Raw genomic sequence first — 237,738 nt, forward strand, 5'->3', positions numbered from 1 at the left:
ACTGCCCTGAAACTACAGTGCACTGAGTGCTTGCAAGAATCAATTAACATACTACACAATTTAACCGTTAATACTGTTATTAACAACTACTCTTTCTTAGAGATTATTAATGATTTCTTATGACTCATAAATAGACACTTACTTATTTGGCAAACATTCAGCATTAATTGACTCTCATTAACGTGAAATAGGCAACCAAAAAGAGTTATTCCAGCCCAGAATAGAAATTTCAAACCGTGGACACCGTGGCTGTAGCGTTGCTGTCAAAGAAACAAGAATTTCAACTTTTCATGTTTCCTCTATCTTTGATGAATACCATGACCATTTAATGATAAATAAAGTAAATATATTACACATTTCTCCTTAGATTAGAGGTGAAATTATGCTTAATGTTGGCCAAACGAACATGTGCCTGTTTGTGAGTCATAAGAAATCATTAATAATCAACATTAACGACATTAACAATCAGACAACTGACAGTTATTAACAGCTGATCAACTTACAGTATAGGATGGGATTGTTGCCTGTTATTGTCAAACTATAATGTTGCACTTGTCTTGCGCTCCTGCAGTGTTCCTGCAGCCTGCCTGAGCTTCCTCAGGTCTGGTGAGGAAGGGGTGGAGGGAAACAACTTGCTTCAACCATAGACAGTGTACTAAATATGATTTCAAATTATTTAATGTACTGTCTACAGCTCCAACTCTACTCGGACTGCAGTACACATTTTAAGATGCACAATTGTTACATATTTCTCCGGTAATTTCATCACTGTTTCATATCTTTTCCAGTAACCAAGTACCCAACAGCTCCTTTAACCTCGTACAAAGCACACGGTGTGAAGATAATATATGGTTATAACTTGTGCAGTGTTCATCACGGCATCACTTGTGAGCTGTGACTCACTGTGCAATATGATTCATTCTACCAAGGCTGTAGCCACTTTTGAGTACAATAAAGTCTGACCCTGGTATTTTTCCTGGGAAAATGAAGGTAAATTACTAAAATAGAGCTCAAAGTCACTGCTCTGCTACCAACCACACTGTGTGATCTGTAACTACGCACTAATCTGCCGAGTGTACTGCCTGCCATGGTAAGAGCCCTTCTGTGTTGTAGTGAAGTAGGAGGAGCTATTTTGGGTTATTTTGTTCCAGAAGTTAAGTTCCTGTTCAGTTTCTGCATTGACAGTGTTTGGCGACTGGCAGTCGAAGCAGTGCTGGGATGGACATTACTGTAAACTCCTCTGGTTGAATCATCAGTACAAACAATGAGCAACTGTGCTGAAAGAAAAGGAAAAAAAGGTTCACTGGTGAAAAAGCAAAGGGATGAAAGTGAATGCATAAAAACAAAAACTTGAGATAGAAGTCAACTAAACTTCCAATGGGAACACAGTGGTAAGAAATGAATCATAAAGCTCATAAGTGGGAGACTGTCCTCTGAAGAAAACTGACAGCACCAGTTGTTTGAACTTTTGATGTGTAACTGACAATGACCTTTTATTGCTGTGTGAATTATGACTCTTTTTTTTGCCAGGAGCAAAGTCAAAAGTAGCAACAAAATGTGTGAGTTTGAGGAGGCCCACTTGTACAAACAGATTTGTTGTTAAATGGTTTGCAACGATTCACCAATTTTCCAATATTTTGAATTTTTTAAAAAAATTTCTCTTTAGTACAAACACAAAGTACAAGTGGTCCCAACCTGTCGTATGACTCGTACCATTAGTCTGCTGTTATCCAAACCAAAGTTCACCAATGGATTGTATATTTTATTGCTAGGAAGCAATATAATTTAAGATAATAATATATATAATATAATATAATTTTCCACAACATAGTTTGGATGTACAGGGCTTTCCGCAAAGATAAGTGTTTTAGTTAGTGTTAGTTAGCCAGACATGCTAACGTTTTCAGCTTATGTTAGAGCACATGAAGACAGAATTTAGTCCATTTACCACACATGTGCTCTTGTGTTTAACGTTTTTGAGAGACTACAGAAAAAGACATCACCGTTCAGACTCATGAAACGCAGAGTATTCCTCTCCTCAGAGCCTCCTGCACACTGCTTCAACATGTAGAGAAATGGAAAGCTTGACAGGTCTAGTTATGGTTGCTAAGCTATGATTGGACAATGGCTGTTTGCAGGTGGAGGTCAATTTAGTCTCTTAATTAATCATAGGTTTTTTGGGGGCGCAACATGAGTAAAACCCAACAGAGTGTTATCTCCCATTCCCCTTGAGAGCCAGGTGCGCCTGCATCTAGTGCACTGCTACTTAAATGTTGGATCTGGCAAATTGGAGAAGCAAACAGAGATGCTGAAATGATCCACTTCAGGCGCTGCAGTTAATCCATGGGTCAGAGGGGCTGTAGGTGGGTGAAACAGGCCAGAGCATCTCCCCTCGTCCTAACTGCATGCGCATGCATTATGCACGATCCAACACACACAGGGATGACTGCTGTGACATTACAGGACACATGTAAACGTTACTATAGTACTTTAATTACTGACAGCAGCTCCTCTATTATTGAACTAAACTGTTAAGGAAAACACTCATTTCAATATAACACACACAATCAACAGACTGTCTCGATAAGATAAGAATATGAAAATGTTCTTGCATGAGACCCACTGTTGGCTTCCTGTTTCTGGCCAATGTTGATGGTTAAACATGACCACAGTTACTACCCAACTTAAAAGGTGCCCCGGAGAGTTTTTTTTGTTTTGTTTGTTTTTATTTTTTTTTTAACCTCTAGCAGAGCATCTTGTCTCACCATTACACACCGGTAACAGCAATCTGATCATCATCGATACTGATCCTGGAGAGTGTGTTGCTTCCAGCTCCATGAAAACCCACTGGAGTGCTTTATAGGTGTACTTCAGTTCAAGAGGGGAGATTAGGCTCAAACAAAATGGTAGCTGCAAATGCAGCTCTTTGCAATCTTCCAACACCATCTTGCCCTTTAGGACAGTCCTGATGTCTGCTGGTTTATACATCCTGGTTTTTGATAATAAGTACTCTTGCTGTGGTCTCCTCAATGGATCCCTGGATGACAGCTTCATGATCTGCAACCTGTACATATGCATGGTAATTTTACAAAATGTCTGTATTCAACAAAAAGTCAAATATAGTCGAGAATGTGCACTTGAAAAACGAGGGACAGGGTCTCAAGTAAGATCTTCCCAAAACATAATATGAAACACACTTACATGCTGTACGCAGGATGAAAGAGATGCTGGTGTGTGTAATCATTCTGTCAATACTGGTTTTGAAGTGAGACCTTCATAACGCAACAACAGTGCAAGACTCTGGAGGCAAAAATTCACAGACCTCGCTCTAAAGTTAAGATGAAGATAATATAAGACTTCAACAGTCTGTGGTAGAAAATTGTGTGGTATCTTGAAAAGTTACAGTCTTGATTTCTATCTCCTTGCTGTATTGTGGTGAATGGATTTAACCTGGTGATTACATGTAGGTTTGCTGTTGGGATAAAATGACAACAAACCTATGGACGACTGTCAGGATGAAGATACCTAAAAATTCCACTTTTCAGACTACTGAAGCCTCAAAAATACAAAGTATTTTATACAGAGTATATTAAGTGGGGCTTTTCCACAGAGCAGGACTTTGGGTTTTGTTTTCCATCTCTTCACAGCCAGCATGGACAGGAAAAATTATTACATACCAACAACTCTTTAAACCTGCATAAGGTGTTCTACTAACATAGACTTAAAAAAAATCTTTTAAAATCATTTAATCTCTGGTGACTTGCATTCAATTAAAGTTTCCGACTTGCCTTGTACATAAAGATTAGGCTAGTCACACCAGAATCTCAAGTCATATAAAAGATGAATGGTTTTAAAACAGATGTTTCTATTGTACACACTTAATTACTGCTGCCAGAACTGACTTATTTTGAGATCATAGTTTTGTTTTGTTTTTTAAATCCAAGAACTCCAACATATTGACTTTTGATACTGGTGATGTTTTTAGCAATTAACAAGATTTGAAACATATCCTTAACCTTAATAAAAATTGATTCACAAGTAGTGCTGAGTCCTGTGCCTCCTGTTCTACATCAGCATCACCATCTTGGCCAAGACAGGGCAGCAGAAAATGTTACTTGGCTTGAATCCTTATTTCAAAATAAATGCCCTATCCAGTGTTTGGTCTGTCCTGTATTCTGGGGTGCTGTAGAAACATGGTGGACTCTCTGGAAGAGGACCTGTGCCCTCTGTATCTAGAAAAAGTAGAAGTCAATCAATGCCCTTGGCTAGGAGAACAGCCAATATCTATTAAAAAAATCAAATATCAACATAGGAAAAAGCTCTAAAAAAGCTTTACTATGCTGTCACCTGAAATGAAACACTCAGTTGTCCTCACACATCTCCTGTTGATTGTGAATGACTTGTGAAGCTGTTTGTCTGTGCTTGTAAAGACTTGTCACATGGAAGAACAATGATAACTCATCATATCCCTCTACAGAGAAAAATAAGACCGCTCCAACTCCAACTGCACATCTTTTGCTGACATTTCATTAAAAATGAATGTTAAATGATGAGGTTTTAAAAGCTATTTCAGGGCCAACACTTATGTTAGTGTAACTAGTGAATGGTACCTAACATTTGCATTAGCAAGAACTACTGGCAAAAACTACATAACAGCTCACTGGGCAAATTGGGGCAAACTGGGGCAAAAAAAACAAAAAAACAAAAACAAAACACTGTTTATTATTATTTACTATTATTCATGCTGTACGAACATTAACTAAAAATTAATTATTGCATTAATAAAAGAAAAAATATATATTCTGAAGTTTGCCATAGTATTGTCACCCCTGGTTTACAGTATACACTATATGTATTTATAAACTGAACAATGAACCCTCACCCCTTTTTTTAGGGTATATGAACACCCTCAAATAAAAGTAATATAAACACATTTCTGTACAACATGGGCTTAAATTCCAGGAATGCCATGTGTTTGAAACTCCATGCACGAGTGTGTCTGATTCCCAACTGTGCAGCAAGCCCATTACTGAGGGTAAATATCCTATTAACATTTGAGTCACGCAGACAGGATTAGCAGATTTTTTTTTTCTTGGACTAAGAAATCCTAAATGAAAACCAATGCAATACAAATAGTCTTTCATTTCATCAATTTTTCGATGGTGACAGACATACCGTTGCCACAGCTACCTCAGCTTGCCCATCAGCTCCCAGTCAGCAAGACCCAACAAAAATTGATCAGGAATCAATAAGGAAATCACTAAAGAATCAGACTAATAAGCAGAATCAATAATGGCATTAGTATCAATAAAATCTTATGAATTTCCATCCCTTGTCTTCAGTCCCAACTAGTGCTGCTTGACGTCAGGTGACATCACTGGAGGCGATTTATCAGACTGAGCACAGCTGCCTCCAGAACCATGAATTGCTTTAAACAGCTGTTTTAAATTGCTGAAGTTCCCCTTTAAAGACTCCTCCACCCACTTTTTTCTTCAAAACTTAACTATGAGTGCGCTTTATATTTAAAAAAATGGAACAGAAATGAAACTCAACCCTGTGAATTGTTTACTTCCCCTCTGCTGACCGGACTGGATTTATTTTATTTACTCACTTAAACTTTCAAGACGGCCTCCAAGCCTTTATAAATAACCGAAATATTGATGGATGTTTTTTGAAATCTTCAAATAGTGTTATTAATCTTGATCAACATCCCACTTGCTCCATAAATGTGTTATTTTCAAGGGTTACACAAAAAATCAATTTTGAACAGCACTTATGGCCGAGACAAGATTTAATTTGGTAGCAGAGAAAATCAGATAAGATGTGGGATATCTGTAACATGTGGGGCACCCAATGCAGTAAATGTAACTCAATAACTGTCAAAAAATTGTTTTAACAAGTGTAGACCCAAAACTGTGGTGGTCTACTGCCAGGGTCACACGTCCAAATGAATTTCTGTTATCTCTGCTCCAACAGGAGAAATGATTTGTGCCAAAGGGTGTGAAGGTGAGGTGTGAAATACAGACAAGGCAAATGGAGGGACAGTGAGGTGAAAGAGATCAATAACTGATTGCCTGAGAGCAGAAGAGCAGGAAAAGGTGAAGCAAGCGAGGACAAGAAATGAAGCCTATTCCGTACGATTCAAAGCAACAGTGCAGCGTAGCTGTTAGTCATTTCCTCTACACAAATTTCAGTTGCGGGCTGAAAATAGACTTTGCCATCAGATGCAAATAACAGAATATCCTGATGACTATACGGCTCAACCACACTCATTCCTTACATGCTTTTTTCTTCTTCTCAATTTTCCATTATCTGTGGTGGAGGGCAAATTAATTTATTTTGGTAGAGATATTCTGCATGAGTGAATACACTAAAAAGGGAGGAATAAACAGAAAGAATTGGATGATTTTTTTTTTTCATTTAAAAACAAACTACAAAACATACATATAGAGTATGTGGAATAATAATTACAGTGACAGAATAACAATGGAGAAAGTAAAAGTAAAAGTACCAACACAACCATGTTAAAAGAACATAGTTTGGATTATTTTTAGGTGATTATACACCAATGAAAACCTGTATAGAAATAATATTCTCCCAAAAGATCCCCTTAAATTTTACACACTGGACCTCTGAATTACTCCATTACAAGTAAATCTTCCATTTAAAATCCTATAGGAACTGAGCTGTCAATAATACATTAGCATGGATGCTAATATGCTTTGCTTAACCCAGCCTCAGTATTAGCAGCCTTTATTTTTGATGTTATCTTTTGTGGTAGTGGTGGTGGAAACACAATGGCTTTTCTCCACAGGGACCTCCAAAATAAACAAAATATAAAATTTCATATAGTAGCTTCAAGTATCAAAAGTCAATTTTTATATATATACCATTATTAGTTATTTCTACCTACTTTTTAATACAGTTAAGTACTTTGTTTCTCTATCTAAAATTGTACTTGAATGCACTTAAATGTAGGTACTTTCCAACACAGCAGAATGACTATTGGAAAGTTGGTCAAATTCATTTAAGAGCAAAACTGAAAAAGAGCCAGAGCTGCTGTTTTTAGATAGCAAACAACTGTCTCCTGTTTATTTATCACAGAAGACTCAATGTCGCTTTGACATCAGTCTCAACTGCGTCTAGTTCATGAAGTCAATAAAAGGCGACAATGATTTCAGCAGCTTCCTGATAAATGGCTTGAGATATCCAACTCATTCATGTGAGTGTCTGATTCCTGGGATGAAACATCTCATTTAAGGTGCCGCAACTGATTCTGGAGAAAGATAGTTGATTGTTGAGGTCATGGAATTACAAAAATCGGTAATGAGACTAAACAATGCTGTTTCAGCTTGAATTTCTTGTTTCTGTGCCTGGGTAGTCAGGTGTACTAGATGAGTATTTTTCTCACCTAAAACTAATATGGGCAGCAAAGTTATAGCTATAGACTAGTTTGGCGATAAATGGTAACATGGACATGTTGCTTCAGATGCCCACAAGCAATGCATCCTGGTACATGTAGGCACTGCCAGAATGGCTGTGAGAGCAGGGGAACTCATCTTTTATGGTGAACACAGCACACACAGGAATTTATTTCTTAATTCGACAACATGTATCATCAATACAGCTGGAGGCATAAAAAGTGGTGAATTTTCCCTTTAAGCTGTGTTTCAAACTTTCAGAAGACATAAATGAAAATGTCTCACAACTGTTGGACTTGGACTTGCACATGGACTTAAATAAGAAAGAGGAGGATGTCATGCTTCATGGTTGGATACAAGGCAGGGAGGAGTCCTCTGCTAAGCCTTTCACAATACTGGACCTTTTACAAGCAGCTGTATCCAACAGAGAGTGATAGATGGCATGACAACCGCATAAGACTGCATTTGACATTTACATCGGAGACATGAAAATATCAACTGGGATGTGAAGACATTACTCATCTGGCTGGACTGCCTAATATTGATGGAATAATGTTTCTCAGATCTTTGACACATAATTGAACAACTTTTGTAAAGTAAATCTGTTAAAGAGACGTCATACTATCCAAGAAATGAGCAGAGAAAAACATTATGCAGCACAGAAGCAAATTCTGATATTTTTCTACAGAACACAGTGCCACTCTACAGTAAAGCAGGCAGCTGAGGCCTTTTTCCAAGAACACCATTATTTGCAATCATATATTCATTAGTGGCATTTGTATACTTACAATAGCACAATCATATAATTTGTGCTAGGCTACTTCTTTCAGATTGCTGTGGCCTGAACCTGATCAATGGCGCTATTAAAATCAAAGTGAAATGAAAAATGTCTTTTCAACCCTTTAAAATCACATCCCCAGTCATATTGTATACCTAGTTAACAATCTATATAGTGTAAAATTGATTTCTTTGTATTTTTATATCAAAATCTTATTTTTTTTCTTTCTATAAAACAAAATGACACATGTTTTTGTAAACTACAACCAACCAATTTTAACAAATAATATCATGACATTTAATCAATTCTCAACTTTTAGTTGTGCAGAGCTGAAGCCAAGATTCATTAATTAGCTTGTTGGCAACTGCATGGCATGTCGGTGTGTCTTCCAAGATGTCCACAACCTCACACCTTGTTCTGTTCTGGCTAGAGCATACAATGGGCTGGGGGCAGGGCATCACTGATCAACATTACTGTACAAAAGCACAACTTCATAACTTGAACAGAAACCTTACTTAATGATTCTATTCACTGATTTGGGGGAAACCTGATAATATTTTATGGAGAAAATGTTTTCTGTTTTTACCTCTGATATCCTCTGGCTGCTCAGCTTCAACTCTGGGTCAGACTTTCTCCTAACTTGGCTGCAATTAACGGGCAACACAGCCGGGCTCAGCAGCCTCCCAGTGAACGTGGCTGGATGTGTCTGTAGATTGAAGTGAATCAGAAAAGAGTCTTAGAGATGGTGGAACTTACTGTGTGAAAAAATCTGTTGCTACCATAAAACACCTTCTTTTAGCATGGAGTCTGGTTCAACAGTACCGAAACAGCAACAAAGGGACTTAACAATATAAAAAGTTACAAATGCATTTCCTGAAGATTCAGTGAGGTTGTCGTATGTCAGGTTCATCTAGTCTGATGGAAGCTGACTGAATGGATCCCTTTTTCCTTAATTTTTTCGAGGTGACAGTGCTGCTCTTGACAACTGGTGAAGACAAAGCTTAACTGTTTACCTGACTGGCCAAAGGATTTGTGCTCCTAGCAGCGATATAGTTTTCCCTTTTTTTATACGTTTAAATTTGCAAAGACTTCAGAATTTATATTGACTGCCAGGCAAATTAGTGATTTTTTTCATCCAAAAAGCGGTAAGAGCGTGCCACAGGAGCAAAGTACCCGGATGGATTGCTCTCATCCCTTGGCTACTGTGATAAATCCCTCCCCGTCTGCCTGTTTTTACAAGAAACTCGTCCATTTCATGTGGATCTGACATAGATTATGTCACCCAATGTAACATTTCTGTGTGAGTAAGATGACGTTAAAAGGATTTCAATGATTGCTGTGTGTCAAAGAGAGATGATTCACTAGTCAGAGCTGGCCGCTGCACAAAAAGGTGATAGTCTATCAGGTCAAAAAACAAAACAAAAAAAACAATAAGAAGGTCAAATCCTGCCCACAAGAGATTACTGTGACCAGTCTCTGTTTGTCAAGGTGCTCACACCCCATTTGGGACTGCTCTCTCTTTCCCATGCCTCTGTCATGTTTTCACTCATAGCACACTTCCTCTGCTCCCTTGAGGACCACCACAACAGATACCAGCATACTGATGTTAAATGCTCAGAACAGGGTGGGAGCTCCATCCCGCCATACTGCGTTTCAGTTACTGAGCAATGGCTTTGCTCTGGGGGTTTGTGAGTAAGACACATGGGGTCTTTATCTCCTCCATCACTGTGTGGTGTCAGGGGATGACAAAGCTGTCGGGTCCTAACCCCAAAGGCTTTCCTTTTGAAGAGGTGTAACTGTATGTGTGGGTGAACATGTGTGTTCAGTGGGATTTAAAAAACAAACAAACCTCCAGCTGTGTGTCCACATCAATATCTATGCCTGCAGACACGTATGTTACACGTCTACTGTATTCAGGTCACCCGGCCGTATCTGCAGGTGTGATTCAGCCGTACTGTGAGAACATTATTTACACTTTAATAGACTAATGACCCATTGTGCTGGGTGAGCAGTGTTACTGAGGTGATGAGGTCAATGGAGAAGGGAGATAATGAGGATGACAGTGATGTGTTGCCTCTATTAGAGTCTGTGTCATCCTGCTTGCCCTTCGATTTGATCATGCAGTTCTACAGGCCGATAAGCAAGACTCTCATCCTTCACTGTCACTGCGACAAGAGGGCTTGACACCCAAATTCTCTCCAAAACAAAGGCCTCATCACGTAACACAACAATCAGTGACTTAACTCAAACTAAATACATAGCTGGACTGGAAATAATTTGTTTTTGCTTAATGGAATTGTGCAAACTTTTTTCAATAATGTACCCCTTTTGAAATATTTTCCAGCCAGGTACTCCCTGACCAGCACTTTTTTGTCAGGGAAAAAAAAAGCCTATTTGAAGAGGTAGAATACAGTGCTGCGCCATCAGTGTCAGCTTGTCCTGTTAAAACGTATTCTTCTTGATACTGACGGTAATTTGTTGGCTCTGTTTTCACTTTCTTTTTCACTTCTTTCTCTGTGTTTCCAGCTGTATTACTGCTGGGATACATATACAACCTATTTTCTTGATTTTCATTTGTCATTCAATACCGAAACAGGTATCGCAGTGAACATGATGATTGTCTTTGTTGCTTTCTTCTTCTGTTAGGCTTTACAGCAGTTAAACGTTGGAATGAAAATAGGAATACTGAATGTGGTTTAACTGAACTTGGAGTCACATTTTAATTGATCTTACTATGGTATTGTTATTTTAGGAATTATTTATCACTTATGTTTTTTAAATTAACATTTGAAGAAAAATCTCACATAACCCCTGGAGTACTCCACAGGTCACAGAGGTAACAGTTCCAGCAGGGGACCCCAGACTTCCCTTTCCCCAGCCACATTAACCAGCTCTGACTGGGGGATCCTGAGGCGTTCCCAGGCCGGGGTGGTGATAAGTAATCGCAGATACAAGCAGCCGAAATGGGTTTCCTCAGGAGGGTGGCTGGAATCTCCCTTGGGGACAGGGTGAAACGCTCAGTCGTCCATGAGGGACTCCCCAGGGAGATGTTCCAGGCATGCCCAGCTAGTAGGAGGCCACAAGGTAGACCGAGGACTAGGTGGATGTTGTTTAGTAATTCAAATAAAATTTCATTTATATTCAAAACTATGAATTTTATTTTGCTACTTTTTTTTAATTTAGGTCTTGTACGTTAGCCTGTTTGTTAAATGAAAAAGTAGAAAACATATTTTTTATTTTTATACATGTATTATAAAAATATTTTTATAAGGTATTAAAAAGAGTATAATTTTGATTATGAAACTAAAGTATCACATTAGTATTGAAAATTCTAAATAAAAATATTTAGTGTAATTTGTCATAAAATGACAATGATGTGCCACCAAAGATTAAGGAAACATGCTAAGTTGAAATACTAGTTTCTCTTACAACAACACTACAGTTATGGAGCTCCCTTTTGAATGTTTTATTCTGGACAGGAATAGCTGCTTTTGTTTGCCTGTTTTATGTTAATTTGAAACTAAATTAAGCACTATGTTAATGGAGTCTGGCAGGCAGTAAGGTATGCAGTCACTGAACTCAAACTCCAAAACATGTCTTTTTGGCAGTGGGGTCTTGTTTTCAGAATAAGAGGTGTAGGTTTACATCACTTAAGAAATCTGCTTGTGAATCATTATTTGAGCCAATAAAATCCACCAGCATCAGGTAGAAATGAGAAGCTGCTTTTGTTTACGTCTCTAAGGATTCAAAGATCTTGTGTTTCAACAATTGTTCCCAATTTCCATGTTACATCTGTCACCGTTTGATCCTTGCCAAATATTTTTGTTTATTTATTAAAAGAAAAAAAAACTGCCAATACAACATTATTATTACAAATACTCTAAATTATTGACATCAATTTGTTAAAATTCAGTATAAGTTGGAATTGAATATGTTAACAGGAGGTCAGTCGGCACACACTCACAATGGGCTCTGCTGGATAAAGACTTTCATAGGAATGAATGGGGCGGCATCTTTGAATGCAGTATCCGGTACTTCTTACTACATTCATGGTCCTACCCCATTAGTGATCTAGCTTTCTCATCCAGAAAACAAATAGGAACACGAGAGTGGCAGTCCATTGTAGCAGTTACATTCATGTTTGGATCCACACAGCCCAAAAAAGAAAAAAAAAAAAAAAAAACTCTGCGAAAGTGCATTCATCTGAGACCAGATACAATTCACACATGTTCAAAAGGTTGAAGGAACTGCCATCCCCTTCCCAGAAAATACAGAAAACACTGTATACACAGAGACAAAGATGAAAAATACTTATTTCCTCTGGGTGAAAACACATTTTGCTGCAGAAGTGTGGCCCGAGACACACGTTGTGTTCAGTTTTGTCAGGTCCTGCTTTTTATAGATGACCTTCTCCATCTAAACAAAACATCACCATTTCCAGGTAGCACAATTTTGTGCAACCAAAGTGTGAATATTTACAAGCCATACCAGGATTGTGATGGAGTGATTACGTCCCAGTGTCCCTTTTCCAATTACCATGCCTGCTTTCAGCTGACAAGGGTCTGTATATTTTTTTCTGGAAATATCAACCTCTTCACTGAAATCTAATAAAGCTACAACAACAACTCTTTTATTACATTTTATACTATTTGAGGCACAGTTGAAGTAGATTATTTCTCTAGTCTATTAAATATTATTTTAACTGAATGCATTCATTAGATGAGGACCATGTTAATACATGGAATAAGATGCAATGAATTTAAGCTTGATCTAATTACACCAAGACAGCAGGGATATTACCACTATTCACAGTGGTAAGTGTAACAAAGTAATTGTCTATGTATGCCATTTGGTATTTTTTATATTTTGAAGAATTAAGATGAAGCATTTTATAAATTATGCCTTTGTAATTTTCATGTAACAACATGGGTGTCTGAGACCTCTACAACATCAATATGATCAATACTAAAACCTGTTGTATGCAGTCTGAGACATGTCTATTGCCCTATGAGTCAGTACATAAGTGCATGACAGGCAGCAGTCAGCACGTGAGTGCTAAATCCAACATGGCCGCCTTCACGTAGTAACTTCCATGTGTTTGTCAGGGAACTCTAATGCTAATTGCTAATTTTGAAAAATTCATGGTAATAATAAGTTATATTATTACCAATATTTCGATATGAATATATACTGTACTGAAACAACCAATAATTATCTAACATTTGTACCTTATTTTATAGGAAATCATGTTGAAAATGAATCAAATATGATACTGCAAGTATTTATCTGTGAATCCCACAATCAGTATTCTACTAAATTTAATAATGCTTTCTGCGTCCTACCATAATTACAAATATGCTGTAAAATAAACTAATTAAAAGATTGAAATGTCATCTTAAAGGAGAAATATGTAATATATTGTATATATATTTTCTGCAATTTATTGTAAAATGACTACGATATGTCATCAGAGATTAAGGAAACATGCTAAGTTGAAATACTCACTTCTCTGCTAACAAAGCTATAGCTACGGTGTCCTTTGAAATTTCTATCTTGTGAATAACTGTTTAAGTTTGGCCATTTCACATTAACAGTGTTCAAAATAATGCCAAATGTTTGCCAAATGAGTAAGTGTCTGTTGAGCTGAGCTTTAAGAAATCATCAAGAAATCTTTATAATGAGTTGGTTTGTAACAGTTAACTGAGCAAAATAAAGATTCCAAGTTAAAAAAAAAAAAAAAGAAGAAGCAGAACCAACCCAATAAAATGTGGCAAGTTTTCCAAAAGCAATGACCAATATGTATCTTTGTTTCCTAAAATAAAAATTATTCTCATCACTGAATTTTCATATATGCCAACTTATCAAATATGAAATAAAAATATTAAAAATCAATCTCTATATTTGTAAATATATAGAAATAATTTGAATTATGTCAAAAGGTTGAATAAACACTTTTATTAAAAATAAATAGAATTTTGGAAATTATTTAATGTGACCGGCTTTACAGGGTTAAATCGACAGGGTATGCATTAGAAAATATGTCGTGTTACACTTTGTTTGGTTCCATTTGAGGCTACTGCGGATCTTGTCTGAATGAAGGCACCTGAGGGGTTAACACTCAGTCATAACTATTCACTCATAAGACCACTAAGAGCTTTCAGGAGATGAGCCATTGATTCCCTGGTGGCTCAATGCACAACTGCACAGCTACAATACAGGAGGAGGAGAGTCACGCTGCAAAGATAATCCACTTTCATGGGCCAGAAAAAGCATATGGATCACAACATACAATTCAAAAAGAAGATTTGGGTAGAATTAGATGGCTGTTTGTGTTAAAACCCAGGAGGCACGGTGCATGAACATGACTTAAAACTTTGCTGAGATGCATTTGGGCAAAAAAAAAAAAAAAAAAAGCCAAGCTGAAACATGCTTTCTTCTCCTCCATAAACACCAGCTCCCTGCCTGCCCATTTCCATGTCTTTCAGCCATTTTCAATCTATTCACATCCATCCCCTCCACATATTTCCATGTACACCTGTTCCCTTTAAAGTCCCTGAGTGATAAGCAGCCTTCCTCCAGAGAGCCTCGATGTTATAATGTCGTAGAGGAGAAGATGTCAACCAGCAGACATCTTTATATGTCGTCGTTCTTTATCACAACTCCCTGAACTGTCATTTTTTTCTCCATCAAACAGAGGACCCAACTGCACAGACAGTTGCAACACAGACACATGCGTACACGTCCACATACAAATGCATACAAGACTCTGCAGGAGCACACTCTGGGTGAAAAAACAGTAGGATTAGATTCAAGTGTGCAACAAAATACACACACGACAGTGAACATGCAGTTTACACTGTGCCATGATGTGTTAATTATCCCTCGCTTGAAAATCTCAGTAGGATAGTTGGTTTTGTGAGAGTACTTTGGCTTTTTTCAAAAGCAAAATAAGAAACCTTTATATGGATGTCTCTCATTCAAGGAAGATGAAATGAAAATGAATAGTGCAGGAATGACAGGCAAGGTCTTTGGCTGTTTTTCTATTAGAAACCATCCTTGTTTCATCACGTGCTGCTTTCCATCTGTCGCATTTCAAAAGAGTCAGTCTGACTGAGATATTTGATCTTTTAACCTCAACTGAAATCAGACAAAAATAAATAATTAAGAACGAGCTGAATGTGAATCTTTTCCTGCACAAGATGAACAGAAATCAATAACTGTTATTTCGTGCCTAATTATCTTTTCAACCATAAATGATGTGTTATTTGTATATAAGCCTCTTTCCATTAAACACCAAGGCATTACATCAACAGTGCGGAGCCCAGAGGGCGAGACTTCTGGATCTGCCACATCCACTTTGGGTGGAAGTAATTAGATAAGACACTTAATGACAACATGTTGAATTGATGAGATAGGAACCACATGGGCACTGTGTGCAGTCTGTCCTCTAATCCCACCTATCTGTTACCATTTTCACAAGATGCCACCATCACAAGAAACACAACGAGGGGCTATTAAATGTGTGTCAGCCTCCCACTCTCTTGTCTGGCCACAACTGCAGCAGAAGATCTAATAAAAGCAAAGCTACAAAGCCTCAACTTTAAAGGGGAACTATTATGGTTTTCCTTGTTTTCAGTCATCTATAAAATGTTACAATATTGGATGATCATATTGAACATGGTCATAATGTTGATTAATGAGCAAAACAGAAAATAATAATCCCTTTCAGAAAGACGCTAAGGTTTCAGACTGCACTAAATGCAACATTTTCAACATTTTTTATCTACTTTCAACAACTTGTTGAAACTAGTTGTTGTGCATTTCTTTATGTGTTCAGCCACTCCAGACACAGTACAGTGTGGACAGAATGGCCGCCCACTCAGTCTGTCTTCATGCGACAGCTCTGTTCAGGATTATGTTCACATTCAGTTTATCTTACAGAAAGGGCTTTTTCAGTTATGAAGGAGTTAGATGTTTTCTAGTTTTCACTTTGATGCCCTTCCACTAGTCAGCTCTCAGTGATTTACAGAGTTTACATGCTGCTAATGTGGCTAACTGCTGCAGCTAGTTAGCTGTAGTCTCCCCTGGTGGTCTGAGCTCCTAGCCCAGGCAGAGTCAGAGTTAACTAGCAGTTAGTGACTAAAGTTGCTAACCACTAATGACAAGTAAACCTTTGTCCATCACAAAAAAACAAATCACCCAAAGTTGAGACAAAGCAGTCAGAGGATGTCAGAGAGAAAACCAGAAAATATTTCATCCATAAAATATGATCCAGTTTCACCAAAATAGGGGATAAAGTTAAAAGTTGTGTGATGGAAATATACATAATAGGCCCCCTTTAATCTACAAATGCACAAATTAGCCCAACAAACTACAAAACCACACTAACCACTAATAACTGTTAACCTCAGAATGATGCTGAATAGCTGCAAAGACAAAATCACATCTGGAGATCAGATTGCTTATTTTATCATACAGTCATTTGCCTGTTTTGTGAGGGCAGTAAATCACCTCTAATTGGGTCTCATAGGCAGCACCCGTGTTTAGAGGCTGCAACTCCAGCCCATCCAAACCCCCACTGTGTCATGCTATTGAATAAAAATGAAACAAAAAACGTCTATACATCGAAGCGCTGCATATATGATATGGCTCTTATACAATGGAAGCTGTATCAATCAATTTTCAGATATTAAATATGATCTTAATTAAGCTTGCTGAATTGATGAAACACTTGAAAATCTATTTGGATATGTGTTCTGCACCGCATGAAAGGATGTGGCACATGAAGGTAAACAGATCAAGATAATGGTTTCTATATGAGGTGTTATGAAACTGACACCATTTGCATTTCTATTTCTGTCCGCTCTCAAGCACGTCTGCATGACTATCATGGATTAGCAGCTTTAGTAGGATGTTACCTCATGCAGGAGGGGCAGGTTACCCTAACATTGTTATTATACCCATGGTGGAAGAGTCACATGATACCGTCGACAGGGAAAAGATCAGACCCATGTAACCCTGACAAACAGGCTCTCTTGATAATACCTCTTTCTGAATTTGATTATACTTTTCTTTTTTTGGAAGAATGGAGAGCTGCAGTTTATACAGGCAGGATTACTCACGTAATCTTATTCATCTTGTAAGATACTGACAAAAAGGTCAAAGTGATCTTATTTCTCTTAGGCCAGGCTCCAATACAATGAGTGTATAATTATTAAACATTTTAATTAGTTTACATTAGGTTGGACACAGAAACTTAAATCATAGCTTTTCCAGAGCTCCCAACTGAGCACCAGAATAAAACTGGTCACAGCATCACCTGAGGGTGTAAAAGTTTCGAGCAGGAGTAAATGGACGGCTGAAAGATCAAGGAGGCCACCCACATTTGATGCAAAATACTTGAACAGAGATATGGGTTATGATCTCCCCACCACATACAGCAACCTGCATGAAAATTGTGCAAACTCCATCTACTGAGGAGGACAGCGAGATGTGGTTCAAAGTCCCTGAAAAAAGGCACCTAATAAATTTTAGGAATGCACAACATGATTTTTTTTTCCAGACATAACTGATAACTGACAGTTACCTGCTTCTCATGACAGGTTAGGCTCTGGCCTAACCCATTATCACCAACATAAATACCACGCAAAAAACAGTTCTGACTCTTCAAATAATCATTTATTTTTTCTAGTAAAGTACATAAAAAATACTGGCTTTTAGTGAATTTTTTTCAGAGTTTAAATTAATTTTAAGAACTTCTTAAGACCATTCTGAATGCAATTTAAGACCTACAAACAAAATGCAAAGGATATAAAGGAAAATAAGAGTCTGATGATTACAACATTCAACTAAACATGACTACAGAGAACTGTGTGCAAGAGTAAAATAGAAATGGTTATTTGCTCTATGCGGATTTAATTTTGTAGTTGTTACTATGTGATCAAAACAAAATTTTCACCGAAACACATTAAAATGCAACACTTAAATTAGTGCAACTTTAAATTAACGTTGAATTCATTAGCCAGACAATTTTTAAGACCCATCAAAATTGTATTTTAGACAGTTAAAGGCCTAAAATTTAGATAGTTGGATTTTAGACTTTTTAAGGACCTGCCATGTTATCCCAGTTAAAATGCTGTCAAATCAGTTATCAGTATGGCCAATATTTATCTGCTATGATTTCGTTTTTGCAATAATACATATTTCCCATTATCTGTGATAATTTATCAGCACTGATATTTATCGTGTATCCTTAATTAACACTCAAGATGTTACCATGGCATATGTATGTTGCACCGCCCGGCCGGGGACTAAATTGGACTAAATTGAACGCTCCCACAATGGAGTTTAGGAGGTGCACTAAGCTAGGCTACCTGTGGAAAGGAGGAGGCCTATTGTTTTGGGTTTTTTCCAAAACAAACGCTGCCTTTGTATTTCAGTGTGGTCTGAGACACAGAGGAACGGCAAATTTTGAAGCACCAAGTTTCCAGACTCAAGAAAATGGACTACTTTTTTCCAGCGTCGTCATCACCGAGGGAGAAAGAGGGAGAAGGAGGGCAGCTACTAGCAAGAAGAATCCACCGAGCGGTGAGTTAACCGTTAGCCATTAACCGTTACGTGGTGAGTTTGTGGACACAGCTTGTGGAGCATCTGCCGTAACAAGTCGTTTTATAACACTTACCATTGTTTTGAACACATTTCCATATTCCTCAATGAATCGTCCACCAAACTGGAACAAAAATACTCCGTGGACGGCACAGCCAGTATGTTTTCCAACCATTTCCAAGTTTGACATAGCTAGAACTTGTGTTGGGCCAAACGAAGATGACAGGCTGGGAAGTGACGTATCTACCCGCTTATCGCAAAGTACCATCACCAAAATTGACAGTTTATCAGGTTCGGTTATCTACAAATACGTTTATCTACACTATGGCTGCAACAAACTATTATTTTCAAAGTCAAATAATCAGACGACTTTTTTTATTAATTGATTAAGAGTTGTTTGTCTATAAAATGTTGAAAAATAGTGAAAAATGTTGATTATTGTTTCCCAAAGCATTGTCCACAACCAGAAAATATTCAGTGTACTGTCATATAGGATTAAAGAAACCAGAATCACATTTAAGACCCTGGAATCAGAGAATTGTTCTTAAAAAAAAAACAACTTAAAACCGATTAATTGATTATCAAAATAGTCAGTGATTAATTTAATAATTAATAATCAATTTATCATGGCAACTCTAATCAACATTCTTCTCACTTATTTTTCACTATTTTGTATTTTTTAAATTAGACACTAAACTGCTAGTTGATTCTTCAAAACAGTGTAAGTGTTGCAAAACAACCTGCAGTGTTTCAATGTTTGTCTTGAATTAATCTGTGAGAAAAACAGATTAATCATCAGTGTGAAAACTGTGAGAGCCACATTCTCAGACTACACTGGAGTTTATTTTGTTTATGTCTGCTTTGGTGGTGATGCTCTGTCTTGTTGTTGACCGTTTAAAAATTTGTTATTTGCTGTATTTATGTGGCATGAGAGCTTTTTTGTTTGTCATGTTGTTCAGTGTTTTCTTAATGGCATTGTGCTGTTGTATAAAGCTGTTGTAGGACATATGGTTGGGCCATATGACAACCATTTGATCCTTTTTCTACCCAGATCTGCAAAAAAATGGCTGTATGGCATTGCAATGTGTGATTGGCTGGGTACCACAGCAGCTACAACCCATACAGGGTGTTGTGTGGTGAAGCTGAGTGTTGTGTATTTGACAGAGTTGGTCATTAAGTGTGCTGAGATGCCACCAAAATATTGGAAAGCTTGGCTATAAAATGTGGAAGGATTGTTTCAGGAATACTTCCATTGACAAGATGGGTATCAAATTCAGTAGGAAAGAATGTGTAAAAATTAAGTACTTGGTTTAATTTAAACCATACTTTGTAAATAATACTTGATCCATATCACTAGTAAGTAGTCCATTGTACATAGACACATAGTAAATTGGAATGGGATTGCCTGGCATGATGATATTAATAATAATAATAGTTATAATAATAAATGTATATTTTTATTGCATTTTTCTTATCATTGTTTCAAAGTACTTTATAAAAGTAAAAAAAGGACCCAGTCATATGATTTGCATGCAGACCCAGCATGACATAGTTGTTTCACTGAGGTAAATAGTTGCATTGCATTTTGTACAAAGTTCAGTTCTTCTTTTGTAACATATCATACTAATACTAAACATTTTGCAACCACTGGAGCAACAAATTTGTTGTGAGCAGCTACAGATCAACCAATGTGATTTCTGCAGTCTATTCCTCTCTGTCTTGTCCACATCAGCATCTCTCGGCATTAGAGGACTGAAAAAACAATTTTTAATGTAGCTGAATAAATGTTTTATTTTGTGCTAGTTGACATCAAAGGACTGCACTACCTCTGACACCCAGGCGGCTGCCATCACAGGGAAAGGCCTAAGTGGAGGTGACATGACTGTAACTGAAATGGATCCTGTCAGATATCGATCACAGGCCCCTGAATTAAATCAAATTAAAATCATATCATGGTGTACTTTGTTAAACTGACACCCCAGATGGTTTGTTACACAGGACCATCTTGGAAGTCGCCCTTAGAAACTGTAAAAGGACAGGCGTGTTCAAAAAACACTTGGCAGTGACTGGATGAACCATCTGTCTATCACATCTACCGCAGGCTAACTTGAACCAATAAGATCAAACTCTTGCCAAAGCCGTCTGGGAGAAGAGCGGAAACATCTTTTCCATCAAGAAAAACCTTCAGTGCTTTTCTTTGCACTTCCCTCAATGAAGAAATATTCTCCATGTCTCATATAACTGATGCTATCGCAGTGTCTGCGCTAACCTCTTCAGGAGCCGCCATTTTTTGTTTGAGACGAGTTGCTTCCATGGACGCTTCTCACTGTCATCACACCTAAAACCATGCCTGTAGCTGCCGCTGCAGCCAATCTCACAAATCCAGCTCCCTTGCAAGGTTAGGACTTTGTAATATCTGCAAATATTGTATTGTTGTCCAAAGAATAGATATTATGCAAAATCAGAATGAAACCAGTGATTTACGGCAATAGTATGTGTACCTCTGGGGTTAGGGCCTGTTGATGGGGGGTATCAAGACCAACTAGCAGCTTTTGGTCCTTTTTCTTACTGTTTTTGAAATACACACAGAATCAAATTATGTAATAGGCAGTGTGTTGATTAGATGAAGGAACAATGCTGCTTTGTATTTTATGTTCTCATGTCTCATGATTTATCACAGTGTTTTTGCTGTGTTCCTCTGCCAAACATTTTTGAGCCACATGATCAAGCCAGTTGAAGTCAGTCGTTGTTTCATATTTGGTGGAACAACACAAACAGTAAGACTTTTACACATTGTTGAACATGGTGCACAAACCTGCCGTTGGTTGTTGAAAGCCAGGATAAGAATCATGGCTGTGTTACGGAAAACAGCTCATATGGCGGGTGTCTGGAATATTAAACTGGGCAGACTGGTGCTCCTCAGTAAGACCCTGAGCTCAGCAGACATGAGCACACTGTTTGGCCATGATCTGTAAGACACTGTCATTTCATCAGACAGTGAGGAGCTCTGTCTCCTGGATGAGCACAGAGCTTTGGGGATGCCAGCAGCAGCTTCCTCTACAAGCAACAACCTGATCTGAAAATACAGAGATTAAACTGTACAGCAGCAGAATCACAAGATTCAGGAGAGCAAGGCTGAAGGACAGCCGTACCTAACCACTCTGTGTACGCGAGTACCAACGCTTACGCAACTAACTACTGGGTGATCATGTTAGCATTTGGGTTATTCAATTCTGTTCCAAGCCTCGCAGGGATTACTGATGGGCCTATCATATTTTTGGAAACATAATTTAAGAGGAATTATCTAATATGGGCTGTGTCATTAAATAAGCAAGTAGGAAGAGACAGAAGTGGCACAATTTATAAGTGAGGTAATGAGAAAGATGGGAGAGTGCATGTGTACAGTGAATTATTTTATGTACTGTATCTAGAATAGCCGGCTTAAACCTTTTAACAGCGGTTGTACATGATCATGACGAACATCAGAAGATGCTTTGCAGCTTTCATTTATTACTAGGGAGTCTCTCCGTTCACACACATGCACAAACACAGAAGGACACACACAAATGAACAATAAACCACATGTTAACATGTTAGACGTTCTGTAAAGCACAATTGCCCTTCAAAGTCAGGCAGAGAGAGGTTAAAAATGAAAACTACATCCACCCTTGTTAGAAATAATCAGCATCTCCGAAGGCAGAGACATTGAATCAAGCTCATGTATGTGTGTGCATGTGTGCTATTCGCTTTCGTTGTCTGGTGAAAATGGTTGTAAATGTTAATCTGTTTTGTGGCTAATGCAGGATTAACACCTCCCTTTCTGTGCATAGATTTATGCCCAAACGGCATAGTGATTGGTTAACTAAATATTCTTGTTCTGTCATGATGTTTGATTTTTATATTTGGCTGTGTCTGTTGTCAACATGCAGTAGGAATTAATAATTCAAGAACACTTGCGTCAAAGGAGACTGGACCATTTATAGCTACAAATGGCTTTATATTTGTATCTGATGGGAAAACAGGATGCTCCTCTCAGCATTCAAGCAGCAGAAAATGCAGAGTGTAACAGAACAGAACTCAGCAGACGTGCACCACTGAGATGAGATAAGGCATACATAATGCACAAGCCAAGAAATGCCAGTGAATGTATGATTAGTAAGAAACCAAAACACGAGGCAGGAGGTTGGGCTGGAGGAGGTGTAACCAACAGCAGCTGTGTATAGCAGGTAGATGCAAACTGTATAACCAGACTTAGCAGCCATAAAGAGCAGCAGTAAGGCCTGACCGCAGGGATCTGTACCACACGGACATGTTTCTTAAGTCTGCCGAATATGATGCGCAGGCCAGGACATCTCTGCAGCACTAAATAATTCATATTTAATTTATAAAGGAATTTTGACATACAGTACACATCTAACAAATATTAGTCCTCCTCCAATTTGAAATTTGCAGTAGACTATGTTGCAATTTTGATAAAATAAATAAAATAATGTAGGTCCCAGATATAAAAAATTAAAGTGTGTGCCTGACCCTTGAGCTGACATGATTTTAAAGAAATATTTTCAGTTTTGATTATTCTGTCTCTTTATTTATTTATTTATATTAATAGAGTATTGGTTTGGACTATAAAATGTATACTTTTACAGATTGTGATTGTCGGCTCCCTTGATGGTAATTAAAGTAGTAGATTTGAACATTTATCTGTAAGTGGCTGGTAGATGTTAACATTTTAAAAAGTTAGTTTCCCACCATGACCAAAACCAAGACCGATATTGGTCTGCAGAACATGTGCGATTGTCAGGACACTGTAACAGCAGAATGAACAGGTGAGGGACAGGGACGTGTAGAGTGTGGTAGTGCGAAGGGAGATTGTCCACTAGGCATAAATAATCGATCACAGATGGTGTTGTTCTCTCGGATGAATAAAAAAATAAAAATGTATCAGTAATTTACCTGGTGGCCCGTCCATGTTAAGTTTATGTGTGTTTATGTGTTCAGTGTGAACACGTTTTTTTTTTTTTTGTATTAGTTTGGTCTTATTGCATTGATGCCCTTCCTCACCTACATCAGCTGGTCACGTGAACAAAGTCACATGATTCACTCACAGTCAGTTTTCCAGTCGGCCAGTTGCTATGCCAATTATCAGACCCCCCCCCCATTTAATTCAATATACAGACCTGAGGCCTTCTGGTCCTGCCGGTTCTGCAGGGAACTCTGGCTAACTAGCAGACTTCAATCAACTCTCAGGCGGTAGCTGAAGCACCTCAAATACAGCTGTCAGACATTTAATTCTAACCTTGAGAGATATGTTGGAGTGTTTCATAACAGTGAGATAGCAAAACACAAAATCCTCTTGACGCAGAAAGAGGGCTTGATCATTTCTAGTGTTACCTCTGGTATTTGAAACAGTGAAACACTTTTAATTTAATGCATATATAGAGGGAAATACTTCTTTAAAAGGTTTTATTTGTAAGTCAAGTTGAGGTAATGGCATGTCTTCTCTACAAGAGTCAAATAGGGTTGCAAAGCAGATGGGGTGCCTTTGTAGCCTATTCACACCCCTCAGGAGCCCAATCCATCATCCGCTTATCTGTCTCTGAACGTGCACCAGTCCTTCCCTCTCATTAAGAAAATGAGAGCCTTAATTGGAAATTGTGTTAATTCTCTGACACATCTGAAACTCTATCTTCTCTTCACTTCCTCTAGATTGCAGACACTTGACAAATTTGGGGCAGCAGCTGCACTGATGCATATCCTGGTTCAGTGTTTTCATCTTTCCACTATTCACGCCACATTATGAGCCCAGTGATTAATACCCGCAAAATGTGTGTGCTGGTTCACCAAAACTAATATGTGGTGGAAAAGTGGCATGAGTCGTGGTGAGTTGCTCCAACAGTCATGCATGAATAAGAATTTTGTTTTGAACCAAAGATAATCTTGTACATGACAAGTCCGATGGCATAAATGGATTACTGCTCTGTTCATGAAGGACACAAATACATATAATTAATATTAATGCTTCCACACAGATACGCACGGGCCAGCTTCAAACACTCTCTGTGTTTAAATATTATTCATGCCCCTCACTTGACAAAGCCCACGTTTCTTTTGACCTGTGATGTCTAGAAATGGAACACAAAAAAGCGTCATCATGCTTTGAGCTGTGTTCCTCTTGTCGAGGCCACAGAATGAATTAACAATCTGACAAGGCAGCTTCAAAAGGGCAAGAAAAAAGGGTGAGTCCACCCTTGTGATACCAGGAAGGCACCTGTTTAGCTAAAATATACCTAATATGTAATAAATATGAAGATTGTCAGGCTGCATACTAAAGTAATGTGGTTTTCACAATAAGCACACAAGACAGCACATTCTGTGGCTATTGTCAGTTGTCTCAACTCTGATCTTGTCCAAACAGTATGTCAGGATGAAACATAGAAGGAATTAAATAATAACACGTCCAACTGTTGTTGTGCATCTTGCGTTTGGAAGCAGTTGGATGCCAGTCGCTGATGGCAGTGGTAGATGCATCTGTTGTGATATTAGACTCTAATTATAGCAAAAAGATGATATGGTTTGGAAGATGCTTAGTTAAAGAGCAGTACTGCTGTCAGGATTGGGGATGTTTTGTTAGTATTGAATGTTCCCTTTAGAAGAACCTGCAGTCAGTTCTGCTAGATCACTGCTATTTGCTGGATGTGTTTTCTGCAGTGTTTTGATCATGCAATGGACAAAGCGAAAGGACTGAAGTAAAAACGTTCATTTTAGATTTTTATCAAGGTTGTCTGTAGAGCTAGATCAATATATTGGCTGATATTAGCATAGCTTGCAGGGCTTAACATACTTGCCCCTGTGCAACTTGTTTTATCAGCTGTTATTAAATAACAGCAGAGACTTAAGTTATTTGTTTTTCAAAGTCCAAAGTCCAGTCTAAAACCCTAAGATATTGAGTTTAAGAAAAGGAGGAAATCTCCATATATGAAAAGCTGAAATAGTTTAATACTGTTTTACTGCATGCCTTGTCGGGCGAGTGAGTTGCCAAATTTACTTGCCTGACATGGCATTTTACTTGCCTTGGGCAAGAAGGCAATCCTTATTGTTGAGCCCTGCAGCTTGGAGTGGCTTGTCACTAAAATGGGAATATCTGGTTCATGTTGAAAGGACAGGTCACCCCAAAAAAATCAATCAAAAGTACATATTTTGCCTCTGGCCTGTAGCGCTGTTTATCCATCTAGATTTTTTTGGTATGAGTTGCAGAGTTTTGGAGATATCGGCCGTAGAGATGTCTGCCTTCCCTCCAATATAATGGGACTAATTTGCACTTGGCTTGTGGTGCTCAAAGGATGAAAAAAATTACATTTGAGAAATTCAAAACCAGTATCTCTTTCAAAAAATTATGTGTCAGATACTCAAGATATTTTCACGTGGGAACTACTTTCTTTAGTGTGTTGTTAAGAACCCAGCCAAGTTTGAATGATTAAAATAAATCACCAAGTATATAAAGTTGTCTCACAGTCATGAAACAATAAGACTTTAAAGAGTTTTCTACCTTTGTAACAATTTTATTTAAAAATAAAATTATCCTAAAAATACATAAAAAAAAAACAAATTCCCAGATGCTTATTCCTGGCCACTGAGCTTGCAATACACTGTCAGAGACCCTGTTGCAGATATTATTTATATGTAAGGTAATTTACAAACCATTACATTGTCTGTCCACCAGGAAACACTGAAAGGTTTTCAACTGCAAAATCAGTAAACATTCCCAGTGCATTTACAAAGTTAATTTGAGGGATTTAGAGCATCATCTAACCATTATTTGAATCTGAGATCAATCTGATGATTATTTTCCTGCTTTAAATGGCTGAAAAAAAAAAGATGAAGCCATTGAGTTTAGAGCCCGGGGTGACGTCTTCAAATGTCTTGTCTGACCAACAGTTTGAAAATATTCAGTTTGTACAATGGCTAAAGAAAAGCAACAAATCCTCTCATTGGAGAAGCTGAAACCACAGAATGGCTGGAATTTTTGCTTGATAATGACTGAAACATTGAATGGATTATTAAAATAGCTGCTGTAAGATTCTCTGTCAGGTCTTTGATTAATCTACTAATTGTTTCACCTCTAAATATTATGTGACTATGTTAAAAAATATTGGCTGTATTAACCATGTAAGATTCTTACAACTACAGTATGAAATTTAATGAAATTTGTTTCTGCCTCAAAGGTGGGACAAATCGTCTGGCAGTGGAAGATCAAATGTTGGATTTGTCACAACTTTGGATATATATTTAAATATTGATTATTTGGATGCCATGTTTGGATGAAGTTTGTAAGGTTTGGAATTGGGATGATCTATGGTGACAGTCAGCTCCAATTAGTAGCTCTGGACCAGTCCTAGCTCATCTTGGCAGATTTTGGCACATTATTAATGACAATCAGGAATACTGGCTTCATGTCAGCTGTGACTACCTGGTTGCATGTGTGCGCCACATTAGAAAGACTGAGGTTGGGAATCAACAAATTTGGCCCTTATCAATGCAACAAAAGCGAAGCAGAAAAACATTTATCCTGACAAGCCTAACATTCCAACAAAATCCAGCATGCTGGGATGAAGCCTGACCCAGGCGTTTACCTTACGAGCTGCCACGCTCTAGTTTACAACCCCCCAAAATCTGTGTGGCTGCTTAGCATATGAGTGATGAGATATGATAAAAAGGAGTTTAGAGAGAGCTGATGAATATGTGTGGCTTTGAAGCGGTTGTTGTGTGATCGTGTGCAGATGAGAGCGTGGGAGGTGTCGTGTGTGGATGTGTGTGTGTGTGTGTGTCTGGAAGTGTTTGCTGATGAGGGTGACATTTGTGTGCACAGTGAGAGGTTTAACCAGCAGCATCTGGGGCTTCTTCTTTCTCTGAACCCTAAAACATCACGACCGGAGGAGTAAGAACCCAGCTTAGCCTGGCGATTTAGTCCCTCAGTAGTCAGTGTGTGTGTGTGTGTGTGTGTTTGTGTCAAAGTGAGGACATCGCTCTCCACACACTCCACAGGATTTCAGCACTCTGCACATACACGGTGGATTCATCACCTTAGCAACCAGTCGATTGAAAGATGATGAATCATGCCAAAGACTGCTAATTTCTTTGCAGTTGTCAAACATGAACAATGGGCGGTAAGATGGAGTCACAGAAACGTCACCACAAACTGAATGTTGTGTGTGTGTGTGTGTGTGTGTGTGTGTGTGTGTGTGTGTCTCTGTGTGTGTGTGTGTGTGTGTGTCTGTGCGTGTGCATGAACTTGAAAGACTACCATAAAGAGACAGAAAGGATGAGAGGCAAAATCAAGGCTATTTGGAGGATAGTGATAGAGAGAAAGTCGAGAGACTTACTGCTTTCTGATTGACCAGAGGGAAATACTGTAAGAATCAGCTTGTTGAAGAGGCTTTATTTTTTATTTCTCACAATACCAGTATGGTTAAAACAACTGAGAGGTAGTTAAGTACTTGTTCTCTCTTTGAAGAGATCTATTATGCAGATTTCAGCTGCTGTACATTTCATTGCACACCAAAGATCAATAGCCAAACACAAATGCAAATTATACACGTCGAAGTCTGACTAATACTCCATGGCCACATCATTTCAGATGAGAATAGACCGTGTTGATGCAGTATGATTTGGTTTCCTGCAGATTTTCCAGTGAATGAAGCTGTAACAACACCTCTGACCTCATCATCTCTGCACTTTGGGGTGACTGAATGGGCCTGGATGCTATTCCTGACAAATAGCAGCCTTCAGTCTGATAACAGAGGTCCCTCTGACATACATTACTGCCCGCTGAGAGTGCTGACACACCCCACACAATAATAGCAGCAATGGTGTAAAAGACATTGATTTAGTTAAAGAAACATGCATCAGCCGCGTTGCACCAGGATTGGAGAGAGAGAAGCTCTGCTGTTGCAAACAAATGTGGATAATGTGTTAAAAAGAGGCAGCTTGTCGGTGTTAAATACTGCCGTCCTGAAGTGCTGCTATTAATTCTGCAACAAGATGCAAATATTTCTTCAGTCGAATGCTGTAGAATCAATAATAATGTAGAATGTGAAGGATTACATGTCAAGCAGCACACTGAAGCTTAACAGCTCCCACTGCTGGTAAACACCCTGAAAGCATGTGCAGCACCAGAGATTTCCAGTCAGCTGCCTTTTCATATGAGGCTTTGATTGATTTACTGTTTTAAGCTTTGAAGTGCAGGGAGAGGAGAGTCTGGGCTTGGCAAGATATAATAATAATTGTCTTTTTCGTGTGTGATTATACCCAATGATCATCCGCAGAGCCCGAGATTATTACTGAAAAGCAAATTAATGCTGAACAGTCTGCAATGACTGATTTTAAAAAGTTATTATTCATCATTTATCCATTCTCTTCTGTATCTGTTGTATAAGAATTGTGGGAGCTTTACTCCTTTTTATCAATCACACAAGGCTACTGGCCGCAATTGAAAGTACCCCTCACACACACACCTGCTAAAGATAAATCACATTAGTTCCTCTCAACACAACTTTCTCATTATTTATTGCAATTCCACAAACCATCTTGCAAACAAATTGTTGTGAGCAACATTATAAACCGTGTTGTAAGTGACAGACCATTGTTCATGTCATTATTTTGAATTTCGTGTACTGTCACACCTATTTGTCCTGTTTTTTTGTTTTTTTTTGCAAATTTATCTCACACTCATTGAAAATGTAATAAAGAAAATATTTTATCAGGGAAAAAAAGCCACAGTTGCATGTTGCATCTTATTGAATGTGAGAATTTGATTTGTAAATAGAATATTTTGATTTTTTAGACTGGTATATGGACAAAAAAATATATCTGAAGATGTTGCCTTGAACTTTGGGAAACTGTGATGACCATTTTTCACTCTTTAATGATATTTTAGGCTGTAAGTTTACACTTCATTAATTCAAAACGGATTAAGACTGCAACTAATTAATTTTCCAATCATTTCTTAAATCATTTTGTCTCATCTTAATATAGTAAAAAAAAAGGCCCTTCATAATTTGGTGATCATTTTTTGGTCTAACCAACAGTTTAAAATAGGGTTGCAAATTTGTACATTTTCCTTAACCAATAGTTGAACACATTAACAATCAATTATAGACTATTCATTAATAAGATATAAAATACATGTCTTTTTCTGTTTTAGTAAAATAATTCTAGCGTCATATTAGTTATGTGAAACATCAAATTATGAAACACAAACAATTTAAACAAACAGAATAATAAAACATTGAAGCAACGGAGAACAATGACTGCCATAGACCAACAAGGCAGACCAAACCAAACCTGGCAAAACCTTTTATTGCTGGAGAAATGGTTAACAAAATGGACATCGTCAGTAAATACATGTTGAATTGGTTGAATTCTTAACAGCGATTAACTGATAAATGATTAATCATTAACATCCCTGGTCCAAAACACAAAGATGTCCAGTTCATTAACACAAGTAAAAGAATCAAATCTTGACATCTGAGAAGCTGAAACCAGGTAAAAGTTTTGCTTATCAGAGAGTACATGAGTCTGTGCACTGATCTAATAACTAATCTCTATCTGATCTCTAACTTCCGAGCAGCATCCCATCCCCAAAAAATGATTTAAAAAAAATATGTCACCATTTTCTTGCCTTTTATGGACCAGACAATTAAATTATTAATCAAGAAGGTAATCTACAGATTAATTGATAATGAAAATAATTTTGTTCAGTCCTAATCCAAACAACGCCAAGATTATTTTAAGCGCTGATTTTCATTGTTTGGGCAGTGAAACTACAAAATTCATCTTGACATCGTTGACACCAGCTGATATTATTTTTGCTGTTACGGGCCTGGTGATGTATAACCGTCAGTAGTGTGAAATGTATGTGGGAGCTTGTGGTGTGGAATGTGCCATGTCCCGGTCACAGTGTTCCCTCCTCTCTACCGGTCACTCAGCAAGAGAGTTCCTGTGGGCAGAGTGAGAGAGCATCACACTCTGCCCACACATTTGTCGTCTAAAAACCACAGTCATCTTCATATGCAAAAAAAAGAAAAGCCGAAGTCAGGCAGTGAAACCGTGGCTGTTTGAACATAGTCAAAGTTTTATTTGTTAGACACATGTAATATAAAAGATCCCTATCAAGCGAGACGAGGAGCCGATGCCAGTCACCAATCACAGGGTCTACTTGAAGCCTTCTGTTTATCATGTAGCATTATTTATTATTTATTATTTATTTAACTATAGTATATGAATATAAAACATAGAGAATTAGAAATATAAAACATTTGAAAATGTTCACACAGGTAATTGGGGGCCTGTTGTATAAGAACAGGAGCCTGATATTATCAGCCAGATCTAAGACTGGTCTGTCTCACAACTATATTATCAGTCTATATTGGTATCAGGATATATTTTGTTCAATATGTGCCTATATGAAAGCAGAACGTAATGCAGATTGGCTTTATAGTGTGTGTGTGTGTGTGTGTGTGTGTGTGTGTGTGTGTGTGTGTGTGTGTGTGTGTGTGTGTGTGTGTGTGTGTGTGAGAGTGTGTGTGTGTGTGTGTGTGTGTGTGTGTGTGTGTGTGTTCAGTATTATTGATAATAATTAAAAGGGGCCATTGCAAAAAAATACATTCTGTATTAGAATTATTGGCTTATATATCGATATTGGAATATTGGAATTTTGTTCATTCTTTAATACTGATATTGGCCCTGGCACCAGCCCCCAACAACAACGTGGTTGAGTTTGCTAATTCTTTTTTTTTCCCTCAAAAAGAATTTTTAAATCTGCCTTGGGCACCAACCTCATATCTCTGTATTTTGTATTCATTTTTTTCTTCATAAATAACTTTTAAAATCCATACCTTCGACCAAGCAGCAGACAGTTAGTCAACTTCAAAACAGTTCTTTGTTTTATTCCCTCAAAAGTAACAGTTTTGGACGCTATGTCGAAATGACTTTGATATTGTTATGATTCTAGCATCTAATTATTAAAAATGCTGTAGTGCAAGAACAAGAAAATAATTACAGATATTGGCCTTCGTATGTTCACAAAGGAAAATAAGAAAAATTATAAAATTATACCAAATACCATTTTAAACAACCCTCAAAGCCATTTGGGTATAGTATCTAAGTTTACAAGGTGTACTTAAATGCACCATGAAGTCCCTGTCCGTGTGTGTGTGTGTGTGTGTGTGTGTGTGTGTGTGTGTGTGTGTGTGTGTGTGTGTGTGAGGACAGAAGCAGCATGCCCTTAAATGAAACCAAAAAGCAGTGGAGATTCTCAGCCTAGTTTTTTATTAGATGAGTATTTTAGTGTAAGTAACACTCTCCCTCCAGTGTGGCAGTAAGCCTTCTGAGATTTACTTGCCAGACGGAAAATCTACCTGCATTTGGTGCTTAGTGGATGTTAATTTCCTGCCTTTAAAGAGACCAGCACTCAAACTGTTTAGAAGGAATATCATCCGATAATGACAGGTGGCGGGTTGACTGAAGCACCTCAAGTACTGTGTTTAAATAGCTGCGATTGTCAACCACAGAACTGATGATAGAGACACTTGAAAGCCGGCTCTCCTGAGCCAGGTTTTAGAGTTTACGGCTAAGTCTTGGTGCATTATTAATTTGAGAGGTCCTTGTCTGAGGCTTCTATAAACTCAATACTCAATACTTTTTTGACACTGTCCATTTTCACTTTAGCATCTTAAAATAGTAGGGGTCGACCGATAAGTTTTATAACAGCTGATACAGATATCGACTACAGACAGACAGAGCAGACAGAGGCATCTGCATCAGAGCCAAAGTAGCATATTTTTCAAGTAATTTATTTTATCTGCAATCAAATTAAAAAAATAACTATTCCAATAATTGGTTGACCCCTATTAGAAAGGGAGTTCAGTGGAAATAAGTCAGTTCCACAAACAATACAACAATAATGACATTAGGGCAGATCATGAAGCCAGTTCATTCTCTTTACTTGGAAATAATGTCCAGGGTTTACCAGAACAAGACAAAAATCCCATTTGGCTCCTGTTTAATGAAGGAAACAAAGACAATAAGGTATCAGATTAAATATGATTTAAAATTAATAATTTATTTCCACTGGATGAGGTATTTAGATCCTTAATACAGTAATGTAAAAATACTCAATTTCAACTAAAAGGTATGCTTTCAGTGTCTTACTAAAGTAAAAGTATATATATAATATCAGCCATATGTACTTAAAGTATGAAAAAGTAAAAATACTCTTTTTGGCTGCTTTGACTGACATGTTATACATAACATTACTAAACTGTCAATACTGATGCATCAATCCGCATTTTAATCAGCATTTTACTGCTGTAACTGATTGAACTGGAGTTTATTTATATAGTTAAGTAGTTTAGTTCAATTACTCCCAACCTCGTGGTCAGGCCCCTCCAAAGGATCACAAGATAAATCTGTGGGATGTGTTAATGGAAAGGAAGGAAAGAAGAAGAAAAGAAAAGAAGAAACAAACATCAAACAAACACAAGAAAAGGAAGAAAACACAAACATCTACTACACAAATTTGTATTATTTGTATTAATTATTCAAATAAAACCATCTGAGAGGTTTAGAGGAAAAATAAAAACAAAAATTGGTGGAACTGCCAACAACTCAGACACCTGAAACATGACAAGAGGCCCCAACGAGCCAGTTGCAATTTAGAAGCATATCATATATTTTTTTAATGTAAAATACTTATATGAAAAGTGAGTGGAAACTACAGCTGACAGATAAATATAGATGAGTAAAAAGTACAATATTTAATCCCTGAAGTGTAGAGGAGTAAAAGCATAAAGTAGCAAAAACTAGAAATACTCAAATATAGCATACGCATTTTGAAAAATATACGGAATAACAGCATGTAAAGCTACAAAGAACTTGCTTGATTTTGGAGGCCCCTGTGGACAGAAGTGGTAGTATTTCCACTTGTATAACCACAACATATGTCAAAAATAAATGACTCTGAATAAAAATCTCCTAATGCTTCTTTTTAACTGTCCAGCTTACTACTCACTATACTTTTGCCTGGGAAAATGTAATCACAGGGTAATTTCATCTGATTTAAGGAGAATCTTTTTTGGTGGCAGTCATTATGAACAACTATATACCATAGAAATAGCCAGTCTTCTTGCTGGTGGCCTCATTTGTTTATGTAGGTCATATGGCATCAGTATTAAATTGAGACTGTTTTATTATCAGTTTAAAACTCCTTTTTGTGGCTGTAAGTAAATGTCACGTCCCCCAGTGGTTATTTCTGCACTGATAGGAGTAATAAAGGTGAACTTTTAACTTTCAATTCAATGGAAATTAAAACTGTTGCCTGCAATGTTGAAAACAGAAAACTGAACACCCAGTGATTGTAGTTAGTTAAAGATACTATGAATCAGTGGAATATCATGCTTCTGGTTGATGAACTAGAGGCCATAAACTATACCTTTGGGTTTGTGTTGAAGTGCAGTTATTTTAGCTTCCTCAGGAGGGCAGCAGAACACCTACAGATCTGCCACAGCAGTGTAGCGAGACCAAACAGCTCAGCAACAGGTCTGTGCTGATCTCCGTCTGGATCTGTAAATCCTATAGAGCGTGTGGATGAATATCTGTTGGAGAGTTTGCAGCTCTCAAGTCTCTGCTACTGGCTCCAGTCAGTTGCGTGTTATTATATTTTCTTTTAATCCTTTTTACAGTTTGATGGCTTTAGTTCAACTTAAACATGGTCCAAGAAGTTTTTAAACTGGATATGAAATAGTCTCAATTTATTACTGATGTTTCTATGTGCTACACAAGCAAACAGGACGAGTAGTAAAAAGATCGGCTGTTTCTATATACAGTAGCTATCACAGCAGTTAATGCCTGCCGCCAAGTCAGATTCTTCTTAAAATCAGATCATATAGAAACTGGAAAAGCCTGTATTTACATTTTCACAGGCAAAGTTACAGTGAGTAGTATGTTAGCCAGTTAAAGAAGCAGAAGATTTTTCTTTTGATCATTTTATTTGATGGAAACACTTCTACTTTTGTCCACAGGAATGTCCAAAATTCATTGTAGTCACATTAACTTATAAGGTACTTTATTATGACACTGGTATGTTTATGCACAATGTGATTTATTTATACACTTCCTAGAAAACTTATATTGCCTATGGACCAACACTAACCTAACTTTTGTTAAAGACTGTTTTAGATTTTGATTAATCTGCCAATTATTTTCTCAATTAATCAATCAATCAATCAATCATTTCAGAGCTGCAACAATTAATTGATTAAGCAATTATTCTTTGACTGTTAACTTCACTGCCAACTATTTTGATAATTGTTTTTTTGTTTTGTCACATTATTTAATTTAAAAAAGTCCTAATTGTCTGATTTCAGCTTCTCGATGTGAGTTTCTTTATTCTTCTATAACAGTAAACTGAATATCTTTGGGTTATGGACAAAATAAGGCATCAAATTTGTCTGTTATCCCTTCAGAAACAATATGTAAAGGTTTCTTTTCAGTACAGTGGCCACCCATGACATCTGAAAATAAGATTTTTCTCTGGCGAGTTTGTATTTAAATTGTTGTCATCACATTGGTTACCTGTCTTTCGCTCTTTACTTGTACACAAGGCCAGTTTTCAGATCATGCACTTTAAATGGGCAGTCATTACAATCATTTTTCTCTTCTGCTGCTTCTCTTTCACAGTAGCTGAAATAAGAGTCATATGGATGCCCTTTACCCTTAATGGGCTCACATGCTCAGTCTTATGTTTCTGAAAATTGGTAATTATAGTAGTCACATGTAGTCAATGTCATTTACTCTCCACCAGAGAGCACAGTTTACTCAGAAAGCAAAAATTCTTTTTCTTGAAACAAGGTCATCACACAACTATTTCTCAGCACAACAAATCTTGTCTCACACCAAACCAGAACAGAAATACACTGCCTGACCAGAAAAAAGACACAACCTGGATTTAACTAAACAACAGGTAAGAGCCTTCCACTGGATAATTACTGTAGTGATTAGAAATGAGAAGCTACTCAATGCATCAGTTTGGGTTAAATAACTTTTTGCCAGCTGAAATTTATTAAACAACCATGTCACAAGACATATCCTGTGGTTGTGGAAAAGATGTTACTCTGTTTCAGAAGGGTCGAATTATTGTTCTGCATCAAGCAAAGAAAACTACTTAGGAGATTCTTCTTCTTTTGTTTCTATTGTATTTCTGCTTTGTTGCCTTATTGTAATCTCGGCATCATTGAAAATGAGGGCCACCCCTCAATGTATTCCCGAGAAATAAATAAAGGTTGAATGAATGAATGATTGAGGAAACTACTAAAAATGCAGTCTGTCCAGCAACAGTGATAACGATCATTCAAGATTTTTTGCCGACCACATTTCTTCCTCGAAGATGATTCACCACGGTCTTAAACGTTTGATGAAATCAGGCAAATTGAATAGTTTGGTACACTGCCTGGCCAAAAACACTCACTCAAAAACACTGATATTTCATTGGACCACGTTTAGCTGGCATTGTTCATAAAATCCTGGTCATTCAGTATATTCACCAAGTGAGCTGACCTCATTTTTTGGCACATAACGTTGCTGAACCTCAACCTGACCAGATCCCCAGATCATAACACTGCCTGATGTGTGGTTTGAGTTCTCTTCACACTGTGTTTGTGGAAATGCTCTTACTTTCACTATTAAATATAGCTGTGAGTTCTACTGTTGATTTTTTTTTTTTTTTTACAATCTGATTTCATCAAATTTGATTTACTTTATAATCCAAGAGTCCTTTCTTTTGTGCATTTTATTGTTTTCTTTTTATTAGATTTTATAAATAAAACATATACATATATAAACAAACAAAACCAGCCAACATAACCAACACATACGGAAAATAAATAAATAAACCAATTTGAAAAGAAGTTATTTTCTAAAAAAGTATAGAAAAAAATATCCATACAAAACAAAATAAAACAAAACAACAACAAAAAACACCCAAAAAGAACAAATGCTGCAGTATATTACAACTAAGAATGAATAAGCAAATAAACATATTGATATTGATTGATATTGACATCAACAGATGGAGCACTCAGTTACTGCCTTCCAGGGATAAACAAGACAGAGTTTCTGGAGGAAAAGGCGTAAGGGTTCCCAAAGTTGCCAGAACCTGTCCAATTTGTTATTGAGATCATAAATCAGTTTCTCCAGAGGAAGCATGGCTGATATCTATGATAACCACATGTCAACCCTGGGGACCTGTGGGGCAGACCATTGCAGCAAGATGCACTTTTTAGCCAAGTAAAAAAGAACCGTTACAGAGATTTGAAACTTTCGTGCAGGTTTATCATTGGATGAGAACATGTGACATGGATCCACGGACCTGCAACCTATGAACAGGATATTCAGGTGTAGGCTAGAAGATGGATGGATGGATTGATTTTTATCAAAAAAGCAGCTCAGTTTGAGTATTTGTATGCAGGTGAAGTGAGCAAGTTCACATCAGGTGCATTATCAGCAAAGGTCTTTTATATTATCTGTTCTTCTTTTTTCCTAGGGCTTTTAAAAGATATTGTCCCTCACACTGACTGGTGCTCTTGGAAAAGGAAAAATGATTATTTAAGAGGAGATCAGAGCTGAAAGAATATGTCAATTAATTAGTTGATCAACATAAAATTGTTTTTCTGACAAATATTTGATAATTGCTTAATTGAAGTCTTTTTTAAGCAACAATGCCAAACATTTAATGTTCTTGGTACTTTTTCTTGCTTTAAACTACATTATAATTAGTTTAGTCTTTGAGGTTTTGGACTTTTACCTGGAGAAAATGCTATTTCAATATGTCACCTTTGGGCTTCAAGAAATTATGAGCATTTTTTAACTGTTCTACTGTTTTAAAGGCTAAATGATTAAGACAATAATCAACAGCAAGAAAAATTTGTAACATTCAGCTGTTAAGGTTCTCCTACACTGTCCTGTTCACTGAGTGCCCAGAGCATTTATGCATATTTGTTAAGTAATAATTACTGATGTTTATATTAAATTGAAACAACAGACACTATAATGGGCTCTCAAAGAGGCTGAGTTGTTTACATACAAATGTTGTAACTAATTCATGGTTTGTCAAAGTTCATACAGGTTCATTAGTCTGACATGCTGCCCATTCATAAATAAAAATGTAATTAAAGAAAACAAGAGGAAAGCAAACTAACGTATCACATCTGAAGACAGCAACATCTTACTGAGCAAGAATGACCCTGTGCAACATTAAATCCATTACAGGCCGGTGAGAGTAACACATCCGTAAGCCCCAAATCTCTTTAATGCAATACCCATTAGGAAAGTGCTGAGCTCTTTACCAACAGCTAAGATGGTCCACCACTCAGCAACACCACTGCCTTTGCTCTACATTCAATGTAGTACAGAGAATCAACTACTTACCACACGTGAATACAAGAGACCAGGTTGAATTTTAAATTTTTTAAGGCCTGTTATCATCTGCCACTATCTTGGCCAAGACATTCCTGTCTAAGAGATTTTAAATCTCTTCCAATTATTTTCTTGGTTAAACCAGGCATGTATTTGCAGTACTAACAAATGATTTTAATTTATGCTTGTTCTCTATGTGCCCTACCATGCATTTCAAGACCTTTTAGAAATAATCGTGGAAGGATTAGGTTGGATTAGGTTGAGTCTATGAGTCATTCATTACTATAAGAATTATACTGCAAAGAAACAGCCTCAGAGGAAGCCACAAGGGCAATTTGAGAGCGCAGACCTCTGGGAGGCCAACTGTCCACTCTGCTATAAAAATGCAAATCTGTGTTTATAAAGTGCAAACGTCACAGTAAATAGGCTATTATTCCTTGTTCTTGTGAAGCATAAAGTTTGAACATTTTTCTCTGATGGAGTTTGCAGACAATTTACATTTGGATGTCATTAATAGTATAATTAGAGGCATTATATGTGTGTGTCTACATGTCCACAGTCATACCGCCGTTTGAGAAAATTGTGATGTTACAGTACAGTTATACCAGTCATCCCATGAAACCACTTAGAACCTAAGTGCTCCGTTTGTTTTCTGTATGAAGTTTGAGCAGCTAACATTATGCAGGTTATCCCAGAGGATTACTGGTCCTGAATATGGATTGTGATAGGGAGTTATTGTTTTACTACAGTTGGCTAAGTTTTATCACTATCGCACTTTACTGCCATCTACTGAATTTTAAGATGTATGGCATTTATTCTGCCAAGACTCAGTGCCATATCTCGCAATGTTAATGAAAGTGAAAAATAATTTGGCTATCTGATCTGAAACCAAGTTTCACGAAAACTGGTACAGTAGGAATAGTTTTTTGTAATCCTGCTGACAGATAGACAAAGTAACTGCACTGAACATAACCTTCTCGGCAGATCTAACGATTAGTGGAGCAACAGAAAATTAATTGGCAACTTTGATAACTGAGTAATTGTTTCAGTCATTTTTCAACTTGCCAAACATTTTATTGTAGTTGGGAGATTTGCTACTTTTCTATGACATATTTCCATTTGACAGTGAATTGAAAACCTTCTGTTGTTCATACAAAACAAGCAAATTGAAGACATTACTCTGCAGTATTGTTTTTAAAAAATATATACTACAACCCCAGTTCCAATTGTTGGGACACTGTGTAAAAGGTAAATAAAAACAGAATGCAAAGATTTGCAAATGATTTTTGACTTATATTATTTGCTATATTTGTAAATAGACACTCATTCTGAATTCAGTGCCTGCAGCATGCACCAAAAAAGTTTGGACAGTGGCAGCAAAGGACTTGGGCAAGTTGTACAATGATCACAGCCTTTTTGGAACATTTCACAGGTAGACATTAATTGGCAAATTAAAGGCTTGTTCAACAAGAATGGGGCAAAGTTCACTTCTCTCTCCACACTTTACTCAGTGCACAATTGCAAGAAAAATTTAGGGATTTCACCATCTACAGTCCACAATATCCTTCAAAGGAAATCTCTGCATGTTGGGGGCAAGGCTGAAAAAGCCTTGAATGCCTGTGATCTCAGGTGGCACTGCATTAAAACCCTTATGTTTATATACAAAGGATGTTACTGCATGGACTAAGGAAAACTTTGAAAAATAGTTGGAGGTCGTATCCTCTGAGCTAAAGAGGTAAAGGACCATCCAGATTATTATCAGTGCGAAGTGAAGGAGCCAGCATCTATGATGTTGTTGGACTGTGTTAGTGCCCATGGCATGGGTAACTATCGCATGTGTGAATGATGCTAAAAGGTAGGCCTACACAGGTTTTGAAGAAACATATGCTGCAGGGGTGTAGCAATTCATTCATGCATCTGATGCATCGGACTTTAATGTGTAAGATATGAGTGCATCAGTTCAGATGGCCTGTATCGGTAAAAAGAAACAAATCGATGCAGCACTAGCGTATCAATACATCTCATTAGGATGTGCATATGTTTCATTTTTGGCATCAGGGAGCTGCCACTGTTAACTTTCCTACGTCTTCTCTCTCGCTGTCTCTGCCTGCACCGCTCTCGCTGGGTGCCTGCTGCCGCGATCACAAAAACAAGCGCTCCCCCCACCCTCTCCCATGTCTCCTCTTCATTTACTTAAAACAGACGGCACTGAAAACAGCAACAGAAGTGACATTGTATCACGTTGCACCACCAAACTTTCATAACGTGCAAGTGTAGAATAAGTTTGGGTTTTATAAGAAAGATTAGAAACACTGCTGCACATCATTTATGCAAAACATGTCGGACAGCGGAGTACAGAGCCACGAGTCTGACCCACATAGACGTCATGTCACTGTGAGAACAGGTAACACTTCACTGTTCCTCCACACTAATCAAAACCACAGCACTCTTCATATGAAACAGAGCAGCAGATCATCTTACTGCAGAAATACTGATATTTTAAACAGTTTTAAAGTGTGTTCACAGATTCTCATTTAGGCTACAGGATCTCATTTACACATGAGACTCATAATAAGATGTTAACACCACTGTAATGTCTCCTCTGTCTCTCCTGTTACTACATTTAGTAAAACTATCAGGATTTTTTTTTTTTGCAACTAACAGCACTCAACAAATGTAGCATTAATCGAATCAAAATGTAAAGACTGACACATTGCATTGTCGTGTATTGCATCGTATCGTATTGCATCGTGACAAAGCTGAATCGTATCGAACCAAATCGTTGGCCATTTAAAGATTTATAAGACATATTGTATTGTTGAACATGTATCGAGATACGTATTGAATCAGTCTCAGTCAGTGAGATACACATCCCTAATATGCTGCCATCCAGATGACATATTCCCAGATGTTTACTGAGCGTTGTTAAAAAAAATGGTGATGTTTCATGGTGGTAAACCTGCCCCTGTCCCAACTTTTTTGAATGTGTTGCAGGGAACAAATCCACAATGAGTGAATATTGACAGATCAGTTTGGACATTAAATAATCTTGTCTTTGTACTGTATTTAATTAAATATAGGTCGAAATGGATTTGCAAGTCATTGTATCCTGTTTTTATTTATGATTTACACAGTGTCCCAACATTTTTTGAGACACTGAGCCATTGAGACATTGAGCCTTTAATAAAGTTTGAATTGAATTCATAATGAAAATAATCATTGTAATTGCAGCCCAACCCAAGGGTAATTTGTCTTCAGGAAGACTAGGGCATATTATTTGTTTGTTATAAGGGTAAACTATAGTCTAGTATATGATTTTTGCTTCTTGTACTTCTTGTGTTACTGCCTTCACTAAAATGATCTAAAATACCCACTTATTTTCAGATATTTACAAGATTTTGTGAGACTTAGACTAAAACCAGATGACTTTGGGATGGATGTTTTTAGAAGAAAAGATGTCCTTGATCTTATACTTTTAACTTAATGTTTACTCTTCATTCATAGATTATATTAGTTTGATGCTTAAATTCACATCCATATATGAGACATTTAGTACCTGCAATCCCCTTCACCTACACGTTTTTGCTTAAGGAGTTGGGAGCACCTGGAAGAAATCTAGGAAATATAAAAATACCAGACATTCAAACTGTTCACAGAAACATTTACTTCCAACAGCATCTTTTAAATTCACTTCATACAAAAAGATGAATTATTTATGTCGTAATCATATGTGATAGGCATGAGCAGGTGTAACCTTAATATCTTGATGAGTGGTCAGTTATGTTTGCAGTGGTGGCTGGATTAGATATTAACTGTGGCCTAAATCACTTTGTGCTGACGGATTTGGAAAGTGATAATCCAAGGTGTGCCTTTAAAAGCCAGACCTGGCTCCATTAGTAGCAAGGTCCCTCTCCATCACTCTCCTGAGCAGCCAGAAGAAACCACCGGGGCTGATCGCAACCGCAAGCCGCAACCATGAACGGCACAGAGGGACCATTTTTCTATGTCCCTATGGTTAACACTACCGGCATTGTCCGGAGTCCTTATGAATATCCTCAGTACTACCTTGTCAACCCAGCAGCCTATGCTGCCCTGGGCGCCTACATGTTCCTGCTCATCCTTCTGGGCTTCCCCATCAACTTTCTCACTCTGTACGTCACCATCGAACACAAGAAGCTGCGGACCCCCCTAAACTACATCCTGCTGAATCTCGCTGTGGCTAACCTCTTCATGGTCTTTGGAGGATTCACCACAACGATGTACACCTCTATGCATGGCTACTTCGTCCTAGGACGCCTCGGCTGCAATCTGGAAGGATACTTTGCTACCCTCGGCGGTGAGATTTCGCTCTGGTCTCTGGTTGTTCTGGCTGTTGAAAGGTGGATGGTCGTCTGCAAGCCCATCAGCAACTTCCGCTTTGGAGAGAATCACGCTATTATGGGTTTGGTCTTCACCTGGTTTATGGCCAATGCTTGCGCCGCTCCCCCTCTTGTCGGCTGGTCTCGTTACATCCCTGAGGGCATGCAGTGCTCATGCGGAGTCGACTACTACACACGTGCTGAAGGCTTCAACAATGAGTCCTTTGTCATCTACATGTTCATCTGCCACTTCTCAATTCCACTGACTGTCGTGTTCTTCTGTTATGGCCGTCTGCTCTGTGCTGTCAAGGAGGCTGCTGCTGCCCAGCAGGAGTCTGAGACCACCCAGAGGGCTGAGAGGGAGGTCACCCGCATGGTCGTTATCATGGTCATCGCCTTCCTGGTATGTTGGCTGCCCTATGCCGGTGTGGCCTGGTGGATCTTCACACATCAGGGCTCTGAGTTCGGACCTGTCTTCATGACCCTCCCGGCCTTCTTTGCCAAGAGCTCCTCCATCTACAACCCAATGATCTACATCTGCATGAACAAGCAGTTCCGCCACTGCATGATCACCACCTTGTGCTGCGGGAAGAACCCCTTCGAGGAAGAGGAGGGAGCATCTACTGCCTCCAAGACCGAGGCCTCCTCTGTGTCCTCCAGCTCTGTGTCTCCTGCATAAAAGGGCCATCAGCACAGGCTCCATGATCTACCATCCAAGAAGAAGACTTCTGCTCCCCTCGGGAAACGACTGAAGGCTAACGTCTACAGAAATAACTTCCTTTTTGTATTTTTACAAACGAGTTGGTTCAACCTAAAGACAGTTGCAGGAAAGGTCAGCCCATTACAGAGTTTTTCCTGTATGTACAGAATATCCAACTTAACTATCTATGAGATTTTTTTTCCTCAGAGGAAAGGGAAAAAATATTAATCTTTGACAGTTGGATCCTATATGATACTGGCTTATTTTTGAATGTAGAGGCATGTAATCAAGGCAACGTAAAATAAATCGCACTTTGCAAATGACATCCTGTTTATGTTTTACTTGCAAATTGGGTGACAAAGTTCATATGAATGTAGTATATTTAATCAAATGAATAAATGTGAATGACCTATTCAGAATGCATTTATGTCTTGAGTCAATTTCTACTTTAGAGCTCTTATTCTACGGACTACTGCTCTTAAGCTTCAGAACTTGATGGTACAGACTTAGAGCTACCCAGAAACCTGAAATAGTATTTGAATTTCCTTTGTAGAGGTATCTGCGTTGCAAAAATAATCTTCTTTCAATCACAGGTCACCTTGGACTTAGAGCTTGGCTCACCTAAGGGATTATGACATTATTAATCAGGGATGAATATACACATGACACAACACCAACTTTATCTGATGACGAATATTAATCACATTAATTAAAGGTTAACACAGACAAAGACTTATTGGATAACACAAATCGGTATTACCAAGAGACACCTTGATGCAAAGGTTATGGAAAGGAAATAATTGCTCCTCATTTGTGTTCCTTACTTCTATTATATCAGACATAAACCTTTCATTAAGTATTTGCTTATAATTGCTAAATAGAGGGACTTAAAGTGTTACCAGTTATGACTGATGACAAATATGCTACACTAGTAAATATTAAGTATTTACTAAAAAAAAAAATATTCTTAAAGCTTTGTTCAGGGAATGAAATTGGCAAGGACAGATGTTGGCTGTGGCAGGTAAAATTTCCCTCTGCCACTTCACCTGCCATCATAGCAGATAGGTTTTTCTTATATTACTAAGCATTATTTAAAGAAAAACAAAAAAACAATTCTTGAGAATAGATTAAGGTTATATGATATATACTCCATATTACTATATATATATAAGATACTAGTTACTCAGTATTTACAGTTCTAAACCATTTGTAACAAATAAATATTGAGTGGACAGTAGAAAGATTTAATGGCCTGCCACAGTTGCAAGCAAGGAAAATGTCATTTCAGACCCTGTACGTACTAGGACGTCATAGTGTTTTATAAACTATTCCTAAAAAATCTTATATAACTAATACATGCTAAATAGGGTGAATTAGAGAAAACTGTTACAAAGAAACAGTTATCAGGATAATCATTGGGAGAAAAAAACATTTAGAACAAAGATTTTCTGTTATGATACACTAATTCAGTAATACCCTACAGCAGAGGTTCGCTATTTTTTCTCAGATAGAAAGATATGCACATATCAAGAGTGTTTCACTTTTAATGCGTGCGTAAAATAAAATGCAGTTTCTGATTATTTTAAATAATATACAGTAAGACATAAATAATAGAAAATATAAAATAGGGAGACCCTGGTAGCTCATATGGTAGAGCGTGCACACAATTTACTGAGGCTGTCAGTCCTCTTCAGCGGCTGTGGTCAGTTCAAACCTGTGGCCCCTTGTTTCATGTCATACCCTCTCTCTACCCCGAATCCAGTGTATCTTCAGATCTCCCTATGTAATTAAGGTGAAAAAGCTTGAAAAAAAAATTGTAGAAAAATGAAGATATAAAATAGGCCTAATAAAAATATGAAACAAACAATATAATAATCATATAATAATAATAATCATCAACTTAGCCTAGGACTTGAATATGATAGAGAGACAGTGTCCACTGGAACCTGACCGATATGGGATTTTTGAAACTGATACCAATTTTAGAGAGAGAAATTTCCTGATTACTGTTATGGTGGATTATATAGTGAATTTTTATCTGCAATAAAAATAGACCTATTCTGTGACGATTGTATTATGCTTTTGCACCAATATGACTATGCAAGTCAACAGAAGGCTGTTTTCATAAAGAAATAACTTTATTAAAGAATATTTTGATATTTGATTTAAGATATTAAATTATTTATCATACATTGTCAACCAACTGTAGAAATGAACACGGAGAAAATAAAGAATAAATAAAAATAAAATAAATGGCTAAATAAATATCGGTAACTGTCAATTTTAGATTTAAAAATTACAATATTAATATATAAATGAAGAAAGTTTCATCACGTATGTAAGTTTATCATGTCATCTGTATCATGATAATTTAAATATATGAATCTGAAAACTTTTCAGAGCCCCCCCCTGACAAAGTGCCATGGACCTATGTGACAACCTCTGCTTTATAGTAACTACTGCAGTCTAAACAGTGGACAGATATTACAGATAATAATTTGGTAGTTTAAGGAGTTTAGACTCACTTTAGATCTGAGCTGTGATCTAGCTTCATTATTCTACTATGTTCTAGGCTTTTTTTCACTCTGTGAAAGACATAATGATGAGTTGTACCTTAACAGTAAATGATAGAAACTCAATTGATGACATGAGCTCCTCCTCCTCCTCAGTTCTTCGTTGTGCAGTACACCACGCCAGAGAAAAACAAACACCTCAAGATCTCTCCTATAATGACCTTCATGCGTAACTATAGCAACCATCATACCGGTGGATCTTTTGTGGAATACAGATATAGTCACTGAGCAGTCTAAAGTCAAGCTTCAGCAGAGAGCTCAAGAAAAAATAAATCAATCACTCGCTGCTTTGATTTAGCACAAAAAAAGAAGAGCTTTTATCACTGTCGTTACACAATAATGCTCTAAAAATTTGATAAGGGTATTTGAAGAATATTGGCTAGATTTTGTTCACACAGACAAGACACCATTTAAATAAATAAATTCTAATTGGGGAAGCACAAGAAATATCGAGGCAGATAAATTATATTAATATCTAATTTGACAGATTATGTCAAAGCATTTAAAATGAATTCTTAGGCAAAATGCTTTACGAAAACCAAAGTATATTTGTGAAATTAATTCATGTGCTGAAGTTGTGAAGAGAGAAAACTGTTCTTTTTATTTAATAGGTATACCAGTTAATGTTGGTTAGGTCAGAGCTGTGGTTACAAATTTTAGTAATTTTCCGTAACTGTTAGTTGAAAGTGCTAACGATCGATTAATCATTAACTAATAAGGTACAAAACGCATGTTAATTTTCTTTTTTTTCCCAATTTTTTTAATCACATCAGCTAAAAAAAATCCCCAAAATCCATATCCTCTATGCCCAGTTCCAATCTTAAAGTTCAGATAATCCAGTAAGAATCAGCCCCTTTAAGCAGTTACCAGGTTCTATAAAGTGTCCATATCCTGTCAGTTTTTACTATAGAATGATTATACTGTCCCATTTGAGATAACAAAGTCTATCAGTGGAATGATTAATGTTATTGCAGCACTACCTATAACTTTCATTAAAAGAACATGGATTGTTCTTTTGTTGGGGTGTATAAATTGAGACTGTATTGCTTGTAGGGGTGTGCCAGATCACATTGTTCATGATAACATTGTTGTAATTTAAAAAAAAAAAAAGAAAAAAATCATACCGTGATAATGGCAGTATTACAAGTTGTTGACAAAATGACATCATACTGTTACAGCAACAATAAACATGACTGGACGCAAAAGTAACTTTGCTTCAGGCTCTGCAGTGGAGGAATTAGTTCCAAAAGGGGGAGCAACTTAATTATTGTGGTTTGGTTACAAAAGACCAAATGTACATTAACACCACACTAATATGTGAGAATTGCAAGAAGGCTGTAACAGCAAAAGGAGGCAATCAATGAGGAGCACTAAAAATCCTGAGAGCAGAGCTCAACAGCTCTTCTGCGTTCTAAACCAAAAATATTTTTCAGCATTTTGTCATATTGTCAAGAATAGCATTAGTGCACATTACCCTGAATTATCGTGATATTATTTTATTGCCTACTCCGAGTACAAATAGGATGAAATGCCTTTGTAAGTAGGCAAGGAGTGGAATACAGTTGACAGCCCATACTACTGACTTCTTTTGTTTGTTTTTTTTAACGCTGTTCTATTTCCTTGTTACTTTTGTGGATTTTAGAAGTGTGTGAACTAGTGTACAATCACCTCTGTATTGTAGTAAAACTGTCCATGTTCAATAAAACAAAGGCTCTGAAGCTGCGCATTATAACATAGTGTGACCATGATTGACACACCAGAGAGATTTGATCAAAAAGACCGTAGAAACTCAAAGGCCTCTCCAGAGACATTACTGAACAACGGCTGTGCAAAAATATGAAATCCTTTTGAATTTGTATGGAAAACTTTATTTGATAATAAAAATAGCATTCACAGACTTCTTTTGATAGCTACATATACATTGTAATCCATCTCAAGGAAAGAAGCTGGATAAGTCCACATCTACTTGTACTTAGACTAATGTTATGTATAGCTTCATGGGTCAAATAAAGCTATGAACAATGTAGTATTTATATATGCATAGTTTTATAAAAAAGATTGGCCCATATACATGTACTGCTTTTATCAACACAGAGACAGCATTATGTCCGGAGCACATTGCAAGAACTAATGCTTGAAGAACACAGACTGCATACAAGTGCTTTATAATACAAAGGCAGGCTAACCATCGAGAGAGATTCAAACCATCAAACAGTTTCTGATTGACCAAATACAGTCTTTCATTTTAAAATGTCTTTACATTCCTGATCCAGAGTAAATCAACATATTTCCCATAAATCATCAGGTCCATTTCAGAGATATAAACACAATATCACATTCCTCACTGCTGAGGTTCTTCATAAATTTCTCTTTTGTACAAGAAAAAGGCAACATTTTATTCCTTGACAGGTTCCTAATAGTTACATTGGAAAAAATCTTTACAGGTGATGGCCAACAGGTTAACTTCTTAAATGTGTTTGTTTTTTTTTTCTTCTTTTTTTGTTAATACAGTACCATGGCGACAACAGTGATCAAACAATGCATTTGTTGTGGTTTATCCAATATATTTTTAGTTCTCTAATGAAACATAAAACAGAGAATACACACAAAACACATTATAAAGCAGCAGTCAGACTCCAGTGGCGTGACAGCATGGCTCAGCATGGCAGATTGGTCGTCTCCTGTACCGGGACTCTCCATTTATTACCAACACAACAAACCACATCAGCTCTTTGTGTCAGGACCCAGGAGGTGGTTGGTGCGCAAATGTAGGTTTCATCAACTTGAGGACAGGGCTAACAATTACTGTGGGTTTACAGTGTATGTTCCTTATCGATAATTCTCGCTCAGACCTGTCGGATAGATAGAAGTGGTTAAACTACACTTAGATTTACACATGCATCTTGCACAGGGATAATTTACACGTTTGTTTTTAAACTTCTTTTTTGGGGCATATCTGATAAATCATATTTTATGGCAGCTTCAAGCTGGTATCCTGGCATAATGCAGACTCCCCAACACTGTGAAAACACAAAGTTGACAAAACTCAAAATTTCAGGGCAACTAAATGCAACAGATTTTTGAGACCAACTCAGAGTAAGTTTTGAGAAAGTTTTACCACCTGCTGATCTTTTGTCGAGAACTTTTCTTCTGCAGATAAGCCTGAGTTTGAGAATCCCCAAAAATTGTATTTCAAAAATTACTGAGTAAATTAATTAAAGTGAAAGCAAATAATTATTAAGATTTTTAATATTTTCAGTTAAAACCATTTCATTTTCAGGCACCCAAATAATGACAAATACGGTTCACAGTTCACTATGACCAATTTTTGAAATACAACTTTTTTGAGTTCCAAAACTCAAAGATTAAAGTTGATTTAAAGAAGAAAAGTAAAATCTGTTGAGTAATGTGCCTGAAATTTTGTCTCAACTTTTTTTGTGTGTGTGTAAAGTACAAAATTGAAATTGTAATGAGCAACAAACTTAGATTTAGACTTTCTCCCACATCAGAGGATCTAGCAGAAAAGTTTTGCCTGTAGCTGAAAGTGAGTCAGGTTCCTTCCCTGCTACATCAGCACACACTGAGGAACAAAGGGCCAAAGTATTCAAGTTATTTTTATAATCTTAATCCAAGTGAGAAACCAGTAACACCATCCCCAGTTTTCACATCAGTCGTCTGATTTCTTTCACTAATTTTGGGAGTGTGTGTGTGTATTTAGGCAAAGGACGGTGAGCTGCCACACATTTCAATCAGGATGCAACACAACTAAGGGTACAGCATGCTTCTCCCAGGTACAGTGTGCACTTCTACCTTGGTCCTTAAAGGTTTTAATGAAGCTTGCTCAAGAATATGTGCCAAATTAAAAATAAATAGTGATCAAATGCAAAAAAGTCATATATTATTTATATAATTATCACTCTACTTTTACCATCAGATCTTAAATTTAGATTTTTTTGCCTTTAAGTCCAACGTGACTTTCACAGTTCTTGTGAACCATCAGTGTCTTGTGCTATAGTTTGTTCAATAAAGCAATTCAGGAATGGAAAAGACATCTAAAAACAAGTTGAAAACAAGCTTAGTAGTTAGAAGTTACCACAACTGGAAGAATGTCTCATACCTCTGAGGGAACAAATATTTAGATTCAGCAATGCCTACAAAAAAGCAATATCACTGATTTTATATGCAGGCACATACAATACCTTTACTATAGTACAACAACTTCTGTTATGTTCAAAATAACTATAACAATGACGAAACAACCAGTATGAACTGATAGAAGGATTGTACTCCTGCTGTTTTAAGAATCTCTGGATGGGATCACAAGTAGTTTTAAGTCAATCAAATCAATCAATCAATCAGTCAACCAAATAAAGCACAAGAGTTAGTATCCTCAGAACTCCAATTCCAGTGTATGGTACATAGTTTGCACAGATAGAGGAGAGAGTGGCGAGGGGGATCTCTGCTCTGCTCTAGATGCTGAGGTCTTTGGGGCTTTCTTTGTACAGCCTCCTCTTGGGCTCAGGGAGCTGGTTCGGGCTGTGGCCTGCTGCGTTATTGTTATGGCCTGTGTTGTTGTAGGCAGCGTTGTTGTGTGCAGCGTTGTTCTTCATCATGCTGTAGTAGTCCTTCAGTCTGGGTGCTGCTGCATAGTTCAGCTCATCCCGACTGTAGTTGCTGTCAGGGGAAGAGTCCCGCTCCACTCGGTATCGTCTCTCCGGTGTCCCATTCATCCAATATCTCTCCTCCCTCCTCTCTGAGGAAGAGTCTCTCAGGAGGTTGCCGTTCTTTGTGGCTCTATCGTATGTGCGGCCCCTGGAAAGAGACAAGGAATCCCCATTGTTGTTGGCACGCTCAGGGGTTGAGGCCTCCCTGACTCGCTCAGCCATCTGTGAGTCCTTGAGGAGCTTCCGCTCATAGAACTTGCGTTCAGGGGTGACTGCGAGGAACCCTCCATCGTCGTACTCCCTCTCAGGTGTACGGTCACGATGGGCTCGCTCTGCCCTGCGGTCCATCGACTTGGCCCGTCGACGGTCAGGAGACGAGGCGCGCTTTTGGGTTGGCGAGCGATCGAGGGAGCCACGGCGCTGTGGACGGAACCTCCCGTCCAAAGTAGAACTGCTGCTCGAGAGCTCTCGCCCCCTCAGTTTCTCGGCGGCCGCAGCCTTCTTCCCCGAGCTGTCTTTCCTCAGAGTCTTTAGGAGTTTAGAGATGCCGCTCTCCGACTCGGACTTCTTGACTTTGCGGCCTCGGCTCTTCTTGTTGCCACTGCTACTGCTGTTACCGTTTTCTGGAGACTGCTGTCTGGGGGTACTTTGACTGTGATTGTTATTCCAGGTGTGATGATGGTGGGGGTTAAATTGCCGGCCTTGGTAGTCCATCTGATCTGACCCAGCCCTGTCCCTGTTCCTGTCCCTGTCTCGGCCACGCGCAGCCTCCTCCTGGCGTGATGGTTTGTGAAGGTCTGGTGGATAACTGGACTCCAATGAGGTGTGATATCTGCTGTTAGGTGGCAGCATTCTCACTTCCGGAGTGTTTTGTGCCCCGGGTGTGGGAGGGTGCCCGTCACTGCTGCCGTCTGCAGGAGAGGAGAAGATAAGAGAAGCTTGTTGACTAGAAATATCTTAAAAAGAGGAATGAGGTTTACACCAATAACATGTGACAATTAGTGTGTTCAGCAGACATGACTTTCCTTGTTGGTTCATGTGAGCACTTGCATTGATGTGACAGAAAGTCAATGCAGAGATTTATGGAAATCATGCATACATGTGCTCTTTCATATACTATAAACAATATATCCCCAGAAACAATCAGGCTGATTGATGTGCAACATTGTGTTTTACATCTATACACATAAAATGCATTGAAGCAATAAATCACTTCAACACGTTTTCTCTATAGGGCTGCGGGTTGAGACACAAGGTGATGTCAGCAACAACAGCAGGTGCAACACATCGGCAAGTGTGGGTCAAGGGTTATCAAAGACACAGCAAGCACCTGGGAAATCAGTCAAAACAAAATGGTGAACAACTCAATGTGTATCGTTGGGAAGAACAAACCAAAAGCAAAAAACAAGTGTGTTTGGCTGCAGGTCTGCCAAAATAGAGACGGGTTGCTATGGCAGCAGCATGTGATGAGCCGTGGCATTAAATTAGTCCCAGTAAAAATATTTGGCATGGGGCTAGCGAAGGAGGAAGGTTTGTATGTGTATAAATTCACAGAAGTTAAATTAAGTAAAGTTTAATTCAGGCATGACAAAACATAGAGCATGCACACTATGTAAACACACCCGTGCGCAAACACACACACGAAGTGGGATTCAGGTAGGGATGAGCTGGAAGGAAGGGTGGATAAAATCGAAAGGAAAAAAGATGACAAGGAGCGTGGATTGGGACAGACTTTTGGCTACAAACCGTGGTCTGATTTTGGCCCATTAGGTAGAAACAGGGCTCTCCCATCTTGTCATTCCTCATTGTACCAACAGCGAGATGAGGAGCCATCATCGCTGGAGAGAGGAGGAAGAGCCCAGCAACAAGAGACGATCAGAGAGAAAGAAGGAGGAATAGAGAGGAGAAAACAAATAAAACAGACACGAGAGGCTGTTTTACAGTGCATCTTAATAAGAGAGAAAAAGGGGTTCGTTGTGAATGACAAGAAAATATTACACTTCATACAGTCTGAAAAACCATCAGAGAGGGAAGAAAATGTAAGAATTAAACCTCAGATAAACCAGAAAATAATGCTGAGAAATACAACAATATGTCTCAAACTGTGAAAGGAATAATCCATCAGCCGAACATACAGCTCTTGGGGGGGATATTACTGAAGCTGTAAAACATTGATACTCTATAGTATCTGTGCTACAGGTCCTATAGAGTATCAATCAGCATGCTAATGTGTCAACCATTCCTTGTTAATCAATACTAATTAACAGCTCAACAGGTGGCTATAAATTAATAGATCAGAAAGAATGATTCTCTGATACATGTTTATGATCCACAGTAATAACATTAACGAAAACATCCCAGTGTAGCACGAAGCAGATAAGAAGCTTTATTTCTACTCTGTGGTCTACAGTCTACAGTTGGAACAATAATAAGATTTTAGTACTGGCATTAGCAGTGTGTTTTTTGCTGGAAGAGTAGAAACAAACCTACCATATTCAGGTACAGATCCATCTCCTCGTTTGAGGACTAGCCGCGCCCTCCGGCCACCATTCTTGATCAGTTCAATGGCACGCGAATGCTTCATGTTCTTTGTGCTCTCACCATTAATCTCCAGGATCTCATCTCCCACCTAAAACAAGAAAGGAGTCATTGTCACAGCTAGCTAAAACATTGGTTGTGTGCAAAAAGGAACGTTAGCCTGCCAAGATTTACAGAAGAGAGAAACCAGGGAAAAATAAATTCTGTACCAATTTGATGCCAGCATTCTGAAAAAACGTGACTGTACTCATTTTTCTACAGTACCATAGGCAGTGGGGGATGCATGATGATGGGAGCAGAATATACGCCTACAAGTCTAGCCTGCCATTAAAGAGAAACTTTTCATGTGGATGTCCAGCCAGTGTTGACGGAAAATGTGGTTCTGTTATTACCACTGTAACTTAGTGAAGTAGTGTGGGATCATGGGAGTTGTTGTTTTCATTCCAGCAATCACATTCACATGCTTGAGTTATTCATGTTATCTTTATTCACATTGCTGACTCACCACACCGTTACCTTGAATAAAATTACGGATTCCTTTCAAAATATATAGCATGTACATAATGTGCAGAAGCATTTTTAGACATTTAATATGGAAATTTTGCATATTATAATTTTAAACAAATATTTACAGACTATTTGTCTTTCACCATGTCAGTTAATTTTAACTACTGCTTGCACTCTGAGTTCAGAAACCGCTTTTGCACTCCATTACTTTCCAGACAGTGATTCGTGTCAGGCTTAGTAAATATTCCCCTCAGTCTTTTGTCCGAGATGCTTTTCACGTGGCAAAGAAAAGTACAATGGCTGAATTTTTACTGTGGCATCAAATTGGGTAGTAATAATCATGGGATTTCACTGGTATTGTGACACTCCTACTGTCATCACAAGTTCAACTTTTAATGGTTTCATACCCTCATCTTGCCATTTCTGACAGCAGCCCCGTCCTCCGCTAGTCTCAACACATACAGGTCCATGTTGTACTCCCGTCCTCCTCTCAGGCTGAAGCCGAAACCTTTACTGTCCCGCTCGAGGTCCACAGAGTAGAACTCAGCATCCTATCAGACAGAAAAGGCGAGATAAAGAGAGAGTCACCAGAGAGAAGGACTGACTAATCCATGGCGCACAAGGGAGTCAAAAGGTGAGTCCAAACTTCAGGACTAATCAAGCCATGTCCCACAAAAACTCACAAAATGTCAATGGCAGTACAATACCCTAGAATCCATGAATAATTAATGCCACACCAGCCTGTGAGCAGGGTACAGATCACTAAGCAAGGGCACCGCAAGGGCTGGACTAACACCAAAACTCACCATACTCATCAAAAGTTCCCTCCCAGCAGAAGTATGGTCTTTCCCAAAATCATCTTCTCTGGCACTCACACATCCAAATCTTCATTCATAATGAAACTACTCACTCATTCATTTAAAGGTCAGAATTTTACTGTATAACAAAAGAGGGTAAATTCAAGTGAGGAGCATGGAAAACCTTGCTAAAATCATCTAGTTGACTGCACATTAATGACAAAGGTAAAGTAAAGTAGGTGGGAGTGTTTTGTGCCTGAGATATCTATGTTTATATGAAATAGAAAAAGTGAAAAATATGACTTTAAAATGTCAACAAAAAGTAAGACATTAAAGGCACTGTTTGTGCAACATAATCTTTAACTTTAATACGCAGTTTGACAGAATTTTTACGGCTCAATATCTTGTCATTATGTTGAAACAAAGGCATGGAAATCTGCCTTGATCAAACGGCTTGATAAGCTACTGCTTACTTTTTCGGGATAGCATAAATTGATTCTTCATGCTGTACTGATGAAACGTAACAATGGACATTTGAGTATATTGGTCAAAGACTTACTGTGCTAAAAGAGCAGGAAGACTGCAGCAACAAAGCTGAGTTTTAGATGTGCGAGAGTATTTGCCGTTTGATTTATGGCCTTTTTCTCCTCTAGTAGACAATGGTTATCTCAATTGTAATGGGACTGAAATCCATTATAACCAACGAGAGACACCAATAATTTTGGCGCTAGTTTGGCAAAATGTGAACTTAGGTAAAAAGTTTAAGTAAGTTTAATGCAACTTAAGCCTTCCTTAACTGTAACACTTGCCCCCTGCATTTTGTGTGGTGATTCCTACATTTTTTTGTTGCTGTTTTATTTTTTAGTCTGCCTTTTGTGTTTCTTCTATAGGGATCATATCATCTGTTTCAGTAGTAAACCCATAATTCAGTAGCCCCGACATATCTGTAGCTAGATGGTGGTGAGTAAGCCTACTGTTTGCTGTGTTTGCTGAACTAAAAGACACACATGGGCCATAGTTAATGTCAAACCTTGATGATGCTGGTGACCTGGTAGTGGGTTGGTAGAGCATGTGCCCCATGTACCATGTACCCTTTGCTGCATGTCTCCCCACTCTCTCTCATATTTCCTGTCATATCTTCAGCTGTACTACCAATAAAGTCACAATGTACACATTGCCACACTCCTGTGTCAGATGTATGCATGCGTGATGTACATCGGCTGTATATTGGATGTTTACTGCCAATATTCTTCATCAGAACGGCTCTTTAGCTGTCAGAAATCCCCTCCCCTAACTCCTCTCCGAAGAATTTGGGAGAGCAGTGTCCAGCAATTTATGTAACTTTTCAAAATCAACAATCCGATATTCACACCCACTTCACACCGTGATTGGCTACAGTTGAAGTTCTCTCTCTTTTTACATTCTTTGCACCATTATTTCTGTCACTATTTATGTGAACAACTGAATGCGACACCATGAATGTGTTCCAGGAGATGTTATTTGGCAACCCAGATAAAAAAAGACTTTATATAGACTTCTTACCACTAGCTTTCCTCTGGTGTGTGATCTTAAATGACAGATACTTGGGAAGTGATGTGTATAAACTGAGACCGTCATTAACTGTGAAGTGGAAAGATCTATTCTTACCTGTGTTGTCTGAGTTTGTGTGGGTGGAGGAGGAGGAGCGCCTTTCGACTTTGAGTTATTCCTTTAAAAAAAAGAGAGATCAGAATTAATAAATGTGATGTGTTAGAATAATATATTCTAGGAAGAGACATGCATATATGCATTTCTGTTCTTTTTTTTTTTTTTAAATGGATGCATTATCATCACCTACCGGGACTCTGTGGACTGTTGAGGTGTGTGTGTGGTGGTGATGGTGGCGATCTTCTCAGCATTAGTCAGCAGAGAAGCATTGGAAGATTCTGGAAAGAGACACAGAAATAAAATTAAAAAAGAACTAAACTAAAATAAAGTGACTGCTTTTGTTAAATTCATTTGTCCACAGCTGTGCTTTTTAAAAGACACTCTAGAGAACAAAATGTTACTGTCCACAAGAGTCCACTGAACCGCCCAGAGGCTACTCTATTCAACCTGATACTAACTGCCTCTGATGTTGTCATTTGCCATTTGCTCACGGACAACACTGGCCCCAACTGCACAGAAGAAAAACAGCAGCAATGAAAAAAAAAACAAAAAACTCCCGACTTGCATCATTTCGTTTAATCTTTTCCAGGAGAGGAAAAAAACAAAGACAACTGTCTTTTCTTGCCTTTTTTCACTTCCATCTTCTAACCAGCCGAGAACACTGCTGCACACATTAGTTTCCACCGACTCTGGTAGTACAGCTCTGTATGTGTTTAGCAAGAACATCACCCTGACTCATTCGTCTCAGGCTCTTTACTCACTCTCCACTCATTATTTGAAGAAATAGTTTCCTCACAGCCACTTCTTTCCCTTTCTCTACAGTTTTCTGTAGCCAGACACATCTTTTATGATATTGAACTGAACCAGTACATGCCATTACTCTCATATTACAAGGCCAGGACATATTTTCTACTTGGAAACCTTGCATCATGTACGTACAAGTAGAGATGTTCCAGTCCATTTTTTTTAAATTCAATTCTGATTTTGATCTATATTTGGATATCTGCCGAAATCAATACCAGTGCTCTTTTTTCTTAATGTTTATGATTATTTAGAAGTAGTAGTCGTAGTACTATAGTATGATTGTATTACAAACTGAACTTCAGTGTGGAAAGCTTGTGTAGTATATGAAATATAACTTGTGTAATGACACTCTTCAACTTTTTTGGCCGTTGTAGGATTCTGGCTTGTGACATTTGCATATGCAGCTGATTAATTTCCCATGATGCTATTTTATGTTAGTGTTTGTAATGGGTTTGTCATGCCTTTGTAATGCGATTGAAATATGTTTGTTGAGAACATGGTGGTTTATAGTGGTTTGTGTTGGTAATAGTAATTTTTGTGCTTGTTTATTGTTTTACCATGAGTGAAGTGGCTAGTACATTTTTGAACAGTGTTATTCAGCTCTCTATCCTATCTGGATAGGATAGTGCTTTCTAGAACTGCAATGATTAACTGATTATGAATCAATTATTAAATTAATCTTTAAATATTTTGATAATCTGTTCTTCAGTTTAAGTATTTTTTTTGGAGAAAGAATAAAAATAATTTGATTTCAGCTTCTTAAATGTGCATATTTTCTGGTTTATTCATCCCTCTCTCAGAGGAAACTAAATAAGGCTGTGGACTAAACAAGAAATTTGAAGATTTCGCTTTGAGTTTTGATCAGCCTTTGATCAAAATTTGATCACCCATTGTCTGACAATTTATGGACCAAAATTAATCCATTAAACAAGAAAATAATCATCAGATTAATCAATAATAGAAAGTTGTAGCCCTAGTGCTTTCAGATTGATGTTGCATGTCTGATACCCAATGAATACTGGACTCTGGTACCAGTATTACAGTGGATCAGTCCCATCTGTATGTACAAGCACAAATCTCTGGGTTTGTGACCATGTGTGTGTGTTTGTGGGAGCATTTCCCTACTTCTCTCACCTCCAATCTTAATTGGGCTTCACTTTCTGTCTGTATGGATGATATTACAGTAGAGCTCTGTTCAGGGTTTTCATTGGCTGACCAGTGGCTCAGCCAGTAACAAGCACCCTCATTACAGCACTTGACATATAGTATTTTACCCAAAATGTGGAGCTTTGGGTCGCAAACTGCTTGTGCTGCGATATTATGCAGTTCTATTTCCTTTCCTAAACTAAGCTGAAGAGATTAACACCAATGGGAAGCACTTGATTAAATGTGAGCTGTGTTTTTAATCCTTTCAAACTGGCAAAATATTGCAAATGGTGAGATATCCAGTGAAGAAAATAAACAAAAAGCAGAAAGAGACAGAGGAATTGTAGAGAAGCTACAGTAGTTTCAGGGTGCAACTTCACATTACTCCTACTCAGTGACTCACTCTCTGAGATGCCAGGGTTCACACCCTGATGAAAAGTGCTCTTGCCTGTGTACAGCGGCCGTGCCCTTTTCCTTCCCACCACATCCATGAATAAGTCACATCATGCTGCATTATAAAACAGCCCTGCAAGGCTGGAAGCCAAAAGCCGCACTTACCATCACCCGGTATGATCCTGAGTGAGACCGTGTTCCCGGCTTCCTTGATCAGGTTGACGATGTCAGAGTGCGACTTGTTGGTGATGGAGCAGCAGTTGACAGCGAGTATTCGGTCTCCTACTTTCAGCTTCCCGCAGCGGTCGGCCGGGCTGCCCTCGATGATGCGTCCTATTTTGTGAGGCATGGCCACACAAGCATTTCCAGCTTTTGTGTTAACATTCAGGTTTGTTTGCAAGTATAATGTGTGTGTTGAAATAGTGAGTGGTGATGGTTTGATTGATTGTGTTGATTGGTTATATTGATTTAAATATATTGAAAAAAGAAGACAGAAAGAAAACAGGGAGAAAGAGATGAAAAGAAAGGTTAATTATCCAAATCACCACATCCCCGTTCACCCACAGAAAACCATTAAGTTGCCCATAAATCCCAAGTTAACGACACAATCATTAGAATATACATTAGGGCTGCATGATTATGGCTAAAACGATAATCACGATTATTTTGATCAGTGTTGAGATGATGATTATTTATTTACCAATAGCACAAACACAGTGTGTCTTGTAGCAATCACCTCAATATATCAAATGCTACTGAACACATCAGAAGGATGGGATGCTTGTCTACAGTTACAATAAAGTAGCCTCATTAAAACCCAAAATATTCAGAAAGAGACCACTGTAGTTATGGTTATGTAACCCTAGTTTCGCTCACTGTTTCTGCAAGTAACAAAACCTTCTGTCCCTCTCTGTGCCACTTTGTATCACTCCACTGTGTCCATCCCACCGAATCCACAAGTTTGAATGGCAGATTGATCATGACTGATCATTGATTTGGTTTGATTCTTTGATTTGATATGCAGCTTAGTTTTCTATGAGCAGGGCACTTATTTTAAACATCAGTAACTTAGACGATCATGTTCATTTAATTGTGGTAAGTAGGGTTGGGCGATGTCTGTTGGCATATGGCAATGTCCACAACAATATCCCTGTGTCAGGGAGGCTGTCCCACAGGAGAAAAGTCGATTCTCCCTACTTGCTCAGTCAAGTACAAAACAGCACAGTTGAAAGAAACACACTAGCAATGGCCTGCATTAAAGAAACACCGCTGGCACCAATACAACAAACGTCTTGGGTTAGCCTAATTTGGCTGAGTTAAGCTTATTTTTGGTTTTATTTTCCACTTGTCAAAAACATAACTTCACCAACAATTCCTGCCTTACAGCAATTCGGGGACACACTACCGTAAAATACAGAGGCCTTTTAAATCACAATGTTACATTGGTTGTTGGTAGAGGGCTCAGTGGTTTGATGACTGCCATCTCTGACCTAGTGACAGCCCTGCTGTGAATCGTGATCATGATTACCATTCAATTTATTTTGCTGCCCTTGTACACATGCAGAATACTACAGGAGACGCCTCTGAGAGTGGGGGTGAAACCGTATCATGTCAAAAACAAAATTCATGGGCTCAGTGGGAAAATGCAAAACTGTCCCCAGTGTCTGACTTATTAATCAATGGACTGTAAATCATATGCCATTGGTCAGAGCCCACAGTTGTTATCGCTTGACAGTCCATCAATAAACCGGTCACAGGATCATGACTACGCCTCCCTGCCAGGGATCAATGAGCACACAGTTGCTGCTGCAGTGTAAGACGTTCAGGTAATTGAGCTGTGGGATCTCGACCAGCTCAGAAAATGATAAGGATTCCTTTATAGGAGCGCTCTGAGGTGAGATGTGCAGCTTAAAGTCTATATATGGCACCAGTCATGTGGTCAATGCAAGAACTGCAAGAAATAGAAGCTGCACCTGAGTGACAGTGTTCAATACTGCACATCGTGTTTACACAGAAGCTTTGAACAGGCCCTCGGGATCTCCAGTTCTCCTCACCCTCCTCCCTCCATCTCACTCCCTTTATCTCTGCTCCTCCCAGTTCTCCCCCTGCCATCCACTATTTTTGCAACATCCATATTTATTACATCATCTCACTTTGCAGCTACCCTCCCTCTGTCCTGATGGAAAGATGCGCTTGTATCCTGTCACTCTGTCTAAATAATGAGATGTGGGACATTGCAGGGTGTGGCAAGTACGCAGGATTTAATACCCAATCTTCTAAGCACAACACCAACCCCAGGTCATAGTGGGAGAGGATGAGAAGGGGGATGGAGCCCTGCTGGACTGGAGCAAAATGGTTCACGTATCCGTGATGGATGAGAGATTGAATCAACTGAAACTGCTTTGTTCTTCCCAGGAAGGAGCCTCAGAGCCATGTTTGAACATTCCTCTGTCACGTTTCAGCTCATGTCCCACATGGTTGGAATCCATTAGGAGAGTGAGTGCGCAGCATGCTACAGCACGATCCCCGATCAGCACATGAAAGCACAAAGTCCATTCATCTCGTCGTCCCAAGAGGAATAGTGACAGAGTGGAGCAGGGGAGTGCAGCGAGGCAGCAGCAGAAACAGGAACCTCAGAAGACTAGTAGACGTTTAGACAAGGTTGTTGACTGGCACTGTCGCTTGTGTCACTATAAATAACACACTAATTCTTGCATTGCATTTTGCAGAGCAACACCATTAGCCCACGGGATCAATGAAATGTACCCTGGGTAGTCAGTGTGGCTCACGTCTCATCCATTCTTGTGTTTTGCCTGTGACACACCACAGTACATCATCATAATGGCTAGCTATACAGGGGACCTTGGCATGACATTGGTGTTAGAAATTCATCACTCTGAGGTTAATACCAAGTTTGTTCGAGGAGGACATCTACAATTCCTCATTAATGCCTGAGCAACTTTAATACATGCAATTCTGCTGTTTTGCTGTGATCCGTAAATGGTATGGACAGCTATGGAGTGTGCTGAGTGGGCTTCAATTACATGCTGAATGAATTGGTGAGGGCAGCTGTGAGGCATGAATCTGTGATGATGGGTGTTTGTGATGAAGCTGCAGCCAGCCCGATCCTGAGGGAGTGAGCTCCGGACATGAAGAAATTTCTTTATCCCCAAGCTTTTGATATTGTGACCTCGGTCTGGGGCATCGAGCCCACTCCTGTCAAACACCACTTGCCTGCTATTCATAAAGTGGAGGAAACTCAGTGAGGAGTAACTGTAAAAATGTTGTAATTCTGCCTGGAAATGGCATCAGTCATTTTACTCAGTGGGTCACTTATACAGCACTTTTTGTGGATGTGTCTTTTGGGACTGTGTCCAGGATATCTGCAGGTCTTAAAAGTGCTTGAAAGCATTGAATTTAGTTTCATCAGAAACATTTTTTAAAAAACCCTTAAGAAGGCATTAGAAAGATTTTCATTTACAAAACTAAAGCCAAACCCTGAAAAAAAATTCTGATATACGTGTGATGTTTTTGTATCTGATGGTGGTCTGTCAGGAGTCGTAAACATGTATAAACTTTTAGTCATCAAAGTTTTAGTCAGCAGCATCAGGCCTATACCAAGCACTGTCAATACTACTAGCTACAGTAGGCAGGAGTCTCATAATGGGTAAATGTTGATCTAGGCAAAATCCTTCCATTTATTTAATTATGTCATTGGGTATTATTGGTATTTGCTGATTTGAAGTACCTAAAAACAGTACAATTGCAAAAACAAGTATTAAAGTTCCACATGGGCAGGATCCTCCTCTGTTGTTACAGTAAAGTAGCCTCAGTAAACCCCCAAACATTCAAGTGACCAGAAAAGAGACCACCATCTTTATGGTTATCTAGTTAACAATAGCTTATGTCAATGTTTCCTGCTTATCAGTGGTAATTAGTGTAACACAACTTTGCTATGAAGAATGCAGGAGGACACTCAAAGAACTGAAATTGAGCATTTTTAAGACCCAAAATTGATCATCAGAATCTGAAATGTTAAAATCCAAATGATACCCAACCCTACACAAGCAAAATCTGGTCAAAACCTTCAGCTCCTCTCTGCATCCCCTGTGAAATCCTTCCCACCAAACCCACAAGTTCAAGTGGCATTGGAAGGATGCGGTTGCCCTGTGAAAACAGCCAATAGGATTTTCTAAAGCCTGAGGACAGAACCAAGGGGAGCTGCAGAAGTCTACTGAAGTTTTCTCTCAGACCACTTGAATCACAATTGAAAGGTTATTATGGAAGTTTTGCACCAATTATGCCAAAAATATACTGCCTCCAGGTTTAAGCTTCATTTTATGTGGTATTAAAAAAAGGTCCTCAGTTTAATTTGGTAAACCTTGCAGACACCCTATCGAACCCTTATAGTTATAAATTGTTTCAGCAAAGTATTATCATCAGTGCCATGTGGTAACCTTTGAAGAACATTGCTTTGACACCAAAATGTTGTTCCAAAAAGTTCTTTGTGCTGCCGCTTAGAGTTGGAGAGTAAATTAATCACAGAGAAAAATGATCTTCAGAAAAACTTCTTTCACCTAACAGATTACAAATCCCAAAACAATCAAACTGTTGAGCCAGATTAAAGTCTAAATTGAACCACATTGAAGTCAAACAGAGTTAGTAAACAAAATTAATTCCCATGTCAAGCAGAATAGAAGTCCCTGTCAATCTCAACTCGCTCTGCCTCACTTACCAAAGGTGGTGCCGGCGTCTGGCCTGGAAACAGATGACACGATGACAAAACCAAAGCCCTCGTTCTCGCCACGCTGGATCTCCACATCGTACGGCTGCAGGGAGGCAGGCACCACCGCGCTCCCGCTGCCACCTCCACCGCCGCTGCCAATGCCGCTGGTAGATCCACTGCCAGAGCTGACAGTGTTGAGAGAGTTCTGGCTTCCCTGGGGGGTACGCTTGCCCTCTGTCAGGCTGGGTGCCTGGGTGCTGCTGTGGTGGGAGGAGGCCGGCGACGGGGGAACGTCACCTTCCCCTTTTGACACTGGGGATGACGAGGAAGAGAACATATCGGTTAGATGAGTATTACTCATACATTTCTTTAATGGTTCTGCTTCATCAAATCACCAGATCAGGGAAGTGTTGATTTGCATCTTCTGTAAGTAACACACTGGCTATCGAGAAAATACTCCATACATCCCCACATAAAATAATCTGAACTATCCCTTTAACTTTTGATTCAAGTTTTCGTGTGAGGAACCTTGGCGAGATATGCATTATGGTTACATAACATGCATGCGATGGTGCACAAGGCATGTATGAATAAACATGCACGAGTTTAATGTTAAACTCTCCTCACCTCCGTATCCAGGGGTCTTGCGTCTGACAGTGAGGTTCACATGGCCCTGTTTGGCAGCCTGCTGCATCAGCTGCACCACCAGCTGGTGAGACTTGCCCACCACCGCCGTGCCGTCCACGCAGATGAGCTCATCACCCGACCGCAGGCGCCCATCCTCATCTGCTGCCCCATACTTTACTATATGACCTATGTAGATCTGGAAGAGGCAAGCATACACAATTCATGATGTAACGGATTAATGCCTTTTGTTAAATGATGCTGTAATTCATCTGTCTATCAACAGACTGACATGGATACAGTCGCTTTATAATTATGATACAGTACTGTGGCTAATTAAGAGTCATTAAGCTGCAGTAAATTAACCACCAGCCAAGAGAGAGCACAATGGCTCATTGTGACTTATCTCCTTCTGATTTGAATTAATCTGCTAAACACAGTGGCGTTTCAGACGCTACTGTTGCATTACTTCAAGGTGTTTGTGGCTGGTGTTCAGAGAAGGCCAGTGCAGCCTGTTGGGGCCATGGAGAAGCTTGTGTGCTGTAGGCATTGTGTGTGGGAGGGTACACACGCAGCGCTGACAGAAACAAGTGCACAACTACCAGCCAGCATTTTTGGCACAAACAACAAGTATGAACTCCTGAGGGATAGACCTGAAGCCTGCTGCCATTTTATTTCCCTCTATTCCACAATATCTGCTTTCCTCTCTCCCTCTTGCTCCCTCCTTTTAAGACAAATATATGGCGCACAACCAGAAGGATTGTGGGTAAGGCCTTTGCTTCTCTTAACAAGCTGTCTATATGATCCTCGAGAGAGCAACAGCTCCAGTTAGAGACAGAGTGATGTGTTAGGACTTTCTGCTTCTCTGGTTTCAAGGCAAACTAAAGAGTAAAGCAGGAGGAAAAGGAAAGACAGGGAAAACTAACACAACAGAGATCGTCCTATAGAACTGGGAAACATGCCAAGAAAAAGTATTCGGCAATGTAAAAATGGTATTTAGGTATAATATATATAATTATGATAATTAGCCTCGTTGACTTATCAAGGTCAGAAAAAAATATTAATGCCCTGTCCACATATCAAACAATATTACTGCGTTTATTCATGCATTTTGTTTACATCACCAACATTTTAGCCAACGTGATGCCAAAATAAACAGGGTTTAAGCAAGGTTTCCCTAACATTATAAGACTTGGGCACACTGCCCAAGCATTCTTTTCTACAGTGCCTAAACCAAATAAACAGAACAAACTGTGTTGAGACTTTGGGCGCAGATCCCGGGGGCACAGAGGGGATGTGTCCACCACAATTTCTAAAAAATATTCAATTAAGCCCCCCAATAAATTATTTTAAAATAAATTATGTAACTGAAAATATTAATTTTATAGAAGCTGACTCCAGTTTAGTAATAATTCACACAGAAACACAACACTTTTGTTTATGTCCACCCCATCTATCCTGCTCAGTGGTATGAACCATATATGTTACTTCCGTCTGGTGAAAACAAGTGCTGTAGTGCCGGGCCAGTCAATATGTGTACTGTAGGTCTGTGGCAAATGCTTCATCACAGGTCAGTTATAATGTTTCTGAGTAAATGATGTGTGCTGATTGTGCCAGAAGATCGAAATAAATCAGAAAACAGTCTGTCATCAGTGATGGTGCAAATAAAGTTTTTACCATGGAAAAAATATGACCCTACCATAAAACACCTGCTTTTAGAATAGAGGTTGGTTCAATAGGTTGGCCACTTGATAAACCTCTGGGAGCAGAGGGTATTTCGACATTAATAATTCACATAAATTGTGCTGACCTACCTTCTAATAATGAACCCTATAAACAGCATAAAGTAACATGGGAAGTGTAGTATTCTTGCATTATTATACTGTATTATCCTTATATAAGTGACATAAAGTGATCTTAAAATGACAATAATATTGTTTATCGCACTTATTTCTTGAACGGGATGTCATCCAACAAAATGTAGTTATCGTGACAGGCCTAGCAATAATATAAATGATGTGAGTGAATATGTATGTACACCTCTAATTCACTAACTGTTGTGATAAACTATTGATGGGATTCAAAGGTAGAGGAGGGATACTTACAGGCTCCCCAGGCTCATTTCCTCCCAGGATACGGAAGCCAAAACCTGTATCCTTTCGCCAAAGGAAAATGTCCTGCTCCTGGCAATCTGGCACTGAAACACACAAGCGAAATAATGAGACGACTCCATGGAGACCAACCATCAAATCCACCAAAGACCTGCAGGCTCCGCTCAGTGTTGACTGATTAGCATCTATGTAGACTAATGACTGAATGCTTGCTGCCCTAATCAACAAAGTATGTCTCCTATTTGGTCTAATTATGGCCAATCCACGTCCAGTTGTGTAATCGCTGATCAATAAGGTGTTTGTTTTGCATATTAGCGTCAGAATAAGATAAGGCAGGACCAACAGCTGCTTCTTCCCCTTGTCTCTGCCCTGCCTCATTGAGCAGGTTGGCTCCTTCCTCTCAGATGTGGACCACAAACTAGGCTGCAGAGTCTCCCGCTGAGAGACCTGCAGTCTGAAAAGTTACTCAATGGCGATCCCTATTATTAGCCCCCATTTATAACTGAACCTTTCTCACATACGTGGATTTGTAGCCTCACTTTCTCCTGCTTTCCGTCACACACATACACAACTCCCTGCACATTTGCATCCTGCCGTGGACAGAGCAGACTGTGGAGGAGGACACAGGCAATTTGGTGTCAGTCTGTTCAGCCCACAGGGCCAGTCCACACAGGCGGCACAGGCCATTTCTTCTTACACTGCCTGCTGTCTACACGGCTGCCACGCAAGGCCAATAGTGAACCCATTAGCTTCAGTGCTCCGGTTCCCCCAATAACTTGCTTGGTGTGAATTAAACTGTTGTGGCTAGACTTGTAATTAACCCTCTGACGACCCGTGTCTGGTGATCAAAGCAATATAAACTAACAGGAAGAGGTATGGCTGTCTACCACACAGACCATGTATTGAATAGTGGATGTAGCTTCCTAGAGGTGTAATGATTCACTCATGCATCCGATGCATCAGACTTTAATGTGTAAGATACCAGTGCATCGGTTCAAACGGCCTGTATCAGTAAAAACATGATTTGGAAACAAACTGACGCAGCACTAGCATATCGATGCATCTCATTAGGACGCACATGTTTTATTTTTGGCATCAAGGAACTGCCGCTGTAACGTTCCTCCGTTTTCTCTCTCGTCTTGCCTCTGCCTGCACCGCTCTCGCTGGATGCTTGCTGGTGCAATCACACAAAACAAGCGCTCCCTCCTCCCTCTCCTGTGTCTCCTCTTTATTTCCTCACAACAGATCACACTGAAAACAGTGACAGAAGTGACATTGTACCGCGTCGCACAACCAAACTTTTATAACATACAAGTGTGGAATAAGTTTGGGTTTTATAAGAAAGATGAGAAACACTGCTGCAAATCATTTATGCAAAACGTGTCTGATAGCAGAGTTCAGAACCACGAGTCTGACCCACAGAGACGTCATGTCACTGGGAGAGCAGGTAACTAATAGCACTCTACAAATGTAGCATTAGTTGAATAAAAATGTAAAGACCGACACATTGCATTGTCTTCTACTGCATCATATCTTATCATATCGTGACTTAAGGCAAACCCTATCCCACTTCTCACTTGATTATGAGCTCAGTTAACAGTTTCCTCATGAGTTTATGGTCTCAATTGCTACTTTCAAGTGTTCTTTAATACAGCATGATGTTCATTTTGTAAATTATGGTCCAATATCATGTGATTGACAAGTCATTCTCAGTAAGTCTGGCCAGTGCAACACACAGGGCTCACAAAACTCAGAGCAAATTGTCAAACTAGACAGTGCTGACCAAGTACGAATCAAGATTCTGTTATTGCTTATTTCTTGCCTCAGATGTTTTTATTAAAATGTTTTAGTGTACTGTTTAGCTGTTATGTAAGAAAGACTGTGGCCAGGCAGGCTGCTATTGTGCCTCTAGTTTCTAATGGAGGCTCTTGGAACTCAGATCAAACTGTAAAATTAGGTAGTGTTGATCAAATATAAATCAAGATTCTGTTACAGCATTGCCTATTTCTTCCGTACAGTGTTTACTGAAACATATTTTAGTGAGATGATAAGTTGTATCATAAGAAACTTTGTGGCCAGGAAGGCCGCCATTATTTCCTGCTGTACCGACGAGCCAAAACCAAACACTGCCCAAGTCACAGGACGTCACCCAGCAGCTCCATGCTCTCTGTGGTACTGCACATACTCTAGTTGCAAAAAACCAAGATGGAAACCCCAAGAATCTGAAGCTTGAGGCTTCAAAATGGTAGTCCACAAACCAGTGGGTGATGTCATGGTTGGTTCACACTTGGTGCCACATCAAGTGATGGGTAACATGAAGAATTGAGTGCATAAGCAAAATTCCAAAAAGCTCCCCTTTCAGTCACACTGTGTTGCCACTGAAATCTACGGGTGCACTCTATGGCAGCATGGAATCACCTGCACACAAATTCAAGAGTGTGCACTTGTATGCAGCAGCATGCACAGGAATGCATATGAAAATACAGACAGAGAATCTGGGCCTCTTTGTCATTCTTTGTCTCCTTCTCTCTTCCTTGTTTCATTGTGTCTCCCCTCCTCCCCCGCCGACTCAAAAAGGGGCTACAACTCCTTCAGGGGTTATCAAACAGATATACCAATCAGCCACAGCTTAAAGCAGCCCTCTCTGGGCCCGGTTAATATTTAATCAGCAGCAGTCCTAGATTCCACAGGCAGCCGTGATTATTAACCAACATCGAAACACACGGCGTGTCCACGTCTCTGACTGGTTGGCAACAAGCACAATTTGCTACAAGCTAACACAGCAGATTTGCCATAGACGTCACCCATCTACAATCACAAAGCAATCTTTCACACCAGAGATGTATTTCACAGCACATACCGACCTATTCTTCCTTTAAATAGTACCGCTGGTGCAAGTACAGGAGGTCTGAAAGATGTGATTCAGCCAGAACAATCGAGTGAAGCCTTTATTTTGGAGGATCCTTCCCCCTTTTCTCACAGGCTCTTCTATTACAGAAACAGAAAACAAGTGGTTTGACACCCTTACAGTGTTTCCCCATGAATAATGAAAGAATAGGCCATGACTGCAAATGATATTTAGGAGTCTCACAGAGAGAGGCTGCCTACTTTCTAGTGTTCCACTTTTGGATTTTGGATTCTCTGTTTTTCCAGTGACTAAACAGGGCGCAAGACAAGCTGTTTGGCTGCTGATAATGTAAATGTGGTCAGTTTTGTAAACATGATTTAAAAGGTGAAGAGAGCTTCGTCCAATCACTGAATGACGTGCAGGAAAGTACACACACATGCATATTCACACACACTAAATTTGGGTGATTGGATGAATATATTGGCGATTGGCTGACTCTGATGATTTTTTTTTGGGTGATTTTTGTTGCTTTGTTTTTCTAATTTAATGGTCTGAATGAGTGAGACTTGCTGCTCTGGGACAGACTCTAATTTAGCAGTACAGTAAACACCAGAGCTATTCAGCTTCAATAACAGGTGGGTGAAATTGGAATATGATTGGGGTTTAGTGGGCCATACAGAATACTTTGTCAATTGATGGCTACAAATAACTCTTACAGTGTAATCTTAATGTGTATTCCCCTGAGCCCTCAGGAAATCTGGCAGTAAACTAGCCATAGTTTCATTTGTAGTATATGTTATATTCTTCCATCACAACAAAACATTTATTCCTTGTTGCAGCTGGCAAAGTAAATACATACTACAGTTCATTCACTCTGGAATTGGTGATGTTCACAATCAACTTTTTGTCTCTTTAGCCTCAAAAGAGACATTCTGAAGCTTTATGTTAGCTTAGCTAACATGAGTTTCTCTGTGGCCCACCAGTCCAGAGTGCATTGTGAGTCTTGACTGAGTGAATGGCAGGTGGTTGGTTGCAGGTGTAATCCTATAACAACCAGTCACAGCTCATAAGTGCTTTAAAAAGATGCAACCAATACCATATTGGTTCAGACCATACAGTTTATGGTTCATATATCTCAGAAATATGTACTTTAGTTGTATTTATTGTATCACACACGAAAGCCTGATTTGCAGGCAGTCTCTTGCGGGCTATAGAAAAATTCAAAAGTGCATACTGACAAAGATGATTTTGATAAGGTTTACTTTGTTTCTGTCAATCAAGTTTGAGTGAAGTGTGTTTTTACCACGTTAACAAGGCAGTTAAGCTTGTCATACTTCTGTACACGAGAAAAACTTGAATTCAGAAGGTGCACGGTTATATTTTCTTGTATAATAAGGAAAACGGGTGTAACAGTATTTACGTTATTGACATTTTGAGAATTTATTTTTTCTATTTATTGGATGTAGCCAACCCACACACATTTCACAGCTAAAAATGGGGGGAGGCGCACACCTGTATGAATATATCGACGATTGCCTGTTGTTGGGCCAACAGTGGCGAGGTTGGAAAATCTGAACAAATCACCCAACGCCAACACACACACACACACCCACACACACATTCTATTCTTTTTTTTTTTTTTTTGCACTCGCCTGTTCCATTAAAACATGGAAGGCAAGAGCAGTGTGTGTATGACTGACACACACACACACACACACACACACACACACCAGCTAACACTTGTGTGTTTTCAAGGGCACTTCCGTCTTAGAGGCACCTTTTGTCACTGGATCAGTTGTGACTCAGTAAGCACACAATTGTTTTGTTAACACACAAATGCAGTAACAGACACAAATGCACGCAGACAGAGATGTGCCCTGTGGTGAAAAACACTGCATTCAACTGTGATTCTTCTGCAACTTCTCCACAACTGATCCAAATACAATTGGTAAAGCACAACAAGTAAAGCAATTACAGATGTTTCCAAGGCATCTTTTTACTTTATCACAGGGCTCTAACTACTCAGTCAGTGAACAAATTTATAAGATAAATCCATCCAGCAGTTATCAGTTGAGTCCCTTCCTTCATGTTTTATCACAGGTTCATACAGTAGTCATTTTATAGCGCTCAACATGAATTTAAAAAATTCTTCATAGAAAAACAGAAGAAATAACAAATTAAACGAATCAAACGGAATGAAAATTAAAAAGTCCACATGGTAAAGATAATGAAAACACTCAAGGTTAGGAATTAGTTGACATTTTGGGAAATGCATGTATTTTCTTTTGTACCAAGCATAAGATGATCATCAATTTCACGTCCATTTTTATGTCTCTCTGTGAAACATGAAGCTACAGCCTGCAGCTGGTTAACCTGGTTTTGCATAAAGACTGGAAACAGGGGAAACTGCTAGCCTGGCTCTGTCAGAAGACAACAAAACACGCCCACCAGCATCTCTAAAGCAAGTAATAGTCTGCACATAACCCCTGTGAAACAGCAGATTGTGGTTTTTACACTCCGGTTAGTGCTGCCGGCCTGGTCGGAGCTTCATATTTACAGTACCAACAAGAGGTCGATCTTCTCATCTAAATCTCTGCCAAAACAATCCTTCAAAACATTACATAAATGTCTGCATACGAAAATGTGTGATAAAAGCCTAAGACCTAGGCAGGTCATTCCACAAGTGAGAGCTGCTTTTTTTTAGCTTTCATCTTGATTTTAAGCCAGATCTCCTGCCAGATCTCAGGCCATTTTCACTCTCATAGAAGGTTAAAAGGTCTGTAATATCGCTAGAGGATGAACCTTTAAACTCAAAAGTCAGCAAAACATTCACATAAAAGTAAAGGAATTCTACTCACATCGACTTTCGTACATGCTCCTGGACTGTGCCCAGATCTTAAAGGGGTCTGGCTTCTTCTGGAGGGTGAGGGTGCCATCTGCAGGGTCCTGAGGGGGCAGGCCTGGCAGAGGCTGGGTGGGGGCAGCAGGAGTGGGAGCCACAGCCTCACTGGGCATGACAGAGGGTGGGTGGCTGGGAGAATCGGTGTGGGTGCTGCGATGGCTGCACACACTGTGCTGGGAGCTGCTCTGGCTGTCTTTCCTCTCTAGCTGATGCTGGGTGGACAGAAAACACAGAAAGAGGTGTATGTGTGTGAGGGACGGGGGTGGATATAAGCATGAGATGGAGGTAGAGGACAGAGAGAGGAGAAAAAAGTGAGAGTGATAAGTGAGTCAGTGATAAGGGCGAGATATAGGGAAGGAGAGATGAGTGAGAAAGGTGTTGATGGAGGACAAAGAGAGAGAAAACGCGTCCAAGGTCATCTTTTTTAAACATTGCAGTAGAACATCTCTCACTAAAAACGTCGGCTGGAGTGTGAGGAGAAGTGACTTGGTTTCCATGGTTGCCAGACAAAGACAGATTGAAATGCGAGGGAATTTTAATGAACAAAGATATTGCTTTTTATGAATCCTATGATTCTTTGTTTATTGCACAGCATCCTATGCTTGGAAACCAATGCACAGAATCAAGGCTGATCCCAATTAAAACAGGAAGGTGTAAAATCAGTCTTGACAGCAAATTGTAAAATCAACAGCAGAGAAGAATCCTGGCAGGTGGGAGAGACGTATTTTGAGTTGTTTGTTGCTATTCAATTAACAGAAAGTATAAGGGCTGTACAGAATAGTTTGAAGCTTCAGTCATAATACTGACATTCAAATTCTGATTACAGGTCTGTTCATACTCATTAAATCCAGTATTTGTGTACAGTTGCAGAAGTTCAGTAGGGAGGTAACAATATATTGAATATGGTGATATTACAATAAAAAAATGTCTTGATATCATACCGGAAAATATCTACCAGGACTACTGACTGCTGCAAAGACAATTCATGCAAATTTTTTTGCACATGCTCAGGTCACGGCTGACTTCTACTTTTATTAAAGAATGAAAGCAGAAGTACTTTGAGTTAATAAGAAAAAATAATTTTACACAAACAAAAATGTTTTTTTAATAATCATGATCATTTTAATATCATGATAAATATTGTATCGTGGACTTTTTAGTGTACCTTGAGTTTTTGGTATTGTTACATTCCTAAAGATTAGGCTACACTATTTTATTAGTATTATACCAATTGTAGAATTAGATTCCAGTGGTGGCTGGATGAACTAATGTTTTATGTAGTGATTATGCTCTGGTTAAGATCTGCATAAGTTTAAGGCCAAAACCACCTGGCTACAACTGGGGAAACATCATGTTTTGGATTAAAATGATGACTCTCACAGGAACTTTTGCGGGTCTCGGGTTCACATCTACACACCACCTAGAATTGTGGTTTGGTCTCCTGCTTGCTGCACACAAGGGGAGGCAACCTCCGTTTATAAACTGGGCAGTCTAGCAATAATCTAACCACCGCCACCATAAATTATGTTCATGCTGACAAAACTGATGATTTACATTCATTACAGAAAGTTAATTTAATCACCTTATTCAAACTGAGGATTTTGTTTGAGGATTTTCTTGTTTTTCTTACGGTGATGATAAAATAATAAAATATGGTGACAGACATTCAAAGATTAATAGAAGCTTCTTATGTGAAATAAAAAATGGTTTAAAAATTTAAATATTCAGTGTTTAAGAGAATTCAGCACTTTGACTGTGGATGTCTACTCAGTGTTGGTGTTGTTATATTGGTCTTGAATGCTGAATTCTCCTGCTCGCAGAGCTGTGCCAGCAGTGCCTACATGTACCAGCAGGCACTGCATGCAAGCTTCTGACACCCATGGCTATGTTATCTTGTATTGCCACCTTAGCCTATAGCTATTACTTTACAGCTAAACATAGCATTAGGTGAGAAAAATTCTCATTTAGCACACTTCATGGCTACCCAGAGGCAGAAACTAGAAATCCAAGCTGCGACATGCAGTAGTTTATCCTTAACACCAACTACATCACTGTGACATCACTGGATGCAGGACAAAAAAGCTGATTTTGCAGCTGGAGAACTCAGCTTTCTCTGTCAGTATAGCACAATGAGGAATTTATTGCTTCAATTGACAACATTTACCATTTACACTGACTGAACATCCACATGAAAAGTGGCAAATTTTCCTTTTAATCTTGCATATTAGGCCACTGAACCTGGCTTAACTTTGGCTGCAACGCAACATCATCTGGCAAAATGCTGCAGTGACCAAATAAATTTGTGCAAGGACACATTCCTGGTAGATTACTTTGTAATGTGATTACAATCTTTCTACAAAAGGTAAAATAACTGCTGTCGCGATAACTCTGTCGCTCAAACTGGACTTCTTGAATCATTCTTACTTGTTTCACCACTGCATGAAGCAACACACCCCCACCAACGAAGCGCTTGTGTTGTGTTTTTCACCTGAATATCACTTAGACAAATATAGACCTACAGAGTACCATAGCTTTTTACCCATGTTATTGTGTCGCTAGCCGCCCAATGGTTTGTATTCTAATTCTGCTACCAGAAAATGTACGTTACTGCATTATTATGTGCAGAAGCACATGATAAAACACTTTACAGCTCTATGTAAAATGAGCATCGCTGAGAAAATGCAATTACTGACAGTGAAAAGGCGCCAAAATGACAACTGAATCATTTTTCATCTGATATGAATAATAAACCAGCGCATGAAATGGTAGCGAAGTCGTGGCACGGCGTCCCAGTCTCTCACTCATCACACTGTACAAGATGAAGGGTCAAATCTTCCAGTAATGCTCCTTAATGAGGACAACAGCCATGCAAAATTGACTTCTCATTTGATCACTGGAGACTTGTTTAATGGGCTGAGACAGCACAGTCTCTCTTGCATATGTGAGTTTACTGTGAGCATTTATTTTGACTCAGAACTGGAGGCAAAATGGTCGTTCTGGGCTGACACGAAGTTGCATGCAGCGTGACATTTCACTGACATAACACAGAGGGGGGAAAACTGGCTTTTCCTCACTGGAAAACTAATCCAAAGTGACAGTCAGGCAGTGCCACTATTGGTCCCGCTCGACCCCCTTACAGTGCCCACCCCTCCCTCCAATCCGCCATGCCATGTGACCTGAATAGGTAACACCCACAGCCCTGACTATCAAAATAATCCTTATTCTAAAATCCAGAGAGCTGAGGGGAGGGCTTGTAATCAAGATCAAATGTCGGGAATTGAACCCATCGCTGACCTTGGGTGAGCCTGTCCAGAGGAAGTGTCCTTCTACTGTAACTCTCCAGGCTCTCCAGGGGTGAATTAGGGTGACAGTAATTTAAAGCTGCAGCGGCATCTCTTCTGAGCCCGTATTGATTTTTTATCAGGTTGAGATAAGTCGTAAAAATGAGGAGGCATTTGCTCTTTAAATTCCTAAATAACTGCCCTGTCCCATAAGAGACCCTCCTCCCTCCCTCAAAGAGCTGCCTCTTTCTACCCTTCTCCCCTCAACCCCCAACCCCCACCCCCCCGTCCCCTCTTATCCATCACAACTACGAGTCACATTGCAATCTGTTGCAATCTCTCCTCCAGCTTCCCCAGTCTCCCTCTGCTCTGCTTCCAGCTCACTCTGTCGTCATTGCCCCCTCAGCGCATCCTCTGTTTCTGTGGGCTATCATAGTGATTCACTGTTGTGGGACGAACTATCTCCACTCTGGTCTTCCCCTCCTTCACCCACATCCCTTTTTTTTTTCCTGCTATCTTTGCTTCATCTCCCATCTTCCCTCAGCTGTGGCGGTCTGCCCTCCCCAACAGCTGGTCACTGTTACACTGTTCTGCCTAGGCTATGCTTAATCAGTCACAGGATGGCAGCATGGCAGGAGTGGTGAGTGTATAAAACAAAGAGAAATGACAACACAGAGGCACGAGAAGAAGTCAAAGTGGCAGACTGAGAGAGAAGTGGAGGAATGATGACAGCAGGATAAAACATGAGGTTCTATGAAGCTCTGGATGCAGAACAGTAGAGCAAGAGTTAGATATCACATCTCTGTGTCTTTTGTTCTTTAAATAGCGCTGCTTTCATTCAGTAAAGCTGACATGCACACACACAAAAGAGCTGAAGATCATAGTACTCACCACCAGCTTTGGACTCCTCTTGGCTGGCACCACTCCTGCAAAACATCGGCAGAGAGACAGAGAGAGCATTAATGACCTGCTGTGCTCTTCCTTCGTCCCCTCTGATCAAAAAAAAACTCCCCAGGACGAACGAATGGACCCTGGTTCCTGCTGCAGAGCAGAGCGCAACTGGCCCCGGCTCTCTCTTCCTCCTCCTCCTCCTCCTCCTCCTTCTCCTCCTCCTCCTCTTCCTCCTCCTCTCTGTTGCTTTCGCTCTCTGAGCAACACACTGCGCTAGGCTGCTTGCTAATCCAAGTGATCTCCTCCCCCCCCGCGCTGTATCCAGCTCCACTCAGCGCTCTCACCCGTGCTATTAGAAGAGGAGCAACTGATCTATCTGCATTAGACAGGCTGACTTTATGCTGCAGCAGCCCTGGACTGCCGGTCCGAGCTACAGGTCCCCCACAAGCAACCCCCTACACACACACACACACCCCCTCTTTAGTCTGCTTGCCAGCTGTCTCCAATGCGAGCTCTCAGCTCTCAGCTCCCAGAATCTCAACTATTACCCACTGAGAAGGAGCTCAGCAGCTTGAGCGTCATATCAAAGAAAAGCCTGAGCTTCTGCCTTACTATGCACATCTTCTGAGCAACTACAGAGCGGTTTCCTCTCCTCTCCTCTCCACTCCCTCCGCTTCGCTCAAGGCTTACATTGAGAAGCTGATCTTCTCTCTCTGCCCTTTTTTATCTTGTTCCCTCCCTCTCCTCCTCCTCCTCCTCCTCTCCTTCTTCTTCTTCCTCCGTGCACCATGACTTATTCTCCCTCTATCTGTCTCCATCTCTCTCATATACCAGTTAACACACTGTAGAGAGTCACCAAGAAGATCAATCTCATTTGTGCTAATGAAATATTAATACTCTGAGCCAGTCGTCAGGGGAGAGGATTCACAGCATACCAGTGTAGGGAATAATCTACATTCCCACTTTAACTGCTTTATTCTCACATCCATCACGAGCCATCATTCCTCATGTAGGTTCTTCCACTTCCAACAGATTAAAACAAACCTATTCAGACCAGTGATGTTCATGATTAATCATAAATCTAGGGCTGCAACTAACGATTATTATCATTGTCAATTAATCTGTCTGTATTTTTCTAAATTAACTGATTAGTTGTTTGGTCTATAGAATGTCAAAATAAATGGTGAAAAGTGTTGATCACCATTTCCCAAAGCCTAAGATGATGCCCTCAAATGTCTTGTTTTGCCTTCAAACAAAAAAAAAAAATCTGTTTGCTGTTATAAAGGAGCAAAGAAACCAGGAAATATTCAGAATTAATAAGCTGGAATCAAAGAACTTTGACCTTTTTTTGATTAACAAAATAGTTGGCAATTAATTATTGATTAATCATTGAAGCTCTGCATTAAGTGATAAGTTGTTTGGTCTAAAACAGTTTTCGAACAACGGTGAAAAATGTGTTTCCCAAAGACCAAACTGACTTCTTCAAATGTCTCGTTTTGCCCACAACCCAAAGATATTCAGCTTACTGTCATTGAGGAGCAAAGAAACCAGAAAATATTCAGAATTAAGAAGAAGAAGAAGAAGAAGAATCAGAACAACTGGAATCAAAAGAATAATTAATTCAATTATTGATTAATCGTTATAGCTCCACATTAATTGTTTAGTCACTGTTAAAGGTGTAACCGAGTAAAAATGTCTTAATCAATAATTAATCAAGAAATGGCTGTAATTTGACATGGTTTTGTCTGGTAGAGGTATTTGTTAAATAAAAGGTTTGTATTATTATTAATTAGTAATGATTAATTGATTGTTAGAATTTTCAACTATCAGTTAAGGAAAATGAAAAAAATTTACAACCCTAATTCAGACTGTTGATTTGATTGTTTACTCCACGCGCAGATGAGAGTATGCACGGCTTTCTAAGAAAACTTCCCCGCCCTGAAGCCCCTTTTCCTGCCACTAAACTATACAGCACAGTATATGGAGACAAAAATAGACAAATGACATGAGGCAGGATTGGGACAGAGTTGCTGTTGCCAAGGCAATCAAGTAGTTCTGTGTACAATGGCAGGAGTCTACTTTGCTAAATATGAGCAGCAGCACATTTATATTAGAGCTAGACCTTCGATCCATCACAGCATCATTCTACTTCATTTCTGCTACCAGTGACAGCGTATTCTTTCTTACAACATCTGGTAACCAAGCGTGCACAGAGAAAAACCAAACTGGAAGTATTAATGGAACGTTCCATCGACATTACGACATGAAACAACATGCAAGCATCCATCTTAGCCTCTTTTCTGCTGCATTGGCAAAAAATCATTAAATGTTAAAACTCTCTGTTGCTGCAAAGCCCCTCTCTCTACACGATTCATAATTTATCCTTCCTATTTTCCCTCCCTCTCTCTATCTCTTCCTCCCTCAGATTATGGGGCAGCAGTTACTGGAGCAAGTGGAACATCCCAGCTGCTGATGAATGTTTGTGTGCGTGTGTGTTTGACCCAGGAAGGACACACATCAGAAGGTCAGATGTCAATAGTAAGTGTTTCCCATTACAACAGCAGGTTGTATGACCCAGCAACCCTAAATTACACAGTGACGGAGGTCAATAAAAACCTTTCACTTTGAAAGAACCTCTGAAAATCTTCAAACCGGCAGCAAGGTTGACACAATTAGCGTCAAGCATGTAGAAATGAGTTTAACTGTGACCATATGGTCAATAAATTTGGGCATGGAGCTGAAGGAGAATAAAGATTCAAGGGACTGATGTAGATTGACCCCCGACTCTCCATTCATCCACTGTGTCAGCGAGAACAGCTGATTGAAATGCTGCACGGTGCGAACGCGTCTTCATGCATGATGCATTCTTTAAATCTGCTTAACACTTCCTCTGGCATTATGATGCTGATGTATACACGTAATTCAGAGTCGATCGAATCGGGCTGAATGTAACATTTATGAGCAGCTGAAGCTCACTGGAAAAGAAATATAGGAATCGCATGTTCCTGCACACACGCAAGCATCCATGAATTCATGCATGCCATACAGATGTAATATCAGCACAGGCAGGTAGGTATGCAAGAAGGTGAGTGTTTATTAATGCACAGCACACAAACATCGAAGATTCACACACAGACACACACACACACACACACACACACACACACACACACACACACACATAGCATTTACATTATGCACTGGGGCCATAATCCTCATATTTTTTACTCTGCTGAAGCTGCTGAATGACAGTAAAGCTCAGCTCAATACCCCACAACAGAACGCCGCTGCGTTTAAAAGACTCTGGATTGATCACTGAGGATGCAACATTGGCTTAAAAGGCCTGATATTATTATCAGCAAGGCACCCTTCCACCATAATGACTAAGAATGTGTCTATTATCATTTAAATGAGAGGGGAAGTAAACAAATGGGAAGTGAAAGCGAGTGCCGACAGTTGTTTGGTGACCTAAACTGGCTCGAAGCGTCAGTGTGGAGGAGGCTGCTTCCTTTACTTCTTTTACAGTAGACAGTGAAGTATGCCTAGAATAACAGGCAGAACTACAAAGAAATGTGCTAATGAGGAAATTAGTGAACAGCACTAAAAGCAGGGAGCGTAGATACATAATATGAGCATTAGTGTTTCTGCTCAATAGCTTGTATAATTTGTGTGCACTGTGATAAAGAAGTGGGTCAGGCATTTGTATATCTTGATTAGACTTGAAAAAATGTCCTTGCAATCCCTTGGTGCTACAAAATAACTTGTCACATAGGCTTGGTTGCACCAACATGATTAATTTTTTAACATGGCTTAACTTTAAATTATGCTGACCCAAACTTAAAAACTATCTTAAAATTAAGAAAGATTCAATTTGATTCTGGCAGCAAAACTTTCACATTTTTATAATGAAGTTCCTCAAACAAAGTTGTGGGATAGAATGAGCCCAAATGAGTTTAGTGATGTGTCTCCTCTTTCTCTCCAGTTGATCTGTTAAAACAGTCTGCCAGCTGCGGCCAGGCAGTCATCTCCTTTTTCCTTACCATGCTATTGTTTGTTTTTAATCTTCTATTATTTGGCCATATTGCTTCATGAAGTCAACCAACAAGTTTTTTCTTAGAGGTGGAGAAATACGAGCTTCTGTGCCGAGCCATCATGGGTAGGCGAGCTAGCAAACAATGTCATGCTTTGTTAACTTTAAAGGTAGCGGTAAAACAATCTAACATTGTTGTTTTTGTTTTTATTTTTAACTTTTTAGCTGGATAGCAAACAATTTAATGTTTTAAGTTTTTTTTTAGCTAGATAGCAAGCAATCACATTTTATTAACTTTTACACCAGCTAGAAAACAATATGCATTTTTCTTTTTAGGTACCTAGCAAATACTGCAATGTTGTCGTTGTTTTTTTTTTTTTTTTTTTTTTTTACTTTTTAGATATATAGTAAACAATGTAATGTTTTGCTAACTTTTTAGCTAGCTAACAAATGCAATGTTTTGTTGAACTCAAATGCATTTCTTTTAATTTGTGTAAGCCAACATCTCCATGCTGATTAAACTTGACTTCATTTTGGTTTACATATAAACACAGATTAGTTTTTAATTGTGCAATGGAGCTCTGCTTAATTTTGAAATGCGGTTTTTACTCATTTTAACCTAGTTTTGCTAAAATCTGATTAGAACTAATCTATTAATCTGTTGGTGTAACCCAGTCATAGAGACTCAAGAATTTTGAGAAACTGCACATGCAAACACCGTTTTTTACGACAGAGTTCAGTAAAATGCAGAACGTGTGTTGGAATAGGTGTGTGGTTCCAAATGTGTGTGTGTGTGTGTGTGTGTGTGTGTGTGTGTGTGTGTGTGTGTGTGTGTGTGTGTGTGTGTGTGTGTGTGTGTGTGTGTGGATGTTTTCATCCTGGAGCAACAGCTCTGACGAAGCTCGAGCTGCTTTTCAAACTGAATCTGCAGTGTGATGAGTGGCCCAGTATTTCAATAAGCTGTTGAAACTGTGGCCTTGGTCTATACAGAGCCCACACAGAGCGAGCAAATGGTCCTTCCTCCAGGTTTTCTATATACATTGTTAAGAGGGTGTACAACATGAGTAATGCTTGCCTTTGTTGAGCCAAACCTGTAAACATTTGTCCTTGTTCTACTTGTAAGATTGTCCTATTATCCGACAGTCCTCTCTCTTCATCTGCTCTAAATTATACTGTCTTACTCCTCTTCCTCATTGTCGTCTGTTACCATCACATTTCATTCCCCTACCTTCATTTCCTCTACATTTTATATCCCTCCTCTCTGTCTTTTCATTTTCTCTCTTCTTTCTCTCTGACTCTCAGGGGACAGGAGCGCTGTGCACGATTGTCATGGCAACAAAGATGGGAAGACAAGATGGGGGAGTCATAGCTGGCCTGGCCTCCTTTACAGGGGAAGATCGTGTGTGTGAAAACACCAGATGTTGTGTTTAAAATTTTATTGGATTAATAAAATTTCCAAGACTTGAGAAACTTAAGGTGATAATAGACATTTCAAACAGGTAGATATTTGCACATGAAACTGCTTGGAGTACAAGGGGTGCTGCAAAATCACTAAATGATTCAAAACAAAAAAAAAAAAAGGATCCTGCACATCACATCACACCTCGATTTCACACATTTGAGCAGTGTTATTAGATGTAGCCATTAACCTTAAATTATAATAAACATTACTTCCAATTTTTGAAAGTGCCCATCTGGCTTGTTTTTCTTCAGTATACTGATGTACTGTGCGATATCTACTCACATGATACTTTAAAACCGCTATATGTAATATTTCGACACTAACCACACCAACTCCAATACATTGATCGCTTTTGTGCTTTCACACCTCATTGTTGTATTACATGTATCTTACTTAGACCTGCTACGATTAGTTGATTAATTGATTGTCAATTGTCAAATTAATTGCCAGTTATTTTGATGACTGCGTTATCGTTTTGAGTCATTTTATAAGAAGACGTGTTCAAATTCTCTGATTTCAGCTTCTGAAATGTTAATATTTTCTGTCGTTTGAGTCCTTTATGACAGTAAACTGGACATCTTTGGGTTGTGAACAAACAATAAAGTTCTTGAATCTTGAATCTACACAGTCCTTTAGCAGCTACTTCCTTCATTACCACAACAACCTATTCCACCTCTTGTCGTTTTTCATTGCACAAATTCCATGTTGCTGTTCTCCCCTCCTCTAAGTGTTTGACAACCACCAAATTGAAACAATAGAGAACATTTGTGGGGCAATCCTAAAACCAAATGTAGTGTTGTTCATTTCTGAATCACCGATCAGGAAGCATTAAGGTAATGCCACTACAGCCTTCTGCAAACGCTCTGTGACAAAACACATCTGAATTTTTACTTGGGCTTCTGAAATTACAGTGTACCGATCTGAGATAAGCTACAAGCAAACTATTCTGACACTGTTCAGTTCAGAGTGATGCTGCCTGCTGGGATAAACTGTTCTTGTGTTACAAAAGGAAGGAAGGTTTTCTCTCTTTGTCATGCACATCTGATAATACAGTCCCATCTGAATCACTATAAGGATTTATTTATAAATTTAACATTGCATAAGAACTTCTGTAACACAAATCATATATGGCAGTAGAAATATGGCTTGGTGACATGGTAAAGATCAAATACCACGATATTTTAACCTAATACCTTGATAGTTATATTAAAACCATATTGTTGGGAGCTGTAATAAATCATAAAGTGATCATGATATGTCATCAAAGATTAAAGTCGAAATATTCGCTCCTCTGACGACAATGCTGCAGCCACAGCGTCCTTTGAAATTTGTATTCCAGTACATAGCTTGTGTTTTTGTTTCAGTTCATATTAATGCTGAATAAGTTAGTGTTGGTTTATGAGTTGTAAGAAATCATTAATAATCTTTTAGAACTTGCTTCAACCGTGGACTGTGTATTAAATAGGATTTCAGCCTATTTAATACACAGTCCATGACTCCAACTATATTATTTGGATGTGCAATTGTTACATATTGCTCCCTTAACAGAATTAGAACATGATAAATAATCATCACTAACGTGGATATATTGACAAAGTGGGTAAAAGTAATAACAGAACAGCAAGAACAGTCTGATAAGTTCAGAAAATTACATTACTGAACTGTAACGCAGCCTTTAAAACGATGAAAACACAACATTTCTGCTATACTATGATATAACGATATCCAAAATCGAAAATCATATTTACTCTCATATCATTATATTGATATAATATCGATACATTGCCTGGCCTGATTAGAATATAACTATTGCTGTGGGATACATGCTGAAATAACCATCACGTTTGAGAGAAAGAAAAATGATTGTGTGATGTTTTGTTTGTTTGACCTTGCGCTTTGTGCCCTCTTTTAAAAACTGACTGCTGACTCTGAGTCAGACAGTGCAGATTGATGAGTCACAGATGAACAGATTAAGGCCTCTTCTCCTCCAGCTGAAGTCCACCTTGTTCCTCCTCCTCCTCCTCTTCCTCCTCCTCTTCCTATACTTCTCTAAACCAATCCCCTCATGCACGCTCCCCTCGCTGAACTTACAGCGCTGTTCAGCAAATCTCACACTCTCTCCTCTAATCCTCCACCTCCACTTTCTCAAAACATGATCCCTCGTCCTCCCATTTCTCATCCTTGCCTCTCTCTTCTTATCTGCTTTACCTCACTCCTCTTAGCTCCCATAATTGTTGTTTGTGAATGATTATGCGCTAGCTGCTAGCGATCACTTGAAAGGTCACCGCATCATTCTCAGAAAGAAAGCCGAGCACACATCTCAGCCCCAAGAAATGTTATTGTGGAGTACAGCTGCACCTAATGATTATTTTCAGTGCTGATTATTCTGTGATGTAGGTTTTGGATTCATCAGGCAAGTTGTTGAGTCAAGAAAATGTCAGAAAATGCTGAAAAATGCCCATCACAATTTCCCAAAACACAAAGTGACATCTTCAGATTGGGTGTTTTATGTTAAGACATTCAACAAACGATGTTAAAAACGGAAAAGAAGCATATTCGAGAAGCGTTGTTGACTCGTTGTTGTTGATTAATTTACTGTCAGTCACGTAAAGACGCATTTATACTGAAAGATCGCATGAGTTCATTGCATGTCACAATGTGTGAAGTGGATCCAATAAATTATCAGACCTGATCTGTGTCAGACTGTACAGTATCTTCTATTTTGAAAATGTAGCTTTGCCAGGTTTTCTCCTTTGCCAGAGTGCCACAAACTTGTTTTGGTTTGTGTGTGCGCGTTTTGTTTTTTATCACCTTAATCTTTGTGCTAAAAATGGCACTCATAAAATATTGTGCTGGCCTGTGTATTCTATGTCATTTTGTGTTGTATTTTGACTTTTTGGTTTGTGAAGATGGATCATTTCATCACATTAACATAAGTTATTAAGTCCTTAATTTGAGTTTGAGTTTTGCCACAGGCTGTCTTTGGTCGTCAAAGCTCCAGATAGATTGTCAGTGGACTAAAAGTGAGATCTTGGACTGACGACTAAAGATTCTGCCATCTTTCTCTCATGATTGTCAACTTTAATCACAGCCCAGAATCACATGGTGTGAAGGGCACTGATCGACTTAACATTTCAACAAAATTTTCGAGCACGAAATATCAGACTCATTTCCCACTTTGAATCTGTATCATTTATACCAGAAAATGAAAATAAGATTTGTATGTTGGCTGTGCTGGGTTAAGCTGCCATTATAACCACTTGGTCACAGCAATGTGTTCAGTGCAGAAACGTGGACGTTAACCTGCAAGGAGAGCAGGCTGCTGGCGCTAGCACTGTTAACATTAGCCACACTCTGCAAGGCAATATGACACTGTTTACCTGCAGACTCTGTTATCCTGCTCTGTCTGAAAATATACCTCTTAATAAATTGTTGTCATGTTTTATAGGTTATTGTGCAGTGTTCATAATGTACAAAGTGCTACACATTTCAGTGGCATTTTAAATACAGTTTGGTTTTTGAAGAATACAATTTACAGGTTGAAATGGCTCTTAAAAGACTCTAAAGGCTACGTATCAAACTTCAATATTGTGAATCAGTAGGCAACTGTCACCAAAGGCATGCATGCAGCGCTCATACTCTTCTTTCTTTGATCAAACATTTTCTGATTTAAACCATAACTTTGCCAATTTAGTATTTTATTGCAGCTAAACTGTTGTAAACCTGCTTGTATTAGGCAACACTTAACATTTAAGATATTTGACTTCTTTTGTAAAACAAAGCTCACGTTTCGTATTTCAAGTAATACTCAGCCTTACTTATAACTATTAAGATAGCAGCTTATTAATCTAAATACTGTGTGCAGTTTCTGTCCCTCATCACCTGGCTGGTTCACCATAGCTCATAAAACTGACTGGCCAGTGTCAAAGTTAACAGAGATGATCAACGCTACTGTCAGCCGCCCTGCCTGCCCCGATGAGCCTCCTTCCCACTTATCCTCTCCTTTATTTCCTCTCCGTCTTGCTCTGTCTGTCTTTGTAGCTCCCCCTCCATGCTCTGGTAGCGGGAATACTGCCCTGCATCCGGATCATTCTCTCTGTCTTTCAAGACACACTTGCACAGGCCGATAATGATGCTGACATTTAGCACAATACAGCAGCGTTATTCCAGCAGCAGTGCACAAGGTCAACTCATTAGAGGGCATAATTGATGTGGGGTGCATATCCCAACCTGCCACTAATAGAGATCAGGGTCGGCCGGCATGGACTGCAATTTAACAACAATAAGGACTGGACGCAAATGAGGGACCTCGAGTGTCATTCAGTGTCAGCATAGATACTTTACACTCTGGCAAACAATTTGTTTTGTTTTGACATTTCAGTGAGAGGAACATTTATCTTGGGGTCATTTCAGGCCAAAAGTGTGGCGTGTAGGAACATGAACAGGCTGAGAATCCACAGAAAGTAGCATCCACCATTAAAAATCCATATTATTACAATGTGATTATATAAGAAAACATACATATAACTGGGGTTGAGTAAAGAAACATGGTGCCAATTTGTCACCAGATCCTGTCTGACCAAATCACAGCACAGATTATGATGCCTCATTATGGTTAGTTGACAACTGAAATGATTGTCCTCTGGTTTGAACTTTACTGATGCATAACCAACCTGTTAGTTAACATTACAGCAGCGCTCATTATGCACGGCTCTGGAAGCAGGTAACATTAGCCTTGCGTTAGCTAGTTCTACCTTAAACATGGTAAAAATGGTCTCAAGTGTGGTTGTATTTCACTCAAAAGGATTCTAACAATCGACGAGACGTGCAACAAATGTTTAAAAACAATTGTGTGTGAACGATGGAAGAATCATTTTATATTTATTTATATATTTTAGTCAACTTTAAACTGTTAACAGTTAATATACTGTTCAATTTTAGGTCCAAATCTGCCTTAGCAATGACAAAAACTGTTCTTCGGTGTTGCCAACAGTTATTTTGTGGGTCTTTTTTGTAAAAAAAAAAGAAGTATCGCTTCAGGCACCATTTAGGTAATGGGATCATTTTTAAAGTATAATTTTAGCACAGACATTGAAAAAAACAAAACAAATGATACCCAGCTCTAAGTATGTGTAAGCCAACTGAATTCTCAATTTTCTAATTAAAAACAAGGTAACATGCAGTCATTTTTAGACTCTAATCTCCTCTCACTTATTCTTTCCAGTATTTTCAAAATATAATCAAACCCCTCACAATACCCACTTATCACAGGGAACATAAGGCAATTGCAAACATGAAGACCAACAAAGTCTCTGAGGTACAATTCAGCCGCATCCGTATTCATGGCATATACAAGTCCCTGACCTAATGTGCTCCTCCTCCCCTCCCCTCTCATTCATCCATCTCGCCTCCCACTCCTTCCCACACTCATCTGCTCATCGACTGCTATGCTAACTCAGCCCATCGTCTCTTTGCCTCTCCTCGTTTCATCCCATCCCGTCCGAGCATTTTCAACCTGCCGCCCACTCTCTTCCTCACTTTTCTCTCCTGCTTTCTCATTATGTCACTCTTTCCACGCCAACTAGTCAAGCTGTTGTCTGTTGAGCAGACAACGCCGCATTCTTTTCTTTTCGCTTCATCAAGCATCCTTTCATGTCAAAACTTGAGCTCCTGCATCTGTTTATCCGCCCCTGCTGACAAATAGGTGACATCAAGATGTAAGACATACCTCTCTGCACCAGCATGGTGACCTCACTGCCTCGGGGACATTTGCTCAGCAGGTCCACCACCTGATTGTGGCTCATATTCTGGACGTTTCTCTTGTTGACCTCCATCAGAATATCCCCCTCCTTGAGGCCACGGCAGCGTGGGTAGTCCACTATCTGCTTGACCCTCTGCCCGCCTCCCGTCAGGCTGTCGGCAATAGTGAAGCCAAATCCTTTGTCGCCCTTCTCCATGTGGATGGTGATCAGCTCGGGCTGGGTGGCTATGGATGACGCCAGGGTGACCACGTCGCTGGAGTAGCCGTGCGAGCCGTTAGACGCCACCTCGGCCGAGGGGCTGTGCGGCCGCGGCTCCCTCATGCCGTTAACGGGTCCAGCCTGGTTGGAAGGCGAGTCGAACGTCTCCTGTCCGTTGACAATGATAGGCTCCTTGTCCAAGATCGCCACTGAGGTCACCAAGCTGGTGTTGGGGTCATCGGGGTCAAAGGGCAGCGGGTAGCCACGGCATAAGGCCAGGTCCACCATGGAACCGATGGGGATGGATTGGAAGATCTTCACCACCTGAGCGTGGGTGTAGCCCAACACGATGGTGTCATTCACACTGACGATCACGTCACCTGCACCAAGGAAAAGTATACTGTTCATGATGCTTTCATTTACACAGTTAACAGTTATCTAGTGGGCTTTGAATTTAATATATCAAGTCAAATGGTTATTTTTAAACACTGCTGGTGTTATTCTCTATTATTCTTCTGTTTAAATTCCATTATTCAATTTAATGAATATTACAGTGCCTGTAGGCCTCTCAGTTTTTGCTGGGATATGGTCCAACCCCCTGCAATCCTGAACTGTGTGGCCCAGTTCCAATGTACCCCCTAACCCCTAAGCACTGATCCCTCAGACATTAAAAGAGTTATCCACAGATTTAGCATTTAGCTTCAAGGGTGTCCGACTGGGGTTAAAAGCGGATTGAGCATGCAGGGCTCACAAAGACACTAGAATGAATAGCCGTGAATGTGGGGAGGGGCCCATGTGGAATGTCTGTTTATGGGGTACAGAATTTTGTGCTCTGCCCCCGTTTAGTGTTGCAATGGACAGAAATAAAACAAAAAAGAATTAAAATTGTTCCAGCAGAATCAGAGATACTGTCTGTTTTAAAACTGTTTTTATTCTGCACATTCTCCTTTCTTGTCCAAGCCTGACATCTACATTACCCACAATGCAACTCCACTCACTTTGGATAGATGCAACATTCCAGGTCGGAGGTCAGAATTTCCCAGTTTAAGTATCCAATAGCCAGGTGCACAATGCCAAACATAAGCAAAAACATGGCTAAATGTAACAAACTGATGTTTCTTTGGCAAGTGTACACACAATTGAACTCTCTGCAGTGTAGCCTCCTTCCATATAAACAAAATGGGGCAAAAATTACGCCTGAGTAAGAGACGCTATTATAGTTGTACATTTTATTTTTGTTTTTAGACTGAACTAGCTACCTTATAACATTAGCAACATATTCCATACTACGTGGTCTACTGAGTGGATGCAGTGGGTCACAATATCGATCACAATTGGAACTACTGACCTCTGACTGGCAATGGATTGCAGAATTTGCCCTGAGTTAACAGACAGGAACTTTGAGTACCCTTCTACTGTACATTTTCTAGGAGGAGATCGGAAATTCTTGAGTTCCGAGTTGTCAGCAGCATGACATTTAGGTGTTATGGTTGTAGAGCTCTGGTAAGCTCACTTCTTCCCAACTCCACACCCCAAGACTTTTTTCATTAGTATTCAGTGCTACCTGATGTGACCTAAAATGACATCACTAGAGGCAATTTATCAGACTTCACATGGCTCCCTCTGGAGCCTCAAAAGACTTTAGACAACTTTTTTTCACATATGCAGCAGTACTTCCCTAGACCTGTGAACGGACTTTGATGTGTAAAATTGGTGGAGTTCCCCTTTAATCGCCATCCCCTGTGACATCACTGTTACTGTGTGAGGAGTTGGACGGCACTTTGTGAAATCATATTACCTGGATAGAGACATTTCTATGCACAGTCAGGTGCGAGGCAGATATTTCAGACTGTGTGTAGTTTAATGAACTGGAGTGTTGGTTGTTTGCGTTTGGTGATGGCTTAAACAGTATAGTTGGACCAAATCAAAATATTTGTTTGTCACTATCAAGTTATCGTAAGACAAAAACAGTGTTGGTTATCGATGTGTGTTTAAGAGGAAAATGTCATCTTGAGATTCCTGCATGTTTTGTTAGAGGTAGAATCAGTAGGATTTGTCCGAGCTCTTCGTAAATGCATCAGGAAGATTTTGAGGTTTTGACTTTTGAGGGTCCCAAGCACAGCAAAATAATCAGAAAATAAGGAAATACAGGCAAAGGATTGAGTCTCTGCAGATAGACACCACCACACACTTCTAGTGGGTCGTAAATGATGATTTAGAGCTAATCTTATATCTTTATATGAGTCTATACATTATTTTTTAGGAAAATGTGACATAATATGCCTTTAATTTTTCTTTTTTTTACAATGCACAATTCCTCTGTCATTGTCATTTTAACATCACATTAGTTTGCACAATGGGTTTTCCCTTAAGCAAGGTCTGTCAAGTTGCAGAGTTATGGAAAGTGTGCAAAAAGGGCTTTAAAAATCAATCAGAGAACCCCTTCAGCACTTTATAAATTCACGGTGGGATGGCTCCGAGCCCTCATGAACTTTTCTGGAGTGTCAAACTCTGAAAGTGCACAAGAGGGGGCACTGGAACTGGACCCATATGTAGCACAGAAAATGGATGGATGTAGCGGAGAACTCTACTAATGTGTGTTGTTGAATGAAAACAGTGCCCCCTGTGGACGGTGGTCATGTACTGCACCTGTCTCCATCTTGCCATCCACGGCTGCAGGCCCATCCAGCACCAGACTTTTGATCTGTAGAAACTCGTCCGGCTCGTCACCTCCGACCACAGTGAAGCCGAAGCCGCGGCGGCTCTTCTTCAGCTTTGTGTTGATGAAGGTTCCTTTCAGCTCTGCCGGGTTTCTCGTGAAGAAAGGCTTCCCTCCTGAAGAGCAGCGGAGAAAAAAAACTTACTACCCATGTGTCCATCCACATATTTGTCATTCAACATTCTTGAGTAAGGTTTTGTAGATAAAGTGGTAATGATTTCTCTGAGATCAGGATCATACGTTGTAGACTGCTTTCTTATATGTGGAGAAATCTGCAAGCTGAGAGGGGAGGGTTAGGACTTAACAACATCTGATTCCTCAAATGTAGAAGTGTTTGCTGATACAAGGACAGCTTTGACAGTTTGAAATGTCTTGTCACTTTCACATGCAGCAGTTTCCAGAACTGTTGGTGAGCAATTCAGCAGAAATTAAATGTGTTTTCTGCCCGGAAAATGGAGAACAAATTGTCAAAGCACAGTTGGAATTTTCAATGCAGATGTAAATGTTTTTCAAATTGCTTCTTTTGTTTTCTGGTTTTCATCTGAGCTACATGTTTTGGCTTCTGTCAAGAACTCGATATAAAAATCAAACAGTAGTAATGAGTACAGCGTCAACATTAAACATAAAGATTTACGTTTGACTCCTGCAGGGCCGGGAGGTAGAGTTGGTGGGACCTGCGGGTCCCTGTAGGTCTCCAGGTGGTTTGGAGCGTAGTTTGCTAACGGAGCCGCTGCTGAGGAGTGCTCCTCTATCCATTCTGCACAGACACAATCACGCACATTAATCCACCCACACTCAACATAAAGGTGTATTTACATACTGCACACATATACATATACATATAACAGCAAGACACAGACACAGAGCTTTAAGCACATACTGTAGATACTTGCCATCTAATTCATTTCAAAGGCTGAGTTGTAATTAGCTCCTCACTTTGTATGATACTTTTGTAAGTGTTGTAATGTCAAAAAAAATAAATTTCATCTCAGCAATGATAATGTAGCAAAACAGTTTAAATGTTATGACATCGCAGTCCAAATAAAGCAGGGGTTTTAATGATGACGCTATGGGACCCCCTCTAAACAAACTGAGACACTTGTGCCTGTATGCCCAGAGGTTTTCAACAAAAACATCTGTGTATGAAGGGACAGATGAGAATGTTCCAGCAATTTAACAAGCAAACAGAAGATAATGCAACAAGAAAAACGTTCATATTTATGGATGTCAACACTCTTATTATTATGCTTTATCTTGCTTCTATTTGGGGGACAATCATGCTCTAATGGTGCCCTCACATGATCAGATGTAAAACCACTGTGCCATTGTTATCCTGTGGGGTGAGAGGTCACACCCAACAAGGCTCAAAATCGACACATTCATCAGTCGTATTATTTCAACTTTGACCTCGGCTGCCACTGACCCTTCAAAGCCATGGAGGAAAAGTGTGTCAGAGTTGCGGTACCTCGCGGCCAGCCAAGAGCAAACTTATTACCATGTGAAGACAGCTTAAATGTTCAGATGTCAGTTTGACAGATTTTGCAGTATAATGTTGCCATGGATTCAGAGTTAGGTGCGGGCTGCAGCTTGACATTATTAAAAGTATGCCGAGTTAGCTACTTGCAGTTCCTATTGGCTAACTATGCATGGATGTACAGAGAACTATCACTGAATTACTTTGATACTAAAGAAACTTTTAAAATGTGATAAGAGTTACAAGGAGCATTTCTCAGTGATTTCTAAGCAGATTTGTGGACAATTATTTTAGATGGAGACTGGGGATAATGGCATCCTTGGGAAATAGAAGTCATACTAAATCTAAAATTATGTGTTTCATGTTTGTGTGTGACACAAGTTGCAGCAATTTTGCGCTAAGAGTTTTAAAGTAACTTAATTGCCTCAATTAGCAGTGTGTCACAGCTGCAGCTCCAACTCCTGACCGTGTTGATGAATGGACAAACTCAACAGGCCAAACTACAATAACTAACCTCCTATTGTTTTCAGAAGTACCTGTCTCTTTCACCTCACACCGTATTCTTAAAATCACATCTCTCCCCCCATGTCCTGCCTTCAAGTATCCTGCGACAGTTTGAAAACCTCTGGGCAAAAGTAAAATCTCTTCCTCGCGGTTTCATGGTAAAGCAAATTAAATGATCAAATACAAAATGATATACAGCATTTATGATTTAAAATCACATAAATTAAAACCTAAACACCAAAGACGACACCAGGGCTTGGGCCAGCTCTATTTTAATAAAATTTAGTCCTAATGAATATCAGAATTAGCATTTAGTGAATAATATTTTGTCATGTCTTGGAAAGTTAAAGTCAGCAGAAAGAATAGAGTGAGAGTCTGGCCCAAACCCAGGAGAGCACTGGACGCACTAGAAGGACATGACACTCACAGACATGAAGAAAGAAAGAAATGGTGCCGTGCCAGGGCAGGAAACGAACCTCGAATATACCGCTCACCTTCTGGAGGCTGCGGCTGTTGCTGCTGCTCCAGGATTTTCCGACGCCGCGCCTCCAACACTGGGTTCTCATACTGGGTCTTCCTGTTTATATGACTGAGGCAGGCAGACAGACAGGGAGGGAGGGAGAGGACACAAAACGATACCAGTAAAGACTAATTAGAAAAAAGAAGAAATGACAGTGAGATATTATATCAAAGCTCCATCAAATGTTCTCTAATCAAAGTGAAGGTTCACTGAGGGGGAGAAAGGATTTATAAGGGGGTAATTTTTTTGTGAGGTGATCGACTTACTCTACATAGTACACCCCGTAAACTGGGTCTTCTATCCTCTCCCATCCTGGAGGCAGCTCTGCAATACAGACGACACACAACATTAAACACTGAATAACAGAATAATAACGCTTTGACATTGGTCATTAACAGAGCTGAGTGACATAGTGAGGTTGACCTGACTCCCAAACATTCAACGTAGCGACATAGTCATCTTACTACAGTTACAGTCGGAGTTGGAGTTGGAGTAACACCCCACAAAGTAACCTGTCAGAGTACTCAGATTACTCTGCTCTTGTAATGATTAACATAACACATTGGTGTTGTAATTAAAGTACTCAGTTTTGTTTTCAAATCAGCAGCCCATTACTATTACATTTCTACCGCCGCCCGTGCTGACACCAGAGGAAACTCTGAGGGGGACTTTTTCGCATCTGAGACAGAGGACAGACAGCCTATGATCTTGGCTGACACTGCAATATAAGGTTGAATCTGGAGACGGGTGTATTGAACAGATTCCCTATGAACAAATCTTTCTTTGAGTCAATACAGCAACCGTCTAGTGGGCCTTTGGAAGGCTTTTTAACCTTGGAAGTCTCATCAGAGGAATTGAATATCTGACCCACGTTTTGAAAAACTTCTCCTGTGCTATAAAAGAGTAAACTACAGAGAGCATTGGCCTGTGCATTTTCTAGGTTTTATGCAGGCATGTGTTTCAGTTTTTACTTTATTTACTTTCATGTATTTCAAATAATTCTACTTTTTTTCATTCCAGTTGAATTGCAAAAATATTACGTTGCGTGAACTTGTTAGGCTGTATGCACAGGGCCCCATACCTTTTATGTTTACTTGTAATCACCTGTAACGGGGGATCTGTCATTACCGTTATTAGCTTGCAGAGTGACAGATCATGGGCTGTAGGCTTTGCAATGGCGGTACAGTCAATATATTCAAAGGTAGACCTACAGTATGGGGTTGGGCTGATGGACAATGGCTGACAGTCATCGCCCGCTGAACCCTCTACCATCATAACATTGTGATTCTAAAAGCCTTCTATATTTGAGGTGAGGTGGTGTGTCCCCTCAGAGTTGCCATGAGGCAGGTGTTTTGTTCTGTTTTTGACATGTGGGTGCGAAAATAAAAAGAAGCTGCTGCTGCTGGACATTTCGCTGGAGAGTTTTCTTGGCTGAGTGAGAGAGTTGGAGGTTGCCGTCAGAGAGATAGTGGGAGGTGGCAGTGACTCAAGCGGTGAGCAAGTCGGCTTTTCTGTTTTCAGACCGCGAATCGATGCACCCTCCCCCAAGAAAAACCCATGTCACCCTCTATTAGCAGTGTTTCACTCCACACTAATACCAATTTGCTTGACATCGCCCGACCCTAAGCTACATTCCCTCTGGACAATATAGCCAACATATGCAAGGAATCACAAAGAGGTTTCACTTTTGGCAAAAGTACTCTAAGAAGTCACTTTCAATAATGATGTAATGTAACAAGTTACTTTTAAAAGCAGTGCTACACAACTCTGGCTACAGTAGAAATAGTCTGCAAAATTATAGTAGATCAAATCTTATGTCTCTGATTATAGAGAATCCCTCACCAAACATAACTAAGGAGGTAAATTTTTCGTTCCTGTTTGCCAGCAGGATTATGGACTCCTGGCCCGATTTCCATGAAGTGTAGCAAAGGCCAAGCAATAACCCTTTAAACTTTGGTGTGGATACGAATCACAGGGCAGGTACACAAATTATATTTTTACATTTGTACATTTGGCCTCGGCTTCTAGTTTTCACTGTTTTCCTTGTTGTTTTGAGTAAGATATTCGATCTGTTTTACTATGTTCATAAGCATGGTTGACCGGGTCTTTCTGTTTTTATGGCACTGCATTTTGCTGTTTTGAATTTTCCCATAATCACCAAAATAGGATCAAAAGCAAAGAAAAATTTCATTACTTAATTTACTTCTGTACAACCCGATAATTTCTGACAATTAAAGCTGCCAGGGACTCGCAACACAATTTAATGGTTCTTTAAAATGTTTTACAACTGTAATGAAAGTACAAAGTTTCAAGCCCAAATTGGCCTCTGGTCAGGTACAGAGGATTCTAGCTGTGCCAGAAGCACTTTTTAAGAATATTTACCAATATTTTCCAATCAAACGGAAAACAAAATTTCCTCGTATGCGTGCACGTGCTTGGCCAATAAAGTTTGACTGATTTAATCTAGCTAACACATGACTTGTACCTACGTGTAAATCTTATCATAAACTAAATTATGACCTGCGTGCCGCCTACAGTCTCTTTTATTGTACTCATTTTGTCTAAACGTTCTCAGAAAAACTGGGTTAAAGCAAAGATGTTACACAACTTAAAACTAATCTCTACACATAAATTGACTGTATTTAATTTAAAAACAAAAGGGCAAACATCTAACTGTCTGCATGTAATTCTCCTAATAAATATTACCACATTCTGCTCAAAATTGCCTCGCTCTGCGAACACGCCTGTACACATCGGACACACAGCTAAGCACTCTGGGAACAGGCGGACAAATGAGGCCGATCAAACTGACACATTCCCATTAAGATGCTGGCATCTCCGTCCACCTCCTCACTGTATTTGATTTCAGACAAAGACATTACGCCCTTGTGTTCCTGTGGGCTTCTCTCTAGTCCAGTAAACACTTTTATAAGAGACTGGATTTCACAATCAATAATCACAGACTGTCTGCATCTGAGCAGCCAGCAATAATAAAGGCTCACAGCCAGACATCCAAGGCCTTGCTTGAGACTGAGCGCTCGTTCCATTACAGGGTTGTTTGTGCTACCTGCGAGTGGGGTGAGAATCGGGAGCTGAGCCATATATCAGCCTGAGTCCTCAGCTAAACCTCCAGCAGAACATGGTCTAAATGTGTTTTTGTGCATCCGAGACAAAGAGCTCCTGTTATTCAAGCTATGAACTGTGAGGAGGTATGAATACTGTTGTTTACATCAAAGGAAAATTGAATGATCTACCTTCATTCTTTATTAGAATTAAAGGCCAAACTATGATCAACAACGTATAACTAAACCACAGACAGTACAGTATATCTCAATATGCTAGAGATCGATACCATGAGGCTCCATTATAAGCTGAAACTCTAGAGGAGCAGCAGAGCAAGAAATGTAATAAAAACCACCTGTCAAAAACATTTAAGTCACCTTTGACATGGAGACAGACGTAACTTATAACGGTCAGGTTTACATCTGATGCATTTATTCGCCATCTCTAAACATCCCTGCAGGAATGTGGAGTGAATCCATTCTGCCTTGCAGTTACTCTATGGAGTTTTTGGTAAACAAATACAGATTTGTTTACATTTACAGTTCTCAGCAAAACACATTGTGTGTATCCTCGGGGTCTAACAAACATATTGAATCCATGCTGACGTTTGTTTTTATGAAAGCTGCATTGTTTACATTAGCTTGGAGTCTTCTTTTTCTCTTTTTCAGTAATATTGCGATTACTGCACATTACCACCACTGACTGTCAACATGCAGGGCGGCTCTCTGCAGCTGCCACAATCATCTATCATGTCACAGCTCTGTTACTGAAAGCTGGTAGAGCGCAAAGTACAAACATTATAACTAGAGGTGCGCAGAGACGTTATTATCTGTATCTGTTTAACCAACAAAATTATCTGTCTGGACTGGAAGTGAGCATGGCTTATACCAGAAGTCACTTTAAAACTGACAAAAGTTGTATTTACTAACCTGATATTCATTGGCAATGCAGTTGTTCTGCCTTCAAAGCTTTTAATTCATTTGATATCTGCATACAATCAGCTATGAAATATATCTCCACATCCTCATACTGTACTGCTTATCTCTTTTTTATTTTTAATTTGAATTGTTTAGGCACCGTCTGAACCCCACCACCAGCAACCCTAAATGAACTGTGAGACATTGACCAGTCAGTTAGAACTAGAAAAATGAAGCTTTATAAATCAAAACAGTCTTTTGAGCATGTCTCTGAGCTTTTTGTACGAGGTCTAAGCTTCATTTTGATGTAGGATATGTTGCAGGGGTTTGAGAGAAATCAAAGCCAGCTGAGACACAGGGATTTCGTCTCACTAGCTCGGCCTGTTCCTCCTTGATGCGAGACTTTCTTTGAGTGACAGCTCTCACACGGCTGCCTGCAGTGCGCTAACTCTACGAACTAAACTAAAGAATATAGCGATCACTTTTTAATAATGTGTAGTAAATGAAACGACTAGTTAGTTAAAATAGTTGAAGAAGTTCTTTGTTGCAAACAGAATGGGCCATCCACAATGATATGATGCACCGACAGTTCAGTCATGAAGCTGACTTTTTTTCCCAAGCAATATTTCCACTTTCTCTTGCATTACTTGTGCTTTCCCAAATAACATATTTGGATTCAGGTGCCCTTAGTATTGTATTGTTTTAAACAATGTGGTACAGTCAGTTTTCAAAGATGGGTAGGTCATAACTGTGTGAAATAATCTTGTAAATAATCAGCACAACTTTTGTTTTAAAATTAAAAAAAAAAAACTTACCTAGATCAGCTTCCAGTTCCTCTGTATGTATCCCTTCTTCTCCAAGATTGAAGCAGGATGAAACAAAGAAAACAAAATGAAGAATAGAAAAAGGGATGGATAACAGAGGAGAGGCGGGTCGAGGGTGGAGGAATCAAGAGCAAATAAAGAATGAAGTGACAGTCCAGAGAAAGGCAAACAGGGAAACACCTTAGTTCCAAAACTGACATTAACAGGATAAAACAACATCCCACAGGAGTGTGAGCAACGTGCCAAAGTGCAGCGTGCCACTTTAAATTTCACCACTTGATGGTGCAATTTAGCAAACTGTGCTTTAACTCTGAACTAGTTAACTGGAATTTCTCAAACATTTCTTTGTGTTTTGGAATTTATCTGTCATCTGTGACAATAGTTGTTAAAGAACACAAAATCAGCTATTTACACTGAGGCAAATGTAGGCTGCATTCCAAAATAAACTGATCAGCTGATCAAGAACAAATCAAAGCTATGATCAATTGTGTCTTATAAATACACTACTGAATAATTAAGGAAATTAACAATGTCAACACTCAGTACACAAGAGGAGCACAATGTATGAGACCTCCAGCACCACCTACTGATTCCTAAACCACTGCACAAACGTGTGAATGTAAACTTTTACGATATAAATGATGCGTAGCAGCTTACCATCATCATCACACTCTTCCAGAGGCCTGGAGGCTTTGTCTCGACATCGAGGATCCAGCCATGATGTGGTCTTTGTGTTATGGCTGAGAGGAAACAAACAAGACAACAGAACAGCTCAATACAGGCCGTCAAACCGACATATAAAAGCACAGCAGGGGTGCATGAATGCATCGACAAGATTTAGAAAGTAAACCGCGTCAGCAAGTTTACAGAGGACAGCAGGCATCTGCTGCGAAGAGAAATGAGAACAACAAAGCGAAACAGGCGGGATAACAACAATAAACAACCTGACTTTTTCCCTCTATTGTTAAACAACAACAACTGTAATTCAGTGATAGCAGAAAAGAACATACAAGCTCTGAAAATACACTGCCATGTCCTGGTGGTGTGCCTTTGCCGTGCTGTGGAGAGGACAGAGAGGTGGAGGTAGTCAGGTGATCAGGATGTGATCTCCTTTAGAGATCGGGACATGCTGGGATTAACAGGAAAGCAGTGGCACCCAGGGGGCTGGGCAGGTTGTCTGGGGAGAGGCCTAAAAACCAAATCATGGGGGAAGACAAGCCACTGGACGAACAAAAGCTATAATAGTGCAGGTAAAACAGACAAAACATAAACTACTACACACTGAAGAAGGTTCAGAAAACGCATTATGTCAAGGCAACTATCTTCACCAATTTTTTGAAGATAGATTAAATATTTATTTATCCATCTAGATTGCTTTGGTGTGAGTTGCAGTTGAGTTTGGAGATACTGGCCATAGAGATGTTTGCCTTCTCTCCAATATAATTGGACTAAATGGAACTCAACAGCAATGTTTCTCATTTTACTCAAAATGATCCACAGATCTTGTTATGAGTAGTTTCATGCAAGAAGTAGTTTTTGTTCTAGCAGAAAGTAGTTCTGTTAGATTCTACTGCAGAAAAAAGTAGTTCCAGAAATATGTATTTTTTATTTTTTGGGGTGATCTGTCCCTTTAAGAAACCCCCCATATAGTATATAGTATTCTTATTTTACATAATTCTTTTTAACCTTTTAAGTTAGTCTCTTTAAACTGTTTATGTATTTTTGTTCCACCGCAGTGTATCACAAAGTCAAATGCCTGTGTACTTTGGACAATTGGCAACTAAAGTGATGAATTTACTCAACAATTTTTGGAATACAAAGTTTTTGGTTTCTAAAACTCAAAATTCAAGTATTTAAGAGGAAAAGTAAATAATCTAAACATAAGAACAAAAGAAAGAGCTTAATTCAAAACTTCCAAACATGATTCAAAACTCAAAATTTTAATGAAGACAGCTGCCATGAAATTCTGAGTTTTCCAAACTTATTATTATTTTTTTTTTTACAGTGCATGAGCTACAGTGAGAAATGCTTATTCAAGTGCATGTGCAGCAGATCAAACCGTAAAATGGTGCAGGTTGTCGATACATACTCTATGAAGTAAAGCTCTCCGTTCTCAGTGTACGCCATCTCCCAGTTCTCGGGCAGCGGTCCCAGCGGGTCTTCCGGAGAGACCTGTGGTTCCGCGAGGGTCTGCTGCCCACTGTCTGAGGTGGAGGTGGCCGCATTGTTCAGACCACAGGATGGAGCATTGTCACGTGCGGGGTACGGCCGGAGGATGCCGCCGCGGCTCTCGTCCTGGTCGTTAGGGTTACCTGTGCACAACAAAGGAGAGGGGAAGAGACTACGCACTAAGGATCCTGGGTAACACAACGGGCACAACACGGAACAACAAAAAACACCAAAAAAAAGAACAAAAACACAGTTTATGTCACGTGCATGCAAGAAAAGAGCAAATGCAGTAAGAAGACAAGTCACTCTGAATATTCTTCAGCACACATCATGCAACTTAAACTCCCAGCACTTCCCCTTCCCCCAATCTGCTCCCGCCCATTTCTAGTGTACTGAAAGGACCCCAGGAATATGCTAATTCTTTCATCAGCAGTCGTTCCCAAACTCTTTCTGACCCCCACCCTGTTTTACCTCTCCACCCATAAGCCTCTTTCTTCTTAAAGCTAGCGAGCCCAACCCCCCATCCCCACTTGCTCCCCAGTTCTGGCCCAGTGTTCTCCACCACTTCCGTGGGCTTTTCAGGGTTGATCAAATGCTAATTCAACACAGCCTGGCAGGGGGACACAGAGAGGGCATAGATTCAGAGCATCAAGAGAGGGAAAAAACACACACACACACCATCTCTTGCACTTAAAAAACAGGATCAAGCTTAAACGAGAGGAAAAGGTGACGATTTAGAAGAAAAATCTCATATTTACTCCAGTCTTTTTTTTTAAACAAAAATATAAACACAAGACTTTTGTTGCGCTCCCATTTTTCAAGAGTTGAAGTAAAAAATCTATGTACAAAAATGCTTGTTTCTCTCACATTTTGTTCATGAATTTGTCAAAAAATCTCTTATTGAGCACATCTTCATTGCCAAGTTGCACAGGTGTGCTTTGGACTGGTCACAATAAAAAGCCTCTCTAAAATGTGCAGTTTTATAATAACAAAAGACTTTTATTAGGCACTGAACTATGGGGAAAAAATGGTATATGTAGCTCTATGTGAAATAGCCAAAGTCATGGCCTGCCCTATTTCTGATTGGATAGTACTTGTTATCTTTGATGACTGGGTTGATTAGATTTAAGCATGTGGAGTGATTGGTCAGGGTAAGGATATCAAAGTAAGACAATCAGACAAGGGCGAGTCATGACTTTGCTCTCCTGAAAAATAATTATCTGTAGCCCAATGTGAAATATCCACAGTTCAGTGTCTAATAAATGTCTTTTTTCAAGATAAAGCTGCACATCTTTCAGTCTCTCCAGGAATTTGCAATGTTGCAATTGCGACAGTTGACACAAATTCAACTAATACCGATTAATTTTGCACAACTTTGTAATTCACTGAAACTTCTCCACAAATTTGAGGTTTTATCCATCATAGCAGTAACCAGCACAAATGTCATTGATGAACTGATTTTCTGTAATTTTTTAAAATTTAGTCACAGGTTCACTGTTACTGATGTTTTCAATTCTCTGTGTGCATTTATGTTTTATAATTTTGTGCTTGTTGTTTTGACTGAATTTGAGCTCCAAAAAGACTTTGCTTCTTTGTGGAATACCCCCCATGTGAAAAAAAAAAAGTTTGCAACATGCATTTAAGGTTTTTAGAAAAGCTGCCATGAAATCAGGCATTTAAGGCTGCAACAATCTAAAAAAAAGCCTGTCAACAAAACAAAATTTAAGACAACAAAAAATTCTGTGTGCATAGAAGACGTCTAAGAGATTTTTCACTTCAACTTGCAAAAAATGGGAGCAAAAACAGATGTATTCAGTTTATATTTTTGAGATTTTTTTTACGGAATTGATCAACATGCAGATGGCAGTTCTGCTGGGAAATATCTGGTGTGAAAATACTATTAGCACCTGAGGCAGAAATAACACTTGTTCACATGTTAGAGGGAATTTAATGAGCACACCAAGTAAAGTAAAAAAATAAGATAAAGGTAAGAGAGGATGTGAGGCCTTTAGCAAGGAAAGAAAATGATGAATCTTGTGACTGTGGCCTGTAATCGACTTCCTCCCCTCCTTACAGGCAGGTGGCAGTGTTTGGAGGCTCACAGGAGAGGAATAAACATCACAAAGACATGATGTAACCACCAGACACCCAGCACTGTACAACATGGGAGAGGATCATAAACATACACACTAATCTTGGGCACACACATGCATACATACACACTCTTAAACAAGCATCCACTCAAGAGCAAACACAGCACAGATGGAGAAAACTACACATGCACAGACAGAAACTTCAACACACAGAGAGAGAGAGAGAGAGAGAGAGAGAGAGAGAGAGAGAGAGAGGGGCTGGAGAGGTGGAGCAACGCCCTCACCTGTAAAACTGTTGTTCATTTCCGTGGCCTGGTCGTCATCGTCGTCGTCAGCAGGCACTACTCGGACGTTTTGCATGTCATTGTAGGACTTGGTGCGCTTTGGGGTTGACTGCTGAGAGCCTGCATCACTGAGAATCACTGTCCCAATGATGGGCTGCCTTGGCGGCTTGGGGGTCCCATAATAGTTACCTAGGCAACAAGAAGGACATTAGCATGCTTGAGAGAGAGACACCGAAGGAGAGAGAAGGAGAAACCGAGACTCAGAGAGAGGAAGCTGAGGATAAAAACAGGCAGTGGATCTATGAAACCTGCTAATCTGACGCTGAGAGGAAAGCTGGTTCACAATGTGACCACAAATCGTGGAAATAAGCAGCTGGTGGGAAAGCAAAACGCTTCTAGTTTGTGTTTGAGGCTGCAGAGATGTTTTATCTGGACACACTGAGCAAACACAATGGACCAGCTCACAACACTGAGCTTTGACTTAACAGATTTTACTGACTGACACTGTTTTTATCGGTGATGCAAACAAAGACTTTATCAAGTTTATGCATGGTATGAATCATGAATCCACATTTTTCATAAATATGAGATAAAGAGGCACCCTGGTGAGCTAGGGGTCAAATGCAAACCATGTAAAGGCAACATAAAGGAATAGTTTAACATTTTGGGAAACACTATTATTCACTTTCTTGCAGAGTGTTAGATGAGAAGAAATATACCCACATTTATAACTGTCAGTTCAATATGAAGCTGGAGCCACAATCAGTTAGCATAGCTTAGCATACATACTAGTAACAGCTAACCCAGCTCTGTTTACAGGTAACAAAATCTACCTACCAGCCTCTCTAAAATTAATTAATACATTGCATCTCATTTGTTTAATCCTCACAAAAAGTGTAAAAACAACAGTTTGCTGTTATGCAAGGGGGTTATGTGATTGTTTCTTGCATAGGCACAGTTACAGCTTTTCCCTTGTCACTTTTAGCCGCACTCAAACAAACCATGCCACGTTGATTTGCATTTCCATTACCAGATAAAATGCGCCGAGCTATGCAGGGTCGTGCCAAAGATGGACCCTCTCCAGATTTGGGATAAACCACCCAACCAGCCCCAAAGTAGGTTGTGGTGACATCTCACCGACCACGACCGAACTGCTACAACCCCCCTTCTCTCCCTCAAACAAGCATGTGTTACATGACTCAACTAATGTCTGTGCAGGGGAGCAGAAAGAGAGACGTATCAAAGTAGCTTCCTGATTTTGCTGCTTCACAATAAGAGCTTTTAAATAACAAAATAATGGGGTACTTTTATTGTAAACAATTTATAGAAAATCAAATATGTTTATCCACCATTTTACAGCTGCATAACTCAAGACAAGTGCATCATCAGTTGAAAGATACACCTTAAAGTGGGTGGCCCTGGTCATATTGGAGATGCAGATCCCTGCCATGTCAAACCAAGTCAAGCCAATCCAGCACATGTGTACGGAAACAGCAACTTCCTTGATTCTCTGCTGCTTGACAAAAATATGCTAATTCACTTTCTTACTGAGCGTTAGGATCAAAAATCGACATTCTTTGATGTCTGTTCAATAAGTTAATAAGTTAAGGCTGATCAGTTTATGTTTAGGATCATGGCCAGAAGCAGTGGGAGATGACTAACACGTCTCTGTCTGAAAAGAAACAACATATGATTTGTTAATTAATGAGCTTGAAAGGTGCTGGTAGCCAGATTTTGTTACCTTAAGTGGTCACCCCCTGTATCCTGTCTTTTTAGTCTATGCTAAGCTAGCCACCTTCTGGCTGTAGTTTCATATTCACAATACAGAAATTAAAGCATTATTGACTTCTCCTCTCCCACTCAGCAAAAAAAAGCAAATAGCAATATTTTCCAACCTACTAAAAAAAACAACATTTGACCAAAAGTACTACTCACAAAAATTGTGAGGAAAATTACAAGGTGGTACACATAATCAGATATGTTTCTATATAGTCATATATCCATAAAATACAGAGCTGGTTCTGAATCAATAATCCTGTCTTCCTCTGGCTGTCTGGATGGCCACAGACTCCTGTGGACAGGTATTTGACATTGTCTGCGTGAAAGGGAGGAACGTGCCAACACACAGCAGAACCAGTGCCAAGCAGATTAATGTCGTAACATTCTCTCCCGGACGCATGCACGCACACACCACACACACACACACACACGCATGCACAGTGACACACACACACACACGCACGCACAGTGACACACACACACACACAAATTAGACTTAGCTCTTCATAACACACAAGCTCACACAAAAACACACAATGCCCAAACACACATCCATCCGCCCACACACACATGTTTGCACACACAGGTCTGTGTCAGTATGAGACTTAGCGCTGCACAACACTGTCCTAATCAGAGTGAGAGGGGCAGATGTGGAGTGACCTGCTGTCTCCTGGATGCATCTCCTCCCATCATGCACAGCACAGTTTAATCGGAATCAACTGAGTGCACAGTCTTACAGCCTGACAGCATGTAGGAAAAAATAAATGTTGATCACTGCTACGCTCATCGTATCTGTGGAGAATCAGGACACCTGCGCTGTCATGAGTGTCAGTTGTAATCAGTGTTGGGAGTAACACCATCAAAGTAACTTGTTAGAGTACTTTTTTTGTTTGAACAAGTAAAGTAACACTTTATTTTTGCAGTTAAAGTACTCACTTATTGCATTATGTTTTCAAGCAAGCAATCTGTTACCATTAAACGTTAAACTGTTTCCACATTTAACTGTTTCCTCCAAGAACCACTGTTGCCTGCACCTGCGACCAGAGGAGACTCTGAGGGTGACTTTTTTAGCATTTGAGGCAGCGGACAAACACAGCCTTCAGGTCTCGGCAGACACTGAAATCACGGAGTATCTCAAAACGGGTCTTGAAATGGATGTATTGAACAAATTCCCCATGATCTTCAAGTAAATACTGTTGAGAAGCTTTTTAGCATTCTAAGTCTCATCAGAGGAACTGACTGTCAGACATTTTTGAAAGGTTTGAAAAACGTCCCCTGTGTTATAAAAGAGAAAACTACAGAGAAGACTGGTTGGGTGAGTCCACATCATATTAAAAACCTGTGCACTGTTATGGTTTGTTTGTAGGCTTGACTTTTGAGAAGCTGACTGGTTCATTAGTTGCATGTTGAAACATGATGTGGTGTAAACTAAATGAGCCGGAGTTGTATTGTTTTCACGGAGGCAGATGTGTACTCTGCCTCTGCCCAGTTCACTGTCAGATTGTCAGGACAATATAACCAACATGCACATAGAATCGCAAAGTGGTTTTCATTTTTGGTAACTCAGAAGTACAGTTGTACCCTAACATGCTACTTTTCTCAGTAGGTAACACTGTAATGTAACACGTTACTTTTTAATGGCAGCAATCTTGTAATGTAACAAGGTACTTTTAAAATTAAAGGCTCATTTATGCCCCCCTTATGTACAAAAATAGATGCATCTGCATCCCACATACTTCTACATTTCCTTTATGCTGGCATGGATGTTATGCAACATATCAACTAGGATGCACCATTCAGAGTGAAAAGTTACTATGAAAGAAGAAGAGGTAAAAGTTTCTGACAACAACAAAAATGGTGACGCTGGAGGAGGTTAATGTACCTCTTGAGAAAGAGCCAAAAGCATTGCAGACGGCAATGGTTTGTGCAGCCATCGTGACATATTAACAGAGAATTCTTCTCACTAAGTAATTGATGACGAATGTCATGTCCAATGCTATCAGATTTTTTAAATTTCTTAACTGTGACCTGTGGTTGGGTCTCACTTGAAAGTATTGGCTACACTGCCCCCATGACTACCGTACTGCTCCATGTTAACTGTATCCATAAGCTTTCAGGTAATGTACAGAAATACTGATGAAATAAACAGAGTATGGACAGGCGGCTCTGTTCATATGCATATCTAACATTTCACATAAACACCACCCAACTTTGGTTATAATCATTATCACCATTATCATCCTCACCTTCATATGTTCCTATTTCCAGTAGTGTGCCACTCTCCTCAAGTTCCAGGAAGTCCTCCACAGACAGGAAATTGTAATCCACCCCTGGGACCTCTCCGTCTCGAGGGGGGCGGGTTGTACCTATGAGGACAGAACATGACACAGAGTTTAGGTGGCTGCCAATAACCTGTTAAAATTCAAGTCGTGCGCTTACAGTTGAAGGTGAAATCATATTTTTCCATCCTGGCACAACAACGTGTTCGATATGCTTCTTCCACAGCCACCACACTGAACAGTGAAAGCCTATCATTAGCGTTAAAATGCAGTCAACATCCAAACATTGATTCAGCTTTTTGAGATGATGACCGGCCACGGCGAAGTGTTTCTAAAGCAGTAAATGAGAGAGTTCTAAAATCAAGAGGGTGTGATTGTAATTCAGTGCGGTGATTGGAGGCGAAGTGACTGGTGAGTGGCTGTGAATATTATGTCAGGAAATTAAATCGACGCTCACATCTCGAGCTGTGTCTCTGCCTCATGGGAAACCGTTGCCTGCTGCTAAGTCAGAAGATAAAGTAAAGGTCACCTCAAGCAATCATCCTGATACTGTTATCAATCCATCAATTTCTCCATGGTGAGGCTGGAATTGTAAAATGCTCCCACATAATGGTATTATAGTCGTTTTACTTAAGCTGTTATTGATTGTTCAAGCTGCACCGTCCACATTTTGACTGCAATGCTGAACTGCATTCTTAGGTGTTGTTAGGTTTAACTGTAGTACAATAAAAGCTTTTCAGTTTGAAATAATATAAACCAGGACTGATGCCTTTGTGTCACGGCACCAAAAAAAACATGAGACATTGAAACTCAGTGTGTTTGACATGATTCTGCAAAAACTACACATTAGATTGCTGATAAGACTCTCTAGAAACCTTTTTATTTTAAATTCTGTTAAAAGGTAAACCAATATTAATTTTTTTCCTTGCTGGCCTTATCTGCCCTGAGCCTGATCCCCTCCTGGAGTTAATCATTAGTGGTCTGCTGTGTTTTCACTTTGTAGTGGGAACTCTTTGTAGAAGGACGCTGACACCAGACAGACAATGGAGACAGAGGCTATTGTGTCTTTGACTTCACAAAAAAGAAGATGAGACGACAGGCCAGATGGTTGATGCAAGTTGTAACCCATCTGTGTGTAGCAGTGTACATATGCATGTATATATAGATATGTATACATATATATACACACAAGTACAATGTACTCTCACACACCCCTCAAGCAACACTGTAATACATGAGGCAGAGAAGCACTGTGCACAAACACAATGCCTCTTACTTGTTCTTAGGAATGATAAACATTCATGAAGGAACTTCCTATTGGAAAAACAGCATCTAGGCTAGCTGCTCTGTGAGGCTCTACTCATGCACAGCTGTTCTTTGAGCTAAATGTGAACACATTTTATCCTGCATTTGTAGGACTGCAACTAACAATTATTTTTACAATTAATCCTTTAGTCTATAAAAAGTCAAAAAATGCTCATTACAATTTACCAGAGTCCAAAATGATGCCTTCAATTTGCTTCTTATGTCCAACCAACAGTTCAAAACCCAATGATTCTTCATTACTATCATACATTTAAAAAAAAAAGAAAAAAAAAAGCAGCAAATCCTCACATTTAAGAAGCTGGAACCAGCAAATGGTTGACATTTTTCCTTGAAAAGTGATTGAAACGATTAATCCATTATCAATAGAAATAGTGACAAATTCCTTCTTCAGAGACACGTATTGATTGACTAATTGTTACAGCTCCACTGCATAACACAGCTCAGTTCTACTTGCTTGTTTTGGTTCCATTATGGATAATACTTGGTACCTATTTTGGCATCACTTCGGTCAGGGTTCAAAGCAAGCAGATACTAAATGGTAATGTGAAAACACTGGACCACTCAGGGTTGCACGACACAGTATATCCTGCACAAACTGGGTATTTCATATAACCTTCAATAACGACCACAATTTTTTATTCACTCAAAAATAGCACCCACAGCACCCTGCAAAACCACACCATGGTCAGTTGTAGAAATGTAGACGTAGACGTAGATTCTGTTATAACAGCAGCACAGTGCAGAGGAAAAAGGTGAGTAGTGCCATTATCAACTTGGCAGTAAATGTACAGTGTAGGCTACGGTTTGTCAGTGAATAAAAGCTGCAGCTTCTCAAGATAAAAGCACCTTTATGTGCCCGTTGTTTCCCAACTGCTGGAATAACGTTGCCATGATGATCAGCTCTGCCCACACTGAGGAAGTACTCCGCTGTGGAAAACTAAGTAGAAGTACCAAAAGTCGAGCCCATGGAAATATGATGTGGACGTGGAAATATGGCTTCAGTGTAGCGTGTTAGCATGCTAACATTTATTCATTTGCTCTGAATACAAATTTTAGCTTAAGATAACGGGGATGTCATTAATTTTGCAGGTACTGAGATAAATTAAAACTATGACCTGAGGATGGCAGCTGGTGAAAGGTCGAAGGATCACCAAAGTAATTACAGTCTCTCGTGGGTGGACATAAATATGTAGCAAATTTCTGGGCAATCCATCAAATAGTTGGATATTTCAGTCAATACCACAAATGTCAACCTGCTGCTGGTGCTGGAGGGAAAGCCGATCACAAAATTCATTAGGATTCATTCTCTGACGAACATGAATATCTGTACAAAATTTTGTGCCAATCCATCAAATAGATATTTCAGAAGCTGTGAACACAAATGAAAACTTCCGGCTTTCCAGTGGCACTGCAGGAAAAGTCGGGGGATCACCAAAGTAACTATGATTCAACATTTGGGAACCATGAGTATCTATAAAAAATTAGATCTCAATCTTTCGAATCTGAAGCAACACGGTGGAACCAACAACCAACATGCCACTAGCATGGGTAAAAACAGATAAAAGAAGTTACTTTATCACTTTTGGAAAGCAGATAAATGCAAAATGCAGTTTATCACTGTACAACCATTTTAACATTATCACTGTGTTCTATTCTGGATGAGTGAGAAAGCTCATGTTTGGCACAAGACTCTTGCTTGTTCAAGTGTTTACCTGAGCCTCTCCAATATGCAAGCTCACACTCCATCCCTCAGGGTACATCCAGCCCACAAACACCTGATAATAAGCGAGTCTTTACCATGCGCTGCTCAGTCCTACACCTCCACTGCACTGCAAAGGCAAGTGCTCTTTATCGCTCCTTCTTCCTGCCATTTTGAATACGATACCCAAGACAAATTGATAAGGGGGAGGCAATTTAATTGACAGGACGTAGTGTTCAGAATGTGAGCAACAAAACAAATCCCTCACATCAAGAAAACAACATGATATATCATCTAACTGACCGCTTACAGCAGCTGCACGCAAGCAAAGTGCTGCTTTGTATTCACCTCAGTGGATCAGGATGAGATGAAAGTGAAGTTGTCTGGGAGTTTGAGTCATAGGACTGGGTGGTCCCATGGTGGGAGATGTTTCTGAGGCTCAGTGTGCTCTAATGACGCTGTCTGCTGAGCAGGGAATGGAGCTGTTATTCCAGGCTATTCCCCACAGTGGACGGCTCTGATAGGATGACTAATTCTGGTGTGCCCATATTACAGAATATTGAAAGCTGAACCCTGCCTCATTACAACAAATCTTTCATCTTGCTGTTGTGTGTTACGTCATTATCCATTTGGCAGAAAACAAGTTTATTTATCAGAGAACTGCTCTGCATCCACTTGACATTTAAACTTCCTCATGAAACTTAAAAACCTGAACTTCTGGGTTATGTAACTTGATGTTCTGTTTGTACACTCTGCAATCTTGCATAATTTAAATGAAATATTTTCGGTACAGGAGGCCACATTGTGATGTACTTTATGATGTCACAGCCATGTTTGCCCGTTCATTATAAATCAACGCCAAGATGCTGAGGTACAGTATGAACTGATCACATATTTCCTGGAATATTACTGACAGTGAACTCAGTGGGGATTCCAACTGTAGACAATTGTCACTCTTGTCATGATACAGCAGTACAGAAATACTGTTTCTCAGATCAAAAAGTATAATACACTAGGGGTAAAAAAAAAACCCAAAACATTTATTATTGAAGTAAATTATGTATCATTTCTGAGGATCTTCACTAATCTTGTAAAACCACATGCTGGTAGGCAGAAACACAGAAATCAACCCCTGAGTGTTTTAGACCTAATCCCCAACAAGAGCAGCATCTCATCCCTCTGAAGATGGAAAAACAAAACAAAACAAATTTCAACCACTGGTCTTAAAATGGATCATATCAGCCATTTAAAGCTGGACTAGTTCATCAAAAGTGAAGCCAATGAAAACCAACAGTGCATAAAACATCAACAAGCAGAATTAAACAGGCTAAAATCAAGTGAGCACAAATATGTTTTCTTTAAAGCGACAACAACAACTGTGATGCCCTGATAGTGAGATCTGCATGGGAACAGTGTGACCTTACAAAAACCATCACAGATATGCAAATGATGGTCACATTTATATATAGTAGTATTAGTAACACCAGCAGTGGCAGCACTATTATTTATGAAGATAAACAGTAAGTCACATTACAGAGTTGATATGATGGACGGATGGTTGATGTATGGATCATGGTTTATATTTATATCACAAGATCTTTATACATATATTGAGATATCAAACAATTCCTGGAAAATGAATCGGGACAGTGTTTAGAGCAGCCGTGATGAATCGATCAAAAAAAAAAAATGAATCTGCAACTATTTAGATGATCAATCATTTATCGGAGTCATTTTTCAGGTAAACCTGTGGTTCCAAATATAATGGTTCCAGGTTCTCAAACAAATGTACAATATGATACGATACAATACGATAAACAATAGTGAAAATAATTGCAATAATAATTTTTTTAAAAAGCAGAGTCATGTGTGTTTTTCACTTATTGCACAAATTAAGCATCTTACAGATCCTTGATGCAAGATTAATTTGAAACACTGATTCATAGATTGACAAAACTATTTTCAGAATTGTTTAGTCACCTCTTAGTCACCTTTTTAAGTGCCAGAAATCGACTGATCATGGGTCCTTAAATATGACTATTTCTCCTTTGGCCAATTTTATATCATTAGAAACAAAATATCTTTGTGTGGACAGTTGGTTGGACAAAACAAGGTGATGTGATGTGATGAGTCTTCCAAGAGATGATCTTGGAAAATTGTAAAAAATGTTCTAACATTTTTTTTTAGACAAAATGACTAATTAGTTAAATAAGAAAATAATTGCCAGATTAATTGATGATTAAAATACCTATTTGCCATAAAAATAGTCACTGATTGCAACAATAATCTGATACACCGAGAGATATTAAAGGGAAAGCTACCATGGTTTAAGCAATATGGCAAATCTTTGACACTTAAGAGATTTAGATTGTGTTGTGGTGTATATTTTGTCATATGGTCTTACATGGCATAGAAAATCATCTATAACTGACAGATGATGAACATGTTTTTCATCAGCACTTGATAGCTCGAGTCCGTTTGAAAGTCAGTCAGAGGTTTTACTCGTGTGAAAGACACATTGATGTCTTTTTTTTTTTTTTTTCTTAGAAAAGACTCTTTTTTGCCAGAATCATAAACTAAACTCAGGACATTCCTGCTGAATATTCAACAACTCGTCTTCAATTGGACTCACAAGAGAGTGAGTGTGAATGCTCTCAGTGTATGAGAGTGAGGTCAGGCACGTCTCCTTACTATCACTGTGGACAGTCTCTATTTTTCTCTGGCCAGAGAAACAATGACTGGGCCATACTCGGCCCTGACCCCAGCTCTGATGAACTTCCACTCACAGTCATCAATGGCTCCATTCTTTCCCTGTGAGAAACCAGCCAGTCCGTGCATGACTGGAAAAATGAAACACAACCACGTTTGGAAACTTCTTCACTCCTGAAATACCACCAAAGCCAGCACAGAGTAATCTTTGTTCAGGGACGAGTTGGGGCCTCGCTCATCCAGAGCGACAGTATAAAAACACACGTGTTCAATATTCTTTTGAACTGCGTTGCACTGGTAGGGAAACTAGTATAGAGCTATCATATAGGCACAATAACAGTGACATTTGTAAAAATAAATGCAATTCAATACAAAAGTGACAACAACAGCAAATACGGCTTAAAAATAACCAAAGAGCTGAAGCAATATCTCTCTGTCACTGCAAAAAAAAAAAAAAACACCATGAGCTTCACAAACAAAGTATTTATTGCAAGACTATTGCATCGGATTACATTATTTGTACTTCTTATTCTATGTTTTTTCCCAGTAGATTTACACCCCAGATAAAATCATCAAAAGCTTTATAAAGCCAACACCTAACATTTCTAAAAATAATTATAATAATTAATCACAACTGAAAGATCTTTTGACTGACTGAACACCAGCAGAAGAAAAATGTGATGGTTCTTTGAACTGTGGGTGAAATGAAGATCTCTGTGTTCTGCTGTCTGCTTTGCTTTGCTTTCAGAAAATCAAATATGACAGGCCCGGGCCGACTTCTGCAGGCATCAAATATGCTCTTGAAAAGCCACTTTTGCACATTGCATTTCAAGTTAAATGGCGTCAGTGGGTGCGATTATTCACTAAAGGAGATGAGATACTGATGGCATTTTAATTCAGCACCGACACTGGCTCAGATGTACCGAACTGAAAAGATGCTGCACACTTACTAAAGCTGATCATTTGAGTGACTCCAGACTTTCAGGAAAATTGCACACTCACCTTGAGCAATTTTCAGAAATGGTGCAAGCCTGTCCATCAGTCTGCCTTTGCTCAGTGGAGTTAAAGGTATTGATTCTGTGTGTTTTATAACCATTCCAGCATTTACGTGGTGTATTTTCAGTTCGTGGTAAGAGACAGAAAAGTAGTTCATCTACCATTCTAGTCTATTCCATGCATAAATAACACAACAAGTACCACACAGATATGTAGCGTTACATAACAGTCATTGTTTTTATGACAGCTTGTAACAGATAGAGAGGCTTCGTGCACGTCTAACGGTGGAAGCTGAAGTCTTCACAGGAGCTCCTTCCTCACTAACCCAAACACACTAATCTCGCCCAGGCTGAAGCCGCCACAGGGACTCACAGCTGAGAGTGTGTTCACTGCTGGTTAAAGTATTTGTCTTAAATCTGCCAAATGTTAACTCTGAACTGCATTTGCTGAAACCTGACAAAATGAGTTTTACAGACACAGAGAATATTTACTGTTCTCAACTCTGCCGTTTAACAGTCATGTCACCCACTGACAGTATTACTAGTTGACTATATGTAGGTTTACAGTTATCTGACATCGTGAAAACTCTGATAATTACAAAAAAAATCAATCATCAATATTAAGAAAACTAGAATGGCAATGACTATTAAATTAATCCCCAACTATTTTGACAAACAATTAATAATTCTGAGTCATTTTTTAGATAAAAAGGGTCCAAATTCTCTGATTCCAGCTCCTCAAATGTGAACATTTTCCAGGATCTTTACTCTTCTCTGACAGTAAACCGAATATCTTAGGGTTGTGGACAAAATAGGACATTTGTGGATGTCATCTTTGGCTTGGGAAACACTGATCTATGTTTTTCACTGTTGTCTGTCAATTTATGGACCAAATAACAAATTGATTAATAGAGGAAATGATCAACAGATTAATTCACAATGAAAATAATAATGAGAGGAAACGCCTGAAAAATAGATTTTCAAATAACAAGATTGTGACGAGATTAATTAATTGATTAATCATTGATTAATCACTCTCATGTTCATAAATACAAAGCTGAAGTCAACAGCCCATACGATTAGCTTAGCATAAAGACTGGTAGCACAGCTGACCTGTTTCTTCCTGAAGACAATTAACAAAATCAGCCTCCCAGCACTTCTAAAGCTCAAATATTAACATGTTGTATCTCATCTGTTGTACAAAAACTGGGACTATTTCTTAGGCACACGCACAATAACTCCAAAACCACAAGCTGTAAATTTTATAGTTTGGTTTTTGTACTAATTAACAGACAAGATATATTGTACACTAAGGTGTTAATTAGTGAGCTTTATGCTGGGTTCAGACCACACCATATAAGCCTGATTATAGACCGATCCATTAGAGTGTCGGGCCGGTTCGAGAACAATCATTTTATCCCTTGTAGTGTACCATAGTGAATGAAGACCAGCGTTGCATCTGGGATGCCTCACAATATCCCAGCAGAAACATTAGTTGGTTAGAATTTATTGACCTTCCATAATGAATTAGCCCTCACAGAATGATCCAAACATCGACCAATAAGAGCAGGGATAAGAGTACTTTTCCATGCACAAACAGAAACAAGTCAAAAAAAGAGGAATGGTGTTGTTGGTACTATGAGGGGGATTGCTTTTTCTTTCCTTTTTAGGTTTTTTTTTCAAGCACAAGACAGTTTACATTGTTCAAAAAGAAAAAGTCCAGAGTGCTCAGAAGTTCAAACAAGTGTGATGTAGGTGCTCCTTGGTAGGGAAAACAAAATGTCAAAAAAGAAGACAAGTCTAAGGGACTCTTCTGGAAAACAAAGCCAATTTCACAGTGAAATTCTAAAAACATGGACAAAGTTTGTACTTGTTAAAACAGAGCTGAGTCACAACCCACGTGTAATGGCACAAACATTCTTTCAGTGTTTTTCATTGTTGTTCCTGGAAGTCAGTCGCGGCCCCTTTCCAAGTGATGGCAAGTGGCGACTGAACGGGTACCAATGCAAAAAGTACTTTGTAATAAAGAGTAATTCATTTTCTGACAAAAGTAATTCATTTAAAAAGCTAATTTCGTCCTTTTCTTATCACAGTTATTTCATATTTGGTTCATCCTCCCAAACTGTTCCCCTTTATTTAAAGGCACAACAGCAACATGTAGTCTTTCACATCTCTCAGCCAAGACACAGACAGAACTTATGTCTCTAAAATTGCCTAATCTGACACAGTGACCATTGTAACAGACAAAAATATTGTGTAGTCTCCGTTAGAGGTGCTGACCTTTGGACAAAGCCAAGCTGTTTCCCCTATTTCTAGTCTTAATGCTAAACTCAACTCCTGTACCATCATATTTAAGCCAATATTTCCCAGTATTCACATTAAATCACGTCACTCCACAGCTGAAAACACATCAGTTTTGTATATTTCTAATCTACTAATAAATTAAGTAGATGTTAGTTAAAGATTTTACATCCTGATGAACTATTCTTCTATGATGGAAGCTTGAAAATGTCTTTACTCACTTGCTAATTCGTGTGAAATGGTAGTGGTGACAATGGTATGAAAGAGAGCAGTCGGCTAAAGTAATCGATTTCCTGATTGATCATTTTAGTACCAGTTTAAACATCAATGAAACAACTCCAGGACTTGAATGGGAACAACATAAACAACAATGGTGAGGGCCGACAGGCAGAACTAAACAGGAAACTCATCAATTGTATTCTAACAGACAACAAGTGGAGTAATTTCACCTGTGAGTGTCACTGCTACTATCAAAGAAAATTAGCACAATGGATGACTTCTTCAAGGATATTTGGAGAACACTTTGTGCTGCTGCAGAGGTGTGGAGTTTCAAAATAACATGCCTCAGGAGCAGCAGATATCGAATTCGACTTTTTGCAACAGCTTCCAAAAAAAAAAAAATTAACAACACTAAGCCTACAGCCACACAATCGGCTCAGTACTTTTGTACTACGAGGCTAACATTTGCACTAAACACAGAAGTAAAATTCATCCTGAAGAGGAAATGAGTGTCTGCAGCACTTTTCATGGCAATCCATCCAATAGCAGAGGATCACCAGAATATCTCGATAACTATTTGATGGATTGCCATGAAATTTGGTTCAGACCAAGCACAACCTCCAGGACTGAAAACCGAAGGCAACACAAAACTGCAGTTCCTCGGATGGCCACTTGAGGCTGGCTCCCAGAGCGAGTTAATCCCCATAGATTGCCATATTAAAATGCCCAAATTAGCAGCAGAAATAAACATGTTTACAAAAAATTGCTTTTGGTCTCCACTGTACAGGGGTGAATTTTTATATAATTCACCCATTTAAATTATATTAAGGCTTAAGGCAGGGTCAGGCACGGCTACGTCCGTGTTTTATACAGAAAAAATATGAAATACTACATAGAGACAACAGCACTCCTGCAATTTAAGGATGATTTTGCACAAGTGAACTGCAGTTAAACTAGATGAAGAGTCATGTAATGCTGTGTGTTTTGTAGGGATTTCTACAACGTGCATCAGTGTTTTATTTGCTTGTAGTAGCTCATACATTTTCTTTAAAAAAAAATACCTTTACTGCTATTGAATATGGTGGTACAGTCAGCTATTGGCTTTCACAGTATAGTACTGTGTTTACCTCACAGTCCACAAGCCAGAGTTGGCCTGGCATAAGATTTAAATTAGCCTGTCAGATATAAAAAAAAAAAATTACCTAATAATAATAGTTGTCTAATACTGTATACTGTGAAACCATGATATTTTCTGAGACTATTATCCTGCCATGAAAATCTCACGGCTCGTCACCATTGTAACCCTGTTCGAGAATGTACTGGCAATAATCGATTAATAGTTTAAAGTCAATTTTTAAGCAAATTTACCAAAAGCCAATGGAGAAATCGATCACCAGACTAGATCAAAAACAAAAGTAATAGGACCGTCTAAAGTGGGGCCCTGAGCATGGCTAGCAGAGTGACAGAGGGACGAGTCATTAATGAAGGGAACTTGGAAACCTAACACCATTTTACATCTTAACAATATAGTAGGTATTTGCCTTTGGCCATAGCCCACCACTAAGTTTCGGTTTTGATCCTCTAAGAGAAAAAGTTTGGGCACCCTGATGTATACTGATATACAGTATTTTTTATACTGTTTATACCAGGTTACAGTCCTTTTAATCTCTCTGGCTGTGTTAGGCTGTTGCAGGCAATGTTGCAAGTCAGTCAGCTGGACTGGATCCATAGAACGGGTTTGAAAAGAGAAGAGAAAACCAGCAGCATCATACCCACAGCTCTGATTTGTTACCCTTTATTTTTTTATTGTGTAATGAATAAACATAATTCTTGCTGTCCGCTTATCTTGTAAGCATCCTGTGTCCCTCGCACCATCTCTCCTGATTCCTCCTTTGTACCTCCTTCTTTCTCCTGCTGTGCACACTCCGCACCTCACCATTAATTCCTCCTCCTCTATCTTCATCTTCATTTCTCACCACACGGAAGTTCAATTTCTCTATTTCTGTCTTCCTGCTTTTGAAAATATTCATAGATTTTAGTGGGCGGACAGAGCAGTAGTTTTTAGGTGTGATGGAGTGTCCACCGCAGCACGGATGTTTCCCCGCTAAACACACAACATCCAATCAGCATCAATCTCTCTCCTAACAACAACGTCAATCAGCAGCTCCAGTCGGTCCCCACAGGGGAGAAGAGGGGAGGACAGTGCGGGGCTGTTGTGACAGGGGGCATCTGCCGAATGGTGGAACGGCAGAAAGGAGAGCGATGGAGAGAGCAGAAGAGGATGAGGGTGGTGCAGACACATGACACACGACAGGAAAAACAATCACCTAATGGGCACGTGAAATCCCTCGCACAACAAACAGCTCGCGCTCTCTCGCTCATTCTCACCTCTTGCTGTCTGACAAACAACCTCCACACCACCAAAAATACAAACACAAATACACACAGCACCTCTGGCTCGATGTGTGGCACACTCTGCACGCCGGTTTTCCTCACATCTCCACTTTCATCTTGTCTGGGCATCGTGTTATTGAGTGAGTAGCATCTCGCCCTCTTTCGCACAGGGATGGAGCTGGGTTTGTGTGTGTGTGTGTGTGTGTGTGTGTGTGTGGTATTGATCTAAGCACTGCTAAAAGGATAAAGGAGTCCAGGCAAGCCTGTCCTCACTTTTGTCACGTCATCAGCATTGTCTCCATGTCTCTTTCACTGCACTGGTGTACCCAACGCTCTCTCTGTACAAAACATAGCAGCGCTGTAACGAGTTATCGATCAACGGATAAGTTCATGGACTTGGATTAATCGACAGCAAAAAAAAAAAGTGAAATATTCATTGGTACGTGCTTTTTAAATGGGAGGATTGTATCTGCTTTTATCTGTTTCAGGGCTGCAAGCAATGACTAATCTAAGTGTTGATTAATCTATCAATTATTTATTTGAGTTAACAATTAAATGTTGGGTCCACAAAACATCAGAAAAATACCTGGCACTGTGTTCTGAAGCTGAATGACATTTCAAATGGCTTTCCTTGTCCAAAACCCAGAGATATTTAATTTACAATCAAATAATAATAATAAAAAGAATAAATCATCACATTTGAGAAGCTGAAACCAGTGAATATTTTGGCTATTTTTGCTTATAATCGACTTAAAAGTCAAGGTTTTTTCAAATGGAAACCTCAGCTCAGCTAGCCAGCTTAGCATAAACCAGTGACGTAGGTTCAACCTAGGTGGTCTATATTTAGCAAAGTCATCATGCAGAATCCTACGCCAGTTCACGTGGGGAAACGTTTTTAGAAGGGCTTGGGAAAATAAAATTTCGGCGCTAAAACATATGTAGTTTGACCAAATTTGATTGTTCAGATTTGAATACATAAGGAGCACTACTGGGATGCTACAGGATGATATAAAACACTTTGTTTGATCCATCCACTTCTCCATACTTGTACTTTCTCGCTCTTTATACTACGTTACCTGACATGGTTGAGTTTACATTGTTGTAGTGTTGCCACATGTACAGAATTATCATATTGATACCATAATTTGAACAACTGTACGATATACAATCAATATTAACAAAATATCTGAATGTATAATAGTTTTTCCCCTTGTTTTGACGGTTAAGAACAGAAGACGTCATCGTTCAATAGGCTGTGATTGACTCTGTGTGAAGTAATACACAGCTGCCATCTTGTTCAGACGATGGAGTCTCCATGTAATATGGTGCACATAGAATAGTTTTGCCATTTAATCAGGTATCCTGGCCCCTTTCCACATTTTTTCAGTACATATGACAGTTTTTGGTCAAATGCAGTAACTTAAAAGTCTTGTAAGATATTGCTACATTTTCATCAGGCAACTCTGGACTAAAGTTAGTTGAAAGCTTGATGTGTCTCACACAGACACTGAAGGATACCTTGTGCGTCTGCATGTGACAAAGCGTCACAACGTGGGAAAGAGAGCAGGCTAGAAATGGACACAATATTAATATACAACCTAAAGAAATCTAGTAAAGGTATGAGGTCCAAACATCAAACAAGAAAGTGGAGGGGAACAAAAGGCTCTATCATGAGCCAAATCTTAGCATAAACCCAAAAACGGTGTCGCAGATCTGCTTACTTTAACCCCCCACTGTACTCTGCTCTAGATTTATCCACAGTCTGTTTATGGCTTAAAATTTACAGTAAACACACATGGATGCAGGTATGATCATCCACGCTGACAGAACCACACAGACAGATGCACAATCAGAGATACAGATAGAGAGAAGGAGTGTGTAAACATATATATAGTGTATTCAGTGTGGACTATAAATAGCAGGTCGTGGAAGCCAGTTTCTGTCCTCACTGGCAGTTCATAAAAAGCTCTGGAGCAGGGGACATGTGTCCCTGAAGTGGCCTGTTTGAGTGCCTGCTATGACCCACATCCTGATACTCCTAATACTGGGCCACTCACTCACTGCTACTGAACACGGACCATAAACTGCGAGAGCATCCACGCTGTCCTAAGTCATTAATTACAGACCTTGGAGTTGTAGTACTGGGAGGAATGTTATCACCTTGCAGTGGGTGCTCTGTGTATTTGAATCACGATGGACACTTTTATCAGTCTTTTTTTTTTATATGAACTGGATATCTTAATCTGCAGGCAAAACCCAAATCATTTTCAACTCTGTCATGGCGAAAGGTGGTTATTCATCCACGCAAATAAATAAAAGAGTGTGAATAAAATTAACATCCCCTGAAGAGATCAAATGGAAGTGCAGTTCAGCAGCAACGTCTCTCGGTGAGCTGCCACAGGAAGTGGCAAAACGTATAACTTATAACACTGAGATGGCCTTTACCTGTTAGCAACAACTACTGTTACGAAGGAGCTTGACTTACAACCGTCTGGCCTTCTGCACCTACATGTGGGCAACACTGGGCCTCAGTATTTGTTCTTGCACAAAGAATTAAGAAGAAAATAAGAAAACCCAACATGAGATTTATGAAACGTCCACTGACAGCCAGGTCTGTTCTTATCCACCTGAGTATGTTGATGAATTAAGTTGTATCTTAAATTGAATATGCGAGCCACAAGTTTGCGATTAGCACATGGAAACACCTTACTAAATCATATATATGCTTTGTACAAACCTCAAAGCCACTGACTTTTGACAGGTAATGTTAAACTCAAAAAAGAACTTAGAAAAAATACGAAAATTAAGAAAAAGGGAGGGAAATGTCACCAAAAGCGGCAGTTAACAGACATGAATGAGTGAATTGGACCATCACTGGAGAGTTCAGGGTGCAGCAGGTACAGTCAGGTCGTGCGTTCTTCTGTGTTTTCACAAAGTAAATTACTTTATTTTCATCATTATTAACATTTCACAGCACAAAACACAAGTTTGCCTTTGTGCGTACTGGTTGACGTATGGTCTAGGGCACTCTTAAATTCTCAACTTACTTAAGAACAAACAGGAAGTACACAAGTACTGATGAATGCCACTGACGTTCTTTGCATGCACATTTTAGGATCAAATCTGTGCGTAATGAATGATTATTGCCTGAGGACCATTGTCCTGACTGACAATGACTGATAATTAGGCCATTTTCTTTCTTGATTACTTAAAAACATTTTTTCTAGGGCAAAGAAAGCTGTATTTTGTCATTAAATGATACAGGCTTAAATATATGATCTATATAAACAGAAGATGTTTTCTTGGTTATTTCACAATTAACTAAAGTCACAATCTCACCTGCAGCAACACATGCACAGTAAATTTAAACCATGTTCAAGATCCTTTGTGTCATTAGAGGTGAGTCTGAATGCTGAGGAGTTTGCATTTTCCAAATGTTTTTGCTTGCCTCTGTTACTGTAAACTGTAAATGAGTGGGTTCTAGTGGCAAAACATTTAGAGGCCATTTTATCTGGCTTGAGAGAAAAGCAGATTCTAAGGCCATCTGGCTACTGAATCTTTTACAATGCACAGAGCTCAACTTTCACTGTATTTGCAGCCAGAAATTCATAATTTCCTTCTTATATTGCTCCACATCATTTGGCATTTTATCATCACAAATACTGAGCTAATATAGATCTAGTGAAACGCTGCTACTACACTGAGTATTTCAGGTCAAGGGAAAACACAAAGAGGGTTTTGTTTAGTTGAAACTGGAAAACACTGCTTTTTACTGTACAAAAAAAAAAATCACATTTTTCATGAAATGAAGTTGCACTGCAGCCTTTTCTGGTGGGCTGACGCAAGCTGAGTGAGTTTAAACAAAGAGGGAAGCTGTTATCTGTAGAGGCTGACTAAATATTTCATTCATGTAGCTGAGTGAATGTTTGTATCGTCTAAAAGTGGCCCAGGCCTGCGAGGGATATCCACATGTGACATTATGTACTGCACACAAATAGAAGGATAAAGGATTAAAACGCGTAATTTTTGAGTTACAAATGAAGATGGATGTTAAAGGTTTTGAGTGCATCTGAATTTACATTTTATGAGTCTTACATTTAAATGTCACGTAATAATGTTGTTTTTATCCATGCTAGCGGCGTGGCTCAAGGGACGGTGATATCTGTCAGTTGGTCCGTCACATTGGTCCAGACTGATCTGAACTTTTGCATGGATTGCCATCAAGTTTAGATATTTATGTTTCCCAAAGGAGCCTCATGATTTTCCCTCCAGCCCCACAAGCAGGTCAAAGTTTTCACTTATCCAGTGCAATATCTACGTCTGCTGGTTGGATTGACACTAAATATCACACCAGCATTTATTGTTCCCAGTAAAGATGTCGCAAGAACTGATCCTTCTGTACCAAGTCAATGGCAAAATTCTGAAATCAGATGGTGCTCTTTTCTACGGTAGAGTTGGCACTGGGGATGGCAGGAATTCTTCCAGACCTGACGGGGGCACCATATACTGTACGCCTTCGAGTGTTCTAGTCTGCTGTCATATGCCAAAGGATGGAAGAAAAAATTCACCTGCAACGACAGCTCCGCATCGACTCGAAAAGAAAAACAGTGGTGTATGAAAGTACTTTGAGTTCATGTCAAATCATCAGTGATTAATAATAAATTTGTAAAAAAAAAAAAAAAAAAACAGCATGTAAATGGCGCCATCGAACTTCTCAGACAAAAGGAAGACAAACTTCCAACTTAGCAAAGCAGATTTATTCAAAGAAATTTGGTGATCACATTTGTGGTGTTTAGTGAAATGTCTCAACAACTACTGGACAGATTGTCATGGTAATTTGCTAATAGGCAAGTATGCTAACTCACTAAACTAAGATGATGAACGTGGTAAACATATACCTGCTAAACATCAGCATGTTAGCATTGTCATGTTAGCATGCTGATGTTAGCTCTAATCACTGTTGGACTGTGTCTAAGCACAGAGCTCTTAGTGTGCAAATTTCCCCCCGCTGTGTGATTAATAAAGGATTATTTTATTTTATTTTATGGCTGTTGAATTCATATTGATTATCAGGTGAAAAAAGTCCATGTTAGCAGTTTTTGTTGTCTTTGTACTTTTATGTCTTTTGTTAAATTTGGTCCTTTTGTTAGCTGAGCACCTAGTTGGCTGGTGAAGTGGCAACAACACACTCTATTCACTTAATCTGCACAGACTAAAAATAACCTTAACCTGGACTGTGTTCCTATCATTAACGCCAGCCTGAAAATGAACCCTGGATCAGACGCTGGCTGTCTGCAGACTGTGTTTCACACTATTGTTTCACCTGACACTCCATTGACATAATACAGTCACTGGATAGCGCTGAATTGCTATTGTGTGCAATTTGGAGCATGCTTCAGAAGTCGAAAATAAAAATGTGTTCGTAGTGTCAGATTTTTCAAACAGCTGAGGTTGTGCAGAAGCTGCCAAGTGAAAATGAAGTATTGTTTGAGGTTTTCTCCTCGAGGGGAAAAGAGATGTGATAAGCCTCTTGGCTCCACCTGCACCTCTGTTATTACTGTGTGACTCTTTCCCTTTGTTTTAACCTGTCCGAATTTTGCTCTAATTGTTTTTTACATTTCATATTTCCATTTTGTAGTGTAGTGTAGTTTCAGGATGTCAGACTGAGGCTGATATCTATCCGCAGCCTCTCTTTTGATGTCCTGTTCTGACCCCTGGTTCAGTTTGGTTCACTGCTCACCTGGGGCCGAGATAACCTGAATACCTCCTCTCCCTCCACACCCACACGACCTCTTCCTGTTTGACTGTTCAGATTTTCACTCCTCCGCCACTCGTCATCAGAGACACAAACCGCTTACAATGAAACGATTGAAAGAAAAAACAGAAAACAGTTGCCACCTACAAACGCACCACCACCACGACCACAACCACGCAGAGCCAGGTGAAAAGACGTCCTCCTGTGTACGAACAATAGGCAGTGACAGCACTCTGGTGACACCTGATACCCTCAATCGCCTTCCTGCTGTTGATGGTCTGAGGAGCTTCCACTCATTGTCTAACACAGACATACACACACTCCAGTCCAGCCAAACATCTGCCGTTTTAACCCCTGCTGGTTGAGAGTGTGAGCATGGCGGGGGGGTAAACACACAAGACCGAGCAACTTCCAACTGACCTGAGAGTGAGATTAGTTTGTAAACTGTGCAGGGAAATACTCATTTTTATGCATTGTACTCTATGCTAAAGACGGTCATTTTAAAGTGGATAATTGTTGCCACTAAGTTACCGGTGATTCAACAGTAAAAATTTTACAGTGTATCTCAAGATGAGGTGAAAATATCATTAAACGTCAAGCTGAATCTTAACACTCGTGCTCATCACTGCCCCCTCCGCAGCAGAAGAAACCATAGCTACGGCATAAAATTGAGGCGTGTTTCCAGGATAAACACACACTCGGTGTTGATGGGGAAGTGTGTGTTATGAAAACAGAGGCTGAGAGGTGACGTGAGAAGAAATTACGTATTGCATGTCTCAGAGCAGACAGAGCAGGGGAGGGGCAGAGAAAGCCAACAGTCACACAGGGAGTTAGCAGGGAACTCTCTGGGGCCTCTAAGCCAATTACCGGAGCAGCATTGATTGAGGCAGCACTTTAAGGCCTCATCTACACAAGTAGTCCCTTAATACACTGGTCAGATGATGGGAGCGTATCAACCACAAACTACAGATAGATGTCCATTTGCATCCATTATGCTGTCGACTGGACAAATCTCTTTAGAGATGCTAATACAACTAATGCAGAATATGACTAAATATTTGGTGTGAACACGTGTTACACTTATTTTAATTAAAAGATGTGCGCCTCCATCTTCATGCTTGGTGGCTAGAAGTCTGCAGCAGCTGAGATGGACAGGTGCTGGACCTGTTTCCTCAGTCCCGATCACCTGACCTGCATGAGGACTAAGGTGAGTATTACGTCCTGAGTGCCGTGGCTGTGTTCAATCAGCACTTCCATCCCCCATTAAAGGGATTGCTGGCCCATAATGATTTATGAAGGGGAACGGAGAGAGAATCAATGTAGCAGAGGCCCTCAGATTAATGATTAAGCAAATAGCAGCCCCGCTCCAGATCCTATCAGGGGCCGAGGTGCTGCTAAGAGCACGCCATGCTGTAGTAAGTTCAATTAACTACCATGGGGTTGGGGAGGCTTCAGCACAGAGCTCCAGTGTCTCCTCTTGCCTCCCACAATGAAACACACATTCAAATCTCACGACTGAACACAATGAGTACCTTGGAGATTTTCTGTCAAGTATATCTGCAGTGTCACAAAAAAGGTCACGTTTTATCGGTGTCAATTCTTTCTTAGTACCAGCAGAAATGTGTCCATAGCAAAATATGTCGAGTACAGACAGATTGTACCCTGATTACCTTATTCTTTGATCAGATTGTTCCTGATTTAATTCAGCATTTTGCTGTCGTTACACTATTTTGTTTGGACAAAGTTCCTTAGTCATGATTCCTTGTGTTTGGACAACATTCAATGTTTCAGACCGTTGGCTTGTTTGCTTACTGTTGCAACTAATGATTGTTCTCATTATCATTTTTTTTCCTGTGGATTATGCTTTCAGTTAACTGATTTAGTCAAAAAACAAAACAAAACATGAGGCTGCAACTAACCATCATTTTTACTGTTGATTGAAAAATGTTGATCGCTATTCCCAAAGGCCAAGATGATGCTCTCAAATGTGTGGTTTTCTTAAAGACAGTTTACAGTCATAGAGGAGTAAAGAAATCATAACATATACAGATTTAAGAAGCTCAAATCAGATCATTTGGGTAAATTTTGTCTTTAAAAAATGAGCAACATGGCAATATCTGGAGGTTTTGCTTAAAAAAATGACCAAAATGATTGTTTAATTCAATTCAGGTGAGTTCATTTAAATCATTTATGCCATTTCAACCACACTTGATTTAGAATTTGTTTTGACATGATCTACACAACAAAATCTAACATATAAACACAAACAAAACAAAATAACATAAAGACAGATTACATCCACGAAATACAAACAAGACAGGTAGAGGAAAACCATATCACCATACCACGGCGCCATCTTGGATCAGACTAAGTGTTTTTATCAAAACAGTTTAGCAAACAGTTTATCAAAATAGTTGCTGGTTAATTTTCTGTCTTTTGACTGATAGATTAATCTACTAATGAACTGCTTAAGCTTTATATTTGTTAAAGGACCAGTGTGTAAGATTTATAACCATCAGTGAGCTTGCAGATCGCAAACATCTTGTGTCACCTTCCTCTTCTCAGTGTGCAGGGGAACCTACAGCAGCCATGAAACTTGTGAAAAATGCAAAAAGCCTTGTCTAGAACCAGCGTTTGGTTTGTGTATTCTAGGCTATTGTAGAAACATGACATGGCAATATGGCGGGCTCCATGGAATAGGACCTGCACCCTCTGTGGACATAATTATTATTTTCAGGCGCTTATACAGTAATGAAAACATGAAGATTATGAATATTATATTCAATTTCTGCTACATTCATCAAATAAATAGCCATAAATCTGGACCTTTAAGTGAAAAAAGGTGTTTCACAGATAGTCATGTTTACATTGTATACTGTTCTAGTACCTGAGGTATCTTATTTACACTAATATGAAAACATTTCAAACAATTCCCAGCCCTAAATTTATGCAAGGGGTAACTTTCTATATCAAAGGGCTTCTTGAACACAAAGAGCAGGTTCCTGGCTGTGATTGTTTGAATAAAGGGATGATGCAGTTACCCATTAAAGAGGAGAAGGACAGAGGACAGAGAGAGAGAGGGGCCAGACACACAATACTGCTGCTGCCCCACACAACAGGCCATTCTTTCAGCTCGCGCCACAACACTCCTCACAGCTGAGTCCCAGCCGCTATTCTCCTGCTGTTCCCCCTGCTCCCTCCCCATCTCTCCCCTTTCAATATGGGGGCGAAGAATGAGGGAGGAATGGGGGGGGCTGAAAATGAATAGTGGGGAAGCACAAACAATCTAAGACGTGATTAGCTGGGAATCTTGTAAAATTACACAAAAGATGGCAGGGTTTTCACATTTTATTGGAAAAAAAAACCCCAGCTGAAAAAAAGAGGGGGAAGGAGCTGTAATTTAAAAAGCTGAGAGGAGGGAGCCAGTGCACAAGGAGGAGTGACTCAAGGAGGCAGAAATGAAGGGAAGATGGAAAGAAAAAAAGATGCTCTCAAACACACACACACACACACACACATCCGCCATCATCACAGACACATGGCACAACACATCACAGCCCATCAATATCACACCACAAATCTGCAAAGGCACTGATTCCCACAGCCTCTCCAAAAAAAAATCCACCTGCCTCTGTATTTCTGCCTCTGCTCATTCTCTCCACCCACATCCCTTCCAATCTAATCCCGGAAGCCAGGGCATCATTCCCAGGAGAAGAAGTAAATGTCACAGAATTACCTCTACACCACCACCGCCACCGCCGCTCTCCTCTCCTTTCCGCACGTTATTCCACAGAAATATTCAAAAAGATAAATCCAAGCTGCTCTCCCTCTTCCCACCAAACCATCCATGGATCATCCTGTGTGTCTGTGAGCAGTGAGTGGTGCTAGCTCCCAGCTCATTCAGGCAGCAGGCAGGCAGCTAGCAGGCAGCTGCCGTTTTTCTTCAAAGCTCCACAAGCAGAGCAAATTAGAGGTCCAGCCCAGCTTAGAGGCTAAGCCATTGTGAGCTATTCACACTCCAGTTCCTGTCTGAGGCCAATGGCTGTAGCCCCCTGCATGCTCCCGCCCACTGCCTTCCTCCCTCCCTCCCCTTTTCTCTCTCTCTCCTCCTCCTCTCCTCTTGTCTTTCTCTTCTTCCCCTCTCCTTCTCGTGCTATCTTAGTCATAAATATAGACTCCTGACATTACCTAACACATGGTCCCTCCTGATAAACAGCCAGCTTCAGGCAGCAGGTCTCGTGACTGAGAAAACCTCTCTAGGGGTGAACGCTGGGTTAAGAAAGGGTGTAGAGGGCAGCAGGACGAGTACGAGGGTGAGGATGAAGATGGGAGGAGGGTACTGTAGTATAAGAGATGCTGAACAGGGGTTGGATGTCATTTTAAAAAATTACGATACCGGTACCAGTGTGTAGGATTTAGTGGCATCTGGCAGTGAGCTTGCAGATTGAAACCTATTGAACACCACTCACCTCACCCTCCCCTTCCCATTCTTATTTTTGGATTTGGCATCCATACATAGACTAAAGAGACTCAAGACTAGCCAACAGCAAAATGCTGGTGCTTAACTGTAGATGTATGCCATGTCGCACATTTTAATTTACAAAATAATGAAACATTCTTTGCATTTTGACAATTGGAGAATGTAAGTACCACTTTAGGCCAACAACAAGGATAAATTAAAATAAAAAAAACCCAATGTATAATTTTCATATCCATATCATTTTCCATCAAAGCCACATGGAGACATTGCAGAGAGGTAAAAGAGGCACAGAACACCTCTGGAGCCACAAGTTGCTGATCCCACCTACGGTGACCACGAGCCTCTCCAGAGTCAGGGTTTGGTTTGTTCATTTCGGGCTACTCTAGTAACACAGCGATGCAACATGGCAGCCTCTGTGGGACTCTCTCTGAGGATCCACACTCTCTGTAGCTCATTCTAAGGTAACAAAAACATAACAACACACTGTATGGATTTTAGCTGCTGCGGTCACGGGCCAATCACACATCGCATTAAATCAAAGAATGCTTGTGGTGATTGGCTATGAACAAACCTTTATAATAGTGATGTTTTTCTAAATCTGGTTTCATTGACTGGAGAAATTTCATAACTACTTGGTACTGGGTTATTTCAGTCAACACCTTAAAGGTAGGGCTGTTATTGGTAAGAATCTGGCGATATACATACAATATATACATATAATGATACAGGCATTACAGTTCAATATATCAGGATATGGTAAGCCAGTGGTTCCCAAACTGGGGGTCAGTCCCTCTGGGGGGGCACAGAGTCACTGCAAGGGGGCACGTATGACCAAGGGAGAAATAGGGAGTGAAACAAAGTTGAATGAATATTATTTATGTCAGGGAAATAGACAAACAAGAGTTTGCTGTTGCCATCATGCTGACTTTTATTTCACAACTTTTGAATCGTTTTTTATCAGTTGCTACTCCAGTTATTGTTCATGATTGCAAAAAAATGTGTATTTTTTTCCAGCTTTTGTAGGGAGAAAAAGCTTTAAAAAGTTTGGGCACCACTGCTGTAAGAAATGTGACATATTGCAATTTCTTAATCAAATTTTAGGGAGAGTATAAAAAACACACTACTATATGCATATTTACTTTTTTATTCAGTCTGACCAGTGAAGATGGGTAATAGCTATCAAGCAGTAAAGGTTTAAATGCAACACAAACAACACAAACACTGACATGAATCTCTGCATGTATGATGATATCAGGATACAGTGTTGAATTGATACTGTATTACAAAACATAATAACATGATACTCAAGTGTACCAATATTTTCTTACACCCCTGCTTAAAGGTATCAAATACAGATACCCAGCCCTAAATGAGGGATTGCAGGATTTGTTTACTATGCTTTGACTGGACTAGAGCAGAGAGTCTGGACTTGATTAGGTCCACGGCAGATTAAGAGCCCGACAGCAGACCGAAGGAAAGCTTGCACCTGGCAGTGCAGGCCTGTACCTGCATGGACATGGACCGCTGCCCAGGCAACCTGACCACAAAACCCAGGAGCTGCCCTGAGGGAAGAGGACTGCAGCTTTCTGTTTGGATTCACATGGTCCATTCTTAGACACAAGCCCTCATTGTCCCACAGCTAAAAGTTAAAAAAAAACAGCAGCTTTACTGGCAATCGTGAAGTGAACCAACAAAACGTGTTGAATGCTACATTTAGTATCCTGATGTATGTCTTGTATATGTTACCTTTAACAATGATAGCTGTAATTGTTCTACAGCTAAATCCTGATCCATTTAATTCAGAATCAAACTTTTTGATATGGAGTATTTGACAATATTTGTTTGATGTTCCTATCAACCACTTGAGTATTAACAATAACATTTGTTGTAAAATGGTACTACTTGGGTTAGCAATAGGAATGTGGCTCTAAGAATAACATTTGTTACTGGGGAATAGCAGATTTGGGTTGGACAAGGTTGTTTTTGTTGGATTAACATAAAGCTTAGCTCTGTTTGTAGCTTGCCAACACAACATCCTTCTGCACAGTTTTGCAATGACAAACAGGGGAAGACTTCACATAATGAGGACTCATTTCACTTTCATTCACACAGACTTTACGGGTGCTGTGCTTGATCCAGTTTTGTAGATACAGGTGTATCTGCAAACTATGAAAATTGCCTGTTAAATGCACAATATGTAGGTTCTGCTGTTAGGGGGTTCTCTTACATTAAGCCAATAACAAAAGACGTAGCTTGATGATATCGTGAAGTGGTTTTGGATTTGGAGTTTTTGTCTTCATTGTTGAACAACCACCATCTGACATTAGTCATGCAGAAATCATTTCAATCAATTCATGTATGAGGTAACACTAAATTTATTCACATTATTCACATAACACATATTACTGACTTTCTTCCTCGCTCTTTGACACACTGTTTCCTTGAATAAATTATGGATTTCTCTTGGTTTGAACATTGTTGGATACATTTGGGATAATGTAAGTAGACAGCTGAACAAAATATATAACATGTGTCTAGTGTTTTTAGGCATTCTTCTTTGTTTAAAGGAATCTTTCAACATTTTGTTAATACACTTCACTTAATCAACTTTCTTGCCAAAGAGAAAAGCACTCTCATGTACTATATGATGCTACAGGCAGCAGATTAGCCTAGTTTAGCAAAATGGCTCAGGAACAGCTAGCCTGGCTCTCTCTAAAAAAAAAAAAGAAAGTCTGCTTACCACCAAATTTTGAAGCTAACTAATTGCTGTTCAATCTGTACAAGAGCTTAAGAGTAAAAATAATGACTGACTGTAGGTTTTATGTTGAACAAACAAATATAACATGCTAACTGGTGACTGTAATCCCCATGCTTCCAGTATTTAAGTTAAGCTAACTGCCTGCTGGCTGCAGCTGTATTTTTAATGTACAGACATCAGAGTGGTATCGATCCTTTCATTTCACTCTTAACTCATCAAGAAAGTGAATAAATGTATTTCCCAAAATGCCAAACTATTCCTTTAGGATTTACGTTGACAAAATGGTGGTATATTAGTCAGAGGACAAATAAAAGATTCATGTAACTAATGTCACCTACAATTTGCAACTAATCAGCTGTTCTGACAACCATGTATTCCAACAAAGAGCAAAAACATTAAACTACCTTCACTGACTGCATGGAAAACACACTAAAAGACTGAGATTGTGAGGGGAATTTGTAGGCGTGTTGAACCTTTAAATCTGTACATTAGAAGTGTCGTAATTTTTTTATTTTCAAATTAAGTTGAAGTTGAAGTGACTTGAAGTGCTTAAAAGTGAGCTGCCCATGGCTTTTAATGTCAAAAAGCTAACATAAGTAAAGTAAAATTCACTGATGGAGCAATGATTTTGTGTGTCACTCAAAAACAAAGCAAGTATGGCTCTGGGATAATAAGATGGTGCTAGTCCACGGGGGTAAATATGATGGCAACACAATAGATACTGTTGGCAGCCACATGAGCACAAAGTTCAGTGCAGAAAGTTATCCAATTTTAGATCAATCTGGCGTCATCACACTCACTGCTCGGAGGCATATGGGCGAGCTGGTCACCACAATGGGTCCACATCAAAACCATCACAAGACTCACACACAAACGGGTCTTGGTAAAAAAAAAAAAAGACGACACCATCATAACAGAGAATCTTTGTGCAGTCAGAGAATTAGGACAATTCATTTCCTTGACCTCAAAAAAGAGTTATCATCATCATCATCACACTCCGCTGATAACAACACGCACAGATACAGCAGCTAGACATATAAAATATAATCTGTGAAAAATAAAGAGTGTTCAGACCTGCTTTAATCAACAATCCCAAGATCTGGTTTAGTTCCATGTGGACAGGACTCCCTGTTTCACTGAAGTGTCACTCTGGTCTGAGCAGGCAAGGCCAAACAGAGAGAACTACATGAAGCATTTCTGCAGATAGAAGCTCATTAATCAGCGACTGATCACTTTAAATTGACCTAAGTGACTCTGGGGTGATCCTGTCAACCATCTTCACATCCTCTCTTCGCGAGATCAAAGGACAATTGTCTTATACGAGCTCGGCGAGGAAGCACGAATAAGGAATTTGAATAACAATAACATTATTGAGAGCTACACTTCACCTGGTTTCCCGTCAGGATCGATTGGGTTCATGTAAGAACGGACTCAAGGTACAGTTTGTTCTAAAAACCGAGGCTGTCTTGTTGCAATGGTTTCTTCTGGGTAATGTAGTATAAGATGCCTGTGAAATGGGCCTGAAAGAGATTGCCAACAACAAAAACAACATCAGAGACCACAGCCTCCAGTGCTGCCTTCCACCCACTTGCCAATCACACTAAAACAAGAATGAAGATCTGCAGTCCTTTTGGCCTGTGTGTGATTTATTTTAATGGTGACAAATGACGCCTGTTTGTGACTGTAAAATATGCTAAATACGGCAATGAATACACCAACACATGCATTAAACATAAACCTCACACACACACACACACACACACACACACACACACACACACACACACACACACAGTTCATGTAAACACACCCACACACACACACACATAGTCTGCACCTGTCTTCATACATCATTACTATGCAAAAACACATATTTGCCCAGCTTTCCCCTCAATGAGCTTGTGGAAGCTGTCGTTTCTGTGTCTTCCCTCGAGCGAATCGTACGTTAACGCAGCAGAATATTTGGTCACATGAACAAAAATATGTATGTGAAAAGCAGGCAAACAGAAGCTGGGGGCCCACTCATCCGTTACAAGAATGAATGGCCGTCATTAGCATGAGGCTCCCCGGCAGCACCCTGCAATGCAGCGACACACACAATGGCGAGTGCCACGCTTCCCCCTGCCGTTCCCCCCCAGAGAAGCCCTTTTGTTTGAGCAGCATCTGGACCTGACCTCCATGCATTCGAGGCTGTTGACCCCCCCCCCCATCTCCTCTCCTATCCTAACCTCCTCTTAAAAACCTGCCTCTACTGAACCCCCCACCCTCCTCCTCCTCCTCCTCCTCCTCCTCCTTCTTCTTCTCCTTCATCTCTTCTCCTCTCCTTTCCTGTCCGTTCTTCACACACAGATACCTCCTCTCCCTCCCTCTGCTAGCTGAGGAGAGCAGCCATCTCTCGCTTCTTGAAAAGAAGGTCTGTGTACTAGTGGGCCTTACACAAAGCCTGCAGGGTGAATTAGAAAACCAAAGAGGAAAAAGCACCAGGGCTACTGGCCATCTGTCCCTCTGGGTTGGACGTGCCTGCTCCGAGTGTGCCTGCCCCCCTCTTTTTCCCCTCACATAATTCCCACCCCTACCCCCACCTTCCCTGATTCCCTTAGCCTATATACACAGCATCAACCACACACACACACATATACACACACTCTCTGCCATGCATACATCACAGGCATCGGATGGCGGAGGGGAAAAAGGGAGCAGAAGGAGAAGAGAATAAGGAGCTGCCACTTGCCTGGATGCAGAGAGAACCCGGAGCCAGCAAATCAAGCCGTAATCCCTTTCTTTGTATGAGCGGCAAACAGAGAAATTTGTCTCCAGCAATGATTTTCCCCGAGATCGGCAGTGGAGTGGAAAACAAGGAAGCGAGGGAGTGAAGGACAGTGAGGAGGGGAGGGAGGGAGGAAGAGAGATAGAGAGGAAGAGGAGGCGATGGAGGGTGAGAGCAGCAGCAGCAGCAGCAGCAGCAGCAGCAGTGAGAGGAGGCAGGGAGACAGCGGGAGCAGCTCGAGTGTGACAGAGAAGAGACAAGAGGAAGGCAGCAGCCACCGCCGAGCCACAGGGACGCTGACACTCACTGGAGGATTTGAAGTGAGGAGAGGAGAGCAGGGAGAGAGGAGAGGGAGGGAGGGAGAGATCAGGTGGGGGGAGGGAAGATTGGTTCGCTCCGTGGCTCAAACGCTGGGATAACGCTGAGATAACCCTCAGCAGCAGCTGTAGACGTGAGAGGGGAAATGAATCCCACGAGAGAGCGACTTCTCTATCAATTGTGACATTTGCTGCACATGATAACAATGGCCATCTGTAGCAGGCGATGAAGGAGAGGGGAGGAGGAGGAAAGGAGGGAAAGACAGGGGGGGTTGTGTTCTTCCTATAGACACGCACATGCCCAAAAGAGAAAAAAAAACACCTCGGCCAGTGGTGGTGGTGGTGGAGGGGGGGGGGGAGGCACCTGTTCGAGTCAAGCACAGGCAGAGGGAGCAACACATGTGCTCAGGAGAGGGGGAGGAGACATGAGGGACACAGAGACAAAGGAAACAGAGGGCTGAGAAGTGTGGCTTTTATTTGACTGCTTTTGTCATTCTGCCTTGTCATGCCGAGGAAATATTTGCATGTGTGTGTGTGTGTGTGTGTGTGTGTGAGAGAGAGAGAGAGAGAGACAATAAACAGGAGGTGGCGGCGATAGTAGGTCACCAAGAAAGGGAAAGAGGGAGGGACAGGAAGAAAGACAGAGAGGAGAGGAAAGGAGAGGACGGGTAAACACTATCAACATTTCAGTGTTAGACTGACCAGCTCTGTGCTGTGGTCCATTTTTTTTTCTTTTATGGTCATTACCAGAGAAAATACACAATCAAAACACACAAATGCTGCATAATTAGGCTACCTAGAAGTGAATATTAATCCTCACACAGGATACATGTGATGATATTACATAGTTTTCTTATTGTCAACAAGAACCATTAAAGGGATAGTTCAGATTTTTTGAAGTGGGGTTATATGAGGTACTTATCCATAGTCAGTGTATTACATACAGTAGAAGTAGGAGTACCAGTGTAGGAAGATAAACTACATACAGCGTCAGCAGCCAATATATTTTAGCCACCTAAAAAAGGTACACTTAAAATAATCAATATCAGTTTAAATGTATGCTATATTAAGCATATTTTCACTGCTTTACTTTGTCATGAGACATCCATTTCTGACAGGAAACCGCCCTTATATAAGCCAAATATGGCTCTCACTAAAACCATCAAATTCCTTTGGCAAAATCGGTCATTTTAACTCGCAGAACAGAGAAGTTGCTGGTTTACCGCTGTCTTAATCTATTAATTTGTTTGTGTTCTTGTGTGACTTTTGTGTTTTAATGGTTTGGTTCAAATTCACCAAAGTCACACAATAACACAAACAAACAAACCGAGCAGCAGTATATCAGCAACTCGCGTGTTCTGTGAGGTAAAATTACTGTTTTTTTTTCCCCAAAGGAATTTGGTGGCTTTGCAGATTCAAGTCAGTTTATTTTTAACCGCTTCTTTCAAAACAATACACGGCTGACCAAAGTGCTTTATATAGTAATAAACAAAACAAAACAAACAAACAAACACAATAACAAAGAAAACCCAATTACATGACAGTGGCATACATGGAACACATTAGAAAACCAGAGAAAACATGTGGGTTTATAGTCTGGATTTGAAGCATTCAGTCGTAGGGGCTGAACGAACATGTAGGGGGAGACAGTTACACAATTTGAGCCTGGCTACAGAAAAAGCAGTCACCTTTACGCCTCATACGAATCTCTGGAAAGGAAAGCTGCTGCTGCTGATGCTCACCACACAGTACATTTCTACACCGGCACGCCTGCTGCCTCTCCAAACCGGCGGTATGATAACCGTCTGCTGTTGGTAATACACTGACCTCACTCCTCAGCCGGTTCTGATACCTCATATAACCCTACTTCAAAAAATCCAAACTATTCCTTTGAGAAACCAAAACCAGCAAAGAACTGATTTTACTTATAAGTGTTGTCTGTGTAGCTGAAGCCTTATATGTCTTATTCCTCTGTGCTATAAACCTACAACACATCAGTGAAACCACTCTGTTTCACTGGATGACATCTTCCTTTATCAACGTGAATGTGGGCACTGTAGTTTATTTTAAGTCAATCCCACATACAACGTGCTGCTGCTGTAAATACTCACTAGCGCACCAAATTCATGTCTGAAAATAGTCCCAAGCAAACAGTACTTACTCCTGAGTTTACAGTAATTTTACATTTGTGATCTGTTTGGATTTAAGTCTGAAGTAGGATCAAATGAGCTTGGGGCCGAGGGCCACAGGGTAGAGAAGTCAGAAAGTACTGAGTGACGGACTAACACACATTGTTTTGGTCTTTTCATGGGATTTGCAACAATAAGAAACACACGGAGTAACGCCAGCCTGATGCTTTAATGATTTATTGCTACAGAGTGGGCAGAGTCCATTCTGTGTCCATTCAATGATGCTTTTTTTAGAGACATCGGATCCTTTATTTTGAGATACAATGTGGAAAAAGTGGAATATTTTTAATTAATGAGTAATCAGGGGCGCTTCCTCCTGCGTGGATCTGTTCAGGTGACTGTGTGTCAAGGCAATAGACTGTCCTACAAAAGAGTGAACATTAGACTGTTTCATTTTTTTTCCCCAACGAAGGCATCCTAACCTCCTTTAGTGCACTGCACAGGGAGGGATATCCTCAAACAGGACAAGGACTGGATGAAAACTGGGAACTGTTGGTAGTTACAAGAAAGCAACCTTTCCCCCAGTTATACGGAAACAGGCTTAATTTAAGAAAATTATGTTAATTATGAATAAGTAAAATAGACACAAGAGGCACCTCTGTGCCATCGCATGTAGTATCTATATTTTGCGCTCCATCTGCCTCTTGATCATTTCTCAAGCACTCACTATGAACAGGGTGAGGGAAAATTCAGCAGGGTGTTTACCTTTGTTTGCATTTTTTAGATAGGAAACAATCAAACAAAATTTTGTATAAGTATAATGTAACATGATATGGAAATACTCAAGTAAGGTACAAGCACCTCAAAACTGTACTTATATAACTATTAATAGGATTGCATTGAACTTTTGTACAGACATTCATGATTTTAAGAGAATGAATCCTACTGACTTACTGTTAAGACTTTATGTACCACCGTGAGATTTTGCGTTAAATATCTTAACATCTGTTGGTTCAATTGCCATAAAAGTTGGTAACACATATTTATGTCCCCCTCAGGAAAATAACTGGGCAGGTCAAATTCTGTTCAACTTAAGTCTATGAGTAAATATCTGCAAAGGTAAAAACATCCCCATCAGCCTCAACAATAATTTGTGTTTAGTGCAAGGTATGTAAATGTTAGCATGCTAACACACTAAAGACGATACACATGGTAAACATTATACAAGCTAAACATCATCATCATTTATCCATTGTCATTCTTAGCATGTTAGCATGACGACATTAGCATTTTGCTCAAAGCATATAGCCTCACAGAATCTAGTTTATTACTAAGCTCTATGAAAGTTTTTTCTGCACATTTTAAAATTTGTCAGTAGTTTCTTGTCAGTGAATCAGTCTAAATTTGAGCTGATTTAGTCTACTAAATCGGTAGTTGGTAATAATTTAGAAACTCAAATTCCTTTCAAGAGCTGCGCCTTGCCGTTAAGCCTGGGATGAAAGTATCAGGGGACTGTTGCAACACAGACCTTTTCTCTTGTAATACAGAATTCATGGAGCACTTGTTAACTGGAGGCAGGGGAGCACTGGTGTTTGTTTGCACTACTAGTAAAGGAGCTTCGGAGTGTTAAGACAAAGACGTCTTCAGGCCTGAGGCCTTGGGGGAACCCAGTGGGAAACGCTGGCTGAGAGCGTCGTTGGAATAAGCATCAGTACCGGTTCCAGCCGAGCTCAGTTAGTAGTTCTAGCTGGGACACAGATTAACAGAGGCCAGTCTGACAACTATGAAACAGTACCAAGGTAATTTATGTCGGCTCCGACCAGGACCAATCAACTACATGACAAGGTTCACTTCACAGATGCTGATAGATGTGAAAATATTTGGTAGAGAACTTTCAGTATGTACATTTTAGGGAATTTTCAGAGATAAAGATGTCCAGGATTGTATCAGAAAAAAAGCAAAAAACAGAGAAAAGTAAAAAAAAAATATATAAATCTCTTAAAGCATCTGTTGACCCCTCAGACTTACAAAATGCCTTCCAACATATTCAGCATTTTTAGTTAGTCTGTGCTATTTAATTCAATTTCAGTGTTTACTGTGTCCTCTGTGTGCAGAGGCCTTTCCATCGTCCTGTGATCTTAGCGAGCGCCCAACATGTTCATCACATAATCAGGCAGGAATCTATTTTCAATATATCAGAACATCATAATCCCAGGCAGGGCACCGGGGGAGGCTCAGAGAGGCGGATTTACCGGTCACATGGCTCAGTGCAAGAGAAGGAAGGACAGACAGCCAGAGATAGAAAGGCAGAGGGTGAAAAAGCAAAGAACAAGAGAGACAGAAAGAGGGAAAAAATACATCAATCTAGTCTAGAAGCCACATTTTCTTTTTTAGGGATCGCCGCAATGCAAACACACGAAAAAGAACCATAGAAACAAGAGGAAGTATTTGAGGGGAGTGATGATGCCTTTCTTGGCTGATTAAATCATGTTTATGCATATGTGTGAGATAAAACACACACACACACACACACACACACACACACACTAATCATGTCTCTAATAGATCCACTGTGTGGTTTTACCGAAACACTTCAAGCCTTGAGTTTTGTGGTCATCACAAGAACATAAACATGACATGTGTACAGTAGGAAAATGAACCCAGTAGATCTGGACTGTGTCACCCAACCGCACGTCCGACTGTTTGTGACGTAACCGAGCCCAGCTGTGGAGTCTGGCACGGTGCTGGGTGTTTGGCTCGAGACACACTTTTTGTATATTTTGCAGCTATGTGAGACAGCTGCAAAAACGGCTCTGGCGCGGTCAGGACACGTGTGGCTTTAATGGACACTAATTCAAAACAAAAACTGCGGTTATTGTCTTTGTAAAATGAGTTTGTTTTTCTTTTCATTTGTTAGTTAGAAGCAGAAATGATGGGACTTTTTATATGATGAAAGGGAAATAAAGTGTAATAATTCATGAAGAATGAGATTAATAGGAGATGAAACAAATGAGAAAGAAGCCAAAAGAAAGTGGGTCATTGGGGTAAAGCTGAAGAAATTATGCTAAAGACGGGTTAAATGCACAATTCTTCAGCCAGATGTCCTGGTTTAAGCATCCACCAGCAAGTTATTGTCACCATTACTGATATATTTTACTCACAAGGCACAGCATGGCGATACAGATTGGCTCGGATGGTCTTCTGCAGCTCGTGGTCGGGGGAAGACTTCTGAAACCTCAGGCTGAGGTAGTGCTTCAGGTCCTTGTTGAGCTTGTGACCTGGAAACAGCAGACAAACAAAACCTCAAGTAAACAAACAAACCTCGACATCACTGTGACCTGCTCGTCCCTTTGCTGTTTACATGCTGTCATTTGACCAAAAGTAAGGTTGTGAAAGGTCGTGACATTTCCATTGTTGAAATGCTCCTGGACACTAAGAGAGTCATGTTTATTTTTCTTATTTGAAAAAAACAGAGGTTAAATAAGTAAGTAAATAAACTGATTTGTTTGTTTGTTTACACATACATATAATTAGTATAATAGTAATAACAAATTTGAACATATATTTATTTATTTTGAGCACTTGCAATGCAACAAGGCTAATGTTGCAGCCCCGTGCTCCTCAGATGGTCCCATTTCTCTAATGTCATGCAGCTTGAGTGATCCATGGATGTAATGTTGAGGAGAGCGAGCCTATTGGTTGACTGTTGTTGGACTGAGAGCTCCCAGTGAACATAGCTGGACCAGGACCAAACTGGCCTCGGAGACCAATGGAGGTCAGTTTGACAACAGAGAACAGGCTACAGTGCCGAGGTGGTATTTCTTGCCAGGTCTGGCTCCCAGCACACCGGGGCTGAGTCACGGCTAACTGTTAGCTACTTTAACTACGTGTCTATCAGGAAAGCTCAGAGTTTCCTGATAGAGTTGAAGGCGAGGAGCCGAAGGAAATCTGAGGGAGAAAATTTTCTCTCCATAAAATGCAATCCAGTTTCCCCCAATTCAGTGAATTAAGTTTTAAAAGTTGTGTTTTTTTGTGTGTGAGGCCTGTTCCCCCAAAACACTCCAGTGGATGAATATATTCATTAGAAACTCTCAGTTAAAACCTAATATCATATTACAGATTACATGTAAGCAAAAAAAAATATATATGAAAAACGTGAATTAATATCAACTAAACATTTACTTTCGTCTGACATGTTTTTGCACATAAGACGTCAATATACAGAAACTCTGCAAGCCAACATTTTAACAAATTTTCTGAGTTGTTGTTCCGACTTGCCGTGAACAAATTTTTCCAATTATTCTGATACCACACAAGTGCAGGATAAGGGTCTACACACACAGTGACAATCATTTTTTATTTACTGTTATTTAGAAATATTACAAATATGAAAGTCTCATATATATCACTATTAATATATCAATAAAAATACAGTGTCTGTCGGGCTAGTTACAACACAAACATGCTGATGTTGAGCAGGCATTATGTTCACCATCTTAGTTTGTGCTAGCATGCTAACATTTGCTAATTTGCAATAAAAAAAAAGTAAAGATTACGACTGGTTATCGTTAGTTTAGTGTAGTCTTAATAATGGTAAGTTCAATTTTGACCTGATGATGATGATGGAAAGTAAAGGGTCTAACATATAGTTATTAAAATTCCTTCAGAGGGGGACATTAAATTATCTGGGCACCATTACTGTCTGTACTAAATGTAATACTAAGAGCATCCATCAAAATCATTTTTTGAGATGTTTGACTCTAATCCAACAACATCAACCTGCCCGTGGTCCTGCAAGTGAAATCAGAGGTTAATCAAATGCTTTGGATTTAATCCATCAAATATTTTTTGAGACATTTCACTCTGGACCAAACTGGTAGACAGACCAACAGATTGACTGAATGACATTACCAATCCATAATCCTGAGAGCCATGTAGCTAGCACAGCCAAAAATTCAACACCATTTGATGTAAACATGAAACAGATAGAGAAGAAAAGTGACTTTCCATTGGCTTTCATTTCTTTCAAGTTTTCTCTAATTCAATGGGTGGTAATGGAAAAAGAAAAGAAATAAACTCTACTGACAGTTTGAGTGGAGCACAGAAAGACAAACAGTATATAACAGTCTGATTAATTTAAAGAGAAACATAAAGATCGAGGCGGGTTTTGGGTAATTGATTAAAACAACATCTGATTGGCTGGAATTCCCAGGCTTACTCAGCATCCATCCAATCAGAGGTGCTGATGCTGCTGGCTGTGTTTGAACAGAGTCCCGGCACTCACAATGGGGCCAGATGGTCAGAGCTCGCTCTCACGCCAGGGTCTCATTTAGGACCATTTAATGATCTCCAAATATATCATCCATGTCTGGGAGAGCTGGCAAGCACTTCTTGGGGGAGGTGCCACGGCCTCCTGTCGGCCTCTGATCACAGTGGAGGAGTTTCTCCTGGCTCTGTGCTCTGGGATGGCAGGTCAGTGTGCTGACTGAGTTTACTTTGGAGCTGAGGGGGATTATAACGTGGTTTAAAGTCACATTAAGAGGGTAGTTAGAGTGCCTTTAGACTTTTGTCATGTAACATATTAGAGTTACAGTTTTTTCATATTTAGTTGGATCACTCAAAAGTTTGTGTGATTTTGCAAGGAGAGATATATGGGGCTACAGAAGACTGTTTAGTCTCCACCCACTTCTCCCTCAAGATCATTACTATATCAGAGAGAGGAGGAGGACAAATGAATGAATTAGACCTCATTCTTTGGAAATGTGAACAAAGTTTTGTGCTGACGTCCAAACTCAAATCTGCTACCATGATACCACTTTGCTATAAAAGTCAAGTGCTGAAAAAAAAAAAAAAACCAGAGGATCTTTAATTAAATTTTTCTTTGATAGATACCAAGAGATTAATGACCACCTGACACAGGGGGGAAGAGATATTTAATCTTGTCACTGTGTCTTGGAGATTTTAAACTAAATTTTCAATATTGTTTCTGGTTGTTGTTAACTTTTGTTCCGGGTAATAACTACCAATGAATGAATTTATTTAATTGTTTAATTAAATTGCTAAATTGATATATTAAACAAATTGAAGGTACCACATTTCAAGCCTTAAAGTTAAGGAGGTGAAAATATTCACATTTCAAATTTACTTTGCCTGCTCCATAATGGACAAACACACATTTTAGTACAGAGCCTTCATCAAAGCAACTGTGTGTTTGTCGTCCTTGACTTGAAGACTCAAGATGTGTTATGTTTCACTTTTTTGAATATGCTTACTGGATTTGGGGTTTATTATTGCACTCAGCATCCCAAATTTGTTTTTTGCCATGAGTTAGTTAAAAAATTGACACCACTCTGTGTGGTAAATAATTACCTGGAACAAGCAGCTGTTTTTCTTAGCTTAGCATAAAGACTGGAAACAGGGGGAAACAGCTTGCCTGGCCTACCAGCACGTCTAAAACTCACTCATCATGTCCCGTTTGTTTAATCCAAACAGTGTAAAAGAAATTCATACTAACATGCTATTTTGTAGGGCTGCACTATTAATCACAATTGCAATAAAACTGCAGTAAAACCAAATGTAATATCCAAATCGCAAAGCCAGAACCAAATCGCAACTTATGAAAAAGGAAAAATGTGTGAGAAAGCAGCATTAACCTCAACAAATATCACATCATCACAATTTTGATTTTATTATTGATTTCACTGCAAACATGAAAATTGTATTGCAAAATTGATCATTTTCACTAATCATATCACATATCGCAACAGCCCTGTTATTTAGTACACTAAATAGTATGTGAGAGTTTTTAGTATGTCTGAAACCTTAGTATGAAACCAGTAGTACGTAATAAGCATACTCTTTCTAGGAAAATATTAGAGTATGTCAACAATGTAACTGCCAATGGCAGACAAGGCATTTTTGGTATAACATCATAAGTTTAAGTGTAAGCCAAGTGTAAGTATAAGGTTTGACTTTGCTTGGTGTAATATATTTTATAAATTACTTAATTGTTGTCACAGATTACCATGGTAATGTCCGAAAAGATGCATACAACTGTTTATTTACACAAAAGAATGCTGAATAATATGGATATGGATTGCAACGTGTGATCTAAACACTCAGAAGAGATTCCAGGAAATTACTAGCCAAATTTCAAGTCTTTATGCTAAGCTAAGCTCACGGGCTGCAGGTTTTAGCATCATGTTCACTGTACAGACATTAGAGCGGTATTAATCTTGTCACCTGTCAAAGCGATTAAGTGATTTTCCCCAAAATGTCACACTGTTCCAGTAAAGAACTAGTGTGCAGGATTTAGTGGCATCGAGGTGTGAGGTTGTCAGTTGCAACCAACTGAGTACTGCTCATCTCACCCTCCCCTTCCAATCATCTAGGAGAACCTATGGTGGCAGTGAAACTCATAAAAAAAGCACAACAGGTTTTATGTTGAACCAGTGTTTGGTTTGTCCATTCTGGGTTAGTATAGAAACATGGCTGACGCTGTGTGTGGCCATCTGAATGGCTCATTCACACAATGATTCTTGGTTTCAGGTGATTTTTATTTTACATACTTGCAAATATAATATTCGATTCCTGCCATAATCTGTCAGTAAATCCCTGTAAATCTTACACACAGGTCCTTTAAGGTTAGGGTTTGGGCTGTGAGGGTTTGGGAATGAGAGTCAGGAAGGAGACAGGAAGTGTTTGCAGCCTGAGAGGAAACGCTGCTGCTGAGTGAGTCGAGGACAAGGACAGACAGATCAGAAGCATCAGTGTAGCAGCTGAGAAAGTGAAAATGGTCTTAAAGCAGAAGAGGAGTATCTGTCATCTGCCCTGAGGTGTGGCCCTGTGGTGACATCATCATCTGTCAGCCCCGGCTTCACATCCACCTCCTCCTCCCCCAATGGACATTACTATAAATACTGAAGGATGTACCGCTGATAATGTGAAGCACTGAGTCCCAAAAGACAACAACACACACATCTATGGTAATACTGCAATGATGATGAACAAATATTAAATCTCATCCAAATCAGATGCTAATAGATGACAAAATGAAAAACAGTGCTGATGCATTTGTCACACAGATAATTGAAGCACAGTGATAATAATATTAGCATTTAAGGTGTAAATCACATTCAGGAACACAACTAAGCTAATATTAGCATAGCCATTATTCTGATTCTGATATGGGGCATTTTTATCCAGAAGTGGAGACACCGGTTGGTAGTTCACTTTGCTGTATTTTTCCGTTCCTCCACACACACACACACACACACACACACACACACACACACACACACACACACACACACACACACACACACACACACACACAAGCACATAGCCCACTGTGTAATTCAGTGCAAGCAAAGCACAGTCAGGTAATTGTTACCTAGCAACCAGCTAGTGCTGACGACCATCATTACGGTCCCTGCTAGGCAAGCAGCAGTCAGATTGTAAAAGGAAAAACAGATACAACAGCACACTTGCACACACACACACACACACACACACATTTAACATACACTGTAAAAGCATTCTTTCATTGGTGCATCCTCTGCTGCTCAGTTTCCGTATCTTGTGAGTAGGTTTATATAAACAGCACCTCATCAAAAATAAAATATGTTACACATACGTTAGTGTGTGTGTTCGCTGTCATGTCAGTTTTGCTGGCTCAGACGCTTTCCCTGAGATAAGGACCGCTGTCAGGAGCAACCCCCCTCCCGCTGTGGGTACGTACAGCTAGCAGAGGGCGGGCCGCCCAGGTGTCATGCTCCATCAATGAGAGAGTCATCAAATATTCAATATTTATGAGGATTAAACTTGCGTGGATCAGAGATTACAATCACACCACTGCGGGTGTGTGTGTGTGTGTGTGTGTGTGTGTGTGTCTGTGTGTGTGTGTGTCTGTGCATACATGGTTTACTTTGTTTCTCCCAGGATTTTTAATCACAAATACTGTTTCACTAAAGAAAAATAACCAGATGTTATGGTGCTGTAGATGTAGCATTCTACAAATTGAAAAATAAAACTACACTAATATAATCAGCTCTTGACAAGTAAGTTCTTCTCATTTTTCATGTCATGCAGCTTTACAAAACTATTAAATAGCAGACTTTTGAATAAAACAATAGTTGTTTTCTCAACCCATTTAGAGTGGTTTCCCAGCAGCGTGCAACAAAAAACTAAACTAAGCTAAACAAAAGCGTTAAAATCCAACAAAAACAACCAGATGTGGTGAGAAAACAGAGATATTATCTCAGTTCCAAGACCACAGCACTGCACTGCTCCACAGATTTTCAACAATACACATGTTGAATTGTTCAATTCAGCATGTGTATTGAATGGAGATCCTTGTATTGTGTACAATAAGATACGGTGCATTGTTATTGGGAATGTGTGCTGGGCACTCACACACACTGTCTGCTAATCCACAACTGTCTGTTTCTACTAAATATAGTCTGAACTGTGCTGGTATGTATACAAAATAGGCTTTTGTTACAGGTATAATGAATAAAATACAGTGTATAGTGCTAGTAACAGAATGTTAATGTTAGAACCTCTCAGAGCTCTTTCATAGCACACATCACTATACAGTGATCAATATCAATATATTATTAATCTCAATATGTTTGCAATTATAGCTTACAAGCACATTTATATTAAGACAACTACAACTGCTCACTGTTTTTACAGAGTAACCTGTTTTTACAATCAATGTCAACAATGCATAAAAATAAAAAGACAAAAATAAGAAAAGAGTGTATTTTGAATAACAAAAAAACTACATATTTACGCCAATAAAAACTTCATAGTATAGAAAGAAAGAGTCTACAGCTACAATATTATGAAGCTGTACTCAGGGACAGTGGTGGTTTGAGTTTAGTCTGAAACCATTTGAATTCTGGCATAGGAGAGAAAAATTCTCTGGCTTGTTTATTTATTTAATTTTTTTACCCAATCATGTTCCTGTCGGGCAGCACTGAGTCCTGGATGCGACGACGATGCACTTGCAGCTCAAGGGTAGCTTGTTTTGGTAGAATGTTTACACGTAGAGACGCGGGCCCAGACATTAAAATGACGAATTCCTCGCAAAAGAAAAGTCAAGACGTGCTAGCTTGTTTATGTTCATAACATTAGCAACCAGGTTAGGGGTAACTTGCTGTTGTTTATGTGCATGCGACCATAAGCAGCTCAAACATGACTGATCAATACTAGAAAACACTGCCCTCCACAGAGCCACAAAGCTATGACAGCTCAAAATTTGGGTTTAAAAGATTAATCAAATGGTCAATCAAGGGAAAATTAGTCTGCAACAATTGATTCAGGTAATGTTTGAAGCAAAAACGCCATAATTTCACTGTTTCTATCTGAATATTTGCTGTTTTTCTTAGTTCTCCATTATAGAAAATGGATTGTTTATTTGATTTGGACTGTAGGTCAAACAAAACAAGCTATTTAAATAGGATAAGTCATCTTTGGCTCTGGAAAACTGTACTGGTCGTTTTTTCACTATTTTCTGACATTTCACACACCCAAAGACGAACCTTATTGTGACCCTCAAAAATGAAATGTTATTCTGCCTGTCAGCAAGAATAGGGAAAATAACTGACAGATCTGCCTGCAGATGATAAGATGGATCATTTGGGAGCTCGGAGAGGATATTCTTGATTCTCATAACAATGAAATCACTCCATCGGGGGAAAATCTGAGACACCAGAGACATTAGCACGTTGAGAGATGTTTCCTGGGAGCCGAGATGTTTGTGGAGCCGGCGGAGCTGGAAGAAGACTGTGTGTGTCGGTGCTTTTCAGCCGTGGATGAGGCAGAGGAGAGGATGTGTGAGGATGTGAGGCCTCTGTCCTCTTACAGATAGACGTGAGAGAGTGAGAGAGAGCGCGAGATGGGTTTAACCCAAATAAGAGTGGATTATACACATCCTCCATGCCTCCAGTCAGCATTACATAACCTTAAATCTAGTTATGCATCCCTGTCTCATTTTGGGGCTGGAGGAGGGTGTGTGTGTGCTCTCAAACATCTAAGGAGATAGTGATTCACACATTTTGTAGACATGAAAACTCAGATAGACATGCGAATGAATTTTAAAGATGTGATCTTACTTGGACAGCTCTTGTTAAAAGGTAAGGTTGTTTTTATCTCCTGCTGCATGGTATGAGAGAAGAGATGTTTGGAGACGATTCAACACAAACTGCATTAAAAAACATACCGACCAGATAGCGAAAGGACACGGACATATGTTCAAGGCTGCCTGAAACGTCAGAAAAAGATTGCCAAGCAGCTGCAGCCTAAAACAGCTGCGAGTCACTGCTACTACCTGTCAATCATGCCAGGTGGTTACCACTTCAAAACAGAGCTAGACATCCAAACAGCAGCTGTGGTTTAGGTTTTTGTTTTTTTTTTTCACATATATAGACAAATCAAATCAACAGCTTATAGAGAATGAAACTACATTTGGAGGAGACGTGTGTGTGTGTGTGTGTGTGTGTGTGTGTGTGTGTGTGTGTGTGTGTGTGTGTGTGAGGCTCTGTTCAGCTGCTGATTGGGATTCATCTCCCGTCCTCCAGCTCAACACTGCCCTCTGTGTCTCTGAGCCTCACCACTGAGAGTCTGCTTCACACAGACCCGTTACCACAGCAACCCAGAGCCAACCAGCGAGGCAGATGAAACATGTGTGGTCATTATAGGCTGCTGCCCCCCAGTGGTGGATTTCAATCATATGTGGTTTGAAAGAAAAAAAATAAATAAATAACAGGACTACAAATGTGACTTCAAAGATGTGATTCATAATCCCTGTGGCTGCAGTTGGAGTTAATTTAAAGATTCAAAACAGCCTGTAATATCAGCTACTGACTGAAAAGTGAGGAGGGTTTTTATTTCCACCATCACACTGCCAATTCCTTTTTTTTCTTCAAATTTTGACAAGAAGATAAACCCCCTCAGATGCACCATGTCGTTTTCAAGGGGGTCCTCAGGCACCCAACATGAGAATGACCAAATACTAAATAAAAATCAAGTGAATAAATCCATACATAATAGAAACAATTAATAATCCAACAACACAAAACAGTCAACATAGCATCAACAAGGACATACACATAACAGCTTTCCCATCATCCCAGACCACATATAATACTGTTACAAGGATAATCTGAATTAAAAAAAAAAGAACAAAACTCTACCTCAAAAGCTCAAAATGAAGGTAAATACAAACAAAAATATTTCACTTATTTACTTTAAATACTGTACTGTAGTTTTGAGGTACTTCCATATCCATTTTAGATCATTTTATACTTTTATTTAACTACATTTCACAGTGACGTCATTTTTCTGACAGCTGGAGGAGCAAAACATCAGCCAGCTATAACATTAAAATGCTGCTTACATGTTTATACATCAATTAGAGCTGCAAAGATTAGTCAAATAATTGATTAGTTATCGACTACTGCATTAATCCCCAACTGTTTTGATTATTGTTTAATCTTTCAAGTCTTTTTTTTTTTTTTTTTTTGAAGAAGAAGAAATGACAATTTTCTGATTTCAGCTTCTCAAGTGTGAATATTTTCTGGAGTTTTTTTTTTTAACTCCTCTATGACAGTAAACTGAATATCAAGGAATTAAGGATGTCATCTTGGGCTTTGGGAAACATTTCTCACCATTTTCTGTCATTTTATTGACCAAATGACAAATAGATTAATTGAGAAAATGACGAACAGATTAATCAGCGCTGGATGAATGATAGTTTCAGCCCCGGTTTCAGTGATTAAATTATTCCACTGTCTGCCCTCTGGATGGAGGTACAGGTTCTGTAGGCTCAGGAGGTCCATGGCTAAAATACATTTTGTTGCTGAAACTGTCCACAGCAGTACACTGCTTAGCTTCTGTGCTGGTAGTCCCGTCACTTCACCGCCATCTACACTGACTGTGAATATGCAACCCCACTTAAAATAATCTGAACTTTCCCTTTCAGTAAAACAAATGAGCACTTCTCCCACAACCACCAACGTGTTTGTAAAGCACCTCAAAGTACCAAACACACTTGCTGGCGGTCCACATCGGTTGGATAGTAAGCAGTCACAAACGATCTGCAGTTATGCAGTAACAAATAAGTCTAATGGGTTTCATAAAATATCAACACAGATGTTTTCGTTTAAGACACAGACCACACATGGATGTGTAGGTTTTTAAAAGGTCACAGCAGCAACAATCCCTAAATTATAGCTGTTCCCTGGGAGAATGCTATAAAGTTAATACTCTGCAATTGGTGTGGGACTGATTACTGTAATCAAAATACATATTACAAGATACGATGAGTATGGCAACATGGAGTTGGAAACCAAGTCGTGTTTTAACCACTATTTACACAAAAAAAAAACCCCACAAACATCGCCGAAGAGTAATCAACTTTGTAACTCCACCCAGATCCTGTAGTAAGCTGATGCAAGTGGAGTGCAGAGTGTCTCTATGAGAAGAGCTCTGACTTGTGTGTCAGGCTCAGCTTCGCATGAGTTTCTCTCTCCACTGGAAGTTGCTGCTGGCACAGATTAGGTGTTAAATGACAGGCAGGCTGCCCTTACTTTAGTTAGAGGAGAACAGACAATCCTGCAGTAATTGGAAGACACACTCACACACACGCGCACACACACACACACACCGGTCTACCTAATGAAACACCACCTGTAGTGATGACAGAGAGGATTACAGTGCAAGACAAGACGCCCTCCCAGCCTCGATCCCCACCAGAGGGTGTTGGGCTAAGGTGACACTGTCTGGGTGTTTGACCATGAATCAGCCAGGTGCACCGCCCATCCCTCTTCAGACTTCATGCAACTGCTATGACTAACTTTAAAGGAATAGGTCGGCATTTTGGAAATAGACTTGTTTGCTTTCTTGGTGAGAGTTTGAGGAGAAGATTGATATCACTATCTGAAGGAAGCAGCTGGTTAGCTTAGCTTAGCATAAAGACTGGAAACAAAGGGAAACACCTAGCCTGGCTCTGCCTGAAGGTAAATTCCACTAATTAAAGTGGAAATAGACAAATGTGTGTGTGTAAATGTGAAATTGGACCAGGTAAGGCTAAATGCTGTGGTCCCATTGTGTTTTCCAGCTTCTATGTGACAATTATAAGCCATATGCAGGCACCTGTTTCACATAACTGTCTACTAATCATTTTGTTATTTTAATTCACGACTAGTAATCAGAATGCAGGAGAAAGTCCATGAACACACAACAGATTTCGACACAGCACCTGTTGTCTTTGCCACGGCGGCGCTAAAATAAATCCAGGGACTGAAAAGTTGTCAGTTTCCACTTTAACACATATATGTCATTTCTTTTTCCAGCTGAACAAAAACCAAAGTGTAGAAAAGGGGTTATGAGCAAACCTATTCCTTGGCACGGTCAGGGTACGACCAACAGGGATTTCAAGCAGTTACTGGTCCCAATCCAAGAAACTGTCCAGTTCACAACCCCCAGTCTTTATGCTGAGCTAAGCTAACTGGCACTGGCTCCAGCTACATATTCACTCTGTATTTTGGAGTTTATGTGCTGGACTATTACTTTTGTTGTTGATTAAAGAAATATATGACCTATTAATTTAGACTTTTAGAAGTGCTGGTAGTTAAATTTTGTTACCTTCACATAGAGCCAAGTTTGCTGTTTCTCTCCATATCCACTTTTTATGCTGAGCTAAGCTAACTCTCTACTGGCTCCAGCTTCCTCGATCGTGCACAGAGCGACATCGATCTTCTTTTCTAAAACTTGGCAAGGAAGCAAATAAGTATATTTCCCCAAATGTCAAACTATTCATTTAACACTATATCTTCAGGTTGCAGACAATATATATCCAGACAAAGAGCATTGTTTTAGCAGAAATAGCAAGATGTCAGAAGCAAGGGGTCAGTTGGGGATTTCACGAGCCTGTCTGTTATCACATTTTGATTAAGAAGGCTCCGCTCTGTCTGCATCCTTTCCACAACCTATCTGCTGTGGCACAAGAGGAACAACAAACTAAACACAATTACAGCCACAGACTCACATACTGATTGTCCATTACAGTTTGATTTCTATTGAGCCAACATCTAAATCTTTAAATTCCCCCTTTTGTCATACAGCTCCCGAGCCATCTCAGGCCGATAAACCAGAGCTCAAATTGAGCACAGAGAGATGGCATTTCCTCCAGAGGACAAATAATATTGTATTTCCTCTGGCCGATTCCAAATAATGGCCACAGAGTAGGAACTGGAAATGCTGGTTCTTAAACAGTAAATCCCATTGTTTCAGCGGCTTCCTGTGGGTCTCAGGACATCCCGTCAGTCAACACTGGACTCTCCAGTTACAGATGAGAGCATTTAACTCTACATTATCCAGAAATAAGGAGGGGCCGTCTCAGAGAGGTGAACATCGGGAGGGATGCAACAGACAAAACTAATCCAATACTCCTGCTCTCAGTGATGGCTCTCACTTAGCTTTCTGGGTGTGATAGCCACAGTCTGCAGCTATTAACCAGCCATTATCCTGGCTGAGAGGTCATGACAGCTGATACACAAGATAATAATGATATTAGACATAGGACACACTTGTTTTGTTTCTCATGTTAATTAAACACATATACGCTCTCCCTTGTCTTGTCTCACACGCACATATGCTCTCACACAGATATAAAAGCGGTGTGTTCAGCTTCCTCTGTTCAGCCGCCGTCTTATTTCTGCCTGCCCTGAGCCCTGCAATCAGTGTGGCAGGGGTGGAGAGGAAAAAACAACAATCACAGAGAGGTCCGCCATAAAGCCCTGGACTGGTCCTCTGCCTTCTCCTTCTATAATTACCTCCACAACCCGGCCACACCCAGAGCCGCTTTCATGTTATTCCCAGTCCAGAGACGATGTTCAGTGGGGCCGGGGAGCACGGAGGAGCCAGACAGGAGCCCTGAATCAAACCATCATACTCAGCAAAAGTGATTTTCTCCTCTGTTTTTCTTTAATGTATCGTTCCTTCAACGGACAAGCAAATTGAATCTATGCAAATGGCTTCATCTGGTTTCCAGGGAATGACAATTTTATTCATATAGCACATTTCAATACAGTTAAACTCAATGTGCTTTACATTTAAAGACAAAATATTAAAATATAAACATAAACATGAAAAAACAGGTATGTATTGGTTGATTTTAGGGTGAACAGTTCCTTTAATCAATTAATTTCCGATGAAAATAATTGATAGTTGCAGCTCTACTCGTTATTACAAACAGACATTTTATAAAAAGTGTTCCCTTTAAACACTGGTTTTGAGTACTGGACATGCAGAGATGTATAGGTGGTTTATGGATGGTTTACGTGAGGAGGTAGTTCTGACCCAGTTCTCCAGTGCTGTGCTGCTGAGTCAGAGTCAGCAGTGCATGATGGGAGTACTGGTATGAAGGAAGAGTCACAGACAAAGACACACACATGGGCGCACACAGCGAGGCGAGCAGAGGCAGTATGTTCCACTCCAGTGCGCTGCATCTGTTCACTGCTAAATATAACTAGAGGAACCCAGGCCTACCGCTCCCTCCGCTCTGTGCTAATAGCTGAGTAGGCCAAAGGATGAAGGAAGAAAAGAGGAGGCAGGGAGGAGAAAGAAAGGTTGGTACGACTGTAAAAACTAAAAGGACGAGTGAAAGCTTGAGGGAGAGGGGTTGAGAGGAGGGTCAGCCTTGAATGACGTGGACATCATCCCACATAAACACAGATACTGCTTATAAATTCTGCACCCAGCCAAAAATATTCTTACACAGACTAAACATGGATGACTATTCCTGTCAAATACTGGAAAACTCAACATGCTCCAGATGGCAGGATTTCTATTCTTATCCCCTGGGATAGGAGGAAAAACACTTCTTTGTGCCATGTTTCTAAAAAATGCACACAGAGCAGCTATTTTAATGTGTCCATTGTATCTTTTTTCCTCCCGTGGGCAACACATGTAAAAACACTGAAGCTTCGAGCGGGGCTGAATCCTCCTCACCGCTGATAGAAAGCATCAGTCGGTATGTGAGCATGCCATCAGTTCTAACTGGCTGCCTCTGTTAAATGTCATTGCCTGCCTGGCCGTCACACACAAAGGGCCCCTGTGTGATTAAAGTCCCTTCTTTCACGGGAGCCGATGACCACGGGCAATGAGACGGAGATGAGATACACGTCCCCATCTTGCCTGCCCGCCTCCCTCAGCTGGAACACATCACACCACAGGGACGAGCGTGTCATCACCAGCCAGCTAACATGACGAAACTCATGATAAAATGCAAGACGAGAAGCTACCACATTAGGCTTGAATTATATGCATTTAGATTGGATGAAGGAGTGGAAAAGGAGAAGCCTTTCCACTGGGTGTAATAACCACTAATTTGTACCTTGAGGGCTGTAATTGAAGGGGTCCCTGGTGCTGTTGATGTGGCACACAAACAAACCAGTGGGGCTGACTGAAAGGGGAGACTGGTACATACACTGACCTATATATCTGAATCCTCTGCTGTGTTAAACCTTATAGCTGCACTTTATTTTACAATTCACTAGTGAGCTCAAAAATTCTTCATTTGAAAGTAGTTATACCCTAATTACACACCATACACCTAACAGTAGACTAATAAGATGCAAAAAGCCATACTTTGCATTAAATTAAACAAACAAACAAAAAAAGGAATAATATGTTCTTTATTGGACTGTGTTAGACCCTTAGTAGAATTTTGCAAGAGAACTGTACTCTAAACTAAAGTGAAATCGCGTATCTGCTACCTGAAACACAACACCTAAGCTGGTACCAGACAATTAGAGTAGCCAAGATCGATGCTTACCTTTTAAATCACATCACATTACCTGCCTACAGTAGTCCTTTGCTTGGTAGATCTGGTTCACACGCTGCTTTTAAATGGGGAAGCAGCAGATATGTGGTTTTACTTAGTATACACTACACTCGGGCTGCACGATATGGTAAAAAAGTCATTTTGCAATAATTTTGGCTGAAATTGCGATTGCGATACAATAAGTAGAATTATGATCTTTGCATCATTTTTCTGAAAAAATGGTGATGTGATATTTGTTGTGGTCTGTACCGAGCATACTGTACTTTATTATATTGCTGTTTTCTCACTACACATCCCCCCCCCCCCCCCCAAGATTTTCATCTTTCCAAAAAATTACAATTTGGTTCTGGGTTTGGATACTGTACTTGGTCATATTGTGATATCAATAATATTGTGATTAATTGTGCATTCCTACAGTACAGTTCTGTTGTAATGTAACTGCCCTTTAATGAAGTCTATAACGATGGGGAATAATACACTTTAGTTTACGGTACAGTTCTTTTGTAATGTGTCTTAAATTGCGCTCTAATAAAGCCTAACAAGCGTCTAGCAGTGGGGAAATAATGGACTTTAGTTTACAGTACAGTTTTCTCATAATTTGTCCCTAATTACCCTCTAATCTAGTCCAATAAATTGTCTTATGCTGTTTAACAAAGAACATATTTCTATTTTTTTAACTGTTTCTGTCTAATGTCTAATAACGAACATATTATTTCAAATTTTTGTCTCATGTGATACAAAGTACGACTCGTTAGGTGATATTAGTGTACTGTAAAATAATGTTCAGCCAAACTAATATTAATTAACATATATGGAAGACCCACTTTTACAAAAATAACCCTTCTAACCGAGGGGCTATCCATCAGATACACAGTCCTGTCCTGTGTGCAGAGAGATAGCTGACAGACAAGAGGCCCCACAGGGAGATTCATTAAATTAATCTGTCATGTGAGTTTCCATAGTTAGTTACCCAATGGATGCTGCCATACCAGAATTTTTGTGCTGAGAGGAAGCACAATTTCAGAAATGCCAACTGGGCATGTTTGTCAGAGGATTTAGCTAATATGCTAAAAAGTGTTCTTAACCAGAGAGTGAGGCAACATTGCAAAGAATTACATTTTTTTTTTCAAGTGGAGTTCAAGAAGCCTGCTTTCAAACAGATGGGAAACGCAAGAATGATTCACTCACGGCGGGGCTCACGTCTCAAGTCTCTATCAAAACTGTCTGAGAGCAGAGAGATAACACGCGGCAGACTGACAGCTGGGGATCAACAGCTGAGATAAGATTAAAGAGAGGCCTTGGATCTCACCGAGCCGGCCTCGTTGTTATGATGCTGCAAACCTTCATAGGTGTGTATCAGTCCCGCCTCTTCAAACCTAATCATCCTCAGCAACATCACGTCACATCACACACAACTTTTGTTTCTTGTTTTTTAAACAGAAAATGAGACACAGAAACCATGAAAGTGACATTGTTAATCATTAAGTGGAAAAGCTTCACGTACAAAGGAAACAGTTGTGATGATAATGTCGACCAATCAATCAAACAGTGAATCTAACAGCATGTGAACAGCAAAAACTGATGTTATGTTGTGAGATTTTACTTCCCGGCACTGCTTCTGGCGTTTGGTGATGCAACAAGATTGATTTGTCGGGTAAATCTACCAAGTGTCCCCATGGGTGAGGATATAACAGATGGTCCAGAGTCTGTCCCTTTTTGTAAGCACTGTGTGTTTACAGAAACATGCAAAAATGTGCAGACTTCAACCTAAAAAGAAAACAGCAGATCTGTAACCAATCAGACACACAATGACGAAGATGGGACTGATATCCATCACTCATCGGATATTGGACTAGTATTATCAATCCATGCTCAATATTTCACAGCGTCAATTTAGAGATAAAGTCTTCATTCCTACATAGCGTTTTTTTTCTGAGCCGCAGTTCCCAACAAGGAGAAAGTGTCTGTGGTAGCGTGTGGCCACCAAGAGAAAAAGTGCATCTTTTTTCACAGCAGTACACTTTTTTTGTTGCGCAGCTGCTACAAGTGCTTCTAGTTGAAAATATTTTCAGAAAGGAGCTGGTTTAGTCACCCTGGTAACCAAGAAAATGAAGGACAGTTTGCCTTTCTGTTTTTTTTTTCTTCTTTTCTTTCTAACTGAATCTCTGGTTTGAAGTTTAGTTTCCCTCCTGTTTGCACTTTTAGCTGTCCAGGAGTCTTGTCATGCTATTACTGATGCCCGAGCCTGTGTCAAGACAGACCTTCAAGGCTCAGATGCAAATCCCTGCCACACAAAGTCAAACCAAGTCAGCACATGTTTATGGAGAACAGCCATATGAGAGTGAGCACATCTGATTGGTTCTCATAGTGAACAAAATGTCAAACAAATAGGTAATAGGTATTTTTGAGATATTAGTGACATGAAAGTACAGTGGGATTTTTTGTTGTTGTTTGTTTTGTTTTTAACTTAATTCCAGCACTGTGCAGCACCATATCTGCCATGAAAAAAAATTGTATGTGGACAGAGGGCTTGGTACATCTCTAATAAAATAAGCAAAAAAAAATTATGACATCCTTTCTGAAATGGTCATTGTGCCTTTAAAGAAACATTTCATGTGACACAAAACATGTCAAGTGTCTCCAATCACCCTTCACTGAGCTCAGCGGAGAGACTAAACCAGAGCATTCATTAAACCACCGACATGACCCATCTCTGCCTCAAACTGCTCCAGAATAAATGTGTGTGTGATGTTAGACTGCCATCACACACTGTGCATCCTTCATAAATCACTCTCTGTCAAACCATCAAATATCTGACCTTCAGACTGTAGAAATCGCAGACTCCTCTTCACAGCCGGGTAGCACCGAACACAGATGATTGCGAGACATTTGAGATGGAAGTATGAAAGGAGATAACCAACAGGTGATGGAGGTAATGGGAGAAAAAAAGGGTAAAAAAAAATGGATGTGAGGCCTTTTAAAGAAATGGAGAGATGGAGCTGCAGGTGGAAGTTTCATTACGGTGTTGAGCCAAGTGAGAGGCGATGTGGAGCAGCGATTATAAAAGACGGAAAGGCCTTTGAAAAGGTTCCTGGGTGCTTCCAGAAAAACATAGTTTAGTGTCACTATTCACTCATTTAAAGTAGAGTTAGGGTGGATAGGCCTGTCACAATTATAATTGCCTGATTGTGATTATTTGAGCAGACTGCAATCATTAGAATCATCTCCACTGAGGTATACAAAAACTTATTGTTTTCATCACTATGTCTACATCGTTTTTCACATTTGGAGGTTTGACTGGTGCACTATATATCTTCTCGTTGCACTTCCATTATTCTGCTATGGTTAAATGGCAGTGGAGAATTAGCACCACAACTGTTTATCTCAAAAAGCTTAGCTTCTAATATTCTCATAGTGGATGGAAATAGACTGACTTTGCATTTTCTTTCTCTGTACTATGGTTGGTTATTGTACTTGTGATTGTCAGTAATTTTTTTTGTATATTTCTGTAGTAGACGTTGTCTAACATAAATGTATTAGGATTATACTATGATGATTTTTGAGGTATATTTTGAAGAGTTGTTAAAGCAGCATCTCTAGTGTGACTATTTGGTTCAGGTTAAACTGACTCTGATGTGTTTCAGAGCTGAAAAAAATAGTGAATTAATTGATTATTTGATCTTCAGAAAATAATCGGTGATTATTCTGCTAGCCAATCAATTCTTTCAGTTATTCTTTTAGCAAAAATGACAGGAATCTTCTGATTTCAGTTTCTCAAAACGTGAGAATTTTATATTTTGTTTGGGTTTGAATCAATGGTTAGATAAAACAGCAAACTTGAAGATGTCGCCTTGAATTCTGAGACATTATACTGAACATTTTGCATTTTAAAAAAAATATTTTTATGACCTTTTTTATGACAGTATGACCTGAAATTTGATTTTCCCACGTGGGTCCATGTGGCGCTGATGATGCAGGACGTCATAAGCAACACTGGCCAATGAGTTACCTGTCAGTCACTAAGACTTTACACTTGGTTTGTTTGTCAAAAAAAGTGAGAACAAACAGGAACAGGACCAGAACTAATCATACCATTGTGACAGTGACATTAGTCTGATAATCTGTGATTAGAAATTGAAAGTCTTTTGGTTTTGGACTTCTGTCTGAAGACATCACTTCAGGCTTTCATAAAGTTTTCACTATTTTCTGACATTTTATGGCTCAAACGATGTGTTGAGAAAGAAAAATCGGTATAAAATCAATAGAAAACAATTGCTGTTTTCAGTCCTAATTTAAAGTCTTAAGGAGAACCAAAGAGTAAGAGAGCGCCACAGAAATATCTGGAGTATTTTGATCAAAGCTTTAAGCTCCTCACTGTTATCTCTCTACCTCCAGCTTTAAACAGTTTCCACTTCTGTGCGCTGACATAATCTTACATAATGAGATCCTGTGGCACAAGCTGTACCTTTGAAAGATGAAAAAATAATGACTGGGAACCATTGATGTTGACTGTTTGATGACTTAGAAGATGGACAATAAAAAAATTTCTCTGGATCAGAAATGATTAAATAATGACACTTAACATGAATATGCTGTTTCTGCCTCCCCAGTGTTTAATTGCAGCCGCTGCGAGAGCTTTAATGAAGGAGTCATTCATTGTGTTTGATGTGACATAATATGTCAAGTCCTCGTCCTCTTGAGCGCTCTCTTAATGAGAGCCTGTTTGTCACCCAAAATTGGTGACCATCAGGATGCAGAATATCACCAAAAACTATGAGGCAGATTTATAAATGGATCTGAGGGTACAACATAAAGAGTCAACTGGTCCCATTCACATTTTTTAAATTACTCTTCTTTTGTAGCTCCGTCTCTGACCAGCGGTGTACCAACACCACATTTAAAGCTATTAATAATTCTTTCCTTCCTAATGAAAGAAATCCACCAGAGCTGGAGAGGTGATGACAACAGGACCGGACAAATTCCACTGCCTACTAAGGCATATTCACGCCAGTGATGAGTTCAAGGTCCGAGAAGGAAGGATGTGCATTAATTGTGACCCAACATAGACAAGACCTTGTGCCTTAAAAAGCCTTTCCTGCTTAAACCATGCAAAAAAAAAGTGAACCACAGAGGTATTATCCACATGGAGGATAAAGATTTATATGTATGGTATTATTTGAACGCGAAAATGTCACCAGTCTTTTAGAGCTAAAACAATTAGACATTGGATTGATAAATGAAATTTAATCAGGGCCTACTTTGAAAACCAACTCATTGTTTATTAAACATTATTTTTGCAAAAATGCCTAACTACCTGCAATGGTGAATATTTGCAGGTTTTCATAGTCTTCTCTGATAGTAAATTGAGTATCCTTTGGTTTTGCACTGTTGGGTGGACAAAGTCATTTGACAAATAATATCTTCAGTTCTGGGAAACTGTGATAAGACATTTATTTTGTAGACCAAACAAAAATAATTGTCTGATTAAATGGTTGTTAGTCATAGCACTACAGTCTCTGTTCACTCAGTAAGATTTGGGAAGCATATATTCAATTGGTCTTTCACTTTGACCAGTGTCAGGCCGTCCCTGTTGCCACTGCATAGGACAATGGAGCTATGGATGAAGATACTACAGTACATGTATCAAACACTTCCCATTTACCTGCTAAAGTCTGTACTGATGAAACTACTCATTCAGATTTGCACATCTGATCCATTTTATATTCCAAACTTCTTAAGAAGCTCAGAGTTCATTTTTGTGATATCTGCAAGCTTTTGTCACTGAGATAACAGCTGCAGCATGACCAAGTGTCTGAAAATTGGACCAACTCTTCAGTTCTTCTTTACTAGAACTGTAACATCATCACAAACAGGTTGTTAATGCTGTGAACACCTAAATAAAATTACAGTCACCTTCACTGCACTGGCCTGGAGAAAGAAATCTGTCAAAAACGCAGCGAATAAAACCAAAACTATCTGCATGGCTAGATACCACAAGAAGCGAGTGAGAAAATATATAATTTTGTGTCAGCTGGGTGAACCAATCTTTGAAAAGTTGTTAAATCCACCCAACTCTGGATATTACCATCCTGCAGCTACAAACAGGGACAGTTCCTGGAAACTTTCTTTAGAAGTGAAAACTTGTTTGAAGGCTCAAGGATGCTGTGACATTAAATATTTGAGAGTTGGCTGCCAAGAAGCATTACACCCATGAGGTATGGCATCACAAATCAAAGACAAACAGTTAGCAAACACAGTTCCCTTGAAGAAACCAATATGGAGGCATTTCAGAGCGGTCCCTGGCTCCAACACATCAGCAGGTGATGAAAACGAGGAAAGTGTCGCAGCTCTGCTGGAACTGTATACAGTTTGTCATGAATAGACTGAACAGGCGAAACCACATGCATCATCATAATTACAGATAGGATCAACCCGATCTAATATTGGTATCTGGGCTGATTAGGCATTCATCGAGTGTCGCAACACTGATTTGCATTCCGATAACAACAGCATGTGTTTTTCTATTTGTAAACACTACTTGAGGCAGTGCAAACTGGAAGCTGAATAGCTGAATAGCTCTTTTACTATGCATTTGCATAGAATTTAGGGGCGTTACTATGACATCATACAGCTAGCATGAAGAAATGCACTAGAACCTCACTCACTGTGTAACAATAAACCAGTACGTTCTGAACAAACACATTAAAAAGCACGTGAATGTCACAACCCAGAATCCTACAGCGCCCCAAAGTGGTTGCAAGATATCATTAGACAAGTTACATTACACAATCTACACAATCTTTCCAGGCTGATGTGCAGTTTCATGCAATATTTATAATACCACCACTACTACTACTGCTAATAATAACAACAACAACAACAACAACAACAACAACAACAACAACAACAATAATAATAATGCACCAAGAAAAAAAAGCGCACTGGTATCAGATTTGGCAGATATCCAAATTCAGATATCCGAAACGAATCAGAGCTGAAAAGATGTGGATCGGTTTGCTTTATTCATTCATTCAATCTTTATTTTAACATGTAAATACATGGAGGTAAAGACCTCATTTACAATGTAGCCAAGTAAGCTTTTGGCTTTTCTCAGTGTGCAAAACTCCTTCCCTTTGTCTCACCCCAACAACAAATGACTGTTCAGATTGTAGCCAAATTACAGTCATGTCCTCTATGTAACCCTGCCTGACCTGCTCAGTACAAAGTATTTCTCTCCTCAGTGCACCGACTCCCCCACCACCTCACCTCACCCCTCAGCACAGCCAGATGCTGCCAACTTCTGACGAACAGCTGCAGCCCAAGGTCACTCCCTCCCACGAACAGACAGAAGCTTGCAAACAGTCCCAGACCATAACAGAACAAATCTGCACTGTGTTTGAGTTGGAGGATGCCATGTATATCTCTGTCAGCTCTGAGGAGCAGCAGAAACAGACATTTAGCTTTTATCATCTTTGGCTGCTGAGCGTTTTAAAAATATGTCCCCGCTCCTCATTTTACAATTTGCATTTGCAGTGACGGTTTAGTGATTAAACAGCCTCAGCTACCATATATAACCTCACACTGAAGCTCTATATCAAGAACAGAGACAGACATAAAAGAATAAAACATTGTTTTCCCTCTGAGAGCTCGATGAGATTTGAGTCAGTCTCAGGTCGAGTTTATAAAGGCAGCAAAACACGAGATAAGACAGGGAGCGATCTGCACGTGTTAAGCATTCAAAGTAAATTTAGCTGACACCAACAGCTCAAGAAAAATGTTTCCATCATTATCTCACTTTGTCAAAAGAGTCTAAATTTACTCTGGGGTGTACAGTGATTCAGAGCCACAGCTGGAAGAAAAACACTGAGTGATTTGATCGGCGGAGGCATGTGTCAGATTGTGGTGGATTTGTATGTAAAAGCAGGCCAGAGGACTGCGGGAAAAATATTGGGTTTTTAGGAAGGTTCATGTGATTTGTTTACCCAGTGGTCATGACCAGAAAAGTCTGACATGACTTTTGGACAGCAGCGTAGCACAGACAGTCTGCAAATAGAAATGAACACATTCTACAGCTTTAGGAGGAACTTTGTAGGCCTTAAATTACTGAGACAAGAAAACTGTGACCATTTCTCAAAGCCCGCCATTCCCAAACGTAAGGATGTCAGTGCCTCAACTTGAATCTGAAAATCCTCTGAGGCCAACCCAAGCCTTTAATCACAACTCTGATCAACACATGAGACAAATGGTACCAATGATCAGATATAAGATATGTTCCAGTGTTAATGTCACAGGTCAACAAAAACTATGTAACACCTGTTCAATTAAAACAGATTAGAGTGACCAGACGACAAAGGGTGAAATCTTGGGGGTGAGAATGGTCACATGGTCACGTCGCTGCAGCCTCCAATACATGACATTCAGTGTCAATGAGCAGTAAGATACATGAAAGTCAAAATTCAATGCTAAATGAAAAACAGTGACTGTTCAGTGCAGCAGCAACATTTTATTTACTTATATTTCATGACCTCTCAAGGCCCACCTGCAGTACCTTCACAGCCCATACTTTGGGAATCACTGGCTTAAATCATTAGTTGATTATTGTCAGCTATTTTGATCAATTAATCTTTTAGGTGAAAAGAAAAAGTGCAAAATTGGAGGATTTTTGTTTTTGTTGTTTTTGTCATTGAAAATGTTCTGGACTCTTTATCAGACAAAACAAGCAATTTATAGACGTCATCTTGAGAGAAATTCTGATGATTTATCACTGTATTCTGAAATCTTACTGACAGATCAATAAATACTGTATACACATTTTAGTTCCAGCCATTATTCTGACAATCACAGTGTCACAGATCAAATTTGTTTGTCTCTATGGCTGGAAACTTTGGTTGGTCTGCCTGCCGCTTCGGTCCAGACTGAAATATCTTAACAAGGATTTGATGGATTGCCATGAAATATGGTTCAGACTGTGGATGAGGCCTCATATGACTTTGGTTAGCTCTTGACTTTTCATAGTGCAAACATGAGGTCGACATGTGTTGCTTTAAGAAAAACGTCTGAACAACTATTGGATGTGTTGCCATGAAATCTAGCACAGACATTCATGCTGCGCTCAGGTGCAACTATGGTAACCTTGGTGACCACCTGACACCTCCCCTACCACCAGTTTGCTCAATACTTCAGTTTATGGCCAAATCTAAATAAAATAGTCTGGTTCCAAATCGCTAAAAAAGTGCTACCTGACATTAGCATTTAGCTCAAAGCACAGATGTGTCTAAATGTAGACCGACAGAGACATTAGCATGACTGCAGACTTTTAATCTTCTTAATCTTGTATGAACTTAACCTAATAATTCACCAGATACTTGAGCAAATTATTATTTTCTTCCAAAGATAAAGATGTTTTTAGCTTGCAGAAGCTTATCTGGGGTCTGTCTCATGAATTATCTGGTCAACTGCTGGTTGAAAGCCAATTCATTTAATCAAATCTGGAACAGTGACTGTAACAAAAAGACATGTTATAAGTTTTACTTATTGCATTACAGCTAACTCTGAAATCCCGCTCTGTGGGACAGTGTAATTTAGCAATAATTTCTTCATGGTGTATAATGGAGCCAAATCATTTTTTTAACCGGTGAACAAAAATGTGATGCGCTGGATATACACAAACACACAACATATCAACAGGCCTGACAACAAAATTATTTCAGTAACAAGCAAATTATTTCCTGCCTGATATATTTGAACATTTTTTGGTTAAATCCGTTCAACAGCATGGTGATTCAGTAAAAGTAGTGTATAGCCTGTGTATGAAAATACACATAGTTAAATAGTTTCCGATCAGAAAAACTTAAACTTTGAAAATAAAACTGTCAGAGTGGCAGGTTGGAAGATTGATCAGCCTGTTGTGCCCATCAACAGAGAGATGTCTTATGGGTATTATGCAGATGAGTTCCAGCTGCACACACAGCTGTTTACGTGCAACACATCAATCAGACTGTGTGAAGCTGCTAAACACATGAACTCTGTCGTGGCTTTATTCATATTTATTACATCAAAGCTCTGTCAGTTTTACTATAAAAGTAGCTTGAATCTGTTAATATTATTTGTTTTTGATTTGAAGCTGCAGGGAGACACACATATTGTAGAGGGGCTTCTCTCACGACACCAATCACCTGCGTTGTTGTGGCCTTTCTGCTACTGTGACTAAGTCAAACCACCACAACCGGAACGCTTCTTAAGCATCTTGACAGTAATGAGAATATCACATGGAGGAAGCCAGGTCCTGCAAAGCTGCTTTGATTTAGATAAGACGTCTGTCCACCTGCCACAAGACTCAGATATATGATTGGGATTGAAGATAATGTGGATGCTTGGACACACACACACACGCTGTCACACACACACATAGTTCATTCAGGCGTTTGAACCTAGAAGGTTCCTCTCCACCTGTTTGAAGTCGTCAGTCCTCTGGTGTGATTTAACTTTCTCACCTTTTTCCGGGGCAAAAACTCTGGGAACGAGATCATGGGAAACTAGTCGGGTTCCTCCGAACTTCAAACATCAAAGCTGCCTCTGCTGACTGACTCCAGCTCCTGTGTTTGTGGTCGGGTTTAGGTGTAACACGGAGAAGTGGAGCCTCGCTGTAAACCACAACAGAACTGAAGACAGATATCAATATAACCAGGGGTGAAAGTACATAGAAGTTCTTGCCTGTGTGCTGCTACTCCAACCATCATCGCTTCATCGTGTTCTCCTCCCGCCCCCAGCTTCATGCATCCCTGAACACATGCATTCAATTTTTTAACGCCTGTATGAAAGAACATCATGTAGAGCAAATGATTTATTTAACAGAGTGTCTATTTGTACCCGGGTATGAATAAGCACACAGCAGCTATTCAGCCTTTCACATCCAAACCCCTTATTTTAGCTATAAAGAGTGACAAGTTTACTGTTGATAACAGGCTGTGGAGGATGGATGGGTTAATTGCAAGACTTTCCCGCAGGTGAAAAGGGTTCAAGTCCCTTCCTGGGAAACTCGGATTTGAGAGTACTGTGAAATTACGTGTCAGTGACCTGCTATTCATAGTGTTTTTATTATTATCTTCTGTTTTCAGTCACAATTTCATTAGGTTTAGGCAACAAAACTACTTGGTTAAGTTGAGTTATGAAACAAAATTTCCTGGTAAAGTTTAGATAGAGATCATGGTTTGCCTCCGCCATGAGGGTGTAAATAGCTACAGCTGCACTTTTCACCCTGCATGCAAATAGCATTTTTAGTTACAGACACCTGGGTGCTTGTCCTTGCAATGCTACACATGGGTGTAAATAGCCACACTGAATGTTTACATCTGTGTACTAATAGCATCTGCCTTTATTTAAACCATGTAAGAGCCACAGAATAATTTGTGAATGTTGATAAAACCTTCAAAATAAAAATCTTGCTGTTTTTTTGTTTTAAATTAGAAGAAAATTACAAATAATTGGCAAGTTAAGTAAAATATCTCAAAATATCTCTTTTATGCAAATTAAAATGGAAGCAGTTTTTCTGTGGGTGTGGTGTTGTCTGGTCAAGAAAAAAAATCTAAAAAAGATGAACAATAAATCAAACACACCCCTTCAGCTACTGTGTGTGTTTCTCAGACGTAAAGGTGCACACTACAGATCAGTGGATCAAATTCTAAAGGATTCTGCCAGTTTAGACACATAAATGAAGAAAACCACATCCCTTTAGAGCTATTAGGAGCCCATATCCTGTGGGCAGTCATGTGAAGAATTATGCTATGTCTTTGCCGTTCAACAATCAGCATCATAACATAGAAAAATGAAAAATGTGTGCAGTATTCACTGTCAGCCTCCACCAGAATGCAAGAACGACTCCACTGAGTGGCCGAGGCGGTATATCCTGAAATATACAAGAACCGTATTGAATCTCCAGGCGATGTATTCACTTTTTAAGGCACTACTTTTCAGTTTTAGTCGTCTGTCCACTGTGGTGTAATGGTAAACTAATTACATTGCCATCATTAGCCTGCATTAATGCATTTGAATGACACTAGCCTCCTCTTTTTGTCGCTGATGCTTTAATAGTGCTTGTTTTCACTGATGTGTGGCTTCTCTCATCCATTATGCCAAATTACAAAATTGCAAATTACACATGGAAGTCACATATTTTTGATATACTGTCCGTGTTGTTGGAATAAAACTGGACATCATTAAACATCATAATGTATTTTGTCTATTATTATTTTTTTCATTTAGATTTTTGCAAGAAACAAACTGCCTTTCAAAACCTCACAGCACCCGATATCAGACAGGCGCAGCAGAAGCTGACGTTAACCAGTATAGCAACAGCAACAGTCTGTGACCTAAAACTCTGTGACTTATGGCAAATTGTCTTTAGATGTGAGGGGTACCAGACTTAAGTCTTTCAGAAGTCTTTTCAAAATCTTTTCAAAGCCTTTTCAAAGTCTCCTGGTGTACGGCAGACATTAACCGTTTTGAAGAGGCAGTGAAGGTCCCTCCAGCGCAGATCAAAAACCCACAGGTCTGTGCTGGGCACAAACACACTGGAACAATTTCAAAGCAGTTTATAAGAAAAAACTAACTGTTGTTTATGTTGACCTATGTTATCAGATGTGTTTTCTTGTTGGAAATGCAATCACGACAGGTTCTTGTATGTGGGTTCTGGCAGTCAGCTGCTCAGTCTATTAGTATAACGGAGTATCGGAACCATATCGGCCTTCTTTCACCCCTGGATATAACAATATGACTGTAAACCATGATTAAACATTACCTTTTTATACTCACTAACGCTGTCAGTTAATGAATGCCCTGTTGTGCTTGTGCAGTGGAAGTTTCTAATAACATCATTAAAAATTAACTTACCGATCAGCTTTAGTTTAACAGAGAAGTAAGCGAACAAACAGGCTTCGCTCACATTCACACATCATCACTAAAGCAGCACACACAGTAAGGCTCTGAGCATGTTACTTCTTTGCAACTTCAGAATTAAAATGATGCATTGCTCTCCTTTGTAATACTGAAATATTATCTTCGGCAGGTTTCTCATTAAGTCTCATACATATTTACTGTAAATTGTATGTATAACATTTTGTTTATTACGTATTTTAAATGAATAGAGTACACGGATTTCCATATTTAATGACTTTCAACCAAAACAAGTGACCGCAGGCCTCAGTCCTCTGGATCCACCATCATCATAATACATGATTCCACCACTAGAAGGCTCTCTGTATTACATCTGTATTGACAGCAGCTTCACCTCACACATTTCTGCAACATAACAACCGTCCCCAGCTGTTTTGTATAAATAAATGTCTGTGTCTGCTGCCAACTGGTGCTATTCAACACTGATTCAACATATTGTTATTTAATGAAGGCGTTGACATTTTCTGTTCTACACACCTGCAGTATGAGGAAACTTCCTCTGCTGTGCAGGAAGTGATGCATTTAAAAAAAAAATCAGAGGAAACAATGGTGGTTTGTTTGTGATGAACATTATTAAGCCGACCAAAGTAAATACCAAAAGCTACAGTCAGTACTGAATGTCTCCATCTGTGTATGACCTGTACTTCTCACACATTTAACACCATTGACTCAACATGCTGCGGCTAAACCTCACTAAATATGAGACATGTACTCGATATATGAAACTGTACTATACTAATGTATTCTATAATATTACATTGTACCACGCCTATGCAATTATTTCATTAGGAGGGTCAGATTTGAAAATGAAAGTAGAGCGCCAAAGGGCTGGATGTCTACATTTCCATATCTGACCTGAATTTAAATATGTAAAACAAGGCACAGTTTTATTTATTTTTTCTCCACTTTAACAGTTTCCACAATTGGAAAAGGAACTTCTACATGTTCGGCTTTTAATTGCATGTAGAAACTTTCTCTGAACAAAAGGCTTCATGAGATCAAGATCAATAGCCACATTATACATTAAATTAAGGACTTTCTATACAGATTGACCACATAGAGTAAGGTGTGATAGTATTCCCTCTGATACAGTTATCCCGAATAGAGGAGCACCTCAAGAACGTGTGCTTTCACAGTTCTGTTTTGTTTTTCTTATACACAAATGAAATCCAATTTATGAATCCAACACATCAGTTGCATAAATATGTGGATGATACGGTGTTAGTTGGTCTTTACAAATACTCAAATTAATGTAATTAAGTTTTTTGGGGGGGTACTTTTACATTTATGAGTAAGATTTTCAAGTCTGTACTTTTACTTGTACTAAAGTATCCATTACAAGATGTAATCTACTTAGTTACTTTTAAAGTCATAGTTGAGTACTGAGCACAATTTGAATTAATGTCCAAACCTCCCACTGCATTTTAGCAGCGAATATGAAATATGATCACAAATGGACCAATTAGAACGATGACATATAAATGAAAAATAAAACAAAATGACACAGCAGCACACGTTTGGAGGAAGAATGTTAATGAGAAAGCTTTAATCGATTAAGCGCAGAAAAGAATTTGACCAATTAGAAATCAAACTTAAACTTAGACTTAAAATTACCAAAAAACTAACAAACAAACAAAAAAACAACGTGTTTTTTGGTATCTTATAATTTATGAATGATTGTTTTCAACTAATGGTTCAGGAAAACGCACAAAATTTGCAACCCTAGTTTGGAGAGGTAACAGTTAAACGTAACTTGTATATTTACTTAAGTATATTTCTAACACCAGTGTTGTAATTGAGTAATATTTTAGCAATGTAACAGTACTTGTACCTGACTACAGATTTTCAGTATTCTTTCCACCACTGGACGACAGTGACCTTTTTATTAAGGAAAGTACGACTAAGGAGCTGTTATTATTATTAATATTTTTAATATTAATGACCAGCCAGGTGAGGCAGAGAAGGAATTTATTTAGGAGTCTTTTTTAACTGCACTTTAAGTTTTACAGCCAACACAGAATATATTTTTGAAAAAACAATGCGCCACTTGTATCTAATCAAAAAAACTGAAGTCATACGATATAAACAAGCAACATTTTAGAGACTGTTCATACAAGTCTTGTTGAAAGTGTTTTATCTTTTGCAGGCAACCGAGGGCTAAAAACAAGAACAGATTGTCCAGAGTCATAAGCATGGCTAGTAAAATTATTGGCAGTGTGGAAACAATTGGAATGTAAATATAAATCACAGACAAAACAAAAAGCCCAACAACTTGTGTCTAATCCTGGTCATCCCCTTTTGAAAGAATACATAAAACTTCCCTCAGGAAGACGTTGAAGAGTCGCTGCAGCAAACAAGAACATTTGTAAAAAGTCTTTCATAACAAATACAATAACTTTGCTGACTCATAAACATGATTCAGACTGGAGCCATGCCCATTATTGTTGTCTGCACTGTGCACATTCTGTTATTATTGCATGTACTGTAATTTAATATGATGTTTTCTTTTTGTTTGGTTTTTTTTTAAACCAACCTGTGAAGCCAAAGACAAATTTCCACATTTGTAGACAATAATGATTATTATTATATTACTATAAAACTATAGGGGGAAAAAGGCACCTTTAGAGTTCTAGATTAGAAGTAGCTGCTGTTTTAATAAACACAACATCACATTTAGTATATTTTTCATTCAGTGTGACTTCCTCTGCTTAAACAGCCTGAGTTAAAAACTTTTAATAAAATAAGTATCTCTTAGCTTAACAAGAGACAGAACCAATGAATGGGTCAATTAGTGTACTAATAAAATGAGGGCCTCCTAATAATCAATGTTAAGACCTGTAAACTCAGAATTATTTAAATAAAATCACAATAATATGCTTTTTTTCATATTTATAAACAATCAAAAGGAAAGACTCAACCAATCCTCACAACTGAGGCTGGAGCCGAAAAATGTTTGGCTTTTTTTTTCATGAATAGATTTTTCAAGCATATAATGGAAAAATCTCAAAAATATTTATAGCTTTTTGCCTCCTTTTCTGCTTTTCTCTGTTTCATATCATAGTAAATTGAATATATTTGGGTTTTTAGACTGTTGACTGGACAAAACGAGAAGTCACTTTGGATGCAAACGTTTTCACTGCTATTTCATACTTCGCAGTCTAAGTGATTAATCAAAAAAAAAAAAATCTGCAAATTAACCAATAATAAAAATAATTTGGGTGCCTGCGTAGCTCAGCTGGTAGCGTGTGCGCCCCACGTATGAAGGCTGTGACTCCTCCGCAGCGGCCGTGGGTTCAACCCCCGCATGCAACCCTTCGCTGCACATCATTCCCCGCCTCCCTCCCCGTTTCCTGTCATATGTTCAGCTCTCCTATCAATTAAAGGCATAAAAAAGCCCAAAAAAAATATTTAAAGAAAAAAAAAAGAATAATTGCTAGTTGCAACTCTATACTACAGTGTAATAAAATTATATTTCATGCTTTGATTTGCAGATACTGACTGATGACAAACAGGCAAACTTGACTCATAACTTTTTAAGTGTCCACCTGCAGTGTTTCTACATCATCCAGGACTGAAGGCTGAATGCTTTCTAAACCAAACAAAAGTCTGGACTTTGTTTACCGAAGTAGATGTGAAAGCTGAGTTCTTTGAGGATATTCCAGGGAAAAGCGCTTCACATGAAAACATTTATTCCCTCCTTCTCTCTGTTTTGTTGTCTCAATCAAGTGAGAACTACTTGTGCTAGGACTGTCTCTACCTGTCCTCAGCCAGTTAAACTCTTACAACATTAGATCACAAACTCTGTAACTCATTAAATATCAACAAACCCCAAGAACAACAAGGGTTACACTAAAGCTGCAGATATTCATAAACTAACGCAAGCTTTTTTGTCGCGTTTACTTTAAAAAATGATAACTGGCCATCAGAAGTTGAGTTGCAGGATGACATCTTGACATGTTTTACTGGTACATACAGTCAGAGAGCTGCTTTCAGATTAAACGGCAGTGTGAACATTAGTGTCAGGATATGAGATGATAGTATATAAAGCGTTTTATACACTGGTAAACCGAGCGGGGTCGGGTCAGCCTCTCAAGAGCTTATGAGCAACCTGAATCTCTGGAGATTTGACGGACGAGGAGGAGGGGAGGGATAGAGAGATCAGCAGCATGAGAAATCCTCTAAGGATCATCTGCAAACCTTTCACCTCGGCTAAACAACACACTGAGGTTTATATAATGAGAGTAATGTCACAAGTGTAGCAGCATTTCACTTCACAAACAATCAAAAGGGCTCAGGCTTTTCCTTCGGAGATATATTTTCGATTCCAACGTCCTCCTTCAGTTTGTGAAATCCAGCTTGATGATAGAGGACCTCCGAGAAAATTAGAACGTTTCTCACGCTGTATGCTATTTGCATCTTAAGGAAGGTGTAATTACTGTTGCCTACGAACCACAACAAAAAAAGAGAAACAGACTAAAAGTAGGACTACGATTCATGTGTATGAGATGGAGCCTGTAATGGTGCGTAATCCCTTCCAGATGTGTGAATCGAAGAGGAGCGCGGCTTAAATGTCAATTTATCTCCACTATACAAGACTCTCTTGCAGTGTGTATGTGTTTGTGTGTGTGTGTGTGTGTGTGTGTGTGTGTGTGTGTGTATGACTGACTTATAAGAGCATGTGTGAGTGTGAAGGTCACTGCACGTGCATACTAGTGCAGCAGAGAGAGACCGAGTGAGATGGACTGAGAGAAAGAATCCAATGGCAGCCGTATCCTAGTACACTTTTCTTTCTTTTCCTTCCGGATCACCTGATTCAAACCATCATAGTGTTGCAGGCAGGGTGGAGATACAGACCGACAGTCAGCAGCACAGAAAGAAGAACTGGATCAAAACAACATAGCAGGTTTAACACTGAAGAATTGTCGTCAAAACAGTGACAACAGCAGGTGAGCCTCACCTGTAGGAGGTGAAACAGAAACACCTTAGCTACAATGCTGCATATGTCATAAAAGGAAACCACAACTAATCACCTAATATGTCAGCCAGCGCAGCAGTCAGGACTGCCCTGAAAGACCCCCCTCCAGTGAGAACCACGTTCTTAACCTTGTTAACACGTCGGTGTGGCGTTTTTCATGTGTTACACGACATATCAGGAGTGAAATAAGCAGTAAACATTTCTTGCTTTGAAAGTGCACTGAGCAAAGGCAATCTCAAAGAAACAGGTTGTGGTATATGACATTTATAAACCTAACAAACCAATCCCGTTAATCGAGTGGTGGCAATGCCCCGCCCACAGGAGAAGCTGGATGTAAAAAGTGACTGTGACAAGCTAGCTCGCAAAACAGAAGAGAAGCCAGATGCAGCCAGGGGGCTGGAGAGGATGAAGACTATTTGCATATTAATAGAGCCTCAAATACTAAATGAAGCTATATGTAGGTCATTTTAACATAGTATTTGAACCTATTTTGCAAAAAAATAAATAACAGACAATTTCTTACTTCCTGAAGAGCACTTTATATTGTTTAAAACAGTGCTGGTAGACTTGAAATTTTGCCAAGACATTTATAGTCTCCAGATGGTCAAATTTTTACATTTTTTCCACAAAAGTACTACAGCAAGGGGTACATTTTTAAATACTGCACAAACACTGTGTCACAATTGACTTTTTAAAGCATAATGAAAATGAAAGCTATGAAGAGTGCCCTTTAGTTTGGCTATAATTTTTAGTATCGATTAATCTGACAATCATTTTCTTGATGACTCATTTTTGAATTGTGAAAAATCCCCATCAGTATTTCCTACAGCTCAAGATGAGGACTACATCTGAGTAACGGTCCACAAAACAAAAATATTCAGTTAAGACCAGAAAACCAGCCGATGCTCACAAATGAGAAGCTGGAACCTGAAAAAGTTTTGCATTTTTCACTTGAAAAATTACCTAAAGCATTAATTATTTATCAAAACAGTTGCATAAAATGTTTCAGTTGGGATGGGGAGTCTGTGGCTGGTCTGTGCAGCGTTTGCATGTTCTCCTCGTGTCTGTGGGTTCTCTCCGGGTACTCCAGCGTCCTCCCACAGTCCAAAGACATGCAGCATAATAGGTTAATTGATAACTCTAAATTGCCGGTGGGTGTGAATGTGATCGTGACTGGTTGTTTGTCTCTATATGTCAGCCCTGCAATGAAGGAGCGACTTGTCCAGGGTTTGTTTATTTTATAAGGATCCCCATTAGCTGCAGCAAATGCCGCCGCTATTCTTCCTGGGGTCCGAACGTGTACCTTACTTCAAACCCAGTGTCAGCTGGGATAGACACCAGCCCCTCGAGACCTGTCAGGATAAGTGGTCACAGACAATGGATGGATAAATAGTTTAACAAAAGAATAGAAAATGTTATAACAGAAAACGTTAGCAAAGTTGAACATATTAGACATTACTAAGGTTTTAGCTTAAAGCACCTCTGTGCCAAAGCACTGCCTCACATGACTGTAGACTCTTCAGGCTCTGTTGTGCTCAAACAGAACTAGTTCATAAGTCATGTTGTCCAACCACATCTGACGGCAAAAGTTGCATATGATCACACTCAAAGGCAAGAGGAAAAGCTGGCCATCACGGAGAGGGACAGGACATGATGTCGTTTCAATATCACCACACATTTAAAGTCTATCCTAGGAAACAGTCATAACATTGAACTTGGTCGTTCACATGAAAACTGATGGAAAAAGCTGGTCAGTCACAGAAGCATAGTAAAGTACAGTACATGAAACGTTAGTCATGCTGATATTCCCTAAGCCTGGTTAGCCAAGGTGGCTATAGCTTCCAGACAATAGACTGTTTATAAAAATCACTTTCCATTACAAGTGGGCTTTTCCCCCAAACACCATGTCTGATACGAGGTGTTTCTATCAGCAAATTAAATTTTTTTTTTACCAGCATACAAAAAAAAAAAAAAGATTGGCGTCTCTAATGGCTGCAGACTCTCAGTCTTGTTTAACAATCCGAGTGTGAGCAGTACATGCCGTAAACTCCACTGCTGCTCAGAAAATGTTCTTATTTCTACTTACTGATCACGCTTTCTGTCTCTTTCTCATTAATTGGGCCACCTGTCATTTAGGAGTTTGGTGAGTCATCATGCATTTACTTTTAATTTTCCTGTCAAAACAATGAGGGGGAGCTGATAACAAGAACGAAATGACGTTATACTTCAGTATCAGATTCATGAGTATATGATCGCTTGTTCTTGCTCAGCCCCATGGGATCATTTATGTATGATAGCCTACTGTTTTATTTCTGTCTAAGTTTGCATAGTTGTGTCACCGGGAGCCGTCATGTATGTTCAGTCATGTCAGTGGTTCATAAAATTAATTATTCAGTGTAGATTATGTAGATCTTCCTTGGAACATCAATAATAGGCATTTCTACTTGTATCAACACAGCTAATCACAGGTAATCATACAGAACAAAGCAATAAAAAAAAATCCAAACACAGATGAGACTGTGTGTGCAGGTCTCATAACACCCACTATTACTGTCCATGACTCACTCATTCATTATGCAAATCCAACATTTGTACAGGATCTAATCTCTCAGAGGTTGCAGTTACTCTGAAGATCATTCAGCATGTCGCTCTACAACATCCCAGTTTCACACAATAAAGAGACAACTGTGAATAATTACAGGAAAACCTGTCAATCAATTTGAAAAAAAATGAGAATCACCATATGGGATTATGTTAACGACTATATAGGTAGTATATAAAACAACACATGCATTACTTCCTTATTTCACATGCAAACACATTATTGCAGTCATGAAAAACTTATTAACAAACGCTGAGAGATAAGTTCCTGAAGTTGCATTTTGAGATTACAAAGCTGTAAACTGAACATTGTATTTACTGCCAGCAATGTAACTGTTATATTATCACTTATTTACCTTATTTGACAATTCTCTCCTCGTAAAATGACTTGTGATTCACCTGTTTAAAGAAAACAGACTTTTTCATGAAGCCACTGTTTGTTTTTTAATGATCTGTTCTACCTAAATATATGCATGTCTGCACTGAATACCCACAAAACCTTGTTTAAAATGACGGGTACGCCAGAAAAAGATGCCACAGTGAAAATGACAAAAAAAAGAGGAGATGGAACTGTGACTAAATATCCTGATCTGGTTTCAAAAATATAACCCACTAGCCAAGCATCTTCACCAAATAAACTACCACCCTTTAAAAAAACAACAACTATGATCAACATACTTGAAATCTCAAAAAGAAGGAAGATTTCAAAACCAAAGCAGGGGTCTGTTGGTCTTCCCCTGGAAAAAACGTGAGTTCCATAGACTTTGTTCTGCACTCTGGTTAATGTTAAAGAATAAAATAATAAGTACACATAAGTATGTATCTGCGTCATGCGCATGCCAGTGCCAACAACCATTACTCGGTGTAGCTGTATTGTTGTCCAGGTGGAAACAGTAGATTTTTTGAGTCATAAGGCTTATATGCACAGTACAGTGCCAGAAAGTGGCTGTGATAATCATTTATTTGTCAGAAATTGGAAGAATACCAGGAGATTTGTAACCCTGGGAGGAAACCGTGAGAGGGCATTGAAAAACAGCAGTCTTCTGTGAAAATCGGGAGGGTTGGCGAGTGAGATAATGAAGTGTTTAAGACATGTTAAAAGCCAATTCATCGGCTTTGATTTTGTGTGTTTTTTATGGGAGGATTGCGTTAAATAAGCAAATGTTTAGATGAAGATAACAGAAGGATGAAATAAATACCAGAATGAATAAATTATCTAAACAGCATTAAGAAGATTTGAGATGAAATAAAGTCTGAATGAATTCAACAGCAAAAATGTGGCCTTCAGGGGACTGACCTGAAGGCTGAGAGGCTGCACATCCTCCCCCAGATAAGACCATCCAGCCTCACACAGAACTTGACTGATGGTGCATTCAGGCGCTTCTTGTTAAAGCCATTAAAGTCTAGAAGGTTTGTAAACACTGGCGGTAAACTTAGTTGGTATCTTAGATGAAGGTACGAGTTGTGTTGTCCGTTATGTTGACAGTATGTTCAGACATGTTCAGGCTGCTAACAAGAGTTCTGAGTTTATTCTTCTGCAACACAGTTTGAACTGAAACTCATCTGTGATCAGCTGATGACACGAATACGCAGTTGAGTTTCACTCACATCTCAGCAACGTGCATTTTAGCAAAAACTGCTGCCCGTGTGCTGCTTTCACTCGGCTTCATGGTAAATATGTCTCTGTTTAGAACTCTGTTAGAGTTGAAACATGATGCATGTGAACTCCACAGGAGACTAACGTACTGTACTTTAGAGACCCCGAGGGCTCTCCATGCTTGTTACTGATAATGTAACTGGCATGCTGTGGAGGAGGAGGACTGCAGCTCTTCATCAACTTACCATACAGACATGAATTTACTCTCCTTTATCAGTGGGAGCATTCCTTCAAAGCTGAAGTCATTACAGAAATTCAAGCTCTCTTACATTGAGTACTGACAAGAAATACACAATCTGACCACAGTCGGACGTTAACTGAGATACAACTGAGTCATTCCTTTCATAAAACATCATCTGTGTGTTGTTATTACAGTTTATATTAACGTGAGCACTAAAGAGATGCTATGAGATGTTATTAAGATGTAGAGCTGTGGTATCTTTCAGTGCAATCACATTGCGATTTTATGATCAAATCATGTTTTCATACAAATTTCGTCATCATCTATATTGTGAATGGAGTATTGCAATATATTTGAGTGCAAAGTGTTTCAATAAAAGTTCAAAATAGTAAAAAAAACAAAAACAAAACTATTTATAGATATTAAAAATCTCTTATGGTATCTAAACAAATTATCTCCAGTATATTTTAATGAACTTACAAACTAAAATTATAAATCATTCCTATTAATTAATTTATTTATTTCACATGCATAAATAAACTTAAGTTTATTGCTTTGAACAAAAATTTGATTAATTTGTGATGTTATTTTGCAGAAACTAATGACATACATACGTGAATATGGGAAATATATTCTTACTGATATATGATAATGTTTTAATTTAACCTGCCTCACAAAGTCTAACTGAAATTAATCCGAACTAATGTTGAATAATGTGTTTTAAAATGTATTACTGTCAGTGTCTGCATTCGATTGACAAAGTATCAGTGTTACACCGTAGGGACGAAAGATAAAGTAAAAAGAAAAACTTGTGCTGCAGCCTCATGGACAGACAGCATGTTGTTAGTGGTTTCAGAGAGTACAGACCGCAGCAGAATCTAACCGCACAGAACTGACATTTGTATGTTTACATGTTGTTTATTGTGCTGCAGCCGAGGAGCTAATTAGCTTTCTAGCAGCGGACATTTCCCTGGTGAATGTTCAACAAGCTGAGGTGCAGGACGAGACATGTGTTCGTGTTTGTAATTCAGATTTGAAGGAGACTTTAGCAGGAAAGGTAATGAGGGTTGTTATTCAAAATCTGTGGCTCTTGTCTTGTAATATTAAACTCATATGGTTTTGGCAAGCGTTAAAGAAACCAAATAACATACTGACTGAAAAAAAAAACCCATGAAACATATACATACACAGCCAAGGCCCTTCACTGCATGTTGTCTCTTCCTTCTCTCCTCTGCCTTTCCTGTCTCCCTCCACTTGTATCATCATAATAAAGAAGAACCCACTTTGGTGACATATAAGTCATACAACACACACATACATCAACATTTACTATTAGAGGTCATGTGAAAGTTTTTCCTATTATTTATCTGTATTGGTGAAGTTACTGTTTTATACAAGATTTGATTGGCTGCAGTAAATAAAGTCTCCATTCACACAGACTCTTCTATCAAAATAAAAATCAATTTCTTTGGGTTTTGGACATTAGATTGAACAAAAAACTTTGATGGACATTTTCCACGCAACACCTGAATTTCGACACCAAAACCAAAATGATATCTATTTGACACCTACAAACAGAGAAATATATTTGCTTATATTTAATTCCGAGCCCAAATAGAGTATAATAAAAAGTGACAAAAACATAATGCAACATGAGACAAAAGACAGTTACACTGCTACAGTTAAATGAATGAACATTACACCAATGAATACTGCTGCAGGAGCGTTATCTCCTATCCACAGTACTGACGGTTGTTTCTCGTCCGTGTTTTGTTCCAGCCTCATTGTTACAACACCTGAGGCAAAATGTCTGAATTACACTGTTTGTTCAAGCTTAAATGACACAAGCTGCTTGTGTGTGCTGCCACTGGTGCTGTCATTGTTAGCAATGTTAGTGAGTCACTTCATCAAGTAAAATTCCAGAGTATAAATCTTTTTAAACAAATGAAACACAAGCAAACACGACTGTTTCAACAGCTCCTTTGACGACACGCACACCAAACTCCCTGTCTGCGCTGCTTTTTGTGCCACAAAGGGTTGAACATATGAAAAGATAAGAATATTTAAAACATGTGAGATCCCTCGCTGCTGCCTGAAACACAGAGCTCATGAAGGGAGGGTAGATGTAGAAGGAAAAGGGAAAAGCGAAGGAGGAGAGATAGCTGCAGGATTCATGTCACAAGCCACTGACAAGCCTTTCAGGGATATACTTATGCAGTCGGTTGCACTTAATCAAGACTGACAAATCTTCATACTTAAGAAAATATAAGGGACTCGCATTCTGGGACAAGCACATCACAGAGGAGATCTGTGTCGACAAAGCCCTCACATCCTCTCCATGTGTGTAAGCCTTCTTAACCACGCACAAAGACCAGACACACAATTTCACTGACACAACTTAGTGCAATCTTTACATAACAGAGTCAGTGTTAAGATGCACAAAAACACACAGCACAAGTTTTTCTAAGAACTCGCTGCACTGCATATGCCTGGTGTTTGTTTTAGGTTGTGTACTGACAAACACACTAATGATTTGCCTCTACTTTGTCGCTTGATGCCTGTGAGCTGAGAGGCACCTGATTCAGCTGCATTTTGCTGGAAGAGAATCTTGCTTCTACGAGATTTAGTCAAAATTGCAGTTACCAACAAGAATACGTTTTATTTTTATGTGATAGCGCCCCCTACATTAGTGTTGCAGTGACAACGTTAGTATTTCATTTAAATTATATAATATCTATGTTGGTTTGTAATACCTTAGTCTCACAATACCAAATCTGAGATTTCGATGCCTTTCTACATCTGAAAATACCTAGATGTGAAACGTTTGGTTGAACGGCGCCAAGAAGAGCTCCTGACAAACCTACGTCCCTTAATGTTTCTTCAAAGACACGACTTACTGGACACAATGTTCAGTCACCATCCCAACATGAGAGGCTGCCATACAGACTCTGGATTGGTTCTGCAGAACAGTGCTGTTGTTTTTTTTTTTTAATTCTCTAACTGTTTCCACCTTGTTTCAGCAATGGTGGCAGGAGGACTGTCTTCAGTCTCTACTGAACAAAGTGTCACTAAGGTGAGGACAGGAGGGGAGTCATCAGCTTCGAAAGCTGAACTGCCATATTTTCCGACACAGAGCAGAAATTGTTCCTTGTGAGGATACTTTTCTGTGCACTTGTGTCACGTGCACGTGCCTGGTTTTCTTGTTAAACACAACAGAGGAGCTCCATTTCTTGATGTTTATCAGACTTTTGGCCATTTTTCGATGGAGCTGACATAGCGTCTCCTTCCTCTCTCAAAAAAAAAAGCTGGACATCTGGACCCAAGAACGAGAAACAGCTAATGCTAGTTAACCTCTCTCTTCTATGTAGTGTGTGACAAACACAGCAAGAAATATGTTTCCAACCAACTCTTTTTATGCACATTTAAAATTTTTGCATTAAAAAACCTGAGTGGAAGTACCAGAAATTCATAAAAAAGGCAAAATATCACAATACAAAGTTTTTACACTTTGCTGAGGTGATTAAGTTTGTGTATCAATTATAACAAAATGCAACAAAGGGCAATGGAAACAGACTTAACAAATAAATCATGACGAACACTTCATCATCACTCCAACTCCACTCAGGAGAAGAAGGCTAGCAGCAGATGAAAACATCAACAGACTTTAATATTCCTCAGAACATGAATGTATTTCATTGCACAAAAAGTGAGCAGAATTTGACTTTACAGAACAGAATATTGTAAGTCTAGCTTCATCTATTAGTGATCCTGAATTTGGTATGCACTCTGAGTTTTGCTCAAGGACACTTCAGCAGGAGAGATGCTTCTTATTCCAAAGGTTTGAATGATTAAACAGATGGTCTCTATAATCACTATACCACCCTGTCACCATGGAGTGAACAGGGTGACCAGAGAGAGTCAAGAGATGACCTGAGAGGTGAAACAGAAACAAAATGGTAAACTCTCACTTTAAAAGTTTAAAAGTGTTTCATTGAGGTGCACCAGTGAACTCTTGTCCCCTTGCACTTCTCAGGAATGCCTGGCATCCAGCAGGCCACCCTGATTCCCCCTGGCTGGTTCAAGGGAAGGCGAGATCTAAGGAGACCAGGGGCTATTTGTCCCGGAGATCAGACAGACACCCAGCCAAACCTATCCATGATCACAGTGCCATAAACCCCCAGACTTTTGGGTGCTGGAGGGGTTTGAGGTTCACTTGAAAAGGTAAAAAAACTCAAATGCCAAGAGGAATGTCTGAGTTGTAAAACAGAGAACACAAAGCTGTTAACACCTGTTTCTTTATTCTCTTTTATCAGTGTACCTCTCATTTCAGTCTCAAGTGCAAACACTGCACATTAGCTCTGTTTAAACCAGGAAGTATTATTCTAATAGCATTATATGACCTAACTCAAAATCTCTGCACCTTTACAGGTACATCACTGTTATCAGCCAGGAGACAAGACAATGAAGACAGAACCTTTAACCTGTGAGCCTGATTCAGCTGATGATAACAGATAAGAGCTACACTTCTGGGTCAAAGTCTTAATACATCTCAAAGTACTCCCTCTTTGTACTTTAACCTCTAAATTATTCCATACCGTAAATCTATTCATCATTCAGCCAGGCCTCTGGGCCTCATACCTCAACAAGGTATGATTAATGTTTTTTTAAGTGAGCAAGTGAGCACAGCCCGTTGAAGGGGGTCACTGAGTGTGTTTTGTTTAATGTGTACTTTGTGAGTATGTATTTAGGTGTGAATAAACCAAAGGTTTTTAAAACTGTAAAGAGAGTTGAAGAAGGAGCATGAAGGGAGACATTACACAAAGATACAGCATGAGGTGGAAGGAACAGGTGCGTACTGGTGAACAAAAACAAATGATCCACGGCTCTGATCGAACCAAATCTGACAGCACTATGACAAGATCAACAAACAACAGTTCTGACTCTTCAAATGTTCATTTATATTTTCTGGTAAAGTATTTAAAAAATGATCAGCAGCATTTTGTCATTATTTATCACTGCTGCAGAACTTGCTGAGAATCATCACATTTTTAAGTTTTCTTCGAGGTCAGAGTAACCTGCTGATAGCTGTTTGTACATCCATGTGGACATTACAAATAGGAATTGATAATAGATGATTCAGCATACTTTTAATGGTGCCTAAATGTAAATATTGATTAAAAATAAGGAAGAGCTCAACTTATACTCCAAAGCAACTTCCTGTTTACATCCCCAAAATTACGGGGAGACACATACTCTCTACTGAGAAGACAAACACATACACACACACAGAAATCCAGCAGAGACCTCTTCTAGCCGGTCTGAATTAATTTCATCATTCATTGACAATCTTTTTTTCACCACAAAAAGACGATGAAAACTAAATACGTTGAGAACCGTGACAAATACATTACATTTTCGTCAACACATGAGAACTAAACGATAACGTGAAATACAGACAAATGAACTATCCATCCATTATCTGTAACCGCTTATCCTTTGCAGGGCCGCGTGGGGGCTGAATCCGATCCCAGCTGGCATTGAGTGAGAGGCAGGGTACAATCTGGACTCTGCTCGTTCATCACAAGACTGACACATATGCCGTGTTCCAGACAACGTCGGAGGTCTGAATTTACTAGTTGACATGTCAAACTTCCGACCACAAAGCGTTCCAGATGCACAACACCACAAGTAAGCAGAAAACACGACTTACCCTGACAAACTGATGAGTTTCAATGACAAGTCTACACACAATTGACTTCTCAGCAGTGCAGCCTCCTTGCATAAATGACACAAAGAAGGAAAAATGTAACAGACGCCAGTATATTTTATTTTACAGCATTTAATAACATTAGCAACATCTATTTACATGCAAACCAAGTTGCCATTGTGCAACATCAGACAGCTGCTTCTTCATGAGGTTGGAGCAAATGAACTATGACTTTGAGTGCCATTCCACTGTACACTTCAAGTTCAGAGTTGTCTGGAATACAGCAATAGAGACAAACAGCCACTCATGCTCGCATTTGCACCTTCAGGCAATTTACAGTCACCAGTTAACTTATTAGATTGACCTACAGGTCTTTGGACTGTGCAGAAGCCAGAGCAGCTGGAGAGAACCCATGCAGGCAGAGAAAAACTCAACTAAAATGTCTTTCGCTTTTGTTGTGTAAACAAAAATAAAAGTACTAATAGTGGACTACTAATATACAATTTCATCAAAAGACTAAAACTAAAATTAAATCATGCGCCACACTTAACACTGATTCTAGAGTATTAAATGTGCACATTATTATTATTATTATTATTATTACAAATGTTGTCTCTCTCACATTTCATCCACCTCTCCCATCTCAAGTGTTATAAACAGAGCTTAATAAAACCCCAGACTCAAAACCACCAAAGTGTAATATTCCACCTTCTCCGCAGGAATGCACAGGCCTCATTCAGGTGGTTTTCTGTCTGCATTCCTCAATGGGAACGGCACACCTGTGGGGCTGTAGTATATACCACAGCAGCGACCTGCCTACCTGCACACACTGATAGAGTTTCCACCTCCAGTTCTGAGCTGATGTGGCCTCCTGTAATATGACCCACAGTTCTCTGGAGAGATCTGATCTGTCCCGACAGCCTGTCACCTGGTCTGGGACGGCTTGGATCGCCATCCCTGGCCTGTTCTGCATGGGAGCCCGACAGACTGTGAGACACAATGGAGGTCTTGTGAGCTGCTCGGATAGATGAAGAATATCCCTCAACTTTAATTACAGACGAGGAAAATCTGCTGACTTGTGGAAGAAACCATGACGATTACTCTGGATATCTCTCATGTATGAAGTCAGAGTTTACAAATACAACGTGCTTCCGTAGGACTGAATAATTAGAAAACTGTTTATGAACATTAAAAGTCTCCCATGGTGCAAGCCTGGACTGATCATATGTCAAATAAACGGCTGTTCTGCAGCGTTAGTGCTGAGCTCTCATCCCTGGGGTCGAGACTTCAGCTCCAGAGGTCAAGCGTTCGCTGTGCAGCCATTAATGGACGTACAGTACAACAGAAAGGCAAAGATGCTACACTGAAACTAAACCGCTGTTATATAACACAGTTAATGATTTCCCCAGAGAGGAGGCACTGTGAGCTCTGTCAAACATTGTGCAAGTGTGTGTGAACGTGAGCGTGTGTGTGTGTGTGTGTGTGTGGAAAGAGACATTTGAGGTGAAATACATAAACACCCATGATTTCAGGATTCACTCAGGCATCACAGGACATCCAGATTTGGCCGGGATGAAGAGCAACAAAAAGCCATGCACACAATACTCTGGAGACTCTGAGAATAAAAGCTGAAGTTTGAGTCAGTGGCTGCATCGCTCTCCCTCTAGCTGTGTCTCAGACAGATGCAGATGCAGCAGACCGAAGGCAATGGGTCAAGCTCATCTGACACACAGGGAGCACTTCTAGAAATAACTACAGCGGCCCATGAGTGGTGTCCAAGCTCTCACAAACAAAACATCTTTCACCTAATATAAACAAGCATTACAGAGTCAATTTATCAATGAATTGTTAATCATTTCACACAGATTTCAGGACAGAGACCTCTCAAGTTTTAGAACATGTGCAATTATTACATCAAGGCTGTCAAAAGTATTGAAGTCCATCCATCCATCCATCCATTGTCAATAACCGCTTATCCTTGATGGGTCATTGGGGGACTGGAGTCTATCCCAGCTGACATTGCATGTGAGGTGGCGAACACCCTGGACAAGTCACCAGTTCATCACAGGGCTGACATATGGAGATAAACAACCATCCACGCTCACATTCACACCTAAGGGGAATTTAGAGTTATCAATTAATCTATTATGCTGCATGTCTTTGGACTGTGGGAGGAAGCCGGAGTACCCAGAGAGAACCCACGGACATGAGGAGAACATGCAAACTCCGCACAGAAGGGCCCCGCCCCAGCCACAAGCTCCCCATCCCCCCAGCCAGCTGGGGGATCTGAACTCAGAACGTTCTTCCTGTGACGTGACAGCAAGAAGGTGCACCACCAAAGTATACACGCATTTTGTGCATTTTGTGTTTCCTTTTCATAGAAATATTCCCATTATTAATTGATGCAGAAAAGGCACAAATTATTGTGCAAAAAGTCACCACAATGCAGGTAATGAAGTGTTTGGTGCTCAGAAGTGAGGACCCCCACTTAAAATGTGTGTCCACCAATGTGGAAACTAAAACTAGGCCCATACATTTTCAGGTTCCAGCTTCTCAGATGATTAGATTTTCTGCTTTTCTGTGTCATATATCACAATAACTTGGGTTTGTAATTGTTGGGTGGAAAAGCAAGACATCTGAAGATGTCACCATTGGCTCTGTGAAGTTGTGACTGGCATTTTTCACTATTTTTTGACATATCGTCGACCAGCTATTCAGCAACAGATGAATCAATAATGAAAATAATCATTGCAGCCCTTGAGAGAAGTGAAATGTTTAAATGTAAATTGGATTAAGGTTGAACAGTTTCAGTGCCCTGATATCATCTTGGACAATAAAGTTTATTAACTGTAAATTATCCTGCCTCTGTTGCATATCTTTCTCATAAGTATTTGATAACTATGTGAGGAATTATTGCAAAAAATATGTATTTATGTATTTAATATTTTGTACAATATATTCTGTGTCAAGAACATCTGCAATTTATCTGAATCAGAATTTCTTTTACTCCCTATTATAAAGGCACATATCAAAATATCAATACACTTGAGTATCACAATATTATGTTTTGTGCTACTGTATTGATTCTCAAATTGGCTGTTTTGATAGCATGTAAAATTTAACACAGATTTTATGCACGGTGATGTGGTCTTTACACCATGACACTTTTTCTAAAATTACCAATACACAGTATATCTAAAAAGCCAGTATCCGTTGGGCCCTAGCTCTCATATCACAAATTATATTGCAATTGCAGTATCAGTCCAGAATTGGATATTTTTTCAGACTTGTTCAGCCCTAGGTTGGATATGACCATGAGAGAGAAAATGACAAGCCACGTGAGGCGACAGTGGTCTGAGGCAGGGAAAGTCAGGTATCAGAAGTTTGTAAATTTGCTCCACCCAGACGTCAAAGAGTGCAGACAGAGTGTGCTGTGAAGTGTTGGAGTGTAGATGAAGCTGTGGAGCTGCTGTCACTGTAATGTGGCCTAATCTATGACCCCGCAGGTCTGACCCACAGTGGCTTTAGCGATGTTAGACAAATGAGGGCAGGAGGACTGTCAGAGCAGCTTCATGTCAAAGCCTGAGTGTGTGTGTGTGTGTGTGTGTGAGAGAACTCCAGGCTGCTGCTGTGGAGAGAAGATGAGCAGCACCACCACCACTCTGCTGCTGCTGTCCTGCTTCACACGCATCCTCACCATTATGATGCTGAGCCACATGGTAATTATGAAACAACTTCCACTGGGGTTTATAAACTCTTTGTCCACACACACACACACACACACACACACACACACACACACACACACACACACAGAGAGAGAGAGAGAGAGAGAGAGAGAGAGAGAGAGAGAGAGAGAGAGAGAGAGAGAGAGAGAGACTGGAGACTTTTTTACCAGTTTTTTCTTACCTTGACGCACAGTTTTCAACCTGACGGGACCTTTGCAGCACTTAATCACAGTTAAAATGTCATAGAGGGGTAATCCAGACACAGGCAGCCCCTCCACGTCCAGTAGCAGCTCTCCTTCGCACAGTTTACCGTCCTGGTACACCACAGCATCCTCTCTAACTTGGCCGATGTACGGGAACTCTCCATTCTCCGCTCCGCCGCGCAGCTCCACGTTCAGCTCTCCGCACGCGTCCGGGACCACCGCGCACTCGTTCACTTTGGTGATCCAGTGGTTCTTCTTCTGCAGGACTTTTGACATGATGGTTGACTCAAACCAAACCCGTTAATTCCGCAGAATCATGGCGTACAAAGCAGCCAGAGGTAGTCCCAGTAAACTGAAAACTTCAGAATGTTTAGGTGTCACTCCAAGTTGGAACATTTTCACCCTCCTCCTGAGTCGAGGCATGCTGCTGCTCCTGTGCATTCACAATAAATATCCCGGTGGATCAGAATCCGGATTGTTGTTGCTTCTGTTGTTTCCGCATCTTTGACAACTCCGCACGCTCTGATTCCTCGCCGTGGGGGATCTAATCCGCTGTCCTTTCACATCCAAACACTCCTCTCCTCTTTAATCTTCTTCTCCTGTCGAGTATTTTCGCCTTTTTTAAAAACTTTACAGAAGAAATAAAGCTGTTACCTTTCCCTCTCCCCTCTGCTCACACACACATCCGGCGGCGCCTTTAAGCAGGTAACACGACAAGTTCATCCTATTTGTTCCTGCGCTCTGGACTGGATGGAGAAATAGTGGAAGGGTGGGCGCATGCGTCCAGCTGCTGCTCCACTCCACGAGGGAAAATCCTCATCGACCCCACACCTACCGGCTCTTAAAGCTCCTCCTAGTTCGCACGCGTTTTCAAACGGATTACAGCGATCTGTGTGTCTAATCTCCCCCAGGACCTCCAGCCCTGAGCCGTCAGTCCTTATTCATAAATAATGGAGCCGCAGCACGGAGACCCGCTGTTCTCTGAGGACAACAGAGCTGCAGGTTCAAACTCCAGACCAGCAGCTATGAAACAGAGCCATAAACTAATCGATAAACTTTATGAAGTTTCCCTTTTGTGCGTGTGGGTTTTTTTTTTTCTTAACAAAACTTTAATAGTCTTCACAGAAACAAAAAAGAAAAGAACATAGAAAGTGCATATAAAGTACTTTATTTAAACTTTGGTGATTTAAAAAGAGGTTTTACAGTAGTAGCAGTAGAACTCAGGCATGGCCTTATTCTCTCATTGGAGTTAAAAGCAGTACAGATCTTTTACTTGAGTAAAACCATACAGTAAAATACATAAATGAAGTGAACATCCTGATGTAATCATTTTCCATAACTCAAAATACATAAGTACTGTCAGCACGATGTCCTTTAATTTACTTCCAGAATGTTCAAAGTAATTTTAACTTCTTTATGTACAACTATACAATTTAATTTATAATAAGACATCATATTTTATTTGCTGATAAAATAGCTTGTATGTGAATTTGAATCTACACAGCAAACTTTAAACCCTAGATAAATGTAGTAGAATAGAGACTACAATATTTATCTCTGCAATGAAATGGACATAAGTATAGTTCATATTAAGTATATTACATCAATTATGTAATATGAATGCATGGCGTTACTTAGATAAAACAAATAATCAGCGATTAAAAATAATGTGTTACTCTAGATGAAATTACAGGTTATATAAATTTATCCATTGAGCACTTTTCTGTTCTAAAATTTGTTCAGAATAGGTTGAAAAGTGAACCGACTGTTTGAGGATGTTGACTGAACGTTCACATTTAGACTGGAATTTGCAATACTGATCTCTACAGTGTTCTCTACATGTAATCTGTTATTCCCCAATGTGTGTATCATCGCTGTGGAGCCTAACAAAGAAACCACATTCAAAAAAAAAAAAAAAAACACAGGAGAGGCCTCAAACCCTAGTCTCCTGGATGAAAAACCTGTATTTAATTCATTCATCCATTCATGAGATCCTTATGAACTATGTCGCTCTAAAGTACATCACCTGAAGCCTTCAGTGGTCGAACCTGTAACCAATATGCCTAAGTGCTTGCACATGCACGATAACAGTAAGCAAAGTCTTTTATTTTAGATACAGACCTTTCCCATTATGATGACCTGGAAGCTTCTTGTTGGCAGCACACAGTTTTTATAGTCAATATTTATGACATTAAAGCTGAAACTTTAATGCATATAAAGTGACAGTGATCTTTTTCATTATTGATAAATCTGCCCATTAGTTTTACAGTATCATCTCTGATGCTGTGATCAGATTTAAACTGGTTGAAAAGAGGTCTTAGACGTTGAAATGGAATATCATCCAGTTTTCAACTAGAAATCGACGTTGAAATCCTGGTCGGTGTTCACTAGGTACTTTCAGGGGCTCTCTTAATTCAGGGCCCTGGCAGTTTCAGCCCTACAGTAATATGACTACTTCAGATCACAGTCTAAAGTTCCATCTTGTTTCTGTAAACTTGTGTGTGCGCAGGCTTGGGAGGGTTACTTTAAAAACGTATTTCGATAGAGTTACCTGTTAAAAAAAATGCATGTAATTAACTCCAAGTATCACAATATTAAAGTAATGTAACTTGATTACTTTCCATTACTTTTGGATTATCTAATATAAAATATGATGAAATTATTTAATCTAATGTTTTATGTTATTTTATTTTATATTAATTGATTTACAGACAAAAAAAAAAGTCAAAGTAAAATCTCTGTCCAGTGAAGCATTTTTTCATGATAATGAACTGGCAACTGTAAGATTAGCTGGTTTCACTTGAGACCAGTGTGGCTTTGTAAAGTGTGTGTGTGCTTATTGTTTTTTTTATTTTACAGTTGTTATCTGTCTAACTAATTTCCTTTATTTACTAAATATAATTGTAATCTGATTACATTTTTTAAAAAGTCTGTAACTATAATGGAATACAGTTACCATTTTTGTATCCAGATTATATAATCCTGTTACATGTAATCTGTAACTCCCCAAGACTGTGTGTGTGTGTGTGAGTGTGTGTGTGTGTGTGACCTGTCAGTGACTGCAGAAGTCACCCAAAGTGACAGAGAGAGGAAGAGCTGCGCTCTTTGACACTTTCACAGATGGTTAGAGACACGCAACACACACAGACTTGAAGAAAAAATCAGGAATGCTGCACTGGGTCAAAATAGAGTCGAACTGGCAATGAAAAATCTGAAGAAAATCAGGTGCTTTTCAAGGACAGAGCCAAAATTAGGTGAAAAAAACAAAACACTGACTGTCTAGTTAACTGGACAGTCAGTGTTTGTTTAATTTTCCTCTCACAAACTTGTTGCCACTTCATTTATTCACACAAGCAATATCTATTTCTCAGTAGATTTGCTGTTTTGACAAACTCAGACATAATTTCGTGGTAATTATAGTCTGGTTTATGCATGAAATTTTCATTTCATAACTGCAGTTTGTGAGTGTATTGTCCTTAGTGTCTGAAAAGTTTTTTTTAGGTCAAACAGGTTTTTCCTCCAGCAGCCCTAAAAATAAGCCAAGCCAATTTGATTTTACACAGTGAAAGGAACCTTTGTGAGTGTCTGACAGTAACATTATCCACAATAATGCAAATATCTGGGCCGTCTGCAGTTTGGAGAGAGCGAGGAGGGATCAGGTGAGAAACACATGCCTCTGCAGGGGAAAGACAGGCGCTCAGTGTTTCCTGCCTGCTCTGATAACGTACAGTAACTGGCACTCTAGCACAGGCTGCGAGTTCAGTGGCCTGGATAGCAGCGCATGAAAGGCAGCTTTCCATCCCATTTCACCTCAATGTTGAATGCTGGGAGTGTTCATCCTGACTCAACTGTGTCACTTGTACCTCCTGCTCATCATATAGAAGGTATTGTCTCCAACAACTAGAAAATGGTTGCCATTCTCTGTTTTCACTGGAGGTAGTCCACGTTATTTACGATAAACACAACATACATACATCTATCATTTCCTCTATGTGTTACAAAGTGGGCTCTGTGCTGCCAGTCTCATGTCACATGACATTCTCCGTGTGGAGAACTTCAACAGCTGCAGGCCACCGAACGTGACACACATCCAGGGCGCTGATGTGCTCCGACTGGTGACGTGAACACTGCTTCTAAGATACAGCACTGTGATCGAATCACCTCCATATATAAAAGCTTTATTTGAGTCTTAGTCCCAGTCACATGTAGACTTGGTGTTGGAAGATTCGTTGCCCCGATGTTCTGCACCCTGTCAGCACCGAGTTACAATGCTTCACTCATGGAGCTTCATCAGGCATTTTTTAAATACGTTAAAAAAATACAGTATATTAAAAAATATATTAATAAGTTGTATTCCTTAGTTATGTTGAACGCCTTCAGTCACTAAGAACAACTTATTTATTCTACTGAGAGGATATTTGCAGCTATCAAATCTGTATATTCATTATGACGGAAATCTCTTGCAACAGTATAACATCATTATTTATTTGATCTTTTTGATATCATGGGATTGCGTGTACTCCTCTCTCTCTCCGTCTTCGTGCATGTGTGTGTGGGGGGGCATACTGTCAAGGCTTGTTACAATTAACCAAGTTACATAAAAACCTATTACTTTGTTATTTGTGCTGTCCCTTTATTTTTTCTTTATTTTTAAGGCAGAAGGCCGAAATGGGAAAACGCTGTATAGATGAACTCCTTTATGAGATCACCAAATACACCTGTTAGAAAGATACAGGTGCCCCACCTACAATTTCACTCTTAATCACACCTTCACACAATGATGGCAGTCAGGCTCTGGACTGACCGTCAGGAGAAATTTAGGCCTCAGTGTTTAGCTTGAAGCACGCTTTGACATGTGGACAGAAGGAGCCGGACATCAAACCACGAACCCTCAGATGAGAACCTTGAAGCCAGCCTCTTGTCTTGACAGTAGATATAAAGTTATGGACAGAAGCACCAGGAGCCAAGAAATAGAGGTGCTTGTAGGCAGATTTTGTTACCTTTGGACAGAGCCATGCTAGGTGTTCCTCAAACAAACCTATTGTTGTCTGTTGAAAATTTTGCATTTTTCATGCAGATCCAGTCAGTATTGATGGTAATGCAGTCAACTGAAGCCATAAATTACTCAGTGCTCACGGAGCACGGATATATTTTAAGGAACTAGACAGTTTATGCAGAGATGGTGCCCATTCAGTTCAAGGGGTGTTGCTCACCTGGCGCATAAGCTGAAATAGTTTTCTAGCTTCTGAGGTTACTTCCTGGTTAGATGGCTCACTGGATATATGCAGTACGTTCCCTCTTTTGGCCTATAGACTGTGATGATGGCACATATTTTTAAATACCTTTTTTTTGGCTCGAGGAAAGTTTTACAAATACCAGAAATAGCCACTTGGAAAAACTGGCAGCAAGGCTGAGCTGCAATATCCTGTCTAATTCTAGTATAAGTCTACATATGTCACAGAGCCGTGCCATCAGTGCATACATGTAGCAGGATGCATTATTCATGAGCTGCTAACGCGCACGACCCTGTTGCCATGTATCACCACCCTGGTCTATAGCTATAACTTTGCCAACATAGTGTTAACACAGCATTGGTTGGGTGACTAAAAAATCTTTTGACTACACGACACAATAAAGGCCCACATCCACCAGCGATCAACAGAAACTTGAGGCTCCACTCCCTGTTCATTTTGGTGACTCTAAACAAGATTTAGCAATTTGAGCAAACTGTTTCTTTTACAAGAATAGAAAGTAAACAGTTACACACGCCAGGTCACTCTGTTAGGACAAATGAGAAAAGCCTGACTTTGAGTGGTACATAAAGGCAAGCCTGCAGCAACAACTGGTGAAGTAATGAATGCAAATCCCTCAGAATTGTGTAACAGAGACCGTGTTTAGCTTTATGAGTGACAGTAATTGGCCGTCCAAACCTCAGGAATGCCAAGAGTCCACAATCAATGCACAGTAATTAAATATTAACCAGCAAGTCAAACATCGGATCGATCTGTCGTGGCAGTCAAAGAATAAAAGATACTGCATCAAAGCTTTCACTGGTGACAACAAAGAGATCATGCTGGGATAGCTCAAGGTGTTTCATTGAATCACATCATTCAATATTTTCTCTTATTTATAGTGATTTATTGATTGTCTTTCTTAATTTATTTATGCGTTGTAAACCAGAATATGAGACAAACACTAAGGTCTTTGCTCCATGTATATGGTGTCCCATGGCAGACTGAATTACCCACTCATCCAATACATGAAATATTTACCAAATCTCACTTAAAGAAAGAAAGAAAGAAAGAAAGAAGAGATGTAGAATTTGATGTTGAACCCTTCTTAAAAACAACTAAACGTTCCTTGAGACACATTAATCATTAATTGATGCTTTACAGAAAATATTCTGCTACTAAGTTTTGTTCCAAATCAAGTTGTTGGCATTTCCACCATGTGAGTTATACTCCAGCAGTCGTGTTGGGACATATTGTCAAAAAGTCTCTAAAGTCTTGGAAAATGGTTTGCAAATACAAGCATAATGTAATGTTATAAGCCTTGTTTACCAATTATCCTACCCCTCAGTGATGATTCTTTTGGATGGGACAAAGAAAAATGTTCACTTAAACACAGGAACATATCTCTTCACTGGTACGGTTAGTCTCATGTGTTGATCAGAGTTGCGATTAAAGGTTTGGGTAGGCCGCAGAAGATATTCAGATTTCAACTTTGGTCGTGGCATTCTTACATTTGGGAATAGCTGCTATGCAATATATGTTCACCGGCTTGTTTTTCATTTTGCCTGTCTTCAGTTTGGTGCTAAGCAGGCAGCGTACAGTGGTTTTTTGGAGCTTTTTCTCTGAAAATAGCTGCCTGCTGTGAAGCTGCAGGTCAAACAGCTAAATAATGAGATGAAACTCATACAGAGAGAAGAAGAAAGTATCTTATTAATCCTGCATTTGGGGAAATTCAGTTTTTACACTCTGTTTTTGTTATTTGTTACATGCATAGGGCAAAAACGCACACACATGCACACACAGGACCTACATTAGTTGGAAAGACGTCAGAGTGACGGAGCTGCCAAGCAGGTGGGACTTTAGCATTTTGATCCATGCTGGATTTAGGTGATAATTCTCTGTAGGTACTAGGTTCATCACTACAAGCAACCTCATTCACATCAATACATAGTTCTAATAAAACTATTGATCGTAGCTGTTTGAAGTGTTTCTGTGAAGTCCAATAAACCAGCAGAGTGGTTCCTGGGCAGGCTGATGCCATCAGTTACCTTCTTTTGCATGTGAGAGAGATTAGTGCAACACAGCTGAACAGCTGGTCAGTGGAGTTTAGAAAGATTTATTTCTGTTCCACATGAAAAAATACCCACACGCCTGGACGTTGCATTGTTCTTTGTTTGTGTTTCGCCACATTACCGTACATTTGAAGAGTGCATCAGATCAATTGTATTAAAGAGCGGTGATCAAAGGATTTGTTCATTAGCAGACAGGCTGAGTCAAGGCCAAGAAATAACTTCATGTGGAAGATGGAACACAGAGCGTATTGACAGCGAGATGAATTCAGTGGTTGTTTGTAATTCTGAGAAACATCTGAGGGGGCACCGTGTTTGTGCCCCGTAAAAATCATGAGAAACAGACTCATGTACACCTGCGAAGGATCAGATGGCTGGAGGGTTTGTTAAATAATGCAGGAGTTACCAGCTGAATCCTCATATTCCAGATGTCTCCCAAGATACAAGCCTCAAATCCTCTCTTTTAGAGAAACCTGTAATAGACGCAGTGAGCAGCAGTTGTTATAATGAGCACAATCTTCACTCTTGATGTGAATTTTGTGTATACACAAACAACATTTGCTCATGCGACATCCAAATATGGCAAAATTGCATTAAGGGACACACATGATTGCTTAAATAAAGTGCTCCTTAAGAGAACAGTTCAGATTTTTTGAAGGGGGATTGTATGAGATACTTAGCATGGAAGCTAAGCAATGTCCTGCTGTGGACAGGGTCAGCAGCAAAACATGTTTTAGCCACTTGAAAAAGGCCCACCTAAATATATATACATTAGTTTAAGTGTATACTACAGTAAATTTAGAATATTTTCACTGCTTTACCTTGCCATCACATAGCCTTTTCTGATGGGAAACTGCTGTTATATAAGTCAGATATCGCCCTCTCCAAACCAACCAGACTCCTTTGGTAAAATCAGTTATTTTAGCTTTCTGAACATGGGTGTTTCTGGTCTACTTCTGCCTCAATTTGTGTTATTGTGTGACTTGAATGCAAACTAATCCTTTAAAATACCAAAGTCACACAATAATACAAACAAAATAATTGATTGAGGCAGTGTTAGACCAGCAACTCCCGTGGTCTGTGGGCTAAAAATGACTGTTTTTGTCAGTGGAGTCTGGCAACTTAGGAGAAAGTGATGTTTGGCTTCTGTAACCTCTATTTCATGTCAGAAAAGGCTGTCTGAAAAGTAAAGTGGTGAAAATATTCACAATGCAGTGTACACTTAAATTGATAGATTTTTTTTTTAAGTAGATGAAATACGTTTTGCTGTTGATACTGTTCATAGCAGTGCATTGATTAGCTTCCCTCTAGGGCTGACACCTCATGGTGGGTTGGTTGATTAGCTGGTCGTGATGCTCTTAATGTTCTTATTGATCAGACAGTTGTTTGTGTTCATGCAGACCTGATGTTTTTTATTTCAGAGAGAAATTACTTCCTCCAAAGTAACTGACACCATGTCAGAGAAGCAGCACACATCTCTACATCAGCCTCCAGCCTCAGAGGACAGAAGAGCTGCCGGGACAAAAAGTTTATTTTTGATGACAAAGTGTGTGTGTGTGTGTGTGTGTGTGTGTTCTTGCAGTATGTGAATTTAATTGATAGATCTGCGCTGATATAACTACGAGTGAAAAGAAATTGCCAAACTGCAAGAATTAATTTGTTTGGCAATGTTGTCTAAATTTGATTAGCATCCATTTTGGCTGCAGGCAGAGAGCTTTCAGTTCATTGTGGCTGATTTACAGTAGCATGCAATTTTTTTCCCATTGACTAATGAGTGGTTGATGAGTAGTCAACCAAGATTTTCTTTGGTTGACTACAGGCCAATTTCTTGCTGCTTCTCCAATCTGGGGGTGTGCCGACTGCCATCTACTGTGACTAATACACCAACTTTGGATAACTACCTTATACAATCCCACTTCAAATAATCTGAACTGTCCCTTTAAGACGTCTAAAATGGTAATCATGATTGTCCTGTCAAAATGTCTGCTTGTTAAGAGAAGACCAAGGAGACAGTGGGGGTGGGAACGAGAGGTATAAAGATAAAGAGCTGAAGGCAGATATGGAAATACCGACCGACTCAAAGACCGCCTCATGACGACAGCAGAATGACAGACAATGAAATATCACAGCAGAAAACTATTTCTGATGACGATTTTGACCGGTCATGAAAAATTAGGGCATTAGTGCAAGAGCATAGAAAGTGAGAGCCGGGATGAAGAAGACACATGATGAGTTGTCATGCAGTGGATGTTGTACTCTGGCCGTCCAACCCCCTCCCTTACATAAGACGCACGCTTGGCTGCAGGCGTAGAAAACAAGGCCTGTCCCCATGCATTGAGCCTTCCCCTTCACTGATTCTTAACCATGCAGTACACAACAGGAGCAGACAGTGAGCAATATTGAATTATTCAGGCACAGAGAACATCGCAGCCATGGAGGGAACAGCACTGTGTTGACTTTAGTCTGGAAAGCAAAGCAACGAGAATTTAAAAAGGCAAAGTTGTAGTTATTCATGCAAATTCCCAGAGTGTTTCTCTGTGTGCTGTTTATTGTGAAAATGCTCATTATGCATGTCTACACGCCAGTAGGCAACTGTATTTATTCATGTTTGAGGTAATACTTCACTTAAAGCTGCTATAATCAGTGTTACGAACCTGCAGAGTTTTATCTCCTGACTCTGCAGTTCCCTTCAGCCACAGAGAGCTTCATAACATCTTTCAGCTCATTTCAGTTTTACAACTTTACTGTTTTGGTTCAGGCTCACCACTCTCATAAACTTAATATCCAAATGCAGTAGGCAGAGCTAAAAGTAGAGTGAATATTGGACTTATTTTTCATCAAGCGGACAGAAATTAGCCCAGCGTTGGACTGTCTCACTGTGGGAGATGTTCCCGGATGGTTCCAAGCTCAGGAAAGTGGCTATTAAAGGTGTAGGTGAGGTAATCAGATGTCCATTTGCCAAACCAACCGCCAGACCTTTTACAGATTGCCAGCCCAAATCTTGCATGCACGTGTCCAGATTGATTTTAAAAAGTCTTAAAACAAACACACGTGAAATGCGATTTTTGCTAATCAGATCTGAGCCACATTTGGAGGTGGTTTGAAATGCAATTCTAATCAGTTTTCATCATATTGTTTCACTATCTTCCAGTAACCTGCTCAGTGCGTCACCTAACAGGTTAAGGCACATATTGCTTGTATGAAAAACAACCAACCTTACTCTGTGTGACAACCTCTGTGCCTTGGTCCTTCCACGGTTCTTTGTGTCTTCAGGTCCTTGGCCAGTGTTCCAAGGCTACTTAACCCGGCCTGTCCAGACACCAGAGCTGCCTGTCCTTTCAACAACTCATGCTGCCTTTTTTTCTTTTCTTTCACAATGACAACATGCACTGCTCATTATCCAACACATACATGCACCCTCACACACCACTGATCCCGACTTCCGCTCCTCATCGCAGCATCTATTGTTTAAACTTTTAATTCATTTCAGTTCATTATTTCTAAGTTCGTTGTACATCTCCCTTCTTTGTTGCAGCCTGTGAGCCGCAATAAAGTGGGGGCTTGTCCAGGAGCCGTTCCTCTTTACTCGTTTTGTGCGCTTGCTTTACTTTTAGCCTATGTTCATTGGTCAAAATTGACACCGACATCCTTGACATAGTTTGTTTCTCCTCCAGTCAGCAGTCAACATGGATGACAAGAGACAAATTTACACGATTGAGAAGCAGCATAATTTACATGATGCATAGCACTTTTTTTTTTTTTTAAATCTTTTATCAAAAAGGATGAAGTTTGGAAGGAAAACAGAACTCCTGGGGGTAAAAAGTAAGTAAACTTAGCCCCAACTGATACAAGGTTGACTTAAGAAAAGAGGCAGACATCACAAGTGGTGCTGCTGCGACATCGCTCGTAGTAAATCTGAACAATTTTTCATGCTCCATCCGCTTGAGTTCGCTCACATGCTGAATGTTAGGAAGCAGTGTCAGTCCAGGTGCCCTGGCAACTCAAATCACATTTCAAAGTGACATTGGCGTCACTCAAGTGACGGAAGTGCATCAGAGCGGCTGAGCAGAATCCATGCTGCTACTCGCAGAGTGAGACCTCTTCACCATTACTGTTACCTTTAGGCCCACAGCAACCCGGTCTTGAAGAACTTGTGACATCTGAACACACAATTACAATCTGATCACTTGCAAATTACAGTATGGACATCCTGTTTTAAATATCTGATTTTAGAAACAAGGCAAATTGGCCTGATTGGTCAGAACAAAGCTTTAGTCTTCACGCTGAAAGTCTTTTCTCGTTTAAAACCATTAAATACTGTTTGAAAATGCTTTTGATAATGCAGGTATCACGTAAAGCAGAGGCTTCTTGACCTCATATTGGTTCACCAAACTGTAATGGGTTCATTACTGCCTTTTGAGGCCAAAGAACAAAAAACATCTGCTGGTGCCAGGTTGTTTCTTCTACAATTTTGTGCTTCTCAGAGGGAAACATTGTACTTTTTAGTCCTATAAAATACAGTTTAATGAGTCACTGAAATGCTTCTTTCATGCATCATTAATGATAATTCAATTATCCAATTTTGTACTTCAACTTAAATAAAACTTTGAATAAAACAATGAAAAAAAACTTTAGAAATATTAAAAACAGTGGGGTTTGGCTACTTGAAGGTTTTGAGTATTTTTTCCACCACTGGAGCACACTCCCTGCTGTTGCTAACACACAAGAACAGATTTCCCCCTGATGTATTTTATTAACAGCCACGAGATTCACATCACCCTCAGACCTCATGCTTGGTTTAAAAATATTTCACTAAACGAGATAATACGGCTTTCTCCCACCTCTGCTTGATATGAGCTCTGAGTTCCAAACAGGACAACTCAGCCAGTGAAGTGGACATGAAGTTTTATCACAGATTATTATCACATCTTTTGTCACAAGACGTCTTAAGTAGGAGGGGGCAGACATTCTTTGATGTGATTTTTCTCTCACGCATCACATGTTTGATGCCTTTGTTCAGCAGATTACAAGGAAAAAACTGACCAGGAGCACTCACAGCCTTCAAGTTAAGTCCAAATTAAATAATAATGTTCAGTTAATTTAGCATATTCCTGGAGAGTCTGCTCAAAACATGGTCTGTATTTACTCTGTCTGACTCTGTCTGTCTCTGCGTGTGTTTGGGCAGTTTGGTTTCCTATGAATAAAGCACCAACCTCCAGGGCTGAAAAATTAAGCCAATGAGGAGACTAAAACTGCAGCTCCTGGAATGTCCACTTGAGGCTGGTGAGTCAATCCTCATAGAGACTCAATTTAAAATGGGAAACGGGGCCCAGAGTGCTTAGTAATTTGTTTTGTTGTGCAGAAACAATATATTTTTTGGCAACAACATACTTAAGATTAAAATATATTAACTGATATGTCGTTTTATTGTTAAATAAGAAACATTTTTATCCCCTGGTTTGAACGATGGAAAGCAAGTGATGATGTGGTGCCGGTCTAACTGCAGGTGGTGGCAGCCATGGTCCCCGAACATAATAAGCCCCACGAACTGACACGTGGATGACACCCGAAACCGCGTCTCCCTCCCCTCACAGTTACAAATGTATTTAAATTTATGTATTTAAAAATTCCTATATTTTAAAGACGCAATCAAAGAGGTGAATAGTATTAATGCACAAATATAATCTAATTGCACATTTTCTTTTTACATGTACTCTGGGCTCATCATAGTTACATATTTTTTGTAATCTGATTACATAATCCTGATTACATGTAATCTGTTACTACTGAACCTTGCTCATTATAAACTACTGTATTTTATTTGTGTTCCTTGAAGAGATTGAAGAGATAAGTTCCTTTTAAAACAAAATTCAACTAATTTTGCAATGTACAAATGCATGTGTGTGAACATTATGTCCAATAAAGTAAACCATACTCTCACATTTCCTATTTTAATCTCTTTCTCTGAAATCTCATGGGCTGCGAATGACAAATAAGGGACATTTTTGCCTTTGAGGCTTCCTCAATCCACCTGATGAGGACTGACAGTTTAATAACTGAAGGTGGAGCTGTAATGTATCTAGGACAGGAATATGTAAGATAGAGTCTATATTTAGAAAACACAGAGGAGTGAAAATAATTTAATTAACTTGAATCGTTGATCTGTAATAAAAAGGTACCACTGACTTCTTGAATTTGGGCTACTTGCTTTCACTGAGACACGATTGTGAGATCGATAGCTGAGATCTTTCACATCAAAAACACGTTTTATTTGTTCTGAGCTGCTGCCACAACCTTCTCCCATCAAACATCACATATAAACTACACATATCCTCTTGACAATAACGTAATTAAGCCTAATTCTAAGATTTTTTTGTAACATAATTAGACACTTTGAACAATCAAAAGATGGAAAAGTAACAAAAGAAAATGTAAATCCTTTTTGAATGATTTATTATCAAAGTCCAAATGATGTGTCTTGTTCTTTTCATCTACAAGAGATGACACCGAGTTGTTTCTTTATTGCCTTTATTTAGCTTATTTATTTTTATTTATTTAATTTTTTTTTTTTGCTTTTATTTGCCTCCAAAGAAAGCATCTGTCTGTTTCATCTTCACAGTAATGCTTTTTATTAGCTCCTATGTCTATTATATACACTTAATGTCAAATGTGTTTTATGGCCTCATTTCTTCAGTTCCAATGTAGTAAAATGTTTTTATATGCTGATTTGAGCCTTGCAGTCATGGTTGGTATAACCTCTTCATCAGGCTTTTTGGGTCAAAAGGTAATTTTGCACACAGGAGGAGGTGCTGTTTTATAAAGAGTCAGTTGTCTGGGAGAGAAACTGTGGCTGATCAGGCGAAGGAAAAATCAAAAATACCCACTGAAGTCAAACTGTACAGTATAAACAAAAGACCAAGGAGAGAGAAACAAATTCTAATACTCAGTGAACGTGCTAAAAAAGCTAAAGTTATCATCTTTGAGCCAAAAATAGGGTGAACATTAGCATGTGTTTTATAAGATGAGAAGCACTCAGAGATGTGAGAATCTGACCGATACAAATCATTGGCTCTTCAGTTTCCCTGATAAAATTCAATGAGTGTCATTTACAGGCCTTAAAGGACTAGTTTATCATTTGTCAAATACAGTATGTGCATTTGTGTACTTGCCTTGAGTTAGATGAGAAGACTGACAGGGTTAGGAGGCGCTTGGCTTGGCATAAATACTGGAAACAGGGGGAGCAGTTAGCCTGACTCTGGACAGATAAAGAAGAGTAAAAGAAAAGAAACATCAGTAAATATAAAAGTAAATATTTTACTATTACTCATCCAGCGGCTCAGTACACATTTCACTCCCATCCACAGAACTCATATCATATGATCAGGCCAGGACTCCTATTGAACACATAACATTTCAGGCAGATTTGACCAACTAAACAGAAGTTAACAGGACTTCCTGTGTTTTGGCAAAACATTGACCGTCACTGCCATCATGACCATGCTGTTGGCGATACATCAAGATCTTCACATTGTGACATTACAATGGTCCTAAGGCCTTCCTGGCCAGATTTGAGTGAGATACTGTCAACCTGCTTGGAGGAGCACATTAAAGTCGAAAAACATGTCATTTCCTGTTGCCAGTTGGTGGCGCTATGACAACTGAGGCATATTGCCGTGTAGATGTATTCAGGGCAGGAGAGTTGTCAAACGTGAAGTTTGGTTCAGCAAGCAATAGAATCTGTAGGTCTCCTTCGAGTTGTTCCAAAATGCACCAGAAAGATAACTGATTGTTAATTTTGTGGGGGCTTTCATGCCTTTAATTCACATAAAGAGGCGAAGCCTCAATTAACTGAACTAACAGGTCACCAAGATAGTTGACTGTTGAGTCCAGGACTTGAAATAGAGACCTTTTGTGTGGGTAAAATGTCTAGAGCACAGCAAAATAATCAGAAAATAAGGAAATACAGGCATAGGGCAGGATCTCTGCAGATACAGACACCACCATACACTTCTAGTGGGTCATAATTGAAAGGTATTATGTTTTAATGAATCTATATGTTGTATTTTTGTGGCAAATGTTGCACATTATATGTAAACTCACTGGAGGCATCTCAGTATGCTTTGTCTATATTTTGCCACACAGGATCTAAGATTAACAAAGTTGTTCCTCCATTTAATTAATCATCAACAGTTTTGTTTTCTGGTGAGTAATGATGATGGCAACCTTTTGTGCAGCATATGACTGTTTGGAAATGTTGGTAACATAGTTCAGAGTGTATTACTGGTAAATGCAGTGTAAAGTAACAAAGCGTTTCTTGGTGAAATGAAGAAAAATAAGGTCACAGAGACAGCAGAGGAGACAACAATAGGACTGATACAATGGGACATTTCCATGATCTGCCTTCAGAGATGAGTCAGCCCATTATTGTGAACACTTGAGAGAGGATGTTTGCTGGCTGTGAGGATATGGACGTTTGTTGTCCAGGAAGTCACAAAGCTTAGCAATTAGAGGAGGATGCCTTTTTTTTTTTTAATGAGGATATCCTGTGCTCACAATCCTGTCATGTGATCCGGGTAACCACAGCAACTCTGATGGAAGTGACTCGTAACGGATTTAATGGAGCTGACAGATATTACCTCTGTTCAGGGTCGCACATATGGACATTATTAGATTAATGAGGAGTATATTAAATGAATTTATTTCAACTGGAGGAAAAAGTGAAAGAACCGCAGAATCCTGCACCCTGTTGATTGCTTGTTCTTAATTAATCAAATTTCAGTTGCCAGACTATCATCTGGGATTTATTTGGTACTTTCACAGTCAACCTTCATGGTGTGAAAGGACTTGTTAAAATTCTAAGGGGACATGCTGCACACAGATGTATTTTTGTGTTGACCTTCCGACCCTTCAGATGCATTTATTGCTTTTTGTTTGTTTGTTGTTTGTTTTTTCCTGTTGAGGAGACTGTTCTGTTTCTTTATGTTCTCTCTTTATCTCCGTCCCCCAGCACCCCCACCACCTCTCTACACTGAAGAGACAGAACTGTTTGTTGATTTCAGCTCAACATTCAACACAATCCCCTCATGAAGCTGACTGACAAGCTGAAGACTCTGGGCCTGAGTGCCACACTCTGCAACTGGAAGTTTGACGTCCACACAAACACACCCCTGATAGTTCAGATAAGCGGTCTCACCTCTGCCACTCCAGTTCTCAACGCTGGAGCCTTCCAGGGCTGTGTGCTCAGCCCCCTCCTGTTCACACTATACACCCTCGACTGCAGCCCCCAACATGGACATGACATCACCAACAACTGAGACTTCATATCAGGAGGAAATGAACAGTGTTGCAGAGTGGTGCACAGAGAACAACCTACCGCTCAACATCAGTAAAACCAAGGAGCTAATTGTTGATTTTCGGTTAGGGAGGCAAAGATGCACACTCCTGTCTACATCAGTGGAGCTGGAGTGACGCAGGTGGACAGTTTAAGGTTCCTGGGGACCAGTATCACAGAGAACCTGTCATGGACATCACACATCTCCACCCTGGTAAAGAAAGCCCAGAAATAGCCGTATCTCTTAAGGAGGCAAAATTCCTGTGCCAAGTTTTTGTCAGCTTCTACGGAGGAGTAATTGAAAGCATCCTAAGTGGAAACCTTACAAAGTGGCGTGGGATGTGCGTATGTATGATGCTATAATATAATATCCACCCAAGCTGCTCATGCTGCTGCCATCAGACAAGAGATACAGAAGTTTTTGCTGCTGTACCACCAGACTGAAGAACAGTTTCTTCCCTCACACTGTGAGACTGCTTAATTTATCCTCAGCACCACTCCATAAAGTTAGTTTGATCTATATTTTTATCTCTACAATTAATTCCAATCAAACAATCAAAGAGTGAACTACAATAAAGTCTCATTTTACAACCTTACATTATTACAAAAATATAATTGCTAAATAAATGGCTTTAAATCCTTGTAAATATAACAGACTTAAAGGTCCAGTGTATAAAATTTATGGGAATTCATTGGCAGAATATGTTACCACTGTTCTTTTCTCACACTATCATCATTCACAACATAATCTTTTAATCCAAATTTTATTTGTTTTGGACCAGTCTCCATGACAGCAGCCTCATGTATTGGCTTCAGCTGGTCTGCTGCATCTTAGTAGGTTGCCAGGTTCATGCGCATCGGTTGTATAAATCACTGAGACATTTTTCTGAAACAAAATGAAAGTTCTTCATATCTGAAAAAAACAAAATTTTTAATTTTTAACAAAGTCAAAGTCAAGTTGACTCGAGTCAAGTTATGTGAACCACCGAGTGAACCAGGTTCTCTAAAAGGTTGGAAGGGGAGGGGGAGGGGGGTGAGGTGGTTGCAATCTGCAAGCTCACCACTTAGTGGCAGACCAATGCCATCTGAGGGGCAGGGGTGTAAAAAACTAACTGCGTGCAGTGGGGCACCAGAACATCAAAAGTCGTGATGCGCTTTATCCTGTTTTTCCCACTGGAAGGACCTTCTGCAGGGCACCTTATTACATCACTGTTGTTCAGACGTTGGACCACTCTAGAGGGCACTTTATCACATTGTCTGGAGGGCATTTTTCACATTTTACACCACCAGCCCCCCTCACCCTCCCCTAGAGTTCACCAGTGTCACCATTATATACCACTAAATTCTTTGCTTTGGTCCTTTAAACTATGAAATGTCTCTTCTCCACATTCTGTTATTGTATTTCATCTAACAGATGACATTAAATGAAAGTGAGGGAAACAAGATAACTGGATTTAATTTTGGTCTCCGATGAGAATTTTATTTATGAGTAGAACTGTTTATGGCATATTGTCCCACAGAGGGTTGTAACAATGGAGATTGTGATATCATAACACAGAAGTGCCTGAGATCAGATGTAGGAGGCCAAATCAGGACTACAGAATTGTCAGGTCATATTTCCAGTTTATGAATTTAAAATTGGGAGCACGTTTAAACAAAGTTAATTTTTCTGTTGGCAGTAAACATGCCATGTGTTTGGACAGGAAGTCTCCATTTAAACAAAGCAACAAGCTTTTAATGTCTGCATCATTCTATAAGCCATGGAATATGTTCTGACTGCGAGCAGACCAAATTGCCTTGTTTTTGATATTAACCAGACTTTGAAGTGCAAAACAGTTGGCTTCACAGAGCTTTGTACTGTGGCTTTGCTCTCTCATTTATTGAATCATTTTGGCTCCACTGCTGCCACTGCTGGGTGTCCTTTTGTATCAGCTGGCTGCAGTTTGCATCTTTATCTTGTGATGCTGTGCACAGAGCCATAAATACACAACCAAATGCTCACATAACACACACAAATAATGAAAACAAATGATGAAAATCACATTTATCATCTGCTTGCAATTATGTATCATTGCATTAGTACATAATATTGCCTGTTATCTGCAATTTTTATCCTTTATGTTTCTTTTTTAATCTAGATTTTGCACACAAATCTTGTACAGCTTGTGAGCATGCCGCACAACATCTTGCAACACAAACTGCTTGTGTGTGTGACAAACAAACCTTTAAATCTTTAAAACTCTGTAGTATTAGAAGAGTGAGAACCATATGTGTGTAGTAACAGAGGAATGCATCAGGAATCTGTATAAATGAATAGGACATGAAGATGCATGAGGCAAACACGAACCAATCAGAGCTGTTTAATATTATGATGATCCACATGTATGTAACCGTGACTGCAGGCCTGCTTGTATTAAATATTCATGGGTCCAGGTGATGGATTGGCACACTTTGTTGTGTCGCTAACACTGAGCAGCAAAACAAGCGCAGTTGCCATGGATTCTCGTGTGTTCACCAGATGTTTTCTGTCTTTGTGGAGCACCTGTTTCCTAATAGAGCTCCCTGGGAATCGAGATCCATCTTCACAGGACGCTATCCAGATATTTTCACATGTTATCTTTCCTAGATAAGACAGAGATTACACAAACACATACAGTCACAATGCAGCGCAATGTAACTTGAGAGGAAAATATAGAGCCTGAGTTATCAGGAACAGATTTAATTCTTAATCATATGATCGTAAATGTAAATTATTTTTATTTATTTACTCTGGATATACAGACTGAGCTCTGTTCACCAGCTGGACTCACTGAGAACTGAAGTAGATTTAACTTCTTTTACAAAGACCACAGGCTAAATCTGGTTGGTTTTACACTATTTCTTTGCATCAGACATAATTGTTTTCCAATACATATAATGTTTTATATCTTCTTTCTTTCTTTCCTTTTCTATCCTTATGGATTATTCATTTTTATTTATTTAGTATTATTTATTCGACACCTTTTCCCTGATTTGGTCAAATGGTGTTCGCCTGACCCTACTCACATGTTTGGACTATAACAGCAGACATTTTGACACGTCACAGTAGGAAAGTTTGTAGATGACAAAATTATTGATAGCTGTTTCATGGTTAGGGTCTTGTGATAACAAGAAAAAAATTGACTGTTAATTGAACTTATGGTTAATAGTTATTTTATGCATAGCACTGTATGGTAAGTTATGTTGTTTTATTATTAGTTTGTGTAATATAAAATAAAATAAAATAAAATAAATTTTGCATCATATTTTATTGTTGCATGCAACAAAAGCATGCAATTACAGCATTACCAATAATTTGTAAAAAAAAAAAAAAAAATACTAATACTAATTTCATTGTTTGTTAACAGTAGAATAATTATTAATAAAGATTAATCAGCTATAAATACACCCACCACAAGTTAAAATATCTGCTGAATTAATTTTATTTTTGCTTTATTTTGACTTTTGATGTTACAGTTTTTCTTTTAACTTGTGGTTTGGTACATTTAGTTTTATTTATATAAATTGGTTTTAATCCTCTACCACAGGGTTTCTTGTTTCTGCGGATAGACAGATAACAGCATATAAACAGAACAATAAGTGAATGATATGGATACACACACACACACACACACACACACAGAGTCATGCTTTCCTTCAGAGTGGCATGTGATCAGGATACAGACTGACTCCTTCAGGTGAAATCACTCTCAGTTCTTTTCCTGATGCGTTTGCAAGTCCAGTGCTGCTCTCTGCTGGCCAGGAGCGATACAGCATGTTTACTCCGTAAAGATCCAAAGAGACACAAACATGTGAAAAACACTAATTTATTATGAGAAATTGGCTAAGAAAAATATTGAATGCACCCAGTGCTCTTGGATAGGGTATCACAATACGCACATAAAAAGTGTTTTTAATACATCTTTTGTTCTCAATTTCTACATTTTTTACCCCCTGTTGTGAAGACAGTCCCACATATTTTCATACATATTGTTTCCAGATGGAATCACAGTCTCGTCATTTCTAATTTGGTGTCCATTGGCTTACAATTCAAAAACATAACGGAGCATAAAATCAATGAAAGCAAATTGTTGTTCTCTGCTTTTTGTACGGCATATTGTATGAAGCAATTCTTAGACATAAAGCAAAAACACATCAACATTTAGCATTTTATGGCTCATTCCAGCTGGTCAGGATTAAAGGTTGAGCTTTTTTGTGGCTTTGAGAGTCAGGCTTGTTTGTTTGAGTGATAACTTTCCTCAGGTCTCATTTCCTGCAAACAACCACTGCTCTGCTTCATATCTTTCTTATCATGATAGAAAACTCACAGCCCTACAAGATCCAGATGTGCGTCTGTCAGAAAAAGGGTGTTTGTGGTTTAGTCGGCTGCACCTTTTCAGCTGCCTCCTCCTCTAAAAACACACATTTTTCGCTTTACTTTGTTTTCACTGTTAGAAAGTCTCTTTTTTGTATTTGCCAAAGACTTCTTAAGATTTCTGTACAGCTATGTTTTGACATGCAGACCTCCCAGGGACTAGGAATGATGCGTATGAAACTCCGTAAATCATCCTCCAGGAGATGTTTTTTTACATTTCCCATGCCCACAATTGGAGTTGACTCAGTGGAGAGGTGGGAGGCCAGGCAGGAGTGACGTATGGGTCCATCTAGACAGTGTGGGAAAGAGACTTGTGGGTATCCATGTAGCTAAGCAGGTCAAGAGTCAGATGTCTGTGAGAATGTCCCCAAAAAAGCTCTGTCAAAACCAACCTGTAAGGCCTAACTGTAGAATGAAGGTATGCTAAATCTTACAGAGTAAAATGTGTCATCCTGAAGCTGCGCAAATAAAATTTTTATTGACCAAAGATCAAATGGCCACATGTAGTATGAACATACTTGTTAGCCCACCTGATCTTTACCAGACTCACATTTTTCATCGCCCTCACCTGATCCAGGATTGTAAATCTCCTGTATAATACTCCCAAGTTAAGGCAAAGTTTTTTTTCTTCTGCAAATCAGAGAACAGATAGTTTTCCACTGGCCTGTAGTGCTATTTATCCTTTTTTTTTTTTTGGTTTGAGCTGCAGAGTTTTGGAGATATTGGTCATAAACATGTCTGCCTTTTCTCCAATATAATGGGATTAGATGGCACTTGGCTTGTGATACTCAAAGACAAAAAAAATCAAAAATTAAAAACCAGTGACTCTTTCCAGAAATCATGACCTGGTTACTCAAGATAGTCCACAGACCTTGTTGTGAGCAGTGTCATGTAGGAACAAAAAATCTAGATGGACAAATAGCACTACACGCCAAAATAAAAATATGTATCTGTTTGCATAAAAATGTGTTACTTACTTACTTATTGTCATTTTTTAAAAGCCACCAGTGCATCAAGTCTATGAAATTTGAATTTGTCTGGGGGAGGATCCTTAGATCCCCCACTTTGGTTTTGAAATCCCCCATATTTTTAAGGTCTAAAGGTTGAGAAGTCTGAATGTGAAAAAGATTGATCTAATAGACACACTGAAAACTATCATATGACAAAACTTTTTAACCTCTTTGCACTTTTTGGTTTCTTGGCCAAAACCTCAACCATTCACCCTCACTTCTCTACCTCTCTAAGTCTTGTCTGCAGTTTTACTGAAAAAGCTCTGATAAACCCACTCTACACTTCATGCCAGCACCAAATGGTACACACTGGTAAAAAGCTAATTAACATGCTGAAGCATTTAGCAGCAAAGCAAATATTTCTCTCCGGAGTTGGTTCAAACCAAAACAAAGTGAAAGGAAGGCAGAATGTTTGATTTACATTCGTCAGATTTCCAGAAACACTGCTTCAAATGAATGCTAATGCCAGATGCATCTGTTGGACGTGTAATTGGACAGTAGTTGGCTAATATGTTTGCTACATCAACTTTATAAGGTGATAATAATATCATGTTTAGGACAGCAGCTTGTTCCACTGACCCCCAATGGCCAAAAATTCATAACTTTACTGCATTACATGTGCAATAACTGATTTTCTGGAAGAAAACAAGTTGTGATATTGCAAACATGCAGGCAAACAGTTTTGTTCAGGTGACACATCTAGCACAAGGAACAACGTCTAAGTTCAATATTTTCTTTTTGCTCTGTTTTTGGTCCCTACCAACTCTTGATGGACACATCTGGCTCTTTAGCCACTCAGTGCTCCAGCAGCTAATTGCTCTTGTGGTTTGGTACATGAGTGAGTTTTTAGAGCTTTGTCACTGGAAACAGCTACCTGCTGTGATTAAAAATGAAACTATAAGAGCAATAGTGATCCAAAACAATATGGCAGGACATCTGAACAAAAAGCTGAGCACAGTTGCGGTTTCAGGCAACAATTCTTTGTTCATATGAGTGATCCCTTTCACATTGCCACTTCATTATTAAAAAAACAACAACTTTTTTTTCTATTCCATTTCTAATTCTTTAAAAGAAATGATAAACAGAACAGCCAGTCATCTCTCCTTTTTCAAAATGTCTTTGGTGTTGGACTGAGGGCAGACTGGATGCTACAACAACTCAGTATCACATCTTGGGGTATAAAGTGGTATTACAAGACAGGTTAGACTGGTTAATTTGCAAACTTCAGTAGATATTTCTGGAATGGACGGATTACATAGATTTCTTCGACGTAACACCAAAACTGTTTATTCTGCATTCTTCTTGTAATTTTTGAATATTTAAAACTAAACTATGTAGTGGTCTGTTAAAACAAACACGTCCAAATAGAGGTAATTTTAATATTTCTATATTCACAAGTGGCACACAAGGAGCGACTGCTCATAAATCACAGAGCATAAATAGTTATTTAATTTTGCTGTTGTTGTTGTTGGAAGTCATCAGTGCCTCTATAAACTGTGTGTAACCATGCTATCATTTTCTGGAAGCTCTGCTCACAGGGAGTATCTTAGCGGCTGACCTCTGACCTCTGCTTTCGCAGTCTGAGCTTGTGCCTGACGCGGACCCCACATATCTCCTGGCTCGACAGGGTGGCCGGCACAGCACCAACACATGACCCCATCCTGACAGGCCAGATACTGTGGGAATCCTCCCTGTGGTAAAAACCCAGCGAGAACTAGAATGATTAGGTGTTAAAACTTGTTGAATCCGAGTATTGCCGCAAGAGGTAGAGTGCAAGAACACAGCAAAGTGTCAATCTCCTGCATCGCATAACACGCTCAACATGGGCTCCATCTCCTAAGACCTCGAAGACCTCACACTGATCTTACAGATGTGTATTGTCCTTCCCCCTTAGCTCGCTATTTTGAAAATCAATACTGAAGTGGTGCACGGGCCACAGTGAATTTTGCGTGGGGAGATAAATCACAAATAGAGGGCACACAGAGAGGTGTCCACTTTCCAGATAAGGAATTGATGGCTGTGGGAAAAAGAGACAAGCTAAATGTTATCAACTGCAGCAAAAACTGCAATCAACATGTGGTCATACTTTATTTTACAGTACACTAATAAGACGTAACAAGCCATACTTTGTATCAAAGTCGATGAAATCTAGAAATAATATGTTCTTTTTTAGATAATATTAGACCCTTATTACACTTTTTTAGAGGGTAATTAGGGGCACATTACAACAGACCTGTAGTGTAATCTTAAGCATAGTATTTCCAACTGTTAGAGCCTTATTAGACCTAATTTGAGGATAATTAGGGACACCTTTGTACAAATTCCCACTTTAATGTTTATAATTATATTAATACTGGTAAATTGTTGTATTTAATGTCAGTATTATTAGTATTATGTCATTAATCAGTATACATTTCAGCTATATTGTACTTATCTAATTTATTTTTTATCCAAATTTCTTTCCTCTGTTATTTTATGTCTACTTAGTGCTCTTCAGTGCTCAGCTGACCTTTTCATCTAATGACACATTTCATTTTACCATTGACACTGTGTTAACCTAGGTATGACCCATATAGTTCCATTGTAATGTGGTGTCTAAACTAATATCTAATAAAGAACATATTATTTTTTTTAATTTTTGTCTAATTTGATGCAATGTACAGGTAGTTATGTCTTATTAGTGTACTGTAAAATAAAGTGAGACTTCATATTTTAACTCATACTGTTATTTAATTCAAACATTTTCATCAAATCAGCCGTTTTACAAAGTCAGAACACCATCTAGTAAAAGTAATACACTAATAATTGACACTAAAGAGGTAAATAACGTCTTAAAGTACATATTTGTAGAGCGCAGTGTGCAGCAACAGAGGTTTAAAATGTTTTGTAACTGAGTTTAGTAAGCACCATCCAACTAATCTGCCCTGACAGCTCAGAGCATCTTCCAGTCCCTCTAAAGCTTCTCACAGCCCGGCAGACAAGGTGTCCGTCCTCCCAACGTCAGCAATCTCAGGGGCTCTGCGCCCCTGCTTTCTGTCTTCAGTGTTTTTTAAGAGGTCAGAGTTCAGACCTCTCACTGGGACCTGTTTATCAGGAGGGGTTGTGTGACCAAGGCAGAAGGGGGGGAGGGAAGCAGAGCTTGTTTTCAAGTGGTCACCTCCAGGAAAGCTCCCAGCCAGTGTCAGTGGCCCATGGGTGAGAGCACGGTGAAGGGGACATGGTATAAAAAGAGTCGAGGGACCAGGCAGCACAGAGACTTAATAAACGTGGGATATATTCACAAAACCAGGAAAACCAACTTTGCATATACAGCGTTCATTACTGGCCTGAATTTTCCACCTGAAGTCACCATGGCACTGCGGATGAATTACTGGATGTGTTTGCTTGCTCTATCATTGACACTGACCTCGAGCCATGCCTTGAGAAGGTAAGAAACTCATGCCTTCATGTACCTGCCTGCACTGTTTGAAGAGACACATGTTACATGTGCCAGTAGGGATTTGCTCCATAATTGCATTTGCATAAGAAAAAAATGTTACAGCGGAGTAGTGACAGAAAACAGCAAAACAAACGAGTACAGGAAAACAAATGTGTTTTATTGGTTCATTACAAAAGTTAATGTTTTCAGCATTGGCTTAACATGTGTTTTTGTTCCATTCTCTGGTTGGGTGCTGAGAGCAAAGCCGTCTGTGTTCGATTAAAGGCTTATTGTTATACTGGGATGATGACCAGGCATATGTATCAGATATATGGATGGAAAATATAGTTCAGACACAATCTTCTAGTCCATATTAAATTTGGATTAATTTAGTTTCTGTTGCTTGAAAATGAATTCCCCACTCTTGTGTTTTGTTTCCAGGATCCGCCTGCGGAAGATGCCATCTATCAGGGAGACCCTGCGAGAGATGGGTGTTTCTGTAGAGCAGGTGTTGACTGAGCTGACCCAGAAGAGCACAGATGACACAAACAACGGGACCGTTCCCACACCCCTAACCAACTACTTGGATGTGAGACATTTTTGTCTATGAGACATTAAAATGAAAAAAATTAAAAATCCTGTTTTGATGATGGATCTGAGTCAAACAGATGGGGGGAGATCTAAATGTACTTAGTCGAAGGCAAGTGAATTAGCTGTTCTAGTCTTAAAGACAAAAAACAAACCTTACACTCTTAGACATAAAGGTGCTAAGTTTTTGGTTCCTGGTAGAACTTCCCCCTGGAAACCTTTCAGAGGATTCTACCAAGAACTGAACAAGGGTTTTAATTTTTTTTTTTTTTTAGGGAGTTTTTCTTACTCTCTTGAGGGTCTACAGGACAGACGGTGTTGCACACTGAACAGACTATAAAGCCCCCTGAGGCATAATGTGATTTGTGATATTGGGCGATATAAATAAAATTTGACTTCACTTAACTTGGTTATACCTAGAACCATCTGTGAAAGGTTCCAACCAGAACCTACTATGAGACGTTTGACAGAGAACCCTTTTATATTTCAAGAATTTCATCTAGAACCCACCCAAAAAAAAGCTCACCTGTACCCCTCTTCTTAGGGGTTTACAAAGAACCATGTTATATTCAACAGATTAGGAAATAAAGAAAACAAACAAAATGATTTGATTAAGGCGGTTCCACATAGCAATATGTTTTTTCCCAGGCCTTCTCCTGCCCTCCTCTGTCTTTGATTGGCTTACCCTGATATTCTTACCCTAACATGACCAGTCACACTCCTCATGCCTAAACGTAACCAACCAAAACAGCCAGATCAACACAGGTAACGAGTACTAACCAGGTAAAATTAGAAATATAATTTAAGATGAACATAACATTTTCACAAGTACACTTGTACTTTTGGCTTATTTTAAAATAAATTTTAAGTTTTTTCTTTTAAAATGTGTACTTCAGAATAGATGTCATTAAGTTCAACCTCAGTTTACTAAAATAAATATACTAATTATGGGATACTTCAGTGGAATTTCAGTGTATCTTAATGTAAGTGTGTTTTAAAATGTACATAAGTATACTTTTAAAACGTTGTTAGTTTAGTTGACTCATACGTCAGGTGTAGTAAGCTTACTTGACGTTGCTTCACTTTGGGAGATAAAAGTACACTAAATACACGTGTGTGTATGTATGTATGTATATATACATATATATGTACATGCAATAGGAACTTCAAATGAACTGATCATTATTATAGTGCAAGTACACTCACGTATGTTGAAATTTAATATATTTAGCATATTTAGCATATATATAACCCATAAAGGGTTTTTCAGAAGCAAGTGGTTCTGGGTAGAACCTCTGCCTTTCAGGAAGAGCCCCTTTGAAACCATTTTGTCTAAGAGTGTAGTCTTGAAGGATAAAGCATCCAGTCACTCGTCCAAAGTGCTTCATCACTCTTCTGGACCGAATTGTCAGGATGGCTTCAAGATTAAAACAACCGATGCAGTTGCCTTTGAATTTGTACTTTAAAATACTCTTTGCGCATCAGTCAAACTGTCAATGTCATATTTCAAACCCTCGGTTAATATTTGTGGCTTACTGCACCAGTAAAAAAAAAAGCTTTCAAAGCAATATTCTGTTAATTCCTAATAGACTCAGTACTACGGAGAAATCAGCATCGGATCTCCAGCCCAGATGTTCAACGTGGTGTTTGACACGGGCTCAGCGAACCTGTGGGTGCCGTCGCAGAGCTGCTCACCTTTCTCCACGGCCTGTTGTAAGTGTCCACACATACAAGAGAATATTATATTATATATTATATTCATAAAAATGTTTTCATTAGTGAACAATCACCTGAAAATAGGAATCGTTGTGTTGCCATTATATTAAAATGAGCTGTTTGTATCTACAGAGGGTGCAGGTCCTTTTCCACAGAGTCCACCATGTTGCAAACCCATCTTTTTAAAGTAGAGCTGACAAAGAAAACACTGGCTCTAGAGAGGACCTTTCACATGTTTTGCTAGGTTCACAGCCACCATAGGTTCTCCTACACCAGTGTTATTTAACTGTCATAATGTGACATAGCCCCCAGAACGGTGCTTCTTCACAATGAACACATTCACACTGTTATTCCCAGGAAGGAGCAACAGATATGCCAGTTTTGTATGAATGGGATAAATTAGTCTGTTAGTAACAGAGAGAGAAGGTTGATCTTTGTGTGACTTCCTTTCAGTTTCCTACCAAAACACCAAATAGCTTAAATATGCTATTCATTCAGGCCTGTTGAGAACAGTTTTTGTTTCTGGTTTATGTTTATGAATCATTCCAGCATTCCAGTGATTGCATGATGGAAGAAACTTCAGCTGTTCAATGTTGTATAAACACTTTCAAATGTTACCAAGTTATTTACAACTAAAATACAGTTATTAAATGCAGTAAAATATCTGTTATAACAAGGAGCATAAATCTTTTATTGGTTCTGGACAAAAGGAATAGTGTTTCAATCAACATCATCACCACGTATAATATCAAAAGTAAAATCATGGAAATAAAAATGTCCTCCTGCTTCTTTTTAACTTGCTAACATGTTACTCACTGTAACTTTGCCTGGGAAAATGGAAACCCAGGCTTGTTTCATCTGATTTCACAGAGAATCCAACCCAGAGGCAGACTTTAAGATTATCTGCTGTACACAGAAACAGACGATATTCTCTGTGATGGTCTTGTTTGCTAATGTAGGTCATATAGAGGTATCAGTATTAAATTGAGACTGTTTCAGGATCAGTTAAAAATCTTCTTGTAGTAGCTTTAAAGGATAAATCTGTACTAAACCATTATATGATAATATGTCATCAGAGATCAAGGAAACATGCAAAGTTGAAATTTTGGCTTCTCCAGCAACAACGCAGCCAGCATCCTCTGCTCTCAAATTTCCATTCCAGGCCAGAACAACTGCTTTAGTTTGCCAATTCACATTTTATTAAATTGAAATTAATGCAGAATGTTCGCCAAACGAATAAGTGTGTGTTTATGATTGGTAAGGAATCATTAATAATCTTTTAGAGGGAGTAAATGTTTATAACATCATCTATTCAGCGACCCTGCAGTCCGCAGACAGCTTGCCTGAGTTTCGGGGTCTGGGAAGGAGGGACAGGGAAAAAAACTCGCTTCAAACACAGACATATGTTAAATAGGGATTCAACCTACAGACTGCACGCTACACACTGATCCTTTAAAGCAGCAATAATGTTTTCATCATAACAATGTCAGGACAATGTGACCATGAGACGCTTGTAGTGATGAACATACGGACAATTATAACCCAAATCAATTTAATGACTCAAAGGAATTTTGAACTTTCAGTTACTCACAACAGGTATGACGCCTCCAAATCCCGGACTCACATTGAGAACGGAACTGGATTTTCCATTCAGTATGCCTCTGGGAATGTCAGGGGATTTCTGAGTGAGGATGTGGTGGTGGTGAGTTGAAAATCAATACCCTGTTTTAAAAAAATTAATAATAATTGTAATAATAATAATAATAAGGAGTGTTATCTGACATGACCAACCTTTGGCATTCAACTTGTTTTTTCTCCCTGCAGGTTGGTGGTATTCCTGTGGTGCAGGTGTTTGCTGAGGCCACCTCTCTGTCTGCCATGCCATTTATCTTCGCCAAGTTTGATGGGGTCCTGGGTATGGGTTATCCAAACGTGGCCATCGATGGCATCACTCCAGTGTTTGACCGCATCATGTCTCAGCATGTCCTCAAGGAAGAGGTGTTCTCTGTCTACTACAGCAGGTGGGCTGAACTGAGTCAACTGATATCCTTTAGCTTCCAAATCACCTCTACAGAGAAGAAAATGGCATTTAGTTTCAAAGTTCACGGGGATCAAAAGTGTGTAGCTGATTTTTGTTTTGAAATCATATCCACTGTCTATAATTGGATAAATAAAGGGAAAAACTTACTTGTAGAGCTGCAGAAAAAAAAGACCATTAGTGAGGAAAAACAAGCAACACAAAAAATGTGATGTGGACGAGAGGGTATTTTGAGAAAATACAGAAAAATGTATTTTTCATACTTCTTCCCATACACTATGTTCTCAATTTATTATGCTCATTGAAGCGAAGGAAGCCAGTTGAAAAAATATTATGTTGTTTTCTTTCCTCAGGGAAGCATAAGAATGATTGGTTATGGGATTAAACCAGCAGAAGCATGTAATCGTTCATGAAAATGACCAAAATCACAGTTAAACTATGACAGTGAGAATATGCACAGATAAACAAAAAACATGGACTTAATGGCTGATTTATTTATCATTTTCAGAGACCCAAAGCACTCCCCAGGTGGAGAGCTGGTCCTCGGAGGCACAGACCCGAACTACTACACTGGAAACTTTAATTACATGGACACCAGAGAGACGGGCAAATGGGAAGTAACAATGAAAGGGTAAGATCTGACTTTCATAACTTATACAGCAGTGTTTCCCAATCCTGGTCCTTGGGATTTTGTTTTTCTTTTTTATTTGCCATTTGCCGTAGTGTTGCTAGTGGGTTTTCAAAGGAGAGATATGTAATACATTTACTATGCTAAGTCACAAAATGACCTTGATATGTCATCAGAGATTAAGGAAACATGCTAAGTAGATACTGGCCTCTTTGACAACGCAGCGTCGTCCTTTGAAATTTCCATTGCGGTCTGGAGTGTCTGCTTTTGTTTGCCCGATTCAAGTTTATTAGAGTTAAATTTAAGGCCGAATGTTTGCCAAATGAGAGTCTGTTTATGAGAAGTAAGAAATCATTAATAATCTTTTGGAAGGAATAGATGCTTATAATGGTTAAATGGAGCAATATGTTAACAGAGTCTTGCAGGCAGTAGGACAGGCAGTCACTAAACTCAAACTACAGTGTGTATTTTCAGAGGCGTGGGCTTTTGTTTTCAGGATAATGGGCTTAGCACTGAAAAACAATTAAATATCTGATCAACAATCAAAGTATAACTTTGCATCCATCTTGCACTATTTAGCCACAGTGTCCCTGCAGCCTGCAGGCAACCTGCCTGAGCTTTGAAACGGGGAAGGAAGGGGTAGTGGAGGAGAACGCTCTTCAATCATCAATGTTTTTTATATACACAGTCTGTGGCTGCAACTCACAATTTGGACTGCAGTTCTCATTTTTGAATGCTGGGGTTTTCCATATCTCTCCTTTAAGGACGTCTTACAAAAGGGGGGTCCCAGCTCTAAGTTTGTGTTTTTGGGGGGGGCTTTGGCATGGAAAAGTTTGGAAATCCTGCTTTATGGCAAGACCTGAATGTCACTGAACGTTCTCCTGCTCCAACACACCTGGTTCAAATGAGGCTTCTGCAGAGGCTCGGTGATAAACTGATTATTTACATCAGGTGTGTTAGGAGAGAGAATGAAGTGTTGAAAGAGTTATACAGTGTGAGCGTGCGCGTGTGTGTTTGTGTGTGTCCGTGCGTGTGTGCACCCATTCAGGAAGAAAGGATGTTACATTTTCCACCCCTTCTTTCATTCTTCCAGTGTTTCTGTGGGGATGGACATGATGTTTTGTGCAGAGGGCTGCACAGCTGTGATCGACACTGGCTCCTCCTACATCACAGGCCCGGCCTCCTCTGTGTCTGTGCTGATGAAAACCATCGGAGCACAGCTGGATGAAAGTGGAGTAAGTTTTTACACACGCAACATGGTTTCCCACAATGAACATTTGTCCACAAAAATTCATTACCGTCATCACCCTTTCCTGTCTTTGTGTTGTTCATCAGTACAAAGTCAACTGTGACACTGTCAAAACATTGCCCAGTGTCACTTTCCACCTGGGTGGCCAAGAGTACTCACTCACTCAAGAGGATTATATCCTATGGGTAAGCACAATGATGAATGCTGAATCATTCATTATAAACATGCAGTTGTGGAAGAACATTTACTCAAGTAGTTTATACCCCTACTCTTCCACATTCGATGGTGGAAGTATCATATGTTTATAAATGCACGTTTATTTTATTGACAAGTTATAAGACGAGACGTACCTTACACAAAGTTAACATTAAAAGTATAAATAACAGAGACAAAGAAGTCATAACATGATCATTTAAAGTAAAATATAATTTAAAAAATGTACTAAAAAGGGACAAGAGCACATAATCATATCTATTTTAGAGGTACTTTAATGTACCTTAATGTGGCCCATAGATGAACACTGACAAAATAGCTCTGTGATATTTATTCCATTTTTAAATATATTTATTTATTAGTTATTATTCAAAATTACATATCCTGGCTGTATCCCATTGTCGTCACTGAGCATATGTGACACACTAACATTCCCCAGCTGCTGGGTGAAAGGGCCCTAAATCTTTTCAAAGATTTCACTTTTCCCCTTCAGGATATATATTATCTTCCCCATAGCATAATAATTACTAGTAGCAGTTACTAGTTAATTTGATTTTTTACAAACAACCATGCCGATCAACTTCTAAAATCTGATGCATTATTATAGTTTAAAGGCCCTGCACGTCTAGGCTGGTGTTTTCAGTAATGCAACTGATTAGATCTGCTCAGGTTAGAGTTTACATGGGCTGACTATGTACTAATAATAATAATTTAACTTGTCCCACAACAAACTTAGAGAAGTCCTGAAAAATTATATTTTCAATTTTGTTTAACAAGTTAATAACTTCTGCACACAAAATATTGTGAAGTTATGTACCCCCCTATGTCTTGCATTTATATAATATTCCTTTCGAAGGTTTTTCTATTTAAAGATATCGATACCAAATGGGCAGCTTGAGAGGACTGATGTATCAATCCTGCAGAATTGAGCCTTCGCTAAGCACCGCCCTCCTTAGTTACTGTTGCTATGCCTGGCAAACTTTCCTTTGTTGCACTGCATGCATTTTTGGGGAGTAACTGTTGAAACACAAGGTCTTTGATTCATTAGAGAAGTACACAAAAGCAGCTTCTTATTTCTAGCTGATGATAGTGGATTGCATCAGCTGAAACAATGACTCACAAGCAGATTTCTAAAGTGTAGCTGGCTAATGTAGGCTACTGCTAGCTTGACTTGAGTGAACTGAGAAATCTCCCGCTGATGTTTTAATATTTCCATCTGACACATTTCAAAACAGAGAGAGATGCACCATCATCAGCTCCCTTTGATTCTGCACCAGCCCACATCCTCCTCCTCAAACCCCCACATATCAAATGCAGATGCAGTGGTATTTAACAAGTCTGGCTGGAGATAAATTTACTGCAGCTAGTAAGCTAGTGTGGGTTAGCCAGAAATGTTAATGTTTGCAGCTTACGTTAGAGCAGATGAAGACAGAGTCCAGTCACCACATGTGCGCTCTTGTGTTTCTTGTTTTTTTAGACACCACAAAAACAGATACCACCGTCCAGACTCATGAAACGTAGAGTGTCGCTCTTTTCAGAGCCTCCTGCACACTTTCAACATGTAGAGAAATGGAAGGCTTGACAGCTCTAGTTACAGTAGCTAAGCTGTGATTGGACAGTTGCTGTTTGAAGGTGGAGCTTAGCTTGTATGAATACCATGAAAGCGGGAGAAAAATTTATATTTTTGATTTATAAGATAATAACTCAAAAATATTATAATATTTAAAAAAAATATTTCATGACCTTGGAAGCTCCTCAGTTTAATATTCTGAAATGGGACATTTTGCATCACCACTACTTTTACTTTTGATACTTTCAGCTCATTTAGATGATAATACTTCTGTACTTTTACTCAGTGTATCCAATATCACAATATTTTTTTTACCAAATATCTCTATGAATATTCACCACTATCAAGCCTAGGGCTGCAACTAACAATTAGAATCAAATAATCTAGTGTTCAATTTCTCCATTAATCAATTAGTTGTTTATAAAATGTCAGAAAATGGTGAAAAATATCGATAGTGCTTCTTCCCCCAGTGTTGATATGATACATTTTTAGTTGCTATATTATGATAAAACTGACTTTTCCTCTGGCTCCAGCAATCACAGATCGAAGGGGACGTCTGCACCGTCACCTTCAGGGGTTTGGATGTGCCACCACCAACAGGTCCCATCTGGATTTTGGGAGCCAACTTCATCGCCCGCTACTACACAGAGTTTGACCGTCGCAATAATCGGATAGGGTTTGCCACAGCAGTCTGACAGGATTTTCAATCACCGGCCATGTTGCTCTGGTTTCTTTTTCACTATCTTTGCTGCTATCTCCTCTTCATCCAGTCCTCCCTTCAGTTGCTTTTTATGATAACTCACGATCACATCTGTTTTATAAAATGCTAAAGAAGAGTGCACATTAAGGAACATCATTCATCCTGCATTCCTATTAAACAATATTTTGTACCAGTTGCACTGAACACCTTCTAAACTGTTTAATTTATATGCATTTATCAGCAAATGTGACTTTTCTGTGTATGTGACTGCTAACTAGTATCACACAGCAGTAGCAGAAATCCATATCTGTATTGTACTGACGTAACAAGATTAAACTTGTTTACTGGGGTTGAATTCAATTTGAGTTCATTATTGACTGTGTTGTTTCCCTTCAAGTCTGTTGAATGCATTTTGAAAACAGATTGCTGTAGCAGATATTATCAGCCACACCAGAGCAGTCACAGAAACATTTGTCTTGGTTTAATAATATCTGTGTATCTCAATCAGTTGAATTCATTTGTCACATGCATAACTGATGATTTACAGACAACTGTCATCTGTCAGATTTATACACAAACCACAGCAAAATACCAGCACCCTATCTTGAGGGCGTAGCATTTACAGACACATTGGCCACAACATAACACTTGTGTATATAGTAATTAAAATGTTAGCAATACCTAAGAACAAATACCCACAAATATGAATGCCATAACTTGGTTTTCATCATGCAGTATTAACATAAACACTGGGTACATTCTTTGTGGGTGCTGAAATTTTAAACCCACGGCCGCTGCAGAGGACTCACAGCTTCAGTACATGAGGCACACGCTCCACCAAATGAGCCACCAGACCACCCTGGAACCCTGGAGATTTTGATGCCGTGAGCTTAATTACAGGTTTAAAAAAGTATGCAGGCAGCTTACACATGCGGAGGGAGCAGCAGCTTAGGTCTAAAATTTGAAGATATAGCCTGACTAAACCACCATGAAACTTCCACCCAGGGAAATGCTTACAATTCACAATATTAAATACACACTAACCAAATAAAGAGCGTTCATTCACCAAAGAAAGTCAAATATGTGTTGTTTCCAATATCAAAAGTACACTGTTCTACTGAATGTTCACAAGTAGCAAGAACCAGAAAAGAAACAAAAAAACATAGAACAAACACAAAGAGGACATACCTTGTAGATGATGATCTGAATCTGTCACTTAACGTTGGACAGCTAATGTTAGCTAGCTAGTGGTTTACAACTTTGCACTATGTACCTTACCGAGCTAATATTCAAAACTAAAAAATACAGTAAAAACAAAAGCAAAGGCATTGTATAAAAAAAGGCAAAACAATAACTATTCTAATAAACTTAAAAGTCTCTCAGTCTCTTAAACATACAGTCTTCCTCCAGCTGGTTTAGTGCAGATCCAGCTGCTGCCATCTTACTCAATATTTACTTTGCTGCTGTCATAGCATGAAGAGACCAAGAACAGCCGCCAGTGAGGAGCCCAACAGCAAAACTAATTTCTATTCTTTAAACTGTTGTGTCCCACCTTTCATTTCTCTGTATTTACGCCATGTCTGGACAGCTTCCTCTAGCTGTCTACACTTTGCCTGGGTAGGTACAGCTTTGCTTCTGCAAAAGTATCTGCTCTTCATAGCTCCCAGTGGCTCGACTGCCGGATGGTGGGTGGTCAGGTCAGAGTACAACGTGCGGACATGGAGCATTGCCTGGCCTGCAGCTCATTCACTCCTGCTGTGAAGCATGGCTAAGCTCCTCTCTCTCCTTCCTCATGATTTCCTCATCATGGCACAGCTGCAGGTAGGCTTAGGGAGAACCCACGTGCCTCCTCGCCTCCATCCTCAGACCACATTCTGCCAATTAGCTTCTCTGCTGTTCCTTTGTGCTCAGATTCCTTTATCCCTATTGCTACTCCTTGCCAATTGCCTCTATACACGCATGGTATTACTGATTTCACCTAAATTAAGTCAGAACAGAAACTACACACAACACTATATATGCAGCAATTAAAGCAAAACAAAACCAGTCATAGTTATGTGCACAACACCATCATAAGATATAAATGTCACAAAAAACATCAAAGTAAAAAAAAAAAATCATAGTAAATAATGTAAATTCAATTCAATCACAACAACCCAAAATATTACTACAAAAACTAAGAGCCACAGCCTCATGATCACACAGTAGTAAACTTTGTTTGATCGTTACTATACCAGAAAGATTTTCACCATAATGTGTTTGCCCGTTAAGCTGGAGAAATACTTGCTGTGTAACCATGCGTTTGCGTTCGCGTATGTGTAGCGTTAATTTCTGAAGACGCACCCAACCATCGCTCTAAATGGATGCAGGATACGCAAGGCAGCCATGAAGTGTAGGGATGCGTACTCCATTGTTGGGGAACTCTCATGTCATCTATTTCAGAATATGTCAATGGTCTATGTTGTGTGACAGTGTGAGGTTTAAGATGAAAGTGTGTGTCACTCGCCAGAAGTGTGAGAGTTAGCAGCCGTGCGATCGACCTGTATAGTCACATGTAATCATATGAGCTACAATCATGTAATCCTGATAGTTCCCCTAATTTATACAGCAATAGTAACAAATATATGTGTATGATGGGGGGGGGGGCGCTGGCCTGGTATATCCGACACCTTCTTCTTGACTGCAGCAGGGAGAAAAGACCATTTTCATTTTGGTTGGGATCCTTAATGTTTGCCTGATTCTGGATAGGGCTCATCATGCTGTGGCACAAGTGCCTTGGGAGGTGGACTGGTCCCATTCATTGTCCTTCAAGTTCACTACTTCCTGGAGTAGAAGCAGATCTAGCATCTGGCCAGGCAGATGGGACAGTTGGAGTGCCATGTAAAACAGATCCTCTTCTTCCCAGATTGCTGCTTGGACACAGTAGTAGACACAGCATTCGATGAGGTGAAATGACTGCAGAAAGAAGAAGGGGTCACATATCCAGTGTGTCTCCTTCACCGGGCAGGTTAGGATGTTCAAAACCACATAGGCAACAAAGATCATACATATCATAGCCCAGTGTTTCCCAACCCCGGTCCTCTGGGAACACTGCCCTGTATGTTTTAGATGTTTCCCTTCTCCAACACACCTGATTCAAATTATCAGCTCATCATCAAGCCTCTGCAGAAGCCTGATAACAACCAGGGCCGCGTTTCCCAGAGCCTTCATAGCGCTACGTGCATCGTAAGTTGTATTTTAAGGTCTCCCTTAAGGTTACGGGCTGTTTCCCAGAGTTGGGACAACCTTAAGGGAGACCTTAAAATACAACTTACGACGCACGTAGCGCTACGAAGGCTCTGGGAAACGCGGCCCTGATCATTTGAATCAGGTGTGTTGGAGCAGGGAAACATCTAAAACATGTAGGGAAGTGTGCCTTGAGGACCAGGACTGGGAAACACTGTCATGGCCCATATCAGACCAGTGCCAGATTAAGGGGGAAAAGGATTAAATGGCAAAGCAGTGACTGATGCTGCATGCCAGTGAGAGGCAGAAGTGATTACAGTGAGTGACTGCACCTGAGATGATGTTAGCAAGTGGTTACACCTGTAGGAGGGAATGTTTCAGAGTAAGAGGACAGGCAAATTGAAAGGAGCAGAGTAAGCAGGCAGTGTGTCTCTGGGGATCGGAGCTCATGAACATAATGGGAGGAATCCCAGCTGAGCAAGTTGTAATTTGCAATCATTACCAAACCATTGGTGCTGTTTGTGTATCGTTTAGGGTTGCTAGTGACAAAGATAAGCAACTAGGTGTGGGGTGAGGTTTCTTTGTGTGGGAGGGCAGCGGCCTTTGTCTGCTCTCCAGCCTGTCACTGCACTGAACAAGTAGTCCTCCCCGCAGCTGACTCTGATTGAGGAGTCAACCAAGCTCAGACACAGGGGGAGAGTCAATTCTGGGAAATTTTTGTAGATGTCACATATGGTTTTTGTTACATGTTATTGATTTTAATTAGAGCAGCCTAGAGCGGTAGGTATAGAAAGCAACCGAGGAAGCTAGATAGATCCTCAGGCACCAATGCATGAGTGCCATGATAGTATCTGTGTATTTGTGGTGAAGAGTGATGACATGTGCTTTTCCCGGTGTCTTCAATCCAGTGTTAACATGCAATCAGTGCCAGGGGTATAAGATCCCTCCAAGCCCACTGAAAACCCAGGAGGGGACTGCATGGGTAGGGTGGCACCTAATGTGGAAAGTGAAGTGGATCCAAGTAGGGTGGTTGTCTACAAAATCTGGGCAAAATCTGGGCCAGGTGACACACCAGCCAAACCAATAGCACAGCCTAGAAAACCATAGTTAAATAGATGACACTGCCAAGACAAGAGTCACAACATATAAATACATGAGGCCAGTTGCTGGAGGACATGTATCAGTTAAAACAAGAAACTTTGACAAAAAAACATTGATAAAAAGCAATAAAAATGATGTAAAACTACTGACACATAGAGGGCCTACATCTGTTACTGGTCGCTGCACAAACATGTGGCACAATGTTAGGCCTTTTCTACCAACATGGAACTGACCCTGTTCTACTTCAAACACATTCTGAACCTTTTGGAGCAAGTCCACCAAAAATAAACTGGTTCAAAACCTGTAAAGTCAGTTCCCAGCTGGAACCGAAAAATGTCAGGCTTTCCTTGGGATCCAAAATGATCGTATTCTACAGGTTGCTGTGCACTGTGCAGTGGCCTCTGTTGATGAAGTCCTAGATTACAATGGCTCCACTCAAAACTGGTGGAAATGCAGCCTGGTTTACTCATTAGCACCCAGGACCCAATCATCTTGAATGGAATAGGTTCAAGAACCAGAGTTTATTTAGTTTGATTCTCTGACATTAGTTGCCAGAGTTTTTGGTGGCTGATGTGCCATCCCAGGAGATCTTATTAGTATTTCACTCTCTCAGCAAGTATGGAACTATGAAGCACTTGGGGAAAAAGGAATGTAAAATAATGGCTAAACCATTTCCGGTTATTGTCCCAGGAAATGTGGAAAAAGCCACAAGTCGTTACAGTCACTGTTGACACAGTTGTTTCCCCCACCATCATTAGGATAGAAATGCCTGTTGGGCTTGGACAAGAGGGAATGCTGGAGCCTGCTAAATCAGTGTCTGACCATTGTCATTTTTTGGTAGCCCACGTCTATTAGTCTATTTGTAGCCCACTTTGGTCTGGTCTGTATGGCAGAACAGGGCACCATGTCAGCCCAGAACACCAGTGTAAGTGATGATGCTAAAAGTGGGTATGTTGCACACTGTCACTGAAGTGTGGAGTGAGACTGCTGATGTGTTGCTAGCACACCACACCCAACGGATTTTGAGGCCCTTGACTTGGCAGCCATCCACGATTTGTTGTACTAGAATTGATCAGTATTCAGTTCAGGGGTTAAGAATTTGGAGAGAACTCACCTCACCTTGTGTCAGATCAACACAGGTGAAGCAAAGTCAGTGAAGTTTTGTCCCTGTCGTGTCTCTCTCCATTTACAGCACGAGGTATCTGAACATCTAAAGCAGATGCCCACGAATAATATTATTTAACCCTCTCACAACTTTAGTATGGCACTGTGGTTTTATTCCACAAGCAGAATGTAAGTCTCTGCTTTAGTGTTATCGTGAATGTACAATTTAACTGAAACAGATGCCTACCTCCTTGCCCTCATTGAGAATACTCTTGAGCAATGCTCGTTGATTCTCTTCCGTTGATCCGAGTTGGATTCCAAAGACAAATCCAAAATGGCATTCATTTCACACCAGCCTTCTGAAGTCCACTGTGCTGAGTTTTGACCTGTACTAATAGCATCAGTACTGGTGGAAAACAGTGGAAATCAGTGGAAAACTTGTTTAGTGTTCTTGGATGTTAAGTGATCCAATGTTCACCCCTGGACTAGAACAATGTTTGCCCCTGCCTAAGATTGCTTTTTCACTTGTCGTTGAAAAAGCTTTTGATTGATGACATTTTATTTTTAATTGACTTATGCTAGAACAAATGCTTCTCACTCCCCCCTCCCACTCCATCTCTCTCATCTCCTGGTTGAGAAAAATGTTCAAACTTTTAGGAGTTAGGCAGAAACAGAAAACAAGATCAGGGGAATCCAACAAGCAAACCAGGAACATGAAGTGTCGCTTTATATGCTGATGATCTTTTACTTTACATTTCTGATCCTATAAGCTATTTTCCCAATGCGCTTTCCATTTTTCATACCTGTGGTAGCATTTGAGGTTATAAATAAAGTATGCACCAACTACCCTCTATCAACCCCAAAGCCAGGGAGACTTCATATAAGGCTTTTCCTTTTCAGGTAAAGATGGATCACCTAACCTATTTAGGCATCAATGTTACACATTTCTAAAAAGTTATTGGAGGTAAAATTTCACCCACCCTGCTTAAATGCACCAAGACAGATTTTTAGAGATAGGATAATCTCCTGTTATGATTAATTGGATGCATTAATGTCATAATAAGTGAATACTCAAATTCTTGTATTTATTTCAATTCATCCCAACTTGTATACCAAAAAGTATTTAATATACTGGACAAATGTATTTGTGCATTTATTTGAAAGATTTAGGCCAATAACAAAATGGTCAGAAGCGCTAGCTTTATCAAATTTATAGTTCTCTTAACGGGGTGGTGAATATATGAAATATACTTTATTGCCTGAGTACTCCATCTACAGTACATGTGTCAAACTCAAGGTACCTCAATGTATATAGTCCACATGAGCACAATACTATTCTATGATGTGTTACAGAAGTACGGTGTCCGTAAACTACATTTCCCAGAATGCATCCTGACTTTGTTATCAGCACACTGAAGGCATCTTGTTGCTGAGTGTCAGCAGTGGCACTCTAACCCAGTGGTTGTGGCTTGTAACCTTATTAGTAGCAGCCTAACAAAATGTCCAAGAAAATAAAATGATGACATGGGGAGATTGCAATTTAATTTAATTAGAGGTTGGGATGTTTGTGCTTAATGATGACAAGCTGGTATGTCTATACTACTTTGTATATTTCATGCTTTAAAAATAAGCTGTATAATAGTTTTGCAGTTGAATGTCTGCGAGCCATTATTTATTTATTTATTTATTTATTTATTTTGCTTTCAAAGTATTAATTATTAAGTTAATACTAAAACCAATAATATTCAAATGCAGAGGGAGTTATGTACAGCAATATGATAGTAGCAGATACACTTATATAGTCTTACATTTACAACCAGTGGTGCAGTGGTTAGCAATATTGCCTCACAGTAAGAAGGTTCTGAGTTTGAATCCCCCAGCCAGCTGGGGGCTTGGGGAGTTTGTGGGCCTTTCTGTGCATGTTCTCCTTGTGTCCACGTGGGTTCTCTCCTGGCACTCCATCTTCCCCCAACAGGCCAAAGACATGTAGGTTAATTGGTGACTCTAAATTGCTCATAGGTGTGAATATGAGTGTGAATGGTTGTTTGTCTCTATGTGTCAGCCCAATGAACTGGCAGCTTGCCCAGGGTGAACACTGCCTCTTGCCCAGTGTCAGCTGAGGTGGACTCCAGTCCCCCACGCTCCCCTTCAAGGATAAGCGGTTAAGTGCAATAAATGAATGACCCCTAATCTACAGAGACACCAGCATGACTTAATATTGAATCATCATGTGATGGTAAAACCTCACTGGTATATCATTCTCTCAGAATGATGGATACGGTGTAGGGAAAGGTTTGGATTACATGCATTGTTAATTTGAGCACCAATTTATTCCAATCATATCTTCCCACCTTCTATGACATATTCTGCATTTAAGATCTGAAACAGTTATGGTATATATAGTTTTATAGACTTATATATAGATATAATAGTTTCTTCAGTTACTCAGTTGAATCCTCAATATACCATCTGAAACAACTTAAGATAGGAATCACACTCATGAGAGGACTAATCAAAGTGATATATGTGGTATCAAGTTTACATTCTCCCATCTCTTTCCACTAATAGATCCCAGTGGGAAGATGAGTGTGCGTCTGAAATAACAAATCAGAACTGATATTCCATTCTTCATAGAATACATTCGTCCTCTTTTTGTACCAGATATGGGCTCCTACAATTCAAGGTTTTCAACTGATGTCATATATTCAATGAAAAGTTGGCAGGGACAGATGCAACAGATGTAAGACTGCAACAGGGTAAAGACTTTTTGGATTTATTAAATCATAATAATAATTGTCAGTTGATATATTTTCCAAGGTTTCTGGAATCAAGTTTACCCTTCCAATTTGATTGCAATTTATGGGTAGTGCCAGGGGCCACGCTCCTTTCCAGACATTACTTAAATTCTATTGCTATTGCTTTTGCCTGTGGCACATCAGTCACTCTCTAACAAACAATGACAACCACAGATGTCTGTTTGTTGTGCCGTGGCTTTTTGGAATTGTTTAGAGAAGCAGTTCATTTTAAAAAACACAGCTGACAACTGTCAACATTAGACTGATCCCTGTTTCTGGAGAGGGTTTGACTGGTGTGCCATGGTTGCAAGATGTCTTATTCTTTTGAAGTGGAAGCAGGAGGCCTCTTGGCAAGCATTTCTTACTTATATAAAAACACAAGGGGCCCTATCTTACGCGCAAGTATCCGCAGGGGTATCCTGCCCTGTCCACCCCTTGCAGCAGCAGCAGCGCACAGGGGGATAAACCAAAGCATACTAGGCCAAAGCATATTGATTAATTCATAGGTGAGCTTAGGCCGAACGTGCAATAAACCAATTAGAAAGTCAGCCCTCGTTACCTTCAAGAATCAGGTTCACCAGGAGTGCAAGTGGTGGTAGCATGATAGCGGATTTACCAGGAAGAAAGAAAGTGAAGCGGCTTTTACGCGAAGACTCCTGATTGAGAATTGAACGTGTGAGAGTTTCTATGTTAACGCCTGCAAAAAGTAATACAATACATGCACTGTAAAAGTCATGCAGATATGTTACTGGTTATGTTTTACACTGAAGCACTTTGAAATTATGTTGTATTTTATAATTCATTATTATTATCGTCATTATTTTACAGATTCACTGGCTGAGGATCCTGAAGAAGGAGCTCGTGGGCAAGATGAGGGGAGATGAGTGGGGAAAGCACACAGACTTTTTCCTCCCCGAGCCGGGTCGGTCTCATGGTCAGACATAACATCTTGTGCATTTTGTTCATTATAGATCGTAATCGTTTAATCCTTGTTTTTCTGGAAATCAATATACACATAGACATAAACACTACAGTCACTCCAGCTGTCATGCTGACTGATCTGTTAAAAACAGCTGTTTATGTGGCTGTTTAGATTTAATGGGCTTTGTAATTATGAGGATAATTCCTTTTTTCCTTGTTAGTGAGATTAACTTTGGAAACACACATGCACGGCTGATTAACATAAATGAAAAGTGTTTTTTTTATTGTGGAGATGTGTGTGTGCACCACAGCTAAGCACGACACACACACACACACACACACACACACACACACACACACACACACACACACACACACACACACACACCTGGACACTTTTAACTTAAATATTAACACTTAATTGCTGATAGAAAATATGTTCAAAAGACACTTTACTAATCAACACTCCTGTGTGGGGAAAAGATTTTACATGAATGAGGGTGTTTTGTGATTGCAGAGACGTGTGTGTGTTCTTTGACTAACATGCTGGTTGCCATCTTGTGCATTCAGACCTATTGCACCACGGACTTTGCACTTCAACCACGTTTTAGCTGATCTAAGGTGCAAGTGGTTTTTACTGCAATGCGCCGAGCACAAGATAGCAGATGTGCCTGACCACACCTTCGTTTTGCCTTCATTTTTAGACCTCCCGCTCACGGACGCACAGACCAGGTGCAAGTTCATTTGCTATCTTGCAGACAAGGCAAAAATGGCAGCTGCACTGGCTTTGCACCAGGTGTAAGACTCTAAAACTGTACTTTTCCATTCATCTAAAATGCATGTCTTATGCTTTCACATCATCACTAATGTTAGGTTAGACAGTTAATTTACCTGTTGGGCCACAGACAATGGAAAATGACAACTTCAGTTTAACTAAAACTAGCAGTTTTTTTTTGTTTGTTTGTTTTTCAGGCATTGCTGCAACCAGTGCAGGTTTGTGTGGTGGTGTGTTTGTGTAACACAACTTTATGTATTGACCATAACTGCTGTGAAACAATCAGAAAGTAAAACTTTATATCTTAGATCCACCATCCTCACAACCACCAGTCAGTCTCTACCTTGCTACACCTCTGCTGTGGGTTCTCTCTGTCAAACAAACAGACAAAAACCAAAGGAAGCTTCTCGGTGTCATTACTTTTTTTTTCTGGGTTCGGTTCCTGCATGCATCCCTTTGTTGTGTGTTGTCCATCCAATCTCTCTCCCACTTTCCTGACAGGTATTCTGCTGTCCTATCAATAAAGGCAATCAAAGGCCCAAAACAACAACACAAAGGCAACAAAAAAAATCTCAAAATCTCATTGACTTTATCTTTGTCCCCCAGGTATGGGGATGTTGGCAAGGTGTCCCTTATTTTTCATGAAATTGGTGCTGGATCAGCACCTTCTAGAACAAGTAACGGATGTAACTGGTTACAGCAATCACAAAAATATTTGTGTTTACTACTAACTGTGAATAAACATCTCAATTTTTGGGAACAAAGGATAAACACGTTTGTCTTGTGTGCCAGTCATGCGTGCAGCTCCCATTTAAATAGCTTTTATAGAGCAGGGCTCTATCTTTAGTAACCAAATGTTGCAGTTGGGGATTTTATTTTCTAAATCAAATCATCCTTTTTCAAGTTTGTGTGCAGCTCGTGATCCTTAACACTGTAGAATTGTCCTTTTCCATTGCCAAAGAAGTTTTTTTTTTTATGCAAAACAAAAAACCCCATAATAGATCATTTTGTAACCCATGAAACCATGGTTTAGAGTTGAAATCCTGTTTTTTCCTGTTTTAGTATCAGAATAAAAAGCATTGAACTATAAAACTCTCAAGGAGTGAACATGCCTCTTCAGAGCGATTTTAAGACTGTCTTTACAAATTTGTTTCTGCTCTCTCAGCAAGCAGAAGAGACACACAGATAACAAAACAATAAAAACATGCATATTTGTCAGATGCTCTTGTCAGATCTTTTTGTCTCATTTTCTATGAATTGGTCAGGAAAGTCCTCTAATGCTACAAAGATGTGACAGCAGGGTGCCAAGGTTCATCGTTCTCATATCCATGAATTGTCTGGGTGGGATTTTATCTGGTGACAGTAGGAAGTGAGGTGAGGATGGATAACTGTACCAGAAATGAATCAACAGTATATTAAAAACATTGCAAAAATGTCTCAGTAGCCTATGAGTCAACAGATTAACAAGCCAAACAGCCACAACACATAAAAAAAACCAGACAGGCATTTCATAACCAGGAAATATTTCTCTTGAGAATCATGCTGCATTCATCATCCCTCATCCTTTCACAATAGATAGCAGACAAAGTGGTGGCTGCCTCTCCTCATTTGTTATAAGAGGCTGAAGTCTCAAGAGTAACCTGTCACACAATACAAACATACGCACCAGTGTGTAGAATTCAGTAGCATCTAGTGGAGGGCTTGAAGATAAAAAAAAAAACCTTGTCTTCCTCTGCTTCCAACCACATAGGAGAGCCAAGAGTGGCTACTGTAGAAACATGAAGATGACCTGCACCCTCTGTAGATGTAAACGGCTCATTCTTAGGTAACAAAAATACGATCCTTATTTTCCAGTGATTATACACTAATGAAAACACCCCAGTAATTATTATATATTCCATTGCTGTCATATCCATCCAAAAGAAATCTTATACAGTGGACCTTCAAAGGAACAGTTCATACATTTGTACATTTTGGGCTCATTCAGTTGTTTGTTTTCGAGCCAAGAGTTTGATAAAAAGATTGATACCACTCACTATTTGCTAGCAGATGGTTTGATAGTCTGTTTCTGTCTGAAGATCTAAATCAAACTCTAAAGCTCACTAACCAAAGTGTAAAAACGGCACACTGGGGTTTTATGGGTGAGTGCATGCAGGATTTTGTTACCTTCGGACATAAGCCAAGTTATCTGTTTCTTTTTTACATATATATGTATATAATATTTTATCTCACATTTTTATAATACAAAACAAGCAATACACAGAAATATAGACGGGGCAGGTTTTTAACACATTAAAGTCCCTGCTCCTCTGCCCCACTACCCCTACATACACATAGGCATACACAAAAGACAGATTATGGTCTGGCTCTGAGTAGCTATCTGTTTCTTTATACCACAACGGCAGTGGTCTGTGAGTTCAGCAGATTTTGGTATTTATGAGTAAATAAAACCCCTGCAGTTTTATTCTGGATATTTTTCTCTCAAAGAACAACATGGTAGAGACACATAAAAGTGAAAGCGCAAGTTGCAGTGGCGGAAATACTGAAAGAGCTCATGTGGAACAGATGGACGCTGACTGATAAATTGGAGTGTTCCTTTAACCATGAGCTGAAATATTTTGGAGGTGATTTGGTTTGATTTTCAAGATGGAGTCACACAAGAATTTGACCTTTTGAATTATGAGGTGCATAAAAAAAAAATCTGACTTCGGACTAAAGACGCCTCTTATTTTTCTGAGAATCCTTTTGATGTCTTGATCATAACCTGAATTTAAAAATCTGATCACACATGTTCCCAACTACACTCCGCAGAACAATTTTGTGTGATGCTTTTCAGTATTATTTGTCAGTGAATACAGTGAAAAGACTTAAAACCAACAATGTTTTAGTCTTCAACCCTGTCTCCTAGAAATTCTGTCTGTATATCACAAAATTGTTTACAATTACATTGTGGTGGCCACATGATTCCTGTTATATTTAAAACAATACATTTATATAACGCACTGGATTCACACAGAGGTGGGTGTGTCCAAACTGCAACAAAAGGTTAAGGTTTATGAAATATTGTGATTTTGGATAAGTTTTGGCAATAAAAGCAATTGGGTTATGGTTTATGTTAAATATTCATTAAAAGATGAATAAAGGCAGAGATATAAATGCTTTTAACTACATGGCTGCCTCGTGTATTCTGTGCCCGTTTGGAGCGTTAGTTATGCACATCCTCAGAAATTAACATCACCCATATGTGATCACAAACCTGTAATTGAAAAGCAAGTCCACCACTGGCAGGTTGTAGTAACTACAACTGCACAGTGTAATGCAAGACTGGCTATTTTGACAGAAAAACAACAAAGTGCATTATTTTTCCAACTTGCCTGATATGTTCATTTGCTAGTTCCATAGGAGATAAAGCTGGATTTTCGTAGAGAATCCACTGGTTCCTACTGAAGATATAAATATTCAAAGAAAGGCTCAATATAGTTTCATTTTTGTAAAAAGGTTATACAATTCCCTAAAACAGCTGGCCACTGTGTTTTTTAGAAAATATTATTAAAATCAGTCCCACCAGGAAGTTGCAATGTTGCGATCAAAAAACGCAAATGCAGCCAGTCCCTGTGAATTCTGTATGATCCTGCAAATTTGTCCAGTCACAGCAACGTTTCTGCAAATGTGATCAATCGCTGTAGCGGGTTTGCAGTCCCCTGTGTGAACATCAATGTACAGCTAAACCCACTCGATTAAGACTGCAACCACTGTCAATTAATAGGTCATTTATTTTCTCAACTAATAGATTAAGAGATATTTGCCTATAGAAGGTCAGAAAATGATGAAAAATGTTGATCAATGTTTCCCAAAGCACACTGTGACGTACTCAAATGTCCTGTTTGTCCACAACACATAGATATGCAGTTTACTGTCACAGAGGAGTAGGAAAACAGAAAATATTTACATTTGAGAGGCTAGAATCAGGGAATTTTGACATTTCAAGTCATGATCAAGCCTAGATTGTATTTAAATTGAGACAAAACCAGGACTTTGAGGGGTTGAGACCAAGTCCAGGCAGGACGAGTCAAGACCAAGTGCTGTCTCTTGCTCTTTCACCCAAGTGAGGGAGTGGTACTGCGGCATGCAATGTTTATGTCAAAGCTGATATTAGCTAACATTAATGTTATGGCACTTCATAGCTACATAGCATGTGGTCTGTTTCATCATTGTTTATCATAAGAAAAAATTTGAGATCAACAATTTGTCACCACATGCCCTGTCCCGTTGACTCACCATATTCACATAATGGCCATTTTTATTTGACGCCACACTCAGGGTGGGAAGCTCAAATGCTGTTTTCAACAGTATAGTGTTGTATTTATTATATTTTTAATTCTTTATTTGCACAAGAACAGAAGAAATACACTAACAAGAGAATTAAAAGAAGCAAACTGTGCAGGTGAGATTTCAAAAACCCCTAAAGGCTTATAGAAGGAATCTCACCCCAATAAGAATTTTACATACGCAAAAACAAAAGACATGTAATCAAACAAGCAACCATAGGGTCAAAGAGCAAACAAAAGGTAAGCTATATAAATCAAGCAACAATATAAACTAAATAAAATAGTGCAGTGAAAGTATGTCTGCTTCGGTGTGTGTATTTGTGTGTGGGTGTGTGTGTCTATGAGTGTGCACACACGTGCATGGGAGGAAGTGTGTATGTGTGCAGAAGCACACAGTGTGTTCAATCACACAGAGCAAGAGAAAGGTCAGTCCGTGTCAGATATTTCCTGTTTTGATAGTTTGGTTCATCAGACAGGTCTAAAGTCTGTATTTAAAATTATTAAAGGGATAGTTCACTCAAAAATGAAAACTCAGTTATTATCTAGTCACCCTCGTGCTGATTGAGGGTCAGGTTTAATTTGTTAGTCCGCAAAACACTGCTGGTTTTTCACAGGAAAGCCGTGTTGCAGAATCTCCCAAACAATGTAAGTGAATAGTGACCAGTTTTTAAACGTAATGAATTACAATTTTGACAAGTCTGCATGTATTAATTTCGAGTTAAGTAAACATTTATTTTTTTAGATCTGTCTAATGATTATTTTGTTACCTTGCCTGACACTGAATGTTCACAGTACCCTAATAATTAGTGTTGATCAATCAGCCATCACATTCCTTCAGTCTTCCAAATCAATGATTGGATCAATGAGTTGCCACAGTGGCACTGTGATACTGCTGATATTGAATTTCCAGGTGTTGTTAGGCTAAGTGTTGTCTGTAAATAACATAACTTGTTAACAGACAACTGCTGAGTAATAGTAGTTAGAGATGACAGTCACTGACGATGCTGTACTGTAATGCTGACTGAACTCCAGTAGCCTCCTACTCAAGCTAACGTTAGCTATCAGTATAATTGTCACCAGAATTATTTAGCTTTTTATTACACTGACAGTGAATATTAATTTATCTTATGTGCCTCAAATCTTAGTGTGAAAACCTCGGTTTCTAATTGCTTATTCTGCATAAATGAGCTGATTGATATTTATTGTCAACAAAAATGAATTACCACTGCTTCCAAAATAGAGAATTACCATTCTCTGGAGGATCATACATTATTTCTGCTCTCTTTTTCTTTCCAGGAGTGTTGGAAAGCCAGAGATCATGATGGATTTGTATGTCTGTGTGTTTTATAACCTGCTACACAGCAGATTTTCAGCAGGGCCATGGCCTTGGCGACTGGGACTTGATGTATTCATACTAAATGTATAGCATAAATTAGACAATGCACTGGCAATTGATCAATACCCCTACAGTTGTGGTCTTTACCAGTCTTGAAATAACATCTGGAGTCTTCTGTCTGAGACAAATACATCACCGAGTAAAAATGCAGTCGATTCTGAGACCTTAAGAAGTCTCAAGACAAAGACCAATCTCAAGCACTATTACCTCTAATTTGTAGCAGCAGGACTTGATGGCAATGGTTTGGTAAATTTATTTGGCAAGTTCATAGTTGTAGCTACAAATGATTAAAATACAGGCATTATAAAAACAATATTTGGTAGCTGGTTCAAATTAATAGTTTTGGATTTCATGAGTAGTGAACCGTGACAATTAGAACTGGAAAAAGATTTTGCTGGAATAAGCAGCAGGCAGCCAGGTAGCTTGTAACATGTGTAGAGGGAAACAAACAGCACACAATGATAGCAGAATAAGTAATATTTTTTCCAGAGTTTTCTCTCGCTTGAACTTGTATTAAACTGCCGCTTACTACCATTTACTCTGTTAATATTGCTTGGTAAGTTATAATTCAGTTTGTGTTTGATATTAGGAGCTGTAATAATCTACATGAATCATTCCGAGTTTCTCTGTTTCAGAACCACACACACACACACAGTTACACGTAGCATAGATCTCCAGTTATATTATTTCTGTCTGCTGTGCCGCACTATTGGAAGAAGCTTTAAAAAAGAAGATTCAACTGAAAATTGTTTTCTAACAGACCGGGGACAAGCACAGTTTCAGTCTCCTAAATAACACAGTCCTTTGCAGATGCTCCGCTACACTGTGAAAGTCAGCGCTATCAAGTTAGCCACCTAGCAAGATAGATAGCAAGATAGATAGTGCTGGTCTTCCTGAAAGCCTAAGGGGGTGATTTTTATCCCCACCATAAATCAAAATGTGATTGGTTAATTCACCTGTCACTTTCTAAAAGAACCCATGGACAGTGATGAAGTCCAAACCCACAGGTGAGCCAGCGCTAACCTTTCTCTGCCTGGAGACAACAAAAAAACAAACTTTTATTTCTGAGGCAAAGTTGAGAGAAAATTAGCTTTAAATTAGAATTAGAAGAGAATAGTCTAATAATTAAATGAAATAAATCAAATATAATATATTTAACTATAACATTTGAAGCACTGATATGTTAAGCCTTCTCTGAAGGCCTAGAAAGTCCTCAGGGTTCCCCTCTGGCTTTCATAGGATTTTATTTATTTATCAACATGAAGAAAAAGACAGAATATGACCAGCTTTAAGATGAACGAAGTAGTAACTCATTTTTCATCTGACAAATGACAAGTCAAATTCAAAAGAAATAAAACACACCCTTATATTGGATGGTAAACAGACGATAAATGTGTGTTTTGAGTTTGCCAGAGGTCTGAGCCACCAAAGACCGGGGACAGAGAAAGGATGTTTTTTGTTTTTTTTGCCTTATGTGTCAGGTTTGCAGTATTGTTCAAGTGTCAGTCCAAGGAGCTTATATAATGTTGGGGGAACAATGGCTCTGGCATGTCACTGAGCCACGTTTCAGGTCCAGCCAAAAACTCCTGGACACAGAAATCGTGAAAGTCAGTCCACCGGTCTAACTCCAGAACTCCAGTACTACACAGTTTTCAGTGTTTTAACATGTTTTCAGCAACTATGTAACATGCATAATGTGTTTAGAAGAAAACTCCCTTTTTCCATTACAGATCCTTTAATTCAATACACTCAGTGGTTTGGCAGCTACAGCCTAACTTCGTCTGGTTTGATCAATAGGAAGTCATGCTCTCAAACTTCGTCTGACAGGGCGAGCTCTGACGAAGTCTGGAATGATCCAAGGAACTCTGATAAGGCCTGATGAAGACTAGGTTGAGTCAAAACGGGTTGGCGTATCTGTGATTTAATAAACGATTTTTTGTTTATTATTAGAGTGCCTTATACCATTATAGTCGGTGTTTGTTTGATTTTCATCTAATTTCTGGCCTCATCCTTGAAGAGCGACTCCCCATTATTTCTTCATTATAGAATTGGGGTTTAAAGTCTATTTAAAGGAAATTCAGTATTTTTCTTCTGAACACATTAAACATTTTTAGAAAACACTGTAGTTGCTGAAAACATGTGAAAAGACTGAGAACTATGTTGTACTGAATTGTGGAGTTAAACTGTTGTTCAAGATTTCTGTGTTCAGGATTTTTTGGAAGTATGGCTTGGTGATGCAACAGAGCCATGTTCCTCTAACACTATATAAGCCTCGCAAACTGACTCATGAACAACAACACCGCCCTCCCAAGTGGTCGGTTATGAACGTACCTTCAGACACTCTCTCAGTCCAAATCATCCCAGTACTTCAGTTC

The 237,738-nt window shown here is 39.5% G+C and overlaps 3 protein-coding genes and 1 long non-coding RNA gene across 14 annotated transcripts; 3 read left to right on the forward strand and 1 right to left on the reverse strand.

The window, feature by feature from the left end:
• The first annotated feature begins 18,602 nt into the window (after positions 1-18,602).
• Positions 18,603-81,286, forward strand: LOC146325062 (uncharacterized). The gene is made up of 3 exons (XR_014770699.1): positions 18,603-18,786; positions 78,207-78,319; positions 81,114-81,286. It is a non-coding gene; the product is annotated as an uncharacterized LOC146325062 (long non-coding RNA).
• On the forward strand, positions 42,057-43,652 carry LOC146325063 (rhodopsin). Its single transcript, XM_084720815.1, has one exon. It carries the CDS (start codon positions 42,247-42,249, stop codon positions 43,306-43,308), a length of 1,062 nt encoding a protein of 353 aa, XP_084576941.1. The 5' UTR covers positions 42,057-42,246; the 3' UTR covers positions 43,309-43,652.
• Positions 49,345-186,324, reverse strand: LOC146325064 (membrane-associated guanylate kinase, WW and PDZ domain-containing protein 1-like). Of its 11 annotated transcripts, XM_084720791.1 has the most exons (25): positions 185,543-186,324; positions 138,869-138,985; positions 105,826-105,945; positions 101,801-101,989; positions 99,344-99,611; positions 98,265-98,312; positions 97,912-97,994; positions 97,246-97,284; positions 92,717-92,774; positions 92,407-92,519; positions 90,587-90,709; positions 89,883-90,068; positions 87,002-87,613; positions 75,782-75,816; positions 71,566-71,821; positions 65,854-65,945; positions 63,752-63,947; positions 63,134-63,436; positions 58,564-58,767; positions 56,246-56,333; positions 56,056-56,116; positions 54,019-54,162; positions 53,057-53,195; positions 52,313-52,404; positions 51,281-51,477 (listed from the first exon to the last, which is right to left on the reverse strand). In XM_084720791.1, the coding sequence occupies exons 1-25, from the start codon at positions 185,838-185,840 to the stop codon at positions 51,421-51,423; spliced, it is 3,921 nt and encodes a 1,306-aa protein (XP_084576917.1). In that variant the 5' UTR covers positions 185,841-186,324; the 3' UTR covers positions 51,281-51,420. The 11 variants fall into 11 exon arrangements, with proteins under 11 accessions (XP_084576909.1, XP_084576907.1, XP_084576908.1 ...); XM_084720783.1 differs by lacking the exon at positions 52,313-52,404 and having other exon boundaries at positions 49,345-51,477; positions 58,564-58,731; positions 185,543-186,313; XM_084720781.1 differs by lacking the exon at positions 52,313-52,404 and having other exon boundaries at positions 49,345-51,477; positions 97,246-97,281; positions 185,543-186,312.
• Positions 186,325-210,707: 24,383 nt separating this feature from the next.
• On the forward strand, positions 210,708-220,078 carry ren (renin). The gene is made up of 9 exons (XM_084719982.1): positions 210,708-211,025; positions 211,458-211,605; positions 213,194-213,317; positions 214,904-215,026; positions 215,131-215,341; positions 215,867-215,989; positions 217,080-217,221; positions 217,322-217,420; positions 219,552-220,078. Exons 1-9 carry the CDS (start codon positions 210,790-210,792, stop codon positions 219,711-219,713), a joined length of 1,368 nt encoding a protein of 455 aa, XP_084576108.1. The 5' UTR covers positions 210,708-210,789; the 3' UTR covers positions 219,714-220,078.
• The last annotated feature ends 17,660 nt before the right edge of the window (positions 220,079-237,738 follow it).

The sequence above is a fragment of the Lutjanus erythropterus genome, chromosome 6, assembly GCF_056507025.1.
Source record: "Lutjanus erythropterus isolate fLutEry1 chromosome 6, fLutEry1.hap2, whole genome shotgun sequence".
NCBI lineage: Eukaryota > Metazoa > Chordata > Actinopteri > Lutjaniformes > Lutjanidae > Lutjanus > Lutjanus erythropterus.

What these genes read in the sequence shown, in the direction of transcription:
- ren (XM_084719982.1), top strand. Translation starts at nt 210,790, where the DNA reads ATGGGTGAGAGCACGGTGAAGGGGACATGGTATAAAAAGAGTCGAGGG. An exon ending in TCGAGCCATGCCTTGAGAAG is followed by an intron (nt 211,026 to 211,457) that starts GTAAGAAACTCA and finishes TTTTGTTTCCAG; the next exon opens with GATCCGCCTGCGGAAGATGC. An exon ending in TGAGGATGTGGTGGTGGTGA is followed by an intron (nt 215,027 to 215,130) that starts GTTGAAAATCAA and finishes ATTCAACTTGTT; the next exon opens with TTTTCTCCCTGCAGGTTGGT.
- LOC146325063 (XM_084720815.1), top strand. Translation starts at nt 42,247, where the DNA reads ATGAACGGCACAGAGGGACCATTTTTCTATGTCCCTATGGTTAACACT.
- LOC146325064 (XM_084720780.1), bottom strand. Translation starts at nt 185,840, where the DNA reads ATGTCAAAAGTCCTGCAGAAGAAGAACCACTGGATCACCAAAGTGAAC. An exon ending in CAGGATCATACCGGGTGATG is followed by an intron (nt 56,334 to 58,563) that starts GTAAGTGCGGCT and finishes GTCTCTTTCCAG; the next exon opens with AATCTTCCAATGCTTCTCTG. An exon ending in TCAGAAATGGCAAGATGAGG is followed by an intron (nt 53,196 to 54,018) that starts GTATGAAACCAT and finishes TTCTTGTTTTAG; the next exon opens with GTGGGAGATGAGATCCTGGA.